At 38.5% G+C, this 214823-nt stretch overlaps 13 protein-coding genes and 1 long non-coding RNA gene across 16 annotated transcripts; 7 read left to right on the top strand and 7 right to left on the bottom strand.

Annotated features, from left to right (window-relative positions):
* Positions 1 to 10818: 10818 nt before the first annotated feature.
* LOC146321589 (uncharacterized) lies at positions 10819 to 15099 on the bottom strand. Its single transcript, XM_084726827.1, has 4 exons — positions 14551 to 15099; positions 12571 to 12625; positions 11675 to 11789; positions 10819 to 11559 (listed from the first exon to the last, which is right to left on the bottom strand). Exons 1-4 carry the CDS (start codon positions 14842 to 14844, stop codon positions 11310 to 11312), a joined length of 714 nt encoding a protein of 237 aa, XP_084582953.1. The 5' UTR covers positions 14845 to 15099; the 3' UTR covers positions 10819 to 11309.
* Positions 15100 to 17422: 2323 nt separating this feature from the next.
* On the top strand, positions 17423 to 20698 carry LOC146321588 (uncharacterized). Its single transcript, XM_084726825.1, has 4 exons — positions 17423 to 17836; positions 18062 to 18116; positions 19988 to 20105; positions 20320 to 20698. The coding sequence occupies exons 1-4, from the start codon at positions 17540 to 17542 to the stop codon at positions 20351 to 20353; spliced, it is 504 nt and encodes a 167-aa protein (XP_084582951.1). The 5' UTR covers positions 17423 to 17539; the 3' UTR covers positions 20354 to 20698.
* Positions 20699 to 23220: 2522 nt separating this feature from the next.
* On the top strand, positions 23221 to 29589 carry them4 (thioesterase superfamily member 4). The gene is made up of 6 exons (XM_084725703.1): positions 23221 to 23367; positions 26546 to 26735; positions 27987 to 28149; positions 28372 to 28482; positions 29025 to 29149; positions 29256 to 29589. The coding sequence occupies exons 1-6, from the start codon at positions 23239 to 23241 to the stop codon at positions 29300 to 29302; spliced, it is 765 nt and encodes a 254-aa protein (XP_084581829.1). The 5' UTR covers positions 23221 to 23238; the 3' UTR covers positions 29303 to 29589.
* A 6801-nt stretch (positions 29590 to 36390) lies between these two features.
* On the top strand, positions 36391 to 69801 carry rorc (RAR-related orphan receptor C). The gene is made up of 12 exons (XM_084726824.1): positions 36391 to 36448; positions 47208 to 47237; positions 61334 to 61419; positions 63741 to 63882; positions 63975 to 64325; positions 64428 to 64529; positions 64844 to 64965; positions 65427 to 65559; positions 66628 to 66735; positions 66853 to 66963; positions 68464 to 68573; positions 68702 to 69801. Exons 1-12 carry the CDS (start codon positions 36397 to 36399, stop codon positions 68864 to 68866), a joined length of 1512 nt encoding a protein of 503 aa, XP_084582950.1. The 5' UTR covers positions 36391 to 36396; the 3' UTR covers positions 68867 to 69801.
* Positions 69802 to 75288: 5487 nt separating this feature from the next.
* ecm1b (extracellular matrix protein 1b) lies at positions 75289 to 84270 on the top strand. Its single transcript, XM_084726823.1, has 11 exons — positions 75289 to 75544; positions 77039 to 77095; positions 77733 to 77801; positions 77957 to 78013; positions 78158 to 78193; positions 78294 to 78574; positions 79914 to 80119; positions 81982 to 82270; positions 82358 to 82560; positions 83384 to 83471; positions 83621 to 84270. The coding sequence occupies exons 1-11, from the start codon at positions 75463 to 75465 to the stop codon at positions 83801 to 83803; spliced, it is 1551 nt and encodes a 516-aa protein (XP_084582949.1). The 5' UTR covers positions 75289 to 75462; the 3' UTR covers positions 83804 to 84270.
* Positions 84271 to 85720: 1450 nt separating this feature from the next.
* On the top strand, positions 85721 to 110052 carry LOC146321584 (phosphatidylinositol 4-phosphate 5-kinase type-1 alpha-like). Of its 2 annotated transcripts, XM_084726820.1 has the most exons (17): positions 85763 to 85840; positions 88726 to 88764; positions 90827 to 90861; positions 92088 to 92180; positions 92380 to 92510; positions 92611 to 92728; positions 100730 to 100882; positions 101022 to 101321; positions 103187 to 103422; positions 103528 to 103611; positions 103735 to 103783; positions 104206 to 104290; positions 104421 to 104585; positions 104682 to 104814; positions 104908 to 104970; positions 105062 to 105161; positions 106431 to 110052. In XM_084726820.1, the coding sequence occupies exons 1-17, from the start codon at positions 85795 to 85797 to the stop codon at positions 106431 to 106433; spliced, it is 1833 nt and encodes a 610-aa protein (XP_084582946.1). In that variant the 5' UTR covers positions 85763 to 85794; the 3' UTR covers positions 106434 to 110052. The 2 variants fall into 2 exon arrangements, with proteins under 2 accessions (XP_084582947.1, XP_084582946.1); XM_084726821.1 differs by lacking the exon at positions 88726 to 88764 and having other exon boundaries at positions 85721 to 85840.
* A 1237-nt stretch (positions 110053 to 111289) lies between these two features.
* LOC146321583 (C-reactive protein-like) lies at positions 111290 to 112701 on the bottom strand. Its single transcript, XM_084726822.1, has 4 exons — positions 112606 to 112701; positions 112290 to 112347; positions 112004 to 112106; positions 111290 to 111910 (listed from the first exon to the last, which is right to left on the bottom strand). Exons 2-4 carry the CDS (start codon positions 112345 to 112347, stop codon positions 111400 to 111402), a joined length of 672 nt encoding a protein of 223 aa, XP_084582948.1. The 5' UTR covers positions 112606 to 112701; the 3' UTR covers positions 111290 to 111399.
* A 2555-nt stretch (positions 112702 to 115256) lies between these two features.
* On the top strand, positions 115257 to 120006 carry LOC146321582 (26S proteasome non-ATPase regulatory subunit 4-like). The gene is made up of 10 exons (XM_084726819.1): positions 115257 to 115360; positions 116500 to 116640; positions 116719 to 116833; positions 117193 to 117279; positions 117604 to 117672; positions 117803 to 118018; positions 118201 to 118309; positions 118442 to 118579; positions 119393 to 119448; positions 119545 to 120006. The coding sequence occupies exons 1-10, from the start codon at positions 115335 to 115337 to the stop codon at positions 119713 to 119715; spliced, it is 1128 nt and encodes a 375-aa protein (XP_084582945.1). The 5' UTR covers positions 115257 to 115334; the 3' UTR covers positions 119716 to 120006.
* Positions 120007 to 122623: 2617 nt separating this feature from the next.
* znf687a (zinc finger protein 687a) lies at positions 122624 to 134459 on the top strand. The gene is made up of 11 exons (XM_084726817.1): positions 122624 to 122684; positions 123568 to 125433; positions 127084 to 127342; positions 127443 to 127666; positions 127756 to 127940; positions 128819 to 128995; positions 130065 to 130227; positions 130326 to 130559; positions 130686 to 130798; positions 131877 to 131979; positions 132056 to 134459. The coding sequence occupies exons 2-11, from the start codon at positions 123589 to 123591 to the stop codon at positions 132662 to 132664; spliced, it is 3912 nt and encodes a 1303-aa protein (XP_084582943.1). The 5' UTR covers positions 122624 to 122684; positions 123568 to 123588; the 3' UTR covers positions 132665 to 134459.
* Positions 134460 to 136041: 1582 nt separating this feature from the next.
* On the bottom strand, positions 136042 to 149273 carry otoa (otoancorin). Its single transcript, XM_084725846.1, has 24 exons — positions 149151 to 149273; positions 148919 to 148981; positions 148617 to 148810; positions 148406 to 148533; positions 147105 to 147223; positions 146862 to 146992; positions 145634 to 145742; positions 145311 to 145517; positions 145062 to 145232; positions 144694 to 144834; positions 144374 to 144426; positions 144061 to 144181; positions 143853 to 143971; positions 143604 to 143745; positions 142561 to 142754; positions 142390 to 142480; positions 141386 to 141530; positions 141003 to 141247; positions 140056 to 140205; positions 139826 to 139968; positions 139186 to 139322; positions 138918 to 139015; positions 137848 to 138001; positions 136042 to 136577 (listed from the first exon to the last, which is right to left on the bottom strand). The coding sequence occupies exons 1-24, from the start codon at positions 149265 to 149267 to the stop codon at positions 136495 to 136497; spliced, it is 3255 nt and encodes a 1084-aa protein (XP_084581972.1). The 5' UTR covers positions 149268 to 149273; the 3' UTR covers positions 136042 to 136494.
* A 546-nt stretch (positions 149274 to 149819) lies between these two features.
* Positions 149820 to 151094, bottom strand: LOC146321579 (uncharacterized). The gene is made up of 3 exons (XR_014771406.1): positions 151030 to 151094; positions 150842 to 150903; positions 149820 to 149842 (listed from the first exon to the last, which is right to left on the bottom strand). It is a non-coding gene; the product is annotated as an uncharacterized LOC146321579 (long non-coding RNA).
* Positions 151095 to 154277: 3183 nt separating this feature from the next.
* riiad1 (regulatory subunit of type II PKA R-subunit domain containing 1) lies at positions 154278 to 157590 on the bottom strand. The gene is made up of 4 exons (XM_084726816.1): positions 156463 to 157590; positions 156279 to 156355; positions 154738 to 154784; positions 154278 to 154374 (listed from the first exon to the last, which is right to left on the bottom strand). Exons 1-4 carry the CDS (start codon positions 156541 to 156543, stop codon positions 154304 to 154306), a joined length of 276 nt encoding a protein of 91 aa, XP_084582942.1. The 5' UTR covers positions 156544 to 157590; the 3' UTR covers positions 154278 to 154303.
* Positions 157591 to 157891: 301 nt separating this feature from the next.
* Positions 157892 to 173177, bottom strand: il6r (interleukin 6 receptor). The gene is made up of 10 exons (XM_084725845.1): positions 172905 to 173177; positions 168336 to 168941; positions 166764 to 166887; positions 166183 to 166361; positions 165919 to 166088; positions 164530 to 164674; positions 160130 to 160164; positions 159927 to 159997; positions 158711 to 158854; positions 157892 to 158570 (listed from the first exon to the last, which is right to left on the bottom strand). Exons 1-10 carry the CDS (start codon positions 172984 to 172986, stop codon positions 158306 to 158308), a joined length of 1821 nt encoding a protein of 606 aa, XP_084581971.1. The 5' UTR covers positions 172987 to 173177; the 3' UTR covers positions 157892 to 158305.
* Positions 173178 to 176983: 3806 nt separating this feature from the next.
* Positions 176984 to 213852, bottom strand: atp8b2 (ATPase phospholipid transporting 8B2). Of its 2 annotated transcripts, XM_084726813.1 has the most exons (30): positions 213623 to 213852; positions 209586 to 209653; positions 199598 to 199656; positions 199383 to 199496; positions 198518 to 198616; positions 198280 to 198341; positions 198046 to 198118; positions 197244 to 197314; positions 197060 to 197139; positions 196362 to 196520; positions 195255 to 195343; positions 194829 to 195025; positions 193434 to 193554; positions 192871 to 192958; positions 192745 to 192779; positions 192473 to 192632; positions 192178 to 192366; positions 191523 to 191638; positions 191101 to 191265; positions 190562 to 190673; positions 188926 to 189031; positions 187572 to 187824; positions 185923 to 186106; positions 183444 to 183667; positions 183267 to 183350; positions 182300 to 182545; positions 182063 to 182201; positions 180205 to 180335; positions 178386 to 178997; positions 176984 to 177430 (listed from the first exon to the last, which is right to left on the bottom strand). In XM_084726813.1, exons 2-30 carry the CDS (start codon positions 209608 to 209610, stop codon positions 177341 to 177343), a joined length of 4083 nt encoding a protein of 1360 aa, XP_084582939.1. In that variant the 5' UTR covers positions 209611 to 209653; positions 213623 to 213852; the 3' UTR covers positions 176984 to 177340. The 2 variants fall into 2 exon arrangements, with proteins under 2 accessions (XP_084582939.1, XP_084582938.1); XM_084726812.1 differs by lacking the exons at positions 209586 to 209653; positions 213623 to 213852 and adding an exon at positions 205851 to 206138.
* Between the last annotated feature and the right edge of the window lie 971 nt (positions 213853 to 214823).

The following is a 214823-nucleotide window of genomic DNA, read 5'->3' as shown; positions in this document are numbered from 1 at the left end:
TTTCAGATAACATTTGTCTCAGGTGGTGCCATTTGACCCTATCAGTCGATCTCACTGGTCACAACATCCACAGGACCACCAGCCAGTGGCCTATTGTCCTCCACACAAGCTGCATGTGTGTGTGAACTCTTAACCTCATGCTCTGCATCCAGACGCATGTTCACTTATTTTCTTTTATTATGTCAATCAATAATACTAATGTTTAAAAGGTTATTTGAAAGGGACATGTTTTTTTGTTGTATTGAAATCTAATATTATTTATAATGTAGTGTTGGAAGAAGTACTCAGATCCTTTACTTGTGCGTATAAGTAGAAATACAACAGTCTTAAAATATTTTAAGTAAAAGCCCTGAATTAAAAATGTTACTTAAAAGTAAAAGTACAGAGGTATTATCAGCAAAATGTGGTTAAAGCATCAAACATAAAAGTACTTATTATACAGAATGGCTCCTTTCAAAGAGTTATATTATAATGGATTATTATATTAAACTGTTTTTAACAGGGATGTAACAATATATTGTGATAATATATTTATCACAACAGATGTTGTGGTAAAAATGTCTTGATTCAGTATTGGACTGTGACATTATCTACCGTGGTAGTACATGGTTAATTGTTTATTATTTTTATTTTGGACATTTTTTAAAGTTGTCATTTTTCCTTGTGTGTATGGTTGACTTTTTATCTTGGTATTATTGTACCTTAAGTTTTTGATGTTGTTACATTTTTATCACTAACAAACTTTTTTGTGCTTTGTGTACTACAAGCATATTGTATGTTTTTCATGTAATCAATATCATTAAAAATAGTGGAGTAAAAGTACAATTCCCTTTGAAATGTAATAGATTAGAAATATAAAATGACATAAAATGAAAATACTGTTTTAAATATACTTATTTTCCTGTCAGTGTTGTGTTATACTTAAACAGAGATCCTGGATGCTTTTGATAATTATCTTTCTCAGCCGACTAATGATCAAATTCATTGATGCACATCAGTTGCGTAATTCAATTTCATATTTTGTTAATGAATCATCAAGCAATTTACAAGATTGGGGACATGGTTTGTTACAATTCACTGAACTTTAGTTGAATTTCCCCATTAAAAGTCTCTCTGACATTATATATTTTTATGTCACAGGTTGTTCGTTTTTTTTGTCAGGAGCAGGGGAGGGGGCATCATGTTGGTTAAATTTGAGGTTATTTTAGTGTTGGAGGATGGGTTAGGTTTGGTTTCTGTGTTTTTTCTTCTTTGTGCGAGGGTTTGTTTGAATAAACCACACTGAGACCTGTGATAACATGCACTTATGTGCGCACACAAGCCCACACAAACAGATTTGTTTGTCACTTTTGAGCAGATTTCATTGCCTGGAGGCTCACTCTAACCTTAACCTATCCTCAGTGAACACACAGGTCATTTTAGCTCACACTGAACCTGAATCTGCTGTGACGACAAACTAAGAACATAATTTCTGCATGAATAGCCAACAGGTTTAAAATCAAAACCTGAAATGACACACACAGGGGTCAAACACTCAACCCAGACACCCTCTAGTGCTGCAACACACACACTGTCGTGAGTATTTTTTTTACACCTCCGTGCTGCTTTGTTGTATCCACAGATTGCCTCAGTTGGTTTCTGTGCTCCCGGACCCGTCTATCCAGTTTCTAACTGTTGTCAAAGGAGTTTTGCGGTCAAGGAAGGGGTGAGGCTACAGTCTGAAACATGAGAAAACTCGTCAGAGGCCTGGTGTTCAGATTACAGTCTAGGTCTGAAGTGAAAGTCATTTTGTGACAGTCGGTTGAGTTCACAAAGTGTATTCTTTTACGCAGTGGTGGAAATTAACTAAGTACATTTACTCAAGTACTGTACTGAAGTAAAATTTTGAGGTCATTCTACTTTACTCAAGTATTCCATTTTATGCTTCCTCATACTTCTACTACATCTCAGAGGGAAATACTGTACTTTTTACTCCACTATAGTTATTATATAACTTTAGTTACTAGTAACTTTTCAGATTCAGATTATATAGTCTAAAGAAAAGGTGATCATTTTATAAAATATTATGTATTGCTATAGATTAACCAACTTAGCCCCACATAGCATTGGCTTATAGCTGAGACTCCTATTTTGTAAAGTGTCTTTAAAAACCCACTGACAACACTTAAGAAATTAAGAAAAAAACATTGGAAATTTATTTACTGTCATTAATGCACTAATCATTACATTTTGAATAATATACATTATGTTGTTAATAATAACAATGATAATAATAATAATAAGAAGAAGAAGATTAGTATGTGCCTGATTAGTATGTGTTTTATTTTATGTCATTTTATTTTAATTTGGGGAGGGATTATGCCTTTATTTTCATAGAGCAGCTAGAAACAAACAGGAAAGGTAGGAGACAGACTGACACCTTTTCACTTTAAAAACTTTAAATACATTTAGTTGATGATATTTCTGAGCTTTTGCTTGAGTAAGGTTTTGAATGCCAGACTTTGGTGGTTCTACTCTTACTCCAATAAAGGATCTGAATACTTCCTCCACTGCTGCTTAAATGCAGGATTAGATTTGATCAGAAAGCATATTATCTACTCACGTCAGTGATTTTCCACCCATATGCTCCCGTAGGCTTGTGCACATTAGGATGTAACTTATTACGCTTCCTTAGAAAATGGACTGTTACATAACAAAGTGCCTTTTGAAGAATTCGTTGACTGGGCAGGAGGGAAGATGTTTCATTAGCCAAAAGTCCAAAAGCATGTTCCCTCAGTGCAAAATCAACTAATTAGAGTATAAAAATAGTGTCTGAAGCATATAGCTCACAATGTCTGATGCAATAGGACGTGAATCAGAGATGTGGAGACAGTAATGAATCACTGCAGACGATGTTAACACGCCACTGGGTTTTATTTATGTCCTGCAAGGATAAAATCACATGTGATGATAAATGTCCTTAGTTGTACACCTGACAAAAATATAAATATGACACTTTTGTTTTTGCTCCCATTTTTCTTGAGTTGAAGTAAAAGATCTAAGACTTCATCTGTGCACAACAAAGGTTTATTTAGGTTTATTAAAATCCATGTTAGTGAGCACTTCTTCTTCTCAAAGTTAATCCAGCCACCTGGCAGGCATGGCAGTGAGAGATGCTAGTTAAACAGATGTGCCTTGAACTGGTCACAATAAAAGGCCACTATGATTTGCAGTTTTATCTTGTAAAAAGATATTTATTAGGCACTTAACTAAGGCTATTTCACATAGGGCTACAGATACCATTTTTTTCCTATGGACAGCAAAGTCATGACCCATCCTTCTCTGCCTATGAATGACTTGTCCTGATATTCTTACCCTAACCCTATGCAATCACTCCTCAACCCCAACAACAAAGGGAGCAAGTACCAGCCAGTCAGTTGGTATTTAAATAATCATGCTGTTTAAAGGGCATCTCTATGCCACACCTGTTACGTGGATGGATTATCTTTGCAAAAGAGAAATGCTCACAAACCTGTTGTGTGCACAGAAGAAGGGTTAGATTTTTACTCATGAAAAATTGGAGCAAAAACAAAAGTGTTGCATTTATGTTGTTATTTAGTGTACGCTCCTGCTGAAAAGAAGTTCATCAAGATCAGTACGGGAAATGAAAAGAATGCTCTGATCTGTTTGCTCAAAGGCTGTTATCAGGTTTGATCACTGATGTCACAAACCTGTATGGTGCCTGTAAAAGACTTGTTTGCTCGTGGACCAGGATGTTCGTGCACATATCCCATTGTGGAAAAAAGAAAAAGATTATAATGCCGGACGTCAGTCTTGTTCAATACATTATTGTGTATGTGGGTGTGTGTGTGTTTGACAGAGAAAAAGAAAAGACAGAGTAAACAATGAAAGTTGTAATTCAGGCTCATGTTTGTTATCTTTTTATTCAGAACATAAAGAGAATTTTAATGATTAATAAATAATTGCTAATTCCTCTTTTACGTTGTCACATTTATTTTATCAGTAAAGCACCACAAATACAAGTTTCCTCAAAAACTAATCAAAAAAACTGCAGTTAAACTGAAGGAATTCAAGTGAACATTACAAAGATGTTCTAGCAATAGATAATGCTACGCCATTTGCAACATTTACTGTCCAAAACCATTTACCTGAACATCTGACTTTATGGCTTTTGGATCAGAAGTCAGTGCCAGACTCTGTAGGAATATGTCTGATATTTAGTTGACAGGATAAAGCACAAGAACAACCGAATATCAAACATATCACACAGCCTCCAGCCAGTCAAAGCCTTGGCCAAGTGGAAAAACCTGCAGCAGATCAGAGAGGCAGAGCTGTGAGAATAAATAAGGGAGTGACAGAGATAAATACAGACAACACCTTGCTGTCTTTCAGCTTGTGTCAGGCTGAATGTAGGCCGAGAATCCATGACACACACCAGGCTATAGGGGAAACATATAACTTGTATAACCTGTCCAACACAAAAGGAATGTGACAGAGGATGCGGCATTGAGGGAGGGAGTCACTAACACGGGGAGTCAGAGATCCTGTTGGCATTTGAGATCAGACACTCTACTTGCTTCAGGAAAGACAGGCTGGATGGGTAACAGTAGTAGAGAAGGAGAAAAAAAACACAACCTCTAAATCCTCAAATTCACACGGAAATAAAAACATGAGGATACTTACCAGTTCCTTTTATCCATATACGGGATCCCAGTGTCCTGTCAGGAAAAAAATCAGGGTAAAATAAGTGTGTGTGTGTGTATGTGTGTGTGTGTGCAGGTAAAAAAGGTATAAGTGATTCATGACTAACTAAATATGTGTGTGAGCTATGAGCTGTGTGTATGAGCATATGAGCAATTCCTCTGTGGGACAGCAGATATATATATACAACCCCGTGAGTTTGGGGGGGACCACCTACACTCGCTCTGTCAGTAACACACACTCACACACTCACTGCCCCGTGTGTAATTAGAGGCATATTGATCAGCTGCTGTGGCCTGCAGCCTTTCCTCCCCACATTAGCCTGATCAATAGACGTGATGTTCATCCTACTGTGAGCTCCCTCACACATTCAAACACACACACACATGCATACACACGCACGACCGCAGATACAAAGTCAAATAACTTTCAGTTATTGCCTGTAGGGAGGACAAGCATGAACACATGGCGGTCACCTCTCTAAGTCACTAGTTATATCTTGTTTCGAATATTTGCTTTAATAATTTAAATATATCACATCATTGATATCTCAAATGACTACTCCGTAAAAAAACAAAAAACTGTCACTTAAAAAAAAAAGTTTGATCCAGCTGCCTTAAAATTTTGAATTGACTGAATTTGAAAAGACAATTTGAGCTCATTAATGATTCAAAACAAACTTTTCTAGTGAAATTAAGTTGATATTAATTCAGTTGTACTACACAAACAAATTCAGTTTCCTTTTGATTCAGTTTTACTTGTATAGTGCCAAATGATAGCAAAGTTATCTCTGGAAAGGTTTCAAATAGAGCAGGTCTGGATCGAGGCTCTCTATTAAGAGTGGGCGTCCATCCACCAGAACCAAGATTTTCTTTGTTTGATGTTTTAAATTTCACACAAAGAACTTTTTCTACAGTGTGTCTTTATTGAAAATGTTTTAAAAAAGGAAAGAAGGACAGTATCATCTAGCACAGATTAGCATGTAAATAAAACATGTAAATGTGTAAATATGAATTTCATAATCTCCGTTTTGTTTTTTTCTTTTGTTTTTTTTGGATTTGTATATGTGAGTTGCTCCATATTTTTCATACTGTGCAGCTAGATTTGCATAAAAAAATACAGTATGCAAACCTTGGTGCACTGGTGCATTACATCTACCAGTGTCAGGAGATAAAATGGATATTACCTTCAGAGAAACTGATCTTCACATGCAATCCACTGTAGACTCAGTGGATCCTGCAGAGCTTTTTTCAGTTCATCTTACAATCCTGAAACTAAGATTGGTAAAAAATAATTAATTGTTGTCCCATCAAAACCTTTTTAACAGTTTGTTTTTGGCAGAGGTGAAAAGTAACATTTATCCAAGAGCTGTACATGAGTACACTTCTGTGGTACTTCAATTTTATTTCGGTATTTCCATTTTATGCTGCTTAACACTTTAACTCTACTACATTCCAAGCACAATATACTTTTTACTCCGCTGCATATAGTTGACAGCTATAGTTACCAGTTTTTCTGAAAATCAAGGTGTTTATATATAAAGCATGCTGTTATAGATTAAACTAGTTCGCAGCACATAAAGTACAACTACAACGTGTATGTTCACAAACTAATATATCAATAATAATAATAATAATAATAATAACACTGAGATTGCACTGGTCATTGCAGTCTAATGAGAACTTTTACTTTTTATATTTAAAGTATTTTGTGCTGATAAGACTTCTATGCTTCTACTTAGATCTAGATTTTTAAAGGTATTTTTACCTAGGTATTACTACTTTACTTAAATCATGCAAAAAGTTAACAACAGCACCCACATCCAAACAAACATCTGTTTTCATTTACCATTTTGCAATGACATGACCTCCAACCTGGCCCTTTGGACAGGTAGGCCTACATGTCTACCCTGCAAGGTCTGTCTCCTGTTTCATGTGCCCAGAAAATCACATGGTAGCATGTTAATGTTCGTGGGAGCATTATCTGTCTTTTCTTTTTTACTTTTACTTGCAGAAAATCAAAACCTGTTTTGTATGTGTTAGGTTGTGTTGGTCAGGATGAAATTTTTGACTCTATATTCAAGTTTTTTGATCAGGAGACATCATATGACAATCTCACTTTCAGGCACTTATCAAATATCAGTTGTGTAGATCAACACTATAATGTTTGTGCAGTCAAGGTGACCTCTGGCTGTCAGGATGACCTCTGCTTGTTCAGATGACTGGTGACAGTATTATCGCTCCATCTGTGTGGAGTAGTGTGGGACTGTAACACATGTTCACTACACAATATCTGCCGAACAGGATGGTTGATAAAGAACACATTTTTTACCTGTGGCTGAGTCAGGATTTTTTTGTTTTTAGTCAGCAGGAAGCAAGTGTAGAACAGCTGTAGCTTGTACTCAGAAAACAGAATATGATTCGTAGAGACATTAAACAACGTCATCAGTGACAGACAACATGCTATTTTTAACACAAAGGTACATCACATGCCATGTTTTAAATCTCACAGCAGATTATTAGACAGTACATTTGATGAACAACAACCCTCGTTTATGACATCAGTCAGACTCACTGTCCCCCCTCTGCTGTCTGTATCCTCTCCTGGTACGAGGCCGACCTTGTGAGCCTATTGGGGCGGAATGATAGCCCCCTGATTGCCTAATTGTGAGCCTGGGGGGAGTATTTTAATCTCCAACAGATGGAGGGCAGTGTGAGGCAGAGTGAGAGATGACAGGGTAATAGAAAGCAAAAAAAGAACTATATGAAGATTAAAAAAAAAAAAATAATCCTTTAATGACCAAACATTATTTATATTCAGTCTAATGACTCACTTGTTAGTCTTTTTATAGTCTTAGAGTCACTTCCTCTAAAATATACAGGGAAAAATTTCTGTTTTGATTTATTTTGATACATAGTTACATTAGTCTATATTCAGCTGTTATATTAGCTGATCAGTTTTTCATTTCAAAGACATTTTCGTAAGTGAAACCAAGGAACATAAGGTGCAACTGAAGAGGGGAAAAGTTATCAAGAAAAGTTTCAAATTAAAAATTAAAATTTTTATAAGTGGGAAGGCTTTCGCTCTCGACAAGAACTCAACTCAAGCTTAAACTTTATTTATCACACAGTGCTTAATATAGCAAGATCAAAACAACACAATAAAATAAAATAAAAAAACAACCAACAATAAATAAGTATTTTGTAAAAAATACATTTTGCAAAAATGACACAATAAAAAACAATAAATAAAAGTAATATGAAGAAAAACATCAAGGATAAAAAATGTAAAACAGGTCATAACAAGGTTGCAACATTATTCCAAATAAAAAATTCAAAGCCAGATTAAAACACATCAGCAGATTACATCATTACACCTTTACGTGATACAGCAAAACCACAAATACAAACAGACACATCATCAAAATAACATCAAAATGTCTCGGTGTAGAGTTTGCATGTTCTTCCTGTGTTTGCATGGCTTTTCCACAGATGCTCCAGTTTTCATCCCACCATCAAAAACATGTATGCGAGGTTCATTTCTCCTCTCAGTGCCCTTGACAAAGGCGCTGGCTCAGAACTGGACTTGGCTTCACACTGTAACTACTACTTATGGGTCAAATGCAGTGCGGTGGCACATGCATCTGCAGAGAACCTGCCCTTTGACTGGACCTTCTTATTTTCTCATTATGTTGCTGCTTGGTACGCTTTACCAACCCAAAACGTTGGTGTTTGACGTCCTGGGAAAGAGACTCAGCTATCAGCTATCTTTCTTGGTGCAATTACAAACTGTGACTGACAAAAACAGCTGATTCTGCCTTTAATCTAATCCAAAATGAATGCTTGAATAAATCTAATGCAATCAATTTGGAGCCTTCCAAGAGGTGGACAAAATAAAAGAAACACCTGTTCAACTGAATGAAATACAGTCACCCTGCAACAAAAATAAACTTGAACAATGTTGTTTATGTTTTGTTGAAAATGTTGCAGTAAGGAGGAAAATATGCTGCAGGAACACTTCACAAAGCTGCTGTCACAGCATTATTCTGTGAATTTAAAATACACCTAAACAAGTGCAATTCAAGTCTTTTTGTCTTAAGACAGTTCAGTTAATCATAATCTCATGGTACTTTTCATATGAGCAGGTCTAGAATGTAGTTTTTATAATATTTATAATATTTATAATATTATCTCAAGATTTTTTGTCTTGTTAGAATTTTATTTTAAACATAACACCATGCACAAAAAACAACTTAGGCATTACATTTTATTGAAAACTCACAGTCCAACAGAAACACACTGTGAAGCTTCAGGATGAGCCAGAATACAAGTTGAAAAGCTGGAGCTTCACCAGGAAAAGTGAATTTTATAGAGAGTGACAGACAAAAGCTTTGGCTTCTCTGATTGGTCAGTCCTTTGGTGTGTGTGTGTCTCTCTCTCTCTCTCTCTCTCTCTCTCTCTCTCTCTCTCTTTCTCTCTCTCTCTCTCACACACACACACACACACACACACACACACACACACACACACACACACACAAAGCCTGAGGCAGGGTCACTAAGAAAGAGAAAGGCAGACAAGGTTAACAACGATTATTCAATACCTATCTTTGTGTTTTCAGCATTGGAGGTAGAGAAGTTATCTAACAGTGGGAGGAAAAAAAAAACTAAACTAAAGACTAAAGGCCAAAAAAATCATAATATACAACTGGATACATGTATCAGATGTGCAACTGGAGCAGAGGCAACGAAAATGGAGGACTTTGTCTTTCTCTCTTCCTGGTTCAGAGTTACTTGTATCCCAGAGCGTCCAATATTTACATGCAGTCAAATAACTGACTCTTTTGTAACCCTCTGATGCAACAAACGACAGTCTGTTTTGAAGCTTACAGCATGCTGCATATCTGCATTTTTAGTGATAAACATTTTATAAAAAAAATATATATAAACACTGTGTGATGAGTTAAACATTTGTCTCTCCACTTTCTATTTCTCTCACATGCAGTCTGCAGACATTAATCATTACCTTTGTAACCAGGATACAAGTCAGTATGTATTTCACAACCATGTGTTTGTTAAACCCCACACCCTTACTGTCGAGTACAGTGTCTTATGCACTGATGGAGCAACACTGATGTTTGCTCATGTGTTGATGTGTACAAGTGTAGACGTACCACCCAGAAAACATATGACCTTCCTGGAACGTTTTAAAGAACATTCCCTTTAGGTATATTGGCAGGCAATATATTTAGGTATAAAAACAGGGTGTTCATTGAATTTTTTTTTATTAGAAGATTATACATTTCCAAACAGATGTATCTTTATATTTTGGACAAACACAAATTCCCCAGGACAGTCATTTAATAAAAGTATAGTTATTATTGTGACCAATTATAAGATGACCTGCCACAGCAGAGCCACATCATGCTCTGAATAAACATTATACAAAACAATACAACACACTATGCAACATATTGCAAGGAACCAAAGAAAACCCTTTCTGCATTTATTAGGTTTTAATTAAATGTTGCTATATTCCCAATAGGCTGCACAGCTGTAATTTGAAGTAGACAAAATAAAAAATAAACGAAAACAAATACTGCATTGGATTTGGTTGGCAGGTACTCAACTACTCTGGATCAGGAGCAAAAACATGTAAATCTACAACGATTAGTTGATTAGTTGTCAACTAATAATAATATAATCATCTTAAATAATATAATGCGTTTTATAGATTAACTACACAACACTATATGGAACAATTAAAATGATCTCTTCTTTGAATGTGATAGTAATACAATAAATTATTGAAAAGGGCAATTCTCCATGATAAGTATCTTTACTTTTGTACATTTAGCTGATAAAACTTTTGTACTTTCCCCAAAGGAGAATTAAGCACTTTTAGTTGTAAGTGATAATATTTAAATAGTGATGTATCTACTTTAATTTTAACTTTTTTCCACCACTGCTGGTACATATAACAAAGCTGATCAAATATAAAAGTGATGTGCATGTATGTTGAATGGTCATTGATGGCAACTTATTTTATTGGAAAAAATGGGTTTTTTTATTTATTGACAAGATACTGTATACATACAATCCCCTTTTTCTTAAAAAAAAAAAAAAAGACAAAATAAACCATATTTCTGTTATGTGTGCCATAAATCCAAACTAAATTATGGCAGACAATCGCTGCTGAGTGAGAAATCAAGTCACAGACAACAGGAAGCAGAACAAGAAGCTTCCTTCTCATGCTGTTTTTCAGTTACAACAAATGTTGAGTGAACTTTCCCAGCACAGAATATTTGTATTGTGACACAATCTGATTATTACAAAGATTTTTTCACCAAAACACATACGTACAAAAACATATCACCGACATCATAACGCATCTTCATTCTTCATCCTTTTGTTGCATAAAAATAAATAACAGATTGCAAATGAATAGCCATTGCAAGTGCAAGCCCTGAGTGGTCCTATGTTAGGCTCCTAACTGCAACCACACCACATGTCACAGTGAACCAGTAAAATAACATGCTAGAATGTGTTTTTTTAATTTTTTTTATTTTAACAGATCAAATTTGTAGAGTGAAAACATGGTGGTAATACCTCATCTCGCCTTAGGGGCATCTGCTTTAGCTTCTTCTTGTTTAGGGGCCTCTGCCTTTGCCTCCTCTTGTTTAGGAGCCTCTGCTTTAGCCTCCTCTTGTTTAGGAGCCTCTGCTTTAGCCTCCTCTTGTTTAGGGGCCTCTGCTTTAGCCTCCTCTTGTTTAGGGGCCTCTGCTTTAGCCTCCTCTTGTTTAGGAGCCTCTGCTTGAGCCTCCTCTTGTTTAGGAGCGTCTGCAGTGCCACACAGCTTTCTTTAAGGGAAAGTTTGACAATAGAAATTGTGGTGAATGCATAGCTCTCATGGTGGATGTTCGATACACTCTACAGAAATCATTTTTAGAAAGCCTGTTAAAGGAGTAACCATACCTTCCTCCATCTGAGTCTTTTTTCAAATGGTCACATGCTGCACTCCGTGCTGCTAGTTGTTTTTTCAGGGTTTCCATTTCTGTTTCCCAGCTGGTCTTCTCCTGGTCAGTTGCAGCTGTAATATTATAATATGTGATGAAGAATTTCAAAAATTAAAATCAATGTTAAGACCATCGCTTCAAATTCTATTTGTCAACAAATCAATTAAAGGGATAGTTTGGATTTTTTGAAGTGGAATTGTATGTGGTACACATCCATTGTCAGTGTATTACCTACAGAAAAAGGTAAACAACAGAGTACCAGCACAGACACTAAGCAATGTACTGCTGAGGACAGCATCAAGAACGTATTTCAGCCACATCTCTCCAAAGCAATCCGACTTCTTTAGCAAAAGAAATTTAATTAGGAGTCACTGCCACCTAATTAACAGTGTTTTAAATGATTATTTGCATTCACCAAAATTACACAATAACACAAACTACATAACTGATTGAGGCAGGAAACCAAGGACTCCCCTGCTCTGCAAGGTAAAATGACCAAAGGAGTCTGGCGTCTTTGGAGAGAGCGATATTAGGCTTCTTTAACAGTGGTTTCCCATCAGAGAAATATAGCATACACTAAGACTGATACTGATTTTTTTAGGTGGCTAAAATATATTTTGCTTCTGACCCTGTCCACAGCAGTATGTTGTTTAGCTCCCTACACCATCTGACCACCATCTACTGTAGATATACGAATACACTGACTCTGGACAGATGCTTCATATAACGCTTCTAAAAAAATCTAAACTATCCCTTTAAAATGCATTTAAAGAAGCATGAGGAAAAGCTGCCTTATCTCCTCTCTCAGTTAATGAATACATGATAAGTACATGAGACCCATAAATCAGCACCTACCTTTGAGATTGTTGAATTCTGCCTCTACTGTTGCCAACTCATCTTTAGCAGCTTTCTGAAAGTGGAAAAGAGAGTCTCAGAAAAACAAACCTGAGTCTTCAAGTTTGATGCACCAACTTCCTCCCAAAATCTGAACACTTCTGTCATACCGTTAATAAGTGTTACATCATCATGTCCTTTGACATGTTGTCCAAATTATTTGGCTGCACAAATAATTTTAACCTTTTAATATAATATCTTGTGGCTCTCTTTCCATTTTCTGTGCCTTAAAATATTATTTTTAGGGTGTTGTTTCCCTCTCTGATAAGGGATCACTGTGAAGCCACAGCTGTAGATAAACTTTCTGCAGACAGTTCATGAAGGGCAATATATGGGTCAGACTGATATGTATGTAAATGCTGTTTCTGATTGCCCATGAATAAACCACACAGACCTGCAGTACAAGTGTTTGACTTGTTCCTCAGTCATGTGAGTATTGGCAGTCCGCTTGCTACTTGATGCCATACACAGCAGAATGACATTTGTTTTGCTGATGCAAATTCTCATGCATTTATTGCTCTTTTAAGAAGTTTAGTGTTTGTAAAGAAAAATATGAAATATTATATAATAATGTGAATGTTCTAAAAGAATACTTTTCAAGTAACATCCACAGTGATATATGTAGTTTTATGGTGGCAGGGGAAACGATTGGATCAGAAAATGGGGCAACAGGGAACTCTGTACAGGCTGAGGTCTGCAATTCTACAAACAGATTCATTTACATAATTTAAACAGTAAATGATTTACAAATCATGCAGTAATTTAGGAAAATGTGCCCCATTGCTGGAGTTTACTTGTGCCTGTTGACCTGATGATGTGGTCTATTTCCTATGACAAAGGTTACATGTGTTCTTTGTTTTGTGCTTACACTTGACATAAAGTTAAATTAGATGTCTTCTCACAAAAAGAGATTAAAGTCCAAAGACTGTTTTAATAGCTACAAAAACGGCTACATTTATTTCTGACATTTAACACAAATATCTGTACTTTATGCATTTTCCAAACAGACTTGTTACTTTAGTTTTAATGCATTTGTAGGGAATTCTTCATTATTTTTATTTTTGCATCAATGCGTGCTGCCCTCCAAAAATTAAGACTGATTTCAGTTTGAATGGAAGGGACAATAACACACAATTCATATCATGCATGACAGGCGTACCAAGATGAAAACATGGTAAAAGACATAAAAAAAAACTTAAGATGAAATGTCATAAAAGATGTAACAAGATGAAAATGACGTAGAAGACTTAATAAGACGAGAATGATGTAAAAGACGTGACAAGATGAAAACAATGTAAAAGACATAAGTCAAAAAACAAAAATTACCTTAAAGGTATAAGAAGACAAAAATGAAGCAAAAGATTAAATTAACCTAAGACTTACAACAAAAAAATCATGAAAACTGAAAATGATGTAAAAGATGTAACAAGACAAAAAAGATGTAAAAGACATAAAATGACACAAAAGACTTAACAAGGCGAAAAACAATGTAAAAGACCTAAAGAAACGAAAACGCAGTAAAAAAAAAAAAATTAAAACGACGTAAAAGGTGTAACAAGATGAATATGGTGTTAAAGGCTTAGGATGAGAGAGAAAATGACGTAACAGACGTAACAAGACGAAGATGACGTAAAAGACCTAAGACAAAACAGGAAAGTGAGGGAGAATGAGAAAAGGTGAGGTTCAGTTTTGCAGTGGCAGAAATGTCCTTCAGATGGCTATTTTTTAAAATATTTTGATTACATTTCAGAGATTGTAGTTTTTTTCACTTTCACTTGAGTAAATAAGTTGAAGCAGTACTTCTAATTTTACCAGAGTTTTCTGTACTTCTACTTGAGTGAAGAAGGCCTGCGTTTGCCACCTCTAAGGCAGACAGCATTTACATTACATGAGATCTCTGTTCACACTCTCTCTCCTCTCATTTGTCTTCTTCCTCCTCACCTCTCCCCCCTGGCAGGCCTCCGCATCCCCCTTTGCCTTGTCAACTCTGGCCTGGACCGCGTTCGCCCCTTCCTCCAGCTGTTTGAGGTCACTCTTGCTCTTCTCCAGCAGTTTCTCCGTCTCTGCCTTCTCGCTCTGATACTCTCCCAGCACATCGTAAGTCACCCGCAGCTTGATAGCCTCAAACTTGTGTCGTTTGTCTTCTCTATCTTGCTCCTTTTTCCGGATCCTCATGAGCCCCAGCAAAGCCAGACTCACGGCTATAGCCAAGGGTATTGCCAGTTGTATCTTCATGATTTACGGGAGCTGCGAGGCTTCTTGTCGTGCGAGTTATTTGTCTTAATTCCTCCTGAAGGTGTCACAGCGCAGCTTCTTTAACTTCCATGTGGGACTCGAGAGTCAGCAGGTCCTCAGCCGGAGCGCAGAGCTCATATACGGGTCTCCCTGGTTACACTTCTCGCCGAGCTGAAATCAATGAAGCGCGGAGGGAGGCTGACTCACCTGTTCACCTGCTCACCTGCTCACCTGCGCCTCCGGATTGGACACTCGTTCATGTCTGAGCTGAGCTGAGCAGAGCAGCATTCCCCCGGCCGGTCTGTCAGGAGAAAACACGCCCTCCTCCTCCTGCGTGGCTGGGCAGACAGGTTTTGTGGCTTTGTAGCTGCTGTGTCCTGCTTACCTTTATCACGCCCTGGTACCTTATAAACACATCAAACATAACAAGGGATAAGCAGGCCAGCACAATGTTTGATATATGTGTGTTGACAGAGAGGACAAACCGGAACTGATAGGCCAGCCCTTATCGTTTAGTGTACTCAGAGTAATTATCTCATTTTATCACTCCTAACAAGGATTAAACTTTGAACCATCATACATTGTAGCTTAACTTCCAGTTATGCTGCACCAAACTTTAAACCTATCTTAAAATTATGAAAGCATCAAAACTTTAAATGTCAATTTCAAATGTGATCCATTGCTATGAAACTAAGTGAAGGGCCAGACAACTCAGACTTATCTTGTCTCTTTTTTCTTCCAGTCCAGTTCATCTGTTAAAACAGTCTTCCAGTGGCTGCATGGCAGTCTGTTTTTCTTGACTATGCTGTTGTCCTTTTTAAAATTTTCTATTATTTGGCCATATCACTCCATTAATTCAGCCAACAAGTTTGTCTCAAATAAAGAGAAGTTTGAGCTTCTCTGCGGAGCCGAAAGAACAGGCTAACTTTTTAGCTAGTTACTAAACAGTGTAGCATTTCGTGAACTTCTTAGATAGCTAGCAAACAATGAAACACTTTGTTAACTTTTTAGTAGTAGTAGTCTTACATAGCCAGACCTCTCTCTACAGCGCTCAGTGTCGGAGAAACATCTGGCCCCATGCATACACATTCAGCTATAAGGGAAAAAACGCCCTGCCTTGTTTGCATTTCGTGCATTTCATTCGTCCGGGGAATCAGACTATCTAGTTAGCAATGTAATGTTTTGTCAACTTAGCCAGTCAAGTCCAATTTTATTTGTATAGCCCAATATTACAAATGGACAGACATGCAAGAGATGTCGTACATACAGAAACAAAACAGCAAAATCACATTAAATACCAAACTTGATAACAGACTTTCTGATACATAGAATTATAATGTATATGAGAAGTATGTGGATCTAGAGGACGGTGTGTATCGTCAGGTTCTAGTTAGCTGCAGTCTACAGTCTCCAGGATTTTTTTGTGGGCTGTTTTTGTAATTGTTGCGGCCTACAATGCCTGATTTTGTGGTAGCTTTTTCTAAAGAATTGCGATGCATGTTGCAATGTTTACAATGTTTATAGGCGGTTTTTGCAATGAAACCTTGGGAACAAATTAAAGTTGCAAAAGAAAGTTGTGATTTTTTTTGGTATAATTCATTATTATTATTATTATTATTCATTAGTCACAGGCTAGTTCAGGGAGAATAAAACCACACTCTATTTCAAGAGTACCTGACTGTCTAAGTCACTTTACCAAAAAGACTCCGGAGTACAAAGACTAATAAAATATGCTTCACTGGTAGATGAAGAAGTGCACAGATCATAGCTGAATATCAATGACAATGTGTTTCGGAAAAGTTGCAGAGTTTGGACAAAATTGCAAGGTTGCATACAATTCACAGGGATTGGCTGGCGATCACAACATCACAACTTCCTGGAGGCGCTGATTAAAAGGTTCATCGTAGTAAAATGCAGAAGACCAGACAATATAACCACTCTGGATGAAACAAAGGCATGAATTAAGGTCTCTGCATCTGTCGTGGACAGAAATGACCTGATTTTGATGTGTTGCATAGGTGGAAAAAGGCGACCTTTGTAACCTCTTTAATGTGCTCATCAAATACAAGTGTAAGAAGAAATGTTTCACCAAGATTACTGCCAGCATACAGTGTAACATATTGTCAACTCTTTAGCCAGCTAACAATTACTTACACTAATATTTATTTGAACTACATATATACATGTATTAATTATTAGTGAGTACTTTTAGTCGTATTAGTCAGTAGAGGTATCATAAAAAACTGTACTTGAGTAAATGTACTTGTAAGTTCCCACCACTGTGTTTATAAACAGTAATCATAAAGGTGACATGATTTAATAAAAAGCACAGTATATCAATTAGAAAATCATTTTTAAGATGTGCTGTTAAATTTCATCAATGAGTCTAATTGTGACTGTGGTATTTTACCAGCATCTCCTTAATCTCTTGTTGCTCAGCCTATTTTTATCATTCATGAAACTAAACAAGTAACCCAGGGGAGATATTCAAAGCAACAAGTACGACAGAGCGACAGTCAGAGGAGGAAACAGATGGATTGTCACGCCCAGCTCGTTGAGCAGGTAGGGCAGCTTTACAGGTACAATGTCCACAGTCTCACCTGGAGAGAGCTGGAGGAGACGCGGGTAGAGACATACCCGGAATCAACAGCGACAGTCTCCGCCACTGATCAAACATTTCCTCGTCTGAACCACCATGAAGCTGGTGGTGACTTTAGTCGCCCTGAGCGTGGCTGTGATGGTCGCAATGATTTTCCAGGCCGTGCGTCAGGAGCTGAACCTGCGTAATGTGAAAACGCGCATGGTGGAGAGCTCGGCGGAGGTCAAGAAGAAAGAGGCGGCCATCGTCGAAATTAAAGGCAAAATCACGGAGCTGAAGACGACGCTGAAGGACGTCAACGCCAAGGTGGACGAGCTGAAGAAGAAGAAGGAAGACGGTGAAAAATCAGCACAGGAGTTTGATAAAAGTCTAGAGACGTGTAACAAGGAAAAGGCAAGGGAATATCATTTCACTATTCATACACTGCTGCACATACTACCATAACAGCATTTACAGGAAGGTGCCAATTCATAAATATACTGCCTGTGTAAACTTGGCATATCAGTATCAACTTGGTATTTGGTTACATCTAAAGATTAATTTCAAGTAAACATTATTTTTTCCCCTTCACACTTAATCTAACTGTTGACACTTTCATCTGTGCTTATGTGTTATTAGGAAGATGCTACTAAGAAGAAGACAGAACTGTCAGAGACCTTGACTAAACTCAAAGGTAAGCAGAGGTGGGAAGTAACAAATTACAAATACTTAATAGAGTTTTCCCCTGACCTTTGGGACCTTTGCTATGTGTCCATCTAGACAGTTTTAGTGTGAGTTGCAGAGTTTTGGAGATATCAGTTGTAGGGATGTCTGCCTTCTCTCCAATATAATGGGATGAAATGGCACCAAAAAACACCTTTGAAAAATTAAAAACCAGTGTTTCTGTGTTGACAACTTTTTTTTACTTGTACCCCTTGCATTTTAACACAAATATCTATTTCAAAGCAGGCTTGTTACTTTACTTTGAACCCATTTGAGGGGCAGTATTAATTATTTTTATTTTGCGTCATTGAACGCTGCCTTCCCAACATCAGTACTCATGTCAACTTAAATGAATTTGACAGGAAAACACAGAAAAGATGATTCCTTGGTATATCCATCAAGGCACATCACATAAGATAGATGTAACAAGATGAAAATGACAGAAAAGTTAAAACTAGACAGACAAAAGACAGAGGCTAGACCACAGAGAGAAGATGAGGTTCAGCTAGCTTTGCACAGAAACAGCTGGTAGAAATGTCCTTCAGAGGGCTACTTTTTACTCTTATACTTTGAGTACATTTCAGAGCATGTAGTTTTTAACTTTTACTTTAGTAAAAGAAGTTGAATCAGTACATCTACTTGTACCAGAGTCCTTTTTTGTACAAGTATTTGGCTTGAGTAAAGAATGTGTGTGCATTTGCCACCTGTGAAAGTACAGCAGCTTTTTGTTTAACCTCTGGTCTCTTGGCAGATGGTAAAAAGTGTACGCCTGTACAGTAATGGCCAATCAAAAAACTGATCCAGACAGGAAAATGTTGTCATCATGTTTCTCTCCTCCCCTTTAAACAGGCTTTCTATTAGCCTTTTTAAAAGACAGAGAATGGATTGCGATCTTCCACTCTCACACAGGCCTCTGAAGAACCCAGATAATAAGATACAGTGGGTTAAATGTCTTTCATTCATTTCAAACCAGTGGAACTAGATGTGGCAGCTAAAACCTACAGGGCTCCAGAAAAACTGCTCTTGATTTCAGTCACTGCTTATCCTAGCAGATATAAAGCTGAACTTAGCACATTTTTTAAGTCTTAAAGGGATAGTTGATTAGAGTGGTATTGTAGGAGGTACTTATGTACTTATATAGTCATTGTAGCAGATGGTGGTTTAGACATTGCCAGTTTGAAAAAGCAGCAGGAGTACTGGTGTAAGAAGCTAAACCATGGACTGCTGTGGACATGGTCAGCAGCAGAATGTATTTTAGCTCCCTAAAAGAGACCCACCTAAAAGAATCAATGTAAGTTTAAGTGTATGCTGTATTTAAAATGTCTTCACTGCTCTCCCGTGCTGTCAGACAAGTAATCACCAACAACAGATATAGTCAACAGACTCCATTGCCAAAACAGTAATTTTACCTAACAGAACAAAAGAGTTACTGGTCTACTGCTGCCTTGATCAGTTAGTTTCTGTTATTGTGACTTCTGTGTTTTAAAAGGTTAGTTCGGATGCACAGAAGTCATTTAAAAACACAAACTAACTAACCAATAGAGGCAGTGGTAGACCAGAAACTCCCGTGTGAGTGATATTTAGCTTATATAACAGTGGTTTCCTGTTGAAAAAGGCTGTCTGATGGCAAGTTAAAGCCAAACATATACACATATACACTGATTATAGCTAAGTACCTCATACAACCCCACTCCAAAAACTCTGAACTATCTCTTTAAATAACTGACAAAGCTTATATTTGTTTGTAACTCATATATTGTGTAATAAATATGGAAATTCTCATTTTGTGTAGTCTGTGGAATAACATTTGTTTCTCTTTTTATGCTCTTGTCATTTCCTCAGCTGATCACGAAGCAGCTAAAAAGACCGCTGAGACGGAAATTCAGAATTTGAAACAACATATTTTGGATCGAGACAAGGCCGTTTGTGCCTTTGTAGATACAACCAAGGAGGAAGCACGGTAAGATTTTAATGCATCCTTAGACTAAGAGAGCCAGAGTTAGAGCAGTCCAGAACATTACAGAGCCCCGGGCCTCACAGTTTCAATAGTAAACAGGGTAGAAACGCACAATAGAGTCGTGGCTGTAAATTTAAAGACAGTAGGCAAACGTATCACGTCAGGACTCTGCACACTAAATTAACGTTGTTGTTTTTTTCTTTTCTTTATTTTGCAGGAAGCTGTGTGGCATCTCTGAAGCTCCAAAATAAAGTCAGCCTCGAAACACTCAACAGTGACTGTAGGCTTTAAAAAAAAGAAAGAACCATGCCATACATACAAGGAGATGTTTAATAATATTACTGATGTTGTTACAACTCTGCTTGTTTAATATGAAAAAGTAAATACTATGTTGTTTAAAAAGTCTGCACTTCCATTGAAGGGAGACATGACATGGACATTTGTGGGGAACGGGGAAATGATGTTACATAGCTTTGTATCATTTTTTTTAATGTGATTGTGTTGGTTGGTAAGGTCTAGTGTTTTGAATGGTACTTGTAATTAGAGCCTTCACAAATAAATGAACGGGCTATAATCCATAGTCATTATCAAAAACAGCTTTGCCTGACTGACTGGTAGAGCTACATTGTGTGGCACCTGAATCAGCCTGCCTGAGGCATATTGAGTGTGTGTGTGTGTGTGTGTGTGTGTGTGTGTGTGTGTGTGTGTGTGTGTGTGTGTGTGTGTGTGTGTGTGTGTGTGTGTGTGTGTGTGTGTTAGGCCCAAGCTATTTTCTGTGACACATTTCAGACTCAGTGCCAGTTAATTGGGCTGTTATTTGGGATAAAGGTTGTGTCCCCAGTTGAAGGCTGCTGATTTTTGGGTCAGATTGAGGGTAGGGTTATGATGGTAGTGGTTATCAGAAATAAATTTAAACCTATGTAATGTCTTCAAATATGACATAAGTCAGTGGTTCCAAACCTTTTTACATAAAGGATACTATCTCTATCACAACCACTGACTAAGTGACACATTTTATGGGAATTTCATATTATATTTATTGCATAACAATAACAGTACAAAACAAAAAGATCAAGGAAAAGATCAGGCCATAACAAACATACTTAAAACTGTAGCTGGAAAATAAATGTAATGTGCACTTACTTATCGTCTGTTCAGCAGAAACCAAATGATGGTAAAGAACAGCTCAGTGGCACGTTCCTCTACCTCCCTCTAGTGCACAACCAAGGACTGTGAACAACAGTCTCACTGCATTTTTCATTAAGGACTAAGAACAACTTAATATGTATACTTTATTTATCCATTTTCTGTTCTACACATTATATTTTAGTGTGTTGGTGCAGCCTGTCTGTCTGGTCTAAGTCTAAGCCATCAAAGATGGGTGCCAGTGCCACAGATGCTTTTCTGGATAATGACATCATAAAAGTGTAGTTTCTGGAAAAGGCGTCACTTCTATTTAGCAACAAACTGAGAGACATCCAGTTTAATCTGTCTCAATGAATTTAACACCTCATTCAAAAGACCAATTACTGATGTTTGCTGGAAAACAAAACATGTGACTGTCTTCCACAGTCATATTCAACTTAAGTGGTCCTGAGTGAAATTATATTGTGAATAAATTTAGTGTCAGGCCACTACAAGTGCACTGAGCGATCGGGTCTTATTATCTATACACCGAACTTGGTGTGTTCATAAGCTGTGGAAGCACTTGTGAGAAACTTAAATGTATTACAAGACTGCTGACATTAATTTATATTAATAGGAGAAAAATACAATAAATTAAAAACATTTTCAGTAGATGCCCGAAGGATAGAATTAATTTATTTTGTTGCTGCTGAACATTTGTGAAATTGCCTGGCAAATCCTTAACGTAAACATTCTATGAAAAAAATATATTATAACTGTGTGTATCATTTGTATCATGTTAAATCATATAGATATGAGCTCTTAGTTATTCATTATTAATTAGTATTTTAAAAAGGGTCGGTTTTGAATGAAGTAAAATTTATTTTTATGAAAGTCTGTTACATCGTTTTTAAAACAAATTCAAATATAAAATGTAGGTGTAGAAATGTATTCACAGATCCACAGTTTAGTCCACATTCACTTCTGTTGTGTTGACTTTGTGAACACTTGCAATGAACTCTGTTGAGAGAAATGAGTGTAACAATTGTAAGAAAAAAAAAAAGGACAAAATTAGTAATAAAGAAAGTTTCTATTGGTTGCTGTAGAAACCTGGATATTACAGGAAATAGCTCCTCATCACAGTCAATCTTTTTTTCCCCTGTGGTTTACTGAGCAAAAAGGAGGTGCATAACAACACACAGTAACCATGCAGGAAGTTGAACACTATACCAATATAGAAAAATAAATAAATGCAGTAAAAGTACAAAATAGATAACGCATTTACAAATAATTACTGCTCTCGTGATTTGTATGAAACTCCTTAATACATAAGAAAATCATGTCTTCATCTTCATGTTTAAGTGCAAAGTCAGATATGAGATTATTGCCACACAGTGTATAAAACATCATTCTTCTCCTTTTCTTCTTCTCCTTATTATTAAACCACCTCAAATGAAACCTCTTTCCATGCCGTTTTGGTTTTGTTTATTTTGATAAATATTTACATACATACATACATACAGGAATTTTACATTATACGTTTCAAAATTGTTGAAAGAAAATGCAGTTTAGAGGATTTATATAAATATACCTAACATACATAGTTCAACAGCCATTCCAAAAAGTGTAGCTGTGGCCACAACCAATCACAGTGCACGTTGTTGGTCATGTGACCAAAATGACGTAGCTTGAATTCCTCGTGCCGGAAGTTGACGGGCGGGGATTTGATGACACATGAAAGTCACCGGTGAAAACATCATGAGGTTGTATTTCATCGTCTGAAACAGCCGTACGTAGTCATAAGTCAAACATGTTTAGGGTATTTTATAAAGCAGCTCAGTGTTTCCTACAACAATAGTACTGTTACTGTTAGGGTGTCAGAACCGCTATATAACCGCCGGTAACTGCTGTTATAACATCAGTTAGCTAAGAGACAGGCAGCAGCTCTTTCACAGTCTACTGTGCAAGATTTTTTTTTTATCATCATCTCTTCATTTGAAGCAGAGTACAGATGGCAAGGAGCCTAGGTCGAATATTCAGGAGCTTACAGCGGCTCGGCTCACTCCCACCCATAAAGACTCAAGTCAGCCATCCGTCCACCAGCGTGTCAGAGAGGACCAGCCTCGTGCGGACTATGGTGGTAGGTAGAAAGAATGAGTTTTGAGGAAAGTGCTTGAAATGACTGGTCTCATCATGTTGAATGGGGTTACATGTGTGCGCCCTACTGTGAACTCATTCTCCTGTCTCTCCTGCCAGATGTTTCTCAGTTCAGTCATGGGTTTAGTTAGCCCTTGATATGCAGTGTAAAACAATTAATGAACAAAAAGTAGGGGCCCAGAGCTATACTGTTTAATTTCCTACAAGAGTTAAGAAAACCAATTATTAAAAAATTAATGAATTAAAAGTGATGACAGAAAGGCAGGTGTGCTATTTATCCATTTATTACTCAATTGAACTATAAAGGATGGGCAACCTGTATATAATTCTATACCACTGCACATGTCATTGTATATTGCAGTAATATACACCTTTATTGGGTTCACCTGTCAATAGAGGTATTAAAGGTACAGTGTAATATTTACAGGGATCTATTGGCAGAATATGGCAGGAAGAGAATATAATAATCATATGTTATCATCAGGGTATAATCCCCCAAAAATAAGAATTGTTGTGTTTTTGTCACCTTAGAATGAGCCTTTTATATCTAAATGGGGCACGGGTCCTTTACCGTGGAGGTCACCATGTTGAACTTCTGTGTTTCTATAGTAGCCCAGAAAGGAAAAACTAAACATTGGCCACCTAGAGAGGGCCTTTTGCATTTTTTGCAAATTTGTGGATTCTCAAACTGTGGCAAATTCAATGAAAATTAAATTAAATTAAATTAAAATATATAATACCATCAGAATACTACAAAATATTAAATTAAAATACGTAACATATCACGCAATTGAAATGTAATTTAACTCTCAATGGTGCGATGTTGCACACTAGGCAACATACCTATTTTTGGCCTTTTACTCTCACATAGTACATCCCCAGGTATAATGAATTACTTTTAAAAAATTGTCAGGACCATAAGGAACCAATAGCAATGTTTTAATTTGTCACAAGACTTTCTTTCTTTCACAAGCCATGCTGGATCCCCTTTTACAGACTCTCTCACACAGATCAGCTCAGCCATTTCTCTCCACAAAAAGGCCTGAAAACATATTTTCCTGGTGTTTTTCGCTCTGGAAGGAAATTTATTCAGAATAATAGTTGAGTAAAGCCTAATTTCTAATAGTTAGATGTAGTTAATTTTACAAATAAGTAATGGAAAATTGTTAAAATGCAAATGTTGCCTTGAGGCAACACTGTACCATTATGGATTCATGATGATACCATGACATTTTGATATTATGTGTTTAGGTATAAATCCGTGATTGCTGACCATTTTACCCATATTTTTAACAGTCTTAAAATTTTAATTGTTATTGCTTTGTTCACTGCTGAGAAGAACTGGTTCATAAGCAGTGAGCCAAAGTTGGCAGCAACATAATAAATGATGATGATGATGCCAGGAAAGAAACAGCACATTGAAAGACTCGTGAAACTGAAAACAAGCATTCAAATGAAAAGACAATGATCAAACACTGTAATATGACCTAAGTTGAATGTTTTGCAAAAGGTTATGATAGTTTATTTTCTTAAATTGTTTGGGTAAAGTTTGATGAAATATGCTTAGACTCCTTGATGCATTCATTTCAGTGGATTGTTCCACAGTGGTACGGTGTTTCCTGCGGGCAACATTCAAACATGCAGTCTTATGGAAATAGTTCTTTTTCAGTGTTCTTATATTTCAAATGGTTTGCATTGTAAGCTCTTGAGGCTATTGAGTATGTTGTGTTTTTGAATAAAATTTATTCAAATTTTAAACAGTAACCCTCTTTTTTCATTCCTTACTTGTTTTTTTTTTTTTTAGGTTGTGTTTATTTGGTCTATTTTGTGACAAAGAAACAAACAGAGAAACAAACATTTTTTTTCCAACTGAAATCATTTTGCATACCATAGACGGTTTAAATAAGTTTATCTTTCCTGCATTTTTTTAAAGTGGCACCCCGTAGTCATGATCATGCACGTGAATGGCATACATGTCATTTTATATTGTGATATTGATAGAGGCCACTTTATTGGGTACACCTGTCAAGAGACATATTAAATGAAGTATACTTATATTGCAGAAATTGAATATAATAAAATAGTCTTATGTAAGGTTTCATAATTGTATAATCGCAATAAGAATTGTTGGTCTTTCCTTACCATAGAGCGAGCCATTTATATCTACAGAGAGCACGGGTCCTCCGTGTTTCACTGCCATGTTTCTGCAGTATCCCAGAATGGGGCAAACCAAACACTAGCTATAGAGAGGTCCTTGTCGTGTTTGTCACAGGTTTCGTGGCCACTGTAAATTCCCATATACGCTTGGAAGGGGAGGGTGAAGTGAGGTGTATTCAGTTGGTTGCAGTCTGCAACCTCACTCAGATGCTTGACAAAAACACTGTGAATAAGCCAGATATCCCCAAGAAAGCAAGTTCACAAAATGGGGAGTGTATAACTCTTCTTAGCTATCTTGATGCTTCCTCAAGATCTACATGCATATCTCAAGAAATTGAGACACGCCAAGGTCTTTTCATCTTTATGGCTGGACAGAACGTTCTCTGATATCAAAGGTCACAATGCCTGTGAGTTATTCAACAGACAAAAACTTTTCAACAGCAACAGCAGAATTTGGGCTGGGCTGTTGTATTGGTTTTCATTAGATCTTACAGGTCTGAAGCACCAAATAAAGTGGCTACTGAGTGTATATGTATTGTAATATTATGCATTTCTGGAAATCCAGTTGATGATGCATTTGTTTAAAAGTGACATATTGGGAATATCTGTAAATACCTGACAAATCAAGGTATTTCATCGCATTAATCCAGATATCTTGTAAATCCAGTAGTGCCATAAAGCAGTTCAGTCCACCAATGGCCTAATACAAGCAAAGACATTAAAGTCACAGAGACATCAGTAGAAATTCTTTGATGGATGACGAATGTCTATTGTCTCAAGTTTTATGTGTTGTCACATCTCTCAACCTTATTACATATCCATATCCACCTTTTAACATTACACTTTGTCATTGTTATTTCTCTGTCCCTTTGAGAAACCAATTTGCATTTGAGTTTAATCCACTGACATGTCCCGTCTCAACACATGGATCACCACTAACTTTGCCAAAAACGTTTTAGACCCAGATATAGACTGTGGTGGTAAAGCATTTCCCTGTTCGGCAGGCGCTGCCATCGTTCTTTTTTCAAAAGCCCCGAGACTTCAGCCTGCCTAACTCCTCCTGGGGTCCAGAAATGATGCAGTTGTATGAGCATTACAACAGCCAGTGTGAGGTAGAGACAGAGGGAGAAGAGAAACAGAAAGGGCCATGGAGGAGACTGCCAAGCTACAATCGGGCCCTCAAGTATGCAACAGGTAAAAGTCTGTCATTCTGTTTGTTTGTTTTGTTCATTAAATTGAGTAACCAGTAATGGGACTTAAGTTTTGGCAGTCATTGAGGGATCAAGTTCTTAGGTTCAAACTGCATTGTTTTTGTTTCTGTTCTGTTTTAATAAAACACCCATTTATTATTTAAACTACAGACTTAAATTCCAAAAAAGTTGTGACCCCGTGGAAAACGTAAATAAGAACAGAATGTAATGATTTGCAAATCCGTTCCTATCTAAATTCAATTGAATACAACACAAAGACAAGATATTTAATGTTCAAACTGATAAACTTTGTTGTTAATTGTAAATATACACTCATTTTGAATTTGATGTCTGCAACATGTTCCAAAAATGTTGGGACAGTGGCAGTAAAAGACTGGGAATTTGTGGGATGCTCAAAAACACCTTTTTTTTTTTTTAAACATTCAAAAAGTAAACAAGCTAATTGATTACAGGTGATCATGATTGGGTATGAAAGGCTCAGACATACACAAACAAGGATGGGGCAAGATACACTACTTTGTGAAAGACTGCGTGGGCAAATTGTCCAACAGTTTAAGAACAACGTTGCTTAACTCATAATCGCAAGGGATTTTGGAATTTCATCATATAATACAACCTGTAATATCTTGCCAGCATCTGTAATCGTATGGGGGCGTGTTAGTGCCGATGGCTTATCTGTTAAGTCACCATTCATGATGAAAGTTACATACAGGTTTTGGAACAACATATTCTGCCATCCGGACAATGTCTTTTTCAGAGGCGTCCAGACTGGTGAGCACCTGAAGTCATATATGAAGCAAAAATCACTTTGAAAACTTTAACAATTAGCGTTCTGAGTACTCAGAAACTGAGTGTTGTTGACAGAAAAGGTGATGTAAACATGCTCCTGTCCCAGCTTTTTTGGAACACGTTGCAGGCATTAAATCCAGAATATTTATTTACAAAAAACAACATAACGTTAAATATCTTGTCTTTTTTGGAATTGGGATTTGTTTGCAGTTCACTGATTTGACTACATGATGTGATAATGTCAGATTGTGATGTTTGTTTGGGGAGCATTTTGACATTTGGAGTATTGGATGACCCTGTAACACTGTATATATTGCCTAGACATTTAAAACATAAAATCTTAAAATGGAAATATTTGATACCTGACAACCTCTGCTTGCACCTGCATTATGTTTTTTTCTTTGGATGCTGCTGACAGTTCACTTGTGTGTGTTTTTCCCATCAGGTGGACTTTATCTTAGTAAAATAATCCAGTCAAAAGCTCGGCTTTTTACCCGGAACATCAGAGACCAGGGGGCAGCATTTGAGTATGTTGTGTTTGTTAACAGTGAGGAGAAGAGGTGTGTCTGCATTTTCCAGGCTGGACATCTACTGGAGGGGCCACCAGGGTGAGATTTTAGATCTTGTACAAGTTTGCGTGTAAATGTATGTGCTTGTTGTATTTTTACAAACTGTTCCTACATAATTGTACCCCATACTGTAAGCAACATGCTAATATACATATCCCTTAAATACATTTTCATATTGTATGATTTGTCTTGGTCTGAAGTCTTCCAGTTTGAGACATCTGCCTCCGGTCAGTGTCTAATAGACATTGTGTGTGTTTCCAGACATGTCCACGGGGGGGCGATAGCTACCATGATTGATACTGTAACAGGGACTCACGCTACTTTTCTCTCTGGACCTGTTATGACTGCGAACCTCAACATCAACTATCGCAGGTACAGGAAGAATATATTTTTTATAATCATGCAACAGTTCATTTTGTTTTTTGTCATACATAAGTAAGCAGAATTAATGTGTGAAGCTTTGTTTAAACATGTACCAAAATGCAAATGCTACTTTTTCTTCGGTTAGTATAATTATTGATACTGATGTTATATCCTGTTGTTGATTTTATCATCTCATCTCAATATCATGAGTAGTTGGAGTCTGTGTAACCTCACTGTAACACATTTTACCATATGCAGGGTGTATGTGCTTGTACATCAGGCAGTGCAGTAGAAGTTAGCCAGCTCTGGTTTAGTGTGCACTGACACTGATTTAATGCACAAATTAAATGTTAAGCTCAGTGATCTTTGTAATTATAACAGCATTTGTCTCACAAAGTCAGTCCAAATGTTATATTCAGCCGAAGATCATGGGATATTTGTTTAGAACTTTTATGTTCAATGAATACCAGATCTCTCCTGAACACAGATATCAAAACAATGATAATAATGATTCCAAACTAACATCTTCATGTGTTCTGTCTCGTCCAAAGCCCCATCCCACTGGGAAGCACAGTGCTGCTCGAATCCTGCCTGGATAGGAAGGAAGGCAGAAAAACTTTTATTACATGTAAAGTTACCAGCACCGATGGCTCCAAAGTGCACACAGAAACAACAGGTAACACACACAACATGTCTGATCAAAGCTTGTAGGTAGGTCACATCTCTGCTCTGCGACCTTCTGCATTGTCACTGTCCTGATCTCTTTCATTCCTCTCGAGCAGCACTGTTCCTGTCAATCAATGTCAGCCACCTTCTAATGGGAAGGTGACACAAACACGGCCAGCTCCCACCTCTCCAACCGCTGTCAGCAAGCTGAGGCCACGACAAGAGTGTGTGTGAGAGAGTGTGTACAAGTGTGTCATTGATTTAGAGAATTTTTTGGGGAATGTGTATCTATTGAGTAAAGGGCTATACTAGTGGGCTTTTTTTCCTCACACAAAATGGAGCAATCGTGTGCTGCTCACTTCAATTAAGAGGAACTGGTTGTTAAAATGGAGAGCAATGAGGAATATTAAAAATATATTACAGCAAAAAGCAACACTGTTGCTGCAAATAAGGCAGAAGAATAAGAAGAATAATGATCTTGTGCTCTTAATGTCTGCCGTTTACTTCTGACAGCTGCACATTAAACTTTAAACACAGCAGATTTAAATTTGATACTGTAGGTCTGACACTGTCCCATAATGAAGGAGACGTGGAAATCACTTTAGTTTTCAGCCAAATTAAAGTAAAATTAATGTCACTGATTAAATATTATCCATGATAAATAGTATAGACTAATCGGTTTCCTAATTGGTGTTCTGAGCTACAATATCCACAGTGCAAATCAGGATCAAACATAAAAATATAATTTAAAGTAGTTTGTATTTGCTTTATTCATCTTTCAGTGTGTGGATGAACTGCTGTGTAAAATTTAAAGCCTTAATATGACCTGTGGCAAGCAGGGAAAAATTATTTTCTGCATCACCAAACTGAGGTTGACATGGCAACACGATGCACACAGTTTGTGCTGCTGTAATTACATTACACAGCTTCATTCGGTGTCATTACTGACATATGTCTCAACGACATCAAGGTAATAATTAGAGTGGCTCTTGTCACAGCCGATTTACTCTGAAACACTGAGTATAACCTTCTCTGGACCAGGTTACGTGTTCAGCATAAGTTACCATGGTGATCTAGCCCAGGTTAAAAGAGAGCCACCTTTGTGACATTGAAAAGCCTGGCATTAAGACTCAGCATACTTCACTGATCTTGCTTCATAGTACACCCCTCAGGTGATTCAAGAGAGAACTTCTCTAAAAAATGACATTGTTGAATTTCTATTCATATCCTAATATTCATACATCTCTGCTGGCCTTAATTATTAATAACAAAATTTACTTGATGACCTCCTTTTTCTGTTACTAAGACATCAACAGTACATATCTTACCATTATTTATGAAACTACACCATTAAGTTATTTATTGTGACAACAGTATTGATGGTTTTACACTGCAGTTTTTAAAGGACAGATTATTGCTCAAAATGTACTGTACATGAATATTTTGTTTCTGCTAATAAAGTCTTACCTATTGGTATTGTATAAATGATACAAACCATGTGTTTGTTGACAAATGAAATTGTTTGCAACAATTGTATTATCTTCCTTTTTTGATTATTGTACTGAGGTTTTTGCTTCTCAACTTTTTCTCAACTCAAAAAAGATGAGTCTTAAATTAATTTGATTCGGGACTATGGATTCAAGGATTGTACCAACATTATAGATACCATGATCCACTTTTTCTGCAGCACTGATCTGATTCTGATATCTAAATTTGGATATCTACTGATACCTGTATGTTAACACATTACAAGTTGTTGTCTTGCTTTTTTCTGTTTTCCAACAAAGCAAAATTTTAAATTTCTCTAACTATGATCTATATTATAGAGCACCATATAGTTGTATAGATTGTTTGGCAAAAGGCACTCTGTATTTCTGAATTGTTTTTGAATTAATCCCTTGATCAAACTTGATATTTAACTGCTTATATAACTAACAGCATATGCAGTAAATGTAATAAGGTCTAACTGACAGATACTGATATGGTAATATTTGATAAAAGTCAGGATGGTGTACAAAAATAGGACACTTGATAAATTTGCCTAAAATAAATGCACAATATAATGTGCAGCATTATATATTTATTTTGAAACTCACTTTGATAAGATGGTGCAATCAAAAAGATGCATTTTTTTTAAACATTTCATTTGAAAAGACAAAATTTCATGCTTTTTATTTCCATATTTTAATTTAGATCTTCATATGTGGGTTGCTGATGTGGTTATATTTGACTATGAGGTGTGGACTTGCATGCCATGAGAATACCATGCCTCACAATGGAGACACAACGGACACAAACCCAGAAACATGATGATACCAGTTGTCATGTTGCTCAGAGGCTGGTTTATCTCACACTCTGACAATCTGAGCAGGTTTGTATAGTCAGAGACGGGCATGCCACAATATGCCAAAATAAGTAACACAGTCCACATCACAGAGATGTCTGCGACTGCGACTACACAACATGAAGCTAAAGAGCACGCTTATGACACACAACTGAAAGCAATGAAAGCACCATTTCGAGTTGTGCTCAAACTGTGCAGACTACATGTTGACTGAGGACACTGTTTAATTTAAACATCATGGGAACATATTTAGATTTTCTGTTGGTGTAATAATGTTTACTTTGTAGTTGACATACAGTTGGAAGAACAAAACAGACAGCGTCCCCCCCCCCTCTCTCTCTCTAACAATCAGTCCACATCAGCCCAGCAGTTCACTTCCGCTCACTTAGTTCTAACCTGTCATCGTCCTCTGGCTCTGGTAGCACAAACATGTCTGGACATGTCCAATAAAGCTCCTCGACTAAGTGTCCAGGTTTCTGGTTGTTTTCGGGTTGTAGTGGTTTTTGGCACACTGACACTGAGACATCAAAGTTGACACGTTTCCAGTGTTGGTCATGATCTTGAGACCTACTTTTATAGACTTATAATACTGTTTTACTTTTTAATAATCCCAATTTGTCTGTGTTTCTATGGTGTGCCAAACTCAGAACACACATTTATTGTTGCTTTTCGGTATATTTAATGTGTCTTACTAACATCTCCTGCTCTTAATAGGAAAATTCACATTTTTTAATGTGGCTATCCAATCAGTGTTGATGAATGATGATTGAACGTTATCAAATGAAGCAATAAATTTGTCAGTGCATGCCATATTGACCCGGAAAGATTACTTAGCCTGCTCAATTAGCAGTGCCAACAGAGCTTCTGGTACTAATGCTCATGTTGCCATGTATTGCCTGTTAATATACTTTGATGGATAAAATGCTGGGTATCCAGAGGCTGAGACCAGCAATCCAAGCTGAAATAGTCAGCTGGTGCCAGAAAACCAACAGATTTCACAACAGGAGAACTCAGCTTTCTTGGTCAATTAAGCATTTACCATCAACACTGACTGGACATCCAGATAAAAAATTGTGATTTTTTTCCGTTAATTACACCCAAACAGTCATTTGACTGAGCCACACTTGTAAAGATGATGCAAAGATGACAATTAATTCTGCTGGATTCATGAAAGATGTAAAAAGAAGCTTAAAATGTATCAGTTGTGTTATTAATGTTTCCTGTTGTTGTCACAGCTTATCTATGAATTATTTCTGTTGTATCTGAAATACAGATTAAAGTGTCTCTGGCATTTCTTAATATCACTCATATGCTTTAATGTAAATGGCCCCAAAGCTCTAAATTATTGGTGAATTTAAGTGTTGCTTATTAGCGGGTGTTGCAGAGTAAGTGTTTGCTTTGCAGTTAATTATAAGTTGTGAGTATACAAATTTTTGAGCTGTGAAGCCTGCATACATCTAACTGCATTTAACACTTGTTCTCACACTGTTTGGTCTGACATGTGGTTTCTGAGTGTATGGACTCCTCACACTAGGCTTGGTGGTGTCCTGAGGGCCCCTCACATCTTTAACCTCAGTTAAGCGCAGATGGAAATGCTACCGGTCTAAAACCTTGGTGTGTATGTGTGTGTTTTTGTGGTGGATGAAGGACAAATGAGCACTAGCAGTTATTTTTCCTTTTCCCCTGAAGAGTCATGTGGTCAAGTTGGGTGTGAAGAAGCGAGTAGGGGGTGGGGTGAAGTGGTCGCAGTTGTTTTCAGCTTTCAGTTAAAACCACCTGCAACAACCTCTGTCCACTGTTTCCTGTTTAAAAAAAGCCCTCGACAGGATGGGGACGTGTCTGTTAGAGACTGGACAGTGACCACTTATCTTTTAAATCTGGCTTCATGGCAAATGTCACCTTTGGCAGAGGAGTATATGAATGTGCATCCTGACAGAAACATTGCTATGGGACCTATGGAAATTTAACAAAATAGGCACATTGCTGAAGTTTTGTAAAGTATTTTATAGATTTAATGATTAACTTTCCAATCAAATGCTGGCTTTTTGTGGGCCCTCTCCATCTGCAAGCCTCTAGCTCTGGATTACAGCCTCGCACAGTGCAGCGCTGAAGGAAATCAGAACTGTCATTTACTTTAAAGGCATAGTAACAGGATTTTCCCCAAAATATTGTATTTTATGTATTTTCAGATTTTTCATCATTTTGCTGTTTGTGTCGTTTCTTGGAATCAGTGATTCTGGAAAAAGACTGTTGAGTCTCACTCCCAGATATCAATACTTTGGGTTGATGGTTCGGGTGAGACTCAACAAACAACCTTAACCCAAGGCGTTGGTATTTGATGATGCAGGAAAGAAGCTCAACAATCAACTATCTACCATAACTGACAAATCCTGCATATTCTACCTTTAAGTAAACGTAGCAAAACTACTTGGAGAAAAAAAACTCTTAGAACAGTTCTAAGTTTAAAATCTTACTCAAGTAAAAGTATATTGATATTATCAGCAAAATGTCACATGTAAAAGTACTCATACAGCAGAATGCCAGTCAAAGATGTATTACATATTGTAATGTAATTATGAATGCATAAATTTGTAACCAGCATTTAATACTGTGGTAGACTGGGGTGGATCCTTATATTTCAGTTCCTATTTTAAGAGGCTGTCAGATAAATGTAGTGGACTAAAAAGTACAATATTTGCCTCTGAAATGAGAATAAAGTAGCAAAAATATTCAAACAAAACTTCATAATTGTACTCAAGTATATACAGGCAGAATTTATCAAAGTATATTTGAGCAAGTACTGTATTTAAGTACAACTTTGTGGCACTTCTAGTGTTTCTGTTTTATGTTCTTTATACTTCTGCACCAGTACATCTACAAATATTGTACTTTGTACTCCACTCCGTTTGTCAGACAACTTCAGTAACTAGGTACATTTCTGATTACATTTTTCATGCCATTCCTGTTCAGTTAAAACCACGTAACTCCAAATGTGATTTTAATGTTTAACTGAAAAACTGGTAAACTGATGGATTAAGTGTTGGCATTAAAGGGCATAGTTCACTCAAAACTGAAAATTCAGTCATTATCTACTCATGATCATGCCGATTCAGGGTCAGTTTTAGTTTAGTCAGGTTTAGTTTTGTTAGTCCACAAAACACTGCTGGAGTTTAACAGGAAAACAGAATTGTAGAATCTCCCAAACAATGTAATTGAATAGTGACCAGCTTTCAACCGCAAAAAAACAACCAATCAAAAACCCACCCAAAAATTTGAAAGATGTCATTTACACATCATTTTTAGCCAAAATCGTCACTATAGATCTCTAGCTTGGACTACAGATGGACTTGTACACCGTTTGAACTGCGTGCGTGTGGTGTGATGGCGTGCATGCACGAGTGAACAGCATGTTGGGGCTTTTAAGAGACTTGGATTACACCAGACAAGCAGTATGGGGGCATTTTATGGGTTGTCTTTTGGTTGTTTTTGTATGTTTAAAAAATTGGTCACCATTCACATGAGTTGTTTGGGAGATATTGTGACATTGTTTTCATGTGAAACTCATGCAGTGACCTTTAATAGACACTCGAGTAGATAATGACAGAATTTTCATTTTTGGGTGAACTATCCCTTTAACCAGGGCAATGTAACCTGTCAATGTCTTTGTCATGACAGCCATTGACCATTAAGTGGGAATAACTACCTGGACTTCAAAGTGGTACCATTTGGATTTTACATAAAGGTGTCATTTAATGTTTAAAGGTCAGTGTGATGACAGAGTACAATACCACACCTGCCATTAGCTAGTTTGTTGTTAAAATAAGATAACCACAGTCTGCTGTTATGTATATGTGTATATATATATATAATGTTTTATATGTGTGGGTTTGTTTTTACAACACTGCTGTCAGTATAGTACTTTACTAAATTTAGTCGGCCTACATCACACCACTGGCAGCACATAGGCTGTTTAGCATGTCTGGACCCAGTGTAAGCGTCTTAGAGGAGCATTTACCACAATGATGTAAACCGAGAAGACATCGATTATTCATCGTTTTCTTTGTGTCTGCAGTTGTTCTCCCACCACAGTTAAAACGCGTTATTGCATAGCATTACTAAAATAACTCCCTCCTCATGTACTGCATGCGCAGATCCCTCCAGGTGGTTTGAACAAGCCACTGAAATTACACCAGCAGCCTATAGTACAGGGATTTTATACATGTTGAGTGTGTTGCTCCCCAGTCAGCCGTGAGGGAAAAGGCCAAACCTGCACTGGAATTTAATGTCCCCTCTATGCATTGTGTTTTTTCTCGATTAGTGTGGCGGAAATTTGTGGCAGCAACATGGGATTATATTTCTCAACTGAGCACTACAAAGCAAAACCCGATCCGCTGCTATTACGTAACAGCCGGTGACATAACTCTCTCCAGCCTGGGACGGTCAGGGCGCACAGAGAGCGCACGGAGGGGAGGGGTGGAGACGGGGGAGAGGACCGGGGCGCACGGCTTGTGAACGGCCGGCCGGTCCAGCTGCACTCTCTCCTCTCTGCTGCTGCTGCCTCGGGGGGAATTAAATTATTTCAAAACAACCACACAAGAGGAGGTGTACTGTTGGACAAGTAAGGGGAAGAAGAAGATGAAGACCGAGTTGTGGGAGCCGCTGTAAGGGACAGGAAGGAGGCGAGATGGCAGTGCATATTTTCAAATGTCTGCGCCGGCCCGGGCGCTAGAACATCCAACAGGTAGTATGAGAGCTCTAGTTTTAACGCATTTGGCGGCAGGCGGAGTTCAAAAAACCGACTGACATTGCAAGACTGGGTCTGTGGTTTGTGTGCGTGTGTGTGTGTGTGTGTGAGAGAGTGAGAGGTGAGTGTGTGAGTGTGAAGGGCCACCCAGTGTTTTGACAGGAGAGTGATGGAATATGAGGAGCCCGACGTGCCCCCAGCTGACACCCCCATCAAAAGAGGTAAGAGGATCCATCACTGAAGTTTTGTTCTGCAGTTTGTAGCGTGTGTGGGCTGTTTCAACTCTGCTTCTGCAAGTAGCATGCAAGTTCTCTGATTAATCGTTTTAGCTCTTTGTTTGTGCGTTTGTTTTATATTTATCTTCTGAAGTGGTGTTTTATGCAGGGGCGTGAATATAGACACTTCCGGTAGTGCAGCTGCATTGGGGGAAAGAGACAGGCAGTAGTCCAACAAAATGCTGGGTGGAGAACAGGCCTCCAGACTGCCACCTCTGAAATACACCTGTCTCCAAAGAAGAGCTCTCATGGAATAAAATTGGTGCCATATATGCCCTCAGAAAGCCAAACCCATCAACCCACTCATCATTTTAAGTTTTTGGGTAAATAGATCTAATCTATAACAAAATTACATGCAAATTGTATGTTGCATCAGCAAAGATGAATTAGGTTTACAATGAGTAAAATGGGATTTAAAATTAAACAGCTCCATTGCACAAGTATAAACTAATTTCAGTTTAGTGAATCCAGGTTTAGTGATTTAAACCAAATTAAACAGAGTGCAGCCAATATGGAGATGCTTGCTTACACAAGTTATGATAAATACATTTAAAAAATAATAAAGTCCATGGACCTAATAGGCCTAAACATAAAAGAAGGGGGAACTATTAACTATTTAACTATGAACTTTTGGCTTCCCTATATTCCTAAACAAAACATTGTATTGTTTGCCAGCTAGCCAAAAAAAAGTTAACAAAATGTTACACTGTTTACTAGTTAGCTAAAAAGTAAAAAAAAACAACAAACAAAAAAAAAACAGAAAAAATGGTCAGCTAAAAAGTAAAAAACAAAAGGTTGTATTATTTAGCTAAGAAGTTGTTTTAAAACGTTATACTCTATTGTCTGCTAGCTAGCTTAAAAGTTAGTTAGCCAATTCATGATGACTCAGCAGAAAGCTTTAATGGAGAGACAAAGTCCCACCACCATGAGTGCTTCGGAAAGAATATGAACGGTAGTCAATGGTGACATACAAATATTATTTTGAATCCCATTTGACTTGTGTCACGAACTACATAAATGACGTTTGTCAAAGATCATTTTGCAAGATAAGAAGGTGTTTTACTATCAGATTGTGAAGATATGTAATTAGAAAGATTGCACACGCAGAAGTTGATAAGTGACGTCCTGACTTTCTCCCTCCAAAATCGTTACTCTGATGCCTGTGTGTTTTCTCACGGGGATGTAATCACACAAGCAACGGGTCTTGCTTGTTCTTTCACTTTCCAGCTAATAAACCAGGAGTCACTGGATAAAATCAAGTAATAAGTATGTTACAAGGGACAGTGAGATTAATGTTGGTGTTGTGTATTAGGCGAGATTAGAGATGTAGTTCACTGAGTGGTTTCACAAAAAACTAAACTATGACAAACTGACACCTTCTTGACTTGTAAAATCATGTTTTAAATTGACAAACAGCATACGTGTAATTTGTGGCACAGTTCAAATGGAATCCAAAAATAATCTCTCCTCGTAGACTACTGTTCATATTTTTTACCAAATTTAGGTCCCATGTGGCACACCAGATGGGGCGTTATTAGGCACTCTATTGTTTGCTAGCTAGCTAAAAGGTTAGTTAGCTTAGTTAGCCTACTCATGATGACCCACCAAAGAAGCTCAAATTTCTCCTCCGTTGAGAAAAATTTCTTGGCCAAATTGTCAACTGGAGTGAAAGAAAGGGGGTACGTTCGAAGAGTTTATTCCTTCCTTTATCCAAGGAACTTGATCATTTTGCTCAGTTCATCAAAAACAAAAAAAAAGACAGCCATATTAAATGTCACACCTTTTCAAGTTTAAGTAATGTTGATAATTGATCACATTTTAAATCAGAGTTTTAAGTTTCTGGGCAACATTTAAATTTAATCTTTTATATTTTTAAACTAGCTTAGAAGTTGACCACGATTTAATGCGGTTTAAGAATGAATCGTTGTTGTTGCAAACGGCTTTATTCTATAAATAAACTGAAAATTCAATCAATGATGCAATGATTGCTTGATTGCGTGGTAACATGTATGTTGATGTTGTCCGGTGTCAAATTTATTTGATCATGTGTAATTCATTATCTCATCTAGTAGATAGGACTAAGACCCATAATAATTATGTGCACTGGGGTCCATCATAACTACCTTGTGCCACTGATTTTATGTTCCTTTCACTTTTACACAAAACAAAGCCTTGCTCTGAATTCCCAGCATGCCTTTCTGTACTCCCACCCACCTGTGCTCACCTGTCCTGCACCAGCTGACTCTGGGTCTCGTCTATTATCTTCTTGCCCTCCCCTCTCATCCATCTTTACGCCATTAACCCTCCTCATCCCTTTCACTGGGGTGTGGTTAAGGTGCTGTGTGTGGGTAAGAATGGCAGTAAGCCGGGGTAATCCCTGCGGATTAGTTCTTATTTTTGTTTCTGTTTCTGCTCAATGCTGTTCTATTCAAAGCCTCTCACTGGCTAAAATCAAACCGTTGGCAGTCAGTGGAGATAAGACACCCGCTGGTCACTCTGCCACAGAAACCTACTGCACAGCTTTCCTACTACTCTCAAAGCATGGAGACACAGTTTACTAGAGTTCACCTGCACTGCTGCATCAAGGGCGACTGTTTGAAAAACACTGTCGCTCAAATGAATCAAATTAATGAATGAGAAGTGCAGACTGAAGAAAAGAGAGCGCAAGAACAAGCAATTATAGACTTTACTCAAGTGCAGGTAGCAGGATCACAGTTGAACAATACTCCATCATCATCATCATCATCAGTCAAAGTCATTTTAGGTTTTACTTTGATGGACCGATCACTGATTAATCAATTAGTTGATCAAAAGAAAATTAAAAGTTAATCGTTTCAGTCATTTTTCAAGCATTTGCTGGTTCCAGCTTCATAAATGTAAGAATTTGCTGCTTTTGTTTGTCATTTATGATAATCAAAGAAGAGTCTGTGGGCTTTGGACTGTTGATTGGACAAAAGCAATTTGAAGATGTGATGTTGGGTTCTGGGAAATTATTAAATCATTTAATTGTGGAAATAATTGGCAGATGAATCAATGATGACAATAATAGTTTGTGTTAAACCAACACCAGTGATAGTGAGTTGGGCTGCACCTAACGATTATTTTCATTGTCACTTAATCTGTTAATTATTTTGTCGATTAATCCATCGCTTGTTTGGCCTATGAAATGTCAGAAAATGGTGAAAAATGTTGACCAGTGTTTCCCAAAGCCCAAGCTGACATCCTTATATCAAATATTTTGTCCAGAAGATTTTGGTTACTTGAGTAATGAACTTTTCACCTCTGTTTGTTTGTCTGTTGACATCAGTGAGTGGATTGAGTGGTGAAAGTAAGATTAACAGAGAGGACAAGACGAAAAGCAGACATATATGTATATTGCTGACATATATACTAAAAAATACTTCTCCAGTACATATATACCAGGTATATGCATAGACATGTACACAAATAAGCACCAGTGTTTGTACAAATTTTAACATTTTAATTGAAATATGATCCTATTCTTAATTGTACCTTCAACTACTGTAAATGTCGGAGGATTACAGTTGAATAAAGCTACATTCAAAGCTGTACTTAACCAGACAGCTCTTTTGAGCCACTGATATCGAGCCATGCAGATAGTTTCGGTTTTGTTTACTAGAGCATTAAAATATGTGCTACTGCAACTTCCATCACTTGTACAAGCACTGACAGTTTTCTTTAAAAAGCAAAAACTCAACAGCGATGTGTTTTTTCCAGAAACAGTTTCCCGGGAGTTATTTTCCATCAAAAATAGTGAACACTGTCTACGGCAAGGTTTACTTGAAAATAATGTAAGTAAAAGTACTTATATTCTTATGCTGAATGAACTGTTGAATAAATCATCAGAAAGAGAGAGGTTACAAAAAGGACAGGAGGAAAAACAGATATCATTGAGTATTTATTATAGGTATACAGTACATTGTCAGTACTCATGTATACAAATAAGATTTTAAGTGTCTTTTTTATATTGTCATGTGGTAGTGGTTTGAAAATTGAAACAGACATGTAATCACAGACTATGAGAAAGTTTATTAGTATTAAATGTACTGTAGATGTGTATATAAGTCTCATATTCCTCTATTCTGTCATCACTTTTTTTTAACCCACTTCAGTGCAAGAAGAAAAAGTCAAGATATACTAATATGGGGAAATTTGTTGAAAATGATGCATAAGAAAACTGGAGCTGTAACAACACGATATGCAATAATCATCATGTTGACAGAGCATAAAAAGAAGATTTTAACAACCCTGAAGCTACTTCAGAGGAAATGGAATAGTTGTTTACGGGTTAAAGGTTTTTTCTACAAAAAAAAAAAAAAATCATGTGCTTACTAATCAGGTCCTGGCAGTGCTGTGATGGTGTTTTAATCTGGTTAAAGTGGAGTTTCAGTGTGGTTCTACAGTTTTTCATAGTGCTGAGATGGCTCATCTTAAGGTGATGAGTGTCTTGGTTTTAGTGGCTGTTGTGGGTGTCTTCTCATTTTTCGCGAGCACTGGGTTTCGTCTCCGGTGCTGCTCCATATTGCCTCTCCACCTTCCTGTAGGGTAGAATTCTGCTCCTGTTCATGATTGGATAGAAACTCTCTGCGGTGTCCACCAGGGCTCTACTGTAGCCCCGATCCCCCTCTCCATATACTCTATATGGAAACTATATTATTCTGCAGACGTTTGTGAACTTAAAGTCAAGATGAAACAGCATTTTGAGAGAATCTAGCTTCTGTATCGTGACAGGTTAGGCAGGCCGGAAGTAACATCAGCAGGAATTTGATTTTAATGCTGAAAAGTGGGCGTGTCATAACCTGAGGTATCATGCTGTTATCTTAGCTCTGCGCTGTTAAAACTTTAAGATCAGTTAATGTCATGATATAATTGGTTGAAATTGGACGGTTCAAGCCTCCATAAGCACACACGTCACATTTTGTTTTGTAGAACGAACATGACTGGTTGATTTTAATGTAAGAATATAAAGAAAAACAAAACATGGCACCATTTACTGATGGTATCAGGATGTGGGAAAACTCTGTGCCACTGGAAATCTGCCATCTTATCCACTATTAAAGAATGGAACGAGGTTTGAAGTAGGATAGCAAGTTATGAGCAGGTTGCTGAGAGGAAAGATCTGTTTAATGAGGTTAATACAAATAAGTGTGAATACATTTTTATGAGGGCAAAAATACTTTCATTTCTAAAATGAACCACAATTTTGGCCTTTCTACTGATGTATTTTCAGAATCTTCAAAGTCATTTTAAACCATTTGGTCAATCATTTATTGTTTTCTGTAAGACGTACTCTGAAATTTTTTTTTTTTTTTAATCAAATCCTGCTTTTATTTGTCACACCTTGAACCCTTGTCCTTTTTTTTCATAAAACTCTACCCTCACTGACTGGCAGAGTACTGTAGTTTAAGATTAATTCAGATTGATAGTGATTTGTTTTTTTGTCAGGGCTGTGTGAAATTTCTGACTTCATATGCATTAGCTAAAAACATTTAAAGCTAATTGCACTTTTTGTTCAATACTCCAACATCCAAACCTGTTTTACCAAAGTATTTGTTCATTTTTTGTTATATATTTTAGGTATTTTGTAAATTGGTTTAAATGAATAAATGGGTGATTTTATTTGAAAACCTATACGATACACATTATTACATACATTAAAAGTCACTGAGGATGAAAATACAGCAAAACCTGAAAGTTTATTTCTGCTGTGATCTTCAGAATCGGCTTTATTGGCCTAGTATGTGTACATATCCAAGGAACCTGTTTTCCTAATGCTCTCCGTGTACTTATAACATAAATAATAACTGTATACACAAGTCAAGTGCTCATTAGTTGTAAAAGTTAAAGTATTTTTTGTAAATGTTCAGCATCTTTAAACAATACCATGATAATACTGCACCGTGATACTTTAATTTATTCTAATTTTGATATGAAATTTTAGTTTTTGTTTAATGTCTAATGTAGTGTATATTTATACATGTCTACATACAATATATCTGCATACAATGTGCAGGATTTATATGACAGTATGTTAGAGGATTATTGATATTGTGTATAACCACTCACTTACATTTATTTTGTGATTTACTCATTTATTTAACTACGTATCCTGACCAGGCTTGTCAGAAAAGCTTTGTAGCTTGTCTGGATTTAATATAAGTACCTTTTTTGCGTCTGTCCTGTGCTGTGTGTGTCACAGTTTACATTCAGGCAGATTTGTCGGCCTACTCTCTGGGTACAGTGGTCTTCGGTGCTGTTATGTAATGCAGCAACTGTCACTTCAGCAGTCAGCTTAGATGTCAGAGTGTAGAGACGTTAGTGAGATTTCGACTGATGAGCGGTGTTGATGTTTATGCCTCGGTAATCAGCAGGGTCATGTACAGTGTGTGTGTGTGTGTGTGTGTGTGTGTGTGTGTGTACAGGTTGGTGGGTTTATGGCCTGGCTGACAGGTGTGTGTCGCTAAATGTGTACGTACTGTGTCACATTTAGTTTGTACGGAAGCCGATGTTGGTGATTGCATACGATTCTTTTTCCAACCACTGACCACAGTGGTTCATTCCGTTTGACGTAGAGATCACTTTTAAAAGTTAAAATCATTAATAACACGTTTCAGAAATATCAGGGGGTTTTAGACTGAAATTCAGTGGTTTTAAGTGATTTGCCCTCTCTTATTTCTGTTAATAAAAGTGTGTGACTCACCAAAGAAAACCAACCATCAACCAGCAGCTTTTATCTTTTAAGTGAAGGTGAAGTTATTTAGCTGTCAGATGAAAAGAAATCTTAAATTATGTTTTTCTATTTTAAGGAAGGAAGACATGTTTGTGACAGGTTTGTGGCAAGTTATGAGAGTGTAGTGACACTGAACTGTCACTACACTCTCATAACCTGTCACAAACATGAAGGACTCATGTCATTTGGTCAATAAGTCATTTACATTCATAAAGGCTCCTTTATGTTTGATTAGGAATGTTAATTATTTATCATTAATCGATTAATAGCCATGAAGAATTTAACCGGAAAATTAAAATGTGTTAATCAATAGTCTAGAAATAGGAGTAATTACACCTCATTTGACTTGTTTTGTCTGGTGGAATCATTTGTTGAACTTCAACTTAAAATGAGAAATAAATGATCACTTTTTGTATGTTACTAATATTTATGATTAATTGATTAGCTAATTGTTAATGTTATCAAGTATCGGTTAAGGAAAATGCACAAAATTTGCAGCCCTTTTCAACATCATTGTGACAGTGTAATGACAGTCTTATGCACAACCCTTCAGATTAAGTGTTCCAGACACTCGATGTGCATTTCTGTAGCTGAGTAATGAAAAGAAGGACAATCAGCCTTCACTCTCTTCGCCAAAATCATATTAATGCATTTCTTATGTAACTGTTTACACATTGCTTAAACATGTTAACCAAATGGGAAAAACAACAACAACAACAGGATTAGACAAGTTCAGTGCTCTCAATTCGGAAATGATGCTTATATTTACTTCTAAAAAGTTTGTTTTAAAGTTTGAACATAGCAATCACCTTTGCTCAGTTCGTGTTGAAATTTCTTTACATTTTCCGTGTGTGCGTGCACTGCTCTGCTTTCATTCCATGCTTTCTGCTTATGAAGCAAAACTGATTTGATGATGGGAGGAAAACAGTGGAAACCACAGAGGGCCTGTTCTGGCGCCAGACAAAGGCCGGCTAGCTCTACGTCTTCCATTGATACTTATCTCCCCTGCCTTCAAACCTCTCGGTCTCATACACACACTCACATACACACACGCACACACACACACATACAGAAATAAACATCTTGGTTCAGACCCTCCACGCTTTTACCCACACTCACTGCAACTTAGACTTTCTCACAATTGTGGTCAAACAGGCAGACAAAAAAGAGGACCTATTGCTTCACAGACACCCACCTTCCTCTGCCTTTATCTTCTGTGTGTGTGTGTGTGTGTGTGTGTGTGTGTGTGTGTGTGTGTGTGTGTGTGTGTGTGTGTGTGTGCATGTGCGTAGGGGTGTTGAAGAGTCACACAAACATAACATAGACACACAGCGGTGCAAATAGGAATCTTCTAATTTAATCTCTCTGCTATCAGTAAGGCTTCTTATCTGTAGACACTAGATAGGCCTTTTTACACTGGAAAGAATACTAAATAGTACTGCGTTCTGCAGACTCTGCTCCAAACTGCCATTAAGGATTCGACAATGATGAGTTTATCAGAGCTGAATCTGTATCAGCCACAGTTTAACTTGAAACCCATTTCTCATTTTATGCTAGTCACATTTAACCCCTTAATTAAAAGCTGAACCAGTTAATTATTAGGATTTCACATAGTTAGATGACCATGGAGCAACATACTTATTTATATATTTGCCACGTTTTGTTACATTTGATTAGTGGTTTACACTAGTGATTTCCAAACTGGGGTCTGGGGACCAACAGGGGCCCTTGCAGGGGTTCCCCTAACAAAATTAGGAGCAGAATGTTTTAACTTTTGTCACATTTTTTGAAAGTTGGAACAACAATTGAAGAAATAGGGTTGGTCATTTTGATTGACTGTAATTTATAGTGATCATAAAATTTGATTATTGATTAAATGAAGACTTTAGTATCTTCAAACCTAAAAATAATAATAAGAAAACTACTCTGAGATACATTAAGACAAAATCCTCTCAAACTACAGATCCATAGTGGGGGGCCCTCAAAGCTAACCCTGCCACAGTTCAAGTTTCAATAGAGGAGAAAACATTCAGATTATTTTGTTAAAAGAACAATATTATAAGTTAAAGTTCTGTATTTACAATTGTACTTGAGCAGCAGAAGTTCTGGCAACAAAATGTAACATATCAAAAATAACAGTACTTCTTCTGCAGAATGCCTGCTGTCGTTGTTTTATTACTGAACATGTAATAACTTGTAAGCATGTAGTCTGGTATTAGTTGTTAGTTATTAGTCTTTCTTATTAAAGATTGATCTCAAAATGAGAAGAGATGATATATGGCAGATTTAGCTATTAGCTGATGTCAATCTGCAGTCCCTGAGCAGATACACACATTGATATAGCCTATATACGTAGATGCTGCACTGACTGCTTTATGTCAGCGTCGTGGCAGGAGCCGCCTTGTTTTCTAGATAAAAAGCACCACTAAACATTTATTTTTCAACCAGTTTCAATGAGTAGTGTTAGATTCAAAGTTTCATGACCTACGTGGATTAAGTTCTAAAAAACATTTTTTCTTACCCTAACACGCTCTGTTGAAACTCTAACACAACTCATTGAAATTGGTTGAGAACTAAACATTGTCGTGCTTTTCATCCAGAAAAACCTCAGCTCTCTCGTATTACTTGTATTTGTTTTCAGGCCAGTCTTGATGTGATGTTGGCGCACAATCCAAAGACCAATGTGTTGTCCACGTATCTGTGTCTATGAGTACACAGAGAACAATCACCAGACTCTAAAAACACTCATGTTCATGCAGCATCAGTACATCTTCTCTATCACACAAACGATCATACAGACAAATCTCCAAGCACACACCAACATATAAACAGCAGCACATTCATCCAGGTGGTATTGTGGTTGTTTATGCTGTTTTATAATGTGACTCCAGCTGTCAGATAAATGTAGTGCGGTAAAAAGTACACTTCCTTGTGAAATGTAGTGAAGAAGAAGTATAAAATGTAAAAACTCAAAGTACAAGTATCTAAAAAATAGTATTGTTACTATAGTAAATGTATTGTAACAGTTGTGGGTTTAAATTCCGATCTGATCCTCTTTGAAAAGTACCACTGTGTTGTTCAGAGCTGCAACAATTAATGGATTAACTGATTAGTTGTCAGCTAAATCACCAACAAGTTTAGAATTGATTGAAGGGACAGTTTACATATTTTTCACCTGGTCTGTGGTGCTGTTTATCCATCTGATTTTTTTTGGTGTGAATTACAGAGTTTTGGAGATATTGGCTGTAGAGATGTCTGCCTTCTCTCCAATATAATGGAACTAAATGGCGCACCTTGTTGTGAGCAGTTGCATGTAGGAACTACTTTTCTCGCAACCAGATCTGTGGATTACTTTCAGCAATCAGATCATAATTTTTGGAAAAAGACCGGGTTTGAATTTTTCAAAAGTATTTTTTGGCGCTTGGAGCCACACAGGACTCTGTAAGTCAAACTTAAACAGTATACATGCATCAACAGCACTACAGGCCAGAGGAAAAATGTGTATTTTTGATTTTGCTGTGAACTGGCCCTTTAGTCTTTTTTTTTTTAGATAATTCTTAAGAATAAATGTCTCTCAGATGTGAGTATTTTCTGGTTTCATTACTCCTCTATGAATATCTTTGGGTTCTGGACAAAACAAGACATTTAAAGATGTCGTTTTGGGCTTTGAGAAACACTGATCAACATTTTTCACCATTTTATCAACCAACAACTAACTGATTAGTCAAGAATATGATTGACAGATTAATTGACATTGAAAATAATAGTTTGTTGCAGCCCTAGTTTAGAAAGGCTTTTAGCCTGAGTCTAATGTGTAAAGCTCATATGTAAACTGTGTGTTTACTTGACTTTTTGTTTCTAAATATTCATCTGGGTGCTCATCTGTTAATACATCTTGTAGTAAGACTCAGTGCTGTGTAATTTCGATTCACACGCTCACCTTTTTTCCCTCAGGAGGAGCCGTGTCCAAGAAGACTCATTTGAGTAAGTTCTCTGGGATACTGTATCTCTGTGTGTGTCTGTGCATGTGTGTGTCTGTGCATGTGGTACTGACATTGCTTGAGTTTGTGCTAGATATTTGTGCATGCATTGCGGTTAACGTCATAGTTAGTGAACATACAACACTGCACCTGTACAGCAACACACACCCAAACACACACTGTGGTGTTGCTGGAGTTGGGCTATTAGCAACACAGTGTGTGTGCTGTGTGTTGCACCTGTGCTGCCCCACTCACACAACACACCGCACACACAGTGATGAAAATACCAACTAAATGGCTTTGGCACTGAGTGCAGATGAGAGCGATAACATCTAATCTTTTTTTAACTCTTTGGTTTAACACTTTCTGCCACAGCTTTAGCACACCTGGGTGTGTTATCAAGTGTAGAGCTGCTGTGTGTAACAGACCACCAACCTTCATGTTAGGTGGTGTGATGATAAAACGATCATTTTATTGATTGTTGAGTGCATATATTTATGTAAAAGCAGATTGCTGCTCCTGCAAAGCAGACAAATCATTTAGGATTTTGTTTCATCAGTAAGGACGGGGGTGATGTAGAGAGCCATGGCGGTCTTGTGTCGTTTGGTTTATCAGTCAGGTGCTACAGATGGAGGTCTGATAGAGGGAGAGAAAGATAATCTATATTCACTCAAGTGCTGTACTTAAGCACGATTTAGACACTTTACTTGAGTATTTCCATTTTCTTCCCACTCCTAATCCACTTTATTACCCAGCTTTTTTGAATTCTCCATTCTGATTGGTCAGTTTCGGCATTCTACGGTCTGATATTTTCAGATCACGGCTCTGATGAACAGACTCTGTTGCTATGACACAGTTCTGATCACAGACTCTGGGCAACTTAGCTGAAGCAATAAAATCATTTTAAGATCAATATTTTGTGTCAAACTATTGATTTTTTAGTAAGATGTCGTGTGGTGAGTGTAATAATGTCCTGCCCCACCCTGTCAGAGTTTGTTTTGTGATAATGACTGACTTACTGTACAGTATCATTTAGCTGTTGCATGGCTTTGTTGAATACTCGATGCTGATTGGTCAATTAATGCATTCTACATTCTGTTATTTCTGAATAGCAGACTGTTGCTGTGAATTACAGACATTGCCATGGGCGCAGTTCTGATCATAGGTTCAGAATTACATACCAGAAGAAATAAAATCATTTTTAAATCAGTGATGTTTTTTTAAGCACGTAGACGTGTCATAAGCATGATAACGTACACTGAGCAGGTCATTATTGCAAAATGAACCCCGACTGTTGAACGACCCACTTACTGTACATGATCACTTAAGCTGAGCATACACTGTACGATTTGAGCCCATATTTAACCTGATTTTTGAGCCACACAACTCATTGGATGGCCGGACGAATTTCTTACATGTCAGAAATTTTGGCCGGCTGTTGTCACACTCTTGCGCGGTTAAAAGCCATGAATTGAGAGGTCACTGCCTTTCTTCTCACTGCACCTGTGCAAAGTGGCAAACAGAGCATCTAAAGTGGGCATTATGGTCAGTAAAATGCAGCTAACTTGCCTTCAGTCCTGTCTGCAAAGTGGACAAGCTGTATTGTCCATGTCTTCATAGCCACCTGTGGATCCATACATGTCAGCACCTCCCTTTTTTAGAAGTTTGGGCACACAGGATGGCACAGATGATTATTGTTAGCATGACTGCTAGCAAACAAACTTATACTTCCCTAGGAGCTTTCAAATGAGTCTGTCAATAGCCAGAGCAGTCAGGGGCCGACAGGCTGTTTCATTTCCTATTTTACACACAGTGGATTGACGATCAGAACGAACAGAACTTGAGCTTTGGCTTTACATTGGTATGATTTACATGTACAGTTGGAGTTGGAATTGAACAATGTTTCTAAATTTGTGCAGTGCTTGCCCAGCTTTACACATTTCAGGAGGAAAAATTGTAAGACAAGATTTTAAATAAAAGCAATTACAATACAATTTAGGACATTTATTTGTAAGAGAACAATTCAATACTGGTATTAATACTTTTACTAAAATAAAAGATGTACATGCTTTTGAGCTTGTGAGTGTGAGTTCTGAGAATAAGTAAAATCTCACTGTACTGAAATGTGTTTGAGCTGTTGATGTGTCTGAGACTTAAACTCTCAGGGAGAGTCTTATAGGTTCCAGACAGTGTAAAGCATTTTTTTTTAATGTGTGATACAGAGTGAGGGGGTGAAGGATAACAACAAAGGTATGAGGGAAAAAGTACCTTGAGAAAGAAGCCAGGGCAGGGGACAGTCCCCCCTTTTCTTTCTCTCTCTCTCTCTCTCTCTCACACACACACTCAATGACACACACACACACAGACAAGGAAGGTGAGGCGGTGACTGTCACTCAAAAAGTCTGAATATGTGTGTGAAAGCTGCAGTGAGCACCCGACTCAGCTTGCTTGAGGACGAAGGAAAAAAGAAGAAAGATTAAAAGATAGGTGGTGCAAAAAAAAAAAGTGTGTGAAAAGAAAGAGTTTTGTTAGACAAGGTGAGAGGAAGAGTGAGTTTGTGAAAGTGGGACAGACGTCTGAGACAAGTGGAGGAGTGAGGATGATGCGAGGTAGGGATGAAGCTCTTTGTGTGTGTGTGTGTGTGTGTGTGTGCGTGTGTGTGGGCAGTACAATCAAAGATATTTTATCAATTTGATCAATTACACGTTTTTCTGTCAGTTTCTCTCCAGCCCACCGTTGAGTTTATTTCTTACAATTATTCAAAGTGTTAATATGACTGCAGCCTTCTGATGGAGCGCCGTGTTGTTGTTGAGGTGTCTGATAACGTCACGTTTGGGTTTTAAACAGTTGCACCTTTTTTAAGCTCAAATCCTTGAAATAACTGTGTTCGTGCAGACTTCCACACCTGTGGCTTCAAACGCATCGACTTCTTTTTTTAACTTCATCAGGCTGTGAGATTAATCTTTTTAGTTCGGGTTTCCTTTTTTGATGTAACACCAGGTTGAACAGCAAAACCTTTTTCTAATTTTTACAATTTTGCACTTTGTTGAGCAAATTTTTACGCTTTAATGTTTTATCTAATGTTTGAGCATTAATCAGCCAAAGATACTTTTAATAGCTCTGTCCTGGATCCCAAATCCCATATAACGCACACACACAATTTAAAATTTACCATATGAAGGCAGATTTGTTTTGAAATTTAATAGGCTTTCTGCTGAGTTCTTAACTGGATGACTGCTGGTTTATGTTCACATCAATATGTGTGTTTCAGTTTTACATGACTCAATTTTGAGCTCCCTTTGATGCATTTAAGATTTGAATCATGTCTCAGATATTTCTACCGTCTTGCCCACCCACATGTACAGTGCACCTCAGGCAATGACCTGAGCCATCTCAAGATGTTGAGAATCAGAGTGCTTTAACTTGTATAAAAATCCTCAATTTTTGAAACAAAATTTGTATGTTGTGAATTGATCTGCAAAAAAGTTTTATTTAGAGGCATCATATTTCCATGAGAAGTGATATAATTAACAAATTAAACAAATTTCAGCCCGAGGGAGGAAATCTGAGATGCTGCAAACCGTTTTTGTAAACACACTTCCACCGAATTCTAACCAATGTAAAAACAAAAGACACAGGAAAACAGGATGCCTCACGACCGCAGTGCATCAGTTTGAATGGACTGACTCCTCACACGTACAGAAGACAGGATGCAGAGGAAATGCTGATAATATTGCGAAAGTGCAATCAGTAAGGTGACAATGAATCTGATTTATCACATGAATTAAATCAAAATTAAAAGACTTCAAACATACTGAGAGAGGAAGAAGAAGAAAAGAGACAAATGATGAGACTTATTTAATCTTCCCGAAGGAAGTCGCTTACACACTCTCTCCCCTGCAACATGCAAACACACACACGCACACACAGATCCGCAGCTGCTTGTTAGATGGCGCCGAGATGTAGCATATCTCAGCCCCGCAGCTGTGTGTGGATACTGTGAACACGAAAGGAGGCCCCCCTCATATTCTTCTGTCTTCACTTCAGTGATAAACAATTAATGATCTAATTCTCTGGTGGGCTTCACAACCTCAGAATTTACTCACACACACATTTCATGTGTCTTTGTTGTCGTGTTCGGGGGATTCCTGCGTAGATTCTTATTCACTTTCTTTATCATAAAGGATTTCCTTGTTCCTCTGGTGCACAAACCTGCACAGCTCTTCCAAAAGCAGCAAAAGCGTTGGCTTCAGATCAAAGCTAAACATCAAAAATCGCAGGTGACACATTCCCCCCGAAAATATGGTAAAAGAAACAGAACAGTTGAGCTGATTCATCCCCTTTGCTACTGTCAAAACATTACTTCTGTCAAACACCGCCAAAGTCAGTCAGCACTTCAAAGTAAAATATGGTAAATCTGATGCTAATTAGTGTTCAGAGCAGCTTTGATCGTTTTCTCATGTAATTTATCTCACTCTGTTGTTGTCAAATAATGAATGAAACTCAGTCGTGAAAGAGTTCTCACAGTTATGTATCAAGAGGCTCAGTCTGATTGTAAAACATAAACATGTTTAACACCCACAGACCTGAAGTCGGCACTGGAATATGTGTAACCAGAAAGGTTTAGTAACAAAATTTACCATAGAGCTGCAGCGAGTAATCAATTAGTTGTCAACTATTAAATTAATTAATTGATATGAGTGATTTTTGTTTTAGAAAGATAAAATCAAATTATATGATTCCAGCTTCTTAATTGTAAATATTTTGTGGTTTCGTTCCTTCTATATGACAGAGAACTGAATATCTTTGGGTTGTGGACAAAGGAAGGCGTTTGAGGACGTCATACTGAGCTTTGGGACCGTTTTCACCATTTTATAAAATTTTATAGACCAAAAAACAAATCAATTAATTGAGAAAATAATTAACAATAAAAATAACTGTTAGTTGTAGCCCTAAATAAAATATTCAGTACAGATGAATGGCGCGTGTGTGTGTGTGTGTGTGTGTGTGTGTGTGTGTAGGAAATTTCAGACTTAAATTCATTCTCATAAGGGAAATTAATTCACACATTTAAATTTTGTTTCAGTAAGTCTGAGTATTTTTTAGAGCTTTTACAGATTCTTTTCTGGTTTGCACAGCAGGACAAATGAATCTGACGTTGGATTTGGTGTGACGTCTGCTTTTTATTTATTGCATTTGAGAAAAATACAGATTTTATATGTAGTATTATTATGTATAATATTATAGCGTATTTACTACAAATATTTTTTTTTCTTTTCCCTCCTTATAAATTTTGATACAATAGCAAATACAGTGGGGTTATTTCCCAAATAGTTGCCACAGCGATACACTAGATTAAAATCTTTAAACTAGAATTTATATTGTGGCAGCAATGATTATTTTCATTATTGATTAATCTGACAATTATTTTCTGGATGAATCATTTAGTCAATAGAATGCTGAAAAAATGTGAAAAATACTCACACTTTAGCAGAACCCAAAGTGACGTCTTTAAATTGCTTCCTTTGCCCAACCAACGTAAAGTCTCTTCATTTACTACCGTAAACAGCAAAGAAAAGCAACAAAAACCTCACATTTACGAAGCTGGAACCAGCAAATACCTAAAAAACTACTGAAATGATAAATTTATTATTGAAATAGCTGGCAACTTTTTTTCAGCTATCTTATAATTTATATTATATCTTTTACAAATAATTAAGAAAAATAATTAATAGGCAATAACCTAGAAATCTATATAAATATTTTCTTTGTTATTAGTACTGATAATTATTGTTTAAATATTTAAAATCCAATCATGTAAGTTATGAAAATAGTCGTGTTGTAAATGATTACATTTGTTCATAAATTCTGTATAATCCACCTTATCCTGCAGGGGTTTTGTAACATGTTTGAAAACTCTGATTGACTAACAGTCTGTATGATTTTGAGAGATTAACAATCTGTTTGTTTGTCTTTCTGTGTGTGTGTGTGTGTGAGAGAGAGAGAGAGAGGGTGTTAGGCGTGTATACACACTTTGTTTGCATACTTGCTTGCATGTACTAAAGGTAAGCTTCCGTCAGAGGAAAGTTGAGGTTTTTTGTCCGTTTACAGTGCAAAGAACAGACTGCTGACAAGGTGATTTTAAGCACAGAGTGATGAGGCGAGAGTGACAATCTGTATCGTCCACCTGCCCCCCCCATCCCCTCCACACACGCACACACAGACACAAACAAACACACACATTCACTCACCTTTATGCAAAACTATTGAGAATACTTTAATGAACTTTTTCTATGTTAAACCCAGAGATCAGACCTTTGTTTCTGTATTTTTTTTTTAATGATTTGCTCAGTATTTGATATTTGGATAGATGTTTTTGTATATTTAAGGTGACAACTCTTTTTCAGGCTCGTTCAGTGTCATTTATCATATTTGAAGGCCTAGATGAAGTACTTTTTATTTTTGTCGTCATTAAACTTGAGGATCACAAAAAGTTCTTGTCCCACGTTCAGAAGGACCTGTGATCGTCTCATGATTTTTATTTGCTTTTACCCACCGAAACTACTGATATTTGAACGTTGACACCTCACTAAAGTGCTTTTCAAGTGGCAGTGTGTAAACCATCGATAACTCGATGTACTGATTGAAAGACGTAAATCTGTACATCTCTGTGTGGCAACGTCTTGGTATACTTTGTATGCGGAAGCGTGGGTGGTGGCACTCTTTTATTTTAGCAGACAGACCAGAATATTTCCACGTACTGTTCTCAAACTGCTTCTCTTCTTAACATCATCCAGCACACCATATATCAAACTTTTTAAATGGACTGGGTTGGTTGTTTTTCCTAAATGATCTCAGTTCAGTATGAATATGTTATGTGGTGTCTTTATGGTTGGTTTCATACTGTACGCTGCTATGGGCACATGGCGGAAATATAAAATGTTGAGGGTTTTTCAAGAGTAAATCATGGTATAATGCAACTACACTAAATATTGTTGCCTGAGTAGAGCAGAGTGAAATGAAAGTTCAGTTTACTGATGAAGAGCATCGTGCACCAGTAAATATATCCTTTTAACCCAAAAAACCTCATTAATTGGGTCAGGCTGAGCTGTTGAGCAGGCCTACCACATGAGGGTAAACCAATATATGCCATTTTGGTGTTAGGCGGTAAAAAAAGTGCAATTTCAGTTTTAACATGCATTAGAGGTGTCACAATATCAGAATTTCACTATAGTAGTATAGTATAGCACATCTAGTATAAAAAAAACTTACGTCTTTTGATAAAACAGCAAAGTTTTTAAAAAAGTCCCAGAAATACAAAATAGAATTTTTTCCCTTTCTTTTTAAAACCAACGTCCAAAATGTATCAGTATCAGCACTCAATAACTTGAAGGTATTGATTGAAATAAGCCAGTGCCAAGTTGTATCAATACTTCTCCACTCAAACGATATCTGCTTTTGATCCTTTTTGTACCCGGATCTAGAAAAAAAATTGACCTTTGTATGGTTTTACCACCAAACATTTAAAACATTTAACTATGTTACGCACCTGTGGTGTCTAATGATAAGAGCATAAAAGGTGGAAGGATTATTTCAGGAAGAAGTGTGATTATGACAAACATGGTGAAGCAAAAAATAAAGCATGAGGAGAACTTCAGGGTGGACAGATGCACTGTGTAAAAAAGGTATTGAATAGTTGGGATCATGTCACTTTAAGGGTACTGGTATTCGTACTGATACTGTAATTTTTAAAACACTACCCAGCCCTGGTGCTGGTAAAGAAAAAGTCACTGAACACTGCCTGGTTTTGCTTAAAGACAAATTTCAGACTGCACTGTTCAGCACTATTAAGCACTAGATCATTTTATAGTTTGGGACTTTATACTTATTTATAATTAACGGATATTGTATTGTTTTAAATGTGGTGTAGAACATTTAATGAAGTTTCAATACTTTGCTAATGCTGGAACACAGTGGAAATATAAAATGTTGAGGGTTTGAGCTGCTGGTAGAGCAAAATAAAACTTCTTTTAAACAGTGAAGAGCATTGTGCACCAGACAAAAATATCTTTTTAAACACAAAACCTTAATTGCTTGTGCTGAGCTGTTGAGTGTCATGGAAGTTTGCCTATAAAACATTCAACACACACTGATATGAGCACAACACCCCGTAGAGTTGCAGTCATCATATTGTGACTACAATCGGAAGTAACAAACCTCAGCCCAAAAGCAAGGAAGTTTTGTCAAAGAATACAGAAAGAGAAAGAACTGGCTGTGTTTTTATAGACTTCTAGCAGAACATCCAGCCAACAGGAAACGTTAAAAATGCGGCAAGCAAGACCAATTCCAGCAAGGGTCAGAGGTTAACATTAAAATTTCCATCTATGGTGTGACAGACATAAGAAGCCACAGCAGGTGGCAACAAAAATAAGATGTATTCTTTCCAGGGGCCTCTTAGAAGAATGCACACCATCTGGCAACTGGTCAACAACTCAGTCATTTTCTGAAATATTTTTTAAATTACTCTTCACAAGAAGTGAGCTGAAACAAAATGAAGTTAGTAAATGACAAATCTTGTTATTTCATGTTGTTTTACAGTCACATGAGCAGGCCTGCCACATTAGGGTAAAACCAATGGCTTTTCAGTGTCAGGCAGCACAAAAGTTCAATTTACATCAGCAATATGGTATACAAATCAAAATTCGATAGGCCTACCTCTTTCAATACCACAGCATTGAGAAAAAAGTCCTAGGCACAGAAAAGAGGCTAATATTATTTTTATTATAACCTGCACACAGTGCTGATACAGAAAAAGTCACTGAACACTGTCTGCCAAATGTCATGCAGGACAATAAAGACTGAAGTAAGGGCTTAAAGGAGAACTTAGATTTTTTTTTATACCTTCAGCACTTTCAATACTATCAAATGTTTGTATTGATTTAAACGTGATATTGAAAAATTAGCCAAGTATTGAAACATTTGACAATCTTAACGTACATGTATTTGTAAAACAAACTGTCTTTTAGCTGTATTGCACGCTAGACATAATAACCTTTCTGTCACTGAGAAAGACATGGGAAAAAAAAGAAATAAAGGTGTTTTAGTACTTTTTTGGTATGTTTATCTCTCACATGCATGCACAGACACCAGCAGATGCTGGGTTTGATTGGTCGAGGCCTGTGGCTGGAGATACCCAGGTGAGACAAAAAAAAAAAAAAAGCTTGTAGGGGCTGCTGATTCTTCTGTGTTTATCTGATGTTAAAGGGATAAAATCAAACTACTTATTGTACTATTTATCCGTATAGATAGTGTTGGTGTGAGTTGCAGAGTTCTGGAGATTTTGGCCACAGAGATGTCTGCCTTTTCTTCAATATTATGGAAATAACCACGGCTTGTGGTGCTCAAAGTACAAAAAAAAAAAAAAAATGTTTCTTTCCAGGAATCTTGACCCAGTTACTCAAAATAATCCACAGTGAGAAGTTTCACGCTGACATTAAGTAATTCACTGTCAAACAGATTATATCATGGAGGTTGCTAAATCAAAGAAACATTCCCTTCAGAGCATGTAGATATTATCGCTGACCTCAACACTATATTCAACACGTCTCACTACGCAGATGCTGACTGCTTGTTCGAGAGCTACGGACTGGATGCATTGGAGTTTGTCTGTGACCACTATGAGTCACAGGTGCAGCTGTGCCTCGGTACAGAAGAGGCAAATGCTGCTTTCCTTCTAGTGAAGCGAGTGCTTCCAGGACCGGAGGTATTCATAGTTACATCATATTTGCTTGTTTAGACAACATGGCCGTGGTATTTTAGTGCCCTCCACTGTTACTGCGGGAAATAATATTGTATTATTATTATACTGTATATTAAATCTTATTGTGATTGAATAATGCAACCTCTGCTGCAAACTGAATCACTGTACGGAAGGAAGCGTGCATCTACTCAGGGACAAGAGGCTCATGCTCGTGACCACGCTGGATGTATACATAAATGGTGTTCTCCTCGGCTTAGCCATGGCGTTAGCACCACTGAGCTAACTAGCATGGTGAAATGGTTTGCGGGTGTAATTCAGTAGAAAACATATAATTCACATGAAACTGCTCACACTAATGTATGTGGATTATCTTGAGTTTTTTTAAAATATATATTTATATTTCTGTATTTTTTGGAAGTTTGAGCACTGAGTGCTATCTAGTTTACAAAACTCAGCAATTTGAATTAAAATATACAAACTAGAGTGATAAAACTTGATTGATTGATTTTGGCATATGCTGTCCCTTTGAGTTCATTTCCACTTACAGACCGGTATCCTGGGCCACTGAAGGCCGACTGAAGATGCTCTTTTTGGTGTTTTTTAGTCATGCTTTAGATATCATACTCTCACATAAATTCAGGTGAGAATTATCAGTGCTGTGGAAAGTTGTTGGAGGAGCAGTGTGTGTGTGTGCATGCCGTGCAGTGTATGAACAGTGAAAGGTTGTGGGTCACAGTGGATTTCCTGTTGTTTGAGGTTGACAATCAGAACTGAAATAGTGAAAAAATTGAGACCACCTCTCATGCACTGCTGACAGTCATGCAATCAGTCACAGCTTGGAAACTTTATTTTACCAAATAAACAATATGATAAGATGATATTTAGTTTGGAGAGAAGTGTTCCTGTAACGTGGTTTATTTGAACCACATCATCTAGTGTACTTTTCCAGTGTCAAATCTGTGAAATACTCTTATCATACTATTATCAATACTCTTATCATGGTGAATCTTGAGGTCAATCAAGTCACCTCTGTTAGCAGCGGATGCAATTTAATCAGCTGTGCAATGATTGTTTCTGCTTCATCAGACATGCATCTGCATTTAGACAGTGTGTTTTACCTCAAATCTTCTGTCCTCCTCGGGAGCCTTCAGGTGATCCCTGTGGCACCAGATAAAGAGGGCACACACTGACACACTAACACACACTCTCGAACAAATCTGACACAGTTATGCACGGAAATACTACTGCATATATGAGCATCAATGTGCAGACGTAACAATCACACCCTCAGTGTGTGGAAGGAAGAGAGGAGATGGCAGGAATAGATAAAAAGTGTTATTTAGGGTGAGAAAAAAGAAAAAGTGAGAATACTGTACGCTCTGCTTTGTGTGACATCAGTCATTGTTACTATAAATATTAGGGCTGTGTGTTGGCACGCATCTGGTGACAGAATATGTATCATGATACAAGGGTTTCAATGCAATGTATTATACAACAGTTAGTACCGACCAAGTAATTTGATTGGATGAGAGATGTCACTCCACTTTATAGGTGTTATAATAACTGTTAGTCTACATTAATGTTCAAGTGACTTACAGATAGAGACCATAGAGACAGCGGGAGACAGGAGGCGTCTTGTACGTGATTCAGGGCTTATTACTCTGATCGCTGTCACGCACTTTTTAATCTGATATCGTACATGAAGTCGGATACAACCACGGCAGTTTAAACAGCTTTTGATCTGTTAATCGGGGAAAACACCTGCGTTTTCGTGAATATGTGTTACTGTTGTTATGAAATTATTTTCATAAATATATACATGGATTACACAGATCAATTATATGTTCACTTCCTGAAAAGATTTCACGATAAGCAGATGGTTTTATTTATAGTTCAGCTTTTGAAGTCACGTTAAAGTCACACGTCTGCTGTCATGAAATCCTGGAAGCAGATCGAGTCGCTCCTCCATCACGGCTGTCATTATCTTCTTTGACCGAATCACAGCCGTGATGATATTCAAGCCAACAGCACAACCTTGAGCATGATATTGCTTAAATACGATAAATCACGATACTGTAAGCAAGGTGATATCTTGCTATTTTTATGATATGTGATCACAACCATGACAAGAAGCATTATGTTTTCAGGTCATCCCATTCTTATGAATATGATACCTCAAGAACTCCTTGAGGGAATTTCTTCAAACTTGGCACAAATGATGAGTTGGACTTGAGGACAAACTGATTAAATTTTGGTGGCTGAAGGTCAAAGATCACTGTGACCTCATGTCCATCCCAATTTGGCACAAATGACCACGTGAACTCAAAAATGAACCGATTAAAAAAAATGGCCATAACTCAGGAATTCATACACTAATTAAGACAAAGTTTCACTCTAATCTGTAACAGGATACCAGCAATGCTGGAGAGTAACTAGTTACATGTAACTAAATTACAAAATAAATGTAATTGTAATCTCTCTGTTACTGAGAAAAGATATGTAACTAAATTACAGTTGCATACAAATGTTGGGTTGCATACAAATATTCTTGTTAGGTTATTTTCTTTTGGGTAATCTAAATTTAGGAACAATCATTATATAAAGAACACATTACTATATGCATAAAATCTGCATTAAAAAAAATCACTTTTTTATGTAATCAGAAGAACAGTGATAGATAGATAACAAAACAGCTGTCTTGCAGTTTGGGTTTTTAAGCACAGCATAAAGTGAACCCTTGCGTCAGATCTTTTGAATGTATCACAATAGAGTATTTTTAAGTGTCCATAAAGTCACATCACTCATCACAAAATATCCCAAAATATACCATATACCCTAGTAGGTATGTTGAATAATGTGACTTATGCAGTATGTGATGCAATCTATAATTGTTTGGGAGATATTTGTCAGGACATGTCGTAAAACTTCACACCTGTGACAACATCCTTCAGTGAATCAAGTGACTTTTGATTCAGACAAAAATCGCCACTAAGCAAAAAAAGCCTTAAGGGTGTGAGAGCTCACAGAGATCAGGGGCATGGGGGGAGGTGAGAGGGGTGAAAGGGGGATGGCCATTACTGGCAGTGATGAAGGAGAGACAGTGCATTACTGGCAGCTGTGTCCTTTATGAGCGAGACAGAGAAGGATTCACAAAGACAGAAGTGACATGAAAGAGGGACAGTCAGAGCGAAAGAGAAGCCAGTCAACCACTTGAAAGTACTCTGAGGTTGACACCTTCGTATTCTTCGCCTTTCTCCATTTGCAAATATTCCACGTCCTCAGAAGACTCTCTCCTCGTTGTATTTGACGTTATTTTGTTCATTTGTTATTAAGGCAGAAGGTGGTGGGGAGGAAAATACCTTTGGTCACGCAACAACTGACAGATGTTTAAGGGGAAGTACAGCAGAACAAGACTTAAGTTCTCACAGTGGGAATCACTTTCCAGTTTACTCCCTTGGGTAAAAATATGCAGTGTCATTTTGAAGTTGGCATTTTTAGTTTTAGAGTGACCAAATTTAGAGTGATGTTTATCAAATATTAAAATTATTTATGACTCAGTAAACAAGAGGAAACTACTTTAAAATTATCAGCTGCTTCACAAAGAAAAGCAGTTAAACCATAATTACTCTAACGAATTTGATCAAACTTAAAAAGTAGTTCAAATACATCCAAACTTCATATTGCTACATGGAGGTACAGATGAACAGAGACTGAATAGGTGTAGGTGTGTTTGATTTAGGGACAATTCCTCACTTGGGGAGCTCAATGATGCGTTTTAATGAGAGGATATGGAGCAAAAATGCTAAATTTCTTGAATATTTGTTGTATTTGAGACACATTGACAGGTCCAGCTTTGTCCCAAGTAAAATTTCCCCATGGGGACAATAAAGTATATATCTATATCTTGGTCGCAAACCACAGCTAATTTTAATAAAATAGTAGATGATTCTCATTAAATGCATGGCACAAAAACCATAATAAAGCCACTATGAATATATAGTTTAAAATTATCTACCTAAAATACATGACAAAAGTAGTTAACTACTGAATAGGGTAGTGATATTTGAATGTATTTAAACTACCACTGAACTACTGCAAATTATAGTTTAAGTCTTCACAGTGATATGTCAATCGGTGTGATTAGTTTTCTTCAGTACAAACTTCAAATTTGCCTGCAGTGTTTGCTTGCAATGTTTGCTTGCATGCGCGTTTCAATTGTGTTGTCCCTCTTGCTTTGTTACCTGAGCAGCTATGAACTGGCACATGTGTGGAGAAAAACAGAAAAGGGCTGCATTTGAAAACGTTAACATGCCTGCTCTTATTTCTCTGTGTGTGTTCAGCCCAGATTGAAGTTATCCCCTGCAAGATCTGTGGTGATAAGTCCTCTGGAGTTCATTATGGAGTCATCACTTGTGAGGGCTGCAAGGTAAGATGACAGCATTAACACATAATTTTTGTACAAACACACATATGACATGTCAGTGTTAGTCAGTTCAGCATTTTGCTAAATAGGCTTTGTTGACTTGCAAAGAGTTTGATGAGAAAATTGATATCATTCTCATGTCTGTCCAGTCAATACAAAGATTCAGCTACTGTAGCAGTCTGGTAGCTTAGCTTAGCATAAAAACATTTTCACATTCAAACTATCTGTGAGATTAGGGTTAGCCCCTAAAGGTAAAAAAAAAATCTTCTACCAGCCTTTCCAAAACCCAGTAACAAACACGTCATATCTTGTAGCTTTAACCTGTACAGAAACCTAAATCTTAAAATGTCACATTGTGCTTTTATAGAGGGTCGTGTGTTTCTATTCCTGGACCAGGTCTTACTTATTGGAGTCTCTGTTATTTGCTGGAGCCAGGCTAGTTGTTTCCTCCTGAGAGGGAGCTAAGCTCTGAACATGCAGACATGAGAGTGGCATCAATCTTTTCATTTATCTCTGAGCAAGAACACAAATAAACATATTTACCAAAATTTAAATAATGCAGATTTTTTTTGGTATCTGCAAAGTTTATTTCACCTACAAAACCGGTAAGCACAGAAATGTTCAACATATGTTTGAGGTAATTTTGAAATAATGTCATTGTTACATGGTTCATCAGAGAGCTCTGGCAAGTTTATTTTTCAGCTGAAGTGTAGTTACATATCTCGGTCACAACTTAAGGTGAAATGCTTCAAATTAGGGTGTACAAATTTTAGCAAGTAGCCTAGATATCACCATGAAACTTTCCCAGTTCATTATTTACATTAAGACAAATATTTTTGTATTACAACTTCTCTGAAATTTCATGTTTAGATATGCAAATGAGGAATTATTTATTAAATATGCAGTAATTTGCATACATTTCCAGAACAGAAATGTGAACACATGCCTCTAATGCCAAAATTCTTGTTTCATTTCCTCAATACATTAAAATCAAAGTATATTACAGGAGGAATTCTGGATTTCTCTTTTTATTTCTCCATAAATCAGAAAATGCCATCATAAACAGCCATTGTAAAAAATATACATTTGCCATGTTTTTAAAATGAAATGCCATTTAAATCAGGCCGTGAATAATATATGAATAAACCCCTCTGTAAAAACCTTCATATGGATAGGAATAAAACTGGGAAGTTTAGTGTATGAAAGTGCTACTGAAGGGGAAATTTCTGTCTGGAGTATGAGAAAAATCTCATTTGGAGAAAATGGCCATTAAAAACATGTATTGTATTGTAATTTCCAGAACTAAAATTAACACTGAAATGTGTATTTTGGACCTTTCCCTTCTACTAGTCTGAAAGAAGCAAAGTAGCCCAAAATCAGGGCATGAAAAAAAAATGTTTTCACCTGTACTGTCCCCTCTTAAAATATATATTTTAATGGATGCTTTTAAAAAGTCAATATTGATATCTGTCTCACCAAGTACGCCGAGTTCGGACTTACGGACTTGGATGACTTAACAAGTTCGATCTGGGAGTCCAGTCTCTCGAGGACGGGAGGACACAGGACGGTCATTCTGCTATTGGGACAGTAGCGTACTTGATGATGTCACCATCTCAGCTCATCCTGGCTTACCCACTTCCAGTTATTTTCACCATTAATGTATATTTGAAATAAAACGAAATATGAAATAAAACACAACCCTGTATCTTTTGGTTTAAATGTGCGGAAAAAGAATTACGTCTCGTTTTACTACAATAGAGATATCAGAGCCAGCGGCCAATTTCAAAACGTCATGTCGGGATAAGGCTGTTTTTAGCGGGGTAACATGAATGCTAACAGCCCGGTCATCTTGCCAGCTGGCCGTCCCGTTAGCAGGACGACACATCTCCGAAAACGTCGGAGCAAATTTTAAACTACGCGCTATCGTGATGAATCGACCACAGATTTGAAGTTTTAATGTCTACATTCTCGCATAAAATAATCTTAAAATTGCATTCCATGGTACTAAAACAGTAGTATTTAGACACTTGTAACTTAAAGTTGTGGGTCCTCTGCTCTGCCATTGTTGCTGCGAAATGCATTCTGGGATACGTGGCTGCCCCAAGTCCACACAAATCACCACTCGATGCATCCTCGATAAAACGGGCGGGGCAAGAACACATGCGGGTATTTGACTGTACTTGGCGAGATGCGGACTTTTGAATTGGAACAGTACTTGGAGTGAGACTGATGACGTTTCTCACGTACACAAGAACGGAAGTACAGAGAAGAACGCATATTGAGAAACGGCTCCTGTTTCTTGATGGGCTTTTTTAACCCCTCAGGGCTTTTTCCGGCGCAGCCAGCTGCCGACTGTATCCTACTCCTGCTCCAGGCAGAGCAACTGTCAGATCGATCGGGCCAGCCGCAACCGCTGTCAACACTGCCGTCTGCAGAAGTGCTTGGCACAGGGCATGAGCAGAGATGGTGAGACACAAAGACACTGACAGACGGACAAACTATATTCTTCACTCACAGCATTTGTTTATCTTCTAATGTTCATTTTGTGTCCGCCACAGCGGTGAAGTTTGGACGGATGTCCAAACGCCAGCGGGACTCTCTGATTGCTGAAGTGGAGAGGCACCGACAGCAGCAGCAGCAGCAGCAGCAGCTTCAGGGAGACGCTCAGTCTGTCCTGTCCTACCCCACCAAGGCCCGTCAAGACCGCTCCCCACAGCTCCTACAGCCCATGGCCTACTCTTTCCCCGGAGACAGCGAGGTGCTGTCCTACACCACTGATGTCCACCCTTACCTGGTGTGCTCCCCAAATGAGTCACAGGTGGCAGGTATGATCTACAGAGGCTCCGCTGTCTCCCCCACATCGAGATCCCAGGGGAGGGGGGACAACTGTGGACACCCTGACATAAGAGGTGAGGCCCTTTAGTGTGTGTACACTTCACCGTGTGCACATTATTTCATCCTCCTCCACTTATGCCTCATTTTTTTTCTGTTGTCTCTATTCTTCATGTAAGGATTTGACTCCAGACCGCCGTCTCACGATCTGATGACGCTTCATCCCTACAACCCTCTGGAGGATCCTTACAGCCTCTATCCTCACTCTCTGAGAAACATAGGTGAGCAGACAGCACAGTGAGCCTGTTCAGACCTGGTGTTATAATACATTCTGGGTGATCCGATCACAAGTGGACAGCTCAGAGTATTTGAGTTCCCATCTGGCATTACAGTGTGTCTCCAGATGTGTCTTGAGTGACCACCTGTGATCAGATCTCACTTCCCTGCTCTATATGCAAATAAACACTGGGGCTATTTTACATCTGTAGCTGTCCACTTGTGCCCGGATCACTCAGGACACATATTAATACCAAGTCTGATCAGGGCCTAAGTGTGTTGTATTTTTGATATTTAAGAGTGTTTCTGTTTTTTCCAGATGAGTTGTGTGCCAGCATTGTGCGCTCCCACAGAGAGACCAGCCAGTACAGAGTGGAGGAGCTGCAGGGTCTCAGATGGAAACTGTTCTGCAGAGAGGAGATCCAAGCCTACCAGAGCAAAGTAATCTGACGGCTGTGTTTTTTGGTTCTCAGGCTTCCTTTTGCATTTGTGTGACCTTACCCAGGAAGTCTCAAAACAAAACATGCCATTTCAGATCGCTTGTGGCTGAGGGTACTTTTGATTCATCAAAGACAAAACTGAAAGACAGTGTTTCATCATTTCCCCCTCCTCTTCTTTTCCCTCTTTGATCACACAGGATGTTCAATTTAAAGTTAATGACTTTGTTGATTCTCCAAAAACTGCTTTTCAGCAGCACATATGCCATAATATCTAATTATAGTAAATAAAGAGATGAAATACAGAAACTTGATATTCTAAATTACAAGAAAGAGCAGCTGACTGAATGGTAAGGACAGAAAGGGGAGTTGATATCTAGATTTGAATGTTATGTTACAAAAGGACTTGTTAGAAATAAACTCAATCTGCAATCTTTTTTTCCTTTGTCTTACTCTCGGCTTCAGACAGTGGATGAGATGTGGCAGCACTGTGCCATTCGACTGACTGATGCCGTGCAGTACGTGGTGGAGTTTGCAAAACACATCCCAGGCTTCCGTTCACTCAGCCAGAACGACCAGATCGCGCTCCTGAAGACTGGTGAGTTGACCTGTCACTTAGGAGAAGGGACCTTCAGGGACCTTCTTTTTTAAAATGGTTAAAATCCTTTTTTCTGCCAAACCCGTCGACAGCAGTTCCCAACAAAACAAAAGCAGGACAAATAGCATGTTTGTGTGTCATGTGGGACACATTACCAATGTTGACAGGTAATCTAAATTTTTTATGTTAAAATATAAGCATTACTCTTCTGTCCCTTCGCTTGTAACATCTTTGTTCTCTAGTTGATTCAGTGGCACAGGATGTACAAGAAATAAGTAGTTTGTTAGTATCTGATTTAGCTGCATTTCCTTTTTTTCGTGGTAGATTCATCATATCTGCTAAATCTGTCAACCTGCCCTTGACAGGCCCTTAAAGACAGTCTGTCCTGCTTTCTTCACAGCCAAAAGATAAAAGCAGGGTTTTAGAAAGGTGTCTGTCCTTGAGTGTTAGGACTTTTGAAAAATAGAACCAATGGGACAAAGGGTGAAAATGCTGTGCAGTCCCACATAAAAGTAGGACACCTGGTCACCCTAACAGCAGTTCATTGCCTAGCTTCCATGCTGTTTCCCCAAACTGGGGGCATGCCGACCTCCATCTACTGTAGATGATACACTGACTATGGACAAGTACCCCATCCAACCCCACTTCAAACATTCCCCTACCCCTTTAAATCTCTCTTTTCTCATCTTGTAAAGGTTAAGTCTATTATTTTTTTTGTCTTTTTTTGAAGTTATCATATCATTCTGTAGCTTCCCAGTAGCGTTTCTTGTGAATTCAAAACCAAACAATCATATTTTGGTTGAAGTACTTATGTTTTAGCATCAAAATGCTGTGTTTTCAAGCCCTCATGAAAACATTTTCCAATGTGACCTGACTTGGGTTTCGGCATGATGGTGCTGCTACATATAAACCGCCTAGGCTGAAGGAGGGAATCGGGCAACAACACTTCAACCTTTGTCACCACTTTTTGCTAACGGCTGAGTGCAAGTTTCCATTTGGAAAAACCCAGAAAAGAATGATGATGGGGTTGCTTTTTAATTTATCCCCTTTCTTCCTTTCTTCTCTCAGGCTCCATGGAGGTGGTTCTGGTCAGGATGAGTCGCTACTTCAACACAGACAACAACACGGTCTTCTTTGACGGGAAGTTTGCAGGAGCTGAAATCTTCAAGTCTTTGGGTGAGGATCTCTCCACACACTGCTTCTTACCTGAGGCACACAGGCAGTTCTGAAACCATTTGTGAGATATATAAATATGGTGGTTTGTCAACACTCTGTGGTTTCTTTTTCTTGCAGCATGTGGTGATTTAATCACAGCAGTGTTTGACTTTGCTCATGGTATGTGTGCTCTGAAGCTCACTGAGCACCAGATTGCTCTCTTCAGTGCTCTGGTGCTGATCAACACAGGTAAGATCAACTCACCTGTCTCTCAATTATGTTGAATTTTTGTCCTCAGGTTTTGGACCATAAATAATAGGGAGGACACATTTGGTCACCAGCAGATGAACAACATATTTTAAACTTTTTACTCTCCATCATCCATTTAAGTCTAGATTTTCCATCATTTTACACAATCTACATTTTTAGATGAATACTGATGGTTCTGTATGACTATATCTGGTCAGTGTAGCTCTTTGTAAACACATGTAATTTTCATTCCTAAATAATTCCTGAAATATTCACTTTTTTAAAGACAATCTTGAGCTTTCAGTAGGCATATATCAGAAACTTGTTTACAAGTACAGTTCATGCTTTTAGCATCATCTCATTCTGCCGTGTGATTTTATTCATTCATTTATTCATTCATTCATTCATTCACTCACTACCACACTAGTAGTCTCTCTGCCCCCTAGTGGCTGGTAATGGTCATGGTCATATTAACAGACCACACAGTGAACCAGGACCATTCACACATATGTAGAGTGATTTGAGTCTGTGGTAAGGTACAGACGTGTAGACTAGAGTCACAGATTTAAAGACTTGTTACTGTACTTGACAAAAATTAAAAAAGACTTGCAACTCCACTAAGATGTTAACAGCAATGACTCGTGACTTCATTTGGACTTGAGCATCTTGACTTGAAAATATTTGATAGTTTTATACCAAGGCCAAAAATTAAAAAGCATGTAATTTAAACTGTGCCATGATTCAAGTAATTTCCCTTCATTTCCTGAATTTACTTATGTTAATTCTGTTCAATCCCAGCAAGTCTTAATTCCCCAGATCCACTTCATTTGAACCAAAGTGGCAGGACAGAATCATGAAGATCTAACACTATGTCACTGAGCTTCAGGTGGAAAATATACCAATGATGCTTCTGTTCACATACAAAAGCTATGCCATGGTTGTTGAGAAAATAAAATACGGTATGCAGAATGTGTGGGTTAAAAATTTCGGACAAGTTCCAACTTTGTTTGACATTTGAAGTTGCACAAAGAACAGCAAGTCGAAGCTATTTTGTTAAAATGGCTTTACATTTACTGAAATGCACATTATGAATTGTTTAGGACACAAAACTCAAGGTATATGACTTGGGACTTACCAAGTCAAGTCAAATCAAATGTTATTTATATAACCCAGTATTACAAATCACAATTTGCCTCAGGGAGCTTTACAATCTGTACAGTGCGCAACACCCACTGTCCTGTAGATCCTGAAACGAATAAAGAAAGAAACCTCAAGGAGAGCCACAAAGTAGGGATCCACTTCCCAGAATGGACAGCTATGCAATAGATGTCGCATGTTCACAGCCTAGGACCTGGGAGAGGACAGACCACAAAATCAACAAATAAAATTTATCTACCTTGACTTGGGACTTGGGTGACTTACCGTGTCTGGTAAAGTGAATCTTTTTTTTTTTTTTTTTTTTTAAAGACTTATTCTTTGCTTTTTTGTCTTTCTGAGCAGATCGTCCATGTCTGGAGGACAGAGGCAAAGTTCAGCGAGTGCAAAGAAGCGTCGAGTTTGGACTCTCACACATCCTCCACCGAGACAACCAAGAAAGTCTAATGCACAAGGTACATATCTCACTATATAACAGTCCTCTGATTGGTTAAAAGCTGATGAAAAAGCAAACATATTATTCCGATCTGACCTGTATGTCCCTCACTGTGGTCTGAATGTGTGTCCTGTGTCCTCCCTGCAGCTGTACCAGAGGATGGCAGTGTTGCGTTCACTGTGCAGTCTGCACATGGAGAAGCTGCGCTGGTTCAGTCAGCGTTACCCGCTCACTGCTCACTCTCTGTTCCCTCCACTCTACAAGGAGCTGTTCGCCTCCGAGGCAGAGCTGCTGCCGGGGACCACTCACTGATGATTCCCTACAATAGGCAAACACACAGTCGTACATTATTTTAAGTCTCATTATTACTTTGTGACAGAATCTATTTTTCTAATAATGAAAATAAATGAGAAAAGCACATTAATCTTAGCGTGTTAAGTATTATATGAGACCCAGCAGAGCTTATTTTGTAGATTGTGTCAAAACTAAATTTCAATATTTTGATAGCTTAAAACTATTTTGATGATTCCAGGGATACATGCATTTTGTTGTTCTTTGACAGTACATTGTCAGTGGGATTCATTTTCTCTCAGGATGTACTGTTGTGATTCTGCCTCTACAGTTACTGTGTGTCACACCTATGCAGTCAGACATACAGATTCAAAGAGGCAGGACAGAGTATAAAACACTCACTATCTGTAGAATTAAAGCTACTGTAGCTCAGTTGGTTGAGCATGCGTCTAATATAATATATACAATAACAGCCCAAACAGATTAAAACTGCCTCATGTAACCACCTTAATCAGGAAAGACTGGTCCAATCCAGTCAGATCAGAAGGAATTTTCAGTTGGGTTGAGAACCTTTGACAATCTGTTCAATAGGAAAATATTTGCGCCTTAAAGCCAATATAAACGTTTTTTCTCTCTAGTTAGAATAAATATATCTGTTCTGTGCATGATTGGCCCACATTAACATTAAGTGAGGGGTGTTTGTTGATGAGCTGTAAAGGTCGTCCTTCCCTCTCTCCATGTTTAAATATTGCAAGAGAAATATGTGCTGCTGAGATTATTGCTGAATTAGAAAGAACAGCAGATACACAAATATTGTTGCCAGGACATGATGTGGGTCCATCTTGAAAACTGCAGAAACACTTATTCTTCTGTTGTACTTCTGGTTAAATAAATGCTTCAAAATGAGCAGAGCCATCAAACAATGTTTAGGTAGGAGTGCCTCTACTACCTGAACATTTGTTTGAAAAAAAAAAAAAAAACCCTCCAAGGCAATCTCTTTACAAATAATTAAAATGCCTTTATTCTCACAGCATGGTCATGTTGGACCTCAAAATAAACAAACCCTGATGCCATTCAGCACGCAAGCCTTTGTCACGGAGTCTCTGACCATGCTGTGACCACAAAGGTATTTTATTTGTTTTAAAGAGAGTGCCTTGGAGCTTTTTGTGATTTTAGATTACTTTGTGCATATAAAAAACTTTTTTTCTGATTAAATTCTTTGCTCACATTTCATTGGATAACCTTATTTAATGGCCATGTAAAGAGTTAAGTTGTAATCTCTAATTAATCAGAATCATTTCAGTGTTAGATATCGGAGGGTTAATATATTACATAACAAGTATTCCCTACAAAACATGAACAATTGGAAGACATCAGATTCATCAAATGTCAGTAAACTATATGATGACCCCCGCCATCCTCACCATGGCAACCCTCACAAACCAGCTGTCCAATTAGGGCTGAGTATGATATGTGTGTGTTAAACACTCCCAAAGAACAAGAGACGACCTGCCTCTTTGTCTCTGTATGTCTTCAGAGAAATGTTTCTCCTCAGGTTTGATGTTGTCACAGATCGATTAATAATTAATCCCATGAAGCAGCAGTACCTCTAAGATTTTATCCTTTGTGTTTGAATAAATCCTTACAGGCTTTTATATCTTTTGAGCTTCGAAAAAGATGTTGCATTAAATGTAGAAAAAACATTCAATTAAAAAAAAATGTGGGGATACAGTAGACGTCTCTTCCTGTGTGTGCAAACTTGTCCTTTCTCTCTCTCAGATTAACATGCGTATGTTTTGTTTTCTCTTCATCTCTTTGAATAAAGCCATGAGTAAAGAGGAGATGATGAGAGGTTTCAGCATTAAGTACTGTATGTCGGGATGTAGTCCTCCCTGTTCCTGGAATGGCTGAGATCATAATCAAGATAATTCCTTGTAAATCTCTTAATAAACTGCTGAAACTGTGATACCAAGCAGACGTGGTAACTTTATTTGTCTAACTTTCTCATGGAAAAAAAAACATGTAATATAAACAGTTGTGTAAGACCGAGACACGAATAGAAGGAAATTTCCTGTTAAGCTGTGATACTGAAAGTGGTAATAAAAACAGCAATAACAGTTTATTTATAATAGAAATAGCTCTGAAGTGATATGTAATCATTCTACGTAACATATTGAAGAATATCCAGACAGTTCCAGCACCACAGTAGAGCTGCAGCTGCAGCATGTAACACAGAGGAAATATTAGTCACTGTGGATGACCTCTCAGCAGACTGGAAATGGAAAGTTGACATCGGGTTGTCATAGACAGAAACTGTTGCTAACCAAGTAAAGAGGAAGCGAATTAACATTCTCTGAGTCAATTGGATGTGGTAAATATGACAAAAAGCCACAAAGATGTGATGCTACACGAACCTCACGTCATGTTAGAAAACGACTAGTGCTTTTATCTTCTTCTGTGTGCGGTTGTTTGTTAAAAATCAGCTCTCTAAACAACTTCCAGATTGCTGTGATTTGTGCTTTCATATCTCAGTTTTAGTTTGGAAAGACATCAGGTAAACATGTTCTTCTTTCATGCTGAACAGAGGACAGCTACAGTGGAACTCTGTTTATTTAATTGGCATTTTCCCACTGGTGGCAACTATTACACCCACAGTAATCCTCTCCTGTGGTTTCTTCTCTTTTTCTTATGAAGAAGCAGAGACTTGGTTTCTGGCACAACTTAATTTTCTTCCCTTGCAGAGACAAAAAGTCTAAAGAAGGTAAAACTCTTACTTAAACATTTGTAATGTGTGACAACTTTATTGTTAGACCAATGTGTTTTGGCTTGTGGCCTTAATCAGGGTCATCATTAAACACTTTATGTATTTAAACATACAACAACATTCATTACATTCAACAAAAACATAAACACTTTTTTCATTTTTGCTTCCATTTTTCATGAGTTGAAGATCTAAGACTTCCTCTGCTCACACAAAAGGATGACTTCTGTCAAATTTTGTTCACAAATGTGTGTAAGTCCATGTCAGGGAGGACTTCCCCTTTGATAATCCATCCACCCGACAGCTGGTATATAGAGATGCTGATTTAAGCAGCGTGGTTGTGGGTGCTCTGGTGGCCCATGCACAGAGGCTATCAGCCCTCAGCAGTGGTCATATATTCGATTCCCACCTGTGGCCCTTTGCTGAATGTCTAGTCAAAGGCTAAATGGGTGATGTTTGGCAAAGGAGAAGTGCTCACTAGCATGGATTTTAACATGTTTGTGAACAACGTTTGAGAGAAATAAACCTTTTGTGTGCACAGGAGCAGTCTTAGATATATACTTTTTACTTCAACTCATGAAAAATGAGAGCCAAACCAAAAATGTTGCGGTTATATTTTTGTTGAGTGTATATTATGAATTCCTGCCACTGGGTTGGCAAACAGACCAGAACTGCAGGAGATTTTTCTTCAGATAATTTTTATTCTTAATGTTATGTTTTGGGGTTATGGAAGTGGAAACACTCCCACATTTGTCCTTAAGGGCTTCCAACATCAACACAATAAGAAAGTTCCTTGTAGAACTTTAAATGTTGTTTGTAATGTGTTTCATGATGAACCTGATGAAGGCCATAAGCTGAAAACATGGTGGACCAACAGTTAAGTTGTTCTACATAGTAGTAGAACATACATAGAGTATAGAGTACCTAGAGTTTTGACTTTTTCTTTTGTGAAAAGAAACTGGCTGGTAAAGTCCAAGGAGACATGGAATTGATCTCACTTGAGTTGACTAGAAACTATAAACTGGCCACAGTCAATGTAATCAAACAGTACTGCCAACTCTTGCTCATATTTTGAGCATAAAAAACAGGTTTCAGCAGTCTTACAGCCTTTAAAAAACTGCTAAATCTGTTTCAGTAAATTGTCACAACACTTTCTTGACAAAAAGCAGCCTTCTTTCTCCAGTATGGGTATGAGAGGGAGTGCGCTGCAGCCCCGCCTGGGTTTGTTTGCCATTCCTTGCTCTCTGACCTCTCGGGGGAATTTTTACCCGGGACAAACACTTCTGAACAGTTTCCGGACCCCCATCACTCACAGCCACAAACTGAAAACTTTGATCCTGATATCTACTGTATACGATGGGAAAGAGCTGTGGGCAGAGCAGCAGCAGATGCACGATAATCCTGTGTGAATATGCTTAAATTGTGGCCTATAGCGAGCAAACCATGGAAACCCATTAAAGTACAATCTGCAGCTGCACAGGGAGTTCTTCTCTGGTCTAATTTGTCTTTTTTTATGAGAAAATGGTGGGAGGGGTTGTGCGGAGGTCACGGTCTGTCTCTTAGACTGGAATTTGTGAGGCCAGGATAACCCTGGACTCAAACTCAGGGTGAGATTACAAGGAATTTAAGGCCAAAACAAACAAGAAATATCAAGTGCAGTGTTCAAGATGGAGACTATTTAAAATCGAGGTAACTAAAAGAATTATCCTGATAGTGCTTTTATTTTCTAATTCCGTATTCCTCTTGTTGAGACATCAGTTTTTCAGCTCTGTACTAAAAAAAAACTAAAAACTCCCATCTATCTTTTTTCAAGTATTTAAAGGAGCATTCCACTGATATCTGACATCAAGTTCAGTTTACGTATTACAGATTCAGCTCAGTCTGTCAGTCAGGGTGGAATAATATTTAGCAGAAAGCCTGTGTTATAAACATGGGTGTGAACTTTGAAAGACAAACAGGTCTGGGACGGTTAAACAAAATGCATTAACTATACTTACATTAACCTAGACTTGAGACAGGATATGCCAGGCTCTGCTGCTCTGTATGGAAGCACATTTCTGCCAATGTGATGAAAAAAAGATTCTGTAACACATTGTAATGACTTAGTGTCTCAAAAAAAATGTGCTACTATCTCAAAATAAGCATTAGCATCCCAAAATAATCTCAGAATAACGAGAAATTGAATCAAAATAATGATTTGATGTCTACGTTTTCATTTTGAGACACTAAAACAATATTTTGAGAATGTTTTTCATTAAAATAATTTACAGCAGGACTTAATCACTGGGGGATCTTTCTCAATTAATTGCTAAAATAACTCTTACAGTATATAGTTACGTGATAAATTCCTCTGAACCCTCAGGAAAACTAACCATGATTTAACTTGTAGTGCCTCTTCACATTGGAATTCTTTCATAACAAAAACACACCCATTGCACAATAAACACAGCTGTTTATTGCTTGTTGCAGCTGACAAAGTCAATAAATACTTCCGTCTGTTTTGCTCTAAAAACTGAGCTTTTCACAATCAACTTCATGTCTCTTTAGCGTTGTCAAATTTTGAGGCTTGTTGTTAGCACACCAGCCCACTGAACAACGTGAGGTGTGACTGAGCAAATGGCAGGTGCAGAGTAATCCATGTGTAGTGAACCACAGCACCTAAAAGACGTACCAACACTGGTTCAGATCATATAGTCTATTGATCAGATGCCCTTAAGGGAGCTCAGAGATATGTATCTTAGTCTTATCATATCACACATTCCAGCCTGATTTGCAGACTGGTTTTCTTGTGGGCCATAGAAAAAATTCAGAACGGCCTTCAGAAGGAACAGGATCTTTTTTCCCCATCAAACTGGTACATTTATTATATGATTAATTTTGTTGCTTTGAAATGAACAGACTTTTACACATATGTACTTTTTTTTTTAGATTGGATATCGGAGGACACCATGTGCATAAATGCATTTAACTTTTTAAATATTACTGTCTGTAAAGGTCTGCTATGTATAAGAAGTATTTGATAAAGTGTAAATAATTTATTTGTCATTACCTGTGTGACATAATCAGGGCCGTTTCTTGCCCTTCTAATTTTTTAAATGGCTGGGGTCAACTTGTAAATTGAGATTTGGATTTGAGATACAAGGGATTTTCACAGATCTAGCCTCCTTTCCATTTAGTTCGCCAGATGCAATTTATTAAATGTTAAACGCATGTCCATGAACCACTTTAGAGGACTTGGAATCCCCTCCACTAAAGTTTCAAAAAGTAGGGGCCCCCTCCCCCAAAAAAACCCCCATTTCACCTAGGGCCCCCCCAAAAAGCTAGATAAGGCCCTGGACAAATGAAATAAAATTAGTCCAGTAATTACTTTGCAGCCCAGACTTGTTTGTTTCAGCAACAACTGCTGGTTGGCTCAGTAAAAAATGTGATAACCATAGTAATAACTAATAACAGGGAAATGACTGACGAGTTAATTATTTTAAGAGAAGTCATGTCCACACACGTCCACATCATCTTTTTCTTTAGACTTAATCCTAATTTCCCATATATGAGCACCATAACACAGCAGCACCCTGGACGGATCATTTATGAGTCATGTTGAAAAACTCTTACCCTCCCTCTCTCCTTCTCTTCGCCTCAGCCCCCCTGAAACCTCACAACCACCATAAAAACTGTTTGCTCGGGTTTGTTGCAGACGGACAGCGCAGCAGCGTCTGTTGAACCAATTACCGGCTCCGTCTGAGCGCTGCCCTGCAGAGCCGAGCAGCGTGTTTTCCTGGGCGGCCTCTGCTCTCTCTCTCTCTGCGAGGACAGTCAGCACAAACAGTACGGGACAGGACAGGACAGGACAGACAACATGAGGTCTGCAAAGGGGTCCTCTCGGGTTCTGCTCTGCTCCACCGCGTTTGTGTTGTTTTTACTGAGCTCAGCATCCAAAGGTTGGTACTGTGTGGTTGTTATTCCCCTCTTTGTTGTTCTTAGAAAATGTTGCGTTTGCTTCTTGGCTGAGAGCCAGACTCCATTTTTGTTCGCCTGAGCTGATAGAAGTGTGTTTATGTCGCCTGTGAACCTACTGACAATAATCCTGCAGCAAATACACTTTAAAAGACTTTAATTTACATGTCTGTTCTGATGTCTCCAGTGGTGCAACAAATGTAACTAAGTACAATTACTTATTTACTTACTTAAGTACAGTTTTCAGTTATGCTTAACCTAAATATTTGTTACATGTACATGCTTATTGTGACAGCTACTTTGTAAATAAATGTGAGGTAATAGAGTATGAGGCGGTGTTGTAGTTTATTAACAAATTGAATGCAAATACTGAAAACTAGCTCTATCTCAACCAAACAACAAAATTACAATTTCTAACAATATATCCTATTATGTGTAATATTTAAAGGGACAGTTCACCCATCAAAATCAAAAATACATATTTTTCCCTTGGTCTCTAGTGCTGTTTATCCATCTGGATTTTTTTGGTGTGAGTTGCAAAGTTTTGTAGATATCAGCTGTATTTTGGGACTAAATGGCCCTCAGTTTGTGGTGCTCAAAGTTTTGAAAAAGCTGAGCCATTACACACATCTGCATGTGTGTACTCAAGATAATCCTCAGACTTTGTTGTTAGTCGTTTCAGGAACTACTTTATTTGTCCAGGACTAGTTTCCTTCTAGTTCGTATATTAAACTGCTCGCAACAAGGTCTGTGGATTGTCTTGAGTAACTGTGTCGTGATTTCTGGAAAGAGATGCTGGTTTTGAATTTTTCAAATGCATATTTTGGCACTTTGAGCATCACAGGACTTGTGCCATTTAGCTCTATTGTATTGGAGAGGAGCCAGACATCTGTATTGATATCGCCAACACTCTGCAACTCACACCAATAAAACTCTAACTGGATAAATAACTAAACAAGCCAGGGGAAAAATATGTATTTTTTATTTTGTGGTGCAACTACGGTTACTTTCATTACTGATCAATCTGCTAATTATTTTCACAATTAATCTGTTAATTGTTTAGTCTATAAAATGTCCAGAAATTGGAAAACTGACATCTTCAGATTGTTTCTTTTGTCCAGCAAACAATCCAAGATCCAAAAAACTCTTCATTTGCTGTCATAAATGACAAAGAAAAGCAGCAAATTCTTACACTTAAGCAAATGTTTGACATTTTTACCTTGAAAAATGACTGAAACAGTTAATTTATAATTGAAATAGTTGGCAACTAATTTTATTTCAGTCGACTGATAGATTACTCAAGTAATCGTTGCAGCTTTACCGTAAACAAAGGAATACTTCTTCCACCACTGGCCGTCTCTTAGTATAGTTTTTGCATTAATGAGAAGCAATGTTTCATAACTTTGTCTGGCTTTCTGCCTCCCTCTCTCTCTCTCTTCCTCTCTTCCTCTCTCTCTCTTTCTCTCCATCTTTTCCAGATGAGCATGACTTTGAGCAGCGCGATGTCACCTTTGACCTTGACAAAATCATGCAAGGTGTGTGTGTGTTCACATACTAGTGCAGTATCTGTGCAAGGACCAGTTAGAATCTCAGCTCTTCAGAGTGGCATTTGGCCAGCTCTGATTGCTTCCAGAGGCTACTTTAACGTTGGGACTTGAGTTTGAGATTTAGGTTTAAGGAGCTCTCCACTGATTTTACTCATGAAACTCAGTTTGCTCGTCTCAGAGAGTGCTACTTAACCTTTGAAAAATGACTGTGTGATGTCTTCTGGAGCTCCGGAGCTCTTATTCTAATCTATTTATTTATGGTGATGTACTAAACTGCTAGACATCCCCTTTAAAAGTCAAGTGTGAGACAAGGATCTATTGGCAGAGTATGGCAGAAATGTAAGATAATATTCATAACTGTGTTTTCATCTAACTTAACTGATTCTGAAAATCAAATTGTGACAGATATTGGAATTGCAAAATGATTCACCATTAGTAGGAATAAGGCATCTAAAGGCATCTCTTTGGGTATCTGTATCAAAAAATTGCAGCTTCTGTGATTTGGATATTGTACTCAGCCATACTGCGATTTTGATAATATTTTGATTAATTGAGCAGCCCTAGTATTTAAGACTCTGTTGAATGTTCTTATTTTTTTTTTTAATAAATAGTTCATGTCTTTCAGAGATGCAACAACCAGCTTCACCAGTGTTGCAGAGAGAGGTGGACTTGTCAACGCTCTTCGATACCAAGGGTACTGCTTGTCTTTTTTATCTGTTGTTATGACCTTGTTTTGACATAGCTGCGTGTCCACTCGAATCATTTGTCACATTGACTGCCTGACATAATGAATCATACAACAACCTAACTCCTAACCATCGTCCTTTGTTTGTTGTTTTGTGTTAATAGAGTTCATAGGGCAGGTGATGTCTCCAGACGAACAGTATGACACCCTGAGTGAGACAGGTAAGCATCTACCTACATTCAGTGTCTGCTATTGCTTCTGTCTCTTGCTGTCTCTTTCTTCCTCATCTTTTCTGCCTTACTTCCCCAAATATAAAGAAAACACTTGAAAAGTGCTGTTTAATAATACAGTCTTTATTCCTTCAGGGATTTCCAGACCAGGAGTCTTGAAACCTAGAGGCCGTTCGTATCCATTTTACTTTCTTTTTCCAGTTTTTCTTCATTTGTATATCCTACTGTACAAGAGTCGAATAATCATATGATTCCCATCCTTTGCTCTCAGGTCATCCAAGTTTCGGGCCCCGTTCTTTTGGTGGTCCTCCCATCCTGGACTATCCTGTTCAGTTCCCCCTTGCTCGGCCATCCTCTGACAATCTTGAAGCCATCTGTCTCCATGGAGACCGTCGTCCCACCTACTCCAGTTCTTACTTTCCTGCCTCTGGTTTTGGCCAGCAGAGGCGGAGGGCCAGTGCTGTCAATAATGCCGAGGCCTGGTTTAGCACATGCTGCAACGGGAATGACACATGGGGAAGAGAAGTGACACTGTGTTGCGCCACACAGGCGGTGAGTTTTCACAACACCTCCTAGAGCCGAATCAGCAATTGTCTCTCTTTATAAATAGAAAATGAGGATGTGTGTTTGCGTGTGTGTGTGATGTGATAGTTTGCGTCATCCTGCCCTAATTCTCATCCTCTTCGTTTATTCCTCTTTGTTATGTCTGGAAGGGATCATGCATTTGGTTGTGCAAGTGACAGTTCTGCAGTTAATCTTGCATACTATTGGACCTATCAGCTTAATATTTTCTGTGCACATTTTTGACTGTATGCTGCTCTTGTGGTTGCAGTGATACACAAGTTTTGAAAAACCCTTAAAAACTTTTGTTACTGACTCTCGTATACCGACTGCTGACTCCTCACTCCTTGGCCAAGTGATCAACAACTGCTAGAGTAAAAATGCTCTACCAACTTTCAGCTTTTCTGAGTTTCTCCAAAAATGTAGATTTCTATATCTATTATATTGTTATTCTAATTAGTAATTCAGAAGACTTGACTGAAAACGTGGCGTACATCTAGATTAGAAAACTTTCACTATATTACTCAATCCAAAAAATTTATTCAAAACATTGCAAATCTCCACGAGTTGCATCTGGCAGTTGTGGGGGCTTTGCAGTAGGTGCTTCACGTAAAAATCTGTTGCCCAGCAGAGTTCTGTACTCGACTGAGTGTACTCTTATAGTTATTTATGGTTTTCTTCTCATTTGTCTAAACACAGTTACTTTCTCAAGAAGCGGAACATAATGAAAACATAATATTATGCACTGAGGAGACAAAATTGGATCCCAAACCATCATGATTTCCTGTTATTAAATGTTTAAAACGTCATGTGGAGGAGGACTCTTATAGATGTCATGTTATTTCCAACGTTTATAAGTTTATATTCATACTAACTGAGGCTGTCGTGTAGTAATCCTGGTGTCATATACCCAAACCAAACACAGTCTTTTTTGCATGTTTTTGTATTGCCCCAGATACAAAAAGGGTATGAAACATTCCTCACATTTCAGAGATGATCGTGCTTGCATTTCTAAAACAAAGTCCTTGGGCCTTGGGCGTTTCCAGTTGATAAAGCCCATTATATGCAGCCCAGCTTGACATAACAGACAGGCCTTGGCATGAGCACCAGTGGAGCAGTCAACAAACCTGTCTCAAATTCTTCAGTGAATAAAGCATTACTTTAATCTTATCGCCTTCCTCTTACCTTGTTTGTTTTTCATTTTTGATGTTCTACATAATTGCAGGTGTTGCATTCACTCAGTATACGGCCTCAGGCACGCAGACATTATGTCTGCATTAAAGGATTTAATTCACCTTGACTGTCTGTTATTTTTATGTGCCTACTACAGTGGAAGCTGTCAGTCGAATCCTTCTGTGAGGAGGACTCATCGGTAAAGGATCGTCTTTATGAGTGTTGCAGACAGAGAGGCAGTGACAGGCTGAACTGCTTCCACAACAACGCTCCAAACCCAAACTACGAGCCAACAGAGGATGTGCCGATGCCACTGCTTCCCTCTAGTGCCAGCTTCAACTTTGATCCCAACACTTGCCAGAGGTATGCAGGGAAATAAATCAAATGAACACCAATAAAAATGTTGATGCTGACGATCAAGTCTTACTTAAGTCGCATCATTAAGATCCTATAAATCAGTTAGATTCAAGAATGATAATAAAGGTCTCCAGAAGTTTCTATAGTAGCTTTTAATATGTTGAACAGATGCTTTAAAGAATGTGGCTGGCAACATTGGGCCTCATTCACCAATATCTTCTTTCTTAAATTTGTTCTTAAGAAAGGTGCTAAGAAAAGTCTAACTCAGATTCACAAAGATGTTCTCAAACCACGGAATAGTTCATATCTGTGTTCTCAGAATCATGAATGCCACTGTCCTCACCAGAGACATGAGACTTCAGGGCCATTCACTCACAGACAATAATCTAAAGATGTTGGGGCGCTGTCAGTGGCTTCATCTCTTAGGCCATCTCAGAATCAGAAGGTTGTTTTTTCAAATTAACACAAGTTAACAGTACATTTTATCTCAAAGCTGTTAAACTGTGAAACATGCTGACACATTTTAACACCAGTGCATAAAACCTAAAAGCAGGTGAATAGCAGTGTTCTCCTCTTTAACATGTTTAAAAAAGTGTTACTTAAGTGCGTATTATACGTTCAAATTTTAAGCATTTGCTTTTATTGTACAGACCAAACGTTGCACAATTTAAAACCTGCAAAAGGTCACTACAATGGTTCTATTTTTATCATTTATTTACCTCCAGGTCCAGTTTAACTGCCCTACGTCAGATCTCAGATGCTGCCTGGACTTACACAGTCTCAACACTGGCCAAGATCTCTGAGACAGTTAAAAATATGAATATATATTAAAAAAATAAAGAGATGCACTGAAATCTGTTTGATTTGTGATGTGTTTCTTTCTTGAGATTATTTGTAAGCTGTAAAAGTCAAATTAATTACTTCTGTTAAAGACCATAATGGTTTGTAAAATATTGAAAATAATTATTTAAAAAAATTTACAATTATTTTTGTAATTTAAACCATATAATATTAACTACAAATTAACAACCAATTAATGGTCTGCAGTTTTTTCATGCCACCTTTTAGTATCAACTCAGCTTGAACAGAACCTCGACTGCAATGACACCAAAAAAGTACCAGGTGACAGGTACTAGCTGTAATGGATAACAAAAAAAAAAATGTTGTGTGGAGTCCTAACATGTACTGGAAATGAGGCTAAATATGCACCGGGCTGCGTTGGTGAGCAGTTCAGTCACCGGTGACAACAACAAGACATGATCAAGGAAGTCCAGTAAAGTATGATCCGTAAGTTTGAAGGCTTATCAGACACCAAAACAGTCCACAGTGGTTTATAATATATCATGAGGATGGATTTTACTGCTCTTTAGAGTTATTATAGGAGCAATCATTGTATATTGTTCAACAGAACATTTGATTGACCAACACATCTATTTGCTGGATCGTGTTGCATTGTAGACCGACAAAATTTGACCGAGGCTCAACTTTTTCTGCTTCATGACAACACTGTGTTTTTTTTGCCAGAGCCCTCAGCATTGAAACCCCCACTGCATCAATGGAGTAGAGCATTCAGATGAATGACGAGGCTGTGTGTCCGTCTGGGTCATGTTATGTGACAGTGTACTGATAACACATAATCTTTTTATGTCTTATCAGTGAACTGTAAAATACAGAGCAACCTTGGTCTAAAAGGAAAACAGTGATTTTGGTCTTTTCGTTGAATTTGAAGACAACGAGACAAAGATAGAGCAACACCAAACTTATCTGTTAAAGACAAATAAAACAAAGTGATGTGAAAAGAAGCAAGAGGAGAAGTATTATTCAGGAACCTCACATTGCAAAACACATTTATGCCTCATACTTTACAGGAGAGTGGTGACTCCTTACAGCGTCACAGGAAACAAAAGAAAGAAGGCCAAGAAACCATCTGCCTCCCAAAAAGCTGACATCAACTTTCCTCCTGGACGACCAACTGCTGATGCCATCGACTCGCTGTGTCTCAACCAGAAGCTCCGCCCCCTCTACACTGTCAAGTGCCTGCCAGGTGTAGGCTACGAACTCCTGGCTCGTCAGGCAAAGACCGTTAATCGCATAGAAAAGGGATTCAAACAGTGCTGCAAGAAGAAGCAGGATGTGCTCAACTGTGCTGATCAGAAGGTAAAACAGGAAACCTACAAACATAAATGTTTTTGCTTAATTTAGCCCTTTTGGTACCTTCTCATGTTTTCTCCTTTTATATTTTAGTGGCGTGACGAGCTTGACAGGTTTTGCGTGGGTAAGACGGGCGAACAGGTGGATTTCCAATGTTGTTCCACGGATAATGGAGCAAATGATCGATTCAGCTGTTTCCAAAACATTTCTCCTGACCCACATTATAATATGAGTTCTGCTGCTGAGGAACCGTCACTTAACAAAATCTGTGAGACTCACAAGATCATCAAAAAGAAGTAAGAGAGTACCTCCCACATCTATCCTTTAATCTGTGTCTCTGTCTGTCTTCTTCATCCTCTTCAGAGGTGGGAAATAACAAACTACAAATACTTTGATACTTTACTCGAGTAGAGTTTTCAGGTATCAGTACTGTACTTGAGTATTTATTTTTCCAACAACTTTTTAGTTTTACACCCTACATTTTAACACAAATATTGGTTATTTATCCTCTTTACATTTTCAAACCTTCTTACTCTTTTTTACTTAAAACATGTAATGAGACTTAACAAAATGTAACAAGACAAAAAAGATGTAAGAGAAATAACAAGATATAAAAGACGTAACAAGACAAAAAAATTTAACAAGATGTGACAAACATTAAAACACATAACCAGACAAAAATATCAAGATCTAGAAGATGTAAAAGACTCAACAAGATGAAAAACAATGTGAACAAAAGGTAACAGGACATAAAACATGCAACAAGACAAAAAAGACGTAAAAGACATGACAGTCCTTCAGAGTTCTACTTTTTACTTTTATATTTTAAGTACATTTCAGAACCTGTATTTTTTTTTACTTTTACTTGAGTAAATAAGCTGAATGAGTACTTCTGCTTTTACTAGAATCTTTTGTTTTTACACAAGTTGTGTAAAGACTGTGTGTGGTGTCTGTGGTGTTTTTTTTTTTGTTTGGCCTAAGTGCAATTTCTAGAAAATAAATGAATCTCAAGCAGCTTAATATGCTGAAATATATCTTATTGTCATGTTCCAAACCTATGCGCACAATCTGTGAACAATGTGAAGTTAGAAACATAGTGAGGATGTCGCTGTGTTACAGGTTCCCTGTTGGTTTCCCTCTGAAGATCTTCATGACCCAATGCTGCCCCCTGCCTGACCAAGACAAGACCAGCTGTTTGGAGCAAAAGGTGAGTTAAATCTCTAGCCAATCAGAAGACTGGGCTGGAAAAACTTTAAGTGTAATATTTCTAAATGAAAATTTAAGAGCTATTAACTCAAAATTATGATTTTCTAATGCTATTTCTCATCCACCTGTCCTTTTTTCTCATGAAATCAGCTGAAGGAAACCTCAGGAACACTGTGTTCATCAAAGAAGACTGCTCCTCCAGCTGTCCGCCGCTGTTGCCGTGAATCTTCAGAAGAGGCTCCACAGTGTATCTCCAAAATGCTCATGGATGCCATCACCAAAGCAACCAATGTCTCGCGCCCGAAGAAGAAGAAAACGTGCCCTCTCTCCTAAACCCGCATGACTTCACTGCTGACCCTACTGGCACTGGGCCATTCAGAGAAACAGCAAGCCAGCAGCAGAGGAGAACTCAAATCACTGAACGGGAACAATTATTACAGCACAAATCACAATTAAAAGGTCTGTAAGAATACTGAAAATGTGGACCAAATTCTTGTTTCATCTACTGCCAGTGTTATTTGCATATTTTCAACTGAGATCACGCAGGAAGCATTTTTATCACAAGAAGACACTTCTAAGATATTGAATAAAATATGAAAAAATATTTTTTAAAAGCTTAGTTTGTAAAACAGACTGTCTGTGTCACTGTACCACTATTTTTATAGGCTGCTCTCTACAAATTTGATTATGAATGCATTTTTTATTCCTTTGGAGCTGCAAGATCAGCTCTCTTCTTTTTATGTGGGTTTGTGGTAAAGATCATATTTACAAGAGCTCTAATAAAAAAGTTTATAAATGTATTTTTGTGTGGTTTACTGTCTTCTTGCATGCAAGGCCTGTGTTGTAAGTTAATAAAATATGTAATGAAGGGGAATCTGTGTGGATATTGAAAGACATTAAGTTGCTGTTTAACAGAGGTCATAATATCACTTGGAAAGATTTTCACAAATAATCGAATGTTAAGTTAAAACCCATGATTTTGCTTTTGTGTTCTGTTATGGGTGCATTTTTTAGGTAATTTGTACTACCTATTTTAATATTGTGTTCTTATCTTTGCAACACTTGATTTTTAATTAATTTTTTTGGGTGCCTTTTAACGTCTATTTTGCTTACCCATTTAACAGTTTCAACTGTTGCTCAATAGGCGTCACAGATTTGGTTTGATAAGATTTTATTCTGCCATTAACAACATCTGACACTGGACATGCCAGACTAAAAATATCTATTTAAACAAAATGAAACACACCATACCATGCAAGACAAAGAGGAAGCATAATAGAATGAAAACACGAAGTTAATGTGATATTTATTTGTTATATATTATACTGTATATGTTTATGTATATTTGTGATATATAAATTTGAGTATACTATATATTATACAATACTTAATATACTATATTCTATGCTTTATTGCTGTACTACTATATGCTATGTTTTACTATATCACTACATTTCACCTTATATTTGATATTCTGTACTATATTATACTGTTCTATGTTATCGTATATTATGTTAACATGTTACACTGTTTTACTATATTGTGTACAATATCATATTCCTCTTTTAATGCAGACAAACACTAACACTACTGTCATTGCATAATCAAACATTATTGTGGTGTAAACTTTTACAGTAGACAGTATATACATTGCTCTTCATTTCATTTGAAACATGCAGTATTGCACAATTAATATAGTAAGACACTGTTTATGCGGACTGTATGTGTATTACTTACCTTATAATTTTGAGTTAAATAGCTATTGTATTTATAATTACATACTTCCAATTTTTATTTATTTATTTATTTGGCTTTTTTTTTATCCTCCAACGATCAATAGAGGCTTTTCTTTCCATAACTAATCAAGTTTATTGTTTATTTGGATGCCCAACAGCTGTTAGAAAGCAACTGCTACTCTTCCTGGGGTCCATGTCAAGACCATAATATATACACATGCTTTCACATCCACGCATACATATTCAGCACATATCAATTTTGACATTTACAGATACCAGTAAAGCATAACTGACAAGTGTCCCTTTTCTGTTCCCTCTAATAAAACTATTGAGACTTTTATCACATTTGGGAAAATTTTAACAAGTGAAATAATAATCTATCTCCATGGGTAAGAATATTATTAAAGCGACTTAAACATATCACATTGTAAATACCATATTTGAAGCTATGCGACATGACAGTAAACTGAAACTGAAACTGTTCCCCTTCAGTCCAGTGGGGGCGCTGTGGTGCTGCTGCAGCAACATGAGCATCAGAATTCAACTGTCGGCGCTGCTGCTGTCTGTGATGTGAACAGTCAAATCGTAATGGCGACTGCTGGAACAGCAGACTCGGGATCAACAGCCCCGACAGGTATCTATCTGCTAAATCTTCCTCCTTTGTTGGTTTAATACGAACATACAAACAGAACTGTGTAACATTTTGTAGCGGTGAAAATGGTGTGATTCGGTGACTGTGGCTTTATCAAGTCCCCGGTTAGCCCGTTAGCTAGTTAGCATCGAGGCTTTTTCAACCTAACAAATGAACGAGGCAATGGCTAGCTTGTTGAGCTGCCTAGTTGATAAATCTGGTTTGGTGGTTTTATTGATCACACGAGGCATTGGTTAAGAAGCCACCAGTATTTATATTGAGTTATTTGAGTTGGGGTCATAACGTGTACAGAAAGAATTACCGTGACCACGTTGGCTCGAGTGGTGTGTTTTGTTATCAAGCCGGTGATTTTCTTAACGTAAACGGTACACGGTGTTTTATTCTAATGAGATAACTGGATATGGGAGGATATACATGTTATGAGGTTTATTAAATATCGGTCTATTGTTCAGTAAAAGAATGGGACGTGATAAGTGGCTGCTGTTACAAATTGCTCTGTCCATCTGTGGGAAACTCCTCTGTTATCCCCCCCAGGCTTCCTCGCCCGTTACACCCCTCCTTTTCCTCTGTCTGTCTGTCGGTGCAGGTTTGTGGTAAAGTTGGCAAGAATATTCACTTTCCATTTGGTACCTTCGGCACTAGCCCTCTATTAGTTCCCTTCCAGAGTTTCACAGTTGAGGTGATATATTATCCAAACAAATATTGATCCTGTTGATTCTTTTGACCACACACAGGCTTGCCATCCTTATCTAGATAATGAACAGGCTTCAGTCACTCTGCTGTCCGGCTCATGAAATGTTCGTTTAGGGCAGATCCAGTCGTGGGCCTGAGCAATATATCTATTTTATACCAATATTGTGATGTTAGACTGGACATTTTCTCTAAAATAACATACAGTAAATTCTCCACAGTGCAGACATGTGATATTCTTGTAGTATATTTTGATCAAATACATCTATTGATATTGGAACAATATTGTAAGGCTGACTACTGGTGCTTTCTCAAAATATTAACACAATGAGATGTTTGACAAGTAATCAATAATCATCAGCTATGTGGATATAATGACTAAGTGGATAAATATAAATGCTAGAACAGTACAGTAAGTTAAGAAAATAACATCTCTTTACTGAAATGCAGCCCTTAAAACCATATTAGAGCTGGGCAATATATCAATATTATGTCAGTATCGTGATAAAAGTCTAGATATCATCTTTTGGATCTCTTTATTTTGTGATATGGCATAAGTGATTTTTGAACTTACCTGACCATTCTAGCTGTTCTTTTTATTTGTCTTTAACCACTTAGTCATTAAATCCACGTTATTGATGATTTTTTTTTATCAAGAAATTCATTTAATGATTTGTGAAAGCACCAGTCGTCATCCAATTATGATCTTTGCTATATCCATATCATGGTATTTGGTCAAAAGTCTTGTGATATTTGATTTTGCCCATATTAGGGCTGCACATTTAATGAAATGTTATTGAAATCACAATATCCAGAAGGGGCACTTTTTTTGATAAAGGAAACAACACAGTGTTAGAATGAAGTACTGTAGTGCTGCAGTGATGCCCTGGACTGTGAATCTTGTTTACCAGATGTAAGAAAACACGTTTCTCATTTCATGTCTTCATCATTTTTATAGTTTTTCACAGTGAAGATGAAAATTGTGATGGAAAAATGATCATTCCCACCAATCATGAATCACATTGCAATATCTGTCTTTTAACTATGTAGCCCTGGTCTATATCACTCAGCCCCATTTCAGAGGTGTCTTGTTTTCTGAGGACAGGACAGACAGATGATGGGCATCTTGCTAATCCATTTAGTTGTGCGTCACTTATTAGCTTCCCTGAGTATAGAGGAGTTGCTCTTCCCTTGGTAGCCACCCAGGCTGAATCACAGAATAAAAATAGTGGCTTCAGAACACTCCTGTGGCTCCCACATGGCTGAGAGTCCTAGACTGTACAAATACAAGATACAGCATTCTGTCAAATACACACACACCCTCATAGACCCTTGAGTGACAGTAACATAATGTTGTATCTGTAGTAGCCCTTATTGGCCTTGTTTTCTAATTGGGGCAAGAACCAGTATATTTATGGAGTCTTCATAGGCAGAAAATTATGTTAGCTGAGTGTGTGTGTCCCATATTATTGCCTTGTGCAGGCTGCAGGCTACATGTGAACAAGTCTGGCAGAGAGTTGTTTAGTATACAGAGAGGAACAGATGGTTTGCCTATTGTCGTAAGGCCTGTTACTGACAGGCTTAAGTCATTGTTAAGTAATTGGGTTGGGTTGGGTAATTCCTACCCAGAATCTGCTGCACAGTGTCTGTTATTATCTAGTTCTACATGACATTTGAGAAAAATCGCCATCTGCTGAAATTAGGACTGCAGTTAATGGTTATTTTCATCATTGATTATTCAGAGAACTGTTTTGTCTATTAAATGGTAGAAAATAGTAATAAAATTTCCATTTCTCAAGGCATCGTCCTCAAATTACTTGCTTTGTCTGACTGTCAGTCTAAAACCCGATTAGAAATTTGTAGATTATTTTATCGATCAATGAATCAGTTGTTTGGCCTATAAAATGTCAGAAAGTGGTGAAAAACGTCGATCAGTGTTTCCCGAAGCCCAAGATGACATCGCCAAATGTCTTGTTTTGCCCACAACCCAACATCATTCAGCTTACTGTCTCAAAGAAGTAAAGAATTACATTTTCTGATTTAACTGATGAAACAACAATTTTACGTCTAGATGAACACATTTTTTTTGTACGTATGCGCAGTCATGTTTTAAGTTTGTTCAGTGTTGCTTGTTTATTAGGTTAAGCTGTTTAGACTGACCATGTCCTGCTCCACAGATATTAGGACTCAGTTCTGGAGGAGAGCGTTACAGCGAGGTATTCGCATGGGTTTGCGTGAGTGTTTCTGTGTGCGTGAGCAGAAACTGCATGAGTAGTGATGATATAGTGTGTTGTTTTACATAATAAGAGGGAATGTGGGCAGAATGATGCTCATTGTTTCCCAGAGGATTGCCGTGTGTCCCTGTTAACTGAGAAGAGATGCATGGCATTCAGTGATTCTGCCTTATTATTAACACTCCCACCTCTCTCGGGTTGATGTGTTCACTTATTGTGCATTGCCTGGATTCAATCTGCCAGGCGTAGATGAATTTTCACACACGGGATTGTTACAACAGGTGTATAATCTTCCCAACATCCTTTTGTATATATTGACCTGGCTGTGGCACTGCAGCATTGAAGTGGAGGTTGCCATTGGTTACAGGCTAGAGGTGCTTGCAGAGTGGGCGAGAGATAGTAGGTTTAAACAGCAAGTTTATGTAAGGACACAGGAAATCATGCTGAATATTTATTTTATTTCAAATGTGTGCATGTCTTCCAAAACTACTATGTGCTGCTGGTGTTATCATGCTTACCCAGGAGGAAAGACCCAAGTGTCTGGGTCGTATTACAGTTTTACTTCTCCTCTTTGGTTAGCATGCCAGTAAATTTTACACACATGTTTGCTTGGTGATGCCTCAAGTGTTCAGCATGAGATTATTTTACCTAGAAGTTGTCACTTCTATGCTCATCGGTTGAGTTTACTGACTAGTTTAATTTTGAAGAAAAAAAAATACAATAATGTTATAGGGCGGTTCCCAATGTGTTTTTGTTTTACTTTTTAAGCTCCTATTGCAGCTTTGGAATGAAGCCTCAAATATCTGTCATCATATTTTATAATGTCATCAACAAAGTCAATTTGAATAAAGTGATTTATCAGATTAAATCAGTTAGCCCCTTTTTTTATTTAATCGATTTTCTTTAATGAACATAACCTGTCAGTTTTGTCAACATGAATATAACTTATTGCAGGATTCAGTGAAATGGGTATTTTGTGTTTTTTCCACTTGCCTGCACAGGCAAATGGGTCAGAAATCTACTTAGGTGAATTTTTACTTGCCCTGCACAATATCTTTAGAAAATCAATGACTGTAAAAACAATTTGATTTAGAAAATACACAATAACATCTAAAAATCTATAAAATGAAAAATGTCTGTTCCATTTTTTAAAAATTCCAATGTAATGTCTTTTCTTGTTTTGTAAGTCTAAAACCCAAAGATTCAATCATTACATCTTTTTTCCCAATAAGCTTTGACTTTTGGGCTTACAACAGTCTGGAGTTATTGGAAATATTTGGCTTACATAAGTCAGAAACAACTCTAGGCAGCCACCACTGGAATCTAATTCTACAAGCAATATAATACTAAGAATATTAGTGTGGCCTAATCTTTGTCTACAGCTCTGCAGAAATACTGCGCTAAAACAGAATGAATAGACATGCAAAAAGGAAAAAAAGCTGCACAGCATTCAGATGTGGATTTAGAATTCAAATGTTTACACTTGGAACAAAGCTTCAAACTATTCAATCCAGCCCTGTAATGTTATCACATTGGAGTCGATCAAAATATAGCCAAAGTTCCTGTGAGACACAAAGTAGTTTGGAAAGGAGGTGGTGAGTGTAGACACACATCCCTAGGTACCAGATGAATCTGGAGCAGCCAGCTCAGGGGAGAAGTAGTTCCAGTTCACATAGAGCTGGTGTATCGAGGGCAGCAGTCAGTAACTGTGGACACATTTAGGTCTGGGCTCATCATTGGCTTTACAGTCATCAGCCATTGCTTGAAATAGCCCTGCTAATTAACCAGCGGAGGGTTTCTTAAACAGTCATTAATAAATTCTTCCATGATAAAAGCTGCCAGCTCAAGTATTAAGAATGATTTCAAGCATCAGATTTACACTGACTGCATGGGTTGACATGTACATGGGCATCATGCAGTCAGCTTTGAAAAAGGGAACTAGCTGTTCCTTAAGGCTTAAGTGTTTTTCTTTTTAGGTTCTCAAGACTCAGCATCTTTCTCACGTTGTAAATCCCAATTTAACTTTTTTTTTGCCTGTCTTTAGGGACCAGTGGAATCCGCAAAATGGCCCCTGCAGAGGTAAGTCAGATATTGTCTCACTGAGTTGACTACACTTCTGCATTATGTACAGCCTCAGGTAATGTAAATGTTGATCCAGTCAAGCCCGAGGAGGGCGGGAGAACAGGTTTGGAGAGTTTGAGCCTGCTTTCATGCAGCCTCCAGCAGATTGAGACATCGGTCAGGAAAAGTAAAGAGACTGTTTGTTACACAGGTGATAACAGGTGAATAAATTCCTTGAGAAAAAATAGTTCCTTGTATTGTTGGAGAGTATGAGTCCACTGTTTGTACCAGGGCGAGTAAATGAACCATTAATGTCACAATTAGGCATGGGATGATATGAAAATTTATTGTCACAATAATCATGACTAATTCACAATATTATCCTGATAATCATCAAAATATGCTTAAACCTCTTAAATTGCTCTAAAACATGCTGAAACTACATTACCTTACATTTTGTCAAGAAACACATTTTTATTACATCACATAAAGGTCAGACATCTTTTTTTTAGTAACAGCCTTTTTAGTGAAAAACAATGAAATGATCTTGTATGAGTGTGTTCTGTCTTACTTGATATTTACTGTATTTTTTAAATCAGGCTCTATTTTTCGCTTCTCTACCATGATGTCATCAGTTGCATCACTATATACAATTTACCCCTAAATTTAAAATAAATCAGGAAATCAAATATGTTAGTGAGTTAGAGTCACTCATGACTATATTCATGATTACACCAATAATGGAAAATCATCACGATCAATAATAGCAGAGTATAGAGGAGATAAGACTCACAAGTAATGATCTTATCATGAGTGGTTTTTTTTTAATCACAGTTCGTGATTTTTAAAAAAAATAATGTAACATCCTATCCTTAACCATAATGTTTAAGAAAACCTAAACTAAAAAAAAAGTTATATGGATGGGGGAGTTGTAAAGTAATTAATTAAAATGATTTTTTTGTGTGTGTGTAGAAGTAAACATGAAGTAGACATAAAGGTTTTGGTCACTTGAAGATAAATTCAGACCAAGTAACATTGCTTAGACTCCCATCTTCTGCTGCACGAGTTTACCCTCGCTGTGAGTTCAGCAGGTTGTCAGTGGAGTTGATAGCTTTCATGTGAAGATGTTTACCCAATATGCCAGTGGCCTAAAGCTTGCATACAGTTAGCTCTTAGTCTGCTGTGATCACAAGTATAAACACACACACGAGGCTATATGTTTTTCCCTCTGCCCCTCTCCTCAGATGCCTGGCTCTTCAGGCACAACTCAAAGTATGAAGAAGACCATTGGACACCGGGGCGTTGAGACCACCACAGGAGAGACCACCTATAAAAAGGTCAGAACAGGGCGGGGGTCAGTGTTTTTTTGAAACCCACAACACTGAGCAGCAGGGGCGAAAAGTGGAAAATGTGTTGTGTTCTAAATTTAGTTTGGGAATTCCTCTCACTAGACACCCGAGAATAGTCAGTGAATCAGCAGAAGTAACATGGGTAAAATATCATTTGTTCCAGTGCTTACGATGTTTTCCTCTCTAGACGACGTCATCTGCCCTAAAAGGTGCCATCCAGCTGGGCATTGCTCACACAGTTGGCAGCTTAAGCCAAAAGGCAGAAAGGGATGTTCTCATGCAAGACTTTGTGGTAGTCGAAAGCATCTTCTTCCCCAGGTTGGTAGCAAAAGTTGAAGTTGAATAAACATGGTGAATTTGTGTTATTTGACTTCATGTAGTTTTAATGAATTTTTGTCACTCTTATATGTGTTTTCAGTGAAGGCAGTAACCTGACTCCTGCTCATCACTACAGTGACTTTCGCTTTAAGACCTACGCTCCTATTGCCTTTCGTTACTTCAGGGAACTCTTTGGCATTCGGCCAGATGACTACCTGGTTAGTACTTAAACCAAACACACATGCCAGAACTGTTTTCACCCGTGCCCCCTTTGGGGGATTAAAAGTGTCACTCAAATTGTGAAGGCTTTTTCCAAGTCAGATTTTTACCATGTAGTTTCTGTAATTTTCATTTCAAAATGACAAACACATGGCCACAACTTGTCATCATGGTGGTCATGATTCACCATCATAAGTGACATTTCCAAATTAAGAGACATATTTTGTTGAGTAGTCTACTTGCATTGTCCAAAATATAGGGCTGCACCTAATGCCTATTTTTTAACTGATTAACCTAAATAATCTAGCAATTATTCTAAAGATTTTTTAATTATTTATTTAATAAAATAATTTATCCCAAATAAATATCAAAAACCATAACCACATAAAGGACATTAGAATAATGATAATAGTGTCATGTTTTAAAGTTTGTCTTATTTCATTTCTAATTAATAGACTATTTGTCTGGTTGCTGCCTGATAAGAAATATAGTGGAGCTAAAATTCAAAAGGATTCTTGTGACACATATTCATATTGGACCTAAAATTCAAACATTGTTGTGACACTTATTGATTTAATTGCTGTGTCAACCCTTTCCCTCAACTGGAGAATCATTCATTTCATTCAAGTACTTTCAGCTTAAAACTGTGAAGATATGAAGTTATGTCATTGCTGAAGTAATATGCAGTTAAGGTGCTTTTTTTTAGGGGGCCAAGCCCGCGGGGCCTGGGGACCGCGAATGCAAGGCATACGCGGTTCCCAGGACCAGCGGTGCTGGGAACCCTATTGTTTTTGTTCGGATTTTTATTATTATTATTAGGGCCCGAGCACCGACCTCGGTGCGAGGACCCTATTGAAATTGCTCGGATTATTTTTCTTCTTCTTATTATTCTGGCAATAGTAAATCGCATATTTGGAGGCCTTAACATATATGAAAACTCATGAAATTTGGCGGCCGCGTCAGTCCCGGCGAAAAATTACGTATTTTAAGGGTCTCGCAAATGGGCGGGGCGAAATGGCTCAGTAGCGCCATCTACAGACGAGCCCCGACGGCATGTTTCTCCGACGTGCACGAAACTTGGTACGCAGATAGAACACACCGGGACGCACAAAAAAGCCTCTTGGAGCCATGGGCTAAACCCTACAGGAAGTCAGCCATTTTGGATTTTGCGCCCATTTTTGGCGTTTTCCACGTGTCGTATTTGAACGAACTCCTCCTACACGGTTCGTCATAATGACTTCAAAATCGCTGTGTACCATCTAGACAACAGTGTGATTAAAAGTTATTAAAAGATATACGGCATGTTAAAGTGCCTGGATGTTAGGTGGCGGCGAATTTTGGCGTTTCGCCATGAAACAGGAAATGGCCATAATTTGTGGGTACATGGTCGGATCTGCACCAAACTTCATGTGTATGATCAGTGTATGGGCCTGAATGGAAATATATGAAAATATTTCATAATTCTCATAGCGCCCCCTGGTGGTGACAGGAAATTAGTTTTTTTAGGTTGTGACGTGCTGCTCCAACCGTGTTGATTATTTCTAGCTCAAATTTGGCGAAGATGACCTTAACAAGTGGGTGATGCTACATTTTGAACGGCGTGACGGTCCGGCGAAGGGTGTCGACGCGAGAGAGCGGCGAAGGACCGCGGCCCGAAAACATGACATATTTAACAATAACTTCTGTGTGCAAGTTTATATCGGCATGAAATTTCACATGTGTGTGACAGGTCCCAACCTGAACATATGACATTAATTTCGTTGATGGGCGTGGCCAAACGGCTTGACCACGCCCTTTAAACTTCAGCCCCCCCGCCACGTTTCTTGGACATGAATGAAACTTGGTACACATGTGTATCACACCCAGACGCACAAAAAAGTCTCTTGGAGCTATAGGCCAAACTCAACAGGAAGTTGGCCATTTTGAATTTCCTGGTCATTTTTGGCGTTTCACTTGTCATGCATTTTAACGAACTCCTCCTAGAGGAAGAATCAGAATGGCTTCAAATTCACTGCCTACCTTCTGGACTACACTCTCATCAAAAGTTATTAAAAGATTTTCCTCATGTTGAAGGGCGTGGCCATAGTGTGGCGGCGAATATTGATGTTTCGCCATGAAACAGGAAATGGCTATAATTTTGGGGTACATGGTCAGATCTGCACCAAACTTCATGTGTATGATCAGTTTATGGGCCTGAATGGAAATATATGAAAATATTCCATAATTCTCATAGCGCCCCCTGGTGGTGACAGGAAATGAAATGTTTTACAGTCTGAGGTCCTGCTCCCACAATGTTGATTATATCAAACTCCAATTTGGTCTGAAAAGCCTTAAGACCATGATGATGCTATATCCTGAATATAAGGACGTCTCGTCAAACGGCGTTGCCCTGGTGGCGCGGCGAAGGTCCATGTTTCGCCATAAAACAGGAAGTTGCTATAACTGGACTGTACATGGTCAGATCTGCCTGAAACTTGACATGTTTATTAAGAGTCCCGGTCTGAACATATGGTATGAGTTTCATTCATGTCTGTGGCCAAATGGCTTGGCCACGCCCATTAACGCGTTTCGCCAAAACACAGGAAGTGGCTTTAACCTCCCTGTGCTTGGTCAAAACTGCCTGAAATTTTACATGTTCATTAACAGTCCCAGTCTGAACATGTGATATGAGTTTTGTCCATGGGCGTGGTAAAATGGCTTGACCACGCCCTTTGACGTGCGGCGCCGCAAATAGTGAGTTTTGGCCGACGTGCATGAAAATTGGTACACATATGTATCACAGGGAGATGAACAAAAAAGTCTCTTGGACCCATAGGCTAAAGTCGACAGGAAGTCGGCAATTTTGAATTTTGTGCTCAATTTTGGTGTATTCCACAAGACCTATTTTAACTAATTCCTCCTACATAAATTCTTCAATTTACTTCAACACTGGCCTGGAGCATCTAGACAAGTGTGTGATTAAAACTTATTAAAAGATTTGGTCAGCGTTAAACGCTGTGGCTGTAGCGGGGTGGCGAATATTGGCGTTTCACCATGAAACAGGAAATTGCTATAACTTTAATGTAAATGAGCCAATCTGCATCAGACTTCACATGTGTGATAATAAGCATGCCCTGAACACAGCTATGTAATACTGGGGGCATGAAATGACAGTGAATTCCTGTAAAAAGTACTTCACCCAAAAATGAACTTGCACTCAATATCTATTCATTCCTGTGCTGATGTGAGGAGGGATGAAGATCTCCAGTTCACAAGACACTCCCTGAGTTTAAGCAGAAAACAGAACTGTAGTCAAATCCAGCTCAATTGAAGAGTGATCAGTTTTAAAATGAAAAAAATAAACAGAAAAACAAACAGAAAATGCCTCCATGCTGCACGAATGCTGTAATCCTGGAAGGCACTCAGATAACAGACAGCATTCTTCTCAGAAATAGTGACTTGTTAGGAACACAGTTTAACTAACTTTCAACAGAGAAGACAATGTCTGAAGACTTTCACATAGAAGAGAAACATCATTTCTTTGCTGCAGCTGTATTACTTGGGCTACAGCATGTGTACCAGCTTCAGCTGTGTGCACGCACTTCCAGTCTTTGAGGCTACAGAATTGTTTAATCTGCATCAAACTTAACATGTGTGATAATAGGCATGCCCTGAACACAGCTACGTAATACTGGGAGCAGGAAAACACTGAATCCCTTTAAAAAGTAGTTCACCTAAAAATGAAATTGCACTCAATATCTACTTATTCCTGTGCTGATGTGAGGAGGGATGAAGATCTCCAGTACACAAAATACTCCAAGAATTTCCACAGAAAACAAAACCATAGTGACATGCAGTGCAATTAAAGTGAAGAGTGATCAGTTTTATAATGTAAAAATGAACACAAAAAGCTCACAAAATGTCTCCATGCTGCACCAATGATTTAATCCTGGAAAACACTCAGACAACAGACAGAGTTTTTCCTCAGAAACAGTGACCTGTTATGCATAGAGTTTCCTTAGCAAACTTTCAAAACAGAAGAAAATGTCTGAGCACTTGGACATAGAGGAGAAACAGTGTTTTTTGGCTGCAGCTGTGCCGCTTGGGGAAGAGCTTGTGTACGTGCTTCAGCCGTGTGCATGCATTTCCAGTCTCAGAGGCTACAGTTGACAATGAGGCTGAAAACACGGTGTAAATGGTGTCTTTTTGGTTACATTTTACTGTCACCTCTCACGGACACTTAAATCACACCACAGGAGCGGTACAGAGACAGTTTGTGGGTCATTTGTGCGCACTTGAGGTCTTCACCCGTCCCTGCATCAGCACGGGGGTCAGTGGGTGTCGAATGCCGTTTGGTTTTCGGGGCGGACCGTGGCTTCGGGGCGATGTCGGACGGTCGCGGCGACGCGTGGCCTCTCCGCTCCCGGGGCGGGTCCGGCCATCGGGAGGCGGTGGCCAGCCCCCCGAGTGGCGCGGGGGTGCTCGGGCCCGTTCATCGCTGCTTGCAGCTTTAATTAGGGGGCCAAGCCCGCGGGGACTGGGGAACGCGGATGCAAGCATACGCGTTTCCCAGTACCAGCGGTGCTGGGAACCCTATTGTAATTGTTCAGATTTTTATTATTATTCATCATCTTTTCTATTTTTATTCTTCCGTTGATAAAAGTCATGCTGCAGCCTAAACCGTGCAAGTTTGGACGATGAAAATTTGAGGGCTGGCCCAGACCCCTGCAGGGACCTCAGACGCTAAAAACTGCACACGTCCGCCTGTAGGGGGCGCTATAACGAAGGACAACGTGTTTTGGCCTATAACTCCCACACCGTATGTCGCACATTCAAAAACCTTATATCCTCCAATTCCTTGAATGGAGCTGAGTCACTTTGTAATTGGCCACGCCCACTTCCGCCTAAATAATTTTTTCACAAAATTGCAAAAACTGGCAAACCTGCTTTTTCGAACTCCTCCTAGGGATTTTGTTCGATCTGCACGAAAATTGACCCAGACACTCTTCTGCTCCTCATGAGCTAAAGTTATCAAAAGATTTTTTTTGGGTTGAAAATTCCGCGAATTATTAACGAACAAATTTCCCTAGCTAGACATAAAAATGGAAAATCTTGCATATCTCGGTCAAAGTAAATGCTATCGACACCAAATCAGAGATCCTTGGTTGGCATGACAGTGGGAGCCTATGAACTGAATTTGGCGAATGTTGGCCCATAGGGGGCGCTACAGATATGGGAAGTTTATATCTCTAGAACGGCTGCACCGATTTCTACGAAATTTGGTCCGTACGACGTAGGGCCGGTCCTGAGGCCATATCTTCAAGGGGGTCATGACAGGTCAATGTGGGCGGGGCTTATTACAAGATAAACCAAAAAAATTAATTTCTGCCAAAGTATAACACTTAGGGTTTTGAAATTTTATGGCTACATGTAGAATAGGACTCAGATCCCGCCTACCGAAAATCGCGTTCGTGCTCCACTAGGTGGCGCTATAACGCATTTTTGCCTATAACTTCCACATTTTAAATGACACGTTGAAAAATCTTATATTGCTGTATTCCCCGAATAGCGCTGGATCTTCTGACGTAGGCCCCGCCCACTTTCGCCGAAAATTCCCGTCGCTAAGTCGCCACATGTCCGAAACCTACTTTTTCGAACTCCTCCTACAGTTTAAGCGCCATCTGCGCCAAACTTTGCACATACGATGTCTAGATGAGTCTGATCTAAAGTTATCAAAGGAATCGTTGAACGACAAAAAAATCGCTAATTATAACCGAACGATTTTTTGGCTAGCTCAAAAAACGCATGTTGTGTCATATTTCGGTCAAACTAAAGTCTTTTGACTTGAAACTTAACACGCTCTTTCCAGAGGTCATCCACAGACTCGGTGCCAAATTTGGTGCGGATCGGCCAATAGGGGGCGCTACAAACCCAACTAGGTGGCGCTATAACGCATTTTTGCCTATAACTTCCACATTTTAAATGAGACGTTGAAAACTCTCATATTGCCGTGTTCCCTGAAAAGCGCTGGATTTTCTGACGTAGGCCACGCCCACTTTTGCCGTAAATTGCCGTCGCTAAGTCGCCGCATGTCCGAAACCTACTTTTTCGAACTCCTCCTACAGTTTAAGCGCCATCTGCGCCAAACTTTGCACAGACGATGTCTAGACGTGTCTGACGAAAAGTTATCAAGAGAATTGTTGCACACCAAAAAATGCGCTAATTATAACCGAACGATTTTTTGGCTAGCTCAAAAAACGCATGTTGTGTCATATTTAGGTCAAACTAAAGTCTTTTGACTTCAAACGTAACACGCTCGTTCCAGAGGTCATCCACAGACGCTGTGCCAAATTTGGTGCGGATCGGCCAATAGGGGGCGCTACAAACCCAAAAACATCAGGTTTCCCAAAATTTGCTCAGAGTCGTCCTAAATTCGCTGTGCATGATGTGAGTTCCCTCTTGAGGCCGACCGCAAAGTTACCTAATGATTGGTCATGAATACCGCAGCTCGGACGACGGCGCGCGTCCCCGCGATCGCCCCGAGCCCCGTGTCCCTCGGGGCCGCGGCGGCGGGTTCCGAGGGCCGCTGGGGCCGGGTCGCGCGGGGAGGCTTGGCCCCCGTTCATAACTGCTTGCAGTTCTAGTTATTATTATTTTCTTCCTCTATTTTTATTCTTCCGTTGATAAAACTCATGCTGCAGGCTAAACCGTGCAAGGTAGGGCGGTGCAATTTGGAGGGCTGGCCCACACCCCCGCACGTACCTCAGACACAAAAAACTGCACATGTCCGCCTGTAGGGGGCGCTATAACCAAGGACAACGCGTTTTGGCCTATAACTCTCACACCGTATGTCGCACATTCAAAAACCTTATATCCCCACATTCCTTGAATAGAGCTGAGTCACTTTGCAATTGGCCACGCCCACTTCCGCCTAAATAATTTTTTCGCAAAATCGCGAAAACTGGAAAACCTGCTTTTTCCAACTCCTCCTAGGGACTTTGTCCGATTTGCACGCAAATTGGCCTGGACACTCTTCTGCTCGTCATGACCTAAAGTTATCAAAACATTTTTATTGGCTTGAAAATTCCGCGAATTATTAACGAACAAATTTCCGTAGCTAGCCATAAAAATGGAAAATGTTGCATATCTCGGTCAAAGTAAATGCTATTGACACCAAATCAGAGATCCTTGGTTGGCATGAGACTGGGAGGCTATGAGCTGAATTTGGCGAATTTTGGCCACTAGGGGGCGCTAGAGATATGGGAAGTTTATATCTCTAGAACGGCTGCACCGATTTCTACGAAATTCGCTGTGCATGATGTGGACTCCCCCCTGAGGCCAACCGCCAACTTACGTAATGATTGGTCAAAGTGGGCGGGATTTATTACAACAAATCAAAATCACCATTCTGCCTTTGGCACTAACAGTGCACACCCACTACAGTGAATACTGCAGCTAAGCTTTGTCCTGTGTCCTGACAATTGCCCTGAACTGGAAGGCCGCAGCTCTGACGACGGCACGCGTCCCCGCGATCGCCCCGAGCCCCGCGTCCCTCGGGGCCCGCGACCGTGGGTTCCGAGGGCCGCGGGGAACGGCTCGCGCGGGGAGGCTTGGCCCCCGTTCATAACTGCTTGCAGTTCTAGTTTTGTTGTTGTTGTTGTTCTTTCCCTCCTTTGGCTCTTTTCTCTGTCAGATGTTTTTTTCAATATCAGAATTTTAGAATGTAACACGTACATTGATTAGAAATCACTCCATGTCTCTGTTGTCAAACTACACAGACAAAATAATGCAATAAGAAGTCACTGTCAGAAATCTTTTGTTTCTATCAACTGCCCTCAAAATGGTACCAGTACATATATATTTCATTGTGTGATTTTATTTCATATGAACTTATTTTATCATCCTTCTTGCAACATTTCCCGGTTAAGAGCCACTGATTGAGTTAAATTAGAGTTCTGGATATGCCAACATGTTTGCTCTGTTTCATTTGTATACTAATGCTGGCTCTCTTCCTCTCATAGTATTCTCTGTGTAACGAGCCACTGATCGAGCTGTCTAATTCTGGAGCCAGTGGATCCCTCTTCTATGTCTCTAGTGATGACGAGTTCATCATCAAAACTGTTCAACACAAAGAGGCAGAGTTCCTGCAGAAACTCCTGCCTGGATACTTTATGGTGAGCATCATAATGAGATGTGGAAGTGTGTTCAGTATGAGTGATCAGTATTACAATAATTATGGGAGCTCTAATAATTTCTTTGTAATGAAAGCTGTCACATATGTAATCTATTTTCCACATTCCTCCTCCCCTCCAGAACATAAACCAAAATAAGCGCACCCTGCTACCCAAGTTCTATGGACTGTATTGCGTTCAGGCAGGGGGCAAAAATATCCGCATTGTGGTGATGAACAATCTTCTTCCCCGGATCATCCCCATGCACGTCAAATACGACCTGAAGGGCTCCACCTATAAGAGACGAGCTTCCCCGAAGGAGAGAGAAAAGGCTGTTCCCACTCTCAAAGACCTGGACTTTATCCAGGACTTGCCTGACGGTCTGCTGCTGGAAGCGGACAACTACAATGCCCTGTGTAAGACCATACAGAGGGACTGCCTGGTGAGTCACAGACACTTATTTTTCATTCATTGATTATTTTTTATTCAAGTGTCGTACAGTCAAGCCTCTCAGCCCACATAGAATTGCAGGACATTTTCGTGTGAATTGTTACAATATGCAAATGTATTAAAATTCACAAGCTCAGAGGGTACACCAGCAGACTGCAATTATCACTCTGGCATCACATAGAAGTTTTTTTTTTTTTTTCAAATTTTTCTGAGAAATAGATATATTGAATCTGACAAAGGTGCAACAAAGATTTTTTAGCACTGTCTATGCCATTGTTGTTGTTGTTATCCAGTCGTGATTTGTAAAGACAGATCATTGGTTCTGTGCCCTGACAGCTGTCATTGACATTTTCAAATTCTTCTTTATAAAAGTCTGTATGATATGAAGTGTGATGTAAGGCACATCATTATAAGTTTGAAATTGTGGCAACCATTTTTACAACCTATAGGAACATCTAATCCAGAGATGTGGAGTGAAATAGTTAATGACAAGCACAAACAAACTATTTACAAGCTATAGGAATATCCTAATGTATTGATCTGGAGAGAAAGAGTGAGGGAGAAGTTGCAAGCAACAAGCTCAAGAAAGGGGAGAGAGACCCTGGTGCTTTTTGACGAAGAGCTGTGGACTAATTGTTAGGAAAAGTAGCTAAATCTAGTGAGAAAGTCACCAAGTTGGCAGTACTGGCTAAATCTCAGACCTACAGTTATTTGTTTGACAGCCCTCTTCCACCGCAGCAGAGTTAAGATCACCCGCTTCTGCAAGAGATGTTGAGTCTTGCTGGATTCCATTCCCAATGCACTCCTCTCCTAGTGAGTGTCAATTTTACCAATGACATTGTGGGTGTCTTCTACTCTCTGCGGTACCAGCAAATGTTGTGGAAACCCATATTTTTTTAGATAGTCTGCAGACAGTTTGACAGAATAAGCAGCAGGTGTCATAACTTCCTTGGAAACAGCTAGTTCTTTGCTGCTAAGCTTTGTGTTTTTTTACAGAGGCGTCTATAATTTTCAGTAAGCAATTAGTCAGTGTTGTTAGACGGGGTTGTTTGTTACTTAATGTTAAGCTCCACCACTGCCGGCAGCTGAAGGATCATCAACAGTCTAGTGTTGCTGAGATGACTCAGGCTCGCGTGACACTGCAAACCAATACTTTGTTTACTTTGAGGGATGATACCTTTTTAAATGATGGAAGAGACTGGTGGCATTCATCATTGCAAGGAACATGGGATGCCACAATGTTGTGTATAGTGTTGGTTTATCTGTCTTGGGAAAGCCAAACAACTTTCAACAGAGGCTGGACCTCATTTATTCATTAAATATCTCTTCCCATTAGAGGCTTATCTGTCTTTGTGGTTGCTTTGTGGCCATGTGTTGATTTGTTATTTTGATTTTGTGTCGACTGCAATATGTGCTGCCACAATGAGCTAATTATTGCTGTCTGATTAGCTGTTGGTGTTGCTTGTGTCTGTCTCATCTCAATTGCCTAATCAACATTTTTGTGTAGTGTGATTTAGGGCTGGATGATTTTGGAAAAAAAAATCTAATTGCAGTTATTTTGACTGCTTATTTTTCCTTGGAATCAAAACACAAAAGGTCTTCATGATGACGTTGCATCCAGTTTTAAGCACTGACATATATAATGCAAAATGTTGTGTATATATTTTCAGTGTAAAGTTTGTTGCAGTTTTTCTACAATTGTATCTTGAAGTTTCTTTTTGACTTCCACTTCAGTTACTGTCCACCACCAATCATTTAATCAGGCAAAAAAACAGATACTCAAACAGGTGTACCTCACCAAGACAATGTTGTAGTGAGTCAACAGAATTGTAACTTGTATTTGTATTTTTTTTGTAGCTCTTGCAGAGTTTTAAGATCATGGATTACAGTCTGCTGTTGGGAATCCACAACATGGACCAGGCCAGTCGAGAGCGGGAGCGTGGTGGGGGCACTTCTGGCGACAGCGGTGGGTCAGAAGGAGCAGTGACCCCGGATCAGCGCCGGCCACAAGCCCAGAAAAGTCTGTACTGTACAGCCATGGAGTCCATTCAGGGCGAGGCACGAGGGAAGGGAGTGCTGGATTCAGAAGACCAGTGAGTCTAAAACCACAAGCAAGAGCTGAATTTGACCTGGTGGCTTTGTAGTATAATCCGTGACTGGAACAATGAAATGACCTGTTGTTTCTATTGTCCTTCCAGCATGGGCGGTATTCCATCTCGTAATAGTAAAGGAGAGAGGTTACTGATCTACATCGGCATCATTGACATCCTCCAGTCCTACAGGTCTGTGTCTCAGGGCAGCCAAATCACTTCCTCATTCACTCTTAATTCATGCGAGAGCTTCCCACCTACAACAGCCATTTATATAACTTGTAGTAAATTATTTTATTATGTCTTCTTATTTAGGTTTATTAAGAAGTTGGAGCACTCCTGGAAAGCCTTGGTGCACGATGGGGTAAGAGCCTATACTATAAGCTGTACTATACAGCTATAAGCTGTATAGCTCATATACAATCTAGAGCTGGAGCAATTTGTCAACTGATTGACTGATAGAAAATAATTGGCACCAATGTTACTAACTGAGTAATTGGTATAGTGATTCTTTAAGCAACATTTGCTGAAAAAAAAGGCTTTTCTGGTTGCAGCTTCTCCACTGTGAAGACCTGCTGCTTCTCTTGTTAAAGACATCACCTTGGGCTTTAAGAAATTGAGACATGCTTTTCTCTAGTTTACTTGATTAATTAAAGTAAATGGCAGATTGAAAAAGTAATTCAAATGTTTAGCAAACACTAACAAAAAAATTTGATTGTATATAGACTTGAGTGCCGTAGTATCTGTCAAGTTATAATGGCTCCTTTCCTCGTTTTACTTCTTTAGGACACAGTTTCAGTTCACAGACCTGGCTTCTATGCAGAACGTTTCCAGCAATTCATGTGCAACACGGCGTTCAAGAAAATTCCACGTAAGTACACACTTGTGTTCATAAACATGCTGAAGTTTATAGCCTGATGAACAGGAATCATCCTTGGGGTGAAAAGTCTTTTGGTGCCCTTATTGATCGTTTCTTCTTTTACTTCTTCCATCTTCTTCAGTCAAACCATCACCGTCTAAGAAGAGTCGTGGCGGAGGGCAGGGAGGTCTGAGGAGGGCCCCCACCCTGGGAGCGCCCACCCCACTCTCCCACGCAACAGGACAGTCAGACTCCAGACTAGTCTACCACAGCCACTTTAAAAGCACAGAGTCCGAGGCAGACAGCGGTAAGAACTGAGACATCCACAACCACAATTTTACCCGTAGCTGTGCTGTGGAGAAATATGTGATCATTTGTTTTCGTATTGATTATTTGTTCTCAGGCGTGCAATTGGGCAGGCCAGATCTTGTTCCAAGGACCCCTCCACTGGTAGATAACCCTGCTGACTGTGAGGCCAATCTGTCCACCTCCTCCCTAGGCAGCACAGGAGTTGCCTCCTCCTCTCCTCCCCTACGGTAATGCTTCACCAAGATAATAATGCATGACTTTTATTCTTCCATCTCACTTAGATGCTTTTTAATTTTCTTTGCTCTGACTTTTCTCTGCAGGTCTGTAGGAGTGGAGGTGCACAAATCAGCAAACACAGACCTTGACCAGGGTTCTCCTCACAGGTACAGAAAGATCAGACTATAAAATGAATGTATTGTTTTTCTCACTTTTGTTAGTTATTGTGTCATATATATATTATATTTTTTGTTTCAGTTTGGGGGCAGAAGGGGCTTTGGATAATTCAGGCAACCTGTCTGGAAATGAAGATGTAGTTTCACTCTCAGACATCATCCCTGAGACCAACATCTGCTTTGTAAGTCTAAACATCTCAAATTATTTCATTATATCTGTAATTCTGAGGTTGTGTTGGACTTTATCGTCCGTCAAACAAATGTCTAACAAATTAATATCACGACATAAAATAAAGAAATTAGGGGGGACCACCAGATGGTTGACAGTGTAGTGAAGGCAATAACCATCTGATAATTCCAAATACAGCTGTGAAAGGGTTAGGATATACAGGAATATGGAATACATTTTGATAAATTTTGAATATTTTTGTCCAACAGTCAGGCGCCTTCATTTGTAAAAAATGACCTGTTGCAAATTTAGTGACTTTTTCAGACCATCAGGGAAAAGGCAAGAAATATATTTAAATATATTGTAATTCATTACCGCCGTGCCACTCAGAGTAATGCAGTCCACGGCTCTTCTGCCAGCAGCGCTCTGTTCTCTCTCTCTCCTCCTGCGTTGTATGCAGGCAGTCAGGTGTGGCATGTGGGGCTGGAGGGTGTGAGCTTCTCTCTCATTCTTTTCCTCCAGATATCTGGAAATACATAATTCTTGCAGGTGCTGGAAATCTTTGAAAATGCTTGAATTTTAATGTGATGTTTTTAAGGTCTGAAAAGTGCTTGGATTTTGGATAAATTGCTTTAAAATGCTTGAAATTCTAATTGCATTACTTTCTTAATAAATGGCGCCCTGACTGGATAGTTCATTTTTTAGATAAAATAAGTCTGAGAGAGCTTTTGCCTTCTAAAACTGCACAATAACATCTAATGTAATGTGATGAAGAAATGAAATAGGGTCTAATCATTTGAAGCACTTAACCACAGCTGTAAGGTCCTGGAAAAGCTTGACATGCACCTTTTAAAATGCTTGAAAAGTGCTTAAGTTTGACTTTGATAAAGGATTCCAGGAAGCCTGGAAATGACCTAGTTCATTTGAACTTCTTCCTCCCTTCATGGATTAAAAAAAAATTACTGGAAGTATATGATGCCCCTGTAGTGAGTTCGGGATTATTTGGTTGAAGATTTCTCTTTCTATTGTGATCTCTCTCTCTCTCTCACTGCAACTGACACAACCACTCGTTGCAGTAGATCGCTCTCTGGGTCTGAATCAGATTTTTCCATCATTGTTGGAAAAAATTCAGTCAATGACAGAAAATATTCAGTCAGCGCAACCTCTGCTGTGATTAAAGTTATTTATGATTTTATAGTTGAAGCAGCCGGTGTTAGTCAAATATAACATTTCATATACCCTTAACCATAACCTTGGTACTGACTGAATTTAATCTTCACAGTAAAAAACAGATAAGTGCCATCTGAAGATGAGACGTTTCTGGATGAGGTGATGTGGGCAGGAGAAAGGACAAAGAGAGTGAAAGTCACCCATCCACCACGGACCATCCGCTGCACCTCTTGTTCTTTTCTCACCCATTCAGTATATACAGAGATCGCTGGATGAAGCAGCGAGGTGCAGCGGAGGTTGTGACAGTGAAGAAAAGCAGTAGTGGGAAGATGAAGAAGACGAGGGTGTGCAGGAGGCTTTCCCAGCCATCAACACTGTCACTGTGCGCACACATTGGCCCCCCAATGTCCCAAAGCCCAAATCTTTGATATACACCTGGAAAAAGGCTCTCATGACCCTGAATTGGCAGCTCTGTAGTAGCTCTGGCAGCAGTGTTAAACAAGGATTTTCTGCTGCCGTAACATAATAAACAAATAAATTAGCTGTATATTTTAAAACGCCCATGTCCCAGTCACCTGTGTATGGTGAAGGCAGTTAAATTATCCACAAGGAGTCAGCCATCATGTCCACTTTCTGCAGCATGAAGACAGCAGTTCAGCAGGAAGACACACACATACACACACACTTAAGAGCACATGAAGGGCATAGCCTGAATTTATAGGAGTGAATAATTCCCTGTGTGCTCATGCACAGTCTAAGTGGATTCACATTTCTGTGATTCACACTCTAGTGTTCCTGTTAACCGCACATCCATTTCCCCCCTCAGCACTCCTCATGAGCCAGGGCACTCTGAGCTAATAGCAGTCAGATTGTTCAAATCAACACATGCTGCTGTCGACTCTGCAATCATGTATGCATTTCTTTTTACTGGTTGTGGATGTACAGTATTTGTTTGGATTTCGAAACAGCGGAGGGATGGGTTGAGACAGACCCATAAGGTAATTTTGTTTCACATTTTGTTTATAAGTTATTCTGCTGGAAGCCACGGTGGTGCTGCAAAGGTCCAGCTGGATCTTGCCACTGCTGAATGTACATTACAACATTTTTCTGATATAGAATGTGTCTTATTAACATGGCAGACCACATTTGTACAACCCTGAGAATCTCCCCCTCTGATGTGACCATATGTGCTAAAGTATAAATGAATACAGAGAAGAAGAGCGGTCGACAGCAGTGGATGCTGTTAAATGAAGTCAGTGCTTATTAAGCTAAGAGAATAGTAATAATTTCCAGCTACTGTCACGTGTCTGTCATGTCTGTGCCTTTACATGTTTGTCCCTTCCCTAACATGTGATGTATAACTGACATTTTTTACAGGTTAGTGTTGTAGTCACACAGAGAAACCTGCCTTATCACTACAGCTAAACTCATCAAACTGCCATTTGTATGTCAGGGATTAAAAGAATTCCAGATTTTAATGCAAACACTAGTACAGTACAATCCCCTTTGGTTATGTGTTGGGTGGGAAATTAGCGCCAGCCACCAACCAAATGCTGATGAAATATTAAAGTGGCCGTTAGATCTTTCAGATCATTTTCTCAGTCAATCGATTTGTTCTTTGGTCCATAAAATGTCGGACAATGGAGAAAAATGTGGATCACTTTTTCCAGCGCTCAAAATTAAGAATGTCTCATTGTCCCGGGGACAATAAAAGCAGCACCTGTGACACAAAGGTTGGTTGTCTTGGGCAATTCTGGGACAACAGAGAAACATCTTCACAGAAAACTTTACATAAGTACATTTCCAAATAGGTGTTATTTAGATAAACTGACTATCTGACTAACTATTGAGTGGCTGGTGAATTTGAACATTTATCTGACAGTGGCTGGTAGATGTTCACATTTTAAAAAAAAGCTAATTTCCCACCCTTCAGCTCAGATAATCCTTATAACTCTTGACATCAGACAACCAGGATGTTTGTCTCTTTTAATCATTTCTGCTGGTTACAGAAATGACACCCGCCCACATCCACTCTTGGACCAATATTAATAACCATGTGTATAACTACTTTTGTATTATTTTTTGTATGTAGACTTACTCAGCTTTTACTCAACTGTTCATAAAAGTTGTGCTTTGTTTTCACCAGATGTTTCATGGTTATCTTATTGTTTAGGGCACTAAACAAGCTACTGAGGTGGCTGCTCGGCAGAGAGCTTTTTACCCCATGAGACATTTCTGATACAGAAATTTGAATCACTACCAAGTGACTGTAGCAAAGCTCGAGACCTTAGACGTCATCTTATCTGAGGAATTACTGTTCTTGTTCGTTAGGCACATGTGGTCTATGCAGCAGAGAGGGAGAAGGGGAAATGTGAGTTGTGAATATTGAAAGAAGGAAAAAACTACTCGTGTTCATAAATGCACAGTTGAAGATTTAAGGACTGAGTCTTTTTGTATTATGAGCCAGTCACGGCACCAAAGAGAAGAGTAGGGAGTTCCTGTGAAGGTTCAGGATCGAGTACGGTGAACATAAGAATGACATGAAACACTCCTGGACACCTGCTTGGACTGATGATGTTGTATATGGTAATAACACTGGGTTGACCTGTGTTTTAAGGATCTATTATTAAACTGGATGTTTTTTTGTTTTGTTTTGGGGTTTTTTTGCTGAATAATTTCACGTCTGATAAGCTGTATCTGACCTAGTCCCTGTAAGGATTTCTGTTTTATTTATCAGAGAATTGGTTTACATCGTGGCCTGAGACATTTCAACATTCAACTCCACATTCCTGTGAAATTGAAGTTAAATTTACTACAAATTGTGGTAGCTCTTAGAACTCATTATTCACCACCTTTGCGTGGCTGGAATGATGTACTTACTTGATATGAATTACGTCTGGTATAATGCTGAAACGTAAAATATTGATTATTTCAAACTGATCAGGTTTAAAGTTGGTTGAGAGTCAAACAGCCACCAAAGAAGACACTCCAAGAAATTCTTCCACATTAGAAAAGAAGTCCAGATTATATTTTCTAACACCTGCATTTTGATGTTTTATGTTGTAACTTTTTGTTTTTAAGTGGGTGGTACTGTGTCATACTGGATGCAGACCAGTTCTGTCACAGTTAATTGTGTACTACACCCTAGCACAAGAGAAACATCATCTTTCGGTGCTTAAAGGGCAGCACACTCAGTGTAGACACTACAATATATTTAAAGTAATGCAATATGAACCACAATCTGCCACCTTTCAGCTCTAAGAAGTATATTTATTATTAATATGGTTGATTGCTGCAGGCTGAAATGATAAAAAGTTGTATTATGTACCTTTAGATGATTGTATGTATACTGTATACTGACAGAAGGATGTCTGAAACTTTATAGTGTGTATTGCCTATGAAGGGGGACTATTTGACAATTTCACTTTTTATAATTCATGTTTAGATTGTGATATGATAGATAGATTCTCTCCATGATGATTCTGGGTTGTTAATCTCCCACGCTTTTTCTACATGAATGTTTCACACGGCTCGTGAGCCAACGTTGCTGGTTGTCCTATATGCTTCAATTACTATATTTTTACTGTGTATAAAATGTGTATATGTACATAGGAGTCACGGAAATGCCTTCTCATGCAATATGTGCTGCCTGTCCCTCCTGCCATGTTTCAGTTATGTGGTGGTGATGTTTTCATGTCTGATTTTAAAGGATTAAACATATTTTCTAAATCTTGGTTTTGGTCTCTTTGTTCATGTGTATCATGATCCAACTAACTGTCAATAGGTGTTTGTGAAGAGTTGTGTATATTAAAAAAAAAAAAAGGACTTAAAAAAATCAAAAAGGATTTAAACGTTCCTGTCCTAGTACCACAAACCACATTTAAGTTAATATCAAAAGTTATCATGGGCTGTCAAGGAGGTAGAGACTGGATGGATTTCTATTGAACAATATTCCTCACTAGGGATATACCATTACTTACTTCTGTCTTCTGTTCATTAGTCAACATTCTTGGAGAATTTTTAATGAGTGTCTGAATCAAATACACATTGACTTCAATACAAAAACAAAGGGAAAAGTTTAGAAAACTAATTACTTAAAGTGTCTTCACTAAGTTTTTCACTTTTGAACCAAACTCTAAAGTTTAGAAATAAACTAAAAGGTCCCAAACAATCAAAAAAATCTGGTGCGTGTTCAGTCTGAAAGCACTGTGCAGTGTTTTGCTACAGTTTCCAGATTGAATGACGCGTTTCCTCAAAATGGTGTGTAACAGTGTGCAGCGGGCTTTGAGATACGTTTTCTCTTGGTTAGTGAGTGTGCCACAGGTGTTAGCCAATCAGCAGCAACATGTATGCAAACAGCGCTACATTAAAATGGCAGTAGAGCGCAGAGCGCTTACGTACCCAACAGGATGTTCAATACAGGACTGTTTCTCTTTAAATGTTTTGTCAGGGCTGAACGCAGAAAACCCAATTTCTCATTATTTGGGTGTTTGAAACAAAATGTTTGCAATTGAAAATATTTAGTTATTAACCATTATTCATTTTGACTTTAATGAATTAATTCAACCATTCAATTCAAAGATACATTTTTTAAAGAAAAAAAGTTCATTTCAATAAAAGATTATAGTTTTGGAAACTTTTAAAAGTTTATTTCACAAACTAAGAGTTTTAATCAAAAAATAGTGAAGACAGTTGCCTTGAAGTTTTCCTAAACCTTTTTTTTTTAAACTGTGTTTGTGTACATACTGTGTGTGTGTGTGTGTGTGTGTGTGTGTGTGTGTGTGTGTGTGTGTGTGTGTGTGTGTGTGTGTGTGTGTTCTACCCCTGCACAGTGCATTTAATCTATTCTATATTTGTGCATGTATATAACGTGAAGCTGAATCTCAAGGTGGTTTTGTTTTGTCATATTAATTGCTTGTTAATCTGTGACAATGGCAATAACATTCAAACAAGAAAAGATTACCAGAGCCATTTTTTAAGTGCTTGAAAAGATTTTAATCATCTCTAGAGAACATAACACGTCACTGCTTCATACAGTGAATGCTGCAAATACGGTGATGAATTCACGTTCTTGCACCTTGTTACATTACTTCAGACTCGTTCTCCACTGAAACCTGCCCGGTGATTTCAAAATCCAGGTTTGCCCAGTTGAACACATTGCCTGGGGTGAAGTGTTTGTTGTTCGCGTAGCGTTTGATTTCAGCAGCATTGAGGACATAGTCCCACATGTGGACTTTAGTGATCATGCCGATGAAAGACTGATTTGCCTCAAAACCCCCGCCATAGTTGTCCTGCTCTTGGCCCAGGATGGTGCTGGGAGATCCGGTGATGGCCCCAGTTTTGATGAACCTCTTGATGGTCGCTGTGCCGTCCACCCACAGCTGAGCCAACCCACTTTCAGAGTTCCAGGTGGCACACATGGAGTGCCAGGTGTTTGGAGCAAATGACAGAGACAGGAAGTCTGTGCCACCGTCCCGAGCATGCATCCTGATGGTGTCCACTGAATTGATCTTGAAGAGCACAAAGTCATTGCTGAAAGTGGAGGTAGCCAAAGAGAAGAGCCCGTAGTTCCTGGTGAGATCTGTCTGGAATCTGAACAGATGTGCAAGCTGTGAAAAACTGGGGCAAACAATTCATCAAACATAACTACATACAAAGAATCTGTCTGATTACACTAACAGTTACCTGAGACAGGTGGTTACAGAGCTGAATGAGGTTTGAGAAGTCAGGAGTTTCACATGATCTCTGTCAGACTCTCTGGGGAAGACGAACACTTTGCCTGACATATCTGCACAGGTGGAAAATCAAACCAGCAAAGTGTTTCAGAGGAGAGAGCGAGCACCAATATTGATTACATGAACTAAATATGCTTTGACTGAAACAACAAAAGTATTCTTCATATTATATCATTCTACTTGGTAAACACAAGACTGTGGACAAAACTCTGTGGACTGAAGAGAGGTTGACATACCTTTAGGTGCAGCCCAACATGGTGCAAACATCACCATCAAAAGTAAGAGTTTCTCCATCTGAGATTTCAAAAAGACAATATTTTAGTATCTGAGCAGTAATTTTACGGTCACACTGTAATTTACAAAGCCTTCTTACAGAGGGGATTCAATTTTGTTATTTATGTTTTTCCATCGTCATGTGACTATCACTTTCTTCACATTATGATAGTAAATTTAAACAAATTCTCAAAACACGAAGGGTCCGACATAAATAGCAAGTGACTGTGTTCGAAAATAAAGTTGAAAAACTGTTTGACACATAAGAGTATTTTTTACCTTGTGGCCTGGCTGTGTCAGCTCCTTGTCCTGGATGCCCCGATGTCTGGTTGTTGTCCCTGCGTTTTATTTGTGAGCCAAATGTTTGATTTGCCTTCATCATAAAGGACTATGGACTTTGTCAATGCCAGCTGTAAGATAAATCAAACAACCAAAGACGGTACATAGGTCTCATGCTTTACCGTAATGGTACACTTGCATGATTAATTTTAGCCGTAATGTCACAAGGACTATCACATGTGCACACCTATGGTAGCACTTTGTTCTTACAGGTGCAGGTGTCTTTTGTTTGTCTATGTTTGTCTGTACAATTAGGCAGGGCCTCTTTAGAACGATCTTATCATGCAAACATCATCTTTAAATGTTGTTGATGGTTCCTGTCTTGCTGCACGGACACCCCAGGGGCACTTTTTCTGTTTCTGTTTTTAAGGTCTGTAGACACCAGTGGTTCAAAACACAAAACAAAATCTGTGTGACCCTCACTTTTAAGAGATGGGCAGACAGAGAACTAAGGGTTATTGACCAGTTGTTTTGTCACAATGTTTTGCAGCCATTCTCATATCTCCAAGACAAATTCCTTCTACCTCAAAGTGATATGTTCCGGTATTTTCAGATTAGGCATTACATCACAAGTCATAAAGACTGGAATACAATTAAAAATGCTCCAACAAACATAGAAACTTACTTTATTAATATAATTAAACATCAGCTACCCAACAAAAAGCATGTTTCCCATATATATAGAAGTCTGTTACTGGATACACCAGACAGTACTTTTTATATCAAAAATAAATGGGAGCTGGAGTTAAATATTATAATTGGGGATGAAGAGTGGGAAACGATATGCATTGGATGTCATAAGGGTATTAATAGTAACATGTGGAAGGAGTTTGATTGGAAGATGAAGATTAGGTTTTTTAAGACACCTTCTGTGATTTCCAAATTTTTAGATAACCCAAATGCAACATACTGTTGGAGAAAATGTGGAATGGTTGGTGACCATTCGCACATATTTTGGGATTGCCCAATGATGCTTCCTTTCTGGAAGGGGGTAAAAAACGAGATAGATAAAGTTCTGGGAATCGATTTATTATTTACCCCGAGTCAGTTTCTTTTCGATTTAACTCCTAAAGACATGTACACCAAAGACCAAAAGCACCTGCTACATATACTCTTGATGACTGCTTGGAAAATGGTGACAATAAAATGGATGAATTCACAGCCACCTACAGTGGCACAGTGGCAACAGAAGTTGGGGGAGGTGTACAGAATGGAGGCTTTAACTGCTCAATTACAATTAAGGTCTGATGTCTTTTTGAGGAGGTGGCTACCCATAACAAGATACCTCTCTAACTGAGGGGAACCCCACATTGCACTGTAATATCTTAATTGTCCATTTATTTATTTATTCATTCATCTATTTTTTACTCATTATTACTATTCAACTTCTGGACCCTAACTTTAAAATGAAATTGACAGGTAAATAAATTAACATTTTAATCATGTGCACAACACTAGTACGTCTGTGTTACACTCCCAAAATGAACTTCCAAAAACATTTTTTTCTCCATTGTCCATCTTCATTTATGCAATGTTTTAAAAGCAAAACCTCCACAGTTCAACATAAGCACATTATCCTTCACAGTACATGGGTATTCAGGTAATTCATGTTTTAAATTTGTATTTATAAAAAATATGAATTAACTGAAACACTTCTATAGAGCAAATTAGTTTAACCTTACACACTGATATAAAAAAAATCAACAAGAAATATAAAATAAAAATATAAATAAAGAAAGAAATTCTGTTTAGGTGTACTACATCTGCTGAGTAAAATTTTTTTAAGTGTCTGACATGGATAGCGGAGTTGCAATTTCCAATAACTGCTCAGCATCGCATACAAGGAGGAGCCAGTATCCTACCTGTCCTGACCTTTATGACAAATTTGTTAACAACAAAAAGAAACAAGCACCACTGAAAAGAAATGCTGTCAGCAGTAGTTTTCTTATTTTCCCCAGTGAATGTGTACATTTTGAAAAGCATTGTTTTTTATGTCTGTGGGCCATCACAATATGAGCAGTTATCCTATCTTTTTTTTCCTTTGGTTTTATTTTTATTCTGTTTTTAATTTTGCTTTCAATTCAGAAAATTATTTAGCTTCAGTTTCAGTTTCCAGGGTAGGTTCATTTCGCTTTTATTAGTCCCAGTATTTTTTTTTCAGTGTTTTTATTATAATATTTCCCAGGGGCAAGATTTAAGAAGTTCAAAATAGGCATTATACTACAAACACAACACTTTGTGAAGGCAGTTGGCTCAGTCATGAAGACATCCCAGTCATAGTAAACACATGCACCAATGCTTCTTCATGGTTGCTGTGTTGACAAATCTGACCAAAGACTAAACCAGTGTCGTTTCAGTTACTTTTCTTTTGTTCTACAAACAGGTTTTTATTCTTTATTTCAGTCAGCTATAATGTTTTTCACACCTTCTTTTGGCTTTTAGTTTAGTTTTAGTTAACTACAATAACCTTTGATAAGAGTAGGCATAAAAATATGTTTCTCCCCCTTCAAGAGAACCTCGATGTTTTCAGTAATTGAAAATAAATATGTGTCTATATCGGCATCGCAAATCAGTCAGAATGAGTTGGAAAACGTCGTGCGTCCCTTTTTCGAGTTTAACTTCATTACCCATAAACCGCCACGATGACGTAGAAAACCACAGCCGTCAAGATGGTGCTTGAAAGTACTATGGTCTGGTAAGGGATTAGAATTGTTTTTAAAGTTAAAATAGTAAAGGTGAACTGAAGTTTAAATAAGCCATAATTTTATAAAGGACACTTTCGTCTTTTGACGTTGTTTTTCTGAAATGTTTGTTGTAGTTTTCTTGTTTTGTTTTTGGTTTAGGATGCTCGAGCTATTCCCTGAGTCACTCCATAACCAAACGTTAGCTTGGTTGAGCTTATAGCTAACCAACGGCTTTTTAGTCAGGTTATGTACGACTGACAAGCTATATGTTTAACGTGCTAATGGTGATCAATGTAGTATTGCTATCCTACATTTATTGAATTCAGTTGTAAAGTCCTGATTGCGCCTGGAGTTGAATAAAAAATTGCTTTGTTTAACGCGTTAGCATTAGCTAGCTAACCAAACCTAAACCTACTGTCATTGAGAAAACATGCTGTTCACTGGGGTCTATTGTTGTCTTTATTTGACCGACTTAATAAACCAAACTAACATAGTAGTTATTGTGTTATCACAAACAGTTGATATATATTCGGTTGCGGATCTGTTTTTTTTAGCAGTGCTGCAGGGCTACTGCATTATTGTTGGAGTTACTGTGTTCACTGGGGCTACAACAATCATTTTCAGTAATACCTAAGACGTTCATAGTCACTTCAGTGTTTATTTTATCGATTAAATGTCAGAAAACGGTGCCCAAACACATAATGTAGACAAATCAGGTAAAAAAAACAACAGCACGTATCAATCACATTTCAATGACAAATATATATGAAGACTATAAGATGGAATAAAAATAAAAATTGAAGTACACAAACGTAAATACAGGCAGAGGTATCAGTGAAAGAACAGTTCATAATGTTGGACAAGCTTTTTACTTTTTTGTCCTCTATAAATCTGTGTGATTTAAATAGAGAATTAAGTGCAACCTCAGGAGTTGCATTTTTGAGAGGCTTAAATCAGTTTTGCCTTTCTGGTTTATCATTTGTCAAAATTGTTGGTGTGTCACTCTCTGTTGATCAACTAATTGATGAATAAACTAATTATTTCCACCCCTCTATGTTTTATACATTGTACTTATTAGAGATGCATCAGCATGTTTTCTTACAAAATTTGATAGTGGCCTGTACCTTCAACCAATATTTCTTTTCCTTAGTGTGGACAACAGTGAGTACATGCGCAATGGAGACTTTCTGCCCACCAGACTGCAGGCTCAGCAGGATGCAGTTAATATTGTTTGTCACTCCAAGACCCGCAGCAACCCTGAAAACAACGTAGGCCTCATCACCATGGCCAAGTAAGGGACAGCATATATGAATTAGTGTACTGACATTTAATGTTAGTATAATAACACACGTGTTGTATCCCTGTGCAGCAACTGTGAGGTGCTGACCACACTGACTCCAGACACAGGCAGGATACTGTCCAAGCTGCATGCTGTGCAGCCTCGTGGAAACATCAGCTTCTGCACTGGCATCAGGGTGGCACATGTGAGTGTGTGACTTTCAGTACACCATGAGTTTTCTCCTGCTTATCCTGCAGGAGAGGAGGAACTGTGATCTGTGAAGTGAATTTTAGAAGTCAAAGGTACAAAATTACAGCAAGTCTGTTCAGAAAAGGGCAACTTTGGTTTAACTCAGCTCTGAGAGCATTCTAACGAAGAAGTGAGCCAACATACACAATTTCTAATTGGCTCATCTCACCCATCATTCATGTTATTAATTGCACTGGTGCTTTTCCAGCTATGATATGCCAAAATGTCTGACGTGAAAAGATCAGTTGTCACATAATTGTATTTTGTCAGCTCATAAAGTCTGTTTTTTTTTTCATTTTCTCTTTCTCTCTGTAGTTGGCACTGAAGCACAGACAGGGCAAAAACCACAAGATGCGCATCATTGCATTTGTTGGGAGCCCAGTGGAGGACAACGAAAAAGAGGTGAGCTAAGTCAAAGTGTTTTGCATCATATTAGCGGTTATGGTTACCCAGCAAATACTAGCTCTGTGGCTACTGATAAACAGGGAGGAGCCTTTCAAAAGTATGAAACTGTTAAGATTTTCTTTGGATAGGATGCTAGCATACTTCTCATCACATTTTTAAAGGTCCAGTGTGTATGCTTTATGGAGATCTATTGTCAGAATATGGCAGAAATGGAATATAATATTCATAACTATGTTTTCATTAGTGTATATTCATTCATAATGTGTCTGTCAGGCCTGTGATAAAACATGTAGTGTTTGTGTATTTTTATTTTCCCTGTAGCTGGTCAAAATGGCAAAGCGTCTAAAGAAGGAGAAGGTCAATGTGGATGTCATCAACTTTGGAGAGGAGGTAAATTCCCATCAAAGCTCAACGCGCACACTCTCAACCTCTTTATTACCTAATGTTGCAAATATTTTAGCTCTCTCTATGCTGTTGTCTGGTCCATGTGCATACCCCTCATTCTTTCTCACGCCTGCAGGAGATGAACACAGAGAAGCTGACAGCCTTCATCAACACACTGAATGGCAAAGAGGGCGCAGGTTCCCACCTGGTCACAGTGCCTCCAGGCCCAAGTCTGGCTGACGCCTTGCTGTCCTCACCCATCCTGGCTGGGGAGGGAGGTGCAGTGCTGGGTCTGGGTGCTAGTGACTTTGAGTTTGGAGTGGATCCCAGTGCAGACCCAGAGCTGGCCTTGGTAAGACAGCAGGGGAAAGACGATAGTTCACTGTAGCGTGTGTAGTTTTTACGATTGATTTTATATTTCTGTTCATTTTATATTTCTGTGGTGGCATGGCACTTGCTTTATTTTCAGTATTTAGAGTAATCCAGGTCTGTCATTTTTATTTTATTAGACTGTTTTTGTCCTCTTCTCTCCAGGCTCTGCGGGTGTCTATGGAGGAGCAGAGGCAACGACAGGAGGATGAAGCTCGCAGAGCCGCTGTTGCATCAGCTGCTGAAGCTGGTATTTCCTCCCCTGCTGCAGATGGTGAGAAAAATGTCCAGCAACCTGATTTGCCATCATATATGCCGATTTCTGCCCTTGCGCTTTCATTAGACACTTTGTAGCTGCCAATGTGAGTGTGTTCACGTGGCTTATTTGTCTCCCCTTCTGTTGCAGAGTCTGAAGATGCCCTGTTGAAGATGTCTGTTCCCGTCACAGACCCAGCTACACCTGCTCTACCAGACTTCAGCCGCATGACAGAGGATGAACAGATCGCCTATGCGCTGCAGATGTCCATGCAGGGAGCTGGAGCAGGTTAAACATGCATTTTGAGATTTCTGTATATCTGTGGTTAGAGAATTTATATAGAATTTTATATAGAACACAAGCTGAGATTCAGAATGCATCACATCAACAACAGAGAGCTTCACACACTTTTACTTAACAGTACATTCTGCCTCCATCAGCTCCTTTAGTTGTCAGTCTCCAGGTCTGTTTACAGTAACATAAATAATGGTTTCTTTTGCCTTTCAACAGTAAATGAGAGGTTTTTTTTTACAAGTCACTCTATCAAAGTCATATAGTCCAGTTATAGTTGCCCGTTTTATACTCAATTATTAGTCTCACTCTTGCTTATTTACTTTGCTGGCTTGTGGTTCAAGGCATATTAGAGGAGGCAGTAGAACCAGTTTTTATAGCGTGAATTTTCTGTTTGTGTTTTACTTACTATTATTTGTATTCTCAAGTATGAAAGAAGCTGTGTAGAAACTCCAGTATATCTGCCTTTTATTACTGTAGGTATGATTGACTGTAGTTTAAATATCTTAACTGCTAATTTGGATAATGATTACTTGGAGCTACTGACATAGGGGTTGTAGGTTTGTTTGAATTTGCACTCTAATAATGTTTATCATGTCAGACATTGTAGCCTGGCAAAGTAGTGAATTCAGCTTGAGAGCATAAGCATTGTGTCGCTCTTGTGACTTAAAATAACTCAATTTAGCAACAACAATAGATAAGTATCCACCAGGAGGATTTTACTGTTCAGGAACCTAAAGCTCAGGTTAAAAATGATCACAACTGTATGTCAACCCTATTTTTTATTTTCTTAAAAAAAATGTCTTGCAGAGTTTGGTGCAGAGGACATGGACACAGAAGCTGACATGGACTCCAGTAAGGCAAAGGTAAGCACAGGCCTTTATTGCTCTCACTTGTCTTTTTCATCAGATTGAAAAGTACGTGATGAATATGAGTCACAACATGTCATTTTCTCTCTCCAGGATGAAGAGGACTACGATGTTATGCAGGATCCTGAGTTTCTCCAGAGCGTCCTGGAAAACCTGCCCGGAGTCGACCCCAACAATGAGGCCATCCGTAATGCCATGGGCTCTCTGGCTTCCCAGGCGGGCTCCAAACCTGACACCAAGAAGGATGAGGAGAAAAAGAAATGAACATGCAAAGAGAGGAACTTAATATATGAGAAATAAAAAAGACCTGGGAATTGCACTGCATGTGTTATTCACAGTAACGGTGTTACTCTCTTCCACACGGGAACAATTTTGTTTATCTTTTTGTTTATGTAGCTGTGTAAACTGTTAACTTTTGCCTTTTTTTCAACTTAAGGTTAAAGACCTAATTTGAATTATTTTCTGTGTCAAGCAGTCATGCTTACTTTTGAATCTTTTGTAATATAACTACTCAATAATATGGGAAGATTTCCTCAATAAATTTACAGAATACAAGGTGGTCCTTCATCTGATGCTTGACATTTCTTTACCTTTATGTTGTTAAATTTATAGACGCATCATTTTTCAAAAGTGCATGTTGCATAGAAATCTATATACTTTGACTGCTGTTAACACAGCTAGTTACATATTCAGTGCTCAGCTAAACCTGCATTTTAAGAGGAGGAAACATCTAACCTAAAAAAGCAGGTGAACATGAGTTGACATTAGAAAACATTTTTGTGTAGGCTCTTTTCTTACAGAAAACCAGTGATGGAAAATAAAGTACATTTACTCAAGGACTGTTCTAAATGGGACAGTTGACCTCTAAAATATATATATATATATGTATATGTTGTGCTATTTATCTATCTTCCCAAAAAAAAAAAAAAAATAGGGAACACAAAATCATTACAGCATAACACCAAGTCAGTTAAGCTTCTGGGATAATAATCTGCAGTTACGAAGCATAAGCAATTGTGAATCAATTTCACTTCTGATGCAAGTAAAAGGTGGGCAGGAGAGGTAACAGTAAGACCACCCCCCAAAAAGTGAATGGTTTTGCAGGTGGTGTCCACAGACCATTTGTCTCTCTTTATCCTTCCTGACTGATTTTTCTGTGGTTTTGCATTTTGCTAGTGCCCTTCTCAATACTGGTTGTGCAAGGCAGTACCTGCAACCTGCTTTCAGGTTGCACAGGTAGTCCAGCTCCTCCAGGAGGGCAAATCCATACAAACCATCGCAAGGTTTGCTGTGTCTCCCAGCACAGTCTCAAGAGCGTGGAAGAGACACCAGGAGATGGGCCATTACACAAGGAGAGCTGAACAGGGCTGTAGAAGGGCAACAATCCAGCAGCAGGAGTGGTATCTGCTTCTTTCTGCAAAGAGGAACAGGGGGAGCACCGTAAGAGCCCTACAAAATGACCTCTAGCTGGCTACTTGTGCATCTTTCTGATCACACTGGCAGGAACAGACTCCATGAGGGTGGCAGGAGGGCCTGAGGTCCCCTACTGGGACCTGTGGTCACAGCCCAGCACTGTGCAGCTCTTCACATATGAGAGCAGGTTCACAGTGAACACATGTGACAGATGTGAAAGAGTCTGGCGAATGTTATGCTGCTGTCCAGCATGACTGGTTTGGCAGTGGGTCAGTGGTGGTCTGGGGAGGCGTATGCTTGGAGGGTCGCACAAACCTCCATGTGCTAGTCAACAGTACTCTGATAGGTACTGGGATGAAATCCTCAGACCCACTGTCAGACCATATGGTGGCGCAGCACAGTCGTCAGCCTCATGTGGACAGAGTGTATAGTTCCTGGATGATGAAGGCATTGATATCCTTAACTGTTCCACCACATATCAATCCAATTAAGAACCTCTGGGACATTACGTATCAGTGTATCCAAAGTCACCAAGTAGCACCACAGACTATGCAGGAGCATACTGATGTCCTGGTCCGGGTCTTGGAGGAGATAACTGAAGACTCCATCCACCATCTCATCAGGAGAATGCAGAGATGATGTTGAGAGTGCATACAGGCACTTGGGGGCCATACAAATTACTGTGCCATTTATCATGATGAAATTCACACAAGTTGGATCATCCTGTGTTTTCAATTTTTCACATTTTCAGTGTGATTTTGAATACAGCTCTCAGTGGGTTAATGGTTTTGCTTTACAGTGACCATTTTCTTCTTGACGAATTACACACTGAAGATATCAAAATAGCAATAAAGATTTTCAATTTGAATATTTAATTCATCAAGATTTGTGTGATTTATGTGTCGCCTTAATTTTTTGAGCAGTGTATGTTGAGTATTTCCATTTGATCCTACATTTCAGAGGAAAATATTGTACTTCCTCCTCCAGTACATTTACTCGACAGCTTTAGTTTCTAGTTACTTTTAAGATGACAATTTTACACAATGTTAATATAACAAACTTTTAAAATACAGAACATTAATAAAGACTAAACCTGTAGCGTCCAGCCTTCCAAGATCTCACCAGTAATCAAAGATTAGAGGAAAAGTCCAAAAGCTTGAAAACAATTTGTGGATCAGAACACTTGTCTTCTTTCATTTCTTATTCCCATTTCCCAGTGAAATACATAAGTTTGTATCCTCTGATAAGATAGTTTCCTTTATCATCCTCCCACTTGTTCTGATATGCACCAATACTTTTACTTTAAAACTTGAACTATATTTTGCTGCTACAACTTGTGTATTTTTACTTAAGTAGGATTTGTCATGCAGGACTTGTACTTGTAATGGAGTATTTTTACATTATTTTGTACAGTATTTTACATACGTTATTGGTTTTACTTAAGTAATGAATCTGAATAATTCTTCCACCACCACAGAAAACTCATTAAGAAGAATCTTCATTTGTGTTACTGTAATATGTCAAATGAAATTCATATTTTGAGAATTGTTTTGCAACAAGTAAGAAGTTAAAAATTATCACACAATCTTTACAAACTTAATGCCCAAACAAACAGTTTGTAAAAGATCACTGTAGACAGTAATATTCGTATTGGAAAGGTTTTTGTATTTTCTGAAATAACTTTAGTGTTTTAAATGTTTTTAACAACACTGTAAACGGGAGACCTTTAGTTCTTGCCTAGGAAGTTACTGTCGCATCAAGATGACGTAGATCTTATGCGCTCTAAAGGAAAGTCAGGAACCAACTTCGCTAACTAGCAGGTAATTCAAAATAAATACAAGCGTGAGCAAATACGAGCTTCAACTAAAGTAAACACAACACGCATTAAAGATAGTATATTAGGAGCATATTGACTGAGTTTTGTCAATTGTAGCATTTGACTACTTCAGGAAAGTTGGCTGGTGGACGTTAGCAAGGCCAGCTAGCAGTTAAATGCTAAAGTTGAGCTAATATTAGCTCTTAGCAGAATGAGCCACTTGTTGCAACATGACAGTTAAGTTAAACATGCGAAACAGCATCTTTGTCTAACTTTTTTGTTTCTTTATACTTATTTATTTTTCATCAGTAAAGTTTGCGGCAGAATAATAAAGCATCGACCATGTTTTGCTTTAACCTGACGCTCGACACTGTTGTGATACCAGCTGTCACATTTTTTATTTTAATCCGACATAAAACTAGAGCGCTGTTAGGCTGAACGATATGCAAATAATAATAATAATATAGATAATTTTGACAGATATTGCGATTGCAATGCAAGACGAACAGTTGTTTCAGCTGGAATGGTAATTTTTGCGCATCAATGTCCCTGAAAAAATATTCAGTGATGTTGATGTGATTTTTTCTGGGGTTTGTACCAAACAAGAATTTCCTCTTACATCTGGTAAATATATAATGAAATCTCCCCCTTTTTTGCATGAACATATGTGGGACATCTCTGTAGCACAATGTTTTCTTTATAATGGTATGTTGTGACACATTTTACCGTTTCCAAAAAACTGCAGCCATTTGAATATTGCATTTGGTCCTATTATGATTCCAATATTATTTTGCTTAAATGTTCAGCCTTTTTTCAACTGTGTCTACTTGTCATGACTAAATCAATGTTATATGAATTGTTCTGATTCATTTGTCTTTCCCCAATAGGTTTTGAGCCTCGTGCTGGCAATGGGGGACATGAAGACCCCAGACTTTGATGATTTGCTGGCAGCATTTGACATTCCTGACATCGATGCCAAAGAAGCCATCCAGTCAAGTCCAGAGGAGGAACGAGATAAGGCAGGGGCTCATGCAGATGAGAGAGAGAGTGGGTCTCCATGTTTTCCCTGCCCTCCTGCCACACACAGTGAGCCCCCAGTGGTCAGCGTTATTGTGAAGAACACAGTGCAGTCTGACTCTTGTGAGGAGGAGGAGGAGGAGGAGAAGTCTGTCAGGGATAAAACAAACAATCCTTCAAGCAGTGGCTTAAACTCTCAGGTTCAGGTGAAGTTTGATGACCTCACTTCACAGCTTGCTCCTAAAACACCTGCTGATGCTTCTGTGGAGCCCCAGATTGCCAATGGCTTTGAAGGATCTGTCCCCAGGGATCAGGGACAGTCCAACACAGCAGCATGGCCACAGCATTCACCATTGAGATCCTCACTGAACACTAATGAGGCTGGATCAGTCATGAACAGTTTGAATCCCCTCCTCTACCTCCAGTCTTCGACTAGTGCCGCTCCCAACTTCCCGACTCCCCTCTCACCACACCCAGTAAGCCCTCACCACTCTCCTCACTCCCCTCAGAAGGAGGAAACTTGTCTCCTCACTAATCCTTCATCCCCTTTACCACAAAACGGGAGTGTCAAGGCCGGAAATAAGCGTGTTATTCACTCAGATGAAGACGACTCAGAGCCAGACTTTGGAAGTCCACTGGTGATCCAGGAGAGCCCAGAATCTGCCATGTCCTCCCCACCTAAATTCAAACACAGAGCAAAAGTACGTCGCTCTGAGCTCTTTGGGTCTCCTGAAACCACTCCTCATCTCTCTCCTCTGGGACCTACAAAACTCCCACAAATTGAGGAAGAGCAGCAACCTGCCATTCCCAGTTCTCCCTCCCCAGCTCCCCAGCAACAGACTCCCCAGGACAGCCTCCCCTCTGCATCAGTCAAAGAGGAGAAATACCCAGAGCATGTGATTGAAGAGAGGGACTCCCCTGAGAGCCCACCACCCAGTGAGACAGGTCTGTTTGTTGCCAAGAGAAGCAGCAGCCCTGATTCAGCCCAAGCATCAGATCCAGCAAACAACCACAAGGAGGAGCTCATTGAAGAAGAAGACAGGCCAGGAGACACTGAGGAGCTGAGTGCAAAAGTGGCTGAAGATTTAAATGAGGAGAACTCTAGTGCTAGCACTGAGGATCCTGTGTCTGTCAGTGCTGCAGAGACAGTTTCACCTCCACTGCGCCCCCTTAAAGTTAAAATCAAAATGCCTACAGGCAGCATCACAAGGACCGTGAGTGGTGTTGAACCTAAAAGAAGTGGAAGAGCCACTACCAAGGGTGTGGAGAGTTCAAAACCTTCACCAGAACGTCATAACACAAGATCCAGGAGGGAGTTATCACAGCAGTCTCATATGCCTGCAGCAGCGATGCTGCAGGAAGGTGCCCGTACAGTCAAAGACACCAAACTGAAAGTTTCCCCCACTGCTGTGAGCATCACCAAAACTGCTGCCCTGCCCTCCGTTTCTGTATCCTTCACCAGAGTGAGTCCAGGTGGGATCAACTCTCGCAATTTAGGTCAGAAAAGTCTCAACAGTGGGACGACACTACCTGCACCTTCACCTCTGCTCCAGCCTCAAAGCAGCAATAAACCAGCCTCCATAGTTAACAGCACTGGGGCGATCATATCCAAGAGTCAAACCAACCTGGTAGAAGCTTTCAACAAGATCCTCAACAACAAGAACCTGCTGCCCAGCTACAAACCAGACTTGAGCTCACCACTTCCTGCAGAGTGGGGCCTTCCTCTACCTGCACAGGTAAGCTGTCATCATGTATAGTGCTGGAACAATTTGTCAACTAACTTTTCAATTAATCTGCAGTTACTTTGATAAGATAAGGTATGATGTTAATCCCCTAGGCAATTCTTGTGCCAGAGATTGCTCCAAAATTACAGTAATATTAGATATTAAGTAAAATAAAAACTATAAAGTCTATAAGGAATTATTTCCAAAAACAGTCAGCTTAATAGAATAACAATAGAAATAAGATAAATAAAAAAATAAATAAATACATAAATTAATAAAATAAAATAGACAAAGTTTTATTAGCAGTAGTATTGAAAGGTAATAAAAAGTAACACTACATGTGATTATGAACATTAAATTGTACATGATAATGATAATTAAAAGTAATATTGCACAATAACAAGACCATGAAGAGTAACTCTGGATAATGGATAAATCATCAATTCTCATTGTTTTTCTTTGTAACATATGATAGCTAATTGAATATTTTGAATTGGTATTTAGCTGCTGGTTAGAACAAACAAATAATATGAATATGTAGTCTTGGGCTCTGACAAATTGTGGTGGTCATTTTCAGTATTCTGACATTTTAGGGACAAACAACAACTTGGGGCCGCAACTAATGATTATCGTCCTTTGCTAAACCAAGCCATGTTGCTGCTGTGCCTGCATGTGTGAGACTGTTGCTAAATTTGGTTGATGCTGGACAGTATTTATGTGAGTTTTTCATAGCGCTGTAATCAAACATGGTTTAACAATAAAAAAAATGTGAAATGGTAAAACTAATCATGGGGTATTTTACAATGGTTTGTCATGACAATAGTAATCGTTTCATCCCTATTTCTGACAATTTCTTTATTAGAGATTCAGCCGTTAACGTCATATCACATCTGTGTCTGGCCCACGGCAGACTTATCAATTTCTCATGTGGCCCTGTGTGAAAAATCATTGCCCACCCCTGGTCTATAAAATGTCAAAAAATAATGAAAAGTGCTCATCACAATTTCCCAGAGCCTAAAGTGATGCTTTCAGGTTGCTTCATTTGTCCAACAAGCAGTTTAAAACTCAAAGACTCACATTTACTGTATAAATGACAAAGAAAAGCAGCAAATCCTCACATTCCAGAGGTTGGAACCAGCAGGTGTGTGTTTTTGCTTGAAAAATTACTGAATCAATTGACTGTCAAAACAGCTGATGATTTCTTCTGATTCACTAAACATTGCAGCTCTACAACAAATTGATTACATTTTCAAGAAAATAATCTGCAGCTTATTTGGTAACAGAAATAATGCAGAAATAACTTTATGAACTAAAATAAGTGACTTGTGCCACAAACCCATAGCAGAAGTCATAATGATAAGCAGCCCATCTTCATCAAAGGCAGAAGATAATTTTTTTTTCACTTATGTAAAATATTCACTAACAGGATGTGTGCGGTATAGCTCGTCTGATAATAGATTATGAACAGAGTGTCATGGGTCGAATTTTTGAAATTGTTATGTATAATGTTCCTTACAAGCTGAGTTTCTTCTCCAACTGAATCAGGCTTAAATTGGTCTTGTTAATTATAATTTCATGAGACGCCTCCTGCATTGTATCACACATCTCTGAATTGTATTAATGCATCAGTATCTAAAAATATGAATATTTGATCCCATTTAGGGTTACCGCTGTTTGGAGTGTGGTGATGCCTTTGCCCTGGAACAGAGTTTGGTGCGGCACTACGCTCGGCGCTCGCTGAGGATTGAGGTGACCTGTAATCACTGTGCCAAGCGGCTGGCCTTCTTTAACAAGTGCAGCCTGCTTTTACACGCCAGAGAGCACAAGGAGAGAGGCCTGATCATGCAGTGTTCGCACCTGGTCATGAAACCTGTACCTGTGGAGCAGATGATCGTCCAGCAGGAACCTTCGGCTGTTGGTGGTTGGTGAACATTGTTTCTGTTGCTTAATTTAGCTGTTTTTCAGGTGTGATGCTGTGTGTGATTATATTTCTCTTTGTATATTCATCCCTGATTCCTCAGGTGGTCTCTCTCCGTCTCTTCTGACGTCTTCTTCAGGACCGTCAACATCCCTTTCAGGCCAGGCCGCCTCAAACCCGGCAACTCATCCAAATAAAGCAAACTCCAGCACAAAAGCAGACGGAGTGCAGTACATCAGTAATAAATGTTCAGAGTGTCAGGCTCAGTTTGGTAGCAAAGAAGAGGTGGCTGAGCACTTCCAAGAAATCAAACCAGCACAAACCTCTGTGAGTCTTTTTAGTTTGAGATAAAAGGCATCAGTTTTCCAGTGATATGAAAATGAACTCAACTCCTTTCTTCTTCTGTGGTTCTCCAGTCATGCACAGAGTGTTCTCCTCCCATGCTCCTGCCCAACAGCTGCAGTGCAGCAGCTCATCAACGTATCCACCAAGGCTGCCCGCCACACATCTGCCCAGAGTGCGGCGGTACGGCCAAGCAGCCGTTATTTCAAACACACCTGGACGAGACCTGTTTGCACTTTGCACGCCGCATCGGTTACAGGTGGGATATCTTCCCATGTGGTTGTTCAGTTAAACGAAAATGTGCTGCACCAGTGTTAATTCTGACAAGAACTTTAAGTTGAGTTTTAGTCTGAGTCACTTGTAGTCTGTTGGAGTCATATTTTAGTCTTTTGGTTTTGTTTTGCTGAGAATGCATTACTGACACATTCTTTCATATCATGGAAGAAATGAATACAGAAATCGTAATTGATGCGCCTTTGCTGGTTATCAGACACTGATGATGTTTATGAGCTGAAAAAATAAGACTTCAGCAGTAAAACTTTAAACAAATCAGCAGTAAAAAATATGAAAAGTGTGTTGTTAAGGCAGATTTACTCTACATTGAGCTAAAATTAATACTGAATTATGTTAAATATTTGCTGTATGAGTTAGTGTCTTTGAGCTATACTAGCATTAGCATTAAATTTAGTTCTAAAAGGGAAGTTGTTACATGGAACATGTCACTGAAACAACCAACTTATATAATTGATATTTACCTTGGCAGAAATGATTTACAGGTCATCGCTCCTCTTTTCTTTCTGCCCACCTGACAGGCTGCTGGTGAAGATGAGGCACACTTTTTAACTGGCTAGATTTATGTGCTTTGATGTGGCTGATAAGTGTGATCTAACTGAGGTTTTCCTCTCAAACAGAGCCAGCTATTTTGTCTCATCTTTACTCATCAGGCAGTGATGAACAGATTTTGTTGTAACTTTTGTCACTTTTTTTTTCATTTAAGTTGTCACAATTTAATTGTGAAATAATCATCAGCATTTTCATTTTCAAAATAAACACTGTACTGTACTGTTGTTATATTCAGAAAGTGTCTATGTTTCCCTGCTTTTTTCTGACTTTTAACAATTCTTTCTGTCTCTGCAGATGCTCCAGCTGCCTGGTTGTGTTTGGAGGACTCAACTCAGTGAAGTCTCACATCCAACAGGCTCATTGTGACATGTTCCACAAATGTCCCAGCTGTCCCATGGCTTTCAAGTCTGCCCCCAGCATACAGAGCCACATCACCGCCCAACATCCAACGCTCACTGAAGGACAGACCATGTATGAATCTCTATACACACACACACACACACACACACACACACACACACACACACACACACACACACACACACACAGATATGAGGGGCCTTACAAGCCATAATTCATTCAGACCCTCTCATATAAATATATTTTCATTCTCAAACAGATACATCCTCTTTTCACTTGCTTGTATTTATACTCCTATATTGTACTTTTCAACACATGCATGTATTTTCACTTGCTTTAATATATATATTTACACCACACATGCATGTATTTTGTCTCATCTTTTTTGGTAAGTAATACTTTCACTGACACAGGAAGTTTCTCCTTAAGCAGGAAGTGTCACTCAAACCAGGAAATACATGTGCAAGACTTGCATGATTCTGAAATTAGCTTCCGATTGAGCGGTTAAGGGGAAAATTAAGGGAAGCTTAACTTCCATTGCTGAGCAACTAAGCTTCTTTTTTGCACCTCTCACTGTTGTAAAGGCCTGTTAGACATTTTAGGGAAAGCCTTGATGATGGATAAATCCCACTTTCAAATTTGTGGTCCAAGGTGGCAAAGATGTTGAAAAAAATCTTTAAAATCTCCCCTTTTTTACATTTTTACAAATAGAATAAAGGTTGCACAAATTTGAAAGTGGGTTTCAGACTGAGTTAAGGCTTTACATAAAACGTCTAGACACTTTCACAACACCAGGTGCGAAAAATGGTTGATCTGTTGCTTATCTGTCTTTCAAAATTAGTTTCAGGTTTCTGTCACATTTTGGTTAAGTTTAGGCATCAATACTGCTTTTTTAGGTTTAGGAAGAGATCATGATTTGGGTTAAATAGGCTGTTTAACACGTGTTAGCAAGGCTCTCAGGCAGAAAGACCTGTAAGCTTCTCCCATGTGCTGGTGTGAAGTATATGCATATGTGAAAGTGACAGTGCATATGTGAAAGGAGATGTGTTTGTGCGTGTGTGTGTGTGAGGGTCAGAAGGAGTTATGGCTTGTTTGGCTACTCATACTCAGATTTGATTTTCCTCATGAAAAGAAAACTTTCCCTTTTAATTAATTGACCCAGTTTTTATCCTTTTTACAGGCTGATTTATAAATGTGTCATGTGTGACACAGTTTTTACAAGCAAGCCCCTGCTGTACGTCCACTTTGACTCTCATTTAACCAATCAGAAGGTGCACGTGTTCAAATGCCCTGAGTGCACCAAGTTATTTTCTCAGAGGAATTCACTACTGGATCATGTCAAGGTATGTGCATGCTTACAGAGTGTTTATTGTAGTGCAATTAGCATTCAGGAAAAAAACAGCAACATATAATTGCACTTTTTTTGCTCTCTCTTCTTCAGACCCATAAGACTCCCACCATAAAACAAGCGATGCCTTCACCTCCAGCTGCTTCCTCTCGGCCTCGTCCAGTGTTAGAGAGCTCTGATGGGGAGGAATGGATGGAGGAAGATAAAGAAGAGAAAGTGAAGACAGAAAAGATGAAGACTCCCTCAGGGTGGAAGTGTGCACCTTGCCACGCACGCTACACAGACCGAGAAGACTACATCACCCATATGGCTGAGCAACATGGCAAGGTCTGGAAGTCCACCATCCTTCTGCTTGTCTGAGATTTATAATCTGACTAAATTAAAGTTGTTTTTAGATCCAGAAAGAGATAAATTAACAGATGTAGCCTTATGTTTTGTGCTTGTGTGGTGCAGACGCTGAAGAAGTTTCCTTGTAACAAGTGTGAGAGCTCCTTCACAACCACCTCCAGTCTGAGACGTCACATCAGAGACAAACACAAAGTCGTGAATCGTGGCTTTCGCTGCCAGTGAGTGTCCCACATCCTGCATCTCTCATCCTCATTATGATACACTAGCTGATTTTGCTGGCCGTATATTTGAAACCATGATCACTGTATTTATGTATTTAACTTTCAGAAACAGTATATTATTGTTTTGGATGTGGCAGGGAGTGAAAAGGAAAAATTCATCACAGAATTAAGGTTATTACTGCAAATGAAGCTTGTAATAGCCTGTAATGTCATAAAAGTGTTCCAAATGTTTTTGCTAATTCACATAGTTTCAGTATATAGTAATATTTTGTTTTTCTTACTGTAAAGAACAAACCATCATATGCATGAAATCTGAGGAAGTTTAGTTGTCCATGCAATCAGAACAGTGTGTTTTGTATTTGTATTTATCACAGATCCTGTAACATCCAAGATCAGTAATATACATCTCATAATCTTATCTATAATGACACACATACACGTGTTTTCAGTAATGATGTCGCTACCTTGCGGCACATTTTTCAAGCAGCAAAACCACTGACGATGTTCTGCTCAGTCTCTGATCACACCAAATTAATCCCCAACATCCGACTTGGCCTTTGACGCTGCATTGTCCACAAGTTGGTATTCGCTGGCTAATTCTCAGATCAGATAGAGACGTCCCGTTACTGAGCCGGATGTGGAGTCAAAGGTTGTGTTATTGGCTTTCACCCTAAAAAAGATGCTGACTGATTAAGCTTTGTGGATTTAAATAGCAAAATACTGCACAATCATTTTAATTTCTCATTTCTCAATGAAAAAAAATCTGGATTGTACGTGTAATTATTCTCACCTGTCACCTATTATCGCCACCTGTTCTTGATTTTCTATAAATGTAGTTTTACCCGTTACACAACTTTCTTGCAGGGTATGTGTGCCATAAATATTTGCATGTAAATTATTTAATAAAAATGTATTTTTGAGAATCAGTACAGTGTGACAAAATATAACTTTGTGATCCTCAAGTGTGTAGATATTTTCATAGACCGCTAGTTAGTAACCTCTGTTGTAAACTTCACTGCAATCAGTAAATCATTAGAGCATGTTTTTTTTAATTACAAGTTGTGTGTGTGTTCAGGCTCTGTAGTGAGAGTAAGAAAACATTCAGCAGCAGAGCGATGTTGGAGAGGCATATGCAGCTGAGGCACAGTACAGACACAGAAAACCAGGACACACCGATGGTAAGACACTCTTTTTGTATTTCTTTTAACACTTTGTACTAAGATGTTGAGGACAGCAGTTGTTTTGTGGTCACAGGGAGGTGGAGATGAGGCCGACAGCTCCTCGGAACAGGACAGCAGTTTGGGGGCTCGCCGGAGACGGAGGGGAGCTGTAAAGACCGAGCAGGACGAAGAGTCCACAGATGGGGTGAGTCCAGTGAAGAAGTCCCAGTCCTCCTCTTCTGCTCCTGCCCCCTACTCCCATCCTGAGTCTGGGTTCCGCTGTGCCCCCTGTGGCTTTACCACAGAGGACCAGGCGTCGTTCCTGGAGCATATCGGCCAGCACCGGCGAGGAGGGATGGAGGGCGGTGGCCAGCAGTGTCTACAGTGCGGCGCCTGCTTCACATCCACCTCCTCCCTGTCACGCCATCGCTTCATCAGCCACAAAGTGAGAAATGCATTCAGTGACAACCAGCAGTCCCTCAGCGTGCACGTAGCACCTTCCCCTGCTAACAGCAAGAACCATGATGAGAGGAGTTCTCTGGACGGTTCTGCACCAACATCACCTTCTCAGCTGGAGGAGGAGGACTCGCTGTCCTGTAAGGTGTGCCGCAAACAATTTGAAAAGGCATCGGATCTGAATACACACTTCAGAACTCACGGGATGGCTTTTATCAACGCAAGGAATGCAGGAAAAACAACCTGAGACGCCAAATACAAGGAGAAGAGCAGTGTGGGCAGTTGGTAAAAGAAAAAAGTGCCTTATTCATCGTCACACCTTTGCACTAATTGAACCAAAGATTGGTAGAACAGAGTTTGTATGTGAATAGATTGTAGAAAAAAAAATCAAATGTGATTTTCACTGGTCGAGATCAGCCTTTAAGGGACAATTCACCCCCAAGTCAAAAATGCGCATTTTTCCTCTTACCTTTAGTGCTGTTTATCCATCCAGACTGTTGTGGTGTGAGTTGCAGAGTTTTGGATGTATCAGCTGCAGAGATGCAAATATAATAGAAGTCAATAGACAGACATCATGACCTGGTTACTCACAATAATCCGCACACCGTGTTGCGAGCAGTTTCAGGTAGAAAGTACTTTCTTCCAACTAGAAAGAAAATCGTTTTGGTAGACTGAACTGCAGAAAGAAAATAGTTCATACATGAAACTGCTCATGATTTCTGGACAGAGACTTTGCTTTTGAGTTTTTCAAATGTTCAGTGTGCCACATAGTTCCATTATTTTGGAGAGAAGGCAGACATCTCTGCATCCAGATACATGGCATTACAGGTAAGAGGAAATATATTTATTTTTGATTTTGGGGTGAACTGTCCCTTTAACCTACTTCTGATACTCAGGATCTAATGCTGCATTTCTGTGTTCAGTGGTGATACTAATGAGATTAGAGCTACTTCCCGATCAGTGAGCAGTTAGTCCGACTAGTTCACTGTTGTGACCACGTTCACATAATAAAGATAATGATGTGCCTGTAGAGGACTTTGAATGTTAGAACCAGATCCTACTGTGATTTAGCCCAGGAACCAGACCAGTCTGCCGAGCTCATGTTTTCATTCGCTCTGGTCGATAGTCTGCCGATGCCAGGCCAACTGTGATTACGATGGCTGTCTCAATGGATGTCGACAGCCAGCGATGGAATGTTTTGATTTAAATATTTTCATCCTACTGAGGAGATTCTTGAATACAACCCAGGTGTTTTTCTGTAAAGTCCTTTTTTTCCTTTCCTTTTTTGGTGTTTTACAAATTTTTAGAAAATTGTTTGGAATATGTTAGCTCAGTTACTATTAAGTGTGTATACTTTTAACTTATTGCCAGCCGTTTTCAAAAACATACAATAATATTTCAGGTAGCGGTTGACCGGTATGAGCTAAGCGGCCAACAGCACTATGTCGTGCTGATACCCAAACAAAGAAAATACATTATTATGCATTATCATGCACATAACAATCTGACATACATTGTTATCTTAGCCAGTATCATGTTTTTTAAAATTGATTTTTATTAATTAATGAAACATAAAACACATTGGGTTATGCTGTAGATTTTAGAACATGACTGGTATTTAAGGCACAGCAGGGTACAGTATGTTCAGAAACACCTTTCAACTGCATTATTCTGTACATTTTAACATAATTTATATTTAATTCTAGCCAGTAACCGTTTTAGATTGGAGAAGTGTCTCCAAACAAACTTTTTCACCACAAGGGGGAGTACTAACATCATTCTACAGCAGCCACACTGAGGAGGCTGCATACAGATGTGTCTTGTTCGTGTGTGTGTGTGTTCGTTCATTGGCTGTGTGAGTGCAGCCTTAGGCCGATTCAGATTGTGTTAAAGTGCCAAATAATCAGCCCGTATTTATCATTACTTTTAGACAGATTCCCAACTTTAAATGGCTCCCATTGGCTTCTAATCATTTTTACTGCGTCTATGTGAAGTAATTTACTGAGACTTGAACTTTGCCTAAAAAGTCCATCGACACATCAGATTTCATTTTTGTGTCTTCAATTCAAAAATAACTGAAAGTATTCATTACATCACTTTAATATTGTGATACTTTGATTAAGTAACTGATTACATTTTCTAACAGGTAACTGTTATCTGTATCAGAATACATTTTTGAAGTAACGTTCCCAGTCCTGCTTTCAAAGATACAGACTTAATTTGTCTCAGACTGCTGGATCTTCATATTAGCTTCAGCTGAAGTTGGGAATTTACTTTTTTTCCCCCCATTACATCGTCTCCTCACTGCCAGTATGATGAGGGAGTACTTATAATAACCAATAACTCTGTCAGTGCACACGGGGGTATGTGGGGATTGTTTCAAGTAAGACTTGAAAAATATGAAACTGTCCTCAAAATTCTGGTATGGATAACCATCAGCACGTCTGAAGTCCTTACACATTTACATGTATATAGTAGTTAAAGAAACAAATGTGGACCAGTAACTTTGTAAGTACAATCTAAAAATTTTAAACTATTTTTTGGGGAAACGGTCGGCAATAATCCAAAGTGTACACAATTTGTAGTTGATGGGGTAAAACTGAAATCAACATTCTAATACCTTTTTATGGAATGTACTGTAATTACATTAGATTAACTGATTTATTCTTTCTGTATGCAAGAGATGGAAGTAAAATGTATTTTAGTTCAGGTTTGAGGGATGAGTTGTTCTTTTTATGAGATTACTGTAAAAAAGATCAGTATATATGTGATGATTCCTTATGTTTTTCTAAGAAGATGAGAATATGTTGAACCTTGTATTTAAAAAAAAAAAAAAAAATCAGTCTTTGTTGCATGTAACTGACTTCAGCACTGGTAAACTAGATGAATATGAGCGGATGTTCGAGCACAGATCCTGTTGTGTTAGCAACCGTAACACCAAACGACATGAAACTTTCGAGTTCAGGAAACTGTTCAACAAAATTGTTGCTTGATATATATGGTCTGAGAGGATAAGTGTTTTGAGTGCTGCATTCATCTAATGTCTGTGTTTAGTGGCACCTTTTTTTTTAGATGTTCATCTCTCACAAGCTGCTGGTTTGCTGAAATACTGACAACATGATCCATAGATTGAGTGAATATCCATGCATCTACATCACTGAGTTAAAAAGAGAACTGTTCCTTTAATGTGCTGTAGTTATCAGTCGCGTGTTTGTGTTTGTGTTTACCTTCTCAGGAGATTATCCAATGCTTTAACACACATTGTTTAACTTTTTCTGTTTTTGCATTGAAAAGACGATTTCTAACCAAATGTTTCTATTAAAATTATTAATAAAAAAAACTGGCACATTGCCTTGATTTTTTTGTCTTTCAATAACACATTAGCAGTAACTGAGTAAATATATTGATATCCTTTATTGAATTTAATCATTTGTCATTTTCCATTTTGTCAGTACAGTATCAAATATTCAAATAACAAGGTTCACAAAAAGCTTGAAAACACTAGAATTTCTATGCACTGTTTTTAAAGTTTAAAGTACTTAAAATAGTAATTGCATTACTTTCATAATAAATCGCTACCTGACTGGACCGTTTGCTTTTTAGATTAAATGCAATGAAGAAGTGAATTAAACATTTTCACTTTCTGTATATAATTATATGTTCTACCACTACTGTAAGGTGCTGGAAAAACTTGAAAATGCACCCTGAAAATTCAAGAGAAGTGCTTAAATTTGACTTTGGTAAATGAGCAGGAACCCTGAAATAATGAGATCTTAAGACATTTCATATGTAGTACATTAGAGCGACATGCAATATACTTCATTCTATTAAAATATACTTTCATATAAATATATAGATGCAGAATATTTGAAAGTGAGCTTGATGTACTTGTCATTAGCGACACTCCTACACTCACATAATTTAGCTCAGACAATCAAACTATGAGAAATATGTTTACATATAACAAAAATTAGACATTGTCAGAAGTGCACTATAATGGCAGCTTATCATAAAATGTGTGTGTGTGTGTTGTGTGTTTAGCTGAAGGTCCAGTCAGTTCTGCAGTTTCATCTGTTCTCACAGCAGCAGGAACCCCACGAAGAGAAACAGAAGAGGCTTCATGAAGGCTGACATCCCCTCGACAGTAAGTGATGGAGCTCCTGAACGAGAGGGACATGAAGATTTTTTCACTGAGAGCCTTTAAAATTCATGGAAACCTTTTCTTACTATAAGTGATGTGGTCCTGTTGTTACATAAACAGTATTTTATGCCAGTTAGAATATTTTGGTCATTTTATATAAGCAATATCTGTATTTGTGTTTTTTATCTGTGTTCCTGATACTGTTTTGAAGTGGGTAGTGATTTGTGTGGAGGAAAAAAAAAACATAAATGGCAAATAGATTGAAAATTTACAGTCAGTTGAGTTGTTTGCTCGTTTCCATGTCAAATCTGATCAAATCACACCCACACAGTCCTGAAGAAGCAGAATAAGTTTAATTTTTCCGTATTAAACACCTGAAAACAGATTGCTATTTCAGACTAATAAGCCTTAGTCATATTTAAAACATCTTTAATTATTATTTATTAAGTGTTTAACATTTAGACTGTTATCAGATTCTGATTCTAATTTTGCTAAATCCTGGCTGATGTTCAGAAGTACGCAACATCACCTTTTTAATACAACAACTGAAGACACGTGAAGACACGTGAAGACAAGATTTAAGTTGATATGGTGAGCTTGTTAGAAAAAAGACACCAAGAGCAACATTATCATTTATTTGGTGTCTAGTTTCTGGCCACCTGGTAAAATCCTATATTCACACTCTTTTAGCTCTGTTTTTGGTCTCTGTCTCTTCAGCTGCCAAACACTTCACTATGTTCATTAGCTTGGTACGAACTGTGTGATTTTTGCTGCCACTAGGCTTTTTAGCTGAAAACAGCTGCCTGATGCATCCAAAAGCTATGAGAGTGGTGAGTGAACTTAAACAGTTATGGCTCACTTCAAAGCTCTGTAAAGCTGAGAGCGGCAGATTCAGTTGATTCAGATAATTCTCTGCAAGTTCATTACCACAAGAAACTCCTTTCACATTGTCACAATGTTTTCACATTGTCGTTTGATACATTTTTATTATAAAAATAACAATTATAGCTACTTTAACTTTGTTGTTTAGTCCTGAATATTTGTTGTTATTGAAAAAATTTAACTTGAAAATAAGTTTTCACAAACAAGCCTTATTTTTATGGATGCTTTATTATGGTAGGAGGAAACTTTACTGGCTGCAAACGTAAATCAGAACTAATATGTACAAGTTATGACATACTGAATGACACTGGCAGTACTCAATGAGGAATACTTGAATTTACAGCTATGTATGTATGTATCCATCTATCTATGTGTTTATCCATCAGTGTATCCATCCACCCTCTCACCTGAGTCATCAGGGGGCACTGTTTGGTCACGAGATCCGGTCATGGCGTTTTCAAGAGCGGCCAGTTTCTTGCCTCCCAGCGCAGCTCTCTGTTCACTGGTTACCATGGCAGCATTGTCAGGTCCAAGAGCCGATAGTTGTTCAACAGTGAAAGACTGGAGGGAAAACAGTACGTGGCACAGGGGTTAGAAGGGTGGAAGAAGTTTTCGGATTCTTTACTTAAGTAATACAACAATGTATAAATACTTGAGGGGCGTACAAGTGCTGCATTCAAAAACTCAAGTAAAAGTAGGCTGCAAGTATTACCAGCTGAACAAACTTTTGGGTAGGACAGGCTAAACAAATGTAAAACTACTCATTATGCCAAATGACTCCTTCATGGTGCTGTATGCTGTTAATGTACTATATATGTACATATACATATATACTATAATGTAAATGTATTATCACTGATGCATAAACATTGTGTGTGAGCACCATTTTTATCAAGGTGCAGCTGATTACCTGTAAAACGTTTAACCAGCTATTTCTGTCTGTAATTCATGTCCTAAAAACGTACAAAGTATGAATAAAGGGCCCTCTACATCTAGAACAATATTTATTATAGTTATTGTCATAGTTCTTGGTGTGGACGGCCCTTAAGGCAGTCTGAGTTACTATAATTATGACAAAAATCCACACTGAAATATCCCTTTTGGACCTCTTTTTCCCCTACATTTTTTCACTTTTTATGAGAAAATAAAACTTCAAGAGATCAGTTCCACACAAAATAACAAAAGGGTGATTCTTTTCATCACTAAATGATGCATCATGTTTTAGAATATGTTTTGCATGAAAAATAGAGTATAAGGTACAATTTTTCTTTTAAAATGTAGTGCAGTATAAAGTACAAAATAATGCATAAAAACAGCATAAATAATAATAATAAACAGCATAAAATTGAAATTCTCAAGTTGTATATAAATACCTCTAAGTAAGTACAGTACTTCAGTAAATGTACTTTCTGTCACTATAGATTTCCCAGTTAAAATACAATGGAATGAAAAAACAAATGTTTAAAAAATGGCTTACAGCAAAGTTGCTTGGTGGCATGTGTGGGATGCATGACTCGGTGATAAATGAGCAGACAGACGGGTCTAAAGACGCCAACTCACTTCCATTCAGACCAGCTGAGGGAGACACAAATAGATGATCAGAATTTTATAAAAAAAAAATAAAAAAAAAAGCTGCTAAGCAAAAACTAGTTTCTGCACCAACTGACGGTTTCAGTACTTATGAAGAATGATAAAATGGGATTTGGTTTCCTGCAGAGAACATAGAGTTGAGATGATTATCTAACCAATGATGTTGCCCAGGTCATTCACTTGTGCCCTTGTCCAGGTGCTGGGATTTCCAAATGCAGACACAGTAAGCTTTTTTAACTGCTGTAATACATCGAAGGAGCACTGAACACCAGCCATTGAGCCCACAGCGCTCCTGTGAAACACAAACACATCATTTAACTGCAATACAAACTCACTTTACAGTCAAAATATTTGATTCTAATCTGAAGAATACATTCTCTAGAGCACCTAAAGGGCAGCTTGAAAGAAATCACCCTTGATTGTGAAATCAGATTTGCTACAAAACTATTTAAATATTCATATTTATTAGTATTACTATGGACATGAGACCAGAGATTAAACATGGGGGGGGGGCATGACTGTATCTGCAGAGACCCTGCCCTCTGCCTGTTTTTCCTTATTTTTTCTCATGGTTTTGTTGTGCTCAGGACGTTTCACCAGCCCAAAACTTTGGTATTTCATGTCCTGATGTGTTCATGAACAGCTCAGAAAAATCTTACTGACTATTAAGGTATTATATTTAAGGAATTATACCCAACTACTACCTTTAAGTGAAACTTAAACTTATATATAAACTGATTTGTGAAAGTGGTGACATGAACAAAATCACAGGAGAGTTGTTTATGGAGCACAAACTTGAAGGCGGTCATGTTGAGCTGTCTGATCTCGCTGGAGTTAAGGCCACAGATGAACTGGCTCAGCGTAACCATTGCGGCAGCATCCAGCTGCTGCACTGTCAGGCTGTTATATTCAGCAACCCTCTTCCACACCATCTCCATCTATTGAGACAGTTCATTCTGATTAGTGAACATCATGATAATCAGTGTAATAGTCACTAGCATGTAAAGCTGATTTTATTACTTCACCTGTGACTTATTCCAGCCACAATAAGCAATTTGGTCCAGTATTTCCAGTGAGATGGGAAGCTGCTCCAGGTCTGGTTTGGGGAAGCCTCGGGTTATACATCCCATCTGCGCCACGTCACTCTCTGCCATGTTTGACACTGGGCCAAAGACCTGAGGAACAAAAACACTTAGGATTCAAATGAATCACACATTTGACCGTTTTCTATAGTAATACATGCAACTACAGCTTTAAAATGTCCATGGTTCCCATTTTCCCATGAGGGTATATACTGCTTTTTTAAAAAAACGCGCGTAGATTCTTGAGAAGGAGTCAAAAGGGAGACTAGCTTTGTTTTTATGCCATCTACAGTACTCTGAGCAGAGGAGGAAAGAGAACTCACATTCTTTATTCTGGTAGAAGAAGATTGAACGTCTTGCTACATCTGCTGCGTGTGATATGCACTGATGGATACATCAAGGAATCATCTTTTCTATGCGCTATTGTCTCATTCATTTAAGTGGAAATTGGTCTTGATATCAGAAAAGTGGCACAGAATGATGCAAGATAAATCAATAATCAATAAACCCCTATACTTTTACATTCATCATCCATTTACATTCATTCCTTTGGGACAAATACAATCCTGTCCGATCTGCATCAAAACTACAGTAACAAGCCTGTTTTGAAAATGTAAGTAGAAATCACAGATATTTGTAATAAAATGGTGGGAGTAAAAGTAAAAAGTGGCCAGGAAAATAAACACTCAAGTAAGGTGCAGATACTTGAAAAAGTTTTTTCAGGGGAGATCTTGACATATTACAGTGACCCACGAGCTGCCCTCCACACCCCAGAGTTATAACAGTGACCTCCCTGTCAACCCCACCAATAAATCACAAAGAATAAAATACACCAGAAATGTTAGAATGAAAGAGAATGAACAGAACCAGAATTTGAGACTCCACTGTACCTTAATTGCTCTTTTATAAAGCTTGGCCAGCTGGTCATCGTTATAGTCAGAGATGTTCCCAAGTGTTTCTACTGTCTCCCTAAAGGTGTCGTCTGACATCAGATCCAGTTGTGCAGCTTCCCAGAAGACGTTGTTCTTTCCTAGTTCTTCAATCAGCTCCACAGTAGGTACCTTATTCTTCAGCGTGCTACTGTCAGTCAAAGTGCTACTGCTACTGTCGCTATTACCACCACTGTCGCTGTTGACTGAAAAACAGGAGGACAGAACACAGAAGACAAGGAGGGCGACACAGAGCAGATGAGACATAGAGAAGCAGAATCACACATCACCAATGTTTTTATGCCATATCATTAACCAAGAGGAAAAAAAAAGGTTAACAGCACACACAAGATGTCTCTTCTCACCTTCTCTCTTTTTACGTTCAATATTTGATGTGGTGGTGGTGACATCGAAGCATTTCTTTCTCAGTGCAGTGGACACTTGGGGCATATTCATTATCAGGAAACAGAGACTGTCTTTCATCTCAGGCTGAGGTGGGGGGGCACAAAATAAAAAATGTCAGGAGAAATACATGCATGAATCATGGCAGCCAGAAGAGCTGTGCTGAATTACCTCTTCATCTTGAGTAGATGATGATGATGACGATGACGAAAATGTGGAAAAGCAAGATTTGGAAACAAATATATGTTCAGGATAATGTTAACTGTAGGTCACCAGAAAACTGCAGCAGACAGGATTAACTAAAGCTGAAGACATGGTTGATGTAATATGTAATATCTATTGTATACAATGGAGAAGGTGTCTTTCTCTTCCAGATTAGAACTGGACAAATTTAATGTAATTTGGGAAAATTGTATTGAATATATATTGCCATTTAGGTCAGACTTAATATGACAGAATGCCCAAAACAGAGGACACTGGTACAGGTTTTGAAATATTCATTTACTTCCTTATGCTAGTAGCATATTTCGAATCCCTGCTGTATGAGGTGTGATACATAAGAGATGGAGGTACACGGGTAAAAAAAAAAAAGGCATTTGAGAAAATGCTTCAATGTGCGTTTTTCTGTTTCTGTTTTTTGCTGATTAATTTAAATGGCTAGTTTGAAGAGTAAAGATGGATGTATATACAAAGGTAAAAATAAAAAGGGGGTTGCTCTGCCATAAACAACATATAACAACCCTGCAATTGGTCATTTTATTATGGATTTCTCTTTTTTTGGTTTGAATTTCTCAGAACATCCTTAACAAATGTATGACAAATGAGAAAATGTTTGATGGATATGTGGATTTCTAATCAAATTAAAAAAAAAAAAGAAAATGAACAAACACAGGGCATCATGTGCTGCACCACTCTTCAGATAATGTGAAGACAAAAATATAAACACCTTAATAGTCAGAGCAGATGTTGCATTATCATCCCAGCGGAGGAGAGGACCCAGTTCTTCCATAGTCTCAGCTGACCAATCAGATGGATCCCTGCAGAAGATTTAAAAAAAATGCATCAGACAATTGTTTTCTCTGCAGTAACTCCAGTGTCCACAGGGAGACCATCCTACCCAAAAGTCTGGTTGACCAGCTGAATTAGGTCTGCTGTGTGACGTCGAGGAATGTGCTGGCAGGAGGCCATGGCCTGGAGGCTGGACTTGAGGACATCGGAGGCCATAAGGCTCAGTTGGGAAGCAGGAAGCTCACACAAGAGCTGTCCAAGTCTGGACACGTCCTCAGTGGTCAGTCCGGACAAGTCTGTCCCCTGCAATTCCAGAACAAAAGCAATAGTAGCCAATGTTACTGTTTGCTAACAGTAGCTAATGGTAATGTTTTCTAAGAGCAGCTACTGGTAGGGTTCACTAACAGTAAAGGCTAACAGTAGTGGCAGCTAATTTGTTTAATCCATATGGCTGCTCGTTTATTTACAAGCATCCTAACTTCTCAAAATCTTAAATAAACTCTGGTAACTTTAACCATTAAGCTGTCTTAACTTTCAAATTTTCACCTAGTAGGTAACTTGCTAAATAACAGGGAAGAACAGGCAAACCTCCTTGTGCTTTCACATACTGGATGCCAGATAAAGTAGAGACCTTGTGTCCACCTGTTTTTATTTTTTGGTAATCTCCCAAGTTAGCATTGTTATAATTTTCCTCTAAAAGAACCTCTTTAAGTTACCAAACCCTCTTACTTTAAGTTCAGTAACCATCATTGCTTTTGCTACATGTTTTGCATGTGTCAGTAAGATAAATTATCTTAACAAAGTTGTTTAGTTTCAGGCAAGATAAGAAAAGTATTGTCAGTTGTTAAGTAATAGTCATAAAAGTTGATAAACAATGTTGGATTGAGTATTCAAATTTATCCTAACCTGAGTTAAGATACAGTGATAAGATTTCTATCTTAGCTAGGCTTTGTTTCTGTGTTAACAAACTGGAAAAATCCTATCTTAGACTCTTCCTTAAGATAGGAAGTTTTTATAATGTGGCCCCAGACCTCAACACAGCTGAACATCTATGGAAGATTTTGGAGCAGTGTCTTAAACAACACACTCCACCACCATCATCAAAAAAAATCATTCATTCAATTTGTCACCCGTCTGTATCCTTGTGCATACATTGGATAGGCAAAGCAGAGCTCTCTTGGTGAGTGCGCGGCGAGCTGGGCCACGTCGAGGCACGGAGCTCAGGTCAGCCTCTTCCATCTTATCCAGGAAGACTGAACACACAGAGTCAGGCAAATCCTTCACCTTTGAAGGCCTGAAATGGTGATAATGACATACAGAGATAGAGAGCTGTTGTACCTTATTATAGTTTTTTTTATTAATACATGATTAAATTAGATGGAGAAAAGACTGTTTGTTTACGGGAGGTGAATAAGTAAGAATGGTGGAATGTCATCCAGCTCATCCACAGTGATGGTTTTGAAATAGTCGGGTCTCTTTTTCTCCATAGTCTCACAAAACTTTAAGCCAGCACATTGTGCCTGAAAACATATATTTGTTATCAATTGGTATGCTCACATGATTTGTTTATACAGATTTGTATATATTGTATGTGTGAGTATAAAAATACCTGCATTTTGGAGACATACTGCGGAGTGTCTGCCATGCTCTCCACCATGTCCAGCACATCATTGTCTGCTACTTTGTTGATTATCTCACAGGTTAAACCCTGAATGAGTGAACCCAGCTTCCTGTTTTGGCCCATAATGTTTTAAATGTAAGAAAACCATGCACCACACATTATACATAATAAGCTTCCATTAAAGTAAAAGCTAGGTAAGTAAAGCTTATTGTGTCAGGTCATCCTGATTAGTGAACAGTAGTCCTGCAGAACATAAATAAATAAATAAATTGTATACATATATATATATATATATATATACCTGAACGAAATCTTTGCATCTTTTTTTGTCAGGAACAAAATTATTTGAGCTGCCTGGAAAGAAAAGACAACAAAGGAAATATTGCACCATTTTTACCATATTTTAGTGAATACAGTTAATTACTAATGCAATCAACACTGATACATTTATGAATGATTCTGTAATCCAGATTGGTTTATAGTGACTGCATGAAAAAACAATGATTTGTATCGAAACAATGAGAAGTCAGATGACACAGTGTATGCTAAAAATGTGAAAACAATAAAAATTTATTAAAAGTTTAAGGCTGATGGCAGAGAGGAAGCATTAAGTGACATTACCTGTGACCGAGTCCAGTTTTTATCCTTAACTCGATCCAAAGAGGTGATGTTTACTTTGGACAGCTGGTTTAGAGACATGCTGCTGAGCAAAGCACCAGTCAACTTCTCCACCAACTCTGAGGGACCCACACTCTTAAGTAGCTACAAGGAAACATTTAATTCTTTTTACAATGATGTCCACAGTCAATATAAATGGTATCACATACAACACATATTTCAGTTGTACCTTTTAGAGTTTTGAGAGCTATTTGTTGTTCTCTCTGGACTTTTAAATCTTACATTCCCCTACAGACAGTAGTTACCAGAGTCATAGTTGGTCTTTGCTAATAGAGTCAGCTTGTATTCCCTGCTCCTCTCTCCTTACTCACCATCTCCAGTATGACCTTCAGCTGCCCCTTCCTCATCTGCTTGGAGATGCTCTTCAGGGCCTCTGTGTCGTTCAACATCTCTTGGACTTTGACATGCTTGAGCACACAGTTTGGCAGACCTCCTGCAACTGACTGAAGGTCCTTCAGCTCCTTAACAGACATCTCTTTACACTGAAGGGAAAGCGGGATGAGATAAGTATAGAGTGAGAGCGTGTGTGAGATAAGCTTCTAGCAGTCCTGCAGGCTTACCTTGTCACCCAGCTGTTTCATGGCCAGGATGTATTGCTGGGCTTGTGTCCACTGGACATGGGTAGTTTTGAGAAACTCTTTGAGATCCTTGCCAGAGAGCTTGGACAGTTGTTTAAGAGACAACAAAGCAACATTTCTCCCCAGCTGACGTAGCTCTTCAACACTGATGGACTTTGACAGAATGGATTTGAGAAGCTGCTTCCTCAGCTTGAGTCAGAAGATGGAAAAAAGATAAAGCATAAGCAAGGCATGACCCTCGTTACATCTGTCCAGGGTGAAGGAGGAGATGGATTTAAGTCTGAGTGTGAACAAGTGAATGATACCTTTCTGCTTCCTGAGTTTTTACAGTCATTAAGCTGAAAGAGGAGTTTCTTGCTGAGTTCAGGAGTCAAACCTGGGTCAGCGTCAAAATAACAGGCCAATGTGCCAAGCCTGAGGAGGATCAAAGAAAAAAAATGTAGTGATTATTTAAGTCTTGACACTGAATCGGCTCTCTATAATATCAGTATATAATTAATTTGTATACAGAATTATTATGATTAATGATTTTTTCTGTTATAACAAACAGCTGTGGCATTGATCCCTCTTATCTATAACTGTTAGACTTTTCCTTCCTACAAACAGTGGTAGAAATAGTATTCAGATCTTTTCGTTAAGTAAAAATAGCAATACTACAGGGTAGAAATATTCTGTTACAGGTAAAAGTCCAAACAAACGTATTAGCATCAAAATATACTAAACCAAAACTAAAGCACTCAGAATGGTACATTGCAGAAAAAAAGATTATTGATTATATTATGAATTATTGATGCATTGTTCATCACTTTAAGGTTGCAGGTATTAAAGGTTTTTTTGTTTTGTCTTAATCTATAACAACTAGAACTGGGTTATGGTACTTAATGACTTGAAGGTATCAACCAAAATAACTCTGTACCAAGTATATTGACACTTCTCCAGTCAAATGATATACCCACATTAGATCCTTTTTGTGCCAAGATCTAGAAAAAAATATTATTTGTATGGTTTTGCTTGCAGCCAATCACTGCAACATAGTTTGATCTACTAAGAAAATTTGAAATTCAATTTTGAAAATACAGCTGTACTCTACATCTGTCACATCTGCTAAAAATAAATGCATAAATTGTGGAAGGATTATTTCAAGAGTGCTTCCATTCACATGATGGGTGTCAAATTAAGTATTCTACTGGTATCTGCATCACTTTAAGGTTACTGGTACTGGTATGGGTAACATAGTTTTTGAAAAACCAAACCAACGGAAACATCATAATTGATAATATCTTGTATTATTCATTTGAATCTGCAAAGAAACTAGTAAATGTATCCAATAATGTAGTGTAGTGGAGTAAAAAGTACACTATTTACCTCTGAACTGGAGTGGTAAATGGAAATAGTCACGTAAAGTACAAGTACTTCAAAATTGTACAGTACAGTACTTGAGTAAATGTATGTAGTTACTTTCAGTCATTGCTTACAAACCCCCAAACCCCCACACAGAGATGAGATATTTAGGAAAAACAGTAATATACACACTTGTCCGTCTGCTTTATAAAGTCCTTTTCACTGAAGCACTCTTGAATTTTTTTCTGAAACCTCTTGGCCAGGCTGGGTCTCTTCTCAGTCCAGGCGGATTTGAACTGGCCGGAGTCGTAAAATTCACACAACTATTAGAAAAAATGACAGAAAAAAACAGACACAGCACCAAATGAAAACCTGGTCATTTCTTATTTCCTGTGTCATCAACTATTTACGCTTATTGGCACACCACCCCCTAACCTTTTCTTTGGGAATAGAATCAGCATCGTCTATTGCTAAACTGGAGAGGTATGGCCCTATCAAGGTCAGCGTCTCCAAGTTCAGCCATTTCAGTGAAGGTTTGCAGCACGCCATCAGCTCTACAAAATAAATGAGGCTGTTATTCACATTCAAAGAGGCAGGAAGCAGGGCAACAATGCTCCATCATTGATTTGCATTATTTCCTGGTTTTAAGTTCCATCTGATAATCCAAGCGAACATTCATACATAGCGTGTCTTTCAAATATCTGCACCACAAACACAAACAAGTGCGGTTTTCCTGTGATAAACAATACTCCAGTGTACCGTCTTTGCCCTTATCTGATATTGTCATCAACCTGTTCTTTGTTTGTTGTTTACAAAAATGATTCCCAGCTTACTTCATAAGATTTGAATATGAAAACCTGCTGTCTACCTCTCCTCCTGGTCCTTCTCTCCTTCTCTGTCATTCTTATCCAGTTTGTACAGAGGACCACGTCACAGAAATAGTAATAAAGCATTCCATTAATTAGTACAATAAAAATAGGTATTCATTAATTTGTTTACAAATGAATGTATTAGTCTGCACTAACTGCACAAAATTTGTAATAAAGAGGAATTCTAAAAATAATTTACAAAAGGAAAATATTAATATATATGAAATATTAATCCATCAATGCATAGTTCTAATTAAAAGGGGATTCACACAGAACTCAGTTAATAAGTACAACATTTCAAAGGAAAATAGTTTAAAATAACTAGATACAAAATACAGATTTTAATCAGGCATTCAATATGATCAATTTCCTTTCCCATTTGCATTTCAATTTCCCAGCTGATTTTACTTTCCCTATTAGCTATTTGATTTGCTTAGTCATTTACCTTCTCTTTTGAACCTTTCTGTGACACTTTAGGCCTTGTATTAGTAAAATTAGGTAAAACAATGCTAATTATGGGCCTGTGTATGTATAAAAATAACAGGCTGAAAACATATCCCATAATGAATTACTTTGTATATATGTAGATTATTACATTTATTTAACTTTGTATAGTTATTAATTAATGAAATGCTTTATTACTATCTATTTATGTGACACCTGCAGTCCTCCACAGCCTCCATATTGTTGCATGTTTACTTTATTTCTCTTCTCTGCAGCCTCTTCATCGCTCATGTGTTTCTCTTTGAGTCACTTTGACTTCTTCAACCTTCAACCTTCTTCTCTGCCCTCTTCCTGATTGTTAATTGTGATTTTTTTTTTTTTAGGAAGTGGTTTCTGACTTGATAACTAATTTCTTACTTAAACTTGAGTTAGATGATGGACTCATTGTGCAGTTGAAGTGGTTCGCTGTGATCCGCTGTTTTGCCCATTTTACCACTGCCGTCCTTTGGTTTTTAGACATGGCTCCATAAAGCTCCTTCATCATCTTCATCCTGGAACCAACAACCATTTTTCCAGTTTTAAGAAAAGTTGCTGAGAGGCATTGGGGGAAGTGATTGCATAAAAGCACACTCACATCTTTTTCATTTTTGGGCATGCTGCTTTGTCTGGAAGCTTCAATCTTGAAGAAAGCATATCCCGCAGTGCAGGTTTGGCAGCCCACAGCAGCATGTCATAGTCGTCCGAGTCCATGTTGTCTTCATCCTCTGTGATCAAAGTCTTCCAGGACAGGGGGGCCACATATGCAAGTATGTAACAGGCAGATGCCTCCTGAGAGAATTAGAGAGATGGCATGAATCATTAGACTATTAAGTTTTAGATCAGCATTAATTTAAGGATTATGTTTTGTCTTCTTAAAAACTTGGCATCAGTTCTGACAGAGGAGTTCCTTATCGTCTTGATCATGGTCAGAAGACTGGTGGAATTCCAATTCTTGTTTTTCTAGAAAGAGACAAAAAAGAAATGGAGAAAACAGACAACTAATGTGTGCTGGGTAAGACAGGTGAAGTTAAAACAAGAAGTATTAATCAATAACCAATCATTATGTACATTATTTTTATGTGAAGAAATCTAATGTAGTTTTAGTGCTTGACCGTGAATATATTCACACCATTTTATCAGCCATGGATACTGAGCTAAATGAGTCTTTGCCAGGAGACACTGAATTCAAGATGTTCATGAAAACAGAGAGGAAGGTGTTGGACTGGCCAGAGTTTCTGCCCTCCATAGGTGAGTCACTGAGAAAGAAATGAGAGTGGATACAGTTAAACATCTTAATCAAGAGTGGCTTGCCAATAATTGATTTTTACTCACGTTTTTGCATCTTTGACCAAATAAATACCTTGATAGAGGGGCAGCTATATATTTGTAAATCATAAATGACAAAAATCTTTGAAAAAATAAATGAAGAGAACACATAGGGACATATTTTGTCTCTGCAGGAAACAGGAAACACACAACAGAGACAAATTTACAAACTAACCTGATGTTGAAGATGTTTTTCAGCTGCTCCATTTGCACCGGGTATCCTGTGACATAGCAGCCCTCCATTTTAATGTTGCACAGTTCAAACACATCAGGAGTATTTGCCGTGTATTAGTTTTGGCTCATGTTACAAGGGGCACTCATAATCCATGCAAACACACACTGTCACATTCATACACTGAGGACTGGGATGAGGATTTGTACAGCAAATAGGTCTCAGCAGTGTTGTAATAAAGTTCAAAATAAATAATGAATGAATAAATAAATAATAAAAACTGCAATGAGAATTTACTTACCCTTCTCTTGGCACTTTTTCATCTGATAAAAAAAGACATATCATCATCATCAGATGTTTAAAATATATGTATATGATTAGAAAAATAACAAAGCACTCAAAATAAATGTGAGCAATACTTTTTACTTACGCAGTTTTCTGTATACTGTATATACACACATTAATTAAAATTATATATAATGACAATAATTGGTATTTAACCATAATTTGATTTTGTCTTGATGATTTTACAAATAAAAAGATGACATAAACATAAAACAACAACACTTCTCAAGGATCTTATACGGGAACTTACATATTGAATACCGTTTATGGAAAAAAGCCAAATTAGCATTCAACAATGTACAAGAGAGACTATACACAAACAGAGTTTAAGAGCCAACAATCAGCAAAGCCACTAGGATTTTCCTAAAGTTTTTATCTCTCCATTTTTAGGTCCTTGGAGTCTTTTAGTACTTTATCATGTTTGTCTCTCTTTGTCTGTGATATTTGTCAAATGTGTCAAGATGGATGCTCTGTCATTTCTGTAAACCAAATCTACCTGTGGGTACAAATAAAGTAATTTAAACCTGGGTGAGATTTCCAGTGCGATTACTTCTAATTAGGGTTGCAAAGTTTGTGCATTTTTCTTCACCAATAGCTGAAAACGCAATTAATTAATTAATTAACCTATACTATCAATTAATAAATGTCTAATGCATTTTTAATGTTAAATTGTTAACAGCGATTCATTGACGAATGATTTCTCATTAACATCCCAACTTCTTATGAATAAAATTTAAATCATGTGCGACTGCACCCATACACTCAGCACTGTAGTCCTGCATAACATTAGAATGACATCAGGAAAAGACAATCTTTTCATTATATCAGTGTGACGACAATAATTATTACTGGAAAAGGGACTGAGGTCAAAGGGAAAACAAAGACAAAGACAGATACAGTGTATTGTTTTGCATAAGACTTCCAGATAAGAATCTGCTTCAAAGCAAATAAGTATTTTAGACATGACGTAGCCCTACCAGTCTTTTGGTCAAGCCTTTGAAGCCAGGTCTGTTTCCAGGCATCGTATTAGGGCTCTTAGCTGAACAGATATAAATAAATAATTAGGAAAACAGACATTTATGTACACATAAACAATATGCATGCATGAATTATGCTAGTTACAAGAGGAGACAGAGACAAGGCATGTGAGAGCAGTGCTGCTTACCCAAGGCTGCACAGACCACAATTAGAAGGAAAAATATTCCTCCTTTTGGAGCCATGCTGAAAAGTCTGGTGAACATGATGATATAATTAAAGTTTGCATTAATATCAACACATATTACAAGTGATTTTGATTTGCAATCTTCAGACAAAAAGTTATTCTCTGCAGAGTGTGAGGACTTTTCATTAGTTCTCTGGTTGTTATGGAAGCTGTCTCCATGTGAGCCACCTCCAGTTTTCTAGCATAGTTTGTCCTCTGAGAATTCCCCTAGTTAACATCTTTGTTACCCATCCTGCGGGAGGCTGCATGGATAACACGTTGTGACAAACATGTTCGGTAATGCACGCCATGTACTGTGGAACATCTTGTCACATTCTCTTCACTTCCACCATTACATCTGTACACCTACAGACCCCTCACAGCTCCTCACACATCAGAGATCCCTCTCAAACATTTGCATGTTGGTATTTTGCCTTAATTCTATTTGTTTACTTTCCATGGTCTATTCATTTGACTTCTCATTTAAATATGCAGAATGATTATCTGAAATGGTTGAGTAAAAACAAGAATGATTACCTCTTTAAAAACACACCTTTTATAGTCTCTTGTACAGTGTGACAAGATTTTAATGTCCAATTATTCAATTGCAGGTTGTATGATGCATTAAGATAAAAAAAAAAACAAAAAAAAACATGAGAACAATCAAAAATGTATGTTTATTATACTTGTACATCAACACTGTTGCAGTTTAAACCGAATTCCATACCTAAAACTATTGACACAAGACAGACTGAAAAAGAAAACAACTAACTTATTGATTTATGTACAAAATCATAATTACTTACAGAATCCTTCTGCTCCCAGCTGCCCCTCTAGAACGACAGAATTTATAAAACAGACAAACAACAAAGAGGTGTGCGTGTTGCTCCTCTTCCTTTGACTTCTGTTGTGAGTCGACTGGGTGGTTACCTGTCCTCACCTGAGTCAAAGCAGGTGCGTGCTATTAAAATGATGCTGTTTGTGTGTTAGAGAGAGAGAGGGGGGGGGGGGGGGGAGAGGGAGAGGGAGAGAGAGAGAGAGAGAGAGAGAGAGAGAGAAAGAGAGAGACTGTGTGTGTGTGTGAATCTTAAAAGAGGTCCATTTTGATGTATTATTATGTCAAAAAAAATAAATATTGTTGGACAATGGTGAGATAATCCTATGAAAGTCGTTTAAGAATCATCTTACATAAAACAAATTTCTTCTAATCTTCATAAAATCCTCATGAAACGGATGCAGGGTTGAAAATCTGACTCAGACATGTAATACTGAGGGAATATTATATCATAAAAGAATGAGTCTTGATTGACTGCATGAGTAATTATTCATTTATTTTTGAGATGCTATGACAGGATGTCATGATTATCCTGATACGTCATTTCAAATGACAGCTGGAGAAAATGGATGGAGTGATACAATACATGCATCACAACCCAATATACAGAGCTGCATTGTCCAAACAGATTTACATAGCCAGAGCAAAATAATAAACTTTAAACATAAAAACTAAAAAAAAAACTCTATTCACACTGTACATGGAGAATGCCGGGGGGGGCGGGGTAGCTCTAGAATACAAGCAGCAACAATGACAGATTCACTTCTCGTAATGGTTGCCAGATGCTAAATCTAACATAGATGCTAAGGTGTTATTTGGGAAAACCATACAATTAAAGGTTCAGTGTGAAGGATTTAGTTGCTTCTAGCAGTGAGCTTACAGATAGCAAAGACATCGTCTCAATCCAAGTGCGTAGGAAAACCTATGTTGGTCATAACTGGAGCCAGTGTTTGGTTTGTCTGTTCTGGGCTACAGAGACGCAACATGGTGGCCTCTGGAAGAGGTTCCTCTTCGGATCCAGAGATATAAAAGCACTGGTTCCCTAACCTTCTTCCTTAAGGGACCCATTTTCTATCATTGAGTAAACTGATCACCCCTGATTAAGTGACATTTATGGATTTCATGTTATATTAAACTCATAATATTAACAGAACAACTAATAAACTGTACAATTAACTCAAATAGTAAATGCAGGAACTGCAGAAAATGTGTAAAATGAGTAACTTGGATGAATTTTCTGTGGCTGATATAATCAAAAATTAGTTTCCTGATAGGAACTTTTAATACAGTGCTCAGTATTATATAGTTTTTTTTATTATTATTAAAAATCATACTTAATAAGCATCTTTTTTTTTTTTAACCACTTCAGTGTTTTCCTCTCCCACACTGTTCTATTAGCTCTTTGTTTGTTCTGTGTATTTTTGTAATGCAGGATGAGGCTGTTTAAAGTTTATATTTTAAATAATAATCTAAACTTGAAAAATATATTATAATTTAGTTTTCTTCAAAGAAATACAAGAAAAGCTGAGATATAGGCCTACTGTGTGTGTATATACACACATATATACATATATATTTGTAAGGCTTTATTACATCCTGTCTTACATTACATCTGCGTCTGTAAATATTAAATCTGATTCTTCCAATGGCACAAAAATTAATGAGTATATTTAAAAAAAGGAAATGGAGCTAACAAAATCACCCCAAAGAATGTAATTGAGTCCATATCCAGAAAGTAGACGACAGTAGAGCTGTGATGATTAGTCAATTGTCGACTATAAATTGTTCACCAACTAATTTGATAATTGATTAATCATTGAGTCATTTTATGAAGACAACATATCCAAAGTCTCGGATCTCAGCTTCCCAAATATGAATATTTTCTGGTTTATCTGGTCCAGTCACAACAGTAAACTGAATATCTTTGGGCTGTGAGCAAAACAAGACATTTGAGGACCTCATCTTGGGCTTTGGAAAACAGTGATCAACACGTTTTGACATTTTATGGACAAAACAACCAACTGATTAATCGAGAAAATGGTCAACAGACTAATCGATAATGACAGTAATCACTGGTTGCAGCCCTAAACTACAATATGTTTACTCAACAACCAGCATGCAGTATATGGCTTCTAATCATGTGACAAACAGCACAGTGTGCTGCTGGCATAATACCCATAGGACACCCTCTTCTCATTAAGCTTTAATCACGCTCATTAGGATCAGTTGTTACAATTTGCCAATTAACCGCCTTCCTGCACGATAGTAATCTGACAATAAGGCTATCAACTGAAGAACTGCTGTACTGCCACAAACATATCTGTCTTTGTTATTACTAAATTAGAGTACATCGATGTGTTGCTCTGCACAGAGAAATAAAGTAGCATGACTCTTAGGTGTGTTTCACTCCATGTCACTGTGTCCTTCCATTTTGGAACCAGTAACCAAATGAAGGTTTGCATTGGTGAAATGATCTGAAAAAGACCATTAACACTGGTTAGAGGTTACAACTAGTTTTCCTGGGGCCAATTTAAAAGATAAGGCTAGTGCTATTTTACATTTTTCTTAATGTCAACAAATCCCAGGAAAGAATAAAAATCAACAATGTGTTATTTGTCTCAGATATGTTCTAAGTTAACTACCCAGTCAGCAACAATTAACATCTTTGACCCTTTTCTTACACTTGTACAACATGGAGTAAATAATATATTTACAATGCTAGACCCGACACAATAAAGTTACATCATAACAAAATATGTGACAAAACAGAATTAACAATTGACTGTGTATGTGTGTGTGTGTGTGTGTTTGTGTGTGTGTGTGTCTTTACAACTCACCTGCAGCAAACTCACGGATGTCAGCAGGTCTTTTAAGAAGCACATCTCTGTGAGAAGAGGACAGGGAATGTCAATAAGCAACTGTAGTATGATGTCTATCGAGTATTTTAATTCATGATATGTATTTTATTTAATTTCATCTCATTTTAAAATATTTCAATTTGATTCGATACTTGTTTTAAAGGTAATTCTAATGCTTTTACTTGCCAATATAAAGCACTTTTTTAGCCAAACCAACAACCAACAAATTAATTGCTATAGAGTAACTACCATACTTTCAAACACCTATTTAAATGTTATATGCAATACAACATATTTCACAAACAACCAGCAAGGGAGGAGTCAACCATCCCTAAAACACACAATGTTATTTACAAGACTATGGTGTTTATTCAAAATAAAATGTGACAACATGTTTTCACTCACATACAGATTAACAGCAATAAAAGTCTTGGTGGCTTTCAAGTTAATGAATCTCTAAGTTGTTTTTTGTGAAACAAACAGACAAACAAACAAAAAGAAAAAAACAAAAAACACCTTCCAAACTTCTAGCTCTAAAGGCAAGGCAGCTTTACTTTATATAGCTACTTTCAAACACGGAGGCAGTTCAAAGGCAAATTCAGACCTCGTATCATCCTTAAAGGAATTATCAAATAAATGTAGAGCAGACTTCGAGTCAACAGACAAACTCAAGAGTTAAATTCATTCGAAAAGCTGGTAGTGTTAAGTTACAGTTCATCTTAAGATATTTGCCAGTCAAACTCAGTTTAAGTTTTATTTAAAACATATTTGCATTGACCTTTATATGAGAAAGCTTTAATTCATTCTTTATAAATCCAATATTTGTGCTATATTATGTGTGTCCTTGTACCTACTATTACATTAAATTAAATGCAATGAACTCAGACACTACAGTAATATTAAGATGAGAAAACAGAATCAGACTCATTTATAGATGGTTACAAGGCACTGATGTGTACTTACAGAAGAGGTACTTGCACACCTCCAGACAAAAATATTCTGGTGTCAGGCAAAAAATATTACTGAAGGGTACAAAGGAAATATTTTCATCTTTTTCAGGCAAATGGCAATGAGAAAAACAGGCATTTCATGGAGGCAGTAATCACTTTTAATCACTATCACCTGCTGATCAGCAGGCAGCAGGTGAAAAGGAGTTATTGACGCCAGACATATAAACACTAGAGAATTCTGATTGTGGTCCTTTATAAATACAAGATTAATGTGACAACACCTGAAAACGTGGTGGTATGTTCCACATGTTCTCTTCCTTTACCAGAAGTGACTGTTTTTCTCTTTGCCATTTGCCAAAGGAAGATCTTCTGGATTGAAACGGATTAAACAAAGAATTAAATATTATTTGGAGAACAGTGTGCAGACTTTTCTCTTTTGTTGCCTCTTGTCGTGTAGTTAGTCAGCGGGATTTGTTTGAGTTTATATATCCAAATGAGGGAATTAGCTACTTCTGTATGACATCAGGAGCATGTTGGAGCATATTAACAAGGGAAGATGAGTGAACCAACCTTAAGAAATCGCCTATCAATACCTCGACCTCTGGATGCGCCCTCAAATACTTCTCGTTGTCGATTCTCGTCTTGATCTGAGAATCAAAAGAAATGCGTCGCAGGCTTGCTAATCAACAGTAGCTGGACAAATCAAGCTGCAGTCTGCGGCTAGCTAATGTAGCTTCGTTAGCTTCAGAGTTACCTTGAACTGCCGCAGTTTCTCTTGCTGCTCAGCGCTCAACACACCGACGTCCAGTTTCAACAAACCGCCGTTTCCAGCCATCGTTTCTCTAAAATGGTCGTCTACTTACTTTCCGACAAATAAAGTTAGTAAACATTTGAAGCCATTTTAGCACACAAACACAGTCACCTGTTACTGTCACAGTGTCTACAGCCTGGTAGCACCTGTTGCTATGGAAACGACGTCCGGCAACTAACGGCTGCGTCCACGAGGTGGCAGCAGAGGACAAGATGAAAAGTTCATAATAATGCATTTTTGTTGATGTTTTGCAAATAAAATTTATTCAAATTTTAAACGGGAACAATGTGACAAATATAGGTAAAACAGTAGTGTTGTGTAATAATAATCAAATGATTCTCCAGCCTGTATTTTTTCAAACCTAAAAATAAAGCATTATTGTGTATATACACTATTTATATTGTAGTATAAATATTTTTTATACATTTCTTATTGTCAATTCTGTCTATATATATTGCTGATATATATTGTAGTTTAATGCACATACTTTTACATATAAGCCTATTTCTATTTCTTTATAATTTAACTATGCGTATATACGTTTCTATTTTTAAATGGGAGCAACTGTAACATAACCACATTTCCTCCTGGGGATCAATGAAGTATTTCTGATGCTAATTGCAAGAGCAGAAACCACCATGGCAGCAGTAGTGCAGTTTAATGATAGACTCATTTAATCTTTTTGTTTGTTTGGTGGTTTGTTTAAGACACACATCATATTCCACACATAACCACACAAGTCCTACGTGACACAGATTTGCCTGATAAATCTTTTTCTGGAGGCTGTGAATTTAGTCAAAACTGATAAAAATCCTTTGATTTGTGTTTCATTATACCAGGATTAAGCTCCTAGGGGGGCCCAGGGCAAAAATGAGCTTACTGTACAGCACTCCCATGCTTTCTATGCAAGAATACTGTACATGTCCCTAGATTTTCTAAGTGACAATTTTTCTATTAAAGTAATTCCATAAATATCTAGCATGAGCAGAAGCCTGATATAATCAAGGTCTTCAAAACATGTTTGGGCACAGATGTCCTCTTCAAGACAGAACCTCAAAATCAAATGACATAGTAGGATCCACTGTAAGGCCTGTGTCACATCAGCTGATATTATTACAAGTAAACCTAAAGTCCTGGGGCCACAGGGCAGCTGTTCACTTTGCACAGTTTATAATCCACACTTCTATCCCAAAAATGCTTTGTGGGTCTTTCTTTGATTCCCTAATCCTTCTTTGGAGCAAAATACAGTCTTAAAGAGGACAATCAACCCAGTTTAAATAGTATAAAGTGTAGGAAAACAGATTAACAACCAGTGCTTCTGACAGCAACTTTTGCAAATTATTTTTCAAAACTTTTAAATAATGAACTGAGAGAGCAGGATGTGAGTGATATATTTGATGAACGTTAACAAAATTATATACATACAGAACATGAGGTGCTATGCTAGACTCAGGCCTATCATTAGGCCTACATCTAGTTTACAGTTTGTCAACACACTTTAAATTGACACTGACATAGGAGAGAGTAGCTAAGAGGTGTCTCTTAAGACACATACAACAACAAAAAGTCTTTTAGAGGTATTTTAGGCATGAAATAGATTTAAAGAGTTAGAGAGATAGACTGTACAAGCTGTTGCTGAGTTTGCTTCCAGTTAAAGCTCACTGGAAAGTCATAAAAGTCTTAAGTCTGTTATCCTTTTGGCTGCCTCTGAAGTGCAAAACAACAATTCAACAGCAAAAAAAAGTTCAAATATTCTGACTTTATTCTCCCTCCCGTCCGGTCATCACTATTGCTGGAGGAAGAAGTAACTTGTGTTGTTGAAGTGCATAGCCTCCATCCTCTCATTCGCACAGTGTTCATCATCTTCATTTTCCTCTTCCCCTTCTTCTTCCACTTCGCTTGGCTGGGGCTGTTTGTAACGCGAAGGGCAAAAGGTCACCAGAGCCTGACCTTCTGGAGCTGTTGGAGCGGACGGCGGAGGCTGAGGTGAGTCACCACACTGGGTGACAACACTCAGACCCCGGAGTTTAGACACAAATCTGTCCTTGTGTCTGCAAATGACCAAAAGAGAGTCTAAGGTTTGAAATCTGGAATGACCATTCACTGGTTTCATGATATAAATGTATCTATATTTGTTTTACAACAGAAAATACAAACATGCAAAAACATAACCATGCGCACATCTCACTACCTGAATATATAGACAGCCAGAATGACTGACATGAGAGCAAAGGAACCAGAGATCCACAGGATGTGAGCTGATACTGGATTTGAATCAGGAACTTCAGTTAAGTGAGAACCTGCAATAAAGAGAGGGGAGAAATCCTGATTGACCCTTTGTTAAGCCCCTCCTCTGTACAGCAGCTGTCCAGTCATAGTCAAGATTTGCATTTCTCTGTTGAAGTGCGATACCTGGTGTCTCATGAGTTTGGAGGGTGAAATAGCCATTTAATGTAACATGCAACCGGATGTTATGGTAGAAGTGAGCGCGGTTCTATTAGTTCACTCGTTCCAGACTGAGAGATCATGACCAGACCGGAACCAAAACAGCCTCTGCCAGTTTCACCCCAGTCAGTGACTAAAGTGGTGTGGTTGTGCTTTTGTACAGTGAGGCCTAGAAACACTGCAGTCTACTCTTGCGGATGGCTAGTTGTCCATCTCAAGGTCTGTTTCAATTAATCTAATTGCTGCACCTCATTTTCCGACATTAAAAAGTGTATTTTGTCTATCATATACATACATGTTGTATTTCACTGTCTAGCTAATGTTTGCTGGGAAATATTTAGTCTCAGCATTAACGTCATATCGTGTATGCAGTCTGTAGGTAATTTAACATGTTTTAGACCTTTTTACAGTGCTCTCATTTTATATGTCAGATGGAAACATTTAAAAGTTAGCTGGAGACAGACAGGTGTTTAAGCATTAGCATTAGCAAAGAATTAGCTAGCTATGCTTATGAAATTTGCTAGTGAGTGTAATCATTTTAGCCATCAAAACCCACACTGGTCAGCTAGAAATGAGACACTTATTTTATTTACCTATTTAAGGAATTTATATTATTGCCAATTTTGATGTTAAATCTGACACTGTTATCACTGTAAATTGCATATGTGCAGTGCCAGAATGGGACGTAAGTATATGTTTGTGTGTGTGTGTGTGTGTGTGTGTGTGTGTGTGTGTGTGTGTGTGTGTGTGTGGGACAGATAGGTGTGTTGAGCCATGTTTCCTGTGGCTTGTTTCGTTGTTGAGCCTCAGTTATTATGATGACATGGCTTCCTGTTAAAACCCAGTGGGGCAGAGGGGATTTTCAACATTAACAACATTTAAGACTTTCCTCTCCTCTCTCTTGTTCTTTTGTCCCATCTCTCACATACACACATCTCACTTCGTTAACCAAAATATTTTACTGTCTGCTAGCTAGCTTACCATCAAGCACGCTGTCACCTGAACCAGAGCCGTCCAGGTCGTAGGGTGGACACTGCAAGTTAAAGAAGAAACAGTGTAAGATACTAGAAATAGGACAACAATGGACACCGTGTGAGTGTTAGAGGGAAAATGCAACAAGAGCATTTTTGATTTTCTCAAATGACTGACACATCGAGACTCTTACCACTGTGATAGCGGGATCATCAGTTGGTACTGGAGCTGAGGAGAGACACATTCATACAGATGATATGTTATCAAACGTAAAAACAAAACGAGCATGCTTACTTCCACACAAGTGTCTTGGTTATGATAAGGTTTTTCAGGAGTGTCTTGGTAATGTTTTGTGCATGTAAATGTCATATCCTGCTTTCAGAAACCTGGATACACCACCCGCAGTGGACCTTATCCTGGTTTCTGAACATTTTTTGTTGTGGTGGTTGAGAGTGGTGAGAGATGAAGATACAACTGCAAACAGATGATCAGAAGCCTTGACACTGGGAGAATCATGTATACAGGGGTATGAACAACCAGGTTTCTTGTATTCCATGTAAACATATTCTGGATACGATACAAGGACACTAGTGTGCATGTAAACACATTCATTGTTGCGTTAGGCCAGTGGCAGTGGCCAAAAGGTTAGAGAAGCAAGCTTGAGACTGGACGGTTACTGGTTCTATCCCACTGACCAGCAGTGTAAATCTGCGTGGGGAAAGTTATCATCACCACTGAGGTTCCCATAACTGCTCACTGTCTCACTGGTCGTACTGGGCAGCTTCCAGGTATGAATATGATCAGGGTGGGTCTTCCAGCAAACATCTCCTATCTCCTATCTCTTGGCTATTAAATATATTAAAAACCTGCATTTTTCCTATTGTTCAGCCTCTAGATGCTGGGGTTGGGAATGTCATCATGGTTGCAAAACAAACCTGAGAGGTTGTGCAATAAGGGTGACCAACAGGAACCAGACAAAATCATGTTTATTTTCATCTAACCTTTGCCTATTTTTTCATGTGAATTGTTGTATAATTGGTTTTACTTCCTCAAGCCTCTATAAATAAAAAAAGAAGAACATTCCTTTTTGGTTGAACTGGTCACAACAGGACATGTAAAACTTGTAATGAGGGGTTATAAGTAAACTTTACTTTGTCTTGAAGAGAAAAAAGGTTGGAAGCTACTGATTTAGACAGAGTTATCTGAGTGTATATTTCTTTTTAAATTCCTAGACTCCCACACATTACTTTTGCTTACTTATTAAACCAGTACGTTGTTGTTAGTTTATTTTTATTTTTTTTTTATTTTTTTTTTTAAAGAGTTAAATTAATTTTGTAAGAGAAAATAAAATATGAAGAGGAAGCATAGGGAACAAAATAGTTGATAGACAGTCCTGACTGAACAAAGTTAATAAGATACTTAATTCTTCTCAAGTGCACCTGCAAATGAAATACTGTGGGCTCAATCTTCCGCCCAGTGCAAAGCGGCACATGGCGCAACACATCTGTCATTGCTATTTTCTGACCGACGCAGTTGCCATTTTCTCGCCCACGTTGTGTAAGTATCAAGTGTACTGTGTGCCAAAGGGCATGATCAGGCACACTGTTAACAGCAGAAAGCGACTGCACCACTGACCAACAAAAACCTGATGTAAAGTCAATGGCACAGTATTTTCTTGCGATTTCAAGGACGATTATTCGGACAGAGAAATGTGCACGCATGTGCTGGTTTACAACATGCACTCACACTGCAGTTAATCTGCGTATCATGAAAATAACCATTCAACAGTGGATGATTGCAGGTGGGTGAAACAGGATGAAGCTGTGTTTGCATTTATGCGCAGCAGCTGTAACTTCATTGATTGCATAAATCCAACAGGATCAGTCAGGATCTAATGTTGAGTAATGTATTGTGTTCCTCTACACATCCAAAAGATCTCACACACAGGTCAAGGTTCATACAGTAAAACTGTTTGGAAGCAACTATATCAACTCTGACTTTCATTGGAGCTGTCTGAAAAATTATTTCCTCTGTTTTCTCTGAAGAGTTTCCTCTGTCCTGCGTGTTTATTACTACAGTTTCTAGTTTTGCATCTTAAATATTAACAATATTTGGAGCAGAGACATTACAGCACACATGGTGACATAACTGAAAACAGCTTCTCTAATCATTAAATCATCTTCTAAATAATGTTGAGCAGCAGGTCATTGTGTTATACTGATGTATGAGTGATTTCTTTCATGGTTTACTTTAATACTGCACTTCATGCATAAAAGATCACACACAGTTAGGACATGAGGAGACGAAAAATAAATTTAAAGGTGTTTAAATTACTTAAAATGTGTTGAGAATAGGGGCAGCCCTGTAGCTCAGTTGGTAGAGCATCCGCCCCATGCATGGAGGCTGCTGGTCCTCTGCAGCGGCCGCTGGTTTGATTCTCCCATGCAACACCTCGCTGTGTGTCATCCCCCCTCTCCTCACCCTGATTCCTGTCTGCTCTTCAGCTGTCTAATGTCATACAGACAAAAAAAAGCCCAAAAAACACAACTTAAAAAAAAAAAAAAAAAAAAAGTGTTGAGAATAAACCAAAAGAGCTGTTGTACATATCTTGGGAGACAGGATACTTCTTACTTTTAACTATTTTATATAGTGTCACTCAGTTTAGTTTAATTTAACGAAATGCATCTTATTCTATAAGATCCCCATATGTTCTTGTGAGAACCACGTCTCTAAAAAGTAAACTTTTCATGAGCTCAGTAAAACAACCCTGTTTTTAGCTTTGTGACATTGCATTTTCCAGATAATCCAAGATAGATTAAAATTGTTTATTTAGCTGAACAAGTAGGATAATTCACTCAGCTCATAAAGGAATATTCAATCTTTACATTTATCATTAAATTTCCAATTTGAAATCCTATTTGACAAAGCTTTCACTGGACTGAAAGTGTAATCTGAATGGATGGAAATACTCAATTAATCTACAAGCAATTTGTACTGAAGTACAGTACTTCAGTACATGTACTTAATGCAGTAGAGAGGCATTGAGAGGAAATGAGAAAAGTTGATGATGTGCAGCAAAGGTCTAACTGGGGATATTGTAATGATATGTTCAACTTCTTAAATCCTTTGACCACAAGAAAACTGCTTACATGAACAGTTCTATGGAAAATCTGCTTTTAGCGAAAAGCGTTATGACACTCTCATGTCTCTATATTTAACATGACACTAGAACAGGAGGCAATTAGCTTACTTTAGCTTAGCATCAAGACTGGAAAAAGGGAGAAACAGCCCGAGCCCTGTCCAAATGTCTACCAGCTCCTCTGAAGCTCACTAATTAATACCTTCTGTCTAGTTTAATAAATCTATGCAAACAAGGAACAACAAAAAGACCTGAGAGTGGTACTAAACTCTCATGTAACTCACAAGAAAGCAACTAAAGATATTTCCCAAATAGTCAAACATATTAAATATATATAAAGGAAATGAAGAAAAGTCAAGCTGAAAGCCAGTGTTAAGAACCATAGAGGAAATATGTTATCATGTTATCAAAACATCTATATGAAACCTTTGCCTAAAAGAGGTTTCACTTTCATGACAAAGTTTTCAAGAGCATGTGTCACTTTCATTTTAAACAGTGTGTATTTAATTTTATTTAATGTGGATGTATTTAACATGTATCCAGGAATCAGAATACTGCATACATGCTGTACACGATGAGTAAACATATATTTAGAGAGAAACTCCGGAAAGGGTAAAAGGATTTACACAGAGTCTCTGGAAAGCCCAATATCGTACAGGAAGGAAACAGGAGTCCTGCCTGCTCTGGTTGTCATGGCTACTATTGTCTGTGAAGATCAGATATTACTGAAGTGTTAAAGTTCAGTGATTTACTGGTCCACTTAATTGACTTCATTTCCATGTAGGACTTGAAATTAAGGATGACCAGTTGTCCTAAGGACAATAAAAATAGTAACAGGGGCAAGATACAGTGTCTGAATGAAGTTATTATTACATTTATGTGAATATATATATGATTTTAATTATTATGTGTTAGAAAAATGTGAGGTGGCACCGGCACAAGCTCTATGTTATGTCACATACACACTTGCACACTGTAGAGATGTTTACTCTGAGATGTGTTCAAAGTGTGTGCACCAATCAGAACCAGATTTGGATTTGCACAGCAGTGTGCAGTGATGCACTTCTTGACCAAACAGTAGGAAACAAGCAAGAAACAGTTACTCAGCCAGAGTCTAAAAGAATAAGTGTAATCCCTCCAAGCAACTGTGCACCATCAAAGTACATCCATTAAAAGTTTTGCCAATACCAAAATTAAGTCTGGGACAGTTGAAACACTTAAGAAAAAAAGTTAATTTTGAATCCCTATTCCATGTTTCTTAAATCACAACATACTATTTCTGTCTATTTGAAGTTTCTTCTTTTAATTATAATAAAGTATAAAATTTTGCAATGTCTTTTTTCTACCTGTGTGTGTGTGTGTGTGTGTGTGTGTGTGTGTGTGTGTGTGTGTGTGTGTGTGTGTGTGTGTGTGTGTGTGTGTGTATGTGTGTGTGTGTGTGCGTGTGTATCTACCTGTCCAACTCCTGGCATAGACAGGTTTACTCCAGTCACTCCACAAACCATCATATTCATCCTTAGCTCTGAGCTGTATCAGGTATTCAACACCAGACAATGCATCAGTGATATGGTAGTAGCGCCGGTCTTTAATCTCCTGTATCTACGTAGACACAGACAGACAAACGGACAGCCAGACAGAAATCACATCAAACTGTTACCAACCGAGCGCTTTATTGCTTCAGGCGATAATAGCCAACATCGTGCTAAACTACTGGACTGTGAACAGTGAACACACACACGTTCAAAAACATGGATTCTCAAGATTTTACACAGAGCCCATATATCTCCCTCCAAACACTTATGAGTTAGATCCTGACTTGTCTCCTCTATGTCTCAGGTGCAAAATAGAGTCTCACCCATTAAATTCTTGAGGTGCTGTTGGAAAATAAAGAGGTTTTGACATATTACAAAACCAGAAATTCATTAAATCTTAACCAACAATTTGGAAAGTGATCCAAAATATATGTTACTGGGAACATTAAATAAGTTTATTACTAATAAATATAAATGCAGTCTTGATAAGATTGTAACATTCAGTGCAAGAAAGTGCATAACAGACCCAACTAAAGCACAGTAGCTTCAAGGGACAATTCACTCCAAATCAAAAATACATATTTTCACCTTCTCTTGAATGTAATGGGAATAAATGGCATAAGTCCTGTGTAGCTCCAAGCAGCAAAAACTACATTTCAAAACCAGTGTCTCCTTACAGAAATTATGAACCTTATGACTCAAGATAAATCAGACTTTCAATTAGAAAAGAAGTAATCCTAGTAGATTCTTAAGTAGTCTCGGTAGCTTCTACAGCAGAAAGGAAGTAGTTTCTACATGAAACTGCTCACAACAAGGTCAGTCATACTTGATTACTTGATATGTATTCTACATTTAAAAGGCAATGTATTTCACAGAACATGGGAACCTTTCATGTCCTATATTGGATAGGGTTTTTCTACTATTCTTACCAGAGTAGTATGGAGGCATTTTATCTGTGGGCTGTTTTTTTTTCTGTTTGAAAACTGGTCATCATTCACTTTAATTGTTTGGGAGATTCTGCAACACTGTTTTCCTGTGAAACTCCAGCAGTGTTTTGTAGACCTTCAATCAGCATGAGGGTGAGGAGATAATGACTGAATTTTCATGGTTGAATGAGCTGCCTCTTTCTATTTGTTTGTCCTACATTATGTAATATCTGGGTCTTTTTCCTGTATTTTTTTCTCTGGCTGTTTCCCCTAAAAGTGTTTTGTCTTGCTGTGCTCTGGAAAATCAATAAGTATATAAACATAATAAACTAAAAATCAAAAAACAAAAACATGGCAACTCAACGGCTTGCCTCCCAGCACACACCTGCTCGTGATAAATGGAGGACTTGAGAGGTCTGTATTTCATCTCATACATTAGCTGGTAATATTTGCCTTCAGGATTCCAGGTGGGTGGGGGACGCCAGGTGACCGTCAGCCTCGTCTCTTGTCCCACCTCCTGACGGACTGACACATCTGACGGCGGGTCGGGCTTTACTGGCGGAGCAGAGAGGAATACAGTGAGTGCAGCTTTTACTACCTTCACATCAGACCAAACACACGCATGACCCGCCTCGACACACCCACTTACAAATTGTCATAGGGGTGAATTCCAGCAAGGCACTGGTGGCATTGCCTGCAATACTTGTAACACACAGGTAGGCCATGTGAACGATTCTCATCTCGGTGTCGTTGTATTTCAGAGCGCACCAGCAGCGGGAGGCCCGAATTGAGAATGAACACGGAAAGCGTTGGAATGACCCTGTCGGGCTGAGAGGAAGAAAAGTAAGGGCATAAAGATCAAGAGAACATTACTTGATTTGATGTTTTAAGTTCAAGAATGAATTATAAATATTTACTGCACATATTATATAAAATTCTTTAATATAGTACAGAAACCTAATGTGATTAACACGTCAGCTGACACAAGGACTAAAAAGAAAAAGCATGTAAATCACAGTCTGTAATGTTGTTAAAGAATTGTTTACATCAGTAGGGCTTGTAAACCTGATTGTAATGTTGTCTCCAGTCAATCTGGATGTTTACACTGATGAGGCTTTACAAAAAAAATTATATGTCTACATTATATTGTGTTCTAAAGTATTATTTCCCATCTTCACGCCATGTATGACTAGTTCACTGGGGACTTACAGCGTTAGTGCCTGAACTTACCTTTTACTGAGTAAGAGGTAACAGTTAGGCCTTATAGTGATGGGCTTCTGAGGTTTCCACTCACAACGAATTTTACTGCTGGGTGACTTTTTGTAGCAGAACGGGGTGGGATTCTCTGGAGGATCTGACACATATAGAGGACATGCAGTGATATTGTAGGTATCCGTTACTTTTACATTAGCTGTGTTAAAAATAATAAAAAATGCCCATAACACGTTCAATCATGGAAAACAAAGAAAAGCAACAAATTGTCAAAATTATCTATACCATACTACGATATCTATATCACTAGCCATTTTATGGGAATTTTACAATGTGGTATCAATATCAGCCTACGCAGCAGGCTGATAAGATGAGGATGACTGATGATGAAGATGAAATGGAAATTTTTTAATTGTTTTAGAGCACATGCATATAGCACACATATTTAACAACATATTTTTAGATCAAAATCATCAAAATCCTATCATGTTTTCTTCCTTTAAAAAAAAAAAAAAGACGCACGCTTACCTAAGCTTGAACCAACCAATTTCAACCAATCATATCATGACATCCACCTGTCAGTCAATCTTCAACATATAGCAGGTTCATTAGTTAGCAAGCTAGCGACACTGTGGTATGTCAGTGTGTCTTCCAAGATGTTCACCACCTCAAACCTTATTCTGTTTCCCCTGTTTCCCAGTTTCTGTTAGCTTAGCTGCTGTTAGCGGGCAACAGAGCAAGACTTTAAGGCTGACAGGAAATACAGTAAGTCATTTATGGAGTTTCATGATGGGAAGATAGCTTGTTTAAGTAGCTAACCACAAATTGCTAAGTGCCGTTAGCTCAGCTAGCCACGCAGCTAAGTAATCTGACTCAGCCAAGAAAACCACCTTTTTTACTGTATTCCCTGCCATGAAACCTCCATCAGTTACACTACTGGATATGCAACAAGCCCCTCCCTAACTGCCTGTTTTTACAGGAATCACAAATATGCGAGAACAAATAACAGTCTGATTTACAGTTGCTGTGGACTTTAAATTACATTTCAGCCATCTCATAGGTAAAGTATTTTCTTTTGAATTTTTGTATTATTTTGATTATATGTTTTTCCATTAATTAATTTATTTTTTAAATTTTAGATTATTCCTCAGTGTACCACTAGAGGGAGCTCAAGTACTGACAGTGGTCCTCCATTTTCAAAGCCTGGTATGTGTACCACTGGTGCTATACAAACTCTCTGTAGCGGTGCATGAATGAATTCATAAATATTTGAAAATAAAATAATTTAAAAACGCAAAATACTACAAAAATTTAAATGAAAATACATAAAATATGAGATAAGCTTTGCAAGCTGTCTGTAGCTGAATAGGATGGTTAACATCGTAACGTCATAATGGTGGTACTTGAAGAACTCAATATTTTTTGAGGTGGGCAACGGAAAAAGGCTCAGTGACCTTGTAAAAACTTTGAGAAACTGACTTTAGGTGTTAGGACAAATGATAGGACAAATATAACATATCACAAATCAAATTGACACATCACAAATAACTTCAACTCCCCCAAAACAGCTTCATTGCCATTGTGACTCACCTGCGACAATCACCTTTATAGAGAACCTCTCTCTGCCTCTGTGATAACACTTGTACGTCCCAGAGTCAGACAGTCTCACTGAGGACAAAGACAGTTTAGCTCCTCTTCTCTCAAATGTGATTTCTCCCCAGTCTCTGTCTTCTGTTCCCACTGTCGTCCCATTACACTTCCACTGAGACCTCGATTTTATGCCCCTTGTTACCCTGTTCCCTTCCTCCCCGTCCTCCTCCTCCTCCTCTGCCTCGTAATCATCCTCACCATCCATCTCTTCAGCCTTTGGCTGTCTTGTTGGTTGGACCAGGTGAGTGGTGGGAGAAGCTGTGTATCCTGTATCTGGTTGTCTGAGGTGTTGGTTTTCTCCTGTCACAGTAGGACTGAAGTGGTGAACTTCACTTATAGCATTCTCCAAAGTCTGTTTGTCACTTTTCAGCGAAACTCCAGTGGTGCTTATAATGTTTACAGTAGTTGGGGTTGCACTTGAAGAACGGCCTTTTCCATTGCTGTTTGAAGTGTTTCTAACCTTTACTCCGTTCACGGTCACATGACCGCTGCAGTCCAGAACCAACTTACTGCCCGGGGATAAAACCAACACACCAGGGGGAGGGTCTGCACAGAAAAACAAACAAAAACATTGTTTATAGAATAAATACCAATGTGTGTGCTGGCTGTTTTGAATTGTGTGGATTCAGGACTTTTTATCTTTACATTCACAAAGCATTTTTTGCAAGATGACAACTTTTGCCTTCAGTATTGGTTGTGGTTGACTAGACACAGCACAGATAAGATGCAATGTTGCATAACAAAAATGACCAACTCCTCCTGAACTTCCTCTTTTAATATGTCCCTCGTCTTCACGGTTTCTTTTTCTGTCCTCAGCCATATCCTCTCTGTGTCATCTCTCACTTATTTACATTTCTGACATTCCCTAATCACTCAGACTGAACTTAACACTTAATCATGATTTGAGACAGTCCGTAGCTGTCTGTATTTGTTTTACAGCCTCTTCCTTGAACTTGACTGGCTTGACATCAGCATCCATTGCCCTTGTAGAGTGCAAACACACTTTCCCACCCAATCTCCCACTTACAATGTAAAAAATATACAGGAATTTAGTGGAATAAACTGATCATTCCTCATTAATTTAACATAAATATACACGTTTACTTAATTCAAGTTAATTAAACTTCAACATTTTTAGTATTTATTTTTTTCTTCTCTCTTGAAGTATTTTGACTAAAAAAAATGATGAGTTGAAAGAATGTACTGTACAGAGTTCAATCAACTCATTAATTTAAATTTCTAAAGAAACTGATCTGCATCTGTAAGTTAAAACTCTCCTGAGTCTCTCATTTTTATAGTTTTAATAAAATGTCTATGTTGAAAACTTGCTGTGTGTCTCTAATACACTTTAAGATAAATCGTGGTTGCTCATTTTCACAATAATGAAAAACTGTGAACCATGATGAAGGTTAGTATTATTAAATTCAATTCAGTAATGAAGTACATTTACTGAGTACTGTACGTAAGTACATTTTTTTGAGTATCTGTACTTTACTTGCGTATTTGTTTTTTTGGAAACTTCTGACTTTCACTCCACTACATTTCAAAGACAAATATTGTACTTTTGACTCCACTACATTTCTGGGAAGGTTGTTGTTACTTTTCGACTGAGCACAACTTTAAAGTCAGCTGTTGCTGTTTTTTTCTTTTCTAAAATGCAATTGGTCGCATGCTGTGTTCCTCACAAAAGGAAACCAATCACAGTAGCTCCTCTCAAATGGGACTGATGTAAAAGTGGAAATGCATCATCCAGGCGCTCTCTGTAACAAGAACAAGCAAGCTCTCCCTCTTCCATTCAAACAAAAAGCAATAATGGTGACGGCAGAAAAACGGCAAAATTAAATCTCAAAATGTCATTATAATTATTAATTATTCCAGGTAGCTTTTAAAGTTGGATTGTTTTTATCGGGGTGAAAAATACCACATAATTCATGTATATACTGCCTCTGAAGGCAGAAAGAAATCTCAGTTATTTAACAGACTTGGAGATCTCCTTACAGTTATCTTCAATCTAATTTAATGCAGTGATTTTAATACAGTTACATCAGAAAATGACAATAGTTGTCCTTTTTGTTTTTGATTGTATTTCCATGTTGAAGTTTTTATAGGTGTTTCTATAGACTTTGTGTAGCAGAGTGGTTCTACAAGCAGGTCAGTGCATCATTAGGTGGTTTCAGAGAGTTACAAGGTTCTGTAAATGCATCATGAAAACAATACAGCATGTATTGATATTAGAAAATGTACTTTGTAATTTGTACTTTTGAATACTTAAGTATTTTTAAAAACATGTACTTTTGAATACTTAAGTATTTTTAAAAGCAAGAACTCTAGTACTTTAACTTAAATTTTGACTGAGCAACTTTCACTTGTAGTTTAGTAATATTTGACCAGGAGTATCTATACTTTGACTCAAGTACTGGGGTTGAGTACTTTGTCCACCACTGATTGAATTAAATTACTAGGAGCAGTTTCACATATTGTCTTTGTGCCAATACAGGAACAAAGTTGCTCCTGTTGCTGCAGCTGTAAGCTCTTCTTGACAAATCAAGAACTGACTCTTCAAACTGAGAAAATGTAAAAGGAAATCAAATTTGTTTGTAATGTTCAACAGTGTGACTGAAGAGTTGTTGGTTCAACTAACTTCTACATTTTGGGCTTGTTGACTAAGTTTTCTGTTTGACTAGAAAAGTCTGTTTGCTTTTAATAATTACAAAATTAGCTTGTCTTTTCAAATTCAGTTCATTTAAATTTTGAAGTCAACCTGGACACTAACTTTTTATATGGAACGTTATCTTATCTTATATCTTTTATATGGAGATATGGAAAACAGAGGCTCTGCAGCTGAGAGAGAGCAGAACACCATATCTACTTAATTTATATGGACTGGTTTTAGGTTTTACACATTAACGTGTTTCAAAAATCTGAATTTGAGGCAGACTTTTAAGTTAGAGGACAAGGACTTGTCTCAGAGACTCATAAATCCTAGGGGTGTCATGATATCATCCATCATGATATGATGCAGCACTTGTAGTCCAGTACACTAAACCCAACCAAGGTTAAAAACACATTAACCGCAGATGTTGATTGGTGAGTAAAAAACAAAACAAAAACACTTGTACAAACAGTTGTAGCTATTTGTAATACAGGCTCTGCTTCCTGGCTGAACTTAATGACAGAAGGAAGAGGAGGCTTAAGAAAACTTAATCTGATTAAAATTATTACTGTTGATAGTTTTTTTTTGGGGGGGGGACTGTTGCCTAAAACATTTTCACAACGTTTAACAAAACAGCTACTTCAGTGTCACAAAATATCGTACAAAATATCAGAAATATCCATGTAACTTGTATCCATGTAAGTACATGTACTCAAGTTGCGTACTTAAGTACAAATTTAAGGTACTTGTACTTGAGTCTTTTCTTTTCATACCACTTTCTTTGTCTACCCCACTTCTGTTAAAATACAATGTTTTGTTAGAAATCAGTCTAACAGTTTATATAACTACTAGTGAAATGATTAGATGCATGTAAACACATTTCAGGATCGCACCCTCTCAAAGTTGAGGATTTGCTGCTTTTCCTTTTAATGTTTCTAATAATTTTAATTCATTTTATATAGTGGGACCGTTGGTTCAAATACTGACTGGAGAAAACAAGCAGTGTGAAGGTGCCACATTAGTTGCAGTCCCATACAAAATATTAAATATGAGCTTGACCTCAACTGCAACAGTAAAATCCTGCGTTTATATTAATGCTTGAGTAATAATAATCTCAAGATATAATATTTATAATTATATGATAAAAACAGGCCCAGGCACAATGTGTTGAGTTCTTTTATTTTTAATACTTTGAGTACTTTTTCCTGATTATACTTTTCCTTATGTAACATTTTCAGGTCATGTTTTAGAAACTTAATTTAATGAGTTAACTGAACTCTGTACAGTACACTTATCCAACTCATCATTTCAAGTCAAAAGACTTAAAAGTTAGAAGAACTTACAAGAAGTTCTGAAGTGTGCTGACAACAAATACCACAAATTTTAAGTTTAATCAACTTGAATAGAGGAAACTATGTTAAGTTAATGGGAAACAATTAGCTGATTCCACCACATACTTGTATGATTTATTTGTTTTGTTTACTTTACAGTGAATTGTCTTACTAGTACTTTTATTTACGTAAATGAGTTGTGTAAATAATAAATATGGTCTAAAATGTTATCTGGTGTAAATTAAAAAAAAAAAAAAGGCTAACTATGAGAGTCCAAACTGAAAACAAATCAGGCTGATACAGATTATTGCTGTGATTTAAATCTAGTCCAATCAAAAAACGAGAAGATTGAGTCACTCTAACGGATTTTAGTGAGAACCTCTAAGCAAGAAGAAAGGCATTTTAACTTTCTTTTTAAATGAAACTGTGAGTTGGTTTCTGAGTTTGTTTGTTTGTTTGTTTGTTTGTTGTTACTTGTCCTTCTATCGTCAATTACTGAGCAGGATTTTGAACATTTACTCTTACCTTTTCTGGGGCATGTTCCCTCGAAAATGCCATGGACCGGTGTGGCGCACAGGACACACAGCAAAGGGAGAAAAATCCGCATATTTGCGCATGTGTCTCCCTAAACCGAGTCCTCACACCATCACGTACACGCGTGACCATCAGTTGGAGATTGTTGTGAGTCCCATCAAACTTTTCACACGAACAAATAGTCCCCTCCTCTGCGGACAGGATTGTTTCAGAGAGGTTGCTGCTTTCCTTTAGTTGCAGCAGTGTGCTGTGCGTAAGACCCGTTATTGTGAAATCCCAGCCTTCTTCCCCTTGTTCAGCCCGTTATATACAGAGGAAATCCTCCTCAGCGTCAAAATAAAGCCCCCATGAAAGTTGAATGTAGACCTGCTATTAAAGACTGATATTCTTTTTCAAAATCTGTCGCATTTAGGATATGCCTTTAAAATTTTAATTAATTTTTTTAAATATCCTGCACTAACTGTATCCGTTTTTTTTGGTATTTATTTTATTTTATTTATTTATTTATTTATTTATTTATTTATTTATTTATTTATTTACCACGTGTAGTACACTAATGTATTCTAATTAATTATATACATGGTTGGGAGAGTTACTTTAAAAACATTTTTTACATTTACTAAGTACCTGTTAAAAATGTAGTCAACAAACTAATCCAAGTAATATTAGTGATGTATTGATAGAAATGTAACGTGGTTACTTTCTGTTACTTTTGGATTACCTCTAAGGTTAGCGGTTTGTCTGGGTTGGTAACGTTAGCTGTTGGTCTGTATAGCTAACATTAGCTGTTGTTCAGTATCAATAATGCTAGCAGTTGTTCTGTGTAGGTAACATTAGTAGTTGTTCTGTGTTGGTAATGTTAGCCATTGGTCAGTGTAGATAAAGTTAGCCATTGTTACATAGGTAACGTTAGCCGTTGTCTGTATAGCTAACATTAGCCGTTGTTCAGTATCGATAATGCTAGCAATTGTTCTGTGTAGGTAACATTAGTAGTTGTTCTGTGTTGGTAATGTTAGCCATTGGTCAGTGTAGATAAAGTTAGCCATTGTTACATAGGTAACGTTAGCCGTTGTCTGTATAGCTAACATTAGCCGTTGTTCAGTATCGATAATGCTAGCAGTTGTTCTGTGTAGGTAACATTAGTAGTTGTTCTGTGTAGGTAACGTAAGCCATTGGTCAGTGTAGATAAAGTTAGCCATTGTTACATAGGTAATGTTAGCCGTTGTCTGTATAGCTAACATTAGCTGTTGTTCAGTATCGATAATGCTAGCAGTTGTTCTGTATAGGTAACATTAGTAGTTGTTCTGTGTTGGTAATGTTAGCCATTGGTCAGTGTAGATAAAGTTAGCCATTGTTACATAGGTAACGTTAGCCGTTGTCTGTATAGCTAACATTAGCCGTTGTTCAGTATCGATAATGCTAGCAATTGTTCTGTGTAGATAACATTAGTAGTTGTTCTGTGTTGGTAATGTTAGCCATTGGTCAGTGTAGATAAAGTTAGCCATTGTTACATAGATAACATTAGCCGTTGTCTGTATAGCTAACATTAGCCGTTGTTCAGTATCGATAATGCTAGGAGTTGTTCTGTGTAGGTAACATTTGTAGTTGTTCTGTGTAGGTAAAGTTAGCCATTGTTATGTGTAGTCAATGTTAATGGTTGGTCCAATTAGGTAATGTTAACCGTTGGTCTGTTTAGGTAACGTTATTGTTCTGTGTTGGTAAAATTAGCGGTTGGTCTGTGTAGATAATGTTAGCCAGTGTTCTATATTGGCAAAATTAGCAGTTATTCTGTGTAGGTAGTGGCAGTGGTTGGTCTGTGTAAGTAACGTAAGCCATTGGTCAGTGTAGATAAAGTTAGCCATTGTTACATAGGTAATGTTAGCCGTTGGTCTGTTTAGGTAATGTTATACCGTTCTTTATTTTGTTTATTTTGTCCTGCTAATGATCTCCATGTTTTCTAAATTACTTTTGTATCAGAATTGCATCGGCAGCAGCATTTGAAAAACAGAACCTGCCTGATTATGTTGATTTGGACAGATCTTGTTAATTTTGGTAATCTTCTCCTTGCTTTTCGTGCTTCAGCCATGGGTAAGTAAGCTATGTAGTCAAATTGTTTCTCCTTTGTCTCTGTATATTATCACAAGCCTGCACAGGGCCTTTTATTTTGAAAATTGACTGAATAGAGTGCCTAAGTCGTGCCCTTTCCGGTGGACCACCATGGGACCCAAAAGACAAATTATTTTTTGATCCCATTTGAATTGTGCCACAAATTACACCTATGTTGTCTGTCAATTTAAAATATAAATTTACAAGTCAAGAAAGTTGCTGTTTGTTGTAAAACTGTTTAAGTATAAGACTCATAATTAGAAAGACTACACACAGAAGTCATGTAAGTGAAGTCATGACTATCCCTTCAAAAGCTAATGCAGTCAGCGCCCTAGGAGGGACTACTGGAAGCTGTGGGCATGGCTTTAGGTGTGACGACAGCGAGAAGCTTCCATGGAGACGACTTGTCGAACAAACAATGGCAGCTCCTGAAGATGTTAGTGTGGATGCTGATAGCATCAGTTGTATTAGAAGTGAGCTTATAAGCTTCATTGAATGAAGAGTTTGATCTGATTGGCTGAAGTTAGCCTATGTTAGATGTGATAGATGGTTAATAACAAACCAAAAAGCAGTTCTAATAGGGTCCTTTGCATTTTCACAGGTTTTGTGGTTACAGGAGATTCTCCTACATGCTAGTAACATGAGGTGTGTGTAGTCTGCAAGCTCACCACTAAACACCACATAATTCTACAAACTGATCCTTTAATAAGGGTTGCACTCCTATTTTTATTTTATTCAAAAGACAAAAATCATAGTGCTTTTTGCTTTTGACACAACAAAATCTTTTATTCTCTTTTCATATTTTCACCTGGGTTATTATGGTACAACATAATAAAAGGGTGGTTTTGCAACAAAACTGTTTTAGTGGTTAAATTTTAAAAATAAAACAAGCCTCAAAATGACAGTTATTTTTCTCTTTACCTCATTTCACACATCCCACAGTGTAGTCATTTCCACCTCAAACTGTAGCTGCTATCTGAAAATGCATTTGCATGGGCACACTATGCATCTCTCGAGAAGAGAGATGACATATTTAGTGACCAGCACTCAACAGCTCCATATTCCGCTCAAAGAGTTGACCCATGCTTAAACAATTCATGGGGCCAACTATTGTAAGGTACATTAATTTACAGCCTTGTTTTATCTGATCATGTAAGCATTCTGTTGTGTTTACAGGCATAGATCCAAGAACAAATCGTTCCTCTGGCTACCCTACTTAATTATTATCTCAGCTAACCCGGTCAGAGGTCAGTAAGTGACACAAGTATTTTAAACACAGATGGGATGTTGTACTCACTAAACAAGGAACCAGAAAGATCTTAAAGGACCAAAATTTTGGCATTGTTAAGGCATGATTATCTCCAAACACCTTCCCTTTATTCATGGACAACTAAAAATGTAAAGCACTTTAGAATACAGTATGAATCTGTTCACACAAAGTGACAACATGTACAATTGAGGATTTGACAAACCTGCCTTTGATTTTCACAGAATTACTTTGCACTTTGCGCAGGTCTAACCTAAAGTAAACCAGCGACCACCTTTTTCAAACTGTGGTGGTACGAGACGTTACATTAGAGATACATGAACATGGGGAGAAAAAGCACTGAGAGCTCGCTTTAAGGTGCAACTCAACTAGGCCATTAAAAAACACATCAATATGATGCAAAAAAGAGAGCAAACATAAAGTTGAGGTATAGCAAGTAAGAAAACAGATCAATGAGAGAAAAGCGTCACAGGTTTTGCAACAGTCTTGCAGTGCTCTGTAACTCAAAGTACCGTTCTCACTGAGAACTATAGTGAACACAGAGGCTTTGGGGTATTTTTTTCGACAAAAACATTTGTACAGATAATAATGCCTGTACTTCACTGGTTGAAAGTTGTGTTATTCTGCTGAGTCGTTCAAACCATTGGTGATTTTAAGAGATGCTGTATCACTTGAGGCTAAACTTGAACTCTGAACTCTGAAATAACAAGTGGAAACAAACTTTTAAATCATCAGTAGTCAATTTTCTTGATGTCTGTTTCTGTACCTGCTACTGTCCTTCAGTTTAAATCTTATCCATGAACACAAGCATCATATGCCATGGGAACACGACACCGCTGAATCCCAGTTCATAGTTGGCGAGGACTGTACCATTAGGATGTGCCACTTCTTCCTCTGATTTGGATTCATTTGATTTATCAAAGTCATTTCAGTTGGGAAACAGAGAAAACAGTCTGTATGCTCTCTATTTGCACACAGCACGTCCATCCTGTATGTGTGAGCAAACGTGATTGACAACAGTGAACAAGTTAATCCTCCATTTATTCTAAATGTTTCACTCAGTCTGGCTTGTTTCCATGGCAACAGAGGGTGGGCCCGGGCTGTTGGATGCAGCGGCACGAGCCTTCCAACCAAACAGAGTTTCCTGTTGGAGAGATAAGAGTTAACTGTTACTGTTTTAAAAGAGTTAAAGGAATAGTGCACATTATTTGAAGTGGAGTTGTATGAGGTATTATCCATAGTTAGTGTATTACCTACAGTATGTGCTGGATAGGGATGTTCCTGACAACTAATTTCCCTGTAGATTTAATGTAAATTTTAATTTAGAGTAATCAACTAGTTGAATAATAAGAAAACATTCGGAAAGCAGTTAAGATTGAACACAATTTATTAATTGGTAATGTTAAACACTGTCTGAAAAAATACTTTATGAGCCATTTGAAGCCATTAATCAGTCTACAATTGCCAAACCATATTTTAAATGCTGACTAACATTACACATTAACCTACAAAATATGACAACAACTAACTAAATGCTGAACCTTTTTAGACTGAAAAGGATCACAGTGTCTTGGGGTAAACTGTCTGTGCTGAATATAGTCACTCAACTGGAGTCAGACTGCCAGTTAATTATGTCACAGCCTACATTAAACCTTATTTGCACCTTCCAGATTAAAAAACGGCCAAACTGTGCTGGTTTTACAGGCTGTCATCTGTCCAACTTTGCTGATAAAAACATCTGCCTCTGCGTGGGCCATCGGGTCATACGCGCTGGAAGAGAGGGGCTGCTGCATAACACCTTAGATGCAACAGTTAACTGGCATTGTACCTGAATAAAATATTGATTTAGTATTTCTGGTGCCGACAAGCGAGGGTGGTGGTAGTCCTCATAAACCTCGTACACAGAAATACATTGCTTAACTTCTGTGCTGCTTCTCTAAACTGAGGGTGTATTGACTTCCACCTATTGTTGGTAATACACTGACTAACACTAATTCCCCCACACAACCCCAAGTCCAATAACTCCAAACTATCCCTGTACTTCATGCAGATAGAACAGAAGTGTATATGATTTTAGATGTGTTATAACAGCAGCTCACCTGCACAGTCCCCAGAGTGATCATCCAGCCTCCAGGTGAGTCTCCCGCATGGGACCTCACAGCCGTAGGGGTGCAGATGACAGCACTGAGGGCCGAGGCTGAAGCCTGCGGTGCAGCTGCTTCTGAGGCAGCTGCTGAAGCTGGTGGGGTTTGTGTGGTTGAAGTGAGGACCGTCTGTATATTTTGGGCTGGTGCGGTGCCCGTTTCCTCTTCAATGGGCATATCTTGTGAGCTGCCCAGAACAGAGGAGGAGTTAGAGAGCGGAGGAACTGACCCAGAGACACAGCTGGGCGCTGGGCTGCACTCCCCTGAGGCGCTGGGGGGAGTGTGAGGCGCATGACTATGTTTCTTCCTGCGGAGTGTGTCGATCCAGCTGGAGCTGTGTCTGGAGGCAAAGGTGGCCAGAGCCAGAGACGAGAGCCTCATGTTCTTCCCTGAGGTGATCAGCTCCCCGAATCCTTCCTGGTGGGCAAAGGCGTAGCCTGACCGCCTAGAACCACCACGAGCGCCCAGACGACCCTCTGACACACTGCCCGCTCCACGCCAGGCACTTCCCACGCTACGACCAACTGGCTTTCGCTTTTTCTGCCGCACTAGCTGAGTGTAGCGCACCTGGAGAAGAAACGGGAGGTGACAAGGGACAGAGTGACTAGATTTTAGATTTAAATTCTTAATTATTTCAAACATCTTTAAAATAAAGATAAAAGAAGCAAGTAAGAAAGAAATCCCAGAAGTTATAAATTAACAGCAAACGTCAGCAGAAATTGAAAAAAGTAAATAATTATCATGTCTAGCTCCTTTTTTTTATGTAATTGACACACTGAAATGCTTGAATATTCCAGCTTTTTGCCAGAATTTTCACCATGCACAACTCAATAATATCAGCAAAAGCAAACATTTCTAACACGGCAAGATCCAATACACAGAATAATTTGGATTCAGTGACATGATGCTTTTTCCATCCTGACTTTTGGTCGTGGGGTCAAATCGTGCTGTGCTGATTTGCATTTCGATTACCACTAGAACTATGCTGCTGTGCGTGAGATGGACCTTCTCCGGAGTGGGGCCAAAGTGGGCTGTGGTGATGCCTCACCTACAGTCACCCCACGATGACCCCTCTTCTCCCCCTCAAACAATCTTATTTAGGAAAATGTCCTCCCTCTGTTTTTTCTTTTCTTTTTACAAATTGCACTGCACATGCCTATAAACAATATAAAATATAATATAGTATAGGGACGCAGTAGGGACAGTTAATATGTATGTTACATGAACATTTTCTGGTCTTGGTTTAACTTCTATTTCAACTGCTGACAAAAACAGCAAAAGCATGTGGATTCACATTTTTTACGTTCACACAAAAAAGTTAAAGTTAAATAATGCGTTGTACATTTGTTTTTTTTGTTATCAAACAAGTTGAACACATGAGGAATTAAGGGTACATGGACCCACTCATAGCAGCTGCAGCTGGACGTTGATTTAGTTTGACACACGTGGACTGACCCTGCCACTGAGCTGATTTGCGGTAATAAGAGCAACTTGTGTCAGTAGGGTACACTGACTAAATCAATATTTACAGAGTGGTTTGCAGTACACGAAGCAAATACCAGTGAGCCTGAACTCATCTCTCTCTCTCACACACACACACACACACACACATACACACATACACTCTGACGAGCTGTTTTGTATGCAGGCAGTTAATAATTGGCTGAGACCAGTTTTGTTTCAGGCTGCCCTGCAAGGCAAAGACGTGACACCAACACATGTTGCAATGAAAAAGATGGGCACATCAGTATTAGAAAACTCTGTGTTTTCTCACCGTGTCTGAGAGTTGTGGTTTGAGGTCCACCTTGAGGAAGCGGAATGCCAAAACTGGAACTATGCATATTGCTGTTGCCAGTGCAATAGTTAACCACACGACTGGTTGCAGTAATGTGCTCTGGGCACTACCTGTACTCACAAACACACATTACACATACACAAACATGAGCAAATACATCTTATGAACTTAAATAATTTCACAAACACTGTAAACACACAGATATTAGACATCTTTACACAATGATCTCACTGGTGATTTGAAATGATTTCAGCAGGTGACTACATCAAACTTGACTCGGATATTATATTTACAGCAGACCTGCACACATGGGTATGTCAGGCCACGCCCCCTTTGGGAATATAAAAATCTGGACATCCCATATAATGTAAAATTTCAAGTTTTTAAATTACAATTTTGACCATGTTTGTATGAATTCATGTTGAGTTTGTTTTATAGACATGTAGAATTATTAGAATTATTCTGTGACCTTGCCTGAACAGGAGTGTTCACAATGTCTTATTAAATTAAGGTTAATCATTCAGCCGTCATGCTGCTTCAGTCTTGCCCCTTTCAAGTGGATCAGTGAGCCAACACAGTGGCTAGACACTGCTAATATTGATTTACCAGGTATTATTAGGCTTAATGATGTCTGTAAATAACAAAACCTGTCAATAGACAACTGTTGATCTAAGCTAGGCTGAGACTTGGTCAGAGACAAAAGTCTGATGCTGCTGTACTGTACAGATATGAATGAACTCCAGCAACTTCACACTCACACTAATGTTATCGCTCCATCAGTAGGAACAATTACTGTTCTCTGGAGGCTCAGACATTCATATGTTTATTGATTTTATAACCTGCTACACAGCAGATTTTCTGCATTTTCCTGTCTCTAACATTATATGTAACTGTGAGCTTTCCCTCCGGAGGGGGTGTGGCCATGCTGACTCAAGCTAGATAACATATTGCTGGTCTGATGTGTTTTTCATAACCAATTCCTGACTGAATTGTAAATGTGAAGGCTATGAATTTACAAAAGTGTGAATGGAGAGGTCATAAAACCCAACCAATATATATTTTTTGGCTTATCACATATATGACAGCAGCTAGGAATGCATAAATGTTTTATTGGGTGCATTTTTATGTGTATTTGAAGTGGGGTTGTATGAAGTACCATAGTCAGTGCATTACCAACAGTAGATGCCAGTCAGCATGTCAGGCAAAATCAGTCCTTTTAATTTGCAGAACACATGGGTTGTTGGTCTACCTCTTTTACAATCTGTTAATTAGCTTGTTTTATTTTGTCACTTAGGTGTTTTAAAAGGTTCATCTGGATTAATCACAATAACACAACAGCACAACAGTGCGGTGGACCAGCAACTCCCATATTCTATGAGGTAAAATTACTGTTTTTTGAGTTTGTTTGGTTTGTGGAGACCCATATGTGACTTATACAGTTTCCAGTCATAAAGTCTGTCTGACAGCAAGATAAAGGAGAGGAAATATTCTAAATATAGTGTACACTTAAACTGATGTTGATTTTTTTTTAAGTGGCTCAAAAACCCTTACTGACTCCATCCACAACACTTCATTACTTAGCTTCTATGCTGGTAGTCTGCTCTGGTTCTTCAAACTCGGGCTGTACTTGTTTACTGACATTTCTATAAATAACCTCCCTCAGTACATTATATCACAATTCTTTTGACATCATAAAATTAACAGAATTATATTTTATTCGTTTTTTTTCCGCTCTGAAATACCTATATTGATATCAGCTACAGAAATTCGGCAGGCTCTAATGCGTGTGAATGTGTTAATGTGTGTGACAGACAAATAAAAAGAGCAGGTGACCGACCTACAAAGTGGAACTGATTGGGAAAGATCCTGAAGAGCGTCTGACTGTGCAGAGCAAACATGATGGTGAAGTAGGAGCCCAGAGAGCCCCACACAAACACATGGTTGATGACTGTCCAGAAGCCTGTGTCAAGAGCGATCTACATTGTCACACACACATGCAGAGGTGCACAGTTAATACACAGTGATGGAGCAGACAAAAGTTGAGAAAACTAACACCACTCTGACCTTTACACACCTGTACACTGACCACAATGACCAGGGCTGTTGCTGTGGTGACTGCAAAAGTCTGGTAGTCGGCGAGAGGAACACCGGTGCTCTGTGTGGCGTCAGACAGGACGGCACAGGGAACAAAAAACAGCACCACTGATGTGTAGATGCCCTGGGCAATGCAGATGAAGAACTCTCTCTTGTTGAAGAGGAGGTTGAGCTGTCCAGGCTCATACAGTTTAGGATACTCCAGACTCCTCTGATCAGGGACATCCTACAATAAAAGAAGAAGTCAGTCAGAAGTCACCCTGGACAAGTCGTCAGTTCATTGCGGGGCTGACACATAGAGACAGACAACCACTCACGCTCACATTCACACCTACCTAACAAAATGTGGCATTGTTTGCTAGCTAGCTGTGAGGCTGTACTTCAGAACAACAGTGTTTTGAGCAAATGTCAGTATGCTACCATAATCACAATGACAATGCTAATGTTAGTTTAGCATGTTAGCATTACTTGTTAATTGGGTCTAAACACAAATGGCTGAAGATGTTGAAAATCTCATTCTAAGGTTTGCAGGTATTTTGTTCATTAACAAAAGTGTTGGACACCTCAAGGTATCAAAGTTATTATATAACAATTCATCCTGAATGTCATGCTGGAAATCTTTAAATGTCATAACAATTCATTTAGTGGTTTCTGAGGAGGCACTTAAAACCACAAATGTCAACTTCATTGTGACCTTTGTCATGAGGGGATTACCAAAGTCTTTTGGTTTCATTCTCTGGAGATTATGAATGTCTTTACAAAAGTTCAGGGCAATCCTTTCCATAGTTGTTGAGATATTTCAGTCTGGACTTAAGTTGTGGGATGACTGACCGACACACGAACATTGCCATCAAATATGGCTTCATTTTCTTTAATGTACTGTCGCTATGACTAATGAAGATTTGCAGTAACATAGAAGTTTAAACGTGGTTATAGTTTGAACAGACCTGGTCAAATATCCCCATGGCCAGCACAGGGAGGGACGTGTAGACAATGTTGTAGAGAGTGATGAAGTACTGATCATACACCGTCTTCAGAGAGAGAAGACAGACACACAAACAGACAGTGAAAATCATCATCACAATTTCCCATCCTCCGATAGTTGATGTAAAGTTGACCTTTACCTGTGCAGAGAAACCACAAAAGAAGCCGAACCAGAAGTGCACCATGGTGAAGGCAAAGTTCTTGTAGAAGAAGTAGCAGAGGAAACGGCACATGCGCAGGTAGGACCAGCGGCCGTGCACCAGCAGGAGGCGCTGTAGGAAACGGAACTGGGAGAAGGAGTAGTCGCTGGCTAGCACGGCCTGGATCCCCTCCTGACCTGAGATACCAACTCCGATATGAGCACCTGGAGGAGTGGAGAGAGGTGGATACCAAGAGAAAAAGAAAGAAAAGTAAATCAGATAAAGCTAGTTTTAATTTTGGCTTTCTTATAGGCAGGATTTGGTATTGTTCAATTGTTTCTGTACTGTGAAAAAACATCATTTTAACTCCTGTAGAGTGATGGTACCATGTTATAATAAGACACCCTTTATAGAGCGCTCCAGAAATGAGTCCTACACCCTGGAAATTAGTTAGCATTAGTTAGCTTCTCCAAATCTCGATAAGAGAACAAATAATCATTTTTCCTAAAATGTCTAACTATTCCTTTAATAAGAAGAACTTTTGGGTTTCAGGTCGAGAAAAATCTATTTAGCTGTTTTTCCTCCAGCATGATACTTGCTGTGTTCTTTTTAGCTAACGATAAACCCTGATGTTTTTATAGATACATAATTAGCCTTCAAGTCTGCTGTTGTGAAAAAATTGTTCAAACATTTATTTATAAACTGTGATGCATACACCTCTCTAATAAGCAGTAAGTGCATTTACATTCCTATTAACTGCTTATAAGTCATAAAAAAAAAATACATTAGGAGTTATCAAATAGAGGTACAGGTAAAAGCTAATTTTTAAATTTGGAGAGCATAAATCACAGGATGTGAACCAACCCCACCCATTACTGCTGCATTGGCATTTCTGCTTTGTACTTGCATAAATCCATTTGAAGAAACATGTTAACATGACGTACACGCAAGGTGATGCAATACTTACAAAACACAAAATATTACAAACATACTTAGAGAAGCAGAACATTGGGTTACTGGCATAATCAAGTGATTTTCAAACCTTTCCTGGCATGCCCCGCTTTAGAAGCCAACAAAAACCCATGTTTTTTTTTTTTTTTATCAATTCTTACCAATAATATGGGAAGCAACTAATAAAAAAGGACCCAAGTTGAAGTTTAGTGAAATAAAGATCAGCATGACATTATCAACAAACTCTTGTTTATTTACTTTCCCTAAATAAATCACATTAATTCAGTTTAGTTCCACTCCCTATTTTTCCATTGCCACCCACACCCTCCCTGCAGTGGTTCCATGTCCCCCCAGTGGGGCTGCCCTTTTTTCAACTTATTCATCTTATTTAACACAGACTGACATTAGCTTTCTGTAAAATGTCACCTGTAAGCTCAGAACACTGTCTGTTGCCCCCCACCTCTTGTTGTTACACTACAAATGCATAATTCAATTCATCCTGTTGTACCGTTCTCCATGCTTTTTTAATATGCTGACCACCTCCAACAGGGACAAACTTGCCAGCATCACACATACTGCCTCTAAAATCATCGGCCTTCCCACACTCAAACTCTCAGACATTAATGAGAGAGCCATCACACGCCCAGCACTCACAATAGCAAAAGACACCGACCAACCCCTCAATCATCATTTCACCATAATGCCATCTGCACATCAATACAGAGCTTTAAAGTGGAACAAAAAAACTTGCTTGACTAAGAGTTTTGTCCATTCTGCTATTGCAGCACTAAACAAAATGCCCCACTGACATGTAGTGCTCGGAGGTGCAGATATATTTATAATGACTCTATGTGCAGTCTTTACTTGTATGTTGCTGTGTTAAGTATGCATATAGCGGTGAGATTTTAGATTGCAGCCACCTCACCTCACCCTCCCCTTCCAAGCATGTCAGTGAGCCTATGGTGGCCACAAAACCTGCAAAAAACACTTAAGGCCAAATCCAGAGCCAGTGTTTCATTTGTCTATTCTGGGCCATTGTAGAAACTAGATGGGAATTTCAATATCATGATTGTAGTGTCCACAGTTTAGTATTATCCTGGAATTGTTAAAATGCGCTGAAAATGCTCATTTCAACATTTCATACACATTTCTCTATAGCTCAGCCTCTCCTGTAGATTTACAAAAAAGTTTTTGGAGGTTTAATGTCTGCACAGTGAAATGAGTGGTCAGTAGGGTTTAAAAGGGCCCTCACCACAGTGAAGACACAAGAAACCAGTTCCTAACTTGATGAGGACATCACAACTATGGCACATTTCCACACAGCCTTCGTCACTACTAGTAACACCATGGAGATAAACAACTTTACTTTACTGAGAATTTCCATTACCCAATAGCAGACGCCAGCACCCATGTGGCTAAAACCAACTTCTCCTTTTGTCTTTCCCCTTCATTTCAATGATAACCCAGTTACACCTCCTTCTCATATGCCGTCCATTCCACATGTATTGATCCTGCTTGCACAACTCACTTTTGATCATGCTAACGTCATTAGCTCCATCTCCTATAGCCAGAGTGACAGCCTTCTTGTGTTTCTTGATGAGTTCCACCACCTGGGCTTTTTGCAGCGGGGTGACTCTGCAGCAGATCACTGCTTTGCATGCACACGCCGTCGACACAAACTCCATCTCCATGTCTGCTTCTAGTGCATGGGCCTATAAAAGAAGAAGAGAGAGGGTGGAGAAGTTTAAAGGTAAATGTTAAGAGTTGCAGCTGTGGAAGAAAGGTACAACCCCAATTCCAAGTTGGGACGCTGCTTTGTCAAATTTAAATTAAAAAAGAATGCAATAATTTGCAAATACTTTCTGGATTTTATTCAATTGAATGTAGTACATACACAACATATTTGAAGTTCAAACTGATAAACTTTATTGTTTTCTGTAAATACACACATTCTGAATTTGATGCCTGCAACTCATTCCAGTTGGGACAACAGTAATAAAAGACTGGGAAAGTTGTGGAACGCTCAGAAAACACCTGTTTGGAACATCCCACAGGTAAACATTCATTAGTAACAGGTGATACTTTCATGATTGGATATTTAATGGGGCATCCTCAAGAGGCTCAGTCAACCACAAGTAAGAATGGGACGAGGTTCACCACTTTGTGAAAACCGCTAATTCTGTTACTGTTTAAGAACACAAAACTGCAAAGAATTTAGAGATTTCACCATCTACAATCCATAATATCATTAAAATATTCTACCTATTACCTATAACCTTTGACCCCTCAGGCAGCACTCTATTAAAAATGTGGACTGATGAGTCCACATTTCAAATTGTTTTTGGAAATTATGGACATGGTATCCTCTGGTCTAAAGAGGAAATGGACCAGTCAGATAGTTGCCAGCACTAATTTCAAAAGCCAGAATCATTGACCTTATGGGGGAGTGTTTGTGCCCATGACATCATGGCCTACTGCCACACATGTGTGAAGGCCCCATTAATGCTGAAAGGTACATACAGGGCTTGGAGCAACAGATGCTGCCATCCAGAAGACGTCTTCTTCAGAGACGTCTCTGCTTATTTCTGCAAGACAATGCCAAGACACATTCTGCACGTGTTCCAACAATGTGGCTTTGTAGTCCAGACCTGTCTCCCATTGAAAATATGTGTGACATTGTGAAGCACAATATCCGACAGAAGAGACCCCAGACTGTTGAGCACCTGAGGTCATACAATCAAGCAAGAATGAGAAAGAATTTAACTTCCAAACCTTCAACAAGTAGTGTCCTCAGTTCCCAAACGCCTACTGATTGTTGTTAAAAGTAAAGGTGATGCAACACGGTGGTACACATGCCCCTGTCACAACTTTTTTGGAACATGTTGCAAGCATCAACTTCAGAATGACTGAGTATTTACAAAAAAATGAATATAGATCAAAATGTTTTTTTTCCAAGTAATTGCATTCGGTTTTTATTTATATTTTACACAACATCCAAACTTCTTGGAATAGTACTTTAACGATTGAGTATATGTTTTGTTAATGCAAATGACACATTTCTGACATTTCTGACAACTTACTAATTTCCTGACAGTTGACAGTTGAATTCTTCATGGGCCCTGCTGGTTTTGTATATGTGCATGTGTATGAGTATATGTGGGGGAGTGTTATTCATACCAGGCTGTGACCGTTGATTACGAGGGCAAACTCTCCAGAGATGTTGTCCATGAGGTTGGAGGGTGGTGGAGGAGGAGGTGGAGGAGGATGAGGAGGGCACTGCAGCTGTTTCCCTCCTCCTCCTGTGCCATCTCCTTCTTGTCCTTCTCTGAACCCGTTACCCATGAAACATGCCTCTCCCCATCCCTCCATCCCCTCCTCCTTCCCTCCATCTCTGGTTTGTGACAACTCGATCATCCTTTCCCTCGCCCTCCTGGAGAAGAAGACAAACAAACTTGACATCAACAGGGCAGAACTGAAACATGTTTATATAAAGGAGAGAATAGGAGAAATCGGAAAACAGACACAGCTGAGAAAACCAACCAAAGATGAGATAAAAATGGCAAAGTGTGAAAATTGAAGATGAGCAGGTTAATGTCAGAGGTATCAGGTGACTGTGAAGAGCTGTACCCACAACCTGATGTTACTGCTGTTGTTTCAGCCCCTGATCTAATTCTATGGATCACCTGTCACCATAATTAGGTTATTGACTTTTTGTATGTTATATGGACATAAGCTCAATAATTTTTGCTGACTTTTTGCCCCTTGTGTTTACATGTGGTTGTTTACATAAGAATGTCACAAACACTTTAGCTAATATGATACCAGAATATACAGCAGTCTGAGGTGCAGTGCCTAAGGGTTTTATTTATGTTTCATTTATTTAGGATCTTTGAATATTTTTTCACATTCTAAATCAAATGTCTGAATTTTCTTAAAATGACAACAACGTCATGTATCACAATTATTTCTCTGTCAATATTTTGTCCAACTAAAGTAGTTCTTGTGACAGACTTGAATCACTGCAGATGTGTTGCGGATGGTGCAACAGTATGGTGTCATCGTGTTGCTTTGCTTTATAAGCTTAAGTATTTTGTCTCTTGAATGGCAAACCTTTGGAACTTTACAGTACATTTTATATTTTGCCTCGTGTCTTATTTATTTATGGCATTTGTAAATGTTTCAATCATGTAAAGGTTTGGTTGTTATGCTGCGGTTACTGCTGTGCTGTATTTCCTGCAGCATGATTTTGATACACGTAAGTAGCTTGGTCATTTAAATGTCTTGATTTAATTCTAGTGGCTAAATCAAAGCTTGAGTTAAGCATGGGATATTATTAATAACTTTTGTATAGTGGTTGGAAAACTGTGCAACCACACCTACTCACTCCAATCATGCATACACTTCTTAGTTTCTTTTTGAACAGCACCTGGCTTTTGTCATTTTTGGCCAGAGTGGGTCCCACGGTGTCGAGAAACAGAGACACCAGACAGCTGACAGAAGGACAGACGTGCAGACGGACAGACAGACTGACCTGAGCTCCTGCCGTACGCTCTGCACAGTGTGCCCGCTGATGATGAACACCTCTGTCATATCGTCTGTCAGCATCTTGCAGGAGTAACCTATATTGACAGCCGTCTCTATGTGAGGGAAAGGGAGAGGGTTACTCAAGTGCAGTTAAGCATCTCAGCTGAACGTAATGCTGAAAACTGGTAATAAAAATAGAAGAGAACAGGTGCCTGACTGAACACTCAGATGGATCAAAAGCTAAAGATCTTTCATCATACATGAAAAAAGTGATACTTTCTCTTTCAAAGTAAATGACAGGAGTAGAACCAATGTGCTATAGGTACTTTGGCAACGCATGTAAAAAACCATTGTCGTCTTGTTATTATTGCCCAGAGTTCCCCTAAATTTCCAGTGTGTTTGCAGCACACCGGTTCACAGCGCAAACGACGGGGTCGGAGCTGCAGGTGTTTTTAGCTCGTTTCACTGTTCGCCAACTTAGGCTGCCTGCGTGCTGTTTGCTGGGCTTGTTCATGATTGGCTCTTGGTCAGTGGGACCAATAATTACCTGGTGGACATATATTCTTTTGTCCAGGGAACATGATCTTAAAGGGATAGTGCGTGTTATTTGAAGTGGGATTGTAACCGATAGACAGTGCCAATATCATTTTCACCATTGGCAAAAGTGAGTTCAAATACTACGCTGCTCATAAGTGGAACAAGCTCCAGGAAATATGAAATTACATCCTCTTATTTCATTTGAACATTTTAAAAGGTTGTACTTATGCACTTCTGTTCACACTTGTGGTATTTTTTCTCAAATGTTTAATGTGTCTGTAAATTATCTTTCTGTCTGTGTTTAAACTGTCTATTTTTATTTTTGTACACAGGTCTCTGCTGAAAAAGAGATTCCAATCTCAAAGAGACTACCTGTTTAAATAAAGGATTAAATAAATACAAATTCTCTCCAAACCAACCAGACTCCACTGACAAAATGAGTCATTTTACTTTTCGTAGAACACGGAAGATGCTGGTCTGCCTCAATTTGTTAGTTAGTTTGTGTTATTGTGTGACTTCAGTGTTTTAAAAGATTAGTTTGCATTCACCAAAGTTAGACCTGACAGACTAACAGATTGAGGCAGTGGTAGACCAGTAACTAACGTTTTCTGTGAGGTAAAATACTGTTAATATTGCAATTTGGAGGTCCACTACAGAGGAAACATCAAAGGTCAACTTGTATGAATCTCATTGCTCTGACTAGCATTGTACAAAGGAATCTGCAGATTTTCCTGGTTTAAAGTTGACAATAGTGCAAGGAAGAGTGCTGGAATACATGTATGTATGTATAAATGTTGCTCACAGAGCACACATGTACGCAGTGTGTTTAAAAAATATTGTTATGTTTTGGGGGGTTTTCTTTCCGTTATTTGACAGGATAGTTGAAGAGTGGACAGGAAAGGGGGGTGATGAGAGAGGGGATAACACGCTGCAAAGGGGCACAGGCAAGAGTCGAACCGGCGGCTGCTGCAGAGGACTGACAGCCTCCAATCATGGGGCGGACGCTTTACCAACTGAGCTAAATAACCACCCCATTATGTTGCTTTTTTTAAACAACTGCATGCAAACAAAGCTCTGAAAGTGTGTTTCAAATGTGTGTGTCTCACCCTGCTTGTCTCCAGTGAGAACCCAGATCTTAATGTTAGCCAGAGAGAGGACAGCGATGGTCTCTGGGACACCTTCCTGCAGCTTGTCCTCTATAGCTGTGGCGCCCAGGAGCTAGACACACACAGAGGCAGACAAACAGACAGAAACAAACAAACAAACAAACAAACAAACACACACACACAAACACACACATACATTCCAGGTATCACTTAGTTATAAAGCAATTTCCTTGTATTGACAGGAAATGTCTTACCATCAGTTCTAGTCATTAAATCAACCATCAATTCAACATCATCCTGCACTGAGAAGATGTGACAGTGTTGATTGGCTAAAGAAGGAATTTCCCCTCACAAATTAGAGTCTGGACCACTAACTAAACTTAGGTTCCCTTTTTTTAGAGCTATTTTCACTCTGTTTGCGGAAGGAACTTGTATAAGAAACGATGTTCCATGCAAATGAAAATGAAAATGAAAATGAGAACCACACGTACGCACACAACCACAGACGTGGATGCACACTCGCAGACCAAATCACTCACCATCATGTCTTGTTCTATCTCCTCATAAGCAGCAGCCAGTCGGTCCTCTCTGCAGCTGGTGGCCTTGTCAGCGCAGCGGTGGCTCTCTGACCACGTCTCCCACTCGTCCTCTGACAGGTCCCTGTAGGCCAGTGCCAGCGTACGCAAACCATCTGCTGCATACTCCTGCAACCAAATATATATATATATATATATACACATACATGTGCAAACACAAACATATGCACGTAATGACATTCCACGTGTTGATGGTGGTCTACTCTATTCTAAAAATATCAGTGTTTGTCTCATGTCAAGGTAATATATGTGATCTTATCAGAATAAGTAGATGCTGATGCTGTTTTTAAGCTTGGAGACACTAGATGGCAGTACAGCACCATCCATCCATCCTTTAGTTATTGTGCTTGTGTGTGTTCACTCACATTGAGGTGGTCTGAGGTGATATTCATCAGTTCCTGGTTACAGGGGTGGAGTCTCTCCAGCAGAACCGTGTCAGCTCCTTTACAGTACAGACGGATTCTGCCCTCTGGGTTACGCACTGAGTAAGAATAACAGAGAGCAGTGAGGACAAAATTAAATCCATCCATCTCCTGCATCACTTTCAAATAACCAGACTTTTCTTTCTCAGCTTCAAAAAATGTCATTCCTGCTTAGAGTGGGTCACACAGACTGTCTATCTGAATGTGGTTTTGGCACTGATGTATGAATGCGTGCTCAGCGCCTCGTGGTCCCGCTGTTCTGTTGCTAGATCAAAGTTGTTGCTAAGGGAAGAGTGATTTATGACCTGTGATTTCTGGGCAGTTCTCCAATACCTTAAAAGAAAACCAATCACGCAGTGAAATCTCACTGAGGGATAAAATGTAAACTATGACTAATAGCCAGTCGCCTGTCAGGTTGTAGGAGTGTGGATCATGATATATTTGTGATTTAAACATAAAAAAGCTCAACTTATCAAATGACTCCACTGCAATGAAGCCTCATATAATGACAGAAAACAGTTGTTGGGTTAATGGCAGCCAAAGTATAAAAGAAGAGTGTAAATAACTGGGAACTGAAAATGAAAATGATGATGCACACCGATAACAGACATCCTCTTGCGTATGTTGTTGAAGTCCAGTATGGCGAGCAGAGTGTAGGTGACGGGTCGACCCATCTCTGTTGTAGTTATCGTCCCAGGTGTTCGGGAGCGAAACACAAAGCCGAAGTTTCGAGCTGCTGTCACTAGAGCGCCCTCATCTGGAGACTGAGCCTTATAAACCAGCTCTCCTGGTGAGACAGATTAAAATGGTATTAAATGGTGGGCAATAAATAATGGATGGATGGTGTGTTGGTGTCAATGTTTAACCTCCCGGTTTCCCTTTGTCTTGCTCACCCTCACTCTTTTCCTCACTCATGACGGTGTGACAGAGGGAGAGCAGGCGGAAAAACTCATGAGTGTGTGAGTCTCCCACTTTCACTGATTCCAGCAGGGTGTCGTCATAGAAACAGAAGTCCGGGTCTGCCAGGGGGTTGAAGGGAGTGAAGTCCAATCTCTGAAGACAAATGGAGAGTCAGGGACGCCATTAACTACACGTACATACACTATTATGTATGTGTATGCATGTGTGTGAATGTGTGTTTTAGTTTTAAAAAATGCCTGCTTACCTTTGGTTGAGGTCTCAACGGGTCTGTTACTTCACCTGGAAGTGACATAAAGACATGCATGACACTTCACTGTGTATTTTTTGTACGTGTGTGTGTGTGTGTGTGTGTGTGTTTGTGTGCACTTACCATAGGTCTGTCCATTGATGGAGCATTTATTGAAGGTCATGATGTTCTGAGTTAGAGTTCCTGTCTTGTCACTAAAGATGTATTCAACCTAAAGGAAACAATTAAAATGTTAGATTGTACATCACACATCGTAATTACTGTAAAACTGAAAGTAAGATTTAAGCTATGTTTTCAAAATTTTTGTCTTATTCTGAAATAAACGAAAAATTTCAACTGGACCAAAACCATCTTCTCTAACTGTAATAGGGAGGGACAAAAAATATTTTTTGATTGGGTTAAGGGTGGAGGATTTTTAACTGCCTATACAGAATTCTTCAGACCAATCTGTGAAGTCTCCTCCTCTCTGAATTTAGATTTCTTGTAGTCTGCAGGTGCATCTCATTTGTGCAGTAAGGGATAAGTGGCTCCATCAGTCAGTTACTGAAGAATGTAGTGAAAAATGCATTTTTAAAACAATTACAGTTGAATTAATTGAGCATTCAAGACATCAGAAAAACAAGCACTATGTGGGTGTCAATCAATAAACATGCACGATATATCATTATCACAGCGCGGATGCCCACCTGGCCCAGCTCCTCGTTCAGCGTGGTGGTCCTGGCCTCAGCTGGTGTGTTACACTGCGAGCAAAACATCTGCTGGTCCCAGTTAATAAAGTAGCTGTGACCCAGCCTGATCACCTCCACACTGACACACAGACAGGTGAGACAGGAACACGGTTACAGTAACAGTAGAGTATCATTCATCTAACTTAGTGCCAGTTTAGGTTTTTCAGCACAACACCTTAAAAATAGAGAGATCGGACTTCCAACACATCAGCCAGCACTGGTTTAGCCTTAAATCTCATTCTAAGATGTGCACTTATAAGCATGTTTTTTTGAGTAGTTGCTAGTCTGGAAGCATATCCAAATCCAATATGCAACTTTTGCAACTGTGATGTAGAAACTTGAGACCTCCAGTCGACATACACTGACAAAAGACGTTTCAGTGGGAGACATCCTGTGTCCTGCAGTTTAACTTATGAAATGAGTGTTTGCATATTCACAGATTGTGGAACTTCTAATAGGGTAGAGGGACAATATCTTTTTCATTAGTGTATCATCACCTAATTTTTTTTCCTTAGAATCTTTATATGGATTTATATGGGTCCTCTTCTGTGGAGGCCACCATATTGCACCATCATGTTTTTACAGTAGCCCAGAACAGATGAATGAAAAATGGCCTTTCACATTTTCCCAAGTTTCGCAGTCACTGTAGTTTTGAAGGGGAGAGTGACCTGAGGTGTCTGCAGTCTGTAAGGTCACCACTAGATGGCACTAGATCCCACACACTAGTCCTTAAACTTTTATTTATTGACTGACTATTCATAGCTTGATCATAAACTTTTTATTGCAAGAATGATATTAATTCATTATTTTGCACATGAGCGTAAGCACTTTGGTTTCTATTATTCAAATCATTCATATGATTTGTATTGTTTTTAGAAATAAATATCAAGATTTGATATGCAGTTGTTGCATGTGAAATGCATTTACATTTTTACATCCCAGAGTACCTGCAGAGATCTTTGCAAAATTGTGACTGCAGGTTTTGGTATATTTACATTTGTATTGTTTTTTTTCTACTGTATGTTTATTGGACAAAGTAAAAAGAAATATCCAGTTCTTGCAACATTTTTCTTTTAAATTCTCTTTAAATAGCTTGTAACCTGTATTGATTTCCTTTACTTCTCCATCCCTCTGCTACCAGTCTGCATAGCAACTTCACCTCCACTTTCATCCACACACATCTTCAAACTCACACACATCTATCCAGTTACAATCTGTTCATGCTAGGTGTACACTGGGTCAATGATGTGGTGATTTGGAGACAACAAAGTTTGACGTAAACAACTGTCTGCCAAGCATAACTTATGTCTTCACGTGTTTTTGTATGTCTATCAGTCTTGGTCTTGTCCTCACCTGACATACAGCGAAATAGGCACCACGGTGTTGAGAATGATGACGTAGGACCAGAAGGAGAGGAAGGCCGAGAACAGGAAGTTGTCTACAGGAGGGTCCCAGGGCAGATAGCTCTGAAACAGAGAGCCCACCTCTCTCTCCCACACTGCGTTACCCACAGCCAGGATCACACCCATACACACGAGGAAGCCAAATATCTGACACAAACACACAGAGAGAGAAACATTACAGGGAGCAGTAAGCAGGAGTGACGTGTCTGAATGTACAATCAGATATCTTACATTTGGATATCTGGTCAGTTGAGCACAAATTAGGACAGAATATATTACTAGAGGAGGAACATGAAACTAGATTCCAGCCCCTGACATCAGGTCCTGGAATAGTCACTTTATGAGGCATGAAAGTGAGAGGTTTGAAGTGTCCTACCCAGAGGACCAGAGTGTTCATCAGGCGATCGATGCTCGTACGCTTAAACTTTGTGCGACCGCTGTTCTGCATTAGTTTGGTATCTGGGCCTGGGACAAAAACAGAGAAAGTTAGACTTGTTACACACATCACATACATACAATCAAAAAATATAGATGCAACACTTTTCACGGTTTTTGCTCCCATTTTTCATGAGTTGTAGTAAAAAATTTAAGACTTCTTCTCTGGACATAAAAGGTTTATTTAATCTCTCTTTTTTTTTTTTTAATTTGTTAAAATCTGTGTTCCTTCATCAAACCAAACCAAGATAATCCATCCAGAAATTTTATATTTTTGAAGTACAATTTTGACAGGCTTGTATGAATTCATGTTGAGTTGAACAAATCTTTATTTTATAGACAGGTATAAGAGTGTCTGATGTATTTCCAGGGAGGGCAAAGTCCTGACATGCCCTATTGTGCCACTGATACCCTGACATTCTTATCCTAACCCTAACCAATCACTCATCATGCCTAAAACTAACCAACCCAATCAGGCAACAAGTACTAATCAATCAGAGGCAGAGGAAGGCAGGTCATGACTTTGCCCACCTTGGAAACAAATAGCATCTGTAGCCCTATGTGAAATAACCATAGGTTTATGTCTAATACATGTCTGGTTCCAGGGTAAAAGTGTCCTTTTATTGTGAGCTGTCCCAGCCCCAACTCTGCAATAATCATGCAGTTTAATTAGCATTTATATATGCAACACCTGTCAAGTGGCTGGATTATCTTGTCAAAAGCATTTGTAAACAAAATATGAGAGAAATAAACATTTTGTGTGCATAGAATAAGTGTTAGGGTGATTTCACATTAGGTAAAATGCTTCACACCATGTCTGAGCACTCTCCCACCAGCTTTCATATCTGTAATGTTGCTCTGTACCATAACATCCCAACAACAGCCCACTTCCTTGTTTTGATATGATTTGCTTTCACACCTCATGCAAACTGTACAACTGTACCCCAGGATGCACGAGAAGCGTACCAACTCTACTTCAACTCATGAAAAATGGGACCAAAAACAAAAGTTTTGCAATTATATTTTTGTTCAGTGTACTTAGACAGACCTGCAAAAATGACTAGCCCATAGCAGGCCTCTGTGTTGCGGAGGACACATCCTCGTAGCAGCATGTTCTGGTTGGTCAGGGTGTATTTCTTGTCTCGCCAGTACAGAGTCCCAGAGAATCGATCCAGTTTGTTGTTGGGGGGCTCACACACCACCTCACCTAAACACACACACACACACACATACAAGAGATGTCCACCAAATCCAGTGACAATGTTGGGATTATTTGTCTAACAGTATGATACAGTGATGACTTATAATCATCCCCATGACATCACGCCACATAAAAACACACCCAAAGTCTGAAACACACACCTTTTGTAAGTTAATATGAGGCAAAGTGTGGGTTGATTTGCTGCAGTAATGCATTTTCCTGAGCAGGTGAGGAGTGTGCGTGTGTGTCTGTGTGTGTGGGTGCACTGTGCTGACACAGACTTTGTGTCTTTCGTTTTGTGTACTAGTGGGCGGGTGATGATAGGCTGTCGCTCACTGCTGGCAGGAGAGGGCAGCGAGTGTGTGTGTATGTGTACATGTTTTGTGTGTATTTTTCTGTTCATGTGGAAGGGTGTGAAGGTGAATAACATTTCCCTTAAACGCTCAGATGTAGGCTGAAAATCTGTTGACCTTTACATAATCAAGGAAGGAATATGCACCAATCCAGAAACCGAGAGATGATGATGTGGTTTTTTCAATTCTTACCGTCGAATGAAGCCAAGTTGTTCTGGTCTCCAAGTTCAGATGTCACTGAGACAGACTGACGCACCTTCATATTGGTCTCTCTGCAAGATAATACAACACGCAGCGATTTAGACATAGTGTCCTGTTGCTTCTGCACATTGTGAGGTAGTCTGAGTCGATGGTAAGGTGTGGTGCGTTTTCTGACCCGTCCAGCTCGGCTGTCTCGATGTAACAGAGCCCGTGAGGTTCACTGCTGGACAACAGGAGCAGGTCAGCCTGAAAACAGATACGATAGCTGAGATTAGCATCCACGGCATGACACTGACGGTGGTGCAGGGAAAGAATTAGTAAGGCCCAACATGTACTATTCTGAAATCCATTTAGCATTATAGAATTTGGTCTACAGCACAGTATAAATAGCCATCATAATCACATGTGTATCTAAAATGAGTAGAGAGTTACAGGCAGAACCCTGAGCAGTCCACAGCTAGGATGTTACTGTAGTTAAAATCTTAAAAAGTCTTAATTAAAATGGAAACACTTAAGTATTAAAGGTCCAGTCTGTAAGACTTGTGGAGATTTATTGGCAGAATATGGGAGAAATGCAATATAACATTAATAAGTCTGTTTTTCTTAGTGAATAATCGCCTGAAAATAAGAAATGTTGTGTTTTTGTTACCTTTAAATGAGCTGTTTATATCTACAGAGGGCGCGGGTCCTCTTCCATGGAGGTTGCCATGTTGCACCATCATGTTTCTACAGTAACCCAGGGCAGGCAAACCAAACACTGGTTCTAGAGAGGGCCTTTCAAGTTTTTCCTACATGCTTGGAAACGAGGTGAGGTGAGCAGAATTCAGTTGGCTGCAATCTACAACCTCACCACTAGATGTAAGTTAATCCTATACACTGGACCTTTAAAACTATTGATCACTGTGTGTGTGTGTGTGTGTGTGTGTGTGTTTGTGCATGTGTGGTGAAGTATATCACTCTATTGTACACAGACTTACTGCCACAAACTGGTTGTTTTCCAGTTTGATGATATCACCCACTCGAACGTTCATCCACTTTTCATTCTGTAGCCTGAAACAGTGAAACAAAGGAGGTGAAAGTTAGAGAAGCTAAAAAAATGTTGAGAGAGAGAAAAAAAAACCAGGTAACACCTGAATACTTAAATCTACATTCAGCAGACTTAAGTCTCGGAAGTGAGCGCTTAGTTGCAAATGACAAGACAGAAGACTCACGAGCCACGGATGAGGACCTGAGACTGACGGTTGTTCACTTGGTTGTCGCTCTTGTGACGAAACTTAAGGAAAAAAAGAAACTGTGAGTTTTTCAGGAACTGAGTCAAGCTCACCATAGTTAAGAGACCACTTGTTAGTATGCTACATTCAAAGCAGCGTGTGCAATAAATAATCTCACTGTATTGTAATCAAGATTGTGCAGCAAGATTCAGTGTGTGTTGCATAAAAACACGCTCACATAGTCGTCTGTTGCATCCTTTACTGCAGTGATACTCAGCACCAGAGCTAAAGGCACAATGGTGGTGAACCAGGACAGGGAGGAGATCTGAGGTATTAACTAGACAGAGACACAGAGAGGTAGGTGATTGGCAGATTATATTGAATAGAGACACAGAGGCAGTGTGCAATTCAGAGACAGTTACATTTGACCCTAGTGGCCACACCGCGGGCCGCTGAGCTCCTTAAGAACCTGAGTGCATCTGATTGTAGGACCGTACTGTGCGTTCAAGTGCTGGTCAGATGGGGGAGGTTAACAGCAGTCAGACATTTGTTTGGGTGTTTCTCTTGAAGCTACTACAAAGAGCTTTCATATTGTGTTGGTTTTGTAGGCCCCTGTGGACAAAAGCGGTCATGTTTCTTCTGCCATAACTACAAAATGTAACATCAAAAATTAAATCATCTAAACAAAAATCTCCTCCTGCTTCTTCCTAACTGGTTAACATGCAACTCATGCAATAGAAAATCGTGTAATATAGTACGTAAAACCAAATACAAAATACAACCGAGGCTGATAGGACCAAAGTTAGTTTTGCGAGATTTAGAGTGGAAGAAGACAACTTTTTTGCTTTGACTTGTTATTATGAAGTAAATGGTAATTGCACAGTTTAATGGCTATAAAATAATTAATAATAATTAGACTGGTTTCCTATGAGCGTTGCTTTCCCTGGCAACTTTGTTGTCATGCTGTCCTGTTGTGTTTTCACCAAAAAAAGAAGTGTTAAAAAGACACAAGCCACTCTCTCTCTCTCTCTGTATGTGTGTGTGTCTCTCTTTCTTCCTGCGCCATGCTTACATCCCTCCTCTCCTTCACCTCCTCTCCTCACCTGTAGTATGAGCAGGAATAGGAAGTAGGTGTTGGCTACTTCCTGGAACTGCTCAAACAAATTGACGGGCAGGAAGGTGATGATGTTGTACTTGGATGTCATAATGCAGTTACTCTGGATGATGAGGAGGAGAAAAAATTGACTTGAATTATACAGACTCAAGGATTAAAATGTTCTCTGTATTTTGGAACACGTACAGGAGAAAACTTTCTTACCGCATACTGAAACCTTTCGTTGTACTCTCTGTCATTGGCTCTGACCCTTCTCTCCTCCTCTGCAGAAACACAAGACACAAAATGAGTCATAAAAGGCTGTTATCACAACAAAGATATATAGAAAGCACTAAAACTGCTGCATCTCTGTGTCAGAGTATATAAAAGGACCGAGTGTAATTCCTAAAGAATGTCAATATCATTAATGTCCTCCTGGACAGAGACAGAGAGTGAGGGAGACAACAGTCCACAACATTAGTGCATTTATTTAAAAATCAATGAAGCTGTAGTTTTCTGCTGGAGGTTGTTTGTGTAAACACAATCATTCTGTCTTACATACACACACAGCAGAACTAATAATCAGAACAGTTACTTCTGATCTTTAATTAGCTGCCGTCTCTGTCTCTTAGACTGGGTTGCACCAACAAAGTTTAATTTAATCTAAGATTAATTACAATCAGAGTAAAATTTGGGTTTAAAATGAATACATCCAGATTCCAGCTCTGTTGCAAAACTGATGTCTGTTTAGTAAATCAAACTTTAGTGATGTAAACCAAAATTAAAATAGTTTAATCAATATGGAGATGCTTGCTTACCCAAATTGAAATAGATAATAAGAATAAAAATTTGATTTGAGTGCTGCTGGGACCTATATTAAGTATAATAGAGCAACGTTTTGGCTGCTCTGTATTCCTTAACAAAATGTTGATTAAATGTTACATTAGTAAATGTTACAAGTTAGGAAAATGTTGCTAGCTAAAAAGTTTCTAAAAAGCTAAAAGCTAAAAATAAAAATAAAAAATAAACAAATATTATATTTTTTGCTACGTAGCTAAAAAGTAATAATAAGTTATAATGTGCTGGCTAGCTTTTTTTTTTCAAACAAAGTCATATTGTTTTAAAAATGTTAGCTAAAAACAAAAACATTACATTGTTAAGATGTTATATTGTTAGCTAGCGAAAAAAAATTGGTAAGCTTAGGTATGAGTAGGCCAATAGAATTAGGTTTCAAGAGAGGTTTAAATTTAATCTTTTTTATTTTTTAAGTTAGTAAAATGTTTAGTGCAAAATAAGTTTAATCGTGATTTAGTTTGTGTTAAAAATGTGTCCTTGTCAGTGCAACCCGGCTTTAATGACTGGATCTAGGACAGATGCAATACGTAACCACATATGAGCGCGTGAACATCTGTATGAGTCAACAGGAGCACTGGGACCCATTACAGGTAGTCGCAGATGAAGCATTACATCCATTAATGCACTAATGTACAGACTTAAATCTACAGAGAATAAAAGTAAAAGAAAGAAATTTCTTCCTGCTGTGCTCGTCACCCTCCCCTCCTGACCCTGCTCTTTAGCCTCTTGCTGTTTTTAGGTTTCTGTTTATGCTGATGTAAAGTAGTTTGGGAGTTCCCCTCCTCCTCCGCCAGCCCTGTCTCCTCTAATATTGATGAGGCTGCTTTTTAAATGAAATGACTTGCCTGCTTTGCACAGGACTGTACACAGTTCACATGCACGCACACACACACACACGCGCACACACAGATATAAAATTCAGGCTAAAGCATAATGTTTTGCACAGAGGCACTGAAGCTCTGAGACCACAAAGTCCCTAACACACATTTGACTGATGTCTGAGAGGCGACGAGGCGCCACAGGAAGGGACATCACACAACAGAGGACATAACCATTGTGATCACATGCACACACATAAACAAAGATCTGTGGTTTCCTGTGTTTCTGCAGCAGTCAGTGTGAAGCCCCGTTTACCTTGTAGAGCTCACACCTTAAAGTTCATCAGTGTCTCTGCTGTATTCAGCTTCATCAGACAAACAAAGGCCACTTAAAAAGATCCCATCAGAGCTCCCTTTGTTGTCGGAGACAGATTTGATGCGGCAGGTGAATTCAGTTGACTACCGACCAGCTGGCCTGTTGTCACAGTGGATTTGTCACAGTGGATATACTCAAGTTAGAAAATACAAAGTATTTGTCATCTCCCCCTTTTATTTTGAGTTGCCATCAGATGCTAACACCTACGGAGACTTACAACAAGTGCACATGGACAATCTGGACAATGTCCTGTAATTACAGTGTTTGTTATTTTATATTGCAATGTTTAAAAAAAGAAATGTAAAGATGATGTACAGTGAGTAGGTCATTGTCAAAAAAAAAAAAAATGAAAAACTAAATATTAGTTGGTTTTATTGGTAAAAATGTCCTTATTCTTCACAACTGTACAGACTACAGCTGATTGGTAGCAGGATGTAGAAATGTAAGAAAAATATAACTATTAGAGAGATTGTTTTAGGGCAGGGCATCACTCGACTCCTGTCTGTTGTGTATGCAAAGATAATTTGAGTGAGGGCATGTTACAGCTGTTAGACTTTGTGTATATAAAATTGCACCACATTAGAATCCAGCTCTGGGCTGATGGTATTTGATATGTCCTCTCCTCTAAACTCTGGTTAGTATAACAATATCGGATTTGTCTGATCGTGTAGGTGCACATCCTCCAACATCACTTCTGTCTGAAACTCTTCCAATCCCGTCCACTCTCTTTCTCCCTCCGGCACCTCTCCTGTCTACCTGAAGGTCATTATGTAGCTTTCTGGGGCAAGTGTTCACCAGGGAGTTCTGCCAGACAGGCAGTGCCAAGGCTGCATTAACCCTCCATGAAGAGGGCAGGATGCCTGTGCCAGGTAAGCACAGAGACACCGAGGCTTCAGCACCAGGCAGTGTCTGTCCTGTGCAAGCTGACCAACCTAAACTGAATGCACGAGCATCTTTAGCAAAATGCCCATTAAGTGTTGAATGTCTCTGACAACTTCAAGGGCATTAGAAGCCCTGACGCAACTAGATGCTACACAGCAAGTCTGTATAAATCTATAAAGCTCCATTACTGAGAAACCTTCAGCTGCAGGCCTACTCTGCTGCAAGCAGAAGGTGTACATAAACAACTGAGACATAAAGGACATACCAGTTCTAACTAAAATACTTAAAGGAGAAATACATATGACTGCAGCATTCAAAACTTAATAAATTAAATAAGTAGAAATCCTATTTGACATACAATCTATGGCTGAAACAAGTTGTTTCCCTCCTCCTCAGACTCGTAGCTCAGTCAGGCTGCAGGGACACTGAACCTACGCAAACGAAATATTATTGATAATAACAAATGACAACAAGTCCTCAACTTAAAGTTTATCAGCTTTTCATCATTCTGTCTGTCGATGTAAAGGTGAGCTTGTTATCTCAAAAACAAAAGCCCACTGCTCTGAGTTGAAGTTTAGTGCCTGCCTGTCTTACTGCCTGCCAGACTCTACTAAAATATTGCTCAGTTATAACATCATAAACATCTACTCTTTCTGATAATGAATGATTTCTTACAACTCATAAACAAACACGATTTAGTGAATATTCTGCGTTAATTTTAACTCCAATTTTATTTATATTAATATTATAGTCTGAAATACTGATATACCAGTTGATCGATCACAGCTATATCAGTCTATAACAGTATCGATATGCGGTCCAAGTACACAATACAGTGCACTACATGCCCCCAGTTTGACTACAGGGTAATATGCTTCCAGCGCCCCGGGGCTGAATCACAGCTAACTGAGCCAAAGGCAGTTAGTGCTTACTGACTTACTTTAGCAACAAGAAAAGCTATTTTTTTATTGGGAAACTCTGTAAATGACTTTGGTACTGTATTCACTGTTGGTCTCAGAGGTTGTGTTCATCCCGGTGACTGACTGTGTTCACTGAGATTGTGCTGAGCCCGGTTCTGTAACAGTAGCAAACTATTTATGGTTATTTAAAACTGTAAACTGTAAGATATCCTGCCTCTATTACAAATCTTTGGCACAAGTGTTAACCACTTTTGAGGAATATTGCAAAAAATGTATGTTTATGTACATACATTGGATTCTATATTCTGTATAAAGAATAATGGGCAAAATATTGATATCAGAACTCTCTATAATATTGGTATTGGCGTCTGCACCAAAAATTCAGTATTAACTACTAAAAGGTCCAGTGTGTAAGATTTAAGGGGATCTTTTGGCAGAATATGGCAGAGATGGAATACAATATTCACAAGTATGTTTCCATCACCTGAAAATAAGAGTTGTTTTGTTTTCGTTTCCTTAGAATAAGATGTTTCTATCTATAGAGGGTACAGGTCCTCTGGCAGCCATGTTAAACTGCCATGTTTCAACAGTAGGAGAGACTGAACAAACCAAACACATGTTCCAGTTAGTTAAATGTTTTTTTTGTGAGGTTCCCAGCCACCATAGTTTCTCCTACACTCTTTGAAGGGGGGAGTGAGACAAGGTGTTTGAAACCTGCAAGCTCACCATTAGATGCCACTAAATCTTACACAGTGGACCTTTAATATCCTGCTGTGTTACACTGAACGACTGATTGTTTTCTTATCCAAAAACACTCATTTTCTTTTCTCCACCCCACTGTCACTTTAACACCCCCCCCCCCCCCCCCATGGCTGGACATGTGAGGGCACGTGCCAAAGCTCAGAATCTCCTTATGTCTCCATGAGCAACACAGGCGCACACACACACACACACGCGCACACACACACACCAGAGTAAATGAAGATTGAAGTCATAACAATAATGACCTCAAAGCACAGTCAGCCTGAAATATGGGAAATGCTATTGTCCTTGTTGTGACTAAACCTTAAGTCAGGATGAGACTCTGTGCAGCAGCAGTGATCATCACTCACTGTGGCTGATTTAATTAGACGAAAATGGGATAGAGGAATCGTCTGCAGTCGTGCACACACGGACACACGCACACACACAGTGATCTAATTTGTAGGAAAGCGATGCTGGTGACACAGTGACAGACTGATGTGCTGGAGGTCAAATGAAGGTGCACATGCAGTGTGATTTGTGATAGTTAAGCGAAGGAATAAGGATACAGATGAGGCAGTGCAGCTACAGCAGAGGCTGCTGGCGCCTGGAAGATTGATCAGTGTCTCAGGCAGCAGAGACAAGGACATCATCCCATTTATTGACACAAAATTCTGATTCAGATAAACTCAGTTTCACTTTTACATGCACAACCCACTCATGACAAACAAATGAAATACCAAAAAATGCAATTTGACAAAGTGCAATATCTAAATCACAGAAGCTGCAATCTTTTGATAAAGGAAAATATGTGACAAAACCAAACATTATAATGAAGTACTGTAGTACTGCAGAGATGCCCTAATCTATGAAAGTTGCTCCAGATGTTTGATGGAGACCCCAACAAATGACACATTGTCATAATTTTAACAGTTTTCTTTTTCAGTGAAAATGAAAATTGTGAAAATGATCATTCCAACTAATTGCAAAACATATCTTAATCATAATATCTGTCAAAAAATATCACTATGGTTTTTTTGTTTAACCATTTCGATCAGCCGCAATGTAAACAAAGACTCACAATCAGCACTAAACATCAGGAAAGCAGCCAAAACTGAGCAGTGACTTTGAATCACATTAGCACTGCCATCTTCTGATATTGGGACTAAAACCAGGAGCAAAACAAAGGTGACACTGACCCAAAACACTGACGCAACAGTATGAATAACAGTTATTGTCATTTCCCTGTTATTAATTCTGCTGCTTGGCAGTTGATGTTGGATGCCTGTATCTAGACCTGGGATGATTAATCAATAAACTGAATGGATGTCAACTACTGAATTAATCAGCAAACATTTTGACAATCAATCAATTTGTTTGAGTAATTTTTTTAGGAGAAAAATCTCAAACTCTGTGATTCCAGCTTCTTTAATATAAATATTTTCATATTTCTTTACTCCTCTATAACAGTAAACTGAATATCTTTGGGTTGTGGGCAAAACGACATTTCAGGACATCACCTTGGGCTTTTTCAGTATTTTATGAGCCAAACAGCTAATCAATTAATCAAGAAAATAATCAACAAACTAAATGACAATGAAAACAACTGGTGTCTAATAAACACAGATGGAAAGCTCAGACAAAACCAGCAGACACAAAAAGCTAATTAGGTCTGTTAAACGGACATGTAATATGATGAGGCGCACAAACACTAAGTGAGTGAGATGAAGAATGAAACTTGGACTCAGTTGGGATGAGGATGAGTAAATATGTTTATTTGCAGTTTTAAAACATCAACAGCCTCTTGATGATGATGATGTTGATGAGAATAAACACTCTGGGACGAAAAAAAAAAAAAGCTAAATTGACCGCAGCCAAACTCGTACCTGTCCGCTTCTTTTTCGCTTTGGCTCCACTGAGTCCATTCTGTTTCTGTCTCTGCAGGGGGAGAACGATTGGAAACCATTTCTCCGGGATGTCTTTCAGTACTGTCATCCTGACTTCTCTAACAGGCGCCGTCTAAACACTCTTTAGATGAGCGCCGTTTCACTGACAGATGACCGCCGCATCGCTGCAAGGACGCGGGATGACGCTCTGCTCACAACTTCGGTAAAGTTGGATTAAGCGCCGTCCCATCCCTGCTGCCTCTCTGTTGCTGCCTCCCTCTCTCCTCCCCAAACACACACACACACACTGGCGCTCAACCATGCACACACACACACACACACACACACACACACACACACACACACACTTGGTCATCTCTTGCTCCATTTTCTCTCCCTCATTCTGCTGCAGAAACAATGAGGTCATTTTTATAATAAGGTCAGTCAGCAACTTCACAGTTAATCTGTCGCTGGGCAAAATACTCTAATTAATATTTATTATAAATATTAAATATGCAGATTGTAGACTCGTTTGTACGCATCTCCTAAAGGTTGTAAAGTTTTATCAGTTCAAAAGTGTCTCATCAGTTCTACTCGACAGCAGTCTCATCTGTCTGCAGCCTCAGAGTCTCCTCCACAACATAAACACTGTCCGCTGTAGGCATTACGTAACCGCATAGGAGCTGGAGTTTGACGGGACGTTGCCATGGCAACCGCCTCTGCAGGGATCCCACATCTGTGTGAGTCGCTGGACTGGGGAGACTGTACGCCATTTTGGATCTATAAAGCACGAGCTGATTGGAGCACCGCTGAGCCAAAGTGGCTCGTGCAGCTGTTCAGTGTCCTGCACGTTTGTAAACAGCAGAAGAAGAAGAGGAAGGTGCACTGACTGCAGTGGGAGGGGCATGGCAGGTGCCTGCGGCACGTGCCTCGTGCCGATACATTAAAGGTTGTTGCCGACCGCACGTTTACGTGCGCGCGCGCACACACGCACACACACTTCTCTTTGGCATTTCCTGATCTTGCATTTGGCACACGTAGTCTATACGAAGCACACACACACTCAAACACAAAATGAACTGCAGCTGATGGTATCGCCAGCAATGCAGTGATTGAAAATATTAAAATGTTAAGTACTTCTCCTGTATAAGTCATTATCTATCCAATTAATGCTGATGCATATGTTTATTTAGTGTTTTTATTGATTTTCATTCATTTAATTTATTTACATATCAGGATATTGCACAATAATAAAGGGGTTACAGGTCAAAGACTTGCACAATCATTGATCAAACTAGGTCAATACAAATTACAATCAAATGACCAACCCCATTTCTTTCCTTGTTATTCCAACTTCTAAAGAAATTGTGAAAAAGTACTCTACTCCTCCTTTTGCTGGGGACTCCCTACAAACAACTCAAGGACGCCTTTTTTGCCCCAGACCCCAGTTTGAAAACCACTGCATTAATCAACACAACATTTACACGTCAATGAAAATATGCCAGAGTGAGCTAATAAACTAATTTTCATCCATAGTCCCTGGGCAGGTTACAACCTGTGTCATGTCATCGATACAATGCTTCAACAAGTGCTACAAAAAAAAAAACAATACAACACATAAATTCATCATAGAAGTACAGAGATATAAATGATGGGCCTCATGCATGAATATTTTCCTACATTTCTCTTGTATATGCTCTTAAACAAAGGGAACAAGGGGAATATGAAAGTGAGGGTCTGTTGATGAATCATGTTGGAGCTTATATTGGATGTGCTCACCGCAAAGTTTGCATTTAGAATATAGAAGCGCCCAAATAAATCCATAAAAGGACAGCAGACTGATTTAAAAGTTTAAAATGAATAAATAGTTGTCTAACATTTTTCTACTCTGTTTTCATAAAGTAAATTTCATTGTCTTCATCATTATTAACGTTTCACAGTACAAAATGTGAGTTGACTTTTGTGAGGACTGGCATTACAGTGGTCTGGGGTGCTCTTAAATTTTGTTCTTCCTTATGAACAAACAAGGAATACAAAAGTATTGATGAATGCCACAAAAGTTGTTGAATTGTTCGCACACAATTTGAGATATGTTTGTACGAATGATTCATGCATGAGGCCCAGTGACAGTATGTAAAGGCAATGCCAGAAATGAGGTAGATTAGTTAGTAAGTTTACTCACAGCATGTTTGGTTCGCTTTAAATCTTAAATACAGATTTAAAGTTTAGGTAATTAGTGCAGGGTCCTATGTCAATAGGTAGACCATTCCAGTAGTGAGCGGCTCTGACTGAGAAGACTGTCTGGCCAAACTAACTACCAATGTATTGAAGAACACAGTCCTCTCTGGTACCTGCCCTTGTTGCCCTGTTGCCATTACCCTTACACTTTACTTTAAGACTAAGAGCTATAATTTGGTATATTAATGCAATTATAGCCCAGTTAGATGGGTGAGAGTGGATGCCATGCATTAGAGGATTCCTCAACAAAACTGCATCATCAGGGGCAAAAAACAAATAAACAAAAAATCAATGCCTGCGATTACATGCTGTATCTCAGCCCAATGCCCTTAACTTTTCAAGTCTTCAACATACGAGTAAAGATGACATCATAGCATAAAAAAGATGAGATTTACAATTAAACGTCTTCATTTTTTGTAAAGTCCTGCAATACATCCTTGATACACCTTAAAGAGACAGTTCAACCCAAAATCAAAAATCCACTTTTTTTTCTCTGGTTTGTCATGCAATCTATCTATCTAGATTTTTAGGTGTGACTTGCCAATTTCTGGTGATATCGGCCGTAGCACCACAAGCCGAGTGTCATTTAGTCCCATTACATTTGAGAGAGGGCAGACATGTCTATGGCCGATAACTCCAAAACTCAGCAAATCACACCAAAACTATCTAGATGGATAAATAGCACTACAGGTAAGAGAAAAAATATGGATATTTGATTTTGGGGTAAACTGTCCCTTCAAGTACAATCACAGTGCCACTGTGGTTTCTTTTGCACGGATAATGTGTATCTTACAGCCAGACTGACCTTTATAAACTAGATTAAATGTACTATTTATCATACTGCATGTCTGTTGTCCTCACTGAGATCTCATTTGACTTTTTCAAGTAACGTTAACACCCCACTAACATACTTATTCCCAATAAGAATTACTTTATCAGACTCATTACACCCTATTACCTTTTACATTTTTCACTCCATTGGACAGTTTACACACAGCCATAAAATATAGACATGCAAATGCAGTTGTGGGGAGATTTGTTGAACTGGCAACCCTCTGGTTCGCAAACCAAGTGCAATATTTACATTTTGAATAAAACATGAGAGGAATTTGAAACATGGTTGTATACGTGCTATGTTTTTCTTTTCAAAAGCTCTGACTGACGTATTGACAGAGAAGAAGGCCGTTGTATTTAGTCAGACATCACCAATGACAACAATGTTTGTCTGGACATTTACCAAAGTACAGTATATATATTAGAGTAAGTCATTTATTAAAAAAAATATTTCAATATGATGAAATTTATTATTTTTTTTTATCAATATATCATTACTGTATGTGATTTAAACAGGTGCAGTTATGCTTGTGCTCAGCATTCATCTAATGCATCTCTGAACACCTCAAGATTGCATTTGGACAATCAGATTAGAATCTATCCTCCATACATCCTGTGTGCATTTACACCTGTATGTTAACGTGTTTAGCATGAGTTACTGACCTGGAGGAGGCCTCTTTCTGAACATCTCCACTCTGCCAGCGTACTTCTCCTATGGCCCATGGGATTGTCTGCACAGGAAAAGAAGAGGAGGTGAAGGACATAGAAGAGCAGTGGCCTATTTTGTAAGAAAAGGCTGGTTGAGGCAGTTTTCACGTCAGTCTTGGACTACAGTGATGTCATTTATAAGAATGCATCCTCTTCAATTCTCAAACTTCTGGACTCTGTCTGAGTGCTACCTTGAGATTCATTGCCAGCTATGTCTATGGTGCACATCATTGTATTTTATGTGATAAGGCTGATGTGATGCTCATAGGAATCTTTTATCTCTAAAGGCCTAACTGGAAAATAATTGTGTTACTGTCTCTTACTTCATGTTCCATGAGTTAGGTCTGAACTTTTAATTTTAGCTCACCTGACTCCTGGAACATAATACAGCACCTCCTTAAATCAATACACACATACTTTTTGGACATTTTAGAAAGTTGACCGTAAACTTCCCAGTCACCGCTTGAAATTGTTTTACATAACTGTATTTTATTTTACGTTAAAGTTCAAACTGATGCAGAATGTTCACCAAACAAGTAAGTGTCTGTTAATGAGCGAGGTTACCACTTAAACAGATATTTTGTTTTGACACAAAGTGTGACAGAGAAAGTTATTTTTAAAAATTAAACTGTGGTCTAGTATTCAAATGATGCACACTTCTTACTGTCACGTCTTATTTGTTGCTTCACGGTGAGAAAATCATTTATTTGCTTCACAGAGAGAAAGTGACAGTCAATCAGGCATTACAATTGCTACACAACAGGACACACACACTCACACACACCGACCCTCTCTGGTCTGTTAGAGCCATAATGAGGAAATGACATTCAGCAGAGAGCTGCATCTGTCTCTGTGGCGCTCGGTGTCGGGGGACGGTTGGCTGGGGCCAGATCCGCTGTCAGTCTCCTCCTCTGGTGGATGAGAAGAGTAATGGAGCGGTGTTTTTCCTCCCCTCTCCTCGTCTCACTTTCCCCTCTACACTCATCTCCTCTCTTTCCATTTCTGCTGACCTGTTAATATTACACACCTCACTGATTTCACTCTCCCTGTTTTATCTCGGCTAAGTAACAGTGCAGAAAGATGAGAGATGAGGTTGCAGAGGAGAGGCGTTATACATCTTTGTCTGAGGTTTGTAGTGCACACTAGAAGGTACAAACAGTATGGCAGACAGGGGCTCGAGGCAGTGAGCCTCCAATCAATACTCCTGAGAAAGAGCAGATCTGCCTCTCTCCATGTGAGTTTCAGCTTTCAGATACAGTTTCAGTATCGTCTCTTCCACTGTCATACACTCTTCCCTTATATCGCACGCTCTCTGCTCACTTTCTTCACTGTATACCAGCTCTTTTATCAATCTAATAGAGATGGTGGAGCTGTTTTTCATGTTCTCTCACCTCTCTCCTCTCCTCCTCAGTCCTTCACTTGTCACGTCCCTCCCTCCCTCTCGCTCTCCATCTGTGGCTGGCTGGCGTCGTCGTGTATAACCCTATAGAGCTGCAGTGCCCTTATGAAATAAAGCTGGCAACCAGGGGAGCCAGAAACACCAGGAGCACACTGAATTTGTGAGCACCTTTCTTGGCCTCTGTACAGAATTCCTTTCATGTCTCTCACTGGAGTCTGGCTGAAGTTTTAAAGGATTTGGAGCTGCAAAAATCCTTTATGAAATGTGTGGCTCTGTACCTCTTAGGCGACAAAAAACAAGTATACATGTACTGGATTCCTGTAGAGTCAATGGGTCTGCAGGAGTCACTGGTGACGTCATTATATTTTTCAGTATTGTTAAAGCTGGGGTAAGCAGTTGATGTTTGGCGTCATTGGGCAAAAGTTCCACAATAACCTTTAATCATATTATTCATGTGGTCTGAGAGGCTCTGTTTTCAGTCTTTTGAAAACCTACCCTGTCACAGGAGACTTTGGCCAGTCACAGGTTAGTAAGATAGTTGATTGTTGACTCATTCCCAAAAGTTTTTCACAACCTGGTAATGAGACTCAACCAGCTTCGATCCACCAGTCTAAAGCGCCTGTAATTCGAAAATATGGGAATGTGACTGAATAATTATTATCTTTCTTTATGATCACTTTCTGCACCTTTAATCTCCTCACATAAAAGAAACTATAGAATAACTAAAAATCAGTTAAATCAGTATGTAATTTTCCTGTTCAGAAGGCAGGTTGAGTAGAAAAACATTTATAGGTATATAAGCTATAATCCTTTCAGTGTGAAGCAGCAAAGTTTCTTTGTTTTATGTCTTCATGTAGTGATAAAGTGGGTTCATGCTGAGCACACGTATTTTACAGGGTCTTCTCTGACATATAACATGTAATGAAGAACATAATAAATTCTAATATTGCTTTTGTGATACCTGTGTGATATCCTATTCACAATGAACTCTACAGACAACTATTGTTCCTTTAATAAGGAAACCAACCAACAAACTTAAACAACCAAAGACTGAAATAACTAACTAAAGTTACATTATACACCTGCCCTGCTCTGAGAGCACGCTATGTATTTCTTGAATAATTAAATTACAGGGTTTTTAATCTCCTCTGATATAAAACCATAATAGACTCTAATATAGTTTATTGTGCCATCTACATGCTATTAAAATAAAGTGTGTTTGCTGTTGGTCTCTACAGTTACTTTCATAAGGAAATTAAATCATGTAATTGACTGGCTCAGAAGGCACGCTGTACATTTCTTGACAAGAAATTACATTTATGGAATGGCTGATGTGTGTGGTACGGTAATAAACATAAACAAAAACATAACCTGCTGCTCAAAGTCAGAAAAACCCAGAACATCAACCCTGTCTGGAAAGAGATACAAAAATATCTGCTGCCGTACCACCAGAATGAAGAGCAGGCTGGGAAACTCCTAAGTTCATTATCACGCAAAATAGTTTTATTTTATTTCTATCACTTATTATTCATTCATCCATCCTACTGTAGTTTTAATTTTTATATTCAGCATTGTTTTTGTGAGCAAAAAAAAAGAACTACAACTTTATCTTTATCTACCTGCCCTCTTGTTTATTCATATTTTTAAATATCCCCAAGAGGTCTGCAACTAACGATTATTTTCATTATTGATTACTCTGATGATTATTTTCATGATTAATTGATAAATCAAGTAAAAAAAAAAAAAAGTCAAATGCTCATCAAGATTTCACTGATGTCCTCAGATTTTTTTCTTTTGTCCATCCTATGATTCAAAATCCAAAGACTCTTCATTAATGTTTGACATTTTTGCCAATCAAATTTTTATACACAGCATTGTCTGTCTGACTAACAAAACAAGAAAATACAACTTAGTCTTGTTGTACAATCCTGTGGCGAACAATGATAAATATATTTATGTTATAGCTTTTTATTGAGGTTATTTTCCAATCTTCTCTGTCTGCTGTGCTCTACACACCATCAGTCTTCAGATAATAATTAAGTGAACAGCTGTTACTCTCCTCTGGTTTATTAATAAATACTGATTTAGTTTTTGCGGTATCTGCATGAGATTCTATTAAAAACTCCAAGATTGTAGGTCAGGAAACACAGAGCAGCAAAGTGAAACAACGAAAGACAAGAATAACTCTAACAAAGTTAAAGCTGTGTGTAATTGTCCTTCTGAAATTGAATTATAGACCATGAGCTCGGTTGGACATCCATTAGAGGAAATGCACTGATGTCTGGAGGCACTACAGTGATACTACTAACTTTCACTTTGACTTTGGAAAAATGTTTTGACTCATGCCAGACTACAGTAAGTTCTAGTTTTAAAAAAACCCTGAAACTAAACAACTGTACTGTACTGACTGTCTGAAGCTTTCATGTAAATCACACAGCCTGCTGCTGCAGTAATAAGAGCTCAACTCTTCACAATGAAAACCGAGACACACATCAATACTTTGAGCTGATAAAGTCAGACTGCAGAGCAAACTGGCCAAACATGAAGGGGGCGGACAGCCACCATCACAACAGCTCAGGAAACACAAACCTACCTTTGCGAGCTGGCGTTATAAATCTGTTGGAGACATCCTCCTCGCCGCTCCTCTCTCCTCCGGGGTCATGATGAGGTTCCGGGCTTGAACTGGACGAACTGGCCCGTGATGAGGTGGGGAGGGTGAGGCAGGAGCCCGGGATGAGCTGGAGGAGACACCGTGTCGAGGTGAGGGAGGGCTGCTGGCTTCAGCCAGGGAGAGAGGAGGGGAGGAGGAGAGAAGAGGAGGGGCCGCACCTTCTCCACCTCCATCTGAACCTGCTGCACTCACGACCTGAAAGCACAGGAGGATCTGATGTTTTATTCTACATCAGTGGTGGTGTTTCGTTATTACATGCCAACAATTTGAAAGTACAACTTAAAAAATAATTATATTATTTCAAACCTATGATTGCATGTTTCTCCTTAATTTTTTTTAACAGCACGTGAAATCTTTGCTGTTTTAACACCCTGACCAAACACTTAATTTATCAATGACCATGTGCTTTTTTCTTTTGTGTCGTACTGCCCTCTACTGTTTCTGCCCTGTCAGCATTATCTACTGTAACATCTGTTCACTGCTCAAGGTCGTAACATCTGCATTATGTACATGATGTGTTATTAGTGTCTGCAAATCCATGGTAAAAAAAAAAAACAGGTTATTATTATTATTATTATTATTATTATTATTATTATTATTAGTAGTAGTAGTAGTAGTAGTAGTAGTAGTAGTATTGTTGTTGTTGTATTTAGAATACTATATATATATATATATACATATATATGTACATACAAAATTTGGAGACAAGAATCAAATATCAGTGGCAGAAATGACACTGCAAGAACTGAATATAGACAGGAAACAATAGAGGAGTCATACTGAAACTCAGAAAAGGACATAAGAAAATAAAGGCCAAAGTTAAAACAAAAAACAAAAAACAAAAAGAAAAATAGAAAAAGGAGCAAGGTAAAGGACATTAGAACAGCAAGGACTGAGAAGTGGATGTGTACAGATTTTAGCCTTTTTATTTTTCCATAACTTTTAGCAAAGAAAAAAATAGATCGCAAAATTAGGCAAAACACTTTTGTTCCACTCACAAGTATGAATTTGATATTTGCACAGAATAATGACAAGACTGACAGTATCAGAAATATTTACAACCAAGTTGTCTATAAAATAAATTCTATAATCCTAGGTAAATGGAGGTAACAAACATGAACAT

The sequence above is a fragment of the Lutjanus erythropterus genome, chromosome 9 (genome assembly GCF_056507025.1).
Source record: "Lutjanus erythropterus isolate fLutEry1 chromosome 9, fLutEry1.hap2, whole genome shotgun sequence".
In the NCBI taxonomy this organism is placed as follows: domain Eukaryota; kingdom Metazoa; phylum Chordata; class Actinopteri; order Lutjaniformes; family Lutjanidae; genus Lutjanus; species Lutjanus erythropterus.
This window is presented reverse-complemented; position numbering and strand designations above follow the sequence as displayed.

What these genes read in the sequence shown, in the direction of transcription:
- il6r (XM_084725845.1), bottom strand. Translation starts at nt 172,986, where the DNA reads ATGCGGATTTTTCTCCCTTTGCTGTGTGTCCTGTGCGCCACACCGGTC. An exon ending in CCTCCATTTATCACGAGCAG is followed by an intron (nt 164,675 to 165,918) that starts GTGTGTGCTGGG and finishes GTGTCTACGTAG; the next exon opens with ATACAGGAGATTAAAGACCG. An exon ending in CTGGCTGTCTATATATTCAG is followed by an intron (nt 158,571 to 158,710) that starts GTAGTGAGATGT and finishes GGTCATTTGCAG; the next exon opens with ACACAAGGACAGATTTGTGT.
- atp8b2 (XM_084726812.1), bottom strand. Translation starts at nt 205,959, where the DNA reads ATGACAGTACTGAAAGACATCCCGGAGAAATGGTTTCCAATCGTTCTC. An exon ending in CGTTGAGACCTCAACCAAAG is followed by an intron (nt 192,633 to 192,744) that starts GTAAGCAGGCAT and finishes ATTTGTCTTCAG; the next exon opens with AGATTGGACTTCACTCCCTT. An exon ending in TTTGTGGTTTCTCTGCACAG is followed by an intron (nt 183,351 to 183,443) that starts GTAAAGGTCAAC and finishes CTCTCTCTGAAG; the next exon opens with ACGGTGTATGATCAGTACTT.
- znf687a (XM_084726817.1), top strand. Translation starts at nt 123,589, where the DNA reads ATGGGGGACATGAAGACCCCAGACTTTGATGATTTGCTGGCAGCATTT. An exon ending in CTCACTGAAGGACAGACCAT is followed by an intron (nt 128,996 to 130,064) that starts GTATGAATCTCT and finishes TCCTTTTTACAG; the next exon opens with GCTGATTTATAAATGTGTCA. An exon ending in AAAACCAGGACACACCGATG is followed by an intron (nt 131,980 to 132,055) that starts GTAAGACACTCT and finishes TTGTGGTCACAG; the next exon opens with GGAGGTGGAGATGAGGCCGA.
- LOC146321583 (XM_084726822.1), bottom strand. Translation starts at nt 112,347, where the DNA reads ATGGAGAAACTCTTACTTTTGATGGTGATGTTTGCACCATGTTGGGCT. An exon ending in ATGTTGGGCTGCACCTAAAG is followed by an intron (nt 112,107 to 112,289) that starts GTATGTCAACCT and finishes CCACCTGTGCAG; the next exon opens with ATATGTCAGGCAAAGTGTTC. An exon ending in TCTGTAACCACCTGTCTCAG is followed by an intron (nt 111,911 to 112,003) that starts GTAACTGTTAGT and finishes ACATCTGTTCAG; the next exon opens with ATTCCAGACAGATCTCACCA.
- LOC146321589 (XM_084726827.1), bottom strand. Translation starts at nt 14,844, where the DNA reads ATGAAGATACAACTGGCAATACCCTTGGCTATAGCCGTGAGTCTGGCT. An exon ending in AGGCCTGCCAGGGGGGAGAG is followed by an intron (nt 12,626 to 14,550) that starts GTGAGGAGGAAG and finishes TTCCACTTTCAG; the next exon opens with AAAGCTGCTAAAGATGAGTT. An exon ending in AAAGACTCAGATGGAGGAAG is followed by an intron (nt 11,560 to 11,674) that starts GTATGGTTACTC and finishes TTTCCCTTAAAG; the next exon opens with AAAGCTGTGTGGCACTGCAG.
- ecm1b (XM_084726823.1), top strand. Translation starts at nt 75,463, where the DNA reads ATGAGGTCTGCAAAGGGGTCCTCTCGGGTTCTGCTCTGCTCCACCGCG. An exon ending in ACTGAGCTCAGCATCCAAAG is followed by an intron (nt 75,545 to 77,038) that starts GTTGGTACTGTG and finishes CATCTTTTCCAG; the next exon opens with ATGAGCATGACTTTGAGCAG. An exon ending in GATCCCAACACTTGCCAGAG is followed by an intron (nt 80,120 to 81,981) that starts GTATGCAGGGAA and finishes CATACTTTACAG; the next exon opens with GAGAGTGGTGACTCCTTACA.
- otoa (XM_084725846.1), bottom strand. Translation starts at nt 149,267, where the DNA reads ATGGAGGGCAGAAACTCTGGCCAGTCCAACACCTTCCTCTCTGTTTTC. An exon ending in GATGCAAAGATTTCGTTCAG is followed by an intron (nt 144,182 to 144,373) that starts GTATATATATAT and finishes GGGCCAAAACAG; the next exon opens with GAAGCTGGGTTCACTCATTC. An exon ending in TTCTTACTTATTCACCTCCC is followed by an intron (nt 143,746 to 143,852) that starts GTAAACAAACAG and finishes TCACCATTTCAG; the next exon opens with GCCTTCAAAGGTGAAGGATT.
- LOC146321582 (XM_084726819.1), top strand. Translation starts at nt 115,335, where the DNA reads ATGGTGCTTGAAAGTACTATGGTCTG. An exon ending in TCATCAACTTTGGAGAGGAG is followed by an intron (nt 117,673 to 117,802) that starts GTAAATTCCCAT and finishes TCACGCCTGCAG; the next exon opens with GAGATGAACACAGAGAAGCT. An exon ending in CATGCAGGGAGCTGGAGCAG is followed by an intron (nt 118,580 to 119,392) that starts GTTAAACATGCA and finishes AATGTCTTGCAG; the next exon opens with AGTTTGGTGCAGAGGACATG.
- LOC146321584 (XM_084726820.1), top strand. Translation starts at nt 85,795, where the DNA reads ATGGCGACTGCTGGAACAGCAGACTCGGGATCAACAGCCCCGACAG. An exon ending in GTGCTGGATTCAGAAGACCA is followed by an intron (nt 103,423 to 103,527) that starts GTGAGTCTAAAA and finishes TTGTCCTTCCAG; the next exon opens with CATGGGCGGTATTCCATCTC. An exon ending in AGAGTCCGAGGCAGACAGCG is followed by an intron (nt 104,586 to 104,681) that starts GTAAGAACTGAG and finishes ATTTGTTCTCAG; the next exon opens with GCGTGCAATTGGGCAGGCCA.
- them4 (XM_084725703.1), top strand. Translation starts at nt 23,239, where the DNA reads ATGGCAAGGAGCCTAGGTCGAATATTCAGGAGCTTACAGCGGCTCGGC. An exon ending in GCCTCGTGCGGACTATGGTG is followed by an intron (nt 23,368 to 26,545) that starts GTAGGTAGAAAG and finishes CCTGTTCGGCAG; the next exon opens with GCGCTGCCATCGTTCTTTTT. An exon ending in CTACTGGAGGGGCCACCAGG is followed by an intron (nt 28,150 to 28,371) that starts GTGAGATTTTAG and finishes GTGTGTTTCCAG; the next exon opens with ACATGTCCACGGGGGGGCGA.
- LOC146321588 (XM_084726825.1), top strand. Translation starts at nt 17,540, where the DNA reads ATGAAGCTGGTGGTGACTTTAGTCGCCCTGAGCGTGGCTGTGATGGTC. An exon ending in GACCTTGACTAAACTCAAAG is followed by an intron (nt 18,117 to 19,987) that starts GTAAGCAGAGGT and finishes TCATTTCCTCAG; the next exon opens with CTGATCACGAAGCAGCTAAA. An exon ending in ACAACCAAGGAGGAAGCACG is followed by an intron (nt 20,106 to 20,319) that starts GTAAGATTTTAA and finishes TTTATTTTGCAG; the next exon opens with GAAGCTGTGTGGCATCTCTG.
- riiad1 (XM_084726816.1), bottom strand. Translation starts at nt 156,543, where the DNA reads ATGGCTGGAAACGGCGGTTTGTTGAAACTGGACGTCGGTGTGTTGAGC. An exon ending in AGAAACTGCGGCAGTTCAAG is followed by an intron (nt 156,356 to 156,462) that starts GTAACTCTGAAG and finishes TTTGATTCTCAG; the next exon opens with ATCAAGACGAGAATCGACAA. An exon ending in TTGATAGGCGATTTCTTAAG is followed by an intron (nt 154,785 to 156,278) that starts GTTGGTTCACTC and finishes CTCTTCTCACAG; the next exon opens with AGATGTGCTTCTTAAAAGAC.
- rorc (XM_084726824.1), top strand. Translation starts at nt 36,397, where the DNA reads ATGGAATATGAGGAGCCCGACGTGCCCCCAGCTGACACCCCCATCAAA. An exon ending in GTCCAAGAAGACTCATTTGA is followed by an intron (nt 47,238 to 61,333) that starts GTAAGTTCTCTG and finishes GTGTGTGTTCAG; the next exon opens with CCCAGATTGAAGTTATCCCC. An exon ending in TCCAAGCCTACCAGAGCAAA is followed by an intron (nt 64,966 to 65,426) that starts GTAATCTGACGG and finishes TCTCGGCTTCAG; the next exon opens with ACAGTGGATGAGATGTGGCA.